General features: G+C 45.4%; 1 protein-coding gene across 1 annotated transcript; it reads right to left on the reverse strand.

The window, feature by feature from the left end:
- Positions 1–25,481: 25,481 nt before the first annotated feature.
- Positions 25,482–228,776, reverse strand: THAP3 (THAP domain containing 3). Its single transcript, XM_086922164.1, has 5 exons — positions 228,535–228,776; positions 159,141–159,345; positions 146,626–146,703; positions 77,482–77,553; positions 25,482–27,452 (listed from the first exon to the last, which is right to left on the reverse strand). The coding sequence occupies exons 1-5, from the start codon at positions 228,648–228,650 to the stop codon at positions 27,180–27,182; spliced, it is 744 nt and encodes a 247-aa protein (XP_086778290.1). The 5' UTR covers positions 228,651–228,776; the 3' UTR covers positions 25,482–27,179.
- Positions 228,777–288,358: the final 59,582 nt, after the last annotated feature.

Raw genomic sequence — 288,358 nt, forward strand, 5'->3', positions numbered from 1 at the left:
TACATACTGTCATTGGGTTATAGTTGCGCTACATCTGGCTGATATTTGGGCTACATTTGTATTTTTTTGTCTCTGGTGGCCATCTTTGGGCTACATTGGGCTACATTTGGGCTCTAACATATATATAGCCCAATGTAGCCCAATATATATTTTTTAAAAGTTAATTTTCTTAAAAACAACTGGAGCATATATCTTGAGACATAGCAAAGGCACATCGGGCTACCAGTCCTTACAATTTTTCAAATTTTTTTTTTTGTATATTGTTTTTTTTTTGCCCTGGAGCGCTCCCGGTGCGCGCCCCCGTGAGCGCCCCAGAAAGAGTAGTATTTTGAAGCGCCCTGGTGCGCGAACCGGGAAGTGTCCCGTTAGCGGCAATGTCGCGATCGAAAACAACATTGTAACGCGTCGCGTAAGCGTGACGTATCGTGTAGCCGTGCGATGTGTCTTATGACGTGCTACATAAACGCACCCGGAAGCGCTCCGCGGCGCGGCCCGAAGCGCATAACGTAAGCGTGCCGGAGCGCGTAACGTAAGCGCGCCGGAGCGCGTAACGTAAGCGCATCATGTGTCATGTGACTTGAAAATAACACTTTTCATTGGTTCTCATTGTTTCTTTTCTCCAAATAATGAAAGCCCCCTCCTTTTTTCCTCATTCTTACTTTCTTCATTGAGAGAGCAAGAGCTATTTTTAGCAAATAATGGCATCACTTGTTGCTGCAGCTGGTGCACCCCCACCACCACCCCCTCCCCCAAGAAAAGAAGGTCCACCACCACAGTTTCTTGGAGGACAAGAAGAAGAGGAGGAAGAAGAGGAGGAGGATCACCAACCAAGGCGCTTCCTGCCTGAAGAACCAAGACAAAGGCACGTTAAAGTGCACTTTATTTGGCAATTCTTTTCTTTTCCTGATGACCAGAAAAAGGTGAATGCCCCCAAAGTCACCTGTCTTATTTGTGACAAAGTTCTCTCCAGGGGCAATCCCACAAAGAAATATTCTTTGGGGAATTTTACCATGATCCGCCACATGGAGAGGTGGCATCCCAATAACTTAGCCCAGGCTGAAGTACAGGAACTTCGAAACAACCCACCCCCTGTGGCCAGCACTTCCTCTACTGTACCCTCACTTTCTGGTCCTGAAGAACGCCAAATGGTGCCAAATATTCAGCCAAAATTTGGCAACCTCAAATTTGTTTGCATTTTCTGTGGCAAAACATTATGTTATGGTGAACTTAGTGTCACCTTAATAAATAATGCTGTAGACAACCACCAATGCAGCAAGAAAAAGAAGCAGTAATTCTTTTCTTTTTTTTTGCTCCTGTTGAGCCATTTCCAATTCCCTGTTTTTTGTTTGTTCCCTTAAAAAAAAACCAAAAATATAAAATTGTTCAAAAATACAAAAAAAAAAATTTTTTAAGAAAAATAATAAAATAAATATAAAACAACAAAAAGAATAAAAAAAAGTTCTTTTCAGAACTACCTCCCATTTATAAAATATTGCCAAAAATTTTAAACTCTGGCATTCTTTTTTCTCTTTTGTGCGCTTACCGGTGCGCGTACCGGGCGCTCCCTCCGCGACAATCGAACAAAAAAAAAAATATTTTTTTTTTTTTGCCCCGCGAGGCCCTTTTATAGTCCCCACATCAAACCTAGGGGATCAGGGTGGGTCTACCCTGCCCCCTTATGGTCATTTCCCCCTTTGTTTTGGCCACCTCTTGTGTCTCGATCCTACCGAGACACAAGATGGCGGCCGCTCCGGACTGTTTCGAATGTTTACAGACACCCAAGAACCAATCAGCTTTCTGCTCGCAAGTCGCGTGGCGCGCCCGGTGCGCTCCCCGGTGCGCGTACCGGGGCGCTGCCATAGATATATATATTTTTTTGAACCTAAATTACTCAAAATCCACTGAAGCACATATCTTGAGACATAGCAAAGGCACATTGGGCTACCAGTCCCTACAATTTTGCCAAGTTTGGCGGAAATCCATTCAGCCGTTTGGGCTAAAAGTGAAACCGACCGCCCTATGGAAATTAACATGGGGAAAACACGTTTTGGGACCCCCCTTTTATCTCGGCCCCCACTTGATGAATCCCCCCCAAACTTTCGGGGAAGGAGCGGAGCAGGCCATTTTCTTGGAGAAATTCGCGAAGATTCGTCCACCGGCGCCAAAGTTATTCCCAATAGAATGTTGAGGATTTCCTATGGAAAGTAGATCCTAACTATAACTACCTACTGGCGACCGCCAGTAGGTAATACATATATATATATATATATATATAATTTACTGGCGGTTGCCAGTAGATAGTTACAGTTAGGACCTATTGCCCATAGGAAATCTGCAACATTGTATTTGGATTAACTTTGGCGCCGATTGACGAATCTGCGCGAAATTTCCCAAACTTTTGGCTAGCTCCGGGCCGCTCCGATCCTGAAAGTTTCACGATGATTCATCAAGCGGGGGTTGAGAAAAAGGGGGGTCCCAAAACGCATTTTCCCCATGCAATTTCCCTTAGGACCTTTAGCCGCAGCTACAGCCCGAACTGCTGAATGGATTTACAACAAATTTGGCAAAGAGGTAGTCCTTGGTTCAGACTCATGCCTTTTGCTTATTTGGTGTAAATCCGTTCAGTAGTTCCTGAGAAATTGACAGGTAAACTCATTTATATATCTATGGTCTCGGAGGGTCCTGTAAAATGTAAATTGATACTTGTATAGCGCACTACTCACCCGCAAGGGTCTCAAGGCGCTTGTACGAATATGGAGGAATACACTTCCTGGAGATGCTCCGCAAAACTCTGGACGATCTCCTCGGGTTCAGTCACACGCAAACCATTCACTTTCTCAATCACAGGAACCACACGACTAGCCCTCTCTTTTTTATCTAACCATGCTATCAGCTTTCCAGCTTTATCCCCGACATCATACAATCGACCCTGCTGCTCCCTGCCCATAACTTTTGCGGCATCCATAACCAACGCCCTATAGTCAAGCTGTTTAACCCCTTCGCTGCTAGGCCTTTTCCCCTCCTGTGCTAAGCCTTTTTTTGGCGATTTAGGGTAGTGCGCGCTTAGGCCCCTGTAACTTTTTGACCACGTAAGGTATCCACGCCACATTTGCGTCCTTCTCTTCCAACATCATGTGGATTCTAAAGGTGCCCAGGGTGTGTGGATTCCCTTGGAGGGGTCCCAGAAATTAAGCAAAATACAGTGAAATTTTAGTTTTTTTCAGAAAAATTGGAAAAACGAGCTGCAAATGAAAGCCTCTGGGTTTTTTCCTGCAAATGTTATCAAAAAGGGTTTTTGGGGCTGAAATCTCCATTTTCTCAGCTTTTAGGGAATGACAGTCTTTTGTCAGAGAACCAACATTTTTCACACAGTTTTGGCATTTTTCTGGGACATAGCCTATTTTTGCTATTTTTAGAGCGTTCAACCTCCTTCCAGTTAATGGTAGAAATGAGTTTGAAAGCAATAATGGATCCTGGAAAGCTATACATTGTCAAAACGTAGACACAATTCTGAATTCAGAAAGGGGTCATTTGTCTAAATCCATGAAGGTTTCTTTATAGAAACTAACAGTTAAATATTGGAATAATTGAAAATTTGTTGAAAAAAAACAGCCTTTAGTCTCAACGTTTTCACCTATAACTTCTTGTAATTTTGACAGCTCTTGGAAAGCAATATACCGTTACATCCGTTTGACCTTCCTGGTTGTGTGGATATATAGGACTTGTAGTTTCACCAAGAACCCGACGAACCCAGAGTCAAAAACTGAGCAGCAACTTGCAATGGTATTTTATTACTTACTGGGTATAGAGCACTTATTCTTGGAAAATGTATACATGGAAAAATCGGTATGAAAGACACCTATGTATTTCTGAATTGGGTACAAATTATAGAGTTTAGAAACAGTATATATTTGCACATTTTCAAAATTGGGAATACTCATACTAGCATGAGAATTATTGGTCATTTTTTAAAAAGATTGTTTTTTTACACAATGTCTTTCATTGGGAAGGGAGAAATGCATGAAAACTCAATAGGTAATAACAGTTGATTTATAAATCTGAATTACCCTAACTCTCCCGATAAAAACGATACCTCACTTGTGTGGGTCGGCCTTGTGACTGCGACAGGAAACGGCGCAAAATGCAACGTGGTAACACCTCAATTTTGCAGTTAAAAATTTACCCTTTTATGGCAAAGTGCCTAGCTGTAGTTTTTGCACCCTAGCTCTGCCGGCACCTAGGGAAACCTAGCAAACCTATACATTTTTGAAAACTACACACCAGGGGAATTCAGGATGGGGTGACTCGACTGCCTCCCACCAGGTTCTGTTACCCAGAATTCCTTGCAAAGCTAAAAAATTGACAAAAAAAACGCATTTTCCTCACATTTCTGTGGTGTAAAGTTCTGGAATCTGCGTGGATCAACGAATTTCCACACACCCAGCGTTCCCCCAGGTCTTCCCAAAAAAATGGTACCTCACTTGCCTGGGTCTGCCTAGTGCCTGCGACAGGAAACAGCGCAAAACGCAGCGTGGTCGCTCCGCAATTTCGCAGTGAAAATGTGCCCTTTTTTGGCAAAGAGCCTACCTTTCGTTTTTGAACCATAGCTCTGCCGGCCCCTAGGGAAACCTAGCAAACCTATACATTTTTGAAAACTAGACACCCAGGGGAATTCAGGATGGGGTGACTCGACTGCCTACCACCAGGTTCTGTTACCCAGAATCCCTTGCAAAGCTAAGAAATTGACAAATAAAAAAACGCATTTTCCTGACATTTCTGTGGTGGAAAATTCTGGAATCTGCTCGGAACAACAAATTTCCACCCACCCAGCGTTCCCCCAGGTCTCCCGAAAAAATTGGTACCTCACTTGCCTGGGTCTGCCTAGTGCCTGCGACAGGAAACAGCGCAAAACGCAACATGGTCGCACCTCAATTTCGCAGTGAAATTATGCCCTTTTTTGGCAAAGAGCCCACCTTTTGTTTTTGAACCCTAGCTCTGCCGGCACCTAGGGAAACCTAGCAAACCTATACATTTTTGAAAACTAGATACCCAGGGGAATTCAGGATGGGGTGACTCGACTGCCTCCCACCAGGTTCTGTTACCCGGAATCCTTTGCAAAGCTAAAAATTTGACACAAAAGAAGCATTTTCCTCACATTTCTGTGGTGGAAAGTTCTGGAATCTGCGTGGATCAACAAATTTCCATCCACCCAGCGTTTCCCCAGGTCTCTCAAAAAAAATGGTACCACACTTGCCTGGTTCTGTCTAGTGCCTGCGACAGGAAACAGCGCAAAACGCAACGTGGTCGCACCTCAATTTTGCGGTGAAAATGTGCCCTTTTTTGGCAAAGAGCCTACCTTTTGTTTTTGAACCCTAGCTCTGTCGGCACCTAGGGAAACCTAGCAAACCTATACATTTTTTAAAACTAGACACCCAGGGGAATTCAGTATGGGGTGACTCGACTGCCTCCCACCAGGTTCTGTTACCCAGAATCCCTTGCAAAGCTAAACAATTGACCAAAAAAAAGCATTTTCTTCACATTTCTGTGGTGGAAAGTTCTGGAATCTGCGTGAATCAACAAATTTCCTCCCACCCAGCGTTCCCCCGGGTCTCCTGATAAAAATGGTACCTCACTTGCGTGGGTAGGCATAGTGGCTGCAACAGGAAAAGGTCCGAATCGTATGGTGGAAAAATTAAAATAACCTATAGGAGAATTACCTTCTTTTTTGGGGGGGGCACCTGAGTTTTTGGCCCGGGGTTCGGCGGGCATCTTTGGAAACTACCAAACCCAAACAGTTCTGAAAACTAGACACCCAGGGGAATCCAGGGAGGTATGGCATGCGTGTGTCCCCCAATGTCTTCCTACCCAGATATCCTTGCAAACCTTAAAATTAGGTTAAAAAATCACTTTTTCAAACTGTTTTGCGTGGGATCTCGGTGCCGGCAAAAATGTCATACCACCCAGCGTTCCCCTTGTTCTCCCGAGTAAAATGATACCTCACTTGTTTGGGTGCCCCAAAGCAGACCAGGCCAAAAATGAATATTTAAAAAATGTAGTATTTAGGATTGACAAATTAAGCAACTCACCTTAGTCACAGGCCTTTGGCCCACCCACACAAGTGAGGTATCATTTTACTCGGGATATCAAGGGGAACGCTGGGTGGTAGGACATTTGTGCCAGCACGGAGATCCCACGCAAAAATCTATGGAAAAGTGGTAGTTTCTATTGAAAAATAAGGTAGTTTTGCTAAAAGTAATTTGTAAGTCTCCACCGTACGAATTAGGCCTTTTCCTGTTGCAGCCACTATGCCTACCCACGCAAGTGAGGTATCATTTTTATCAGGAGACCCGGGGAACGCTGGGTGGGAGGAAATTTGTGAGAGCCCCGTGATGCCACGCTTTCCCACACAAAAAAGTGTGAAAATTGTGACAGACATTTTCAAGTTTGCAAGAGATTGTGGATAAAAAAAAACAATAGAATTCACTAGAAAGACATGACCATATACTCCCATAGTTTAACAATAATAACTGAATTTAGTAAGTTATTTATAGCTACAATGTACACCTTAACAGAGTTACTCAAAAGTCAAACATTCAGGCTATCTATTCCTCAAAGACACACACATACAGGTTGGATTTGGCACGAGGGCGAGTGATGGTTCAGCACATAAAATTTTATTAACAAGATATTTCAACAAAATGAAATGCTCTGTCAATAAATAAATGCATAAAAACCGAACCAGTGACTCGCAACTCGTGAGCTGTAAAGCCACGACAAGGCACCAACCGTTTTATAGGCCATTCGCGCACCTTTCATACCTGATACAAACAAGACCATTGACACCATCCGGAAGGAAAAGCAACACATTACAACTTTCACAAAAAGGGACAAGGTACATCCTACTTCAGAAAGAGAAAAAAGACTAATATTACTGCACAGCCATCTAATCCACAAGCACACACACATACTGGTTGGATTTGGCACGAGGGTGAGTGATGATTCAGTACATACAATTATATTCGCAAGTAATTTCACAAAAATGAAATACATGCGTATAATTGAAAGTATGATAAACTAACCCACTGACTCACAGCTTGTGAGCTGTAAAGCCACGTCAAGGCACCAACCTCTTTACAGGCCATTCATACACCTTTCGTACGTGTGACACTTACAAAACATTCACACCGCCAGCCGCGGACCCATCACATTACAACACTCACACCAGCAGACAGCGCCATTTAAGGGCCCATCACTTTCACACGCCCACATTTCTGACACTACAACTACACAAAATGATGGACTGCGTGGAGTGTCACTCAACTAGCAGTGTGTGTAGTGACCAACAGAAAGTAACTACTCACACAACGCCAGCCGAGCGCTAGTCCACCCACACCACCATCCAAGCACCAGACCATGCACACCGCCAGCCAAACACCACTCCACCCACACCGCCAGCCAAGCACCACTCCGTGCACAGACAGCCAAGTACCACTCATCGCACACACCACCAGCCAAGCACCACTACACACACACCACCAGCCAAGCGCCACTCCACGCACACCGCCAGCCAAGCGCCACTCCACACACACCACCAGCCAAGCACCACTCCGTGCACAGACAGCCAAGTACCACTCCACGCACACCATCCAGCCAAGCGCCACTCCACACACACCGCCAGCCAAGCACCACTCCATGCACAGACAGCCAAGTACCACTCCACGCACACCATCCAGCCAAGCGCCACTCCACACACACCGCCAGCCAAGCACCACTCCGTGCACAGACAGACAAGTACCACTCCACGTACACCATCCAGCCAAGTGCCACTCCACACACACCGCCAGCCAAGCACCACTCCGTGCACAGACAGCCAAGTCTCAGTCCACGCACACCACCAGCCAAGCGCCACTCCACACACACCACCAGCCAAGCGCCACTCCACGCACACCACCAGCCAAGCACCAATCCAAACACAACACCAGGCCGGCGCAAGAGCACGCACACCGCCAACCAAACACCAGACCAGGCACACTGGCAGCCAAGCACCAGTCCACAGACACCGCCAGACAAGCACCAGTCCACAGACACTGCCAGCCAAGCGCCAAACCATGCACACAATCAGACAATGGACACTACACGCAAACCAACATCATACTTTAGTTTTTTTTAAATACAAATAAAAAACAGAAACAAATTGTAAATTGATACAAATCTACTAACACAACAACTAAATCTAAATACACTACACAAATGCCAACTTTGAAACTGAACAATAAGTTTTAAAGAATAGAGACCAGCCTGTTCACTTTACCACTCATGGATGCTCCCAAAAATTATTTTGTGTGTGGTACATTCTAAAACAAGCAGGCACACACAGCCCAGGGTTAGGAGGACAGTCGGGGCAGTACATACGAACCTCCTTCCACAAACCTCTTCGCCAACAGACTCTACATCTCCGACTGGGAAAGTCTTTTGAGGTTGTAGGAGGAATTTGATCAGGAAAGTGGTGATCTTTCAATCTGGCAACATCCTCCACCACTCCAACTCTAGGAACACTTGCCTGTTCCACTAAAACAAGGCTGCCTATTACAGACTCCTGAAACTTTTCAGAAGTCATCTTTGACTGAGGACAAGATTGCATGAACACAACAAAAGCATTAAAGGTTGCCAAGTGGAAAAGATGGATAGCCAACTTCTTGTACCAAATGTAAGACTTACGAAGAGCAGCATACGGTTCCAACCTCTGATCTACACTGTCAACACCACCCATGTGCCTATTATAGTCCATAATGCACACAGGTTTGCGCACTTCTGCAACCTCACCCCAAACAGTCACCGCTTCAGTGCTTTCATCATGTATGGAAGTCAACATGTAGACATCTCTCCTGTCTGAAAACTTCACAGCTAAAAGCTCCTCACAACGCAATGCACTGCACTGTCCCCGAGCAAGCTTTTGACAAACAAGTTCTTTTGGGAAACCTTTACGGTTAGAGCGGATTGTGCCACAAGCAACAGTGTCCACTTTGGCCAATTCCCTGAACAACCGCACACCAGTGTAGAAGTTATCTACATATAAATGATGGCCTTTGTTAGAAATTCCTCTACCAAGTTCCCACACAACTTTCTCAGTCACTCCAAAAGTGGACGGACAACCAGGGGGGTTAATCCTGGATTCCTTACCGGTGTACACCCTGAAATTAGAGACATATCCAGTCCGACTGTCACACAGCATATAAAGCTTAATTCCATAGCATGCCCTCTTACTAGGAATGTATTGCCTAAATACCAAGCGGCCCTTGAACAACACCAAAGACTCATCCACTGCAATTTCTTTCCCAGGATAAAAGATCTCAGGAAATCAATCAACAAAATGATCAAGGACAGGCCGAATCTTGAATAGACGGTCACAATCAGGGTGATCTCGTGGCAAAGCATCACCATTGTCAACAAAATGCATCATCCGAAGCAGAAGCAAATACCTATCACGACTCATGACTGCCGGAAATATAGCTGTTGCCATCAAGGGACTAGTAGACCAATATGAAGCCATTGATGGTTTCCTAAGCAAGCCCATCAAAAAAATTAAACCCAAAAACTTTTTCATCTCCTCCAAATTTGTGGGAGTCCACCGGGTAGCTCTAGCGTGGGGCTTTAGGCTGGCACTGTTCCCCCTCAAAAACTGTTCTGCATACAAATTAGTCTGCTCTACAATCTCTTCCAAAAACACATCATCCATAAACAACTTGAAAAAATCAATTGGCAAAAAGTTTTCAGTATTCACCTTACACCCTGGACACAATATTTTTGTGTTTAAGCCAATAAAAATAACACAGACATATATCCTTTTTAGATCACGTTGAGTATCCATTTGACAAGGAGGATCAGTACACAACTGTAGGTACAGGTTGTATCGTCCCTACTAATACTATATACACTTTTTTCACTTTTCAGTTTGGTGCATTGGTTGTTTGATACACTCATTACAGTAGCAACTATTAATAGCAGTGGCCCTGATGAAAGCCTTGGGACGGTTTGCCCAGTAGGCAGAAACATGTTGGCCCTAATTGCGACAGTCATTTGTTTCATACTGTCGTTTGCACTGTTCCTGTTTTTTAACTAGGGGATGTGCCTTGTTTCCATTAAAGAGTTCTTTGAGACATATCACCCTATTCTATTATTCACCACTTTTGTGTTAAGTTGCACCGTGTTTTCACCACTTTTTTTTCAACCATCATACACTGACCAGCAAGAGGTGGTTCATAGTACACTGTGGACCTGATCCAGTATCAACAACTGACTGTGTGGCATGGGGCAGATCAGCCATTTTTTTTGGCCGATCTGCACCCGGGGGGGCAGAAAAACCCACTAGACACCAGGGATTTGATTATAATTAAAAAGGAAGCGACCCCTTGGGGAAGGGTCGCTTCCTGTGGCCCATAATTTTTTTTAGACTTGTCTGCCCCCCCTGGGGGAAGATCCGCCATTTTTTGGGCCGCATCTGGACCCAGGGGGGCAGAAAAGCCCACTAGACACCAGGGATTTTATTAAATTTATAAAGGAAGCGACTCCTTGGGCAATAGTCGCTTCCAGGGGGCATTATAAATATTGTAGACTGTTCTGCCCCCCCCCCTGGGGGCATATCGGCTGTTTTTTTTACAGTTTCTGGACCCAGGGGGGATAGATAAGCCCACTAGACACCAGGTTTTTTTTTTCATAGGGAGCGACCCCTTGGCCAAGGGTTGTTTCCTTGGGCCCATTTGTTTTCAAAAGTATGTTCTGCCGTGTCTTTATTTGGCCTCTCTGCCCTCCGTAGGGTTGCTTCCAGGGGGCCCACGTTTATAATGATTTATATTCTGCCCCCCATGGGAACAGACACCCCATTTGTGACATACCCTGTGACATAGCCTGTTGTAATGTGTGTTGCTTTTGTTTTTCTAATGTGTATTGTTTTATTTTCTCTTTAGATTGTTGCAGTGTGCAGTTCCGTTACTGGTGGTTCTGTTGGTCTGCTGTTTGTGTAGTTGCATTTGTTTGGTAAGAGTCCTTTTTTTGTTCAATTGTAATGTAATTGTTTATTTTGCAAAGTGTGTAGTAATACGAGTATGTTTGGTTTCTGTTTTTTGTGATTGTAAAACATGTCTTGCATTTGTTTTTGATGTGTACTTCTGTAGATGAAAGGTTTTTTTTTCTTCTTTCTAGTGGGATATCGTTGCCTATTTGCTGTGTCTTTGCAGAGTAGGTGGTGGTGAGTGTAGTTGTCTATTGTAAGTGAATTGTATATTTTTTCTAAATATAGATATTTGTGATAAAGGCTTATATTTTATAACTTACTTTGCACAGTGTTGGGGTTGTTGAGTTGTTTGTGCAGACTCCTTTATTTGTAAGGATAATGGCTAGCCACCGGATTACCGCTCAGCAAGTTGTTGGAATGCTTTTTGATTCTTCCTCTGACCATGGTGCTGAGAGTGACTCTGATTCTGAGGCAGAGTTGGGAGGTGAAGATTCTGGTAGTGAGTTTTCTCTGCACATGGTATCGTCTGATGATGAAGATACCCTGAGTGCCGATGAAGCTATTTTTGGTGTGGATGAAGTGCCTGTGGTAGAGGAGGACATTGATGTGCCGATAGTGTGGCAAGAGGCATCTGGGGTGCAGCGTGGGGCTGCTAGACTTCACGTTGGTGTAGTGTGGCGAGAGGCAGCTGGGCGGCAGCCTGGGGCTGGTAGATTTCCAGTTGGTGTAGTGAGACAAGAGGCTGCTGGGTGGCAGCCTGAGGCTGCAAGTCTTGTCGATGAAAGTTCTGACCTCTGGGTTGCCCCAGGCATGGTGCAGCCGGCATTGTTCATTATATTTGTCCACAACTTAATTCAATGACAAAGCGGAAAACCCAGAAAACCCTGGCTTGCCACCCATTAGACTAGCGTAGAAAAACGCCTATCTTTCATCTCAACAGCATATGCTACATCTTAGACAAATCAAATTGTCTCACTTAGAGGTGGTGGACACTGCTGTAATGTGCCAACCTTCACTCTAAAAGTGGTTTGTACAATCCTAATCATACCTTACAATAGTCATTCATTCTGAACATAAAGCCGCTCACTATCTTCCCTTTTCGTCGGTGCCACCAAACTCTCCTGAGGCTTGGAGGAGGCACCGTAATGGAAGCGGTGTACATATAAATACACTTTCATCCAAGAAAGGGACTACTTTTCCCTCGTGTATGTTTGGCCAATACCGACTTGTTTATACAACTATGTGTGTTCATTATCGTCTTCGATTTTGTAATAACACCAGCAATGCCCCACCCTGCATATCATTCTTAGTTGGCTGGCCTTACTCTGCTAAAAAAAAACGCAGTGACAACCTCCAAGGCTGGAAACCTTCAGCGGAACTGCAAAATGACAACATACCGCGGGACTACGAGATGACGTCATCGCGGCCATGTTAGTAGTTATTGATCAACTGGCCTCGCTCAACCTGAGTCGCGCCATAACACCCTCCCTTGATAATAAAAACAGAAAACTTCTCAAGAACTACCACATGACAACATCGCGGCCATATTTGTAGTTTCGGAGGCGCACGCGCTCCAAAGAACACAAGTATTTCTTAATGTATTAAAAATATTCAGTAAGAGTCCCATTTAGTCTAATTACTCATAGTCTCCAGCTCAGACCACCCATGATAAAAATAAAAATGGAACTGGGACTCTAATTACAGAATGACCACAAATTGTGGTAATTCCGGTGGTTGGCAATCATGTTAAGTAGAAATTGTCTCCATGAGTGACAAGTGCTCAATAACCCCTTGGTGTAATAAACGCTGACCCACGTGGTGAATCCTGGGTAAGATGGTATCTACTGGGAAAACGTTATCACATGTGGCGATGTGTGACCACTAGCCCACTCGCATGTGATCTACTCAGGAAATATTCCAAATTGCCTGATGTACTCAATTTCGACAATGTGAAACATTTATGTGATCTCAAGGTCATACTAGATATAATAGGGGCGAGACATAAAAGAACTGGAAAGAGGCCAAAGAAGAAGTGAAATGGATGTCTTAGAGACATGCCTGTTAGACTCATATTGCTGAGACAAACCCCTTAGGATAAATCATCAAGGGATAAATAATCTAAGGATGTCAAAGTCCTCAGAATTAATCAGTTAGTCATGTACTGATAATAGTCAAAGTCCTCGGAATTGATCAGTTGTTCATGTACTGACTACAGTAATGTCGAAGGGGAACTACAGAGCATTCCATGGTATCTGATCATTGAGTCCAGCTGCATCAGAGGAAAGCTTATAAATCCATTTCTGCTCCCTCAAGAACAGATATCTGGAAACATTGTTCACATGAGACGGTATAAAAGGCTTCTCCAAAACCGTCCATTCAAAATCTGATTCCCCATGTTGTTTTTCAAGGAAATGTCTGGTTAACTGTGTCAAAGCTTTTTTGCAGGGAAACGAGCTCTTATGCTCAAGCATGCGCATTCTCACCTTGCGGGTAGTCATTCCTACATATTGACAAAGACACGGGCAGGTCAGCAAGTAAATCAAGTTATCACTATTACAGTTACTAAAGTGAGTTTGTGACCAAGCCCTATCTGTGCCTATATTTATCTCAGTAGAGCGTTTAGTTTGTGGGCAAACTGAACAATTGCCACACGGGTGGTGTCCAACTACCGGTGGCAAATCCCACAAGGTCCCCAAAATTCTCCTTGGTGTCTCTTTAGGGCGCGTGTGTACTAAACGATCCCTAATGCTATTAGATCTTTTAAATGCAAAAAGGGGTAAAGCAATCTTATCATTGCCATGATTCAGGATGCGCCAGTGCTTCTTTAGAACTTTTTGCAGACTATTACTTTTAGTGTTAAAGGTACTCACTAAAGTTAGTCTTTCAGTGGACATTTTGGGAACCGGCGGTTCAAGTAGCGCCTCTTGGTTGTTATTGTACGCTCGCTTAAGGGACCGCTTGATCAGTGGTCGCGGATAATGTCGCTCCTCTTGTTGTAAAGATAGGTTCTTGGCATGAGTCCTGAAGTCCTCCACCCTTGAACAATTCCTCCGGGCACGGAGGAACTGGCCGTATGGTAAATTATCCCGTAGGGATTTGGGGTGGTGACTCTCATACAAAAGTAACGAATTTCTCGCTGTGGGCTTCCTGTACAATTCACTATGTAAGCCTGTTGGTGTCACATAGATTGAAAGATCCAAAAAGGCTAACCTCTCACTGTGGGCCTCAAAAGTGAATCTGAGAAATTGGTTCCTGCTGTTTAGCCATAGGTGGAACTCACTCACAGATTCAATGTTCCCCCTCCACACCACTAACACATCATCGATATAGCGTTTCCACCATTTTATCGATGATCGAAATGGGTTGTTTAGTGCGAGTACGGGCTCTTGCTCGAATTGGTGCACGTACAAATGAGCTAGGCTCGGCGCAAAAACGCTGCCCATGCTCGTGCCAGAGGTCTGTAGATATATTTGCTCCTCAAAGCGAAAGCAGTTGTCTTTCATGGCCAGTGTGGCCAAAGCCATAATGAAGGATACCGGTGTGATGGTTTCACAGATATTCTCCCCCAGGATGGATGTAACGACTTCAAGAGTTTCATCCTCGGGGATAGAGGTGTATAGTGATTCCACGTCAAAAGAGACCAATTAGGTCTCTTTCAGGGTCGAAATCAATTTCAGGAAGTACCCTCAGCACATCCTTAGTGTCCTGAAGGTAGATCGGCATCTTCTGCACAATGGGCCTTAGAAAAAAGTCCACAAAAGTGGAGAGGGGTTCCAAAACTGACCCTAACCCAGAAATAATGGGTCTCCCTGGTGGAGGTCTCTGTGGCTTGTGTACCTTAGGGAGAAGGTAGAAATAGGGCATAACGGGAAACTCTGCTACCAAAAAAGACCCCTCATTAGGAGTGATCCACCCTTCAGCTAAGGCTTGTTCAAACAAATCTTTGATCCGTTTCTGTAAACCCTCTGTGGGATCCTCCTGTAGGGGCAAGTATGCATGCCTATTAGCCAATTGTCTAAAGCATTCTGATCGATAATCAGCAGTATTTAAAATAACGATAGAGCCGCCTTTATCAGCAGGCTTTATTGTTATTAGTTGGTCATTCGACAAGCTTTTCAAAGCCTTTTGCTCTAGTGCTGACAAGTTCTTAAAGGGCCTATCATGTGTCTGCCATAGTCTAGAAACTTCATCATCCACAGCTTTCTCAAAAGCTAAAACCTGTGGGGGAACTGTGTGAACGGGCGGTAGAAACTTGGATTTCAACTTCAGCTCTGTGTTCACTTCACGAACACCCCCTTGGTCAACAGGTTTATTCTTGAAGAAGTAGTGGAGTTTCAACTTCCTGTAAAATTGGCTCAATTCACATTGAAGCGTAAACGGATCACCGATATTAGTCATTACAAAGCCAAGCCCCTTGTTTAATACACATTCCTCGAGTGGGGTTAGAACCTTCGTGGAGAGATTCACTACGAGGGAAGGTTTGCCGATGTCCCTGCTTTCTGGACGTTTTTGGCTGTCTGGCTCCGCATCCCCATATGGGGGCCTGTTTGATCTTCCCACTGGACCCCTTGTTGTTGTGAAGTCCGGCGCCTTCCCCTGGTCCTGCGTGTACCAAACCCTAAAAAAGGCTGTGTGTTGAATGCATTAGGAAACCCTTGGAAGTGTCCGGGTGGTGGTAAATATCCATGTTGTTGTTGTGGTGGATATCCCCAGGGTGTGGGTGGCCACCATTGTTGGAAGTGACTTGGTGGTTGGTTCCCATATGAGAATCCTCTATTACTTCGCACTCGGCCCCTCTGTTGGAATGGTGGTGGATTGGTATTATCTGAGTCACTATCGTCTGAGCTGGAGCCTGAGTAATTTGACCCAAACCGTTTACCATTATTCCTAAACATCGGCGGGGTATAATTGTCACTTGTATAAGGATACACTCGCTCGTGCTTGAACTTAGACAAGTCCTTTTTGAACTTGTCAAGCTTGGTCTGTAGGATGATATCTTTAAATTCTGTCGTATTTTTATTGGACTCGTCCTGTTGTTTCTTGAATAACGTTGGTGTGATAGTCGCTCTAATTGAAGCTTCAAGAACCTGAATCTCTACTAGAATAGTATCGGCTATTCTCTTCGCTGTGCTGATAATGAGTATCAGCCTGTCTCTGGTGCACCTCCAAGCTATCAACGACCAATCTTTAAGAAAGGCTTTGTCCTGTAAAAACAGGCGTGGTGCGTTGGCAACAATCAGGCCTGGAGGTGCACAGCTGGCTCTCAAATATTCAGCCATAGCTATCCCATGTACTAAAGTGTACTAAAGCTATGGCTGAATATTTGAGAGCCAGCTGTGCACCTCCAGGCCTGATTGTTGCCAACGCACCACGCCTGTTTTTACAGGACAAAGCCTTTCTTAAAGATTGGTCGTTGATAGCTTGGAGGTGCACCAGAGACTGACTGATTCTCATTATCAGCACAGTGAAAAGAATAGCCAACACTATTCTAGTAGAGATTCAGGTTCTTGAAGCTTCAATTAGAGCGACTATCACACCAACGTTATTCAAGAAACAACAGGACGAGTCCAATAAAAAACCGACAGAATTTAAAGATATCATCCTAAGGACCAAGCTTGACAAGTTAAAAAAGGATTTGTCTAAGTTCAAGCACGAGCAAGTGCATCCTTATACAAGTAACAATTATACCCCGCCGATGTTTAGGAATAATGGTAAACGGTTTGGGTCAAATTACTCAGGCTCCAGCTCAGACGATAGTGACTCAGATAATACCAATCCACCACCATTCCAACAGAGGGGCCGAGGGCGAAGTAATAGAGGATTATCATATGGGAACCAACCACCAAGTCACTTCCAACAATGGTGGCCACCCGCACCCTAAGGATATCCACCACAACAACAACATGGATATTTACCACCACCCGGACACTTCCAAGAGTTTCCTAATGCATTCAACACACAGCCTTTTTTAGGGTTTGGTACACGCAGGACCAGGGGAAGGCGCCGGACTTCGCAACAAGAAGGGGTCCAGTGGGAAAATCAAACAGGGACCCGGAGCCAGACAGCCAAAAACCTCCAGAAAGCAGGGACATCGGCAAACCTTCCCTTGTAGTGAATCTCTCCACGAAGGTTCTAACCCCACTCGAGGAATGTGTATTAAACAAGGGGCTTGGCTTTGTAATGACTAATATCGGTGATCCGTTTATGCTTCAATGTGAATTGAGCCAATTTTACAGGAAGTTGAAACTCCACTACTTCTTCAAGAATAAACCTGTTGACCAAGAGGGTGTTCGTGAAGTGAACACGGGGCTGAAGTTGAAATCCAAGTTTCTACCGCCCGTTCACACAGTTCCCCCACAGGTTTTAGCTTTTGAGAAAGCTGTAGATGATGACGTTTCTAGACTATGGCAGACACATGATAGGCCCTTTAAGAACTTGTCAGCACTAGAACAAAAGGCTTTGAAAAGTTTGTTGGATGACCAACTAATAACAATAAAGCCTGCTGATAAAGGCGGCTCTATCGTTATTTTAAATACTGCTGATTATCGATCAGAATGCTTGAGACAATTGGCTAATAGGCATGCGTACTTGCCCCTACAGGATGATCCCACAGAGGGTTTACAGAAATGGATCAAAGATTTGGTTGAAGAAGCCTTAGCTGAAGGGTGGATCACTCCTAATGAGGGGTCTTTTTTGGTAGCAGAGTTTCCCGTTATGCCATATTTCTACCTTCTCCCTAAGGTACACAAGCCACAGAGACCTCCACCAGGGAGACCCATTATTTCTGGGTTAGGGTCAGTTTTGGAACCCCTCTCCACTTTTGTGGACTTTTTTCTAAGGCCCATTGTGCAGAAGATGCCGACCTACATTCAGGACACTAAGGATGTGCTAAGGGTACTTCCAGCAAAATTGATTTCGACCCTGAAAGAGACCTATTGGTCTCTTTCGACGTGGAATCACTATCTACCTCTATCCCTCAGGATGAAACTCTTGAAGTCGTTACATCCATCCTGGGGGAGAAAATCTGTGAAACCATCACACAGGTATCCTTCATTATGGCTTTGGCCACACTGGCCATGAAAGACAACTACTTTCGCTTTGAGGAGCAAATATATCTACAGACCTCTGGCACGAGCATGGGCAGCGTTTTTGCGCCAAGCCTAGCTCATTTGTACGTGCACCAATTCGAGCAAGAGCACGTACTCGCACCAACCAACCCATTTCGATCATCGATAAAATGGTGGAAACGCTATATCGATGATGGGTTAGTGGTGTGGAGGGGGAACATTGAATCTGTGAGTGAGTTCCACCTATGGCTAAACAGCAGGAACCAATTTCTCAGATTCACTTTTGAGGCCCACAGTGAGAGGTTAGCCTTTTTGGATCTTTCAATCTATGTGACACCAACAGGCTTACATAGTGAATTGTACAGGAAGCCCACGGCGAGAAATTTGTTACCTTTGTATGAGAGTCACCACCCCAAATCCCTACGGGATAACTTACCATACGGCCAGTTCCTCCGTGCCCGGAGGAATTGTTCAAGGGTGGAGGACTTCAGGACTCATGCCAAGAACCTATCTTTACAACTAGAGGAGCGATATTATCCGCGACCACTGATCAAGTGGCCCCTTAAGCGAGCGTACAATAACAACTGAGAGGCGCTCCTTGAACCGCCGGTTCCAAAAATGTCCACTGAAAGACTAACTTTAGTGAGTACCTTTAACACTAAAAGTAATAGTCTGCAGAAAATTATAAGGAAGCACAGGCGCATTCTGAATCATGGCAATGATAAGATTGCTTTACCCCTTTTTGCATTTAAAAGATCTAATAGCATTAGGGATCGTTTAGTACACACGCGCCCTAAAGAGACACCGAGGAGAATTTTGGGGACCTTGTGGGATTTGCCACCGGTAGTTGGACACCACCCGTGTGGCAATTGTTCAGTTTGCCCACAAACTAAACACTCTACTGAGATAAATATAGGCACAGATAGGCCTTGGTCACAAACTCACTTTACTAACTGTAATAGTGATAACTTGATTTACTTGCTGACCTGCCCGTGTCTTTGTCAATATGTAGGAATGACTACCCGCAAGGTGAGAATGCGCATGCTTGAGTATAAGAGCTCGTTTCGCTGCAAAAAAGCTGTGACACAGTTAACCAGACATTTCCTTGACAAACAACATGGGGAATCAGATTTTGAATGGACGGTTTTGGAGAAGCCTTTTATACCGTCTCATGTGAACAATGTTTCCAGATATCTGTTCTTGAGGGAGCAGAAATGGATTTATAAGCTTTCCTCTGATACAGCTGGACTCAATGATCAGATACAATGGAATGCTCTGTAGCTCCCCTTCGACATTACTGTAATCAGTACATGAACAACTGATCAATTCTGAGGACTTTGACTATTATCAGTACATGACTAACTGATTAATTCTGAGGACTTTGACATCCTGAGATTATTTATCCCTTGATGATTTATCCTATGGGGTTTGTCTCAGCAATATGAGTCTAACAGGCATGTCTCTAAGACATCCATGTCACTTCTTCTTTGGCCTCTTTCCAGTTCTTTTATGTCTCGCCCCTATTATATCTAGTATGACCTTGAGATCACATAAATGTTTCACAGTGTCGAAATTGAGTACATCAGGCAATTTGGAATATTTCCTGAGTAGATCACATGCGAGTGGGCTAGTGGTCACACATCGCCACATGTGATAACGTTTTCCCAGTGGATACCATCTTACCTAGGATTCACCACGTGGGTCAGCGTTTATTACACCAAGGGGTTATTGGGCACTTGTCACTCATGGAGACAATTTCTACTTAACATGATTGCCAACCACCGGAATTACCACAATTTGTGGTAATTGTGTAATTAGAGTCCCAGTTCCATTTTTATTTTTATCATGGGCGTCTGACCTGGAGACTATGAGTAATTCGACTAAATGGAAATCTTACTGAATATTTTGAATACATTAAGAAATACTTGTGTTCTTTGGAGCAAGCGCGCCTCCGAAACTACAAATATGGCCGCGATGTTGTCATGTGGTAGTTCTTGGGAAGTTTTCTGTTTTTATTATCAAGGGAGGGTGTTATGGCGCGACTCAGGTTGAGCGAGGCCAGTTGATCAATAACTACTAACATGGCCGCGATGACGTCATCTCGTAGTCCTGCGGTATGTTGTCATTTCGCAGTTCTGCTGAAGGTTTCCAGCCTTGGAGGTTGTCACGGCGTTTTTTTAAGCAGAGTAAGGCCAGCCAACTAAGAATGATATGCAGGGTGGGGCATTGCTGGTGTTATTACAAAATTGAAGACGATAATCAACACACATAGTTGTATAAACGAGTCAGTATTGGCCAAACATACACAAGGGTAAAGTAGTTCCTTTCTTGGATGAAAGTGTATTTATATGTACACCGCTTCCGTTACGGTGCCTCCCCCAAGCCTCAGGAGAGTTTGGTGGCACAGACGGATGGGTAAGATAGTGAGCGGCTTTATGTTCAGAATGAATGACTATTGTAAGGTATGATTAGGATTGTACAAACCACTTTTAGAGTGAAGGTTGGCACATTACAGCAGTGTCCACCACCTCTAAGTGAGACAATTTGATTGTTCTAAGATGTAGCATATGCTGTTGAGATGAAAGATAGGCGTTTTTCTACGCTAGTCTAATGGGTGGCAAGCCAGGGTTTTCTGGGTTTTCCGCTTTGTCATTGAATTAAGTTGTGGACAAATATAATGAACAATGCCGGCTGCACCATGCCTGGGGCAACCCAGAGGTCAGAACTTTCATCGACAAGACTTGCAGCCTCAGGCTGCCACCCAGCTGCCTCTTGTCTCACTACACCAACTGGAAATCTACCAGCCCCAGGCTGCCGCCCAGCTGCCTCTCGCCACACTACACCAACGTGAAGTCTAGCAGCCCCACGCTGCACCCCAGATGCCTCTTGCCGCACTATCGGCACATCAATGTCCTCCTCTACCACAGGCACTTCATCCACACCAAAAATAGCTTCATCGGCACTCAGGGTATAATGAACTCAACAGGGATTAGAGATAGGCACCGTTAGATTCTACATACAGAGTGGAGTTTTGATGCCTTCCCCTGTTTGTATATATTTGTTCCACAGTGCGGGGCCTCGTATATCTGAGCACGGTCCAGGTGAGGTGAGGTCCAGTCCCATGTCATCCCGGGTGAGCAAATATTATTTAATAATTTTGTAATACATAAAAGACAAGATGTGAGTACGTGTGTTTGATGAATCAAAACAATATTTTTGTGTTTAAGCCAATAAGAATAACACGGACATATATCCTTTTTAGATCACGTTGAGTATCCATTTGACAAGGAGGATCAGTACACAACTGTAGGTACAGGTTGTATCGTCCCTACTAATACTATATACACTTTTTTCACTTTTCAGTTTGGTGCATTGGTTGTTTGATACACTCATTACAGTAGCAACTATTAAGAGCAGTGGCCCTGATGAAAGCCTTGGGACGGTTTGCCCAGTAGGCAGAAACATGTTGGCCCTAATTGCGACAGTCATTTGTTTCATACTGTTGTTTGCACTGTTCCTGTTTTTTAACTAGGGGATGTGCCTTGTTTCCATTAAAGAGTTCTTTGAGACATATCACCCTATTTTATTATTCACCACTTTTGTGTTAAGTTGCACTGTGTTTTCACCACTTTTTTTTCAACCATCATAAACTGACCATCAAGAGGTGGTTCATAGCGCACTGTGGACCTGATCCAGTATCAACAACTGACTGTGTGGCATGGGGTCTAGATGATCTAAGGACCTGCCAGGTCACAGTGTGGACGGCCAAATGATAGGACTGGTCACTTGGTTTGTTTGATGGTTATCCACTAACAAGTTTTCTGGATTTTGTTGACCAGTTTCTGAGGTTATTTTTTGCTTCCTCTACAAGTGTCTCTTGCTTTGTATTCCTTTAGAATCTGTCTGGTGACTATAGCACCCACTGTTTTAGTGTAACACACTTGCCAGTCCAGCCAACATGAAGTTACGGCCTTGCAGGCTGACTGGGCTCAAAGCGATAAGGTGCAGTTTCAGCCTCCTGGGCCAATCAAGTTTACAGTGTAGAGGTGCAGTTGTGGCCTCCCAGGCTGACAGGGCAAGGTGCAGTTAAGGCCTCCCAGGCTGATTAGCCTCAGAGGGGCAAAGTGCTGTCTTGACCTGGCTGCGTGCAAGTTCACGGCCCACAGTGGCTGGTGGCCACGCTTGATTTGGTGTAGTCTTTGGGTAAGTTCTCAGGTGGAAAGATCTGTGTGGCCCTCACAAGACATGTCACTCTTTGCTTCACTGTCTGATTCCGTCTGCTCTCTCTGGGTGCTCCCTACACAGAAGCACACAGTGCTTCTCTTTCTACAGTGTCTGGATACTCCTTCACTCTCTCAGAAGCAGGCTCCAAGCACTAGGCAGATCTTTAACTCCCTTGGGGCCACCACTGAAGCATGAGTTCTCTGCACCTGGCGGTCATCAGCCTTTCTGAAGCAGTAATTAGCGACAGACAAAAGGGTAGACCTGGCAAAGAAACGTCCTCACCTTGACTAGAAATAGCAGTCCCACCCACCATACACCAAGCGACAGTGCTCAGGAAGCACTAATTACCAACCCTTTGATAACAAAGTCGTAACGGAATTTCTAAAGGTAGCATTGTATCCATCCGCCTCAATTCAGTGTCTGGATCCCCACCCTCCACCCACAGAAATGCAGGCAAAACACTTTCACTGTCTGAGGAAGCTATCCTCATCCTCCATCTTGTGCTGAACCAGGGGCATCCAAAATGGATTCCAATTTTCTGAGTAAGCAGAAATGTGTCTAATTTCATAATACTTGGTGCCTGGAAATTGTGGCTAGAATCTGAGCCCAGTAATGTCAGACTCAATTCTGTGGAACCATAGCACTCTACCTGGATCCTATCTTTGTAATTAACCTTACAGTGTAAGGTTAGCAGGAAGTGGTTTCCGGCAAGGATCAGTGGTAGTGGGGGGCTAAGGCGGTCTTAAAAAAATAAAAATAATAAAAAACATACCTTATGGCTGTGTCTGTCCTCTGTCTCTCCTCGTGTCAAAATCAGGCTGGAACAGGAAGCACCCAGGCTCCCCCGAGCTAATCACAACACAATGCAGCGTTGTGATTGGTCTGAGCGTCATGGTATGGGAGCCTGGGAATTTTCTCCACCCAGGATATAATGCAGCCTGGGTGGGCCATGCAAAAAGCGCATAACTGTTTGGCCGGCCTGAGACACGGCCAAACATTCATGTGAACTCAGTGTGTGAGCACCACGCCTCCCCATGTGCCACCAGCCTCGCCCCGCCAAGCTGCAGCAGGAGGAGCAAATAAAATGACAACATCAGGTTATTATCATTTTATTTGTTCTGTAAAGCAGTGGGGTGACGTTCCTCCCCCATAGCAGAGGAGCCGCCACTGTCAGCAGGTACTCCTAAACATGTCACTTAAGCAGACCATTTAGGGGTTTCATTTGTGATTTGTTTCCAACAAAGTAGCCGCACAGAAATTAAGTAAATACTGAACAGCTGATTGGAATGAAGGCAATGGGCCTTGAGGCTTTCACAATTTATTCAACTACCTCATTATAAAAACAAGGCAAGTAAAATAATACTATGACCTCTCAGCATTGCAGCACATTCAGAGGTCAATTTACAGTGGAGCGCACTAGTCGCAAGGCTGAGGAACGGAAAGGAGGAAATCGTTTGGAGGAGGTGCAAGAGCTTTACTATGTGGAACATAATAACACTTTAAAAGAAACACATTTTACCTATGAACTGTGAGTTCTACTCAGAGATGATAGGTTAACAATGTGAATACATGCAAAGTCTTTTCAGAAAACTCAACTCAATAACATAGGGCCATCCCTAGTGTCGTCAAATTCGCCTTAAGAATTTTGACAAGCCTAGTCTCGCTATTTCAGGGTGAATACTAGGTATGGCACTAAACAGGGGACTATGGCTCAACCTCATGATGCCATAGTCAAAGTTCTGCACATCCGCTAGACACATGGTGGACTTTGGTGCTTTAACTTCAACGGTGTATTGGGCTGCATTCAGGCGAGCCATTCTTCATGCTCACCAAGGAATATGCATTCCACAGGAACTTTGAAAACAATAGCTTCTGTGCTGTTCAACCTTCTGGCGTCTGTCACCCTTTCATTGCCGCTGGGAAGTGATCCTGAGGAAAAGCAATAGGCATTGGTAATGCTCTTCCTGAAAAGCTGTTACTGGATCCCTCCGCCTTTATTAATTATCAAATAATGTATTTATTCCCTTTAGGCAAGGATATTTGAAGAAGCGGTTGTGAAATAAAATACAACTGTTTGCAGAGGCCAGCCTGATGGTGGTCCTGCTCTAGATTGGTCTTCAGCTGCCCAACAGCGAAGATTTAGATGCACTCCCAACTTTTGGTGAAGATTTAGATGCACTCCCAACTTTCGGTGACCTGAGATTAGAGAGTGAAGGAACTGGTGTCAGAGTGCTTGTTTTGTTAGATCTTTCTGTGGCCTTCAACACCATGGGTCATACCAGGGAAGTGTGTTGTGTTCAAATGGGTTATATTCTTCCCTACTGGTTACTCACTGGTAGTTTCCCTGCCTCAATTTAACTGCGATCTCAACAAGTCCGCTGGGGTGTCCTACGGTCATCTATTCCCTCTGCCTTCCTGTTTAATACTTACATAAGGACTCTGGTCTCCCTTTTACATGAAAGGGAGATATCAGATTATACATGTTATGCTGATTACAAGTGACTAATCTTTAAATTCTACAGTAAGAAATGTGTTACTGCGGAAGGATCTGTGCTAAGAACAGTCATTTTTAATAGCCCTCTCGTAGAGGATATTGACTAACTTTTTTAAATTAAACTTGAGAAAGACCAAGCTTCTGTTACCACATAAAGGTCCCCGTACTAGAACAGGGAGCTCTGGCAAGCACTTTTACCCTTGTCCAACTCAACACAAAAGGGTAGGACATTTTTGCCTGCGATGAGGGAAGAGTATCAAAAAAACAGGACCTGGGTGTATGCTCCACATGTTTTAACTGCCTTTCGCCTTTTTTGTTTTTAACCATCACATAGTCCTATGCAGAAGTCTCTAAATTTGAGGAAAAGGCCACATCAGGAACTATGAACTGTAAGGCTTTTTATTAGCAAGGGATAGGCAGGATGATATCTTGAAGATGATAACTGGCCTTAATATTGTTATTTAGTAAATTTTCTTTAAGCCAGCTTCAAGCGTGGTATAATTTGTGAGCGTCAACATTCAATACATCATAACACTCCTCTTCGGTCCATCGAAAGTAGATTTCTCTAGCGATTGTGAACAAAATCCTTGACTCGATTAAGGGCAACAAGACAAGCATTATTGCACCTTTGAATAATGCTTCGATGATGATACGCAATGAAGCTGGTTAACATAGGCTTTGCAGGTAACATGATCAAATGATGGTGTTTTATTGGATTGTCAAGATCATTATAACTGTTCAACTATATTATGCTGTTATTGTATTCCGTGTGTTGAGAGCAAGAAAACATGAATAAACTTTCATTTTTTTGCAGGACATACACACCAATTAGTTTATAAATAAATAATTCTGGTAACCAACCTGTGGAGGATTGTGCCCGGCATTTATTGTTTGTCAGGAGCTTCAATGAGTCGTGTATATATACATATATATAATTCCACGTTTGCACACTTGAATCTGACTATATATATAACCTTTGTGATGCTGACAGATATCCAATTTGAAGATATACAAGTGAGTCCTGAACATAGAGAAAATTGGATTCATGGCCATCTCAAGTATTGTTCTACACAAGTTGCTGCACAGCAAATCAATGAATAGTTTGGGGAAAGAAAAAGGGAATTAACCATGGTAAGACAAAGTGTAGCTGCCAATCGTGAGTTCTACCCCGAGACTGCTAAAGTTGCAAACCGAGTCTACATTGTGCCTTTAAGTTGTGCATATTTTCAGCAAAGACCATGTGATAAGAATATAATATTAAAACGGTACCAGAATTTTCACTGGTATGTCGTTATACATAGGGTATTTTCCTTAAAATTCACCCCTTCAGTAACCTTCCAACTAAAAGTGAACCAGAAGGCATTTTGATGCACCATGCACTTTCACATGTATCGTTGCTTTTGAACTTTTGTGGACTAACACGTCACTGACGGAGTAACATACACAAAGATGCCACAAAACAAATGACAAGTTCCCCAGCGTGTTAATATTTACATATTCTGTTGGGTCACTAATACTACTGTAACTATGTTATATTAAGGTGCTGCAACTTTCAGAAAGCCATGCCCAAATCTAAGGCAAAATGAAAGTATAATGGGGACTCTCAAATTAAAAGATTATTACTATACTGAACTAAACGTGAAGAAAAAGAAAAATACTCAGAATTTTGATTAAACTTTTCCAGACACGATCAACTTATCTCACCCACGATCACAGAGCCTGAGACATCTACTCTTCTCCTGACTCACCAAGTCATGATGGTAACTTCCACGCCACTTAGCCTCATCCCTTGGTCTTGGAAGCCCTGCCAGCAGCCCAGGCCAACCACCACCCTACCCTAGGAAGTCCCTCGCAATCGATTTTGCTCATGATCATATTTTTGCATTTAACACTTCAAAAGCAGATGCAAAAAGAAAATATTACGCGGAGCAAATTTAACACCAATCATCCTTCCTAGAAGATACGGCTACAAAACTATCCACAACCCCAATTCAATTTTAGATCTCAACACAACAGCAACATGACCTCATTAAGAGGCAGAGATATTCACACGGAGAGATCATAAGAGTACTTCCCAATGCTTTGAGGCACATCTGGATTGGTTATCAGAAACGCTGGCACCATGTTGCAGTGGTGCTTGGAAACATTGTCTCATCCTTCCTTTTTATATAAAGATACAAAGTCTATTTTAATATCCGAAGCAGGCTATGACGACCGGTGCATCATACAATAGATCTGCAGGAAGGTCAATGTTTCAGCTCTTCATATTCTAGATAGCAGGAGATCCTCACCATCGATAGTGGTCTCCCAAACTAGAATTCATTCTTTGTAACAAAAAGCAGCCCCCTCAGTTGTGACAATACCATTTGGTTCTTCCTTGAATTCAGTCGACCATTACTTGGTTTACTTGACCAGTAGACACTTTTTCCTTCAGTGTCAGCAGTTCGCTTTCAAGTAATCGGATGTTTTCATTCAATCGTCTTAATTTTAAATTCTTGGCTTTCATCCGCTTCCTGAGTTTCTCATTGTCTTCCAAGGCAAAATAAAGTTTCTTCTTTAGAACAGCAGAGTCCCCAATGGCATAGCTGTGATCGAGGACTTGAATGGGGTGTGGGTCGCTCTTCTTGGAATAAAAGTTTGCTTCCGCTTCTACAACCTAAAGGAAGGAAAGGTGACACTGATTAACCTTCAGGTATTATTTGTGTCGAACTTTTAATTTTGCTCTAGGAATTTTAAACTGTCTATCTGTGTTCCAGACAATGGCACATGTCTGTTCATCATGGTATGTAAACCTATGTACTGAACTGCATTTATTAAAGTGGACAACACAGTGATATGCAGAGTATTTTAGGGGTAAAGTAGGGGGTTGGATTTTTTCAAATTTTATTTTGGTGTACCCACATTTGTAGGGCAAATAGAAAGGGGTGGCTCTTTAAAGAAGGAGGATGCTACTCCCAGCACAGAGATCATCAACACATCAATTAGGACAATTTATGCAACAAATTCAATCACTGGAATACAGATGATCACTCCTGCCCCGCATCACAAACCCCACAAAAACACCAGAGTACTGTTTTCCAATGCGCACTGTACAAAGAAACCCAACAGTGCTGGGTTGTAGCTTACAATCTACACTTAATCATGAATGTAAACCCCTGACAGGAGTTTTCTAGTCCAAGGAATGTGTGTCAAAGAAAAATGGTATGCGTTTTGAACACTGGAGGTAGAATAGCATCATCTTTCTATACCCTCGTGATATTTATCAATACATGTAGTTTTAGTTCTAAGCCCACTTTTATAGTTTTCTTTGTCAACGTTAAAACTAAATGATTCACTGTGTCATGTGTGGCACAGCGTTCTTGATAATTTATAGGATAGACACAAACCAGGCCAACATGAGTTCACTAATTCTTTATAGTGTAGGTATGAAGAACATAGGGCCTTATAAAGCTAACTGTTTGAATGTATGCCCAATTGTCAGATTTTATTTAAAATCCCATTTTGACAGTAGTCGTGTTAACAATACAGACAGCGGAGAACCTTCTGTTCTCTGAAAGGTCCAAGCATGTGACCTGGATGAAGGCAAAGGGTTACATTTGCTTGTCTTACATCTGCTACTGGAGAACAAGCATTGTCCCTGTAGTAGCAACATATGAGTTGGACAGGAGTGCCACCTCCCCTCTCCAGAGAGAATGATTGGAGACTAGGTATAAAAGATTACCAGAATTGGGGAGGGGTGGCACACACATAAACAAAGGAAGAGTGTCCGTCAGTGTGGCGTTAATAAAGTAGAAATAGCACGTAAAAATATGAGGCCAGCTGTGGTTGGTCAAAAGACTGGACCAACTTTCAAGAAAAAATACATGATTTTTTCAGGAAACCCTCACTCACCCTAGTGGTGACATGCTTCATCATCGGGTCCACTAGGGAGATCGAGTACCTCCCCAGTGTGCTACGACGCCAGGAGACTGCGGAGCAGGTTTGTGAGAGTGAAGAGTGAAAAAAGTTAAGTGTGGTTAAAAATGTCAGAGGTTGTACCAAAAAATCATTTATTAGCTGGTCAACTTGACATATTAAAATTAAAGACTATGTGCAGGGAAACTAGCCAAAAGAAATAATGGTGTTTCCCTGTTAGGGGAAGGTCAACATGTTTCTGCCCTTTAAGTGTATGAATTTACAGGGCTTTCATCAGGACCAGTATGCGAGTGTTGCCTTAACAGGTATAGGCGTGCTAAGGCCCACCCTGCCGTAGGCGGTGAAAGTTAAAAAGTAGCACTATGTGTAAAAATTGGTGCGTTAAAAATACAAACCAAAAGGCTAGGGGATTATTCTCTATTGCGAGGAGCCCAGAAGTTTGTACTCAATGTGAACCACGCCCCATAGATTCAGGGGGGGGTGGGGGTGGGAGCGACAATGGCACACCGCCCGCAACGCTCAGCACCCACTCGGCACCTAGCTATCCCCCGCTGGATCTCGTGGCACACATCTGGACTGGGTGCTGAGGTGGCACTCAGAGGCTGGGGTCAAATTGCAGACTGAACAGCTTTGTAAGGTAGGGAATTGGAACATGCCTCCAGGAGTGATGAATGAAGTCACATAACTGTAATCACTCTCCATAACAATCTGGTGGTAGGCACTGTCTTAGATCTAACTTGGAAAACACTGCAACCTAAGTAAGGAAGAAATAATGCTGTGCAAATTGAGGAGAGGTGATGATCCACACAAATAACCACATTAAGACTGTGCAACCGTAGATGCAGGTCCCCATTACCCATGAGCAAAATTACTATGAGAGCCACCCACGGAAGACTCTTTTGGCTCTATAACATCTTTTGCACACACGTTTTTTAAATTCTCTTTCAGAATAAAACTGTAGCACAATTGCACATTCCTCACTGTGTCTGACAGGCATGGCTACATTAATAACTCTAATATGGTGTTCAAATTTAGAGTACCAGCCTAGGCTCTCAGAAAAGACAGAGGTAAATTTGTCCTGTTTAGCCTTAAGATAATTCTCACTCCCATGCACATTTCATTGGGCCCTCCTGTAACATTAACTGTGGGATCTGCCTCAGATGTAATCTTATTCCATTCTATTATTGATGGGGCCAACCCAATATGTATGTCTTTTGCTTTCTCGCCCTAAGTGTGCCGGGTATGCCCAGACAAGATTCTCAGCACACTGTGTCACTGGAGTCAAGCTAACTTCGCTGATGAGGGGAGAGACCCTGAAATCAGTCCCAGGATGCTTGTTTCTGGTCCAGGGAGGACCTGGCTTGGCAGTTCGGGCTGGACTGTTCCATGGGGAGCAGGGTCAATACTGATTTGCACATAGCTGGGTCTAAACTGGGATGGCATGGTGAGCAAAAGAACAATGCATTCAGCCCAGATCTCTTTAATGGGGGTGAATTTTTGATTTGCTCTGCATTCCGTCCATAATTTGTGTATCTTTTCCTAGTTCCACAGTATCTTTCAAGGTTAGGTCACGCATTTCCCACAGCGTTCTTGTACCTTCTTGTATTTAGTTCTTATTAGTACCTGATGTCTTAAGACTTCATCGTAAAAAATGTTCTCAAATTCACAGTTTGCAGCCAGTGATCTCAGGCTGCAACCTATTCTTTGATGCAATCACGTATCCCTTGAGTGAAACTTACCACGTTTTCATTGCCGTATTAATTCTGTGTCTGTATCTTCTCTCAAGTTGCTTGACAAAATACTTAAATGAGTTTAAGTTTGCAACATTTGTTAATACTGAAAGCAATTTAAATTGTAGACCTTCACCTCCTAAGCAGTTCTTAAATAAAGAGAATGTTTCTTGATAAATGCATTCTTCAAATACGCTAAATACATACTGTGCCATACATCCCATGCTAGAACTGTTTGTCCTGTTACTGGTAAGAAAAATGGAGGGATCAAAATGCTAAACATTGTGAAACACTTACATGATAAATTAACAAACAAAATGCAGAAACAGTCATATAGAAGTCTTGATAAGAGATAATGCCAAGATGACTGTAGTATGTGTATTGCAAAAATCAACACTTTTTATATTTGAAAGCAGCTGTTTGTGAACTAAAGCTATCGGATAACAAGCAGGTTCTGTTGTTACAGAGAGTTCATATTCCAACAATGCTCAACAAGACATTAATATTTAAATTGTACGTACAATACCGTGGGTCTCTTTGGATCTGTTGATGTCAGTTCAGCATAACGGTGACCAGATCGATGCATACACAACTTGTAAACTCAGATATTAAAGAGAGCTATGAATGCTGTGAGCCTCCCGGGAACTTAGGATCGAACACTTACCTTTACTTTTAAATACAGCAGGGTTCTCAAATAAAATGGCTGTTTTTTGTAAAGCGGTTTGTCATCATTACCCTCCAAGAAACTTGGGTTGAGAATCCCATGTTCCGAGTGGGCTATAGATCTTATCACCTATCTGCTGCTCCATCATGTTTGGGGCATAATAAGGGGGCCTCTCAAAACATATTGTACTAGATATCTCCATCTTTAGGTACATAACTGGGCCGCCATGTTATTTGTTAATAGGTCTAGAATTTAAGGATGGCATGGTGTTGGTGACACTCTGATGTGGAGACTCTGCAAGGTCGGCATAGTGGGTACTGCTCTGGACTGAATCGCGCCCTACCTTCACGGCAGAGCTAGTGTCATCCATACCCGATCTTTGTTGTCCAGGCCGTGCTTCACGGGGGCAGGGGTCCCTCTGTGCTCTGTTGTCTCGTCCATGATTTTCAACATCTACATGGGGTCATTGCTGGCACTGACCAATCAATTTCACCTCACATGCCGTGGCTTTGCAGATGATAGACAAATAATCCTACGGCTGCAGTGCCTCAGAGACGTTGGAGACTCTCCAATTTTCGGTTGTCTCAAGAGCCGTGGATCGATGGATGACGTGGAGCCGTCTCAAGTTGAATGCTTCCATAATGGAGGTACTGACGTGTGGCAATTGGAAACACTAAGAACCCACTGGCAGCGTGGTCTGATGATCTGGGAACACCACCTAGAATATTGAGGGAGCTAGGGAACCTCGGAGTGACCATGGACTCCAGGCTATCAATGGGTGCCCAGGTGGACGGGTTAACTGGATTAAGCTTTGTTGCTATGGGGGCTCTGCGACGAGTCTTTCCCCATTTGGGATTTCCACACAGGGTACAGGCTACCATCTCCCTTGTTTGGTCCAGACATGATTGCGCTGGTGGCCTCTGCGACGGATCACCTTTGGCGACTGTGAAGGGGACTACTGCGGATTCAGAGCTCGGCTGGCAGACTCCCTTGCCTTAAAGGCTCAGCATAGGTTGGGCGTTTGCCAGAAGATTCGCGTTTGGGCAGCTTTGAGTCGCCCATGGAGCGATGCATGGAACGGGACTGCTCTTAATCAGACATTCGGCAGGAGTATAAACAGGTAGAATACTTGTTTTAAAAGTAATATTATATATATATATATATTCATTAGTTCTGCTTGGCAAATGTACATATTACTGATGGTTACAGTCTATGTTTTTGACATGTATGTGGGTGACTGCATAGATGGGTGGGTCTTTTTATCATGCCTATTTATTTGTAGTTGCGTCACTTTTGATCTACAAAATGTATATAAAAATAAATAAAACTAATTTGGAGTAAAACGACACTTAAAAGCTGGTTTGTTTAAGGTATCTTTGATAATATATATATATATATATATATATATATATTCACCCAAGTTACCCTGTGCTTAGAAGACGCGACTCCAACAGGGATTCGTTACACTGAACTTTTAATCCACATAAAACAGCATTGAACACAGAGTTGATTCAAAGAGTCCCTGACGCGTTTCGAGGCAGCATGCCTCTTAATCATAGGGAAAAGCAGTCAGTGCACGGCTGCGCACTCCTTCATTTTCAAATGTACCTCATTAGCATACTGCTCACAGGTGCGTGTTCTAACAGCATGCTGGGGCTTGTAGTGCGCCGAGCGCTGACAATGATGTCGCTTATTAAATTCTCGCTCAAAACCCTCCAGTGGGCCTCTGTATTGCATTGCTGTTTGCTTCATTAAGGGATAATCCTTGTGCTGCATCACACATCAGCATGGTTCCGACGTGCAGACCCGCCAACATTCTCACGGGCGGTGCATCCTCCCACGGCCAGGCTGCTGTGTAGTTAAATTCACCCAAGTTACCCTGTGCTTAGAAGACGCGACTCCAACAGGGATTCGTTACACTGAACTTTTAATCCACATAAAACAGCATTGAACACAGAGTTGATTCAAAGAGTCCCTGACGCGTTTCGAGGCAGCATGCCTCTTAATCATAGGGAAAAGCAGTCAGTGCACGGCTGCGCACTCCTTCATTTTCAAATGTACCTCATTAGCATACTACTCACAGGTGCGTGTTCTAACAGCATGCTGGGGCTTGTAGTGCGCCGAGCGCTGACAATGATGTCGCTTATTAAATTCTCGCTCAAAACCCTCCAGTGGGCCTCTGTATTGCATTGCTGTTTGCTTCATTAAGGGATAATCCTTGTGCTGCATCACACATCAGCATGGTTCCGACGTGCAGACCCGCCAACATTCTCACGGGCGGTGCATCCTCCCACGGCCAGGCACGCACCTGTGAGCAGTATGCTAATGAGGTACATTTGAAAATGAAGGAGTGCGCAGCCGTGCACTGACTGCTTTTCCCTATGATTAAGAGGCATGCTGCCTCGAAACGCGTCAGGGACTCTTTGAATCAACTCTGTGTTCAATGCGGTTTTATGTGGATTAAAAGTTCAGTGTAACGAATCCCTGTTGGAGTCGCGTCTTCTAAGCACAGGGTAACTTGGGTCAATTTAACTACACGGCAGCCTGGCCGTGGGAGGATGCACCGCCCGTGAGAATGTTGGAGGGTCTGCACGTCGGAACCATGCTGATGTGTGATGCAGCACAAGGATTATCCCTTAATGAAGCAAACAGCAATGCAATACAGAGGCCCACTGGAGGGTTTTGAGCGAGAATTTAATAAGCGACATCATTGTCAGCGCTCGGCGCACTACAAGCCCCAGCATGCTGTTAGAACACGCACCTGTGAGCAGTATGCTAATGAGGTACATTTGAAAATGAAGGAGTGCGCAGCCGTGCACTGACTGCTTTTCCCTATGATTAAGAGGCATGCTGCCTCGAAACGCGTCAGGGACTCTTTGAATCAACTCTGTGTTCAAAGTTGTTTTATGTGGATTAAAAGTTCAGTGTAACGAATCCCTGTTGGAGTCGCGTCTTCTAAGCACAGGGTAACTTGGGTCAATTTAACTACACGGCAGCCTGGCCGTGGGAGGATGCACCGCCCGTGAGAATGTTGGCGGGTCTGCACGTCGGAACCATGCTGATGTGTGATGCAGCACAAGGATTATCCCTTAATGAAGCAAACAGCAATGCAATACAGAGGCCCACTGGAGGGTTTTGAGCGAGAATTTAATAAGCGACATCATTGTCAGCGCTCGGCGCACTACAAGCCCCAGCATGCTGTTAGAACACGCACCTGTGAGCAGTATGCTAATGAGGTACATTTGAAAATGAAGGAGTGCGCAGCCGTGCACTGACTGCTTTTCCCTATGATTAAGAGGCATGCTGCCTCGAAACGCGTCAGGGACTCTTTGAATCAACTCTGTGTTCAATGCTGTTTTATGTGGATTAAAAGTTCAGTGTAACGAATCCCTGTTAGAGTCGCGTCTTCTAAGCACAGGGTAACTTGGGTCAATTTAACTACACGGCAGCCTGGCCGTGGGAGGATGCACCGCCCGTGAGAATGTTGGCGGGTCTGCACGTCGGAACCATGCTGATGTGTGATGCAGCACAAGGATTATCCCTTAATGAAGCAAACAGCAATGCAATACAGAGGCCCACTGGAGGGTTTTGAGCGAGAATTTAATAAGCGACATCATTGTCAGCGCTCGGCGCACTACAAGCCCCAGCATGCTGTTAGAACACGCACCTGTGAGCAGTATGCTAATGAGGTACATTTGAAAATGAAGGAGTGCGCAGCCGTGCACTGACTGCTTTTCCCTATGATTAAGAGGCATGCTGCCTCGAAACGCGTCAGGGACTCTTTGAATCAACTCTGTGTTCAATGCTGTTTTATGTGGATTAAAAGTTCAGTGTAACGAATCCCTGTTGGAGTCGCGTCTTCTAAGCACAGGGTAACTTGGGTCAATATATATATATATATATATATATATATATATATATATATATTCACTGAAAAAACCATAGGTTATAGACCATATATAGTTAGGGATTAGCATTTACAAAACCTTGAAAATTCAATTAAAAAACCATAGGTTATAGACCATATATAGTTAGGGATTAGCATTTACAAAACCTTATTTTACTCACTAAAAAACCATTGAAATTCGCATATATAGTTAGTTGCACTAACTATATATCGCGCACCCGCAATCCACTGCTGATGATGTCACATATTACATCATTCATGACATGGTCAGTGACATCACTGATGACATCACTGATGACAACTCAAATGACATCACTAATGACAACATCCAGTGACTGTATGTTTCTGTAAAGTTAAAATATGTCTTACATATTGAAGAATGAGTGGATGTATAAATGTCTGGATGAAGGATTTAGTAGGTGCATGACTGATTGTATGAGAGAGTGATTAAATGTGTCTCACTGAGTGCATGGGTTAGTCATTAAACTGTCTTAATTTGTGCATCATTATATCTGTTGTTCTGTAAACTGCTGCATGTGTTGATCAGCAGCTATATGAGTAACTATATGGGTTATTAATTGGTTGCCCAAGTATTTGTATGGGAGAGTGAGTGAGTGTGTGTGTGTGTGTGGAGGTGGCTGGGAGGTGTGTGACTCTGTGCATAGATTTGTGAACAGTTGATTCACTAGATGTATGGGTTCAAAACTGCATGTGGAAACAGCTGTATGGGTGGTTGACTGTGTGCATGAGTGTATTGGTGAGTGAATGGATATCTCAATGCTACATGTCAAAGTAAGTACATATGTAAAACACAGTACATGTGAGAGTTGACATATATAAATTACTGTGTTTATGAGCCAGTGAATGTGTAAGTGGCTGCATGGATCATTGAAAACTTGTATCAGTGATTGTATAAGAGAGTAAATATGTGTTAGAATATGTTTCAATAAGTAAGGTGTGTATAACTGTATAGTTGAGGAAATGGAGGTGTGATTGATTCTTTGCATGACTGTCTAGGTGTATGAGTAACTCCATGGATGAGTGACAATCTGTGAGTGTCTGTTTTCACTGAGTGTATCTAAGGTTATATCAGAGTCTGTAGAGGTTCATCGTATTAACACATGAATGATGTTATCTGTGATGTTGTCAGTGATGTCATTTGAGTTGTCATCAGTGATGTCATCAGTGATGTCACTGACCATGTCATGAATGATGTAATATGTGACATCATCAGCAGTGGATTGCGGGTGCGCGATATATAGTTAGTGCAACTAACTATATATGCGAATTTCAATGGTTTTGTGTGAGTAAAATAAGGTTTTGTAAATGCTAATTCCTAACTATATATGGTCTATAACCTAATTTCAATGTTTTTTTAATAGCAAATATCAAAAGCTGTAAAATGTATTATTCTTTAAATGAAAAATATATTTTATATATTTTTAATTAAAAAAAATGTATGCATCTGCCAAACCCTGACCTCTTAATAGTGCACTGTGGTGGAAATGATTTGGGCACTATGACTGAGGTTGGTCTGGAAATGCTTTTAAAGAACACCTTTCATCAATTGATGACACTTTTTCCCCAAACTGCCTTGGTATATTCCAATATATGCCAAAGACAGAAATGGAAGTGGTCCAACCAATTTTTTCCACAATTTGAGAAAGCACGGAAACATGTGAATAAATCTGTTTCTGCTTACATGAGAGACTATGGAATGGGTTTAATATACAACAATAACTTGCTTTACAACATTCAAGACATCTACAGAAGAGATGGTGTGCACTTCTCCATTGAAGGGAATAGAATATTCGTCCTTTATTTAAAACTGTGCATTGGAACCGACTTGTAGGTACCTAAATTAGCCACAGAACCCAATAGCTCTTTTCAGAGCTACCCTACCTCTGATCATTCAAAACGTTTATCTTTTTCTAACTTTTTTTTTTTTTCACCAAAGTATGCTCCCTGGTTTGCTTACCGGTGCGCGTACCGGGCGCTCCCCCCGCGAAATTTTCCAATTTTTATTTTTTTATTTTTGCATATATCAGCGTCCTAAGCCCCCCTCAGAAAACCTAGAGGGTCACAAAGTGTCTACCGTGCCCTCTTCTACCCATTCCGAACATTGTTTGTCCTCCATCTTGTGTCTCAATTCTACCGATACACAAAATGGAGGACTCCCGTAAGGCTGCCGGTTGGCGTACCGGGGAGCGCACCGGTAAGCGCTCGATAAAAAAAGGTGAGAAAGTAATTTACAGAAAAACCACTACAGACACTTTCATCAAATATAGAATAGGCCCTACTACATAGCAGTCCCTACCATTTACCCAAATTTGATGGAATTCCATTGAGAAAATTATGCTGTAAGCCTGACTAAATATCCTGAGGTAAATTACCTAACAAAAACACTTATGAGTGTTAGAATTGACAACCAATTAAAATGCTACTTTCAATATCTTCTATTATTTCATGACATTTGTTTGGTTATGTAACTGAATATATATAAAGAAAGAGAGATAAACACAGCCATTTTGACTACTACTTCCTGAAGTACATATCAAGTGCATTTCAACTGAGAACTTAAACTTCTTTTTGAAAGGTAAGATGTTATTTTAAAAACTGAAGTATGTTCTGCACTTTAAGTTAATTAGGAAAACATTTTCTGATAGTTATATACTATCCCTCTGTAATAGTTATAGAATAAGATAGACTTCTCTGTTTTAGTTATGGATGGAGTTAGGCTTGTCTTGTATAATTAAGAATTTACTTAGGCTTTATCACATACATTTTTTTATATTTTTACTTCCAGTCTGATACCATACACTGCCCAAAGATAAAATCACTGTTTAAAAAACCAAACTACCTGTCTGTACTTAAACCCAACAGTGCCCTATCTGTACTGATATATTTTTTTAAAATTCAATTTACAGCACAAAAATGGAAGGAGAGCAAAAAAATACCATCGAAATTGTTCTGGAAAGCAACAAAGATACAGAAATTGAACCCAATGACTCTGAATTCTTTGATGAATCACGGGACTTTGAACTTCTGCAATGTGTAGAATCAGTAGATTACCTGATTGAAAATGAGAACATTTCTGACAATCAATTGTTAGAAGTTCTTTTTAATTTTGAAAACGAATCAGAGAAATAAATTTATATTTAATAATTCAAAAATTGTTTGAGACATTATTCATTTTTATATGTATTTTTTAAACTAGTACCAAATTGATTATAATGTAAAATCAGACTTTAAGTATACTGTGCAACTTTTTTGTGTTACATAGTAAGTTTGCTCATAGTTACTTCCTTTCTTCCACTATATTATCTCCAATGTGTATTTAACATCTCTTTATCATATCCTGCCTCCATGGTGTTTCTGCTTTCCTGACAGACTACGCTATGAATTCCATATACCACAAAAACTTCTGAAACAACATGCAAGATATCTACAAAGGAAACAGTGTATTTTTATTTTTGGACTCTGCATTGGTACCTACATGTTGGTACTTAAATAAAAAAAAAAAAAAAAAAAAATACAACAAAAAGAACAATAAATATACATACATTATTTGAACATTCTTTCATCCTATTTTCCCTATATTACGCTTCCCGGACCGCTTCCCGGTGCGCGTACCGAGCGCTCCCCCCGCAAAAAAAATGATAATAACAATTATTATTTTTTTTCCCCGCGGGGCCCTTTTAAAGCCCCCTCATCAAACCTAGGGGGTCAGGGAGGATGTACTCTGCCCCCTTATGCTCATTTCCCCCTTTGTTTTTGCCACATCTTGTGTCTCGATCCTACCGAGACACAAGATGGCGGCCTCTCCGGACTGTTTAGAATGTTCACAGTCACCGGGGAGCCAATCCGCTTCTCCTAGCGAAGTTCCGTTACGCGTCAGGTACGGGAACCGGGGCGCTAACCGGGACGCTGTCACAGATATATCTGTTTTTTAAAACGTTAATTTCTCAAAATCCACTGGAGCACATATTTTAAGACATAGCAAAGGCACATCGGGCAAACCATATCTACAATTTTGCCAAGTTTCGTGTAAATCCATTCAGCTGTTCGAGCTAAAAGTGATTCCAACCGCCCTATGGAAAAATGAATGGGAAAAACGCGTTTTGGGACCCCCCTTTTTTCTCGGCCCCCCCTTGACGAAACCCCCCCAAATTTTCAAGGGCTGCTCAGGAACAAAATGTGCCATTTTCCTGAAAATTTCAGCCAATTCCGTCCACAAACGCCAAAGTTATTCGACATAGAATTTTCAAAAATCCCATAGGAAAAAAATCCTAACTATATATACCTACTGGCGACCGCCAGTAGGTTTTATATATATATATATATATATATATATATATATATATATATATATATATATATATATATATATATATATATATATATATATATATATATATATATATATATATACCTTCCATGTGCTTATGGATCTATATCACTTTTGCATCTATGTTTGTTACATGTTCTTATTTATTACTTTTCTTCTAATTCAGCATGTCCAGTGCACTGCCCTGTTTTTCACGCTGTACCACTCTCAATGTTTCCTCTACCTCAACTCTCTGACTCATCTCTGGCCTCTTTCTACTGCTCTTTCCAATGCACTGGTTTATTTCTCACCCTATGCCTCTATAAGCATTTCCATTGCCTCCACTCTCAAATTCATCCCAAACCCCATACCACTGCTATGATCCCCAAGGTGGCCCTTTCAGGACTCTTCCCTATTCCGCCCCTCCTTGCATCGTCTCATGCCTCTTTTTACTATTCAGTCCGCCAAAGCGAGCCTTTCTGGACCATCCCTCTGACTCTTCCCCTTCCACCTCCCTTTCACTCACCCCAGGCCTCCTCCTACTGCTAAGAGTTCCAAAACTAGAATAGGGAAAATTCTAAAACCTTACCTTCTATCCCTCCATTATCCTTTTCAATCCAAATAGCGGAATAACACGTCCATCACTCAAATTAATTTCACTATACTTGTTCACCACTGGTCCTTTGTAGGTAGCATGCTGCTTGCAGAAAAAGCACTTCAACACCCCATTAAGGGTAGCAAGCGCTCTATATAATTGCAAACCTTTTGACCTCTTCTACCCCTTCGCTATCCTTCTCAATCCAAATAACTGACAAAAATATCCACCACTCAAATTAGTTTCATAGTTTCACTATACTAATTCACCACTAATCCTTTATGGGTTCCGGAGTAGTTTGCTACTCGCCAAAAAAGCGATTTGACGCCTCATCATTGGTACTAAGCGCTATATAAATGCAATTTCAGTACAATACAAAATATTAGGGGAAAAAATGTTTTTATGACTGTATTGCCGACAATTTGTAGAGATGAACTCTGGCAGGAGGCGTTAGAGCACCTTAACATAATAATGTTTACATCCCCGTTAGAAAATCGGTACGTTTAAATAATGTTGCCCCACTTCTTACTTTTAAATCTATTTGATTTTTTAGTGCACTGTTTCAAGACTGCACAAACAAAATGATCTGAGAACAAACCTAACAAAGAAGGGATGGTGATACATTTTATAGCTATGAGCATTGTCATTTATACTTATGAATGTCAACTGTTGAGGTTTTTTATATGTCATGTATATGTATTGTCTTTATGCACACTTTTATGGTTTTATTTTACTAAAACCGAATAAAGTATTTAATGATAATGATATGCGTACTTATGCAAGCAGAATGCGGCCAAAATGGTTGACTTCACAGTGGAACACACAACATTCAAATGTATTCCGATTTCGAAGGTTTAAAAAATATCCGCTAAATTGTGGAAAGCAGCTTGCTATGTACCTATGTGCTCGAACAGTTTCGCTTGCGAAGATAACTGATGATTGCGTATTCACATGATGACATGTTGAACACACAATAACTCTTTGTTGGAACATCACTGCATATCACTTGCCCGAAAAGCTTGAAGATCCTTCATCATCATCCATCAATTGTACTCCTTTCTTCTGCAATACCTGACCTTAATATCAAAAGGAATACTCTACTATTGACATTATCAAGGTTTGTTGTTTCCGGATCAGTCTTCTGCTCGTCGCCATTATGGAACGGAAGAAGAAAACAAGTTACTTACCTCTAACTTTAGTTCCCCAGTATTGGTAACTTTCATAGATTCCCATGCTTTGTATCATTCCCCGTCGTCGGAATGGGAGTCTCGGTAACAAAAATACCATAGCTGTAGGTACAAAAGACAATGGAAAAAGGCCTAGGACTCATTCCCTTTTGTAGCATATCACCCTCTTTGTGTAAAAGAGACCAAACTTTGGCCTCAGCCAATCAGAAGTGCCTCACCACTTAGAACCTTCCTGAAGGAACCACAGAGCCTCAGATTTTCGTAGCCGTTGTGTACTTAGACACCATATCTGTTGTAGGCTGAGCTTTCCCCGGGGAGGTGGGTGGGCGCATGGGAATCTATGAAAGTTACCAATACTGGGGAACTAAAGTTACAGGTAAGTAACTTGTTTTCTTACCCCAGTATTGGAACTTTCATAGATTCCCATGCTTTGTATCAGAGTAGGAAGCAGTTGGCAAGATAATCACATTTTGCATTGTAAATAATAGCAGTAGACAACATGACATTAGATACAAAATGTGAAAAAATGGAAGGTGGGAAGAAAGGAAAGCTCACCATTAGTGGAAGAGGTTCCTCAGGACAGCCTGTCCTACTGCTGCATCATCCTGTTGCAGAGATTCCAAGCAGTAGTGCTTGGTAAAGGTGTGGACGCTGCTCCAGGTTGCAGCTCTGCAGATATCCTTAATTTGCACCCCCGTGAAGAGTGCTGTGGAAGAAGCCACAGATCTTGTGGAATGCGCTCGTATCTTTCCAGTCAGAGGTTTACCAGCAGCCTTGTGACAATGTAATATAGCGCTTGTGATCCACCTTGAAACACCCTGTTTGGATAGTGGAAGGCCTTTACTCGGTCCCCCGAAGGCCACAAATAGTTGAGAAGATTTTCGAAAATCTTTAGTACGTTGTAAATAAAATTTTAAGCATCGCTGCACATCCAACGAATGCAACGCTTTTCCGCTGGCGTGGAAGGCTGAGGGAAGAATGTTTTCAGAATGACCGGTTCATTCAAATGGAAATCCAAGGGAACCTTTGGCATGAACCTAGGGTTAGTCCTCATGATGACAGTGTTCCTCTTGAATTGAAGGAAAGGTTCTTGAATGGTCAAAGCCTGTAATTCCCCTACACGCCGAGCCGACGTGAGAGCAAGGAGAAGAGCCAATTTCCACGAAAAATATTTGATGTCAGAACGATGGACTGGTTCAAATGGGCCCTTCATGAGTTGAGAAAGGACCAGATTCAAATGCCATGTTGGAGGAGGCGGTCTCACCGGTGGATAGACCCTGAACAGGCCCTTAAGAAATTGCTTGATTATTCTGAAAGACCATAATGAAGGCCCAGAGTCTGTCCTTCTGAATCGTGACAAAGCAGCCAAATGGACCTTAATTGATGAATGGGCTAGACCAGATTTGGCCAAAGACAGCAGGTAAGGGAGGATCTGATGAGGTTTGGAATTGAATGGATCAATGTGTTGCTTTCGACACCAACAACAGAATCTTTTCCACTTAAGGCGGTAAGTTTTGTTAGTGGAAGGAGCCCTTGCTTGGGACAGAACTTCCCTAACCTCCTTTGACAATGGCAGGTTCATAAATTCTCGCTGTTCAGGAGCCATGCAGTCAGGTGTAACGACTGAGGGTCTGGATGCAAAATCTGTCCTTCGGACATCGAGAGAAGATCCGGCAGAATCCGTAGAGGGAAGGGGGGAGCTATCGACAACAGATGGAGCTCCGTGAACCAGAACTGCCTCGGCCAAGCCGGGGCTATCAGGATCATCCTGCACGGTTCCACCTTGAGTTTCTTGATTAGTCGTGGTATCAGAGGAATGGGAGGAAAAGCGTAGACAAATGTCTTCGACCAGGCTATCGAAAGGGCATTTCCCAGTGAATCTTGATGGGTAAGCCTGCTTGCGTAAGACCGGCATTTCTTGTTGGTCGGAGTGGCGAAAAGGTCGATGTCCGGCCTTCCCCACCGGCTGAAGACTTGTTCCAAGACTTCCTGATTCAACTCCCATTCGTGGCTGACCGAGGATGACCTGCTCAGTCTGTCGGCGTTTTCGTTTAGGACGCCAGGCAAGTGTTCTGCCATCAGAGACATCTTGTGTTGGATCGCCCATTCCCAGACCTGCTGGGCTTCTCGTGACAATGGGCGCGATCTGGTCCCTCCTTCCTTGTTCACATAGTGCATGGCCGTGGTGTTGTCCGTCCTGATAAGCACTTGTGAACCTTCTAGGCGAGGAAGAAACGCTTGCAGAGCCAGTCGCATCGCCCTGAGTTCCAACAGGTTGATGTGGAGGCGTTTTTCCTGGGGTGACCAATGACCACTGACATGTAGGTACTGCAGCACTGCTCCCCAACCTTCCAATGACCCGTCCGTCGTTATCACCTGTGGAGACGGGTCGCTTGCGAAGGATAGGCCTTGGGACAAGTTGTTTTGATCTGTCCACCATAAGGCCGCGTTCTTCATCTCCGGAGTGATAGCCACTCTGTCGTCGAACGAACCGTGGACTTGCTTCCATTGATTGTCCAGTTGTTCCTGCAAGGGACGCATCCTCAGTCTGCAATGGGGGATCAGTGTAATACACGATGATATTACTCCCAGCAGAGACTTGTAGCGGCGTACTGAAAGAGACTTTCTTGTTTGTAAGTCTTGGGCCATGGTTTGTAATTTCTGCCTCCTTTCCGGAGTAGGAAAAGCTCGTGAAAGCTTTGAGTCCAAGATGGCTCCCAGAGACCGAGCTCTTCTGGACGGGATCTGGCAAGATTTCTCGTCGTTTAGAGTGAGACCCAGGTTCTGAAATAAATTGGTACATGCTTGAACCGCTTGTAGCGCTGTTTTTCTGGACGGAGCTTTCAGTAACCAGTCGTCCAGATAGGGGAAGACCTGAAACTTGTGTTTTCGCAGGAAAGCTGCTACCGGCGCCAGCACCTTTGTGAATATTCTTGGGGCTGATCGGAGTCCAAAGGGTAAAACCCTGAATTGGTAATGGCTCTTGGCTACTGTGAATCGCAGAAACCTTCTGTGCGCTGGGTGAATCGGAACGTGGAAATAGGCATCCTCTAGATCGAGCGTGGCCATGTAATCCCCCGGGTTGATCAGCTTCAAGATGTCCTGGAGGGACACCTCCGGAAGGACAAAGAAATGAGATAGGTGTTTAGCCCCCTGAGGTCTAAAATGGGGCGCCACTTGTCGAGCGTCTTCTTCACCAGGAAGAACCTGGAATAAAATCCTTGGCCTCTTTGGTTCGATGGAACTGGCTCTATCGCCCCTTTTCGGAGCATCTGTTGAACTTCGAGCCGAAGGAGACGCTGGTGTTTTGAAGGAGTGGATGCCGGGGGCTTGGGTGGCGGAACTTGTGTGAACTCTAAGGTATGCCCTTTCCGAATGATGTTGAGCACCCAACGGTCCGATGTTATCAGGGACCAGTTGTGAAGGTATTTGTTGACTCTGCCTCCAACTGATGACTTCCTGGAGGAGGGTCCAGTAGGAAGAGCCAGGAGGCCGCTATTGGCGCTTGGACGAATCTCGTCCTCGTGCCCCTTGCTTTCCTTTACCGTAAGGCCTGGAGTAGTTGGAAGACTGGCCTTGCCGCTGCTGGTAAGGCTGACGGTGTTGCTGGGAACCGGATCCTGTGTTGGAATATCGTTGTTGTTGGAAGGATCCTCTGTAAGTACCACCCCTGCCTCTGGATCCCTTGAAAGGAGACTTTCTGTACTGAAGTGTTCCTAAAGACCTAGCGGTCTCTGTGTCCTTTTTTATATCTTGCAGGGTGTCGTCAATGAGTTTGCCGAACAACGCTTCCCCATCAAAGGGGAGATCCAATACTTTATTCTGGACCTCGGGCCGGAACCAAGTAGCTTTAAGCCACCCTTGGCGACGGAGTACTGCTGCTCCAGCCAGTGAACGGAATGCAGTAGTTGCAATATCCATTGCACAATCGATGATTTCCATCGATGTCGCCTCTCCCTCTTGTAAAATCTTCTTTGCCTCAGACATAGATTCAGGAGGTAGCTGGTCAAGGTACGGGGCGACATCGCACCAGAGTTGATGGTCGTACCTACCCAGGATCGCTAAGGCATTAGCCGCTCGCACCAGCAAACTTGCCATCGATGAGAATCTTTTTCCCACGTTATCCAACCTCCGCCCTTCCTTGTCCGGAGGAGTTGTCAGTGGTGCCGAAGGGTTGCGCGATTTCCTCTGCGCTGCCTGCGAGATCACAGAGTCTGGTCTTGGATGACCTGTCAAGGCCGCAGGGGCATCATCGGTCGCCTTGTACTTCTTTTCGAGACGCGGTAGCACCGGGACCACCGTCGCCGGGTGTGTTATTGCCTTTATGCCCTCTTTCCATAGGTGATCCACGATAGGAATGGATCTGGCAGTCTTCCGAAAGGGTTCCTTAAAATCATATAAGAAACAATCTGTGGTAACTTTAGGCATTGCCAATTTAAATCTTGCCGCCGCTCTCTCCATCAGCTGATGGAAGCCCCCAATATCCGCTGGCGGGGAGTCCGCCGGGTCCAGATTTGGCGATGCGGGATTGTCAATAACGTATTCATCATATTCCGTGTCGGGATTAGAGACATGATCCGACTGCTGGTCCTCATCCGAGGATTCATCAACATCATGAGTCCCTGGCAATCCAGAGGAATCCTGTTGGATGGACGCTTGAGGCTGTGGAGAAGTTGGAGCCGAGAAAGTAGGAGGCACCAATGAAGCCTGAATCATTGAAGGCGTAGCAGGCGTTGATGTATTTGGCAGAGGTCTACTGGCCTTAGACTTATAGTCCTGTAGCATCTTATGTAGATCTTGCAGGAAAGACGTTGGCACTGAAACCATTTCCTGTTCAGGTTGCTGCTGCTGCTGCTGACTATGACCATGTTCCTCGTGGCCGTATTCGCCCTCTGAGTCAGTGTCCTGGCATTTGACAAATAGTTGGGAAGGACTATTGGCATAGCTATATGCATCTTGTTCATCCTCCTCTGATTCTCCCTCTTGAAGGAGCATGGTAGGTAACAGAGGGGACACCGTCCTTGGAGAAGTCATCTCTGGCGTGATCCGCGTCACAGAAATGGTAATTCGCTTTTCTGTGGACAATATCGTCGGTTCCGTAATCGACGGTTGTATGTACGCCGTCGAGATAGGTGTCATGGACGTCGTCGACGATGAAACTGTCGACACGCCAGCCGTTGTCATAGTCACTGTAGTAGTCGTCGACGCCCTCGTCGACTAGACCGCAGTCGTCGACACTGTCGTCATCGTCGTCGACGGGACTCTCGCCGTCGACACCGTCGTCATCGTCGTCGACGGGGCTTTCGTCGTCGACTGGGCTTTCGTCGTCGACGGGGCCTTTGACGTCGACGGGGCCTTCGTCGTCGACGGGGCTTTCGACGTCGACGGGGCTTTCGTCGTCGACGGCTCCTTCGTCGACACCCTTGAAGCTGGTACCTTCGTCGTCGGCGTCTTCAGTTTCTCCGTTGAAGGCGAGGACTCCGCCGTCGACGGTCGCAATGTCGACGAACCTCCAGCCGACGGAGACTTCGATGTTCTCGTCGACGGGCCTCCCGCTGTCGACGTCATTGTCGTCGAGGACTTAGAAGTCCTCTCAGAAGACTGGAATGAAGGTGTTTTGAAGGCTGTGGCAGTCTTCTCACCTGTAGAAGGCGTAGAAGGTCCATCCCTCTCCTTTACACTTCCGTGAGGAGATTTGCTGGGACCTGGGCTCTCAGACTCACTGGGGGTCTTTTTTGAGGCCTTAGAAGATCTTGCCACAGAAGTAGAAGGGGAACCCCTACCCCTTTTCACTGACCTTCTTGTAGAAGACATCGATCCAGCATCCTCACTGTCACTGGAGACAGTATCCTTCCTTGATTTAAGCCTTTGCAGCCATGTCAGGAGCCTACCCTCACGGTCCCGGAGGGTCTTGGCGGAAAAAGTGCGACAGATTGAACAGTCAGCAGCCTGGTGGTCAGGATAGAGGCAATAAATGCAGTCCTTATGCTTATCCTCCACAAAAAGCCTTTTCTTGCCACAGGAGGAACAAGGCTTGAAAAGGGCTTTTTTCTTCTCAATTTCCGACATCCTGGAAGGTAGTAACAATCCTGAAGAGAATCTGGAAGATTCTGAAGAAAATCCTTTAGAAAATCCTGAAGTAATCCTTTTGAAGAGTAGAAGTTGAGCAGAGCTCAAAGGAGACTCCCTAGCACAACGTGCGGTAGAAAATCGGAGGCTCTGAGGTTCCTTCAGGAAGGTTCTAAGTGGTGAGGCACTTCTGATTGGCTGAGGCCAAAGTTTGGTCTCTTTTACACAAAGAGGGTGATATGCTACAAAAGGGAATGAGGCCTAGGCCTTTTTCCATTGTCTTTTGTACCTACAGCTATGGTATTTTTGTTACCGAGACTCCCATTCCGACGACGGGGAATGATACAAAGCATGGGAATCTATGAAAGTTCCAATACTGGGGTAAACAATGCTTGTTACTGGTAAATCTTGTAATTGTGATTTATTTCTGGGACAGCCTATAAAGAAACAACAATGCTGTATAAAAAGACTTGCAGGGGGAGTTCTGGGATACATGTCCAAAGACCCTTCTTCCTTCACGCCAACTGCCAGCCTTCAAACCATCACATGCCACACTGCTAATCTATCTCTCAACACACTACAGTCCATCTTCTACCAACTAACATTCCCTCCAAGCTGAAGACCACAGACACATGACACTCAAAGAAGAGCCAAAGCAGAAACAGACCCTGCTGAGCCTTAGAAATTGTCCAACATCCATAATAACAGAAGTGCAAGGCAGCCCTTGTGTGATTACCTCAGGATGGGATCCTTGCTGCAGGGGGCATAGGGACATTGCGGACATGTAACACAGACACCAATGTGGCGGGTTGCATAACCCCGAATAAATGGAGAGGAGTTCTGCTTATTTGCTGCCAGAAGCCATGCCTCGTCACTCATGGCTGTGTGCATGCAGGAAGCATGCTGGTGGGACGACGCTCCAAACTGGATGGCACAAACACTTTGCAACGTGCATTCTTAACACCAGTAGCAAACATCAATAGGCAACACCTCATGACTTTTAAACATAAAGATCTGTCAATTCAACAACGTGCTGGGGAGGGGTGCCTGGGTATGTTGCGACTGTAAGGGATTCTTTGGTCATGAGACAGGTGTTGGTGGTTTTAAGACGTAAGCAGGAAGATACACCCTTTGCCCAGAGAATCTTTAGAGCTGTCAGTGCTTCAGCCCTCTCAACTGCAGAGTGCTGGCTCCTGGAAAGAACGCTGGAAGGCTGCAGGTTTTTGAGGTAGACTGGAGGGGAATTCTCGATGAGAGTAATTTACCCTTGAATATCTCTACTGCTGAGGATTTTTCAAAGCTATGTCTCGGAGGTCTTGGTGCATGGAAAAAAATGGTTATGTTTTGGTACCAAGGTGCAGTTTCAACTGATGATATCCATCGAAGACATCTCATCTGGAGGACCACTGAGGCCCCTTCCTCTACATGATGTGATATGCCTTTCCTATGGCTAGCTGGGTAACTTCATGTCATCGCTTCCCCACCTGGCCTGGTTGTTTAATTGTGCAAAGGACCATAGTGGGCAAACCTTGCTTAGTACGTCTTAACACCTTCGCAATAACTTTGATTTTTCCAGTTTATTGACCTTCTCGCAGATAAAAATAGAATAGTATACACTGGTTTCCTGAGTACTAGCGGCTGTCATGTATGTTCAATGTACTTTATTTACTTGTTCTACGGGCATTCTACTCCTTGCATCAGCTCTTGGTACTTTTTCAGCCGAACACTTGCTGCTTGGGTGATCGAAGTGGACCAGCTACAGCCCTGTAAGTGTGCTGCATCTTAGCAGTGTGCCATCACTGCTTTAGTTAAAAATAGTTTGAGGTATATCAGAGATCCCAATAAGCTTGATGTTGGACTCGAAATACCCCTGGAAAGGTTAGATTCAAGATATTCAAAGACCTGTATGTGGGTATGTTTGGGGAAAGTGATGGGTAGGCTTACAGTTAATAGTATTGTTCAAATTCTATAATGTTGAACTTTGCTCATACTGGAGTTACATCCAAACCTTGTATGGCCTCTTGGTACTTTTGGGTGGGCCCTGCTGGTCCTTCAAGCATTGCATCTGGGGGATGACGTGATTTCCTCTACAGGATGCTCTTCAGGGGTACTAGAGTGTGCAACCTCTTCCACTAGGACCTCTTAATGCAATCTTCCTTGCATTGGACCTTTGATGCAAGATGTCTTCGGCAGAGAAGCAGACACACACCTGTAGTTGTTTTTTCCACAGGCGGAACACCGCTTCTCCTCAATGGGGCATTCCTTCCTGACAGGGTCACATTATCTGCAAGGCTTGTCATTTAGCTTGCCATGGGACATACCCAGAACTCTGTGGCTTATCCAGTCCACCTTTTCAGGGTTTCTTGCACAGTGATGTAGACGAAAGCCACCTCCACGTGAACCACTAGTAACAGAAAAGGTTCTGATCAATTTCCCAGAGCCAACATGGTGTGCAGATTTTTTTTCACTCTTTCAAGAATTGTTTTCTTAATGTTGATGTCCACTATGCTATAGTTATTTGTGACTATATTTCCTCTTTTGGGTCAGCAACGATACAAATGCTTACCAGTTGTTGAATCCCTAGATGAAATGCAACCAGTGAATCTCTTGCTTTCTGAGGTATGAACCGAAGCAAAAAGTTTGTATAGTCTAAGTACACTCTTGTTCGTGATAGGCATCAGGAAAGGTTAGAGGGGCTAGCAAGAAACTAGGAGGAAACCATTTATCCTGCTTGTTATACGCAGATGATCTGGTAATTATGGACCAGACGAACATAGGTCTTCAAAGTAAACTAAACACGTTTAAAGAATACTGTTCAAATAAAACATTAGTAGTGAACATGGAGAAGACCAAAATCCTATGCTTCGGTAGGAGCAAAATAAAGTTCTCCTGGTATCTTGGCATAGAACTGCTCGAGAAAGTAACAGAATATAGATACCTGGGAATGTGGTTTGCGAGTAACCTGAAATGGTATACCCACCTGGGAGCTTTAAAAATAAGGTCATCGGCTTCTGTAACGGGAATAAAAAGATTTAACAGCGTGTATGGAGAAGTGTCGGATAGGCCGGTTATAAAGCCCTACCTAGCTATGGTCCCTCCACAATTCCTGTATTAGGGCAGAGGTACTTTATTTAAGTGGCAAAAACTGCTGGGATAAAGAGGAGGGAAATATCCTAAAAAAACTGTTTTCGTTGCCAAGATCGTCTATGGAACAAGCAGCAAGACTAGAGTTGGGAATCACCTCTTGGGCCATAACAGCCTGCATGGCCCAAATACGTTTCTGGCAGCGCCTAGGGTCAGGCGAGGACCAAAAAATCTCTCAGTGGCGTAAAGGTGAAATTGAGACCAGTGAGCTGTCCTGGGTAAAAGAGACAAGAGCCTCAATAAGCGAAGCGTATAGAGTGCTTGGATTAAGGCTATGCCCTCAGTCACTCCATTTAATAATAGATAAGAAAGAACTTAGGTCATTGGGATTTGAAATGTCTCATATATATGACCAGGAGTACCTCTTGCGAAAAACCTGAGTATCCCACATGACCTTGGCTTGGAAAAACGATCTACATTATCCTTATGTAGATAGATTACCCAGCTACCGTTTAAGGCGTGAAGTGTTAAAAGTGTGAATTGAGATAAACCACTGCTATGCAAATAAGGGGGTTAAAAATGTAATGACAACAACAATGGTAAATGCACTTGCACTTTAGGTACCCCCTGTGATATTTAAAATATTTTATTAGATTGTATGACATTTTTAGATATATGAAGGGAGTTTCTATGCCCGATTTTTAAAAAATATGGCATTAAGAATAGGACGCAAGCAGTTAACCTCTTAGTGGGAATGATGAACTTAGATATAACCTGTGCCATGGGGAAATTTATGAATAAAGTTAAAGTGTTTCTCAAATGTACAGAGTAAATATTGTAAGTGTTCCCTCATGATAATACGAGATTGAGCAATTAAAGGATAACAGTACTGTAGGCGATATACAGGAAGGACTTAAGTACTTGATTTTAACAGTTTTAGGATGCTTTGCTTCTAATTTAAAGGAAATGTGTTATTTAGGCATGAAGAAGATGTGCCACATTTTTTATGATATTGACTTGTTTATGCTTTTTAATTGAATGATATGCTGCTAATTGCATACCTTTATGGTTGTAAAAAAGTTTTACTGACTGACTGATAGGCATGGGGTGCATCTATGTTATCTCGTTGTCTTCTTTGTCAGTCTCGTCTGGAAAACTTAGAAACATTTTCAACATCTCCTCTACAGATGTTGCAAGAGTAGTTATCTATTCATGTGGTGTCAGTTTCTGTCAACGTGGCAACACCACGCAAAGTACCAGGTATCTTGTATTGAAGAAGCACACGAGGCAGAGAGCAAAACATCACATGCACTCCCATGGTGTGTTGAAAGAAAAAAAGTTACCTGAATGTGAGCAGGGGAAGGACATATAGCATCGAATCAAGGGTATGGTACAGAAATCAAGTTCCAGGTGAGGGACAAACACAAGAAGGAAAGGAATCAATTAGCAGCAAGGATTGGGAAGAACGCAAATAATGGTAAGCAACGAGTGGGGCCAAAGCCCACTGTACATTTTGGAACTGTCCACAATATGTTTTCCGACAACTGCAATCAAAACATAAAAACACTGATAGAATTTACACCAAACTTTTCATGAAACTACAACTTTACTCAAGCAAGTGCCTTTACTTGGTTTGGTGTAAATCAGTTGAGTAGTTTGAGAAATTAGCACATTTAGCTTGTTGTTGGTAATTTTAGTTGTGAGCAGAGCTTTCAAAGGGTAGGGGCATAGTTGAAAGGGGACAGACGGTCAAAGAACTGTTCATTTGCTAACAACTGTGACATGATTCGACAAATCATATGAAACTATGCAGACAATTATCGTGTTCAGTTTTCTGTGGATATGGTAAGTTCAATGCAGATCTATAAAGGAGAGGTAAGTAAGAATGCCTTCCTGTGCTAATACCTTTGGTGTTGTTTGATGGATTTAAAGGCCTACCTAGCTATGGTCCCTCCACAATTCCTGTATGGGGCAAGGTATGTTATTTAAGTGGCAAAAACTGCTGGGATAAAGAGGAGGGAAATATCCTAAAAAACCTGTTCTCGTTGCCAAGATCGTCTATGGTACAAGCAGCAAGACTAGAGTTGGGAATCACCTCTTGGGCCATAACAGCCTGCATGGCCCCAATACGTTCATGGCAGCGCCTAGGGTCAGGCAAGGACCAAAAAATCTCTCAGTGGCGTAAAGGTGAAATTGCCACCAGTGAGCTGTTCTGGGTAAAAGAGACAAGAGCCTCAATAAGCGAAGCATATAGAGTGTTTGGATTAAGGCTATGCCCTCAGTCACTCCATTTAATAATAGATAAGAAAGAACTTAGGTCATTGGAATTTGAAATGTCTCATATATATGACCAGGAGTATCAAGACCAGCTCCCTACCTGTCCAAATGGTGTGATCATAGGCAAATATTTTATTTAAGGAATTAATCAATTATGCAAACATCTTCTGCGTCTAGCCTCCGCAAACCTTGAAACAGCAATCTGATTAGTGAAATACTTTATACATAGACATTTATATCTTCCCTAGGTAGATCACAAAATGATTGTATATGGATGTGAACAAATTACATACATACTCCAGTTATTAGGGATAGGAGGCTAAAACAAACTACTTTTACTTGGTCTGTTACTATTAGTGTTGGACAATCACAGTTATTAATCTATTCATAAAGTGCCGCCTAGTGGTGGACCAGAAACTGATCTAATCGGTATGTAATAGAGCTATGTGTGCTCAATCTTCAGGTGTTTTTGTTCAGAAGTAATGTGCCCAGGTGGAGAGATTTCCTCAAAGCCACTGTGGAATGACAACTCAGAAACCCACTCCTACTTGATCAAGAACGTAGCTTTAAGGGAATGGTGGGTGTTTGGGGTGTGACACGCCCTAATAAAAGCATCCTAGGCTTAGTAGTTCGGACTGGGGGACCTGATTTGGGTCTGCTTTCTCAGTGTCGGTTTTTCTCATTGCAAGCCAGGATTAAAAGACAAAAAGTGGCCTCTGATTTGAAAGGGAGAGAGACAGAGATACCCATCGGCTGGCTGAATTTCAAAATGTGAAACCAGCTTCCTTGCTTGTCCAAATTGTGTGTTCATAGGGAAATATTTTATTTCTCAAAGCCTCCATTTTCTTTATGATCACATATGAGCAAACTTTTTTTTGTAAATGTGTTTTATTTTCATAAGGAAAGCATATAGAGGGTATATGTATCCACAGCATAGGGCCCACAACCCAACTTAGGGCTGGCCACGTTGTTTAAGGGAGACACGTGGTATTTCAGGGACGCATATCTATGCAAATTTTACACAGCATGTCGCCTACAACCCTTGACGGTCCGGCTGCGTGTTGCAAAAGGCATAACATTGGATTGCAATGTGAGGAAATTTCACGACCCATATTCAACATGTATAGTATCATAACAAGTAGATGTGAAGAACCTGAAGTGCAACGGGCCTGCAGTGGCGTTATTACAAGAAACACACCTGATGGGTTCAACATGTAAAGCTATGGACCGCTGGGGTTACAGAATGGTAACACACTCTGAGTTCACGTCAGGCTCGAGAGGGGAGGGTATTCTGGTTCGTAAACAATTGCCATTGACCATACATCACACTTGGACAGATACTCAGGGACGGTTTGCGGCCATGTCGTGTCAGTGTCAGGGGGAGGGGAAGTGGTTCAATATTGTGTCGGTATATGTCCCCCCTGCCCTCCACTCTGTGGGTTTTCCGGCGCTTAGCGCATTTTTATTGGGCCTACCGGAGGGAGAGTTACTTATAGGGGGCGACTTTAATATAGTTGTTGACGGCACCATAGACTGCTACCCTAGTAGGACCACAGGGATGGGTGAATCCCGCATGACTGGGTTTGTTAGCGTTTTAGGTCTCACTGACGCCTGGAGATATAGACACCCCACGGAACGATCTTACACTTATCAATCAGGAGTACATAATAGCCTCTCCCGTATAGACTACTTTCTTGTTTCTGCAGACAGCCTACTCCACTTGACTGATGTTGGGATACGTCCTCGAGGCATATCGGACCACTCACCTGTCTTCCTGACTTACACTATGCATACCAAAACACGAAAGCAAATTTTCCCTATTGCTCCAGGCTACTTGCAGGTCCCTAAGATCAGCAAAGATATTGTAACGGCTACAAAGCACTATTTTCCAGATAATGTGAACTCTTTACAGTCCCCAGGTGTTTTGTGGGAGGCATACAAGGCAGTGGTAAGAGGACAGGCTATCGACTCTATAACGGGCCATAGGCGTACGGCAAAAAGAGAGCTGGATGCACTTGAGGCTGACCTGACAGTGCTTCAGGCGCAGTATGAGCAGGACCCCTCTCCAGAGGCGGCGCAAAGCCTGCGTCTTAAACAGTGCACGCTTCAAGAATATCCAGGTGAACAGGTTAAGTTACGGCTCCAAGCTACAAGGCACACTGTCTATGAGGTAGGAGATAAGGCAGGTATGCTCTTGGCGTGGCTGGACAGGAGGGAAAGATCTCAGAGAACAATAGCTCAACTCCCCACCCCGACAGGTACAATTGTTACTACTGAGGTTCTTCGGTTTCCGACTCCGTCCCGTATTTAGTCGCCATTTTGTGTTTCTTCGCCATTTTGTGTTGCCCTCACTCAGGCAGCACGGCAAACGGAGTGTTTTTGGTTTTCCCAGCTGCTATGTGTCTCTTCTGTTAAAAAATAACCCCCTGCCCTCGTTTACGAAACCGATGTCAGGGCCTGGCCGAGTTCACTAATCCATGTCTGGGTTGATTGATCCCTGTCTCGACTGACTATTTGGCTTCTTCTATTCTTTCCTTACATTATCTTATCCAACTGGCCTTCGCTATTCTCTCCTTGTATTCTCTTGTTACACAACTATCCTTTGAGGCACACAAATACATCCTGCCACCTGCAAATTGGAGTGTCGGTACTAGCACTGATTAATTTGTGGGGAGGGGTGACACACGGGGTCTGAAAGAAGGACGTATTTGGGACACCTGATAGCTTGTTTTCCAACTTTTCCTATTGGCTTGCTTTGTATGTACTGGGAGTAAACGTTGTAAATATGTGTGCTATAAAAGATTGTGCACCACAGACTAAAGTGGCAGTCTCCTCAGAATATACGCTGGACGTACTTCTGGGACAACTGTGCTTAGCTGCAGCTAATAAACCTGGTTTTCTACGCCCAACAGAGTGTCTAGTGTCTCTGTTCGACAAGGCAGGTGAACTCAGGGATTTAAGGCGTGCCCTGCTGCGCCAGGCCCATAAGGCCCGGTTCTCCAACTGGCGCCCAACGTGGGGCGGCTTCAGTGGTAGCGGTTCAGCCCGAGGGTCAAGAGAAGCCTCGCAAGAAAATTCCGGAGGATTCGCGAACCACGCCAAGCGCCCCTGTACGTCGAAGTGGACCGAAGGTCTTTTTCAGCACGGCTACTCCTTTCCGACGGCTGCTGACGACTGCTGCCCTGACTGCCGCCCTGCCTTGGTCCCTTTGGTGATGACTGGTATCGCGAGACGTTAGACGGACCTCTGTTGGCGTGAGAGACCACTTAGTTAAGTATTCGTGGGTAGCGCCCACTTCTTTGTTTTGATTTTGGGTTTTGTTATTCGACCATTGCATTAGCCGAAGCCAAGGGGTGAGTATGTTTGTGCTGTGTTATTTGCTTTAACCCCTTGAAGTTGGTAAACGGACCAGTGAATTTAAGATGCCTGGTTTTAGCAAATTTAGGAAGTTTTGTTGTTTTGGTTGTAATAGGGATTCCCGGCTCGAGGACTCATGTCCGATTCCTCCGGTTGGAACTCCCACTTACGAGCTCTATTCTAAACATGGTGTTGGCCCCTTTGCCTTTAACGAGGCATGGATCCGATACACGAAGAAAGATGGTGTTTTGCAGTGGCCTCAAAATGGTAGCTTTGAGCCTGATATATTAGACAATTTAGAAGTAATTTTGTTCAAAAGAAAGCCCGGCCCGCAATGTTTGACTCTTTCCGCCTTTGGCGTAAGGAAGTCAAGCAGAGAGAAATTAAACAGGCAAAAAGAGATAGAAACGCGAAGGATATGACGATCATACAGGCTGCCCAGCAGTTCAAAGACAATGAGACTGATCGAGCGATTGAAGTCTCGGACAGACAACATCGTATGGCAATAGATAGATGCTACCCTGTGTTGCCTACTTCTACACAGGGTAAGGATCTTAACGAAGATCCTTTAATGTCCCATTTGTTTAGATTGCCTCCGCCTTTTGTACCAGGAGCTAATGCACCCTTATTGTTGCCACCTGTCCAGCAACCTGTTGTTCAGCCGGTTGGTCCGGCTCTTCCACAATTGCCCCTTCCTGCATTGCCACCCGCGCCTCCTTTGCCACCAATTTCTGTACCTCAGTCTCTTTTACCCTTGGTTCCTCTTGTAACGGTTAGTCCTTCTCCTCCTTTGCAATACCTTGTCTCCAGTTTTACTGTCAGATTCTCCCCCAGCTCGCAATCGGTTGGTCGATACTGTTTCTGGCCTTTTCTCCCCCTTCTTTGGGTCTTTTTCTTCGACTCCTGCTATGTCTCGAAGGCAGTCCCGTAGTCAGATCCCAGGTTCCGATGAACGAGTTGCGTTGGACTCTCTTGCTCATAAATGAATCATGAGTGGTCCACAGTATAGTGTGCCTGATATCCTGGGTACCTTTCTTCAGTGGAATGCGCCCACGCAGAGATATGTTTTTTTGTCAAAGTTGTTTTTATTGTGGTTTTCAAAACATGACTCCGGGCACAATCCGCCCACATGCCCTCGCAGGGGTTCTCCAAAGTGCAAAGTACAACAGTTACATCACTGGCATACAAGAAATCTGAGCGCCCCTTAGCTACATGGACCCATTTCCAAGCCATATCACTCGAGTAGGTGTTGGTGGTGGGGCAAATGGGGAGCGGTTGACACTTCACAAATATGGGACCATCAGGAAGAATGCTATCAAGTCTCTGGGTGTCCCTACGTTCCCTCTTCCGTCAGTGCTCCCGTGACTGCCAAGAAGCCAGTTTGCACTATTGGTCGGCCAAGACCCCCAAGGAACTCGAAGAAAATCATCAATGGGTAGTGCACATCGAGTCAAGAAAAAAGAAGAAAAAGGCGCCAAACCAAGAAAAGAAAAAAGAACCCCAACTTGTCCCCCCTCCCCCCAAGCCCTCCCAAAGAGCCCCCCAAACTCCCCCACCCCCCTCCCCTCCCCAGTGGTGGTGGAGCGGCACTAAGGTGTGTTCCATTTGTGGAGCGGATCTTAGATTTGAAATAGATGAAGGGCCTTAATTGTGGAAGGGCATACTGCCGATGGCAGACCCTGCGACAGAAAGGAGACCAAAGGACCCCAACGGAATTCAAAGTTCTTGAAATCTTCATGGGCTATGTCAGACATACGTTCTAAGCTAAGTAGCTGCCACAGGCGGCAGTGCCACAGGGACATCGCAGGTGCCTCCTTCTTTTTCCACGCCGCCGCTACAGCCAGTTTAGCAGCCCCCATACACAGCCACATGATCCTTTTATCGGCCCTGGTTTGATGTTCAAGTGTAGGGTCCCTAATTCCCAATAGAGCTTCGGTCATAGAGGTCGGAACGAGGTATCCCAGGATGGATTTTATCTGTGCCAGGATCTCCTCCCAGAACGGTCGAATGGAGGGGCAGTCCCACCAGATGTGTTGGAAATCCCCCAGGAGGCCACATCCCCTCCAACAGCGATCCGATGTGCCGGGAAAGATATTAGCTAGTTTGGACAGGTATAATACCAGTCCATCATTACTTTCAGGTGGGCTTCCCTGAGTGCTGTGGATTGGTTGAACTTAAGGATATCTGACCATAGATGGCTCCAGTCGCCCACCGAGATATCGCGCTGGGCCATCCCCTCCCACCAGGCCTGGTATCTCGGGCGAGGGCTAGTTTCGGTAGACAGCAGAAGCTTATATAGTGCCGAAATTGCCCCCTTCATAGATTTAGTTTTACGGAGGAGTAATTCAAATTTCGTGAGAGGTCTAGTGGCTCCCTCCCTGATCCGGGGGTCCAGGGCCCAATGTAACAGTTGCGCATGGTGATACCTTTCACGGTCCCCCACCTCGTATTCTCTCGTGCAGTTCTCAAAGGTAAGTGGGTCATAGTTGTGGAACAAGTGTGTCAGTGCGAGGCACCCTCGCTCCCTCCAGGCGTCGAACGGTCCCTCCATCAGTGCAGGGGGGAAGTGTGAGGAGAAATGAAGAGGTGTCAGTGGCGAGGGGAAAGTTGTCCAACCCTCCCTTGTAGCTACAGTGTCCCATACCTTGAGGGTGGTGCGTGTCGGGGTGCGTGAGTTGTACCCCTAGATATTGTATGGAGGAGGGCGCCCATGCCAACGGTGTTAAAGATCGGAGAAGCAGGGACTCCGTGTGGGAGAGAGTTAGGTTAATTATATGGGATTTACTCAGATTAACTGAGATAGGAAGTATCGTGGCATCCTGAAGGTTACCCCGCAGGGACTGACTCATAAAAATGTAATCTAGTCGAGAGTACGTTTGGTGCATGTGTGAGAAGAAGGAGTAGTCCCGTGTGAGAGGATATAGGGCACGCCAGGTGTCTAGTAGGCCCATGTCCCCGATTTGTGTCTGCAGGGCCTCGGGGAAGGAACCCGTGTCAGAGCGGCGTGCGTGTGTGCTATCAAGGACCAGTTGCCATACGAGATTGAAATCCCCAAAAGAAATAAGGGACCCTCTGTAAAATCGACCACCTTCCCTAACAGTAAATGTAAAAAGTGCTTTTGTCCCGTATTAGGGGCGTAAAGTGTGACAAACGTACAAAGTTTACCCTTCAAGCGTCCCTTGACCATTAGCCACCTCCCATCTTTGTCACCCTGAGAGGCCAAGGGTTGGAATTGTGCTCCCGGACTGAAGAGGAGAGCTACTCCCTTCTGTTTAGTGGAGGCCGAGGCCTTATAAATGAGAGGATATCTTTTATGCTTAAGACGATGATCCTTCGTTTTTAACAAGTGAGTCTCCTGGAGAGCCACTACATCCAATTGGCGATCGAATGTACTTCCAGATCTTCTGCCGTTTCTGCGGGGAGTTAAGCCCCTTTACATTCCAAGTCCCTATAGTAGGCGGCATACTAGGGCAGACCGTGGAATTACTGCAGTGAAAGCCGCACCCAGTCCCGTTACCCCCTGTAGCAGGCCATACCTTCCCATCCCCCCTCGTGGTTGCCCCCTCGGATTTTCAGCGGGAGCAGTAAGGCCTCTCACCCTCTTCCCCGTAATCCCTCCCCCCCTCTGGCGCCGCACAAAATCAGTCCACATCATGTCCCCCAAAAGGCCTACAATGAAATCCAGTGCCGCTTCCACTCCACCCTTCCCCTCCCCCCCTGAAAACCCCCCAAAAACAAAGAGGTAGTAAAGCTGAACAAAGAACAACAAATATAGTACATTGTCCCAGGCCTAACCAAAGTCTGTGCGGACCTGCAGTACATTATAACAAGAGTGGGTTGTGTGGTAATGGCGGCTCGACGGCTCGATACCCCCCGCCCGACCCCAAATGAGCTGCCATACTTAGCTAATCAGGACCGCATCATCAAAGTCTCATGAATTGGCACCAGTGTCCCTGGAGACTTCTTGGATTGCCGCTGCTTTCTCTTGCTCCATCGTTTCCAGGTTCGGCTTGAGGTGTTTCCTGGAGGGACGTCCTCTTCTTACCGTTTGCCAACCGTCGCCGCGTGTCCGGGGAGTACCGGACGGGGCCCCAGATGAATGTCCACCCTCCTCCTCGTCGGGTTGGTCCTCCTCCGGCGATAACTCCAATAGGCTACACGTGTCTTTCAAGGAGCGCAGCTGATGGAGCACCCCGTTCCATTTAAAGATCAGTCTAAAGGGGTGCCCCCAGGAGTACGGTACCCCTTCGTTGCGGAGGAAGGTGGTGGCCATTTTGAACGATCTCCGCTTTTGCAGGGTGATTGCCGAAAGATCCTGAAAAAGTTCCACCTCATGACCTTGGATGCAAAGAGGTTGTTTGGGCTGCGCTGCTTTCAAAATCCGTTCCTTGAGGGGGTAGTCTGGCAGGAAGGCCAAAATGTCCGGTGGGGGACCCCGCGCACGGCGTGCTGGGCCCACCCGGTGGGCTCTGTCGATGCGAATTTCGAAGTCCTCGCTCTCGTCCAGCACCGATCGGAACAGGGTCTGCAAGTATCCTGTCATGTCCTCCCCCTCTGCTTTGGGCGGCACATTACGGACCCGGATATTATTGCGCCTTGAGCAGTTTTCCAGGTCCTCTGTGTGCTATTGGAGATCAGTCTGTTGGTCATTAAGTCTGATAATTTCTTGCCTCAAAAATTCCACTTCCTCGCTCCTTGCCTGTCCCGCGAGTTCAGTGGCGGCCACTCTTTCCCCCAGGTCATCGACATCCCGGCGCAGCTCCTTAAATTCCCCTGCCATTTCTTGCCGGAGGGAGTTGAAGTCCTCTTTGAGGGAGGCGAAGAGAGTCTCCATGAAGGCTTTGGTCGCAGGAGCCTCCCCTTCGCCGTGATCTTTCCCTTTAGGTGGGGGAGCCTGAGCCAGCTTGTCAGGGCTTTTGTCGGCCTTCGAGGGGCCTTTGCCCAGCAGTTCGGTTATGGTGCGGTTGCCTTTGCGATTGGAAGAGGACATCCTCTCTCCTCGTGGCAAGGCTGCTTGCTGTCCTCCCAACTGGGACCCTTTCGAGGTGCGGTGGGGGAGCCGGGGTGGGGGGGATCAAGTTCCTCTCGGGTCCGGGCCCGGGCCGCACTGGATCTCGGGCGTCTCGCAGCGGTTGCAGCCAGGGAGCCCGGTCTCGTTGTGCACCCTCTCAGGGGTACGGCAGATTCCCTCCTATTTTACTCCCCAGCACGAAGGTCCGCACAGTTGCCAGTGGCTATGCCTCCTCCTCGGGGGGGGGTCCGACCAATGACCCGTGACGCCGCTCTCAGGCCTCCGCAGCTGTGGCGCCCTCGCTTCAGTCGGCGGCCGGCCGCCGTGGGCCGTATGGCGTCGCCAGCGTCGTTCGGCCGTGTTGTTTCGGGTCTCTGCTACACCCCACCGGGCCGTCCGGGGCCGGAGTGCTCGACAGAAGTCTCCAGCGGTGCTCTCCCAGGTCGCTTCGTGCCGCCTCGCTCACCTTTGGAAGCGCCGGGCAGGCCCAAGCCGGAGCCTCCAGTATCATCCAGATCCGGCCTCGTGAGTATCGCCCCTCTCAGGCCATCCTCCGAGGTCCGCCGCCGCGTCCCCGCTAACGTCTCTCCTGGATCCCCACATCAACCAGGGAGGGTCTCGGAGCAGCCCCACCGGCCGGTAGTTGGAGGCGGCGGACGCTCTTGCTTCTCTCACCAGGGCAGGGGGATCACCACTTCCCGCCTCTCCGCCGGTCTCCTCCGGCGGCTCCGCCTTGTCGGTCAACGCTCCGTCCCCAGGGTTCACCTGAACTCCCGACCACTACAGGGGAGTCTCCTGCTCTTGTCGGTGCCGGTCCCGCTGCCAGTAGAGGAAGCGGTCCGCTTTAAGACTCAATTCGGGGAACGGGGACGGGGAGCCTCCGGAGAACACGTCTTGTTAAGCCGCCATCTTGGCCACTCCCCCCAGAGATATGTTTTTAATGTCATGTGTGATACTCTTGTGAAAGGATGGGAGAATATGGAGTTGGATTTAGCTCCTCAGGGTCTGTTAGATATACAGGCTAAACTTGATAAGGGACTTATTGTGGGTTCCGAAGTTGAGGACGCTGTAAGGACACTTGTCACTTTCAGGTCTTTATTTTCTTCTCAGACTATTCTTGAACCTGATCCTGCAGTTAGACAGAAAATGAAACATTATCCTATGAGGGAAGTTCCTCCAGTATGGAGAGAGGAGGTTCCACAGGCAGGCGCTGTTCTGCCTATCCCTGCTCATTTCCAGCGTATATGGGTACATGTCCCCTGGAAACGATCTGAAGTTTTAGCGCTGAAACAGTCTTTACCGGACCCTCGTAAATATCCTGCTGGATATTATAAAGAGCTGTCCCAGACTGTTGATGCGTGTATTATGAATTTGGCTGATATTAATATGCTGATGGGGAATGTAGTTCCACAAGCGATGTAGGCTCGGATTCGTAGGGAAGACCACAACCAAGCTTTAGGTGGTAATTGGGCCGCTATAAGTGCCGCAGATGCAGCACAAGTGGGTGGTGCTAAGCCAGATGATTTGATTACACAATTGCCTGGTTGAATCATCACTTTAATGAAAACGATGATGCCTGCCTTACGTGTTAACTGGGATAAGTTAGCTACGTGTAAGCAGAAGAAAGATGAGTGTTTCCGATTTCTTTACTCGTTTTGAGGAGACGTTTATCGACCACAGTGGTCAAGATATGAGTACTGAAGGTGGACAGCGATTATTTGTGGATAAATTTGTATTTAATTTACTTCCAGAATTATCACATAAGCTGAAAGACTCAGAAAGTTTGTGGGCTGTTTCTTCCTCTGCACAGATATTAGCTACTGCTCAATATTACGAGAATAGGGATAAGGAAAAGAAAGATAAGATCGAGAAGAAGACTAAGGAATTAAAAACGAAGGTTCTTTTGCAACAGGCTTATCCCTCTCGTTCTGCCCAGCGCCAGTTTTAACAGCCTCCCCAGCTTCAGAGGTTGTTACAAAAACCTGTACCTTTTGTTCCGCGACCTTTGCTAGGTCCTAATCAATGTGCCTATTGTAAAGAAGAAGGTCATTTGAAGAATAGCTGTCCGGTTTTATTGCAGCGTAATGATGGATTCCCAGGGCCGCGAGGCCGTGGTGGTTTTCAATCAGCACCTAGAGGTATAGGGCGAGGTGCGTTGTCCCAAGGACAGCGTTCCTTTCCCCTCAGAATTCTTTGAATTATTTTGATCAGCAGAATACTCAGTCTGCGCAATATTACAATGACGATTATTGTGTTGAGAGTGAGGCTCAGGATTTTCACACTAGTTAGGACAGCCATGGACAAAGTAAGGGAGTCGTATCAGTTCCAGTGGATCAGAATGGGCCTTATGTTGAAGTTGTTGCATTGGGTGTTTCAGAACCATTTCTTTTGGATACTGGTGCAATGAGAAGTTCTATCATTCACTCCAAACTCCCTGGGGCACCTTTGTCTGGCTTAACTAACGTTTCTGTGGGATTTTCTGGCGTCCCGGTTACTAACCCGGTTTCTTGTCCTTTGCCTCTTTCGATTGGTCCTTACAATTTGGAAGCTCCGCTTATTTTGACGACTGGTTGCGGCGAGAATTTGTTGGGTTTTGACTTGTTGAAACGTCTTCATGCAACATTGTATTGTTCCCCCTCTGGTGTGCATCTTACCTTAGGTGAGAAATTGGTTTCTCCTATGTATTAATCTAAGGACCGATTTCCACCTGAATTGCATTCTCTCCCTGCTACGCTTTGGGCTACGGGTCCGAATGATGTTGGTCTGCTCCAGATTCCGCCTTACGTGGTTACTATTAAGCCTAATGTTAAACTACCACGCTTTCCTCAGTATAAGATTTCCAATGATGGTGAACGAGCTTTGTTGGCTATTATCTATGATCTGGTTCAGAAGGGTGTGGTCAAAGAAACAAGAGGCAATGTTTGTAACAGTCCTGTTCTACCCTTCCTTAAACGCACTGATCCTTCTCAGCGTCCTGTATATCGCTTTGTGATCGATCTTTGGGAGGTCAACAAAATTGTTGTCTCCCAGTTTCCTGTTGTCCCAGATATCACTGCCTTGCTTACTATGATACCCGCTTCAGCTGCATGGTTCTCGGTTATTGATCTCAAAAATGCTTTCTTCAGTATTCCTATTGCTGAGGAAAGTAGGGATATTTTTGGCTTCTCTCTTGGAGGCAGAAGTTTTCGATTCAAATGTGCACCTCAGGCTATTGTGAGAGTCCCTCCATTTATAGTCAGGCTTTGAAATCTCAGCTCGATGCTTTCACGTTGCCCCCAGGTGCTACCCTGATTCAGTATGTGGACGATTTGTTAGTTGCTGCTGATTCAGAGGATGTTTGTAAGGATGTGACTGTTTCACTGTTACGTCATTTGTCTGACCTACATCACAAAGTGTCACCCTCTAAGTTGCAATATTGCCGCCAAGAGGTTACCTACTTAGGTCATCTCTTGTCGAAGGAGGGAAGACTATAGACCCCAGAACGAATCCAAGCAATCTCACAAATGTCTGTACCATCCACACAAAGGGAGGTGCGTGCCTTTCTGGGCATTACCTCTTATTGTAGACAGTGGATTCCAAACTTTTCTTTTTTGGCTAAACCTTACTCTGAAAGATACGCCCCAACCTCTTCCTTGGACTGATGAATGTCAGAAGAGTTTTTCTGGCTTACGTACTGCCTTGTGTTCTGCCCCTGTGTTAGGTACTCCAAATTACAGTAAACCTTTCACACTCTACGTTCACGAAAGAGAAGGTTGCGTGTTGTCAGTTTTAACGCAACAATTTGGAGACAAACAACGGCCATGTGCCTATTTTTCGGCTACATTGGATCCAGTAGCCAAGGCATTGCCTAGTTGTCTCAGAGCTACAGCAGCGGCAGCAATCTCCATTCATCAATCTGCTGGATTGGTACTAGATAACACTCTTGTTGTTATGGTACCACATGCAGTGGATACTCTTTTGAACAGAACGAAAACACAACACCTCACGAGTGCCCGCTTGTCTGGATATGAGCTGACGCTCTTGGCTAGCCATATACACATCAAGCGGTGTAATACTTTGAATCCAGCAACGTTGCTACCCATTCTGCAAGAGAAAGACACTCAAGAACAGCATGATTGTTTTCTCCGAACAGAGGAGGAAACAAAAGGCAGAATAGACTTAAAAGACACACCACTTGTGGACCCGGATGGGATCCTATGGGTGGATGGGTCTTGTTTCAAACTTCCAAATGGCGAGACGACTGCGGCCTATGCTGTTACCACCTTGTATACGGTAGTAGAGACAGCACGCATTGCACAGAATTCAGCCCAAGCAGCTGAACTGATTGCCCTGACGAGAGCGTGTGTGTTGGCTAAGGGAAAGAGAGTGAATGTTTACACTGATAGCCAATACGCCTTTGGCGTGGCTCATAGTTTTGGTTGTTTGTGGAAGGAAAGAGGATTCTTTACTTCCCATGGGACTAAGATACAGCATGGTCAGTTGGTGACTGACCTTCTCGAATCACTTGCTTTGCCTACCCAAATAGCGATAGTAATGTGTAGTGCTCATAAGAAGATCATTGATGATGATGTTGTAACCAAAAACCTGCTTCTCAGGGGTCTCACTGATACGTAGTCCATAAAAGCAGTAAGAGACTGACACAGAACTCTGGAATATCAAAGGACAGTTTTATTACACTCATATGAGGTGAGGCTGCGTCGCCCAAGAGCCGTGGCAAATGAATGAGGCAGTCTAAGGAATTCAGAAAGCTGGCGCTTTATATACATTTCAGACTTACACAGTAAGCATAAATGAAAGGGGCAGTCCTGGCTCCTGTGAGCACACAAAAAATACCTAATATGGACATACAAGTTCTCTTTGTTCAACCAAGTGGGAGGAGCTAACAGTTTTCAGAACGTAGTGAACACATTCCTATGTGAAACTAATCAGTAACAGCTGCAGATTCTACCAGGCATTTCTGAGCATGCGTGAAAGTGGAGGAGGCTAAATATATCCTGTTACTAGGCAGACTTCAGGCGCAGCTAAAAGGAAAGTAGGACAAAGCACATGGTGAGCACATGGCAGCACATGGTAGACAAGATGGCTGCTAGAAAGACAAAATGGCTTCTAAACAGCAGATAAGATAACTTCTAAATGCAAGATGGCTTCTGCTAACGCTAACCCATTTCTGCCAATTTACAACAATGTGGGTCGCGGGAATGCTTTTGCAGACGAGGTAGCAAAAGAAACAGCGAGAGATGCTACGAGTCGCATGTGTGTTGCAGGCCCTGCACGATGGGTCAGAGAGGGAGAAATGTGTGAGGACACGATAGAAAGTGTGAGAACGATTCAAGAAGAGGCTACTGAGAAGGAATTGAGTAAGTGGAGAGAAAGTACAGGAATGTTGGACGCGACATGGTGTTGGACGGAATTGTCAGAACATCAGAGTTGGCTGTTACCAGACGCCTATGTACTGCCTGTAGTTACTATGGCGCATGGTCCAGCCCATATCAGTGTAAAAGGAATATGCAAACTTCTGGCTCCAGTATGGCAGAATGAAGGAATTCCTAAATGTGCGGAGAATGTGGTGAAACATTGTATCGTTTGCTTAATGCATAATCCAGGAAAGGGAACCCAACTCCAGCAGGTCACTTTGCTCCCCCTACGTACCCTTTTGAGGTATTACAAATCGATTACATTCATATGGAGCGTTGTAACAATCTTAAGTATTTTCTGGTGGTGGTGTGTGCCTTTTCCAGATGGATAGAGGCCTACCCCCTAAAGGACAATACTGCTTTGTCTACTGCCAAAGTCCTTTTGAAGGAATTTTTCCTGCGGTTTGGTTTGCCGGGAATTGTCTGGAGTGACAATGGAAGTGAATTTGTAGGCCAAATTATGCAGAAAGTGTGTGCGGGTCTTGGTATTAGGCAGAAATTCCAATGCGGAAAACCATCTTCAGTCAGCAGGTTTGGTAGAATGCTATAATGGCACTCTCAAGCTTAAACTGGCGAAGATTCAGGCCAGCACGAGTCTTGCTTGGCCTGACGCACTACCTTTGGCACTTTTATCAACGAGAACTACTGTACATTCTCGTTAATGACTCAGCCCATATGAGGTCGTTTTTAGCCGCCCAGCCTACGTCTGGGGAGTCCCTCGACCTAAAAAGTATTCGGACATCCCGTATCGAATGTTGATTGACTATTTGCATGACCTCACCGTGTTCTTCACCAACAGGTTCAAAACGCTTTGCCGGAGGCCTCTGCAGATCCAGGTCACTCCATCCAACCCGGTGACTGGGTCTGTCTGAAGAATTTCCAGCGGAAAAAGAATCTGGAACCTCGTTGGGGCCCGCCTCAGCAAGTTTTGTTAGCAACACATACAGCAGTAAAAGTCGTCGGGAAGAAGAATTGGGTCCATGGCGTGCACTGTAAGAGGGTATCTTTGCCTTTACCTTTTGATCAGTGGGTTCGCAAGGGTATAAGTGACAGTGAAGGCGAAAGGGTCCCTCGATTTGTACCTTTCAGTAGTGCACGCCTGGATCGAACAAACTCTGAGAAAGAAGACGACGACGTGTTGCAAGAAGCTGTACCATCACATCCACGACTGAACACAGTAAATCCAGAGACTTTGTTTCAAGAACAAACGATACCTAATAAGACTCTACAATTTAAGATCCAGATCAATGAAAGACAATTGAACTTTTTTTTCCTTTTTAGGTCTCGCCTGTCGATGCGCATGCGCATCGAGCAAGCGAGACTATGGGGGCTTATCCACTCTTTATCCACTGCAAGGAATCGTGGCGATTCCTTGCAGTGCCCGTGACTTTTAAGCTCAATGCGCATGCGCATTGAGCTTAAAAGCGCGTGCACGTCCGTCTTGTTTTACCCGCTCCGCCCCCTCCCCTTCCCGCCGTGTCGCATTTCTCCTCCCCCCTCCCCTCTCCTCCGTCCGTCTTGTTTGTTTAATTTAACCCGCTCCGCCCCCTCCCCTTCCCGCCGTGTCGCATTTCTCCTCCCCCCTCCCCTCTCTTCCCTCCGTCTCGTTTGTTTAATTTAACCCGCTCCGCCCCCTCCCCTTCCCGCCGTGTCGCATTTCTCCTCCCCCCTCCCCTCTCTTCCCTCCGTCTCGTTTCAGACTCCCTCCCAGAAAAAAAACATTTCCACACGCTCGTATTTCTGCACGCGCACTAATGTACACGAAGCCACAGCTGTTTTAGCTCTAAAACGTCGCGTGGTGGCTATGCGGGCTCTAAGCCACTGCCCGGGGTGATGCCAACGGCAGGCTGGTTCTCCACAATGCCCCCTCCCTGGCGTCTCTCTTTTCAGGCCTGGCAGGCGATAACCACCCTCCTCCTCCCCGTGCAGGAAAGGCAGGCGCTGCTGCCGCCAGTAAATAGAAGCCACGGCCGGGGTTCCATTCTTGCGCTATTTGGCCATTGAACCGCTCAGTACGAGCCTCCATATTCTCTTCCCTCAATTTTTCCAGGTGCCATGTTAATGCTCTATTTGGAATCACCCTGGTTGGTCAAACTGCAGGGTAATGTAATGCACGCTTAATTACCCCGCAGAGGCAGGCACTACAGAGCGGGGCTTTCTGAACTGTGCTTCACTTCACTGAGTTTACTGTTTCCGGCTTAGTTTTGCCCCAGATTCTTTTTTACGATGCTTGCCAAAGTTTTTATTTTTATAATCTTGGAGCGAACCTACCGCATTCTTGCGTACTGTATTTGCGGTTTTGTTACCCAAAGCTAAGCTGCTGTTTCTTTTAACTTTTTTTTTTAAAGCGCCGTTTTTATTGTCGTGTTTTGTGATTTCGCGACACTGTAGGTTTGCACGACTTCCGTTCACGCTTGCTGCGCTAAGTTGGTGGTTTTAAGACAGTCCCAGCCAAGAGGTGGAACCAAAGTTCCACTTCAAACATCCGGTGAGATAGCTCTGCTGACTTTGTTTGGCTGCGGAAATCTGTTTGGAGGCTGCGGACAACCCGTTCTGCCCTGAACGGAAAGGGAACAATAGAGTAAGTTATTTATAGCTCAATGAAGGTGCAAGAGCGTGGCAACAGACGCTACATGACACAGGCTCTTAGCACTTATGCGAGGCCATGCTGATGACAGGAACACGCATACGCTCAAGCTACCTATATCTTTATGTTACGGTGTTCTTGGATGGGGCATCTGCCTCCATCAGTCGTTAGCCGTGTGAATGGTGAGTGTAGTGGGCTCTCTCTGCCTTGTACTGGTTCGCAGTAAGGGGTTGCGTTTCGAGGCCCTTCGCCCATCTCTTGGCATCCCACATTCGTTGCATGCAGATGGGGTTCATGTGGACGGCCTGTGGGGGCGGAGAGTGGGCAGTGCCCTTTTATTGTCCTATTGTGGCGAGAGCAATCAACAATATTGTGATGGGCTACTAGCCTTTCTAGTATGGTAAGCAACTTTTCAATAAATATTTTACTCTGAGTGATAGAAGGGGCTCTGTTAGTAAAAAGCTGTTACGTACTTTAGGATGCAATTTAATCACTTGTTGAGTAACATTTTAAACCCCTCACCCTCCCTCACCCTCACCCACACTCACCTTCAACACCTCACCCTCACTCACCCTCACCCATACTCACCCTCACTCACCCTCAACGCCTCACCCTCACTCACCCTCAACACCTCACACTCACTCACCCTCACCCTCTCTCACCCTCTACCCTCACTCACCCTCAATACCTCACCCTCACTCACCCTCACCCTCACTCACCCTCACCCTCACCCTCACTCACCCTCACCCTCACTCACCCTCACCCTCACTCACCCTCACTCTCACCCACCCTCACTCTCACCCTCACTCACCCTCACTCTCACTCACCCTCAACCCCTCACCCTCACTCACCCTCAACCCCTCACTCACCCTCACTCACCCTCACCCTCACTCACCCTCAACCCCTCACCCTCACACAGTGCAATAGGTCTCGGAGCATTTGAGTTAGAGCTTTTAGAAATGTTTATGGCTTTTTTTTTTTAATTCTTTAGCATTGGCTACAGGAAACAAAAATGCTAAAGATTTACACAAAAACCCATAAACAATTCTAAAAGCACTAACTCTAATGCTGCGAGACCTATTGCATTTCCAATGCTTGTTCCTTTTTCTGATCACACTTTTTGAGAGACATTTCTTTTTCCACTATCCATCAAGTTGCAGGGTCACGGTAGGAGTCTTAGGCTGTGACCTGAGTAGTGACAGTAGGTCTGCAGGACTTGCAGTGTCATAGGACGACTAATAATCACAGCTAAGTGATCTAGGAAGATTGCAGTGAGCATCACTTTAGAGAATAGATATTAAAGTGGAAAAGAGTGATAAAAACGAACAAATGAAAAGTAAACATAAAAGATTGTTGGTTAGTCCATGTGGCATAACCTTATGTATTTTAATATATTCATGTACTTTATTGGCTTGTGTGAGTTGGGTTGTTCACACTATGCAGCAAGCACCTATTTCAACTTCTGTTTCCTTGTCCTTTCCTACCACTGCCTACCCACATCAGTTCCATACACTCCCAGAACATGAACAAATTAGGAGAACAGAATACTTCAATAATTCATTTATTCAGTTGTTACATCAGCATCAATTGGTAGTCAATACTACTGACTGTTGGGTCTGTGGGCTCATGCCCCATAACATACAGAGAGGGATGCCATATTTAGTCCTTCCATTTTCCTATGAAGGCTCCGCTTGGGCCTATTTAACCATGTTTTCTAATGTATATCAGAATCAACTTCGATATCCTCCTGGTAGTCCATATGGTGGTGGAGCAGATTTTAGTCACATTCTTTGATAAAGGGGATAGTGGCCATGGAATGGATAGAATTGCTGAAATTAGTAAGATTCCCGTTGATGAGAAACGAGCATATGATGGCTGGAACGTGACTTGTTATGTTACTTGCTTACAGATAAGGCTAGACGAAGGAGATCCCTGCCAATTTGGACTGTACCTCATTGAGGTAATTTCTGTTTGCAGATCAATGGCCAAAATGTTAAAAATCAACAGGAAAAGAGTGTCTGTTACCATACTTATATCTATTCACCTCAGATTTCTTCACCGTTAGTGCCATCACAAGGCACATATTTTGTCTGTCATGATAGAGCCTATACGTGGCTTCCTACCTACTTTTCAGGAACTTGTTATGTGGCTTTCCTTCTTCCTCCAACATATACCGCCCCTTCTGTTCATCATAGAAAAAGACATGGCAGAGGGGTTATTGATTCTAAGGACACGGCAGGACAAGAAGGAGGTGACTTTATCAAAGGGTTGCTTCCTTTTTGGGGCCCAATGGCCAACAGCAGAGACATCAGACAACTAGTTTGTGTTGTTGAGGCTACCATAAATGTAACTGCTGGAGCCTTGAGTAATCTGACAGCCGAGCTTCAGGCAGATCGCCTTATGACTTTGCAGAACCGGATGGTTCTAGACATTGTCCTTGCAGATCGTGGATGAGTCTGTAAATTGGTTGGGTCTAGTTGTTGCATTTACATTCCTGATAATGCCCCTACGGTATACCAAGCCATCTCTAGGTTGCATATAATTTCCGAGTCTATACATCAGGACACAGGAGATTGGTCTTTGATAGGGTGGTTTGGAGGACTACTGTCCACTTGGGGATGGAAGATACTAACCTTCCTTGGAATGGTTTTGGCCATCATTTTCTCTGGTTGTCTTTGTTTACAGTGTGGCCCTGCCATCTGCGGTCTTTGTGCCACCATGTGTGTCCCAAGGCCTGTGTCACAGAAAACAGAGAACATTAAAATAATTTTGCAGCAACAGCTTGACGACCTCATGGGCATTGACATCGACTCAGACTAACTTGAAGCCTTTGTGTTTTGCCTGAGTAATGGCAAAAGGAGGGTCTTAGGTTCATCGGTTTCCGACTCCGTCCGGTATTTAGTCGCCATTTTGTGTTGCCCTCACTCAGGCAGCACGGCGAACAGAGTGTTTTTGCTTTTCCCAGCTGCTATGTGACTCTTCTGTTAAAAAGTAACCCCCTGCCCTTGTTTACGAAACCGATGTCAGGGTCTGGGTTGATTGATCCCTGTCTCGACTATACAAACGCACATCTGAATTAACAGCCCCACATCTCCTAACAATGTTTTTACATAGCTTGGAGGTAGGAGAGCTACCACGTGACCAACGAACGGTTACTATAGTTGAAACCACTGGCAGCCTGGATTCGATGGGACCACATGATTAAGGGGCTAACCTGGACTGCAACATGGGAAGACCGCATTTCTCTGTATGCGGACGATGTTCTCTTATACTTGACTTCCCCCAGGCGGTCTATCATAGTGCTCTTAGATATTTGTGAAATCTTTGGGCGAGCATCCGGCTGTAACATCAATTGGTCCAAATCTGTCCTCTTTGTTCTTAAAGGCCTGCCCCCGCGACTTCCGGCGGAATGCCCCCTAAGGGTTAAGGAAGAGTCCTTTAAATACCTGGGGGTGTGGGTAACACCTAATTCGAATGCCTTCCTCCTCCAAAATTTAGAGCCCCCCCCTTAAACGATTTCGGAGTGATGTGAAACATTGGCATACTCTGCCTCTGACACTTCTGGGTAAAGCGGCCCTTTATAAAATGATGACGCTTCCTCGACTGTTGTACATATTGGAGAATACTCCATTCCCTGTCCCTATAAAGTATTTCAAAATGAAAGATGCATTAGTCTCAGGTCTGCTCTGGGGTAATAAGCCAGCGCGCATTTCGCATTGCAAGTTGACTAGGGGCTGGTATGACGGAGGTGTTGCCCTTCCGGATATTCAGTTGTATTACTAGGCCGCCCATCTAAAAATTATAAATCAATGGTTGTACACACCCCACACAGAACCAGCATTCCAAGCAGACAGATACGAGTTGGGAGAGGCAGGAGTTCTTTCTACATTGTACGATACAAGGGGCACATCATCCCTCCTGGGCCAAACGGCACACACAGTAGGCATTTGGTATGCTGCACAGACCAGTATTAAATGCAAGGACACTATTACCAGAATGACTCCGCTTTGGTCGGCACGTAGGCTAGGCAAACTTCGCAACAGCAAGGGTTTCAGAGAATGGGACCTGATAGGTATCTAAACGGTAGGGGACCTATGGAAGGGAGGTGCAGTAATACCTTTTGACCAACTTCAAACCCAGTATGATTTAGCGCCCACTGAAAAATTCAGGTATTTGCAAATTAGTCATGCCCTAGGATCAGTTATCCCGCCAGATACTGATATACTAGAATCCACTCTGTTGGAAGACAGACTACTTACAGAATACATGACCAAAAAAGGTGACGTCCTTCACATATCGCAAACTAGTTAACAACTTACCGGACTCAACATTGAAACTAAAGAGCAGATGGTCCAATGATTTAGGGGAATTAGATGAGGTGGAATGGCAAACAGCACTGTCTTCCCCGCGGGAGGTCGCCGTACCTTCCAGACTCCGCCTGGTACAGTGGAAGATACTTCATCGTGTGTATTACACTAGGGTCACTTTACACACCATAGGGAGGGCCACACACCGCCTTTGTCTGAGGGGCTGTGGGAAAGAGGGAACATTCTTCCACACCATATGGCAATGACCTCAGGTCGCAGCCTACTGGGTCAAAGTCATGAGAACAATATCACAGGTAGTGAAGGTATCTGTAGTACCGGAGATGTTGAACATCTGGGAGCCAAACGATCTTACCCACTCTGTCCAGGACTGGGTGACGTTGAGTGTAATGTACGCCAAGTGAAAAATTGCCAAATATTGGGGTTCCGGGAAGATGCCCACACTTGGAGACTGGTACAGAGATTTAGATGCAGAAATGCTTGCGGAGAGAGTGGTATATGTGCACCGGGGGTGCCCTCAGAAATGGGAAAAATGTGGGGTGCCTGGAATGAATACAGGTCGTATCTATGTGATCCACCAACGCCTGATGGGGAGAGTGATTCGGATTCTTAGACAGGAGGATGTAGGGGGCTACTGGAATGTACCAATGAAGATGGAATTATGTCAATTTAATATTTTGCAGAATGTACTGACACTGTTTTCTACAATGAACTGCCTTGTCCAATGTATGTACCATTTACCTAACAGATGCCCTGTTACTGTTTTCAACAAAAACAATAAAAATAAAAAAGTAGATGTGAAGAGAGAAAAAGAGAGAGAAAAAAAAGGAGGGCGAAGAGCCTGTAAGGGAGGACAGTGAGAAGCTAACAAATAGAGAGTGTTGTGAGGAAAGGAAAGTCAAGTAGGGGGTAGGAAACTGTGACTAGGGGGCTTTGACGGACAGAGTGTAGAGAGGGAGGTAACTCGCTGTACGTGAAGGTCCAAATAGTGAGGGGTTAAGGCAGTGGCGAAGAGAAAGAGTGTGGCGGGCTGGGGGGCAAAGGTGTTCACTGATTGGGTCATCATATGGAGCATGCACCATGTGAAGCAAGGGGCAGGGCCAGTGTGGTTATACAATCAGTCGGGTTCAGGTGGGGTTACAGCGTCTTTAAAGAGGCTTAGAGCCCAGAGTTTTGGAAGCAGGAGACGTTCTTGCTCTACTTTACAGAGCTAGTTAACCAATAGTTGCCATATTTTGGTAAAGCGGGTGTCGCAAAACTGCAGGTGCGCTGTAAAGAGTTCCATAGTCATTAATTGCCTGAAGTGCACGAACCAAGCGGCAATAGGGGGAGTTGCTCTTTTCCATTATAGTGCAATACGTTTTTTAGCGGCTTCTAGCATGTGGAGAGCAATGTACCAATCTCTATGGGGGAGCGCTCTCAGGTTGTTGGGCTTAAGGCCTAGAAGAATTGTGGCTGTGGATTCAGGCAGGGGGAGCCAAGTACCTCCTTAATATGACTAAGAACCTCCTTCCAGAGTAGGGTCAGGAGCAGACACGCCCACTAGATGTGAATAAAGTCCCCCGGAGCGCTTGTGCATCTCCAGCACAGCGGGGAGGCAGTGGGGAACATCCTGTGCAATCGAGAGGGTGTATAATACCACTGTGTCATGATCTTGTACGCGGATTCTCGTTGTGATGTACTGCGATAGACCTTCGGTATGTCCCGCCTAAACGTCTCCACTGAGCAGGCGTAATTTCAGTGTGAGATGCCAACTGCCATTGGTGCTGGTACTGGTGGGTGGTTACCAGCGGGGGGTATTGCAGAATCTGGTAGGTCCGAGAGATTAGTCCCTTCGAGTCATCAAAGGATCATACCAGACGCTCAAAGGGGGTGAATGGGCGGGTGGCGGCTTGTTGCATATCAGGCATGGACAGCCAGTGTCGAAGCTGTGCATACTGGAGCCTAGCTCCCTCTGGGAGTCAGAACTCCTCCTTGCATTGAGCAAAGGTTTTGAAGGTGTCCCTGGCAAACAGATCTCGGATCGTTCTACATGAGCACACTTTTATGTACTAGAGTTCAGGATGTGCAAGGTACAAACACCTCTTATGTTTGATTTAATAGATTATAATGTTGCTCCATTTATAATAAGAATTAGGCCATGTTTACGGTTTACATGACTACTGACTAGCCTCTTAATTTAATAATGGCATTATCGCTGTGGGGGCGAGCCATGAATGCTTCTAAAAACCTCTAATAAATGTCTGTCTAAGATGTAATATAACCTGATGTACTAAGGTGAAAGCCTTCTGCATGCTAAAGAAATACACGTTTTTTAGTATTTTGAAGAGATTAGATCATATTTTTATATAATGTTTGTTGCACTATATATATCCCATACGTTTATATGACAGTGCATGGACTCTTAGAGCCAAGCATTAGCCATGGCTTATCTCTAGCTTTGCTTGCCCTATTAATATACCAGTGTTTCCTCTCTATTTGAGGCTCGGGCTTAATACATGGAGCAATCAGTCACCAGACAACATCATTTGTAAAAGGTGAGGACTAGAAAGATGGAGCCCTGCCCACATGCACCAATGTGAGAATTCTATCATCAAAGCTTCGTAGTAGAGACGAACAGATGTGAGTACAGTCAAAAATATATTTACAACCCTCAAACGCCTTCTTGGCTTGACAGGTAGGTCTGTGGGCCCTAAGTCTGGTCTGCAAGGCCTGTGCCGGTTTTTCTCATTTCACTAAGAGGTTTTAACATGTACAGTTTTTGAATCAGGATCCTAAACGTGTATAGTGAGCAGTTAACAAAAAAACGTTGTAAATCTGAACACGCAGAAGTACTCCTTTCATGGGTGCAAATGTACTACCTTTTGGAATGCACAACCGCTGGCAGAAATAGGCTTGGCAAGCTGTGCCAGTCTCAAGTTTATAAGCATATGAATGGCAATCAAAGACCCAAAAGGTGATAGGATGAATGGTTGCAAACAAATGGCAATTGCTCAGGGTAGTATTCCAACCCATTGCTTTACGCTCACTGTGCCACTCTAAACTGAGGATCACCTTATGCAAATCAGTATTTACCCTGTTCCTCATAGAAACAATCCTTCCTGAACCTAGTTGGGAAATTTAAGATCCAACCCCCCCTCCCTCCCCAACCCCCCAAATCTTTCTTACTGAGCTATGTTGCTGTTTCTGATTCGGAATGGGACACTTACCTCTCACACATTTGGTAACCTTGATCTGGACTTTGACGACCTGATCCATCTGAAACAGGTCGTCTGGCACAAGGCTGAAGGAGAGAAATGGTTGAGTATCTGGAATCTTTCACCCTCCTAGTGGTGTGGCAAGTGTGCCATGCGTACTCATGCAAGCAAGGAAATGTCTCAGCCAGTTTGCTAGTGTTGATAGCAAAATACAGCTATCTTCGAGTTGTGCTGGACCCTGTGCCCGCTGGACTACTTCACAGCTCTGCTCAAACATCCTCCCTTGGTTACTTGCACTGCTCACAAAGGGCCAGGGAGGGTGTCTGCCGCAAGGGAGCAAAGTGGCCTTAGATGCATGATTTCCTGCCTCACTGACAGAGTAGGTGCTCAGTGAGAACAGGGGCACTCTAGTTACACACCCGTTATCACCTCTTGAAGCCACTGCCTGACCAGAGACTGGGTTAACTTTACTATATATGCCCACCAGGTCGCTCCAGGGGCACCTCACATTGAGTACATAGATACATTGGTTAACTGATTTCGTGGATCTGGTCAGTGCAAAAAATAGCCATGGCATGATGTGCATGGCTTTCAAAAAGAGTAGTAAGGCAGAAGCTACAAGAGGTAAACAAAAATGAAGAAAAGAACAAAAATTTATCAGAAAAAAGAAATAATTTTTTCTCTGAGAAAGGGGTTCCAACCCACACTGATGAGCAGAAAAAGAAAACGACTCAAAGGGTGCCCATGCATGTGTGGAGGGGTTGGGCCTGGGACATCAACAAACCCTGGATGCCCTGCGTCCAATGTACAGGGCACCCAAAGCTCTATTAAACACAAACACAGTCCATTCATGCAACTAGATGTTAGAGTACCCTAAGCTTCATTTTGGAAAACAGCTAGTACATGCAAGTATGTAGGCTTTTCCCACGCATATTTCTGAATGAGTATCCGGCGTGACTTGATAGAGAAATTTGTAGTGAAAGTGCAAGAAAATAGCACCTGTTAGTTCAATTTTTCACAAATAAAACTGCATTCTCACCATTTCTGTGGCTTGTGCTGTTTCCAAGAGTCTTTTCTTCCAACATTTAGTTTCGGTGATACTCTGTTCTTCCTGAAAAAAAAATGTTTACTAGAAAATCGTATTTGTGGAAATCATAGTTATTTATTTTTATTTGGCGTGGATAGCATTATATCAGACATAGCATTGTAAAACTGTAAATGGAAAATAAAAGACTGACGTGTTTGCATGGCAACTCAGGTCTGCAAATATCTTTCCAAATTCTGAGACATAGGTTTTCAAGGCAACAAAGAATTCCACAGTTCTGCGACAATGTAGTCGTAAGGATAAAAATGGCCAGAGATAGCATTTTCCAATGGATATCATCAGTCAAAGGTCAGCACCTACCTCAGGATGAGCCCACCCAGATACCTTGCTAAATGGCCAAAGCTAAGCTTGGGGTACAGCCCTTCTAGGAACAGTATCTGTCAAACAACCGATTCCATAACATGCTTACCTTCCAAATCGGATGGTCCACATACACATATTATACAGAAACAGTTACTGATTTGAGGAGTTCAATGTTGGCATACACCAGTTCTCCCAAGTGTGTCCTGGATAATTCATTTCATTTCATAAACTTTATTCGACAATTTAAGTCATAAAAGTATACATAAAAAAATCTGTATTTTAAAACCCGTTAAAATTCATACAATAAATATTAAAAAGGAATTAAACTACAGTAGACTATTGTCGAATATCAACTTACATATTTAAAATCAATCTGATCAATATACAATTCTTTCAAGGGTATATTACACAGGAGCTCACAGCTAAAACTAGATCATTATATGTCTGTTGCTATTTGTTTTGAACGAATTACCCAAGCCCATTTTAAGAACCTAGCCACAGCAACAGCAATTGTAGGGGTTGGGTCAGTACTTAGAATTCTAAGAGCCTCTTCGTGCCTATGTATCCCAAGCAATTTACATATAGGCTTAATCCACATCGTTCTGGGAGCAGTGTACATGGGACAGAAGAAGAGGAAATGGCTTATAGACTCTTGTTCCTCCCCACACTTTGGACATCTGTCGTTACCATTTTTTCCTGCCCAATTTGCTGTAAAAGACCTTACTGGGAGGGTGCCCACTCTGAGCTGAAAGTAGAGCTTACGATCCAGCTGTTTCCCAATTATATCCCAATAAGGCTCCAGAATTAGGTGGGCCTTAATATCCATGAAACGACCTGTCAGGTGCCGGGAGAGACCCTTTGACCTCTCTTCTGTAATCACCATCTCCCAGTACTTTTTTTTAAAAAGAGTTTTGGAGGGAAAAAGAGCGTTTTCCGGGTCTTCCCACAATTCCCTCATTCCCAATTTAAAAAGTAAAGACTGAATGGCCTTTAACCATTGTATTTTTCGGGAGGAATCCTTCTTCATTATCTCCCTCAAGCCCTGAGCATAGTGGCTTAGTTCTTCTGTGGTCTATAGGCGGCGCCAGTAAAGTAGGGGCCGCAAAAGGGCAAGGTCCTGCACCGCCTTTTTTCCAAGGTCCCACATTAATGGTGTTATCGGGGTACTTACGGGAACGCTAGTAGCTTTTCGTAGAAATTCATTTTCTGCTAGCGTCAATTTCCCAAGATCTTCAAAACCCCAAAGTTCGGCACCGTAAAGGGCCGAACTTAGGACCTTCATCCCATATACTTCTAATAGTGGGCTAATGGGCTTTGTCAATGAAGAGGTAAATTTTTTCAAGAGAACGCCTGCCTGCTGTCTGTGTTTTAAAACTACAATGTCTATTTGTCTAGACCACCCCAGATCTCTCTGGAGTGTAACCCCCAGGTAAGTGAAGGCATCTACCCGCTCCAGCGGGGAGCCATTCATATGTATCGTCCCTCTAAAAGGCCTGGCAGTCCCATGAGCTTTACAGCCCGTAAGGACCATAAACTTGGTTTTTGCCGTGTTTATTTCTAAGCCCCTGTCGAGACAAAAGTCTTCATAGCGCCGTAGCGCTTGTTGGAGCCCCCTGGATGTTTTTGAGATGATGAGGGTATCGTCCGCAAACATGAGGTTCGGGACCCGCTCACCACGCAACGCAGGGGCGTCGGTCGGGACCAGGGAGAAGTAGAAAGTGTTCACCAGATAAGTTAGCACAGCCAGTGCTAGGCATCAGAGTTTTGGGATGCTTGGAAAGCTGCTTCTAGTTTCTTGTGCAAAGGACAGCACAGCGCCCTATGACTCGTCAGCCAAACCAGCTCCAGGAGGAACCTAACAATTACAGGAAAGGGAGCACACTGCCGGTTTATCAGCAGCGGCCCTCCTAAGAGCATTCTGGTTGTTGCAGTTCATAGACGTTTTAAGTCCTCACGAGCAGAACATGGTCACCATCAGTGTTAGCAGAGCCTGTGCTGAACGTCTGAGGTTTGGGGGTCTTTACAATGCTGCTTATAGCTTCTCATGTAAAGTACCAGTCCAGGCATGGAGGTGCCGCCAATGGATCGTCAGCCAAAGAGCTCCAGGGAGAGTCCAACAATTACAGAGGAGAACCTCTAATGATGAACGACAATGCGCAGGAAGCACTTGTCCTGGGATGCCAGCAATGACTATGGTAACACTGAAAAAAACTCTTTCTTCCTTGTGAGTGAATCAATTACTATGGATTGCACCAACCAGAAGGCACTTGGGAGAACTAGTGCTGATATGCAGGCAGTGTACCCCACAATAAATCACCAGTGTCCAGAAACAATGTCCTTCAAAAACACATTGTGGGAAACATCGCCCACCCAGTGTTGCAGCTCATGAAAATCCATGTAAAGGAACAACTAGCTGTTGAAAATCTCAGTTCAACTAATGGCCCCTAGCCCATCACTAATAGTGGCAGCCAAAGGTACACCATCTGGCCAAAGGTACAGTCCATCTAAAGACATACAAAGCCCAGGTACCTTGAGATGGTGTCCAGGAAGGAGTAGTTTCTTTTCTGTAACTCCAGTTCTGTAGAAGGGGTATCTCTGTTATAGTCATAATCTAATGAATAGTCCCGCCCATGTGCGTGGACCCCAGAGCAATCAAAAATAATCTCTTAAAGTGTCGAAAAAATGCAGAACTGCACAGACACTTAAGAGAGAATTTAAAGACATATAATGCAGCTTATAACAGGCTACACTGTCCAGTACTTCAGCTAGAAATTCCACCAAAAATCCACAAAACAGCAAAGCCTGTCCAGATTTCCCTTGCCTTAGGCAAAAACCCCTCTGGATGATAGAGAGGAAGACATGAACAGACAAGACCCATAGGCTGCCATTATGTGGCTCAGAATAGGATACTGTGCCTTTAAGAGAACTTTCCAGAACTTCACAGTATCCCAGAATGCCCTGCAGGTCCCTCTTACTTTCAGTTCTTTTTGAAGGCGTAAGACGCCAGACCTGTAGCATTCCTTACATAAATATCTGTCTCCACCGGGGAGGAGGGCGGGCGCTTATGACTATAACAGAGATACCCCTACTACAGAACTGGAGTTACAGAAAAGAAACTACTCCTTCTGTAGTAGGGGATCTCTGTGTATAGTCATAATCTAGTGAATAGAATGTCAAGCCCATCCCCACACCAAAGCGGCGGTGGAGAAAAGAAACCAACACCACTATTGCGCGAACAAATTACGCAGCGAAGCCTGTCCAACCTGAGCATCCGCCCTGGCATCAGTGTCCAGACAGTAATGCTTAGCAAAGGTATGAACCGACTTCCAAGTGGCGGCCTTGCAAATTTCTGCAATCGGCACATTACGGAGCAAGGCTGTCGTGGCAGCTTTGCCCCTGGTGGAATGAGCCTTAGGCTTACCTCCTAAGGTCTTATTAGCTTTCTGGTAACATAGTTGTATGCAGGACACAATCCACCTAGAGATGGATTGCTTAGAGGTCGCAAGACCCGTCCTGACCGATCCATAATTGATAAACAATTGGTCTGACCTACGAATACCTTTAGTCTTATCCAGATAAAATTTCAACACCCTCCTAACATCCAGGGAATGTAAAGACCTTTCCGCTGGAGATGAAGGATTCTGAAAAAACGTAGGCAAAGTTATAGTTTGGTTGACATGAAAGTCAGAAATAACCTTGGGAAGAAATTTAGGGTGAGTACGCATAACAACCTTAGCAGCATGAAATACAGTATAAGGTTCATTACAACACAACGCCTGAATTTCACTCACCCTGCGGGCCGATGTAATGGCCACGAGGAACGCCGCCTTCCAGGACAGGTGCTGCAACGAAGCCTTATGAATGGGTTCAAAAGGCTCCTTCATCAAACTGGACAGCACCACATTCAATTCCCATGAAGGCGAAGGAAGCCTGACAGGAGGGAACACTTTCTTCAAGCCTTCCAAAAAGTCTTTGATCACAGGGATCTGGAAGAAGGAAGTCTGTGAAGAGCTTTTCCTGTAGGCAGTCAATGCAGCAAGATGAACCTTAATGGAATGAACATTAAGGCCAGGCCGCGCCAAATGCAGAAGGTAAGGAAGGGTGACATCTTCCTTGCACGTCGTTGGGTCAAAGTTCCTGGACACACACCAGGTACAAAACCTCTTCCACTTGTAAGCGTAGGACGTCCGAGTGGAAGGTCTCTTAGACTCCTTCAGTATGTCCATGCAATCTCCGGGCAGATTTAAATGGCCATATTGCACAATCTCAGGAGCCATGCCGCCAAACTCAAGGACGAGAGGTTGGGGTGCAACATCTGCCCCCCGAACTTCGTGAGAAGGTCCGGCCTGCACGGCAACCGTATGTGTGGAAGGAGGGACCGGTGTAGAAGGTCCGTGAACCACCACTGTCTGGGCCATTCCGGGGCAATCAGGATCATCCGTGCCCTGGACCGGGACAGCTTGATGAGCACCGCTGGAATCAGGGGAATGGGCGGAAAAGCGTAAACAAAGCTGTTCGACCAGTTGATCCAGAGTGCATTCCCCAGCGTCCCTTGCTGGTAGTATCTGGAGGCGAAGTCTCGGCATTTGCTGTTTTCAGCGGTGGCGAACAGATCTACGTCTGGAGTCCCCCACCTTTCGAAGACTTCTCCTAGTACGTCGTCGTTTATGACCCATTCGTGGTTTTCCTGAATCAGTCTGCTCAGTGCGTCCGCCTGAACATTCTGCACACCTGGCAGATGGGTAGCCGTTATTGTCAATCCCCTGGCCAGAAGCCAGCGCCAGATCGTCTGCGACTCCCGAGACAGGGTGCGCGATCTCGACCCCCCCTGCTTGTTGAGGTAATACATCGTGGTCGTATTGTCCGTCTGTACAAGCAGAGAGTTGGTCCAGAAGGATGGATGAAAGGCCTTCAGTGCCAAGTGAACAGCTCTGAGTTCCAGGAAATTGATGTGATACGTGGACTCTGTCTGAGACCACGTGCCTTAGATCTGTAAGTCTCCCGAATGAGCTCCCCAGCCCTGGAGAGAAGCATCCGTCACGATAGTCTGAGTAGGAATGTCCTTGTGGAAGGGAACCCCTCTGAGGAGATTCTCCGCTGAACACCACCACTTGAGAGACTGAAGAGCATGCAGGGACAGTCGTATCCTGTCGTCCCAAGATCCTCTCCTCTGGTCCCATTGGTCCTCCAAGCACTCCTGCAGAGGTCTCATGTGTAGTCGTGCATGAGGAGTGAGGAAGATACAAGAGGCCATCGACCCCAGTAGAGAAGACACCGTTCTCACTGTTGTAGATGGAGCGGTCATAAGAGCCTGAGCCTTCCGAAGGATCGATCGCCGTCGCTCCTCCGAAGGAGACACGCTTGCTGAAAGCGTATTGATGGTGGCTCCCAGGACCGGGATCGGGACAGACTTGGACATGTTGATGTGCAACCCCAACTTGTTCGAGAGAACGCACGTCTTCTGGAAGTCTGCTTGAGCTTCCGAGAAGGAGGAGGCCTTGATCAACCAATCGTCCAGGTACGGGTAGACAAACACCTTGTTCCTCCTGAGGTGTGCCGCTACCACTGCCATGCACTTCGAGAATGTCCTGGGCGCAGATTTCAGCCCGAAAGGCAGCACTGTGTATTGGTAATGGTTGGTGCTGACTTGAAATCGCAGAAACTTCCTGTGTTTGTACGCGATGGGCACGTGGAAGTACGCATCCTGTTGGTCTATGGCTCAAAGCCAGTCCCCCTGTTGCAACTGAGGATAAATCTGATGCAACGACAGCATGCAAAACTTTTCTCTGCGAATCCACTTGTTTGCCTGCCGCAAGTCCAGAATGGGCCTGAACTCGTTCTTGTCCTTCTTGCGAACCAGAAAGAACCGGGAGTACAGACCTTTTCCTCTTTGAGACAGAGGTACGTCTTCTATCGCCCTTTTCCTTAACAGGATATCGGCCTTCCCCTGGAGCTCGCGCAGTTGATACTGCGAGCTGACCGGAGGGATCGCTGGAGGAGGGCTGATGAATCGAAGACTGTATCCATTGCAAACAATATTCAGCACCCACTTGTCCTGAGTAATTTTTCTCCACTCTGCCAGAAAAAATTGAACGCTTCCCCCCACAAAAGCGGGTAACGGATGACGGGGAAGTAACCGCTCAGGGTCGAGACCCGGCCGGGCCCTTGTTCGCGGTAGAGGACTGTTGTCCCCCTCTGCCCTTCTGACGTTTCTGGAAGGGTCTCCGGAACTGCTGCTGTTGTTGCTGCTGCTGTCCCGAAGACTGCCCCGTCCTCTTCCCTGTGCGCCGTAGCACCTCTGGAAAGGCCTGAAAGATTTCTTCTCTTTGGGCTTCTCCAAGCCCACAGCCGTCAGGGTCTCTGCCTCCGCCTTCAGGCGGGCCATCTCATCATCTGCGTGTTTACCGAAAAGGGTCTCTCCGGAAAAGGGCAGATTGGCCACCCGCTGCTGGGCCTCCGGCTTGAGTGACGTGAGCCGAAGCCAGGCGTGCCGCCGCTGGTTGATTCCATGGCAGTAACCATGTGCGGCCAACAGGGAGGTGTCCGCCGCTGCACTGATCATCTGGTTTGAAACCAGCATCCCCTCCTTGAGGATCTCCTGGAAGTCCTCCCTCTTGTCTCTCGGAAGCAGTTCCACGAACTGTTGAAGGGAGTCCCACAGCGCCCGGTCGTAACGGCCTAGCAGAGCTGTATCGCTGGCAGCTTTCATGGCTGCGGAAGCGGTCCCACACGCTTTCCTTCCTGCTGAGTCGATCCACCGACTCTCCTTATCTGGCGGCACAGTGGATGACGGGGAGGTAGAGTGTAATTTTCTGGCCGCCGTCACAATCACCGAATCCGGTACCGGATCCATTCTCAGGAATGCAGGGTCCGAATCCGGGGCCCTGTACTTCTTCAGAAGCCGGGACGGAGCGGCCTTCACCAACGCTGGCATGAGGCACAGCTCCTCCGCAGGTTCCTTCAGTCCAGGCACCAGAGGCAGAAGAGGGCGAGACAAGTGCTTCTTGTGAAGCGTCTCGAATATCACAGACGTCGTAGGTGTTGGAGCCGTCACCGTGATAAATAACTTCGCAGCCCCCCTCAGGAGAACCTCCTGGAACGTGGCAATGTCGTCCACTGGAGAGATCCTGGTCTCTGGAGAGTCCGATAAGGTCGGCGAGTAGGAAGTATGGGTCCTGTAGGAGTCCGTGCGTGACCTGGACCCCCTCCTCCTATGGCGATGCCTTGATCTGGTGGAGGATCTATGGCGACTCCTTGATCTTCCTCTCCGTCCGGAGCGTGAACGGGACCTCCTCGGCCGAGGACGATCAACCGGGTCCACAGGAACAGGTGATTTAGGTTTTGATGGAGCCTTAGGTTTAGGCGTACCCTTCGGAGGCGTCGGAAGCTTAGGCAAAGAGGTTGACCTCGGAGGAACCGGAGGTGGCACCTCAGGTAACCCAGATCCAGGTTGCGGTGGAGGCAACGGAGGCGGGGTAGGTGTCCTCGGACGGGGACCCCTCGGTAACGGAGGAGGGGGAGTCATCTTCCCCGACGGGGTATATACCTCGGAATACACCGAGCGCGGGGAACCCCCTTCCTTTCCAGCCTGGGACGTAGGCAAACCTCCCTCGCCACCTCTTTTCGGCATCGAAGAACGGCGACCATACGGCGAGCGTCGGCCCCTGGACGCCGAGCGCCTCTTCCTCGGAGTCAAACGCCTTCGGCGCCTCGACGGCGACCTTCCATGCCTCGACGGAGATCTTTTGTGCCTCGACGTCGAACCTCGGTGCCTCGACGTCGAACCTCTGTGCCTCGACGCCGAACCTCGGTGCCTTGACGGCGACCTCATGCGCCTCGACGGCGACCTCCTGTGCCTCGACGGCGACCTCCTGTGCCTCGACGGCGACTTCCTGTGCCTCGACGGCGACCTGGCCTTCGACGGCGACCGTGGCGGCGAGGAACTCACCGACGACGCCCGCCTCCTCTTCGCCGACGGCGAACGGCGGTATCGCCTCGACGGCGAGCGCTGACGCCGAGCTCGTCGACGCCGATCGCTCAACGTCAACACCGACGAGGACGACGATGACGCAGACACCGGAGACTTCGAAGGTCTGGTAACATCCCTCGACGCCGATCCTCGACGTCGTTTCGTCTCCGACGATGGGGAACAGACTGCAGTCATTCCTCTCGACGCCGTAGTGGGCGCAACGGACCCCGGCGGAGAATGGTGACGTTTGCTGGTCTTCCTGCCCCTGGGGAGCCCCCCAGGGGTCTCAGCATGGGCAGAAGAAGCCCCTCCAGACCCACCTTGAGCCTTCAGTCTCCTTTCCTCGAGACCCTGAAGTCTGATCTTCTTCCTTTCCCTCAGGGTCCTTCCAGAGAAGCCTTGGCAGATAGCACACTCCTCTGGAACATGAGAAGCTGGAAGGCAGAGGATACACACCTCATGGTGGTCCGACCTGGCCTTTTTCCTGGAGCACTCCGGGCATTTGTCGAATAAGGCAGGCATCTGCGACAAAAACAGAGTGAGAAAACCAAGAAGAAAGGCCCCACAGCACAATAAAGTACTTTAACTTCGAAAATCAGTGAAAAAACACCAAATAAGTCCCAAAAAGGGAGAGCTCAATGCTCCAGGGTCCTGCTAGCAGGAGCCGGAAAAAAGAACTGAAAGTAAGAGGGACCTGCAGGGCATTCTGGGATACTGTGAAGTTCTGTAAAGTTCTCTTAAAGGCACAGTATCCTATTCTGAGCCACATAATGGCAGCCTATGGGGCTTGTCTGTCCATGTCTTCCTCTCTATCATCCAGAGGGGTTTTTGCCTAAGGCAAGGGAAATCTGGACAGGCTTTGCTGTTTTGTGGATTTTTGGTGGAATTTCTAGCTGAAGTACTGACAGTGTAGCCTGTTATAGGATGCATTATATGTCTTTAAATTCTCTCTTAAGTGTCTGTGCAGTTCTGCATTTTTTCGACACTTTAAGAGATTATTTTTGATTGCTCCGGGGTCCACGCACATGGGCGGGACTATTCACTAGATTATGACTATACACAGAGATCCCCTACTACAGAATATAACTCGGTCAAGGCCTCACACTCCCAGAGAGTGCGTCCGCCAAGGGGAAATAGCCCCGCAATGGTCACAGCCTGCACAAGGCACACAGGCCACTGAAGATACAAGTCCTTAAAAACAGAGCCGCACACAGGATTTGAGGTAACAGCAATATGAGGAGGGAATAACATAGTTTCTTCTTATTTTTTAGCATCTGTTTATTGAGTTTTCATGCCGATCAATTTGTACAAGCAGTGCAGTATAAACATTTATACATCACAATGCACATTTAATTTGATATTAGCCATCTCTTTTACAAGGGATGTGTCATTCCGTCAGTAATCTAACTAAATGTATATTCCCTCACAGTACTGTGTTCTTATCATGCATTTCAATGTGCTATCGGGAGTGGCATAGAGGTCAAAAACAGATTCAAAGTTTACATGTCAGTTCCAAACTTTGCAAACCGATTTAACAATAAAACAACACATAACAAAACAGTAACCGGTATTTAGTCTCTTACAATCCATTGTGCATTTACCTGGGCCCTCTCTGTGTAATCTGCTCACGTGTCTTCTGCTCTTAAAATCTCAGTTTAGTTTTCACTAATTGGGATAGAGCAAGTTCTGTTTCGAAACTGGGTGCCCAAAAGCTGTTAATATCTTCCCTCAGACCTCTGTGATCGTGTATTTCCTGTATCCCTTACTTTCCTCTTGTTTCAAAACGAAGGGGATTATTTCCTATATTAAAAGTGACGCACCGGCATCCCGCTAGTGCGGGGCTGCTATCGAACCACACACTCGCGGCGTGGCACGATGCAGGAGTAACAGAAATCGGAGACCTGTTTGCAGATGGTCACATGCTGTCCTTTGAGGACTTTAGGGCCACTCATCATATTCCGGGGGGATTGTTTCTCCTGCACGCCGGTTTACGACATTACATGACGTGAATATGGACGCAAAATGGGGACGAACCACCCACAAACCCATTGCTAACAATGCAGTACCTTATGGGAACAGGCAGCCACCTAACTAAATGGATTACAGCTGGTATCAGAACAGGGAAAGCGACAACGCTACAACCCCTAAGAACCAAATGGGAGGGCGACATAGGAAGACAGCTCCGGGACAAGGAGTGGGAGGGCATACTCAAATTTCCGAAAAAAGTGGCTAGAAACCCGAAGTTCAAGTTCATTCAGCTGATGGTTCTACACAGGGCATATCTTACACCTCACCGCATACACGCTATGTTTCCTGATACAGTCGACACCTGCCCCCGATGCAGAGCAGATGATGCGAGACTAACGCATATGCTATGGGACTGCCCAAAATTGGGCTATTACTGGAACACTATACATGAGGCGCCTACCGGGGCGGATACCCCCAGGCCAACAAATACCACAGAATATGCCATATTAGGGCTAGGGCCAGTGGAGCGCAAAAGAAGCGTGGCGGCCCGTTTCACTGATATGGCCATGCTACTCGCAAAACGTGCAATAACAATGAGGTGGAAATCGGCCAAACCACCTGACCCAGAACTGTGGAGGGCGGAGGTACTACGATGGGGTAGGGCAGAAGGAGAGGCATTGCAGCGCGAAGAACGCAGGGGTCTCAGGAAAACGCCAATTTCTCTAGATTGGTTTACTATCCTAGGGTCTTTCGAAACAGGAGGGGCCGAAGAGTCTGCCCACTTGTCAACAGCTGATTGAAATGTAGATTGTTTAACCAACGCAACCTCATACCACCGGGGCAATTAGTGCTTCTGGGTGCAGTGATAGGAAACCCTGTACAAATATTGTTTGTGTCCCTATATGACTACATGAAAGCCTGAAAAAGAAGCGAGATATATTGGGCAAAGCCAGATACCGATAGTTTTGGAACAAAACAGCGCATGAGTGCCAAGGACTGGAAAGTTGGGGAGGAGGGAGGTTTACCAGGGGTTTGTTTAACTAAGATGGGAATAAACATAAAATTGAAAATGCATAATATATTCAATGATACTGTAACTCGACGAGCATATCAATGTGCGAATTTCTTGAATGTAGATTGACAAATGCTAATGCTTTATTTATACTGCTAATAAACAGATTTTCAACAAAAAAAAAGTGACGCACCGGCGATGCAAGGGGCTTGTAAATAAGCCTGTAAGTGTTCTGTGTGAGCACATTTATGAACATCTATTTTCCAGCCCTCAGTCAGTGCCTGATCCGTCTTCCAGAGCATGGCGATGCACCTTTTAGCTAGGGTGAAGGTCAAGTCTATGAAGCTGTTACGTGCTCTTTTCGCTTTAGGCCGAGGTGTGATCCCTCACAAGCATACCTCAGTCACACAGTGGATCGCTCTCCCAAGTGTCTCAGTTAGTGCCTCTAAGACACTCCTCTAAAACTCAGTGATTACCACACAATCCCATGCCATGTGTATGAAATCCGTATCATTTAGGTTACAACATTGACACGTGTTAGGTGTTAAATATGTCACATGTGGGTAATTAAAATGTGTATATGTAAGACTATCATTGTGAGGAACTTTTTGAGTGTATGTTTTAGCCCTCTACCACTCTTTGTCCCTGAGCTCTCTATTTACGCAAACCTCCCACTTGGCCCCGGTGGGTTCCATGTCACCTCAAAGCACATGTATGAAGGACCTATAAATCCAAAAGACTAGTCTACTGCCACTCCCCATAGAAAAAAGAAGTTGTAAGGCTTTGTGTGTTTGAAGTTCATCAACTAAGTTTCCCCAAACTTCCTTTATTATTCCTTGATCATAAATGAGAAACTGTGAGACGGGCAGCCAAAATGCCTCCATCATCTCCATTGTGAGGAATTTACCCTGTCCATAGCAGTCTCCTGTGGTGAATGCATCCACTCATCTAGCTATGTTTGGGGCAGTACCCGAATTAGATCCCAGAACAGATGGGGGCAGCTTATGTGGATTGACTCTCGTTTTGTAGGTGCACCTATTCCAGCATTTGTTTCCTCTCCTCCCTAATCGTGGGATCTGCACATGTCCCTTGCTGCGATTCAGTAGGGTGGGGACTAAATCGCTGATTAGATTTCTGATCGCAACAGCAGAAAACAATATTTTCTTACATAGAAGAATTTGGTACCTCAATGAGACTTTGAAGCTCATGCTGCGAGCACTGGTATGAGGAAGACTATGACTCAGAGTAATGAAGCTTACAGCTAAGTAATCCAAGCATTTTCCTCTACCTTTTCTGCTCACTTGTTCTAATTGGCTGAATGAGGACAACAAAACCATGAGGCCCACATGGAAGAGCCTGGAGCACCGATGAGTCCCAAGAAAGGTCTAAAGTTTGACACATCCCTTCGTGAGTAGCTCGTGAAGCCAAGGTTCTGGCTTTACACTCTGGGGGACTTGAGTCAAGTTTATCCCATTATAGAATCAAGGCTACAAGTCTAAGAATGCAGAAACCTGGAAAGGATGAGCTTCTTTTTCATAGACCTGAGAAATTTGAGAGCTCTGTCTAAGTAGGGCTCTCCTAAACTGAGGAGCGATTTCCTGAACTGGAGAAGACAGCACTATACTCAAATGGCAAGTGGGAGAATGTTGATGCCCATACTTGCAATGAAAGTTTGTGGGCAAAGAATACAGCAGCAGAAAGGCGATTACAGCCTGTGGTTTAGCGCAGCACATCACCTATACCGGTAATGAATAAAAAATTGGCCAGGCAGGATCGCATCCTAACTCAGCATTTTTTTCCCACATCCTGATGGTGGAGACCCATTGAGGGCTCCTGTCAGATCCTTAAGCTCTTTACATTCAGAGTGCGTTTTATAGAGAAAATATGCATTGGAGAAGTGTGGCTCACTGGTTAGAGGAGGCAGACCTGGAAGCAGAGGTCAGCCTGGGACCAGGGTTCAATTCCCGGCTCGGCAGGGTCTTGAGTCCTAAAATGTCCATGGACTCGACAATTCTCGCTCCGGTGCCTACTTGATTCACGGGTTCACACTCTGCGACTCTGGGCAATAGCTTGCTTAATCTCCACAATGGCCCCTCGCGGCGGGAGGCCTGGCTTTCACCTTGCTGATGCCCTGCCGGGGTTATCTCACAGGGGAATACCAGGACGGGTTCACTAAGCAAGCGCTTAGAAACCGCTCGGTGATTTGCGCTATATAAATTCCTGTACATTTACATTTACATTTACATCTGCGAGGCAATACTTTCCCGCCATCTCCCCAATCTCAACTCAGCCACACTCAGGATCATCGACTTAGATCCGAGTACATTTCAATCATTTTTTATGGTTTATTTAGGAGTGGCTCTAAATAAAAAAATATTTTGTACACTTCACAGCTGTGTAGATATTTGGGGCACTCGGGATGTAAATAAATGTTTATTCTTACAAACACCTCCCCTCAGGTCAAGCATTGGTTTGTGTCATGGAAAGATGATAAAAATACAAGGCAGAAACTGTCTGTAAATACAAAATGAACATTTACTGACGTTTATGTATTTACGTGCATGTATAATAATGTGCTCTACTTTTGATTTCTCTATAGATTTGCACAGAAAAATATCAAAGCTCAGTTCCCGTGACGCAATTTGGAAAGACCTTAAACGTCTCTCGATCCTGAAGGGAATGAGGTTTTATGCTAACTCCAAGTCAATATATCCAAATGTAGAAGTGATGGGGAAGGTTGGGGAGGGTGGATCATCTTAAGCAAGTGACTGATTATGATAAGTGGGTAGGGTGCATGCATGATACATCTACATTTGTATTTGTTATACATCTACATTATTAAGATTCCACAGAGTTCTTTCTTTTTCCCACCTTTAGTGTCTTCCATTTGGGTTTTATTATTCCAAAAACTTAAGAAAATATTTTTTTTTAAAGATGAGAGTAACAGATAAAGAAAAATCAATTTCAAGCTGGGGCTATGGTGTTATAGGATGTTTTGAAGAAATTCCGATTCCAATTATATGTTAATAACAAGTGTGAACAATAAAATGATGGTGTTAATCAGTATTGTATCAGAATTGAATGATTCAGAATATTAGCACTTCGGTTATAATAAGACCTGCCGGCTGGGGTATGGGAGGCAGATTTTTGGAGAACTGCCTTGCACTATGATTTCTGCTTTTCAGTTCTTAGACTTTTGAGGACCATACAGGATTCAATGGAATTTTTAGTCCTGGATTCGGATGCAGGGCGTAGCCTGCCAAATCGAATCCCTTATTACAGTGGCTAAGACTTAAAGTCGAGGGAGCAGAGCAGGCGAAAATCCAGATGCAAAATCCATTGTGGCCTCCTGCATCAGTGATGTATAATGACTCTCGCACTTTGAAGAAAAGATTAGAGAAAATGAAAGGCCTTCAAGCCTGATGTGTTTTATTGGCACTGAATATTTTTTATGGTCTTAATTATCTTGCTGTTTTGCACTTTTTCATCGTGATCATTAAATCTCAAAAGGCTGGATCGCCTGTCTTACTGGATGAGCGGCCAAGAAACAGAGGCAACTTCACTGTAGGCTGGATATTAAACAACACTTTTCCTTGCCTGTGGAAAAGTATCACATTTCCTTTCATGAGATCTCAATCAGGCGGCTTCAAGAAAGAGTGGGTCTTCTTCAGCTCAAAGACGAACTTGGAAATTGGGTAGTAACTCTAGCTTGGATATACAGCTCGACAAACTTTACTTTACTTTACTTGTGGATTTGTAGAGCGCAAGCGAATCATCTCCAAGGGGATCTATCGGCGCTTTGGGAAAAAGATAACTGTTGGGCGAGCGCATCTAAAACAGCCATGTCTTTACAAGTTTCTTGAAGCTAGTTAACTCATTACAAGCCCTAATGTTCTGTGGCGGTTTATTCCAGTGACTGGCTGCCAAATAGGAGAAGGCTCTCCCACCCATCCTAGCCCTGTGTATTCTCTGGGTACGCAAGAGTTTAGCATTGCTAGATCTTAGTTGGTCGGGCAGGTTGATACCAGAAAATTTATTTCTGAGGTATGCAGGGTCACTCCCTTGTAATGATCTGAAGACCACACAAAGCATCTTAAAGATATCTCGTTTCTTAATCGGGAGCCAGCTCGTTTCTCAATCGGGAGCCAGTGTAACTGGTTCAACAAGGGGGCAGAAGGGGTCTGTGCCGGTTTGTTAAGGGCAAGACAGGATGCTGTGTTCTGCACCACCTGGAACCTTGATGGGAGTTCCTCCCTTGCCCCCACCAGCAGCGAGTTGCCATAGTCCAGACGACACGCCAGGAGTGACTGGATAAGGGTTTTTCTCGCTGACAGAGGGACCCAGGGTAAGACCTTCCTAATCATCCTCATTATGCCAAAACAGGTACCAGGTACCAGCCACTGTCTTAATCTGCTCCTCCATAGACAATTTATCATCTATCCGGATACCAAGGTTCTTGGTCCAACTCCTGGGGCGGGGGGGGGGTCTTCACCCAGTTCGGCAGGCCACCATTCAGGAGACCAGATTGCTTCGGCCTTCCCAAACAGCAGGATCTCTGTTTTTGAGGGGTTGAGTTGTAAAACATTCCTCCTCATCCAGCTGGCAATGCTGGACATGCAGCTTCTAAATTTTAGTTTGGTTGACATGATGTCCTCCTCAATGGGGACAATTAGCTGCGTGTCGTCCGCATATGAGATGGTTGCAAAACCATGGCCTCTGATGATATCAGCCAAGGGAGTCATGTATGCATTAAACAGGGTAGGACTCAGAACAGATCCCTGGGGAACACCCCTGTCCACCCCTGTGGTCTGCGATACAAATGAGTCCAGCTGAATACTCTGGGTTCAGCCTGATAGAAAACTTTGTATCCACTTGAGAGCCCTGCCCTTCACCCCAATCCCCCCCCCCCAATCTGTCTAACAGCAGCTTATGCAAGATGGTATCAAATGCTGCTGACAGATCAAGGAGGCATAGGATCACTGGGGTTCCTCTATCCAGCGTCATCCGTATGGTGTCCGTCACCTCCAACAATGCGGTCTCCGTGCTATGTGATGCCCGGAAGCCGGACTGCGAAGGATACAGGTTATTTTGTTCCAGATAGAGGGATAGCTGTTGATTCACCAAAGTTTCCAGAACCTTCGAGCAGCAGGGAAGAAGCAAGATTGGCCTGTAGTTCTACAGCTCAGTCGGGTCTGCTAGCGCTTTTTTTTTAGAAGAGGCTTTACATGCGGTTTTCCACTTGTTCAGAAATATGGCCGTCTCCAACGAAATGTTATATATTGTGGCAAGCGCATCTGCTAAGATGAGTGTTGACATGACCGCCGGTGGTACAGGATCCAATGGCAAACCAGATTTTTCCCGAATTAATAAAGAGCCCACTTGCTCTTTAGTCACGTACGCGAAGGAATCCAGCCCAAACATTCAGAAGATGTTCCTAGCTTAATTGGTACTCTGCTTTTTCTCTTTAGAAGGGACGAGGAACCTGCCAAGATCTCAAAGTTAGGAATCCAGACCTGATCATATCTATCTAACTCTAAGATTAAGGACTTGCATCATTGACACTGGAAGATGCTTGGAGACACATGCACCCGGGGTGGAAGGCATTTCATACTTAACTCCCTTAACAGCCTCATATTCTCAAACTCGCCATTTCCTCTCACTCAGGGGATCTCGGTTGGTTGAGCATCGGAGTTTTGGAATATGAATGCACTCCAAGATAAAAGACCATGGTCATGGAGGATGAGGCAACATCTCCTGAACGTCGTTTTCATAGCAGTGCTGGCAGATAAATACATAAACCACTAAACAGGTCACAAAATTGTTTTTTAGTACATATGTTTGCCGTGTGGGCTGTCTCACAGCTAATTCCTAGGAGAGTTTTACTACAACTTTCACGTTCCTTAGACTACACTTCTCAGGTGATCACCTGTCGTCAATAGTGCACACCATGATTTGTGCCCTTTTGCGAAACATCCCAGAAACTCTTGGACATGTTTTGAGGTAGCTTCCAGATTCAGTTGCTTCACGATTATTTATTTTCATGGTGTGTCAGAAAGGGGAGGGCCATTTGAGCCTCCACGGTTTATGTGTTGCAGTTAACATGGCAAACACCACTAGATGGCACCAGATACTGAAATGTAGGTCCGGCATTCTCCCGGGCCGCATAAACGATTGACGCGCCTTCCTGCTCGCTCAGATACTGCTTATTGTCTTGAATTCAGCCATGCATCCTGCAAATAGAAAATCACTTGCATCTATAAACCTTTTTTTATTCATGCAGTTAGAAAGCAACAAGCACAGAAAAATAAAAAATAGTACAGCAAACAGCGCAGTTCCCATGTGCATTCAATACGCAGTTAGATATGTGAATAATTATCATTGTGCACAAACCAAGCTGTCCTGATATTCAATTATATCCCTGTGCTGATCAATCGGCGCCCAGTCAACAGGTCGTCGCTACGAACAGCTGTAGTGGTCCCTCCCTGCTAATGGCCGCGTCAGTCCTGGTGCGCTACTCTTTTCAGTCCATGCAGTGCGCCTGTGCAGGTCGTGATGCCATTTATGCACTGAAGGGGCTCAGGATGTCTTTTGGGGGAGGAGGGGTGTTTGATTGCATTAGTTCCCAGTATTCTTTACGTTTTTCCTGTGAATGTGACACATGCATCTTCTAAATAAGGTGTAAGGGGGTGGGGGGGGGTTGGGGGGGGGGGGAGAAGCAGAGATGTATTCGGCTTCCAAGGGTAATCATCTGATAATCAGTAGGGGGAGAATGAATCTGATAAGTCATGGAACCAGAAGTGCTTTCAATGAGTACAAAATAGTGCGAGTACTCTTTTAAATGTGGCGGCGGGGCGGAGCTAAAGGTAAGTCTTGCCGATGCTTATTGTCGTCTATACTAGTTGCAGTACGTACCAAAACACACGAGAAATGATGAATCTCTATAAACAAAACAGGTTAACTCGTTATACAAAACAAAAGCCAAACACAATCATGTTTTAAAATGTCATTGTGTTGTAATAGTTGTCTCACATAAAACACGCACAGGCAAGCAGGTAAACAAACAGACAAACATAAGCAGACACTCGCACTAAAGAATTAGGTGGGATTAAAGCCATTTTAGCCTTCTTACCTCTTACGGCTTGCTTCAATGCACTGTCACTGGGCTGTCTCGATACCTTGCAACACAGCACGATGGTGAACACCCTGATTATCATGCAAACGAGCCCAAACTGAATAGTTCAGCCGGGGCTCGGCGCTACAGAAGTGCTTTGGCTGCCAAAGAGATAGGCTACCACCACTAGTAGTCAATGCGCCTACTCTTTCATGAGTACCGGTGCTTCCTCGGCAGTAGAGAAGTGCCGGCACTCAGAGTGATAAAAATGAGAAGTGTCGGTACTGAGTACCTGTAAGTATCGACTCATTTAAAGCACTGGGTGCCAGAGTCTCGGGGAGAATGCCTCGGAGACCCTCAACCACACATTCACAACTTGTGAAGTAGATTATCTCTGCTCGTGTGGTTTGGTGGATAGTGTCATCATTGGGTCTGTCACTTGAGTGTTCCATTCTCCAAGCGACTTACTGTCCTCCGCCAGGAGGGAGACTGTCTACGTGATGACAATAGTGGGAAGTTGCAATTATTACCTTTCTTGTGTCAAAATATTTTTTGAACAAGAAGGGAAAATCGTTAAAAATATGATACATCTGCCAGCCAGACCTTCACTCGTGGGCAGGTGTGGCGACCCCAGTGCATGGCTACTCTTTTGGCTAGTAATAACAGCATTGTAGTTAGTCAGCAGGCGCCGGCCGGGATGGTCATTACATATCCGAGCAGTCCAAGAAGTGCTGTCTTTTTCATTGGGTGGCTAATCACCTTGGCAATGCAGTCTAAAACCTCAGTCCCATATTCAGCAATTTTTGCACAGCTCCAGGCCAGATGCACAAAGACAACATTCATACAGCTGCAACTTGAGCAGCCAAGGGGAGAATTATACACCCTAAGGAGAAATTTAATAGGTATAAGTCGCAGTCTACAACTGGGTGAGAGAAGGGCCATCAACGAGCAGCAATACTTTTAATACTCCACGGTTACTTCCTCAGATAGGTCAGCCTGCCACCTCTCCAGCACCGTGGGCATTTGATGATATCAGTCAAGCCACTCACCTGCTGATCACGTTAGACTAATGAACAACTACAGTGTAACCACACTCCCACCTTGTTCCTGTGCTGAGCACCATAATACGAGGCAGCTTCAAAATCTTACATTTTCTTTGGCAGAAGGTTGAATTTGTCAGTGAAAAAGTCAACTATTGGGCTCCCTAAAGAACAAATTCTGACATCGGAAAGAAATAGATCCAGGCTGAGTCACAGGAACTGCAGGTAAATTTAATTCAACAACAACATGGGAAAAACAGCAACAGCGTAACAGAGCTTCCGCCCACAGAACTAACTTTGACTAACTATTTCAGAACTCACGTTGTCACATGCCAAGGGAGGGATCAACCCCTTAGATACAACATCAATATTATCCTTTTTTAGGTCAGTCAGATATTAAATGAATGAACATCATGTTTTAACAGGAGCTAGTCAACTAAGCAGGTAGGAGAGGTGATCCAGTCAGGGTCGGACTGGAATGTATGGCAATCTGGCAGTGCTAGAAGGGCTGGTTTGACAGACGGACCAGTTTGACAAAATAGTGTGTGGGCTGGTGTTTTAGCAGTTTGTTGACTCGTTTTATGGTTGGATGGGCCAATTTTGCTGTTGATTTTGTTGTCTTTGGAAGTTCAAACCTGACATGGGGCAGTATTACAGAAGGTGCCCATGGGAGCCTAGTTTGCGAGCACCCGGGGCACTTTGGTATCACAGAAGGTGCTGCAGATGCTTGTGTGTTCCCTTCTGTAATACTGATAGCGCTGTAGCACATAAAGTGCAAGCACTATTTTCAGGGAGCGTTCCCTCATTTGCATGGGTGCGTGCCCCATGCAAATGAAGGAATCAATTCAATTCAATTCAATCTTTATTCGGTTAAAAAAAAACCTTGTAAGATACAATACATACAACTAATAAATACAAGCGGATACAAAGTCACAGTAAAATGTGGGTACACTTAGCAGCACTTTTTCTTGTATCAAATAATACAGAGTATATAATTACATTTCCCTGAGGGTTTTTTTTTTTTTTTTGGTTGCAAGGCAGTTCATCGTAGTCAGCTTGCCTCATCTAACGAGATCACTTAATAAATATACAGAATAAAACAATAAAATATTTTCTATATAAAACAGTACCAGGATCAATAAAAACAACAATGTTATGCTAGCCAGTTCTTTATACTTCTGCACCTAACTTAAACGTTCAATTCTAGCCAGCGATAGTGGAATACAATAGTAGATAAAGTTAGATTTTAAAACCTTTCCTCTTTCTGATCAAAGCTACACATAAGCGGAAACGGCTCAGACTGAACACTATCGGTTGAGAGGTGTCTCCCTTAAAAATTCTAAGCCCAACCCCAATGTGGCGAATGCCTAACATTTTGCATATGGGCTTTAACCATTTTTTCCTTGCGTTAAGATATGCAGGACATATAAATAAAACATGAGACTCATCCTCTTTCAACCCCATTTCACAGAGCTCATAAAACTGAAACAGTATTCCTGTCTGCACCCTTATTACAGTGCCATTTGATTGTTCTGTCCCTCGTTTGCAAAATGCTGTACCAGAATTTTAGATATAGACTTTTAGCCAACGGGGGGTAGATTTCATCCATAAGGGGCTCTAGTTGCATATTCCTTTTTACTTCAAAGAATTTTGAAGTCAGAGTCCCTATATTGGGGTTGGCTAACACTGAGTCACTAATAAACTCCCAGTACCTTTGTTTCAGAAGCTTTTTTGAGCTATTAGTGAGGGAATCTGGGTCTGACCAGAAGTTACTCAGGCCCAGTTTTGCAAACCATTTTTCGAAGTACACTAACCATGGCAGATAAGTGATATTTGTTATAGCCATTATCTCTTTCAGTGCTTCTCTGTAGTCTACCAACTCCTCTGTAGACCACAGGCGGACCCAGTAAAGCAACGGACGAAGAGAAGCATAATCATCTGTGCGTCGAAAATTGAGGTCCCACAGTACAGGGGTCAATGGCGTGGAACCAGGTACACCTAGGAGCTGTCTAATGAAGGTATTCTCTCGAACTAGAAAGGTATCCTTCAATGCATAACCCCAAAGATCTGCTCCATAGAGGGAGGATGATTGTGCTTTACATTTAAATAATTCAATGGCCAATGAAGGAATCCCTTTTCCTCTGCGCTTGCGCTGTATTACAAACGGGCTGGACTGTTCCCATGAGGCACAGGGTCAGACTGATTTGCATATAGCCATGTCTGAACTGGGGTGGCAGAGTGGGCTAAAGAACGGTGATGGATTAAACCCAGATCTTTTGGCTGGGTGGGAGTGTTTGATTGATTCAAATGCTCCATCCATCACCACCCCCTTTTGTACCGCTTTTGGCCGCCATAAGTGTGGCAGGGTATAGACGTGAGTCCCTTGCTCACTTTGCCACTGGATTCAAGCAAGCCGGGCTGAAGACGGCTGGAATGCCAGAAACCGGTCCTCGGAAGCTTGTTTCCGGTCCAGGGAAGACATGGCTTAGCAGTTCGGGCTGGACTGTTCCCATGAGGCACAGGGTCAGACTGATTTGCATATAGCCATGTCTGAACTGGGGTGGCAGAGTGGGCTAAAGAACGGTGATGGATTAAACCCAGATCTTTTGACTGGGAGTGAGTGTTTGATTGATTCAAATGCTCCGTCCATCACCACCCCCTTTTGTACCGCTTTTGGCCGCCATAAGTGTGGCAGGGTATACTCAGACGTGAGTCCCTTGCTCACTTTGCCACTGGATTCAAGCAAGCCGGGCTCAAGACGGCTGGGATGCCAGAAACCGGTCCTCGGAAGCTTGTTTCCGGTCCAGGGAAGACATGGCTTAGCAGTTCGGGCTGGACTGTTCCCATGAGGCACAGGGTCAGGCTGATTTGCATATAGCCATGTTTGAACTGGGGTGGCAGAGTGGGCTAAAGAACGGTGATGGATTAAACCCAGATCTTTTGACTGGGTGTGAGTGTTTGATTGATTCAAATGCTCCCTCCATCACCACCCCCTTTTGTACCGTATTACAAACACCAGCACAGAGGTAAAGAAGCTTTCAGGAGGCTCACTGACAGTGCAGCCATCTGGAGGCAGGAAAAGAATCCTATGGACCCACCAGACATCACCTTGCAGGCGGGTGCAGTCACTGACTTTTTTTTGGTTCTTTTAAGGTGCACCGGTGCCAACAGGGAAAGTGCACCCTTTACATAATAGGGCCCCAGATTTGCAATGTTTCTAGCCATCTGATTCTTCAGAACTTTAGCTTACCCACTACTTCAGGCTCCCAAACCTCCTTGTCTAATCACACGCAACATGACTGCTCCTCACTTTAATCTAACCTCATTTTCACCACAATTTTATTCCAGACTCTTCTTTTCTTAATCTCAAAATGGCTTCTCTTGAATGTGGTCATTTCCTCACGTCCGCATTTCACTTCTATGTGTTAGGGGGGCCAGCCAGAAGAGCTTCCATAAGATCTGGCTTTGCTGTACATACTCCATGCTTGTGCTGTGTAACATTTTTGTATGGACTGCCTTACTGGCTGTTTTCAAGTGTTACATTTTGGATTGCACTCTTAATGAAGATAATATTAAAACACTTAGAAACAGCACTTTTAGAAATTTTCTGCATTTCTGCATCAAAATGAAGAATTGTAATTTTGTGAGTGCCTAAAGTAAAAAAAGATGGTGTCTTGGCTGCCAGGTAGGAGAAGGATCTTCCTCCCGTTGTGGCTCTTCGGATGCGGGGGGACGGCGGCGAGGGCGCGGCTGGTCGATTGAAGCTGGCGGGTGGGAGTGTAGAAGTTGAGGCGTTCGTTGAGGTATCTTGGTCCTTGGTTGTGGAGAGCTTTGTGTGCGTGGGTGAGGAGCCGGAACGTGATTCTTTTGTTGACGGGGAGCCAGTGCAGGTTTCTTAGGTGTGCGGAGATGTGGCTGCGACGGGGAATGTCCAGGATGAGTCGTGCTGAGGCGTTCTGAATCCGCTGAAGTCTTTTCTGGAGTTTGGCAGTGGTTCCGGCGTAGAGGGAGTTGCCGTAGTCCAGTCGGCTGGTGACGAGGGCCTAGGTGACCGTCTTCCTGGTTTTGGTGGGGATCCACCGGAAGATCTTCCGTAGCATGCGTAGGATGTTGAAGCATGACGAGGAGACGGCGGTGACTTGTCTGGTCATGGAGAGGGAGGAGTCCAGGATGAAGCCCAGGTTGCGTGCGTGGTCCGTTGGTTTGGGTGCGCTGCCCAGGTCAGGGGGCCACCAGGAGTCGTCCCAGGCGGATGGCGACGATCCCAGGATGAGGACCTCAGTCTTATCCGAATTCAGTTTCAGGTGGCTGTTCCTCATCCACTCGGCTAAGTCTTGCATCCCTTCGTGAAGGTTGGTTCTGGCGGTGGCGGGGTCGTTGGTGAGGGAGAGGATCAGCTGGGTGTCGGCGGCGTAGGAGATGATGTTGAGGTTGTGTTGGCGTGCGATGGCCGCAAGGGGGCTCATGTAGATGTTGAACAGCGTGGGGCTGAGTGAAGATCCTTGTGGTACGCCGCAGATGACTTTGGTGGCTTCTGATCTGAACGGGGGAGGCGGACTCTCTGTGTCCTTCCGGTGAGGAAGGAGACGATCCATTCCAGTGCCTTCTCTTGGATTCCGACGTTGCTCAGGCGTTACAATAGGGTGCGGTGGCAGACAGTGTCGAACGCCGCGGAGAGGTCCAGTAGGATGAGGGCCGCTGTTTCGCCGTTGTCGAGCAGGGCTCGGATGTCGTCAGTGGCTGCGATGAGGGCGGTCTCGGTACTGTGGTTCGCCCGGAAGCCGGACTGCAAGGGGTCACGGGATCCATTCGTCTCGAGGAAGGCGGCCAGCTGTCTGTTGACCGTCTTCTCGATGACTTTGGCAGGAAACGGGAGCAGCGAGATGGGGCGGTAGTTCTTGAGGTCGGTGGGGTCGGCTGATGGTTTCTTTAGGAGGGCGCTGAGTTCGGCATAATATATGAAAGCCTCCCAAAACATCGAGTCAGAACGTGCAAAACTAGGATGCAAGGTGTATTCGTTGTCAGTGACGGAATGTACCACACACACCAAAGTCCAGCCCATCTCCAATTTAAAAAGAAAGGGGCATGAGGAAAGTAAAAATACATATTTGCATAAGATCAAGCACTTTGCTACAGGAAAGAGGGGCTGAGTGGCAAAGCAAGGGTGCCAGGACCTCTAATAAGCGCTTAATTTGAGCTGGTGGTTGCAGGTGGGACCCACTGGCACTTATTATTGGCGACTAGCACTTACATTTTCTCTTCAAACTTTGACCCAGAGCAAGAGAGAGAAAAATACCCAGGATAGAAATGAGGAGAAAGATGGAAAAAAGTGACAAAGGTAGAAAGCAGGTACCGGCAAGAGTGAGATAAAGGGGCAGGAAGTGTCTGGTGGTGGATTAGAGAGCCATGAGGTGGAATCAAGACTACGGAGTCTTTGTACTCAGCACACTAACATTCAATAGCGCTTACTGCGGACTTCTAACTAAAACTGTGGGTCCCAGCAGTAGTTATTTTAACAAATTGAGCACTGCCCCTAATGCAAGCATGGATAAGTGTCACACATACCCTAATTATCTGGTGAAAAGCACAGTTGCGGCCAGCATTGCTCACGGGTGGGGTGGGGGCACGCCTCCGCAAGGGTAGAGTGAGTGGTCGCAAGGGGACGGGCCGAGGGGGGTGCGAGTGGTCCCGAGTGGGGGAGAGTGGTTGCGAGTGGGGGAGTGGTCGCGAGGGGGGCGATTGGTCGCGAGGGGGGCGAGTGGTCGCGAGGGGGGCGAGTCGTCACGAGAGGGGGGCGAGTCGTGACGAGGGGAGGGGGGGCGAGTCGTCACGAGGGGGGGGGGGGGCAAGTCATCGCGAGGGGGGTTTTAAATAATAATTTTTAAAAGTACCTTTCCCGGGTCCTGCGTCTTCGCTGCTGGGTCTGCTCCTGCTTTCCGGCCTCCGCAGGAACAGGAAGTAGGCAACCTCCCTCCCCTAAGCCAATCAAAACTCTGCAAAGATAGCGTTGTGATTGGTTGGGACGCCGACCACACATGCGACTATGGAGAGGCCATTTTCTCCATGTAGGCTGTATGCAGCCTACATGGAGAAAAGGGAGAGTGAGTGCGCATGACTGGTTTGGTCGGCCCCAGAAGACCGACCAAACAGTCCGCAACCTCAGAGTGGGCAAGCCACTCCTCCCCTGCCCTCAAGCAGACCCACCCGGCGCCAACCAAACCCTTCTCCTTTCTCGAAGTGAGAGAAGCAGAAATATAAAGAGGTATTTATAATACCACTTTATGTTTATGTTTCTCGCACTGCGAAAAGGCAGTGGGGCGACTCTCCTCCGCCCACATGGCGGAGCCGTGCACGTGGTCTCTCATAGCCCTGAACCTAGAGCCTCTGCTGCACCTTCTGTAGCATTGATAGGTGCGCCCCTGATTACACACTCAATAAATCATTACTGTGGCACTCTTCCTTAAAGAAAGATTCATGAGCATAATGACATTGGCGCGTCTACAGTTAAGTTTCCGTCTACTTAACCAGCGTTGTCAAACGGAGTCCACACAAAAGGAAGACACAGGAATGCCGCCCAGATCTGCTCATCTTAGCAATGACTCAGCGTTTGCAGGTGGAGCCGGAGCGCGCGAGCTCCGTGTTTTTGAGAGACATCGGAGAGAAATTGGCTTCTTCCCCAGACAGGCTGGGTGCACCGGGCTCGGAGTGCACATTTCGAAGCAACAACAATGCCTGCCAGACACACAGGTGGCTGAAGCCAACAAGCTTTTAATAGACTAATTTCGCCTCTGGAAAAGTCTGAGAGAGTACTTTCAGGGAAAAACATAGCTAAAGTGGAGTTATGCTTCGGTTTAGTTATAACACATAAAAGTATGTTTAAACAAAACTCTGAAATTCACTTTAAAAAAACGTAAAGCGTGCATCATCAAGCTCGACAACGAGATGGCCGCATGTTAGCTCGGCTCCGCCGTCCTACCTGCCTAAATTCTAATATCCTGTCGCTCATCCTGCCCAAAACGGACAACAACTTATATGCAGAGCTTTGCAGTCACTTACCATCCATCCTGGTGGGTCCGGTGCTCGGTGGATCCACAGCGGCGTCCTCCCGGAAAGTGCGGCCTCCCCAGGGTTGAGACCGGGGTTGAGACCGGGGCCTCGCCCTTAGCGAGTTGCCGGCGAGACGGTGTCGGCGGCGGCCTCAGGTGGAGGTTTGGGGCCGGCCGAAAGATGCCGCTATGCGAAGAGCCCGGAGGCAAATGAACGTGCCTGGGACAACCGTCCGGTGCTCCAGAGGTGGTGTGCGGCAAGTTGTGGGTTGGGGACGCTGAGTTTGGTGGCTCCCCCCTTTGTTGCCGTCCGGCCGTACCGGGCTCCTTTGCTCGGTGGCGAAGAGGGATTTTGGCGGAGTGGTGTCGCCGGCGGGTCCCCCCCTTTTGTGGTCACCATTTCAGTGCTGTGGGTGCTGCTTGTGCGCTTGAGGGGGGTCCCGCCGGGGTTCTGCTGTTGAGCTCACCCCTGGAGACGATTCCGGAGAGACGGCGCAATTGTATCAAAATGGCGGCTGTTGCCATGTCCTGTGAGGGGTCCCGAGATGCCGATTTCTTGCCCTTGTGCTCTGCTTGGGCCTGTACTGGTGAGCTCGAACCCACGATTGGCGACGTCCTGCAAGCTTTGAAGACCTAGAGGTCGACCATGGTCCGGGACTCCTGTGCACAGGGGGATGTAATGGCCGCCATTGCTCCCGGGTCCGCTCTTGAGGACGAGGATGGGCCCGGTGAGGTCGTTGGTTGTTCCCCGCTTTCTGGTTGGGGTAGCGGTGATCCGATACACGAACGGGTGGAGCCACTGGTGTTCATTGACACTGGTATACATGGATGCTGTGAACAGTTTCTGCATTGCCCTCGGGAGAGGGGGTTCTATTGGCTGCTTTCGTTGAAAGTCCATGTCCTAAGCTCACTGGATCTATGCACATTGCCACGTTGGCTAAGAAAGGACTAGGATGAACCCGTTTCATACTTCGGAGGACTACTAATCGGTAAATGGAGTTGTGGACTGCCCTACATTGTGATACTTTGTTGATTCTTTCGTATTTACGTATTACTGAGCATTTGCCAGTTTCGCTTTGGGCCACGCTTATGGCGTGTGTGGGCGGGGGGCGGCGGGCGGGGGCCGTACCATTTGCTAAATGGTTCCTCTCCCCAGGCTTTTCCCTTTTCCTTTTTCTCTCTTCTTTTTCCGTTTCTCTATATTATCTTTCCTATATTTCGGGTTCATACTTAGGGCGACAGGCACTCTGCTGGGGGGGAGGGGGGGGGTAGGCCGTAGCCTTCTGCAGGGGTGCAGGGTTGGATGGGTGGTTTAGGGTCTATTAGGTAGTTCTTTGTTTCTATGGCTCTTTTGTGTTCTTTTCTTGGATCTCCACGACTGTGCATAACCCCGCAGGGTGAGTTACTGTGAGGGGAGGAATAGGTATTTTAGGTAGTATGGTGCCCATAGTACTGTTTCTCCTGAATTGCTCGAACCGCCCCCAAGCACGTTCGCTATTTGTACTATTGCTCGCTATTACCACTGGGGGGCGGGTACAGTAACGTGGAGTCCCCCTACTTCCTTTTCTCTTTAGTATTCTTGTTTTCTTACTTCTTGGGTTGGGATGTATAATGATAGCAACTTATCTGTTTCCCTGATGGTTTTTATTACTGCGGAATCGCTGTTCAGTTTGTCTCTGGGTACATGTGGTCGGGCGTGGATACTACCACTGAGGAACTATAAGCGAACCTATGTTTTGCATGCTATGGACCTTTCTGATTATTGCTTTTTGGCTGTACTGCAATGAACCAGTTGGATTATTCCCTGCCACGTACACCAGGTTGCTACCTATACAACCGATCCTTTATTCTTTAATATATAAAATTAACCTCCTTTTGATCCTATGTCGAGTGGTTCCGGTTAGTTAATAACATTGACTTACAGCGTTAGGTAATATCATCTAACCACTCCGTGCCTTTAATTGATGATGGTGCTTTCCAGTTTTGTTCCGTGGCCAGCCTCTGGGTTGTAGGCCCGTATTTGTATGCATCCATTTTCTCAAATAAAGGTTTTCAAAAATTAAAAAAAACCAAAAAAAAAACTTAAAGCATGGTTATGAATTAAAATTGAAGAGACACTGAAATTAACCAGTTACGGTTAACAGTCATGCAAACAATACCTCACACACCAAATGCAATGCTCAAGACCTGCAATTTTAAATGACAAAATATCCTAAAGAAGAAATTACAGACAGTGTTAATAATAATATGATGAAACTGGGTACTTAATAATGTGCTGCTTTTAGATGTTATTAATTGGGAGAATGTTTGGTGCATTTGGCGTACAAGCTAATGTTTCAACCAGGAACTTTGCCTATCCCTCCTCAAGTGGTCTTGCTGAGCCTACAAATTAATAGCCACAAGTTCTCTTAATGTGTTTTGGAGGTAGTTTTCAAAATAACCTTTTTTTCTTGTTTGGACGTTTCTCTGTTTCTTGGGCGATTTTGAATATATGTAATTGAAATTTGGTGCAACTGTGATGGCAAACAGCCACTTAGAAATAAAATAACGTTTTTTTATTGATTCATAATCATAATCTACCTCGAAATCCAGAGGTTTTGTTCTGTGCACCACACATGTCCGTGTAACAAAATGGAAAGCTTCTCAGGTGGCTTTTGTTCTGTTATACTTGCTGCAGCACCTGTACAGGAACATTCTGTGTTGTTTGTAGATCCTGCATATACGATGCTTGGCATATTTAAGTCTTGCCTGTCGGACAGCTTTTAGGTGACTGTAGGGAAAAATCTATTGTGGATCACACTAAAAATGTTGTGGTCTAAGAGCCCGACCATTGATTACCATGGCAGGATTTATTGTCACTCATTTGCTTGATTTTTATTCGATGGCTTGTGTTGCAGTTCTTGAGGTTGTCCTTCTCCTGGAGCACATGACTTTTACCATCCTTTCAATAGGCTTACTGTATCCTTCAACGGCTCACGTCTTGGGAATTACATTTTCCTTTGTGTTTCAGCACTCTATGAGAGTACAAGTGTTTTCTTGGTCTCTTTCCCTTATTTTTTGCTTCTACCCACACAAATACATGCACTCACCACACTCAGTTTTGCTCCCCCTCCTTCCACTTCCTCACTCCCTTCGTGTGCTGCGTTTCCATATGATGCCCAACTCCAACTCCATGTTGCTCCCTTCTCTCCCACTCCAGATTTTCTTCTATTATTAGTAAATTACCCCCACAGCGTAAAGCGTGCCCAATGTTCGTCTCGCCCACTCTCAGTAGCTCCCAGAACCCTTGGGGTGCTTACACAATGCTTTTATTTAAACACTCTTAACAGGACTTAAAATCTCCCATTTGCTGCGCAGCCACTCTGCTTTAAGAAATACGTTTTTATACAAGTGAAAATGCATTTTTTTATTCGCCAGTCCTAGAGGTATTCACCATCTTGGGTCAGGAAATAAAAAAAATAAGCAAAAAGGGCCACTGTGTCACTCTGTAGGTGCGATACTGCATGGTCATGCACGGGGACACATCACACATGTACACCTTTATTCAGTGATGTGTCTGCATGATGCCGCAACGTGCTCATACATTCAGTGCAGTCACTGAAATAATAATAAAAAAAATAAATAAACAAAGTTACACAGCATCTGCAGAGAAGCACTGGCAAAGACAACACCCATTTGCTTAGCTAAACTTTATTTCTTTGGTTGTTCCAACTGAAAGGAGTTGGAGGGGTTTGCCCAGCATTTCATCTTCCCAGTGTCTGTAAAGCGCCTACAGTAGAGTTGGGTAATAAACATCACCTATTGTTGACACAGTTGCAAAACTGTGACAAGCTTGAGGTAAAAAAAAACAATACATTAAAAAGAGGATTGTAACAATGTAGGTTATTAATATTATATTAGTAATAGCAGTGTGCATAGCTCACACCACAAAACCGAATTGTCTCTCAAGGTCCTTTAAATAGCAAGAGCGGTCAGTACCAAATTTAGTAGCACCATAGTAGGGCTAACAGGGCGAGCTGTCCCGTCAGGGTTGAACCCATGGTACTTTTGTGAATCTAGAGACTTTCATGGCCCGAGTAAGAATGGCACCCGCCATGTTGGATGGGCTTGGTGGAAATTCCAGTTGTCAAGTTGCAAACGGCTTCTATCAGACCCAGTTGCCCCTCGTGGGTTCTAGGCGGTAAAATACCAGTGAAGAAGGCAACATACACTGAGAACAGCACTTAAAACTTCAATCGGAAACCAATAAAAAACATTATGAAATGTAGCCATTTCTGGAATCCAGCTGGGTCAGTGAGAAGCAGTGCAGGTGATCTAAAGGTGCAGGGCAACCAGCACCTGGATCCAGCGATCACCAGCTGTAACTGGGCAGCGTGAACTTCCACTAGGGACGTTCACATAGCAAGCACAGCTAGGGAGCAGACTCGATCATACCAGTCCTGTGGGAGATTGTGTGGCAGCAGTGACAACAGGATTCCTTTTATATTCTGATAAGGAGGAATCTTGCCACAAACCCAACAGTTAGTAGCATTGCTTAGCTGGTGTGTCTGATGCAACATTTGAAGAAATTAATTGTTTCTCAGATTTTGCGGGTATCCCTGTTCATGTTGTGGCAAATCAAAATGATGATGCTTTTTTGCAGCAAGTGATGTAACAGTAATGTTAGGTAAGGAGGCTCCAAGCATTACTTCCTCCACTACCCACATTACAGTAGCGATGATGGCAACAGTCAAAGTTAGACCAAGAATGCAGATTGTACAGCCGTTGCACATTGTTGCAGTGTTCTCCTTCTTCTTAGGTGAGCTAATTTTCATCTGCAAACAACAAAACAGATGATACCCTAAGGTCCTGGGCTGACGTTGATTTCTTCACTGAGGTTGAGACGAGCAGTCACTAAAAGGCTACCCCCTTTTGTAGTCAGGCTTTAACCACCCAGGACAGTGGCTCAGACAGTCTTTTTCAGCAACAAAGTGTCTTTCTTCCTTGGTCGCAGTGGATATCGGGATGTACCAGGAACCGTGTGGTCTGGGAAGACTTCCTCAGATCCTTCAGGTGATACAGCTTGTCCTTTTTGGGTGACCAGGATGTTGCGGTGATCTGCCAACGCATCTGGGCTCACTAGGTCTTGCAACACCTTCCGGCAGTGTGTCGCATGGACCCAGTTCTTCCGGTTGGTCACTCGAAATGCAGTCCTGGTAGCCAGCAGCACCTGCTCAGGGCCTCGGCATCTCAATGCTAGGGAGCTGGCTCTCTGGAAGGACTTTGTGATGACATAGTCACCAGGGCACAAGCAGTGGCCCTCACCTTGCGACCTGTCTGGAATAGTCTCCCGAACCTGTTGATAAATAGAAGACAAACTGTCAGTCAACTGAGACAAATAATCATTCATCAATACATAGGGTACATCATGTATAGGGCGTGGCTTAGGAATCCCCCAAATATTCACTGGCCTTCCAAAAAACCACCTCATACAGTGTGAGGCTAGATCATGTATGTGGTATCGGTCTAATAGATAGCAATGCCAAAGGTGGTGCATCAGGCCATTTCACAGGTGTGGAAGCCTGTATCTTAGCGAATTTTAATTTGAGGGTAGAGTTGTAATGTTCCACTAGTCCTGCTGATTGTGGGTGAAAAGCAGCATGAGATTTCTGCTTAGTTCCCAACCCTTTCATGAGATACTCAACAACTTGCCCAATAAAAAGGGGTCCGCTGTCACTCCACAAAACTCGACAAATGCCGAATCTGGGAAAAAACTCCTTTAGGAGCACCTTTGCTGTAGTAAGAGTTGTATTATCTTTCGTAGTGTATGCCTCCACCCATTTACTAAAAGCACAAACCACTACCAAGACATACTTTAGGTTGTTACAACGCTCAAGCTGTATGTAGTCCATTTGCAGGACCTCAAAAGGTGCAGTAGGTATTGCAAACCCTCCTGTTGGAGTTCGTGTTCCCTTTCCAGGATTATACTGGAGAAAGATCAGACAAGATTGGACAATTTTCTTAGCCGTACCGACAATCTATGGGTGAACCCAAACTTGCATAAGCTGCTTTGCTATTGAGGATGCTCCAACATGTGCTGGCCTATGTGCCATATAAATCATAGGGTGTAAATAGGCTGTGGGTAACTTCCATTTTGTCACTTCTTTATTCCTCCAACAGCCCTCATCATCCAATGCTCCCTCCTTGGACCATTGGTCTAATTCATCAACAGAGGCAGATTGTTGCATGTCCAGCACTTCCTGCCTGGCATCATGACAACTTTCAGCCTGTGACTTAACTACATACATAGATGTAGTACTTCACTGCATTGCGGTCTACCGAGCTGTGTAATCCACAAAGGAATTTCCTGCTCCTATTTTATCAGTCACTTTCTTGTGTGCACTACATTTAACAATTGCCACTTTCTTAGGATAGGTCAAGGCAGTAAGGAGATTATGTGCTGATTCCCCATGCACTATTTGTGTCCCATGTGAAGTGAGAAAGCCTCTTTCTTTCCAGAGGCCTGCCAAAGCTATGTACCACGCCAAAGGTGTATTGGCTATCAGTGTATATGTTAACAAGCAAATCTGTACTAAGCTCACATGCTCGTGTCAGTGCTATCAACTCGGCTGCTTGAGCTGACTTCTGTGAGATACAAGCTGTCTCAACTACTGTCTGAAGTGTTGTGATTGCATAAGCAGCAGATGTAGTGCCATCAGGCAACTTCAGGCAAGACTCATCAACCCACAATTTCCGATCAATGCTAGAAAGAGGGGTATCCTGTAGGTCAACACTACCCTTTGTTTGTTCTTCAGTAAGAGATATACAGTCATGCAACTCTTGTGACTGAGACTGAGTATCTGGAAGTGGCAATAATGTAGCAGGAATCAGAGTCAAACATCTTTTCAACAGGATATGAGGGGCCAAAAGTGTCAATTCATATCCTGTCAAGTAGGCACTAGTCAGATGATGTGTTTACGTTTGATTTAGCAAGGCATCGACTGAATGAGGTACTAACACAAACGATCTATGTGACAAGACTATTCCCTCACTCTGACGTATAGACAGCTGCTGCTGCCACCGCTCGAAAACAACCTGGCAGTGCGCGGGCAACTGGATCAAGGACAGCTGATAAATATGCACAAGGTCGTTGTTTATCACCGCATGTCTGTGTTAAAACCGAGAAGGCACAGCCTTCCCTCTCGTGTACATAGAGTGTGAAAGTCTCAGTGTAGTCTGGAGTTCCTAATACTGGTGCAGAACAAAGAGCTTGACGTAGCTGTTGAAAGGCATTCTGGCATTCAGTAGTCCATGGGAGAGGCATGGGAGTGTATTTAGTCAAAAGGGCCAACAAGGATTTAATAATGTACGAAAAGCTAGGGATCCACTGCCTACAAAAGGAAGTAAGGCCAATCAGTGCACAGACATCCTTCTGAGTAAGTGGCACAGGAGTGTCTAAAATGGTCTGAATACGATCTGGTGTGAGTGCACGTCCCTCCTTAAACAGGAGGTGACCTAAATAAATAGGTAGCCTGCTGGCTACAAAAGTGCAATTTCTTCCAAGAGACTTTGTGATGATGAGAGGCAAGAAATGATAACAAGGACAGGGTTCCTTCTTTACACTGTTCAGGGGTATCGGCAGTCAACAAGAAGTAATCAACATATTGAATAAGAGCCACCCCTTTCGGTACAGGAAAAGAATCAAGCTGCCTTTTCAATGCCTGGTATAAATGCTAGGACTCTCTGTATACCTTTGTGGAGTTCTACAGAATCTGTATGGTCTATTATTCAAAGTGAAGCCGAACAAATAACGGCAGTCAGGATGAATACGTATTGAAAAAAATGCATTTTTTAAATCAACAACACTAAATGTAGTGGCAGTAGGACTGCCATTGTGTTGTGATGTCAGAGACTACCGGGTTTTGGGGCACCACAATTTTGTTAACATCTCGTAAATCAATAATGAATCTGTAAATTTTAGTATCAGTGTCTCTTTTCAAAATAGGAAGGATAGGGCTATTACAGGATTTATAAGGGACTTCTTCCACAACCCCCCCCCCGATCAAATCCTGAACAATGTGCATCAGTGCTTCTTCGCCTTCCCAAGATATTTTATATTGGGGCAGTCGAGGCAATGAAGCACCTTCCTTCACTTGAATATGTACTGGTGGGATAACCATTTGTCCCACAATGGTATCTGATGTAGCTCATAAAGTACTAGGTAAAGATGCCAGAGCGTAGCACGCAAATATTTGAGCATATCGATACCCACAATACTATCCGGAGTGTTAGAGGAAAGCAAAAATTGACATTCTGAGGTGAATTTATCAAGACTAAATGCAAGTGGCTGTGACAGTGAGCTAGATGTAGGTGTCCCATCGAATCCTATCGTCATTGCGCCAGACAGGGGAGCCCTAGAAACCAATTTCTTAGACAGAGCACTACGAGTAGCTCCTGTATCAACCAGAAACCGATTAGTAGAGCCCAAAACATTTGCATCAACATAAGGACCTTTCTGATCTACTGGGACCTCAACCGGTTCCTTACCCCATCCTAGGCATTCCGATGCATAATCTGAATCCCCATGCCCATAAGTCCAATAATCTGACATTTGATATGGATTCCGTCCGTCAAAAGTATTAGAATAATTTTGGCACTAAGAACGCCAATGTCCAATCTCTTTACAATAAGCACACTGATCAGAAGACAAAGTTGCTCGAGAGAAAGGGGGTACACCAGGGGTATATACTGCACGTCCGCTTCTTCCACCACCTCTGAACGGTGGACCATATACTTGAGCCAACATAACTTTCGTCTTTAAATCCTTCGCCTTCTTATCCTCTTTGCCTTTTGCTTCCAATTCCGGACGCTCATTACACTGGACCATAGTCAAAATGGAGACTGGGGAAGACGTAGTCCGCAAGCGCTCACTGGCCTTGAGGTGACTAGCTATTTCTAGCAACATGACAATGACTGCCCACTAAAGTTATGGAATGTCTCTTCAAATCGTGTAAATAAATGAGAAACGGACTCATCCGCTTTCTGTTTACAAGACGTTAACGTTGTCCAATATATTTTCATAGGGGGGATATGAGAGTTTTTAACTTAGTCACAATAGCTTTGGGAAGATCTAATATCTCCTGTTGTGGTTTCTGAGCTGGTTCCCTAGCCGCATCTATTTCTTCTAAATGCACCCAAGTATCACCATATGCTACATTATCATCTATTTTCCAAATTGTTCTCCACATAACATGGGGCAAAATAAGTTCAAAAACTATATCAATATCTGGCAGGGTCATAGTGCAGGAGTTAATGGCTCCTTCCACTTCTTCACAGAAAGCGGCAGGATTTTTCGGCGGATCGGGCAAAGAACTTTAAGAGCCATAACGTCTGCTCTACTGCAAGGAGTATAGACCCAATTATAGACAAAATATCCCTTTGCATCATCTGAATCTTTATCGGCACTTGTTCCTGCACCATTTGGGGGAACATACAGAGGCGCAGCTCCACGCATTGGTTTCACAGCAACTACAGTATCATTCGGGTCATTGTCTGTCCCCAAAACTTCTTCTTTTTGCCCTGGGGTCTGAACTGTTTGTGCAGTTTTAACTTTACCAGCTGATATTTGCTCTGCTGTTAAACGTTGTGTATCATGTCTTACTTTAACTACTCACCTAATTAGATCAGGTATATTTGAAAAAAGGAAAGCTCCATCACTTAATTGTTTATAATCAACATTAATATCATTGGGCTCTAAGGTTTTAGAAATGTTTCAAAAACCAAGTATTACCTCCCAGGTAAAAGTCTCTGTAAAATATAACTGCTCTAAATCCTTCCACTGCTGAACCATTGCTACAAGATCTGGAGCGGAAGTAGTCCCATGAGCTTTGTTGTCGAGCAGTGGATCTAATATTGTTTTTTTCGTCAACAGTCAAAGTGGAGTGAGTCTGCCGCCTGTCTTGCTTATCTATGTCTTTATCGTCTGAAGAAAGATGTTCTTCATTGGAAAGATCATCCTCAGGGGCAGAGGCAACCTTATATGTGGGCGAGGTCGATCTAACCAGATGTAATCATCCTGAGGTTTATTAAGTATGGGATAAATGGGGTGCCTAAAAGGGTACTAGCCAGTTACCTCTAAACAACACTCCCTTTCATCTTTTTCTTTTATTGCCTTCATCTCTTTATTTTTTAATACCAACGCTTCTTGATATATTGATTTACGCTGTTCTTTTTCTGCCATAGCTGCTTCTTTCCTCACTCTCTCTTGCACTTCCTTCTCCCATATTCGTACACAGTCAAACATATCTTGTTGACTTTTTTTCTTGAGTAAACACTGCTCTAAATATTGAATCTTTTTAAAGTTAAATGACCCATTTACTGGGCATTGGAGAGCAGGATCCTTTTTCCTATATTTGTTCCACAGTGTACTATACATTATAGAAGAAATACCATATTTAATGTAGATATGCCTATTAGGTGTCCCCTTTGGGGGAGCCGGCTGACTTCTGTCTAAATCCATTTTGGTACCTCCAAGACAGCAACACAGCCTACGGAGTGTGCTGGAAACAGGCATGCTACGAAGTTTTTGTAAAATATTACTTTTCTAAAATATTCAAAAGTAGAGAAAAATCTCTACATTACCTGCCTTTATCTTTTGCAAAAAATAAATCAAAGAAACAAAACCAGAATCTTAGCCAAGCAAATCAAGTGTGCCGCTTCAGCGACCTTACCAAACAAGAGTCTCCAACTTCCAACTGCCAATCTCTTGGTCGACCTAATGGTCACTGAAAAAATTTACAGCAAAAGATACCTCAGTCGGGACCATCCACCACTCGGAGGATCAAATCAAGAAAACCGGAAAAATCACTATGGCTGCAAAGACAAGGGTCTCCTCATGCAGGAAGTCTCCTCAGCAAAATTCAACTCTTCTGTCAAGACCACTCCATTGGACGGCCGCGTCTCCGATGAGGAGCCACGTGTCGGGTGCCAACTGTGGAAATGTGCCTTTTAATGGGCACACCAGTGCAGGAACCTTATCTTGCCCACGGGTCCATAGACCAACAAAATAGAGATTGGCACTGAAGCTGGAATTCAAAGAAGAAGTTTAGTAATAACTCATGCTTGGGACTACGTCCATACAACACCCTCAAGTATTCAAGGAGGTGGTACATTGAATATACAGACCATGGTGCTTATATACAGAGTTTGTAGCAGAGTAAGCATGTAGTTACAAATAGAAGGTGCAAGCAAACACAGAAATAGTTACAGCCAGACATGGGCAGATGAGGAATCACTTAGCCAGCAAAGTGGGAGGGGGACCAGAACTGCTTACAGCAGCCATAAATAGTCGACAGTTACATCTTTAACCTGGTGCATTTCAGCAGCTACAGGCCTTTGCTCAGCACATACATTGCTTTAGCCCAGTACAGAAGGAGTTAACTAAAGTTGATGACACAAGCAGAATAGAAGGGCAAGCAGCAGTGAAGACAGAAGAATTACATAGCTAACAAAATGGATGCCACAAACAAGATGGCTTCAGCTTATGCTAACAGAAATTGTTTTCGATTTTCACAGGGTCTACTGTAAAAAATAAATAAACAATGGCGAATTGAAACAAAATAGGAACAGGAAACAAAATTACAAATGCCAATAGTACTACAGCAATTGGAATAATGAGCATCTGGTTGTTGGGCAACCCCGTCGTACTAACCGCATCTTGTTTTATAATATATGTCCATTGCTGTTTCTGGTCTATAACACGCAACACTAGTACTCATTTTACCGAACATTGTCCTCTCCTGGCCAGCACTAACCTGTGTCTCACATGCCTTCATTGGCAGATACATGTAGCCCTTGACGAGCCCAACAGGACAAAGTTGTAGCTAATCACAGACTGCCAACTTCCCCTTTCTTCCGCTTATCTCTGTCCACCTTAATCGATTCACTTACCAACAATGAACATCCACAACTCTTCTTCACACCTGACTCACCATCCCAGTACTCCTCTTAGCCATGTTGCTCCCACATGACGTTCGAGTACAGCCTCCACGTACATAGTGGAGGGGCATGAGAAAGTAGACAGATCATGTGCTTACATCAGAAGACCCCCTCACCCATACCGTTCAAAATGGTATCCCAAGACCTATACCCACAGCACTTTCCCCCTTCTGTACCCTCCACACCTTTTCCCCTCCCTCTACTTCCTTTGCAGCTGCAAATTTTACATTTACCATCCCAGCACAAGCATCTTCCTCTACCTGTAAATCACAACTCTCTGACACAAGGCGTTACTTATGCTGCCTACCTTGGCCAATGCTCCTCTCATACAAGGGTTCTAAAAGAGGCTTGCTCAACTTTTGACTGTTCCATGCAAAATTCCTACACTGTATCGTCACCGAGTTACAGGTTTTTTCCCATGCATTGGCGAATAATTCATATACCCCACCCTATATGCATTCAGTTTTTGACTGAGGAGATTTACGAAATAGGGATTGTTGCAAAAGCACGGGATCCAAATATGCCCCTAATGGTAGCAACAACACTTTTCTTCCTTCTTAACATAATTATTACAGAATTGGGTTCATCCCATGTCATCACTGTAGGAGATGGAATTGGGCTCCTGACGCTGTTTTAGACCATACAGGGTCGCTAGATAGGCAAAATATCAATGACAGGCCACTGTTGAGTGACATACTCGAAGACCAGGGCCTCTTCAATGTATGGCGTCTTCTCCACCCCTTTGACAAAGAGTACTCTTTCCCACAGGCAGAACATGGGACCCAATCACGACTCGACTATCACTTTATATCTCACCCAGTTATCCAGTCGGTCCTGGATTGCACAATTTTGGAAGGCTCCCTCACTGACAATGCACTGGTCTGCCTAACATTGGACTGGTCTGGACTAATAAGAAAAAAACACGGTGCCTCAACATTGCACAACACAAAATGCCCATTGAGAAAAGATCATATTTGTCACAAACATTGTGGGCTGTAGCAAAAGCCATTCTCTTAGAAGAGAACTGATGAGGGACCCAGTGATAGCCAAGACGCAGAAGATACAACGGAGCATTCTTGTACATAATATTCAAACTTACATAAAACTGGATAATAACATATCAACGTGAAACATAGACAGTACCAAATTGCAATCAAAGAAACACAATAGAGAAATGTTCGTATACAAGAAAGGATGATGGGATGAAAAGAAGGCTCACCTCTATCGAAATAGATGACGAAGTACTGCTTGTCCCACTGCAGCATCCTTCATGAGTTGCGTATCCAAGCAGTAATGCTTGGTGAAGGTATGCAGCGTCTTCCAAGTTGCCGCTCTGCAAATGTCTGTGATAGGCACACTTGCAAAGAGTGCCATGGAAGTAGACATCGCCCTAGTGGAGTGGGCTCGGACCTTGGAACGTAGGGGTTGTCCCGCTTGCTGGTGACAGAACGTAATAGCTGCAGAGATCCAGCGAGAGATACTTTGTTTAGTGAGTGGAAGGCCTTTTCTAGGTTGACTGTAAGCCACAAAGAGTTGGTTGGACTTGCGGAAGGTCTTTGTCTTGTCAATGTAAAACTTTAGGCAGCGTTTAGGATCCAGAGAAAGCAGAGTTCTTTCTGCCATTGTGTGAGGATTTGGAAAAAAGGAACGTAACACTATAGGTTCATTGAGATGGAAGTCTGATGAGACCTTAGGCACAAACTTAGGATTTGTTCGTAGTATAACCGTGTCGTGTTTGAACTGAAGGATAGGGTCTTGAATTGAAAATGCCTGGAGCTCACTTACTCGCCTTGCTGAGGTAAAGGCCAGAAGGAGCGCCGTTTTCCAGGAAAGATACTTAAGATCAGCATCTTGAAATCGTGAAATCGGAGTAGAATACGTAGATTCTTGTAAAGCATAGGTCGGGGAGGAATTTGAGTGAACTCCAGTGAATGACCGAATTGAACTAATTGCAGAACCCAACGGTCCGTTGTGATTTGTTTCCAATTTTTTAAGAAATGGGAAATTCTTGCTCCAACTGTTGAGGGCAGAGATGAAATGGAGACTGGCGGTAGTGAAAGGTCATTGTGGCCGAGCAGCGCCCTTCTGTTGACCACCTTTGCCACGGAAGGAGGATTTAGTATAGGATGAATGTTCCTGCTGACGCTGCTGGTATTGTGGCCGATATCTCTGACCAGAAGAGCAGGAAGATCGGTTTTGGTAATCACCTCTTGTAGAGGATTGCCCTTTCCCTCTTGAGCCATGAAAAGGCAGATTCTTGAATTGCAGGATACCCAAAGCTCTGGCCGTGTGGGTATCCTTTTTTTAGGTCTCGCCTGTCGATGCGCATGCGCATCGAGCAAGCGAGACTATGGGGGCTTATCCACTCTTTATCCACTGCAAGGAATCGTGGCGATTCCTTGCAGTGCCCGTGACTTTTAAGCTCAATGCGCATGCGCATTGAGCTTAAAAGCGCGTGCACGTCCGTCTTGTTTTACCCGCTCCGCCCCCTCCCCTTCCCGCCGTGTCGCATTTCTCCTCCCCCCTCCCCTCTCCTCCGTCCGTCTTGTTTGTTTAATTTAACCCGCTCCGCCCCCTCCCCTTCCCGCCGTGTCGCATTTCTCCTCCCCCCTCCCCTCTCTTCCCTCCGTCTCGTTTGTTTATTTTACCCGATCCGCCCCCTCCCCTGCCCGCCGTGTCGCATTTTTTTTTAAATCCCCACTTCCCCCCTACCCCCCATCAATGCCAACACTGACGCCGTGCTAAAGCCCGCTCTCCCTCCATTTACTGGCCTTTAGCAGCCTGTGGCACGCCTCTTTTCCTGCTGGAGGGATCTGCTTTAGCGCTTCCAACTAGTGCAGGAAAAAAATGTTTTTATTCCACGTCCGAAAACTCCTCTCTTGAAACAAGACACCAACCTCTAACCAGGGAAGAGAGTACACCGGAATTGAGGCAGCCTTTTAACACTGGTGAAATAAACACTCACCAACAGCAGGAAGAGAGCGTGCAGCCCGGCCATGTCAGCAATCTCGGAGCTCTGGGAGGAGGGGCCTTTCCAGTCTTTAGCCTCCGGCTCCCACAGCAGGGAGATGGGGGCTTTTCAAAGATTGCAACGGAAGGGGCCTGTATAAGGAGGGCTATTGAGGGTTAGTCGGAGTGCTTTAAACTAGCGTAGGGTAGGAGCCTGAACTAGGGTGACCATATTTTAAAAACTCCAAGCTGAGAAATGCTTCAAAAATAGACTGCAATTTTAAATTGACCGACGGACCGAACAATTTAATTAATTTCACGCACGAAAACACAGACAATGATACAGTGAATGGTTTAAATGTAACTTTTACTCACAGTATCATCTGTTTAAACTAAATTGATTTCTGCTAGAGCCTGATTTGTAGATCTAAACTCGAAAACATGAAAACATATCTCCTACTATCAGCCAGCCCTCTCTGAAAACTAAAATGTGATACATTTGCTGAACGGATAGTGAGAGACCAGGAAAAAAAACAGTATTTTTGTGTTAATCTCGTGACACAGTTTTAAAAGCTGCTAAAGGCCAGTAAATGGACGCAAGTAAAACAACGCCAGCGGCTTGTGTGAGCTTGGGCGATCCATTGAAATGCTTCTCTGCATCCATCTGCTGCTACGGCCTTAACAATGTTCTTGCTGTACTCCGGTTTAGCCCGCATGTTATTGGCTACGGCGCCAAGGGGGGTGGTTTTCAATGACGCATTATCTGAAGGTAAATTCACATTGCCATGGTGCCCTCTTGGAGTGAGCCTCATGCTCTGTTCTGCACCTTGCAAATTTGGCGAATGCTTGGTATGCGCAAGATTGCTTTGCACGTTCAAATCAACAAAAACATTATTTGTTTACTTGCATTTAATTGATGATAATACTTTCTAATGCACGCATCTGTTTATTGCTGCAAATCGGGTGTAACTTGGGCAAGCTTTTAAAAAAATTGTCCAACAATAGCAACTTTGCACCAGCATGACAGGAATTTTGTCCCTATATTTTTTTATATATTTACCTTCACAAAAAATAGTGGTATTGCGTGAAACTTGCTGACTTACCTTGCCTTATGGACACTTGGGCTCCTGAACAAACAGCAATTAAAAAATGTTCATCCTGGTATAACTAAGTAGCCAGCCATCTTGTCTGAAATGATTCTTCAACCCCTCACCCTCAACCCCTCACCCTCAACCCCTCACTCACCCTCACTCTCACTCATCCTCACTCACCCTCAACCCCTCACCCTCACTCACCCTCACCCTCACTCAAACCCTCACCCTCACTCACTCACCCTCAACCCCTCACCCTCAACCCCTCACTCACCCTCACTCTCACTCACCCTCACTCAGCCTCAACTACTCCCCCTCACCCTCACTCACCCAAAACCCCTCACCCTCACTCACCCTCACCCTCACTCACCCTCAACACCTCACTCACCCTCACTCACCCTCACCCTCACTCACCCTCACTCACCCTCACCCTCACTCACCCTCAACACCTCACCCTCAACACCTCACCCTCAACCCCTCACCCTCACTCACCCTCACTCACCCTCACTCACCCTCACTCACCCTCACTCACCCTCACCCTCACCCTCAACCCCTCACCCTCACTCACCCTCACCCTCACTCACCCTCACTCACACTCACCCTCACCCTCACACAGTGCAATAGTTCTCAGACCATTTCAGTTAGAGCTTTTAGAAATGTTTATGGCTTTTTTTATTTGTAATACTTTAGCATTGGCTACAGGAAACAAAAATGCTAAGCATTTACAAAAAAAAACCATAAACAATTCTAAAAGCACTAACTCTAATGGTGCGAGACCTATTGCATTTCCAATGCTTGTTTATACCTTGAAGAGCTTCGTCAATGTGTGATCCGAAAAGAAGCTGGCCATCGTAGGGCATGTCCAAGATTTTTGTTTGCACTCCCGGTCGGAATGAAGTTGCCTTCAAACAACCCTGGCGTCGTAATACAGCTGCGCCAGCTAGTTGGCGAAATCCAGTAGAAGCGATATCCATCACGCAATCTATTATCTCTGATGCAGAACGTTCGCCTTCAAGCAAGATCTTTTTTGCATCCTCTTTCGAATCATCTGGCAAGTCCGCAAGATATGGAGCGTTGTCTGCCCATAACTGTCTGTTATAATGCCCTAATAGCGCCAAGGAATTGGATGTATGCACTGTTAAAGCCGACATTGATGAGAAACGTTTCCCAATGTTATCAAGCTTTCGACCTTAATTGTCCGGAGGAGTAGCTAGGGGGGCAGAAGGATTTTTTGATTTTCGTTGAGCAGCCTGCATGATGAAAGAGTCTGGTTTGGGATGTCCTGTCAGGCAAGCTGGAGCAGTATCTGGAGCTCTGTATTTCTTATCCAGACGAGGCAATACTGGGGGCACCGAGGAAGGGTTATGCATTATTTTCACACCCTGATCCCATCTGTAGTCTATAATGGGTATAGATCTGACCGATTTCTTAAAAGGTTCCTTAAAATTGTATAGGAAGCAATCTTGCTGGTGTGATGGCATAGGTATTTTGAAACGTTGCGCTGCTCTTTCCACTATGTTGTGAAATCCCCCAATGTCTACAGGAGGCGAGTCAGCCTACGTAGGCATGGGAGAAGCAGGACAGGGTATGACATAGTCGTCCCACTCATCATGAGTAGACTGGGAATCATGAAGTTCCCCTTCTTCCTGTGGATCCTCCTCCTCATCATCATCTGTGGAAGGCGGAGGTGGTGAAATGACAGGCCCTGGTTGTAGATTTAAAGGTGGAAGCTGTGGTCTTGACGGTGGAGATACAGCTGGAGGTGGAGACTTGGCAAAAGTAGGGAATCTCTGCTTATAGTCCGTAATGAGGAATTGCAGGTCGGAAACCAAAGATGCTGGTAGGCAAACCATGGGAGGTGGAGGCGGATGGTATTCTTCAGGATAAACCGTCTGATCCTTCTGATCTTGTGCCTCATAATCCGAACTGTCTTGATACTTCACGTTAAGTTCAGATGGGCTTGTCGCTGTTCTAAACATACTGCCCTCGTCAAAATCCTCTTCATCTAAGAGGTGAGCTGGAGGCAATGGCTGGACCCTACTAGGGGAAGTCAGGGCCAGCGTCAACGTACGTTTCGTGATTTTGAGATGAACGTACGTACTTTTCAGATTTAATCCGTCGTCGAGCCCGTCGACGGTGTAGTCATCGACGGTGAAGCACCGACGGGCACCATGGTCGATGGAGTTCCCGTTGACGGAGCCGTCGTCGACGATGTTGTCGTCTTCAATGGAGATCTCGTCAACAGAGCCGTCGTTGACGATGTTGTCGTAGTCGATGGAGATCTTGTCGACGGTGTTGTGTAGTGGATGTCGACAGGACAGTCTTAGTCGACGAAGCCGTCGTCAACACGGTCGTCGGCGATCGTAGTGTCGACAGTTGTTTGGACATCGATGATGACTTCTTTATCTTTACCGTCGATGAAACAGACCTACCAGCCGTCGACGATGGAGTCGTCGTTGGCGACGTAGATAGTGAAGAAGAGGTGACAGAAGTGGAGTCGTTGTCGACGAGGTTACACACAAGGCCGTAGACGTAGATTTCCTCGTCGTTGACGAGGTTGTCGTCGGCGGAGTGGAAGAAGGCTTTTTAAAGGTGTGAACAATCTCCTGAGGAGAAACCTTTGATGGTAGAGCCTTGGGATGTACCTCTGAAGACTTTTTATGCATCTTCTTTTGAGGTGGCCGTGACAAAGGGCCTGGAGAAGCCACCTTTGGTGTTTTTTAGAGGACTTGGAGGATATAGAAGAGCCCTCACTCTCTCAGAAGACTCTGGATGGCTTTGTCCTTAAGCCTCTGCAGCCAAATCAAGAGGCGCCCCTCCCAATCTTTGAGGTTCTTTGAAGAAAAGGTACGACATACCTTGCAGTCGTTTGAAGAATGATTCGGGTAAAAGCAGTAGAGAAATCCTTTGTGTTGGTTATCTACATGAAGCCTCTTTTTACCACAGGAAGCACAGGGTCTAAACAGGCCTTTCTTAGGTGTATCTGCCATGAAGAACTGAAGAACTTCACCCAGAAGATGGAATTATGCAAGAAGAAACACTGGCAATTCAGAAATGAGGAAAACTGAGCAGAGCTCAGAGGAGACTCCCATAGCACGACGTGCGGTAGAAAATCTGAGGGACTAGAGCTCCTTCCAGGAAGGTTCCAGAGGGTGGTAATAGCTGATTGGCTCTTCTCTAGAGTTTGGTCCTTTTTAGGTCGACCTCTGCCAATGCGCTTGCGCATTGCAGATGTCGATCTATTGTTACAAAAGGACATGGATATGTTACTAATGTAAGGCCTTTGGCCTATTACTCTATATGTCTAATGGGACATTACTTTATTTATGTATCGGGGACTCCCATCCCGACGACGGGGAATGATTCAGGCATGTGAATCTATGAAAGATACCCTAATACCGGATAATGTGATTTTACCTCCAGGACCCGGATGGCATTGTGACATAGTGGCACCAGGGCCTTCGACTGAGTGCCGTAGCCGGCCGAAGAGCGCGTACCTTCCCTTGCCGCGGGCCAGCGTCCTAAAAAGGGAAGTCTGACCAGGCCCATCATGGGAGCTGCATTCTGTTGTCCGGTGCCGCACTGAGGTGAGGAGCGCGGGGGAAGGAGAGCAAGCTAACTGAGAGCTTCAGCCTGGCGCTGCACCCCGGGCTGATTGGAGCAGCTCAGACATGCGACGCAAGTTGGGGTCACCAGAGAAGGATGGGGCCAAACGGACTATACCAACTGCTGCTCCTTTTTGCAATGGAGAAGGCTCCCCTGGACAGTCACTCCCCAATGCTGGGCTGCTCAACCCTTGGCTCCACACGCAGCTCCTGCCAGATCGCTGGGGGAACTGATTTGAGGCCACACTCTACACCCACTCACCAGGATTGTGACCATCTCCTTGAATACTGGTGCACCCTCCCCCTGAGCATTGCTCGTTAATAGTCAGATGCAAGACTGACCCACTGAAATACCGGGCTGAGTTTGACATTGCTTAACACCATGTCTGGGATGAACGGACACCCTCCACCTATGATAGACCGACCATAGCCATGCTCATGTGGGCAATAAGACACTTGCAAAATGCTTGCATGTCGGTGAGCTATTTTAGAGGTTACCTTGCCTCGATGTGCAGCACACAGCCACTTATAATCTGGGGGTGTGGCCCTGTGACCCCCATGACTGAACTGCATCAAGTCACCCTCTGCTGCTTATGCCTGCTGTGTAAGTGGGCTAAGTGCAAGATACCATCTACGTTCCACTGCAACCCTGGGTTTTCAGACTGCATGCCTCCACTCGCCTGCAACACAAAATGTGGAAGAAGGGTCTGGCAATGCACCCCCAAACTAAAATAGACACATTCACTACGGCCCCCACAGGAAAAGCCAGGAAACAGGGTTTCAATACCCCATTTTAGCACCCGACCAAGTCTACTAACCTGAATACCATATTACAGGCCATCCAAGCATCTTGTGACGCAGTCAAAACGAACAGTGGGGAAATAAGGGTTGATGTGTCACTACTCTGTCTCGATCCCCGAATAATTGCTCACAGTCACCAAAATGACCCTCGGGTGTGCAACCCAAGCAGCAAAGAAGGACCAGATCCCAGAGGACATGCAGACAATCTATGGGCTATCCAGAATCCTTCAGTATGGAAAGGTGGATGCACCATGCCTCGACCACTCCACAAACAGAAAGATACCAGCTGGGCGTCGCAGGATGGTCTGGTCTCACAAATGACACAATCTCCGAGGATGCCACAGCACGAGGGAGCAACGAATCATGATCCTATAAAAGGAGACAAGAGAACACCAGCATTGCCTTCATGCTATCCGTTCTTTTGAGGAGGTCCACCTTTAGCATCTTGCTAACTTTCATTTCACATTTTTGATTTTGGGAGATTAGGGCAACAGATGCTTCGGGGGAGAAAGTATGGGGAGGGAGGCTGTTGTGAGGGAAGGGTTTGTTGTTAAGTTATTTTTTTTTGCTTTGTGTCTCACCAGCACGCTGTCTACTGTGGCCCCTAACCTCCCGGGGAAACGTGACCCACAACTGTACCCCTTGGAACCTCTTTGTTCTCCTCCAACTACCCTGGCTACCCCCAGTGAGGGCAATACCCCATACCACACTATTCACAATCCCATGAAAGCTACTACAGACGACCTGGAATGTTAATGGACTCCTGTACTGTATTAAGAGAACAGCCGTTCTTTGTTACACCAAACGCTCCTGTCCATCTATCCTTATGCTGCAGAAGACTCCTCTCCTGAGCTCCACAGTGCTTTACAGAAACTGTTTGGATAAGACAGTGTCTTTCACACATGATTTGCATGGGGCTCCAGGAGCGTTGCTGTACTGTTGCTCAAAGCTTTCTCTCTAACAGTTATAAAAACTGTGACAGTCCCCCTGAGTAGATTGTTGGAGGGCCTCCTTACAGGATGACAATACAACATCCTGAGTATGTATGTCCCAAACCTATAAATCCCTTGCAGAGATAATCACGAACTTCCCCACAGGCAATATCATTATGGGGGAGAATTTAACACCACATTAAACCCTGACATAGATACCATAGGAGCCCCCACCGCATACCGACTGATGAGGGCTAAGCAACTAAAGGGGCCCTGTGTGACATGTAAGACCTGACACCCCACGATAAAGTATACACTCATATGTCTGGTGCACACAAATCACTCTCGCGCATAGACCTCCTCCTGGCTCACGCAACTGTTGTCCTGCATGTCTGCCATGTGGGTATTTTAACCAAGGGTATTTTTTACCAATCCCCAATTGAAGCTCAATTTGGGAATGGTGGGGTTACTGCGACACTCCTCTGGAGGCTCAATGCCTTGTTCTTCCAGGATGACCGGTGTTCGGATCTCCTGGCCACTGAACCACAGATTTACTTTGAGACTAATACAAAGACAGACAACTCCACAGGTATGCTCTGGACTGCCGTCAAAGCAACTATCCATGGGGTGGCCTGGGGTTACATACGAACGAAGAGAATGATTGCAAGAAGCGGTGACGGACCTGGAGGTCGATGTTCTCATGCTGAAACGGCACAAAGGAAACAGAATCACTGAGACCGCGCAGCACCATTTGGTGCTTGCCAGGTCCACCCTCTAGCAGACTGTCTTTGAGGAAGCACGCCAATGTTGGAGGGCCTCCACACAAAGGGTATCCAAGTACGGGGACAAATCCAGCAAGCTACTATACTAGCTGACACAACCAACAGAATAATCCCTAAAATCCTTGCTTTGACAGGCTCCCTTAAATGCAACGCAGGTGAGATTGCAGCAGCATTAGCTGGTAATACCAAAGTCTGTATGAGAACTGACCTCTTCCCTCTCACGAGTAACATTGACTCAATTTGACAGACATACCACTCTCACGGATATCCCCAACAGATCGGGCTGACCAGTGCTTAATTTGTAAAATATTAAGTGCAGGTGCTCCAAAAACGTTTTAGGAGCCGACACCCACTTCCCCCGGCTCCACCTACTTCCTTCACTGACTGACGAAGTACACTTTCCCAACTAGACAAAACTAACAATGTCGAACAGCACAGTGCCAGACATCACTGACTCACTCTTTCAGAGCTGGCATTAGCACAGGTGGTGCCCAATGCAACACACTTTTTGGTGCCCCCCCCCCACCCCTCCAATGACCTCCTTCTACATGGATTCCCTTACTACCACTCTCCAACTATGCCCCTTATCTCTCCATTATTCCTCTCTCACAAACATTTCATTTGTTTTTATAGTGCTGTCATATCGGTGCAGGGTGTCAGAGCACTTTATACCTCAGACACATTCAACAGAGACAATGAATCACTCTAGGAAATGTTAAATAAACAATGAGGATTACAGGGTGTAGGATCACATCATCCGTACTGACAGGCAGTATATTGTAAAAGTGGTCTGGAAAAGCACTCAGGATTTAAAATCTGCCACAGTAATTGGGGGTTGTCTTTACTAATAAGAATGCATTTCTACCCAAACTAACTAACAACATTTTTTAGGCCAGTGTGTGGATTACGATTGTAAATTATGAATTACAAGTAACCAAAGGGTATCTGTTACAAAAGCACTAACCGACTGAACTATTCACATAAAATATGATTTTGTGATATGCAAAATACACCTTCTTTGAAGCATACATGTTAGCCCCCTGTGCTACTGGTGAGTTAAAACTTGCACTAAACAAAACTCTGATCCCTCTGCAGGAGGAACATTATCACCACGTTATCTTGACTTACCAAGGAGTCACTGACAGTGGTGGGTAAATAATGCCTAGCTGTAGTATGTGGAGTCACTGACCATGACTGGCATAGCTCCCAGCAACCCTTCAAGAGCAGGGGAGGGCAGCACATGTCAAGAAGGTCACGGATGTTCCTTACTTGAATTTCTCCAGAGGCAGTACCAATTCCTTGTGGCTCGGGCTGGCTGCACTAGGAATCAGTAATGAAAACATCATGCTTTCATCAACAGGAGTGGGCGCCTTTTGTGTAGGAAAACAGAAAGCAGCGCTGAATCCACTTGATCTGGGCCCGACCTGTGCAGAGCAGATTCTGTCTCCGCCTTCAGGTGAGAATGCACCAGATCCACTTGTCCTAGAGGCTGAGGTCGGTCCTCAACAAGGCAGATTTTCTCTTCTATATCCGGTGCCAGCCATTTCGAAAACAATGTGTCAAAGACACACTTCAAATCCCCTTAGGCCATCACATTCACCTGTGAACCCGAGGCAGTTAAATCAAATTTATGGATGCAGAGCAGTGCTTTCCTAATTTAATTGTGTGCAGGCGGCTTCATTGCGCATGCAGTTTGGCTAGATGTAAGTGCGTGACTAATACATTTTAGTGTGGTGATGCGGACACCAGCACTAAAATGCATTAGTCGAATCCATAATGGGTGTTACTTGGCAGGGCTGTCCAATGCCCAGTCAGGGAAAATACAATAGCCCTGGCCCTATGAAATAAGTGCCGGTGCTGAGCACTGGAAGGCACCAGCACAAATTAGGCACTGGGGCTGACCATGACAAGCCCATTTCTGTAGAAGCAATCCACAAGGCTATATCTTGGTTGAACTTCAGGAAGATGCCTGGGCTGGACAGTCACCCCCTAGAATACTATAAAAAAAACTTCGAAATGTCCTCTAGCCTCCTCTTCTCAACGTATACTTAGAGGCAGCTCAGAAAAGTCACCACCCACTTGAGCTGGATGTATCCATCCCACGCAACACTGCAGCTCATATAGGCCCATGTCCCTTACTAACACAGAGGTCAAGGTCTTTGCACTAGACTTAAACAAGTTTTACCTAACCTGGTCCATCCGGACGAGTGCGGGTTTATACCCAAACAAAGTATCTGTCATTGTATACATTGACTGCATGTGGTACTTGTAGTAATTAGTCCAAGGAATCAGAGAGAAGTTGGAAGTAGTTTATTCTGAGAAGACAGCTTAACAACCACCTCCAGCATAACACCAGTAGTAACTGACCAGCTAGTACAGATAGAATGTTAAGCCAGGAATGTACAATAACAATTCTGAGAAGGAATGGTGCACTAACATGGAATACTACACACCTTCCCCCCTAAAAAATAAAAAAAATAAAAAAAAAAGAAAGAGAACAAAAACAGAAGTTAAACATAAGTAATCATGTAACTTTACAGGTAATTGCTTGACGTGAGAGCTTTTCCTCTGTAGAACAGAAATTCAACATAAGTAATCATGTAACTTTACAGGTAATTGCTTGACACGAGAACTTTTCCTCTGTACTGTGTGAGGAACAACACTGTGTTTGGGAGCAGAACTTAGGGAATCAGGAACCGTTTCTAGAACATTGGAATTATTAACGACACAATCATCAGCACACGGGGAAGATTGAGGAAAAGGAACATATGCAGGAACATTGGGAACCGGACTCTCCGGTACAAAGGTGTCAACCATGGCAGAATAAGAAGTGTCATCTTCAACAATGGGATATCCAGGTACAGAGATAGAAGGACACAGACTGTTATCTTCCAAGCTGGGATTCTTGCATAGAGACACTCTCCTGAAATTCCATACCTTCCCCCCTTCAACACGAATAGCTTTAGAGAAAATTTCAATCACCCTACAAGGATCGGACCATTTGTTCCATTTGTTCCCAACAGACCTTCCAAACTTGACTCGTACAAAATCGCCAACTTTGATTTTGTTACTTTGGCTATTTAAAGACAAAAAACTGTTTTTCATCTTCTCTTGATATTTCAAAACCCTGTCTTTGACTTCATCACAATCAAAAGAAGATTCAAATGGGAGTTTGGATTTTAACCACCAAGGGAGGAGCTTAGAACCAGGTTTCCTACCCCTGAGCATTTCAAAAGGGGATAGACCTGTGACGGAATTAGGAGAGGTTCGGTAAGACAAAAGCATAGCACGTAAGGATTTCTTCCAATCAAGGTTACTCTTAATGGCCAGTTGGATAGATTCCTTGATGACCTTATTGAAGCGTTCCGTTTGACCATTGGCCTGAGGGTTATAATTGGACACCCTCTTATGCACAATTCCACACCTACCAAGAAAAGATTCAAATTCCCTACTCACAAATTGTGGCCCATTGTCAGACACAATTTCGGCTGGTATTCCTTCCTTGCAAAAAACTTCATCCAGAAACTGAATAACCTGTGTAGAACCAACCTTATCCACAACTTTAAGTTCAGGCCACTTAGAAAAATAGTCGATAAGCACTAAAGCAAATATCTCCTTATTGGGAGACAAGGATAGGGGACCAATAATGTCAATGCCTAATTTTTTCCAAGGACAAGCTACGAATTCGATAGGAGAAACACTCGTAGACAAAGGTTTGACGGTCTTGTCGCTTTTGGCACACGGGGAGCAGGAACTAACCCACTTATCCACCATCCTATCAATACCAGGCCACCAGTAGAATTCACGGATACGCCTCTTGGTGCTGGACATGCCCATGTGGCCCTCATGTGCCATAGAAACAATTCTTTCTCTCAAAGTAAGGGGAGGAATGATCTTGTCCCCTCTAATTACAAAACCTTGGTCAAACATAAGTTCGTCCTGGATTTTAAAAAATGAGAGAATGTCACCAGAAAGATACCTCTCTTGAGGCCAACCATGTTGCAAATAATCCACCACACTTGACAAACAAGTGTCCTTGGTCATGGCTTCTCTCCAAACAGTCTCAGAAATGCTATCAACAGAACCAGAGGTGGCACATTCATTAACATCATCAATGTTGAACACAACATCAGAGTCACACTGTTCACACCAAATAGCGTTGATTAACGGTAACCTGGACATACAATCAGCGTGTACGTTAAGACGACCAGGGATATACTCTACAACACACTGAAATTCTTGTAGTTTTGCTGCAAGACGGGCTAGACGTGCAGTTAATGTTCTACCACCACCAGCTGCCAGCATGTTTATCAAGGGCTTATGATCAGTTCTTAAACGGAATCTGGTTCCCCAAATAAACTGCCTAAAATGTTCACAGGCCCAGGTGCATGCTAAGAGTTCCTTTTCTATTGTAGAATAGTTATATTCAGAACCACGTAGTGTCCTAGAAGCATATGAGACTACACATTCATCCCCTTTGTCTTTCTGGATTAAGACAGCACCCAAACCTACATTGCTTGCATCCACACAAACTATGCATTCATTACCCAAAGTAAATGGTTTAAGAAAAGGGGCATTTGCTACTTCTTGTTTCATCAAATCGAAAGCCAGTTGTTGTTCGTGGCTCCAAACAAACTTTATATCTTTCTTTAACAGAGATCTTAACGGATATACCTTTGAAGCATAACCCTGAACAAATTTGCTATAGAATTCAGTTAAGCCCAGAAAAGACACAAGTTGTTCTTTGTTCAACGGTGCTGGTGCCTTTAAAATACTCTGTATATGATTGAATTTGGGCTTGATACCATCTGAGGATATTTCGTGACCCAGGTATTCGACCTTGTTTTGCCTAAATTTGCATTTTGATAATTTTAAAGTTAGACCTTTCTCTTGGACGCATTTTAAAACATTTTCTAAATTAACATCATGTTCTTCATAACTTTTCCCGTAAATAAGGATATCGTCTTGAAAGGCGATGGCACCAAGACAACCCTCTAGAACGGTCTTCATTAGTCTTTGGAAGACAGAAGCCGCACTGGCTAGGCCGAAAGGCATCCTGCAATACTGGAACATGCCTTCAGGCGTAATAAATGTCGTCAAAAACTTTGACTCTTCATGGAGCAACACTTGGTGGTATGCACTAGTTAGATCTAGAGTTGAGAAAACAGTAGCTCCTGATAAAGTGGAAATGAGTTCATGGATATGGGGCAAGGGGTGTCTATCAATCCAAATTTCCTTGTTTAAACTCCGAAGGTCAACACATAAACGGAGTTCGCCGTTACTTTTGAGGGACAAAACTACTGGCGAAACCCACGGAGAGGATTCTACTGGCTCAATGATTTTCTTGTCAACTAAGTCTGCTAAAATTCCCTTTAATTTTTCACGGTAGGCTAAAGGAACGTTCCTTACTCTGTGTCGGATGGGAATAGCTGAATCTTTAAGTATTATGCGGTGTTTGAAATTTGTGAAGGTTCCCAAACTGTCAGAAAAAATGGATGAAAATTTTTGCTTCAACTGAAGAATGAAATCATTTTCAGGAGGAACAACATAGACAGGGGGTGATGCATTAGGGTCAAGCTTAATGCCAAGGTCATGTTGGTGAGGCCAACATAATAGTGACGCACCCTTAGATGAAACATAAACTTTCCCTTTAATGGTCCTGTCTTTGAATTTGATGTCTGCCCACATGTAACCTTCCATATCAATCTTCTTACCAGTGTACCCACCTGGATGTACGTCAGGTGGTAGTAACTTAGTAGAAGGCCAGTAGCGATCAAAAACATTTTTGCCAATTAAAGTGTACCAAGCACAGGCATCTATTAGCATAGAAATATCCTTACCATTAATACTGATGATATCAGAAGGAAACCCTTCACATTTTGTGTCACCTACACATAACAATGTGTTAATTTCGGATGGTTGTTCGACATCTTCACAATCTTCATAGGACAAAAAGTTAACTTTTTGAGGAGACTTACACATTTTACTGAAGTGCCCGGATTTTTTACACTTGACACAAATTTTGTTCCACGCAGGACAACCTCTATAATTGCCTACATGGTCATTTGCCCCACATCTATAACAAATAATTTGGCTTTTCCTAATAGGAAATCTATTCTCCCTTCCTGCAAAATCTTTTCTAAAAGGAACAGGAGTTTTTTTAAAATTATTGACATTTTTGACCAAAGAAACTTCAGGAATGACCACTTTACTTTTAACATCCTGGTTTCTGATTTCGTTTACAAATAGTTCAGACTGTTCGATGCCCTTTGCAATGTTCAAAACAGCACTAAGAGAAGAATCAGTCCCCATCCAGAGACGTTCTTGAATTTTTTTACTTTTAGTGCGCATCATTATTTGATCTCTAAGGACCTGGTCGAAATTTATAGTTTCAAAGGCGCAGGATCCAGCTAAAGTGCGTAAAGCAGCTACGTAATTTTCTATGGATTCATCATCCTTTTGTATTCGAGAATAAAATTTAAATCTTTCCATAACAATGTTGATCCTTCTTCCAAATCTAGTGCTAAGTTGTTTTATAACTATATCAAATACATTTACATCACCAGAACCAACATTTTCAATGGGAGGTAAATTTTCCAATTCTTTAAGTCCTGCACCGCCTAAACAGTTTTTTAATAATGCTAATTTCCTTTTCGGAGAACAACCATCTTCTTCAATAACATCAACATAAGCAAGGAATGTGGGATACCAAAGATCCCATTCTACCTTTGGATCACCAGCAGTAGTTAAAAAGTGTGCAGGAGAATTAATGTTATTAGACATTATAAGCTGAAAGGTACTTAAGTTAAGGTAAATGACAGAAAAGGATAGTAGAAATATACCAAAACAAAAAAAAAAGTAGTCACCGTTGTCTTGTAGTGAAGAATGAAGAAGAAAAAAAAACAGGAATATCCACAGTAAAGTTTTCAAAGTCTGTTCTTCTTTTAAAAAAAATGAGCAAAGTTAATTAAATGTTAATAGCGTGGTCCTTGTGAGGAGTGGAGGGTAGAAGCAGTGAAAACGAGCGAAAACGGTAAAGTAATTGTGGAGAAATGCTTTAAAAACGAGATCGTGGTTCTGTAGTCATAGAAACGGAGAAATAATCACAAACAAAATGGCCGCTGAAACGCACACGTTGTAGCGTGATGCGTGGTGACGTCGGAATGACGTCAACGAACTGGCTGAACCGTGTGCACTTTTACATCTTCACTTTGAGAAAGCCTTTAATTCTGTGAACTGGAACTTCCTTAGGTCAGTTCAAGTGAAAATGAGTCTTCTTTCTCGCATACACAGAAATATTGACCTGCTGTATTCATAACCACTAGCTCAGGATTAGGATAATGGAGTGCTCTCTGATCCCTTTCCCATCTGCAAGGGGACCCAACAAGAATGTTCCCTCTCCCCACTCCTTTTCACCCTTGCCATTGACCTCTAGCCTGCTTGGTGAGAGGCGACGCTCAATTGCAGGGGTGGAAATGGGAGTGAAGTATGGAGGAAAGAATTGAACTTTACGCAAACAATGTCCTCCTCTTCTTAGCGTAGCCACATCTTACGGGGCTGCAATGTCTTCAACTCCTCGAGCTCTATGAGGAGGCCTCCGGACTTTGGGTAAACAAAGGAAATTCCTTACTTGTTCCAATTTCGGGTGACAAAGCTGCTACACAGTGACAATCATTCATACCTATAAAAAAACTACGCTTTAAATACTTTGGAATATTTTTCTCCTGCATGCCAGAACTGACATGGAGCCTTAACAAGACACTCTTCATATATGCGAAGAAATCAGATCTTTGACACTGGCAGACTCTGTCACTGAACTCTACTGGGCCACATGGCCCTATTTAAAAAGCTGGTCTTGCTGCAATATTTATATGTCCTCGACCCATCCCGCATAGCCTGGGCTAAATGCAGAATGTTGGCATACAATGGTGGCTTGAGCATGGTGGACTTTCAGATATACAATAAGGCAACACAGTTATTGATGATAAACAACTCACTGACAGAGATTGGGATGATCCTGACTACTGGGCTCAACTCACCCTTCTTGGCCGAGACAAAGTAATGGGACTACTGTATGGTGACCCTGTCCCATAGCAGCTCACTGAGGTTACCCGAATAATCTTCCAGAATTCACGGGTGCTGCTAAACTACATGAGCTGCTTTAACACACTAACACAACAGACTCCACTGTGGAGGGCACATCACCTCCATCACACTACAAGTCTCCAAGGCTTTCAGGTCTGGAACAAAATCGTCATAATGAACCTGGGAAACAATTGACACAGAAACCCTATCAGGTCATTCCAGGCCTGTTATGACCTATCAAAGACCCAGTTTCATAAATAGCTGCATCTCAGGCATGCTCTAGCCATGTACAAAGATTGTCAAGAAGGGCTCCCTGAGTTTACCCACCAAAGGTCAAATTACTTATGGGCGAGCCGGAAAGATGTGGGGTCTCTTGTATATACCGCACTCAGATTAGCAACACCCTTGATTCCTTTATCCCAAGATAAAAATGGAAGATTTGGATCGGCCCCCTTGATGACCTGGACTGGCGACTCACTTGCATGGCCTCTCGCGAAATCGCCACATTCTCCTGACCGAGACAAATTCAATTGAATTATCTACATAGCATCTACCTCACTCCCCTGAAGTTATGGCATGTGGTGAAACTATTCTGTCCAACCTACTTCTGATACTCCGATACAGACCATTTCCATACGACATGGCTATCCCCTCCATTTGCCGACTACTGGAGATGGATAGCTAATTCCCAAACTATGGTCCTGGGGTACCCAATCAAGTCGACACCCAAACAAGCCCTTTTGGGGATACTTTATGACTTGGGAAATACCAGGTGGGACAGATACTTCATAGGTATAGCTACGCTGTTTGCCAAAAGAGACATAGCCCTGAGATGGAAGATGGCCCGCCGGCCCACGCTAGCTGAATGTGCGACATTGTAGGAGCCCATTTACATCGCCGGGGATACACCTGCAAACACGAAGAACATCAATAAGAAGATTCAATGTCTTTACATTCCCTCATCCACAAAGGTTAATTGGGGGGAATTTCTATCCAACGCTTTTCTGGTGCATATTATGACATGCCAGTGTTGCCCTCTGTCATCGTTATTATTTTTGTTAGCAATGGAACCTCTGGCTGTGATAATATTTAAGACACGCCATATTACAGGTATACTCATGTTGGCCAGCCCCTCCAAACTGCAACTCTATGGGGGTGGCATACTGCTCACCCAAACGGATTTAGACAGTTCCTTGCCAGCCATAATGTCCCTAATAATGGACTGTTCAGTAATCTTGAGTTATAAAATCAACTGGGACAAAAGTGAAGCCCTGACCATGATATGAGCTACCAGCAAAGCAGCCATCGATGACTATCCATTTAGATGGAAAAGGTTGCAACTCAAATATCTAGGGATCCTGATCAAGTGTTAGAGGTAATGCCCTCAGATAACCTATACTCATTCACAATCAATCCCACTTTAGAATATGCTAAATGGAATCAGCTTAAAACTTGTCTATGGGGGGGCGTGGCCAAGATGGCGGCGGAGTAGGACGTGTTTCTAGTCCCCTCTGGCGCCTGCAAAGCTTCGTATAGCATCGGCCCCGGGGGTCCCCTTGGGCTGCGGGCTGCTCCGGAACCCTTGAGAAGCTGTGGCCAGCGGTAGGGAACTTTCCGACGGCGTCGGAGCCTGTCCGCGCCGCATCGAATCTGACGGCGGTATTTGCGGCTGGACGGGCCGCTACGCAAGTCTGCGGCATCGAAGGGCCTGTGGAGGCCGGAGTACGGAGGCTGGCGAGCCCGCTCTGGGCATTGTGGCTGGTGTTGCGGGGGTTCGCTGGCACCGAAGCGGTGCCGGATTGCTGCCGAGACCTCTGCTTCCCGGGAGGAGGTGGAGCCTGGCGTTCAGGTGCACCTGACGTTGCAGCGCGGCCGGCTAACTACTGGAGGCCGGGGACTGCGGCCTGGGTCGGAGAGTGGCGGAAGCGGCCCCGGGACCCACGCAGCTGCTCGGAGCCCTGAGGCGGGAACGGCCCTCAGGGAAGTGCAGTCGGCACACGCAGGAGAACGAGGCGCTTGGATGCGGCGGTGAGTGCAGCGGCCTTCTGTTGGGGGCACGAACGCGCTTGGTTTGCCCCTCGATTTGCTGGTGTCTGGAGCAAGGACACGGGATGACGCAGACGGTTGGCCTCCCGAGTTGGGCAGTGCTGCGGGGAGGTTCCAGGGGGCCGAGAAGACCACGTGGCATGGTGGTTAACCCGGGGGGGCTCCATTGGCGGCATAGTGGAGACTCTTGGCACGGGTTTGGCTTTTCCCCCCTCCCCCCCTAGAGCGGGAGCAGTGAATTAGTTGGCGCACTGGAATTGGACTCTACGGTCTGCGGGGAGGCACCGAGTGGACGACCGTGGTCTGGGCGCCGGAACTCGAGGAGCCTGCATGCTTAGTGGGCCTTAGGGGACGGTTGGTCACCGGAATTGCACACTTCACGCAACATCGCGACTGGTGCTGCGACAACACTCCTACACATTGCTATATGGACTGGAGCCGCGGAGGCTATCTCCGCTGGGCGCGATCTACCTGCGTCACGGACCTTGGGGCTCCGGCACCGAGGGTGCACCGGTCTGTGGCGGCGGAGGGCCCGAGATTGGACCTGGTACGAGTCGCTTTTGCAAGGGCGCAGTATTGACCAGTGACAACGCACCTCCTGGCGGGAAAGCCCTGCGGCGCCATCTTGACTGGGCTTGCTCGTTGACCTGGCAGCCCCGATCTGCTGGTATCGCTCATCCTGGGCCTGGGTTGGCTGAAGGGGAAGGCCTGCACTGACTTTGCGCACCCTTGCCGGCCCTAGCTGGAGAGTGGGGATCGCCTTGCCACGTGCCACGACCGAAGTTTCGCGATGTCTAACACGCTACGCAAAGGGAGGCCGGGGAAAGACGGTGCCTCTAAATCTTCGCAGCAACCGGCCTCTCCAGGAGCCAGTGGCTCGTCAAAGCAATCGGATGACGAGGCGCCTGCCACCAAGGCCTTTATGTCCGTGCTCTTCATCTCCATTAAAGAGGACATCTCTGAACTACGTGCGCAATTGGCATCCGATCTGCGGGAGGTGCGGAGAGATGTGGATGGAATTGGCGAGCGGGTGGCGACGCTGGAGGATCATGACCTGAGTGTGGCGAACGATGTGCACCAGCTACAGCAAGACATCATCCGCCTCACAGAACAGAATTTGGATCTGCAGACCCACACCGAGGATTTAGAGAACCGTTCCCGAAGGAACAACATTCGCATCCGAGCAGTGCCTTGGGACGGAGAGGCGGGGGACTTGCGTGGCTATGTCCAGGCCTTGTTTTTGCAGATTTTGGACGAGGAGGATGTGCAAGAAATAAGAATGGACAGAGTGCATAGAGTGGGGCTGCCCAGGCGAGGGGGACCCCCCCCGGACATCCTCGTATGTGTCCACGACTTTCAAGTGAAAGAGCGCATCCTGCGGAAGGCCAGAGCCATTTCATCTCTGCAATTTAGGGACCATCGTCCGCAGCTCTACCAGGATCTCGCAGCCTCAACGCTTCAGAAGAGACGGGAGTTCCGCCCCGTGACCTCCTTCCTGCTGGAACGTGGCATCTCCTACTCATGGGGTCATCCTTTCCGTATCATCTTTCGCTGGCAGAACAGGTTGGCGCAGATTCGCTCCCTCCAGGTGGCGAAGGATCTTTTGGGCCTGGATGACGTCGCACCCTCCCAGGGAGCAAACACTTCACCATCAAGGAGGCGCCATCGCTCGTCTTCCTGGCACAGAGTTGGTTCGTCTCCCGGCCGACGGCAGCCGGATCGCGCTGCAAGCTTGCAGGAAAGGGGAGATGCAGTGGCTTCGGTGGCCTCAGCGACACTAGCAGACTCTCAGCAAAGCTCTGGAGCGGCCTGATTCCTGTCTCACTGGTGGTTTGGCGCCGGAGGGGCTCTGGCCTTAAGGTACCGGGGGTTTGGTTGTACTTTTGGAGAAGACACCCCGGACCGTGGCCCTGGGGGTCACCAAGTTGGTACCCCTGCCCTATTTCCAGTCCAGGTGGGGCCTTTCGAACTACGGTCTACTGGAACTGTTGGGTGATTAGTTCAGGTTCAGTGATTTGAGTTATTTCTTCTTGTTCTTTTTGTTGTGGGGGGGGGATGGGGGGTGGGGGGTCATGGGGGAAGGATTCGTGGGGGGTCAATGGTGGTGACGAGGATGTTCTGTGGCATGTGTGGTTGGGATGTGTGAAGACGGTTGTGGTATGTGTGGGGCGGGAGGGGGTGTCTCCAGGGTTCGTGACGGCTTGTTGTCCGGCTGGTGGCGTCCAGGGGGGGGTTATGGGTCGCTCTCCGGCATTGCCTTTGGCGGGTGGGTTCAGGAATGCGGGAGGGGAGACTCACGAGCTGGCAATAGAGGGTTCTGGAATGTTATTCCGTTATGCCTGGTAGTATAGGGACTTGGAATGTTAAAGGCCTTAATTCACCTCAGAAACGGCAGAAGGTATGGAAATATGTGATTGATCACCAGCTGGATGTTGTGGGACTCCAAGAGACTCATTTAGCGCGCAAAGACGAGTTGCGCCTTAGGCATAAGGCATATCCCCTTATATACAGGTCCTCTGCGTCTACGAAACATAGAGGGGTGTCTCTCCTCTTCCGCGCTGCGCTGCACTTCCAACCTGTAGAGGTATGCAATGACAAGGAGGGTCGCTGGCTGATGGTGAAAGGGCTTGTTCAGGGGCGGCTGTGTACCTTTGTAGTAGTGTATCTCCCTAATGCTGGTCAAAATAAGTTTCTACAGGATCTGCTGCAGAAGGTGGGTGACTTTGCTGATGGGCATTTGTTCCTCCTGGGGGACTTTAACTTGGTGTGGGATAAGACAGTGGATAGCTCTGGGGCCCACAGGGCTGATACAGGTGTATTTTCGGCCTCAACACAGCAGTTGGTGGGGGAGTTGGGATTGGTTGATGGTTGACGTTTTTACCATCCTACCTCCCGGGATTACACATTTTTCTCTCCTGTACACCACTCCTATTCCCGATTAGATCACATTTTCCTCAGCCAGGCCCTTAGGGGAGATGTCCTTGATTCCACCATTCTTCCGCTTTCAGTCTCCGATCACAGTTTGCTGGTGCTTAGCCTCCGTTGGTCATCGACCGGTAACGAGCAGCGGAAATGGTACTTCCCAGCCTCGGTGGTCAGGGATGATACCTCTAATAAGGCGCTGCGGGAAGCCATTAGGGAGTTTTTTTAACTTAATCCCACGTCAGATACCTCGGTCGCCAACACTTGGGATGCCTTTAAGGCGTCCGTCAGGGGCACGTGTTTGGGCCTTAATGCCCATCTTAATAGGTTGCGGCGAAAAGACCGGGAAGACCTGGAGGCCGAGGTGGCGAGCCTCGAACAGGCCCACAAACTCAATCCCTCGAGAGTGACCCTTTGACCTCTAACGGCAGTACGGGGGAAACTGAGAGCCCACTATAATAACAGGGCCGAACTTATGATGTTGAGGTTGGGGCGACAATCTTACTCCTGTGGGAATAAGGTGGGTAGGCACCTGGCGCGTCAACTGCGCGACAGGAGGGAACGCGAATATATCGGAGGGATTCGGGATGAGGCGGGCGAGTTACAACATAGGGACGAAACGAAAGCGGCCATTTTTGGCCGCTTCTATGCGGACCTCTACGCGGGGGACAGGCTCGATACGGGAGCCCAAAGGGAGTACTTGCGGTGCCTGCCCCTCCCCCCCATATCGAAAGAGTGGAATGAGTTGTTGGAGGCCCCGATTACCAGGGAGGAGGTGCTTGAGGCCATCAAGAATCTGAAACTACACAAGGCGCCTGGGCCGGATGGCTATACAGCCGTTTTTTACAAATCATACGCCACCGAACTTTGTGATTTTTTAGTGTCCCTTTTTAATGACATGGCCGTGTCCGGCTCCTCAGCCGGCTCCCTGGCGGAGGCGGTGATTACGGTTTTGCCAAAGCCTGGGAAGGATCTTGCCCAGTGTGCTTCATTCCGCCCCATAGCGCTACTCAATATAGACGCTAAACTCTACTCAGCGACTCTGGCGCGTAGGTTGCAAGACTTGATGCCGGCAATTATACATCCTGATCAATCCGGATTTATCAAGGGGCGCCAGACTCACGATAATATGCGTAGGGTGGTTCATTTAATTGAAAAAGCAGATAGGTTCCGCATCCCGGCGGTCCTTGTGGGGCTGGACGCCGAAAAGGCTTTCGATCGTGTGGATTGGGGCTTCCTGTTTAACACGATGTCGGCCTTCGGCTTTTCGGAAAAATTTATTACCATGGTGAGGGCCAATTTTTGCAGCCCCAGGTCTCGGGTAGCGGTGAATGGCCATTTGTCGGCGTTCTTTCCGCACTCCAGGGGCACCAGGCAGGGATGCCCACTTTCCCCCCTCCTGTTCGCACTGAGCATTGAACCCTTAGCGATGGCGGTGCGAGAGCATGAGGGGGTTCAGGGCCTACCATTCACGGGAGAGCAACATAAAATCACGCTCTTCGCGGATGATATTTTATTCTCGGTAGCGGACCCGGAACACTCGCTGCCATGTATCAGGGAGGTCTTGTTGCAATATGAAGCGGTGGCCGGCTTCAAGGTCAACTACGGCAAGTCGTATATCCTGAATCTCACCCTTTCAAAGGCGGAGGTGGCGCGCGTGCAACCCTTGACGCCTCTAGCCTGGGCCGCTGGTTCGATAGTCTACTTGGGGGTCCATTTGACTCCGACAGTAGGCAAGCTGTTCTCGGCCAACTTCCCACCCTTGTTAGCGAAGACCAGAGCTGAATTGGATAGGTGGAAACCTAAATTCTTGTCATGGCTCGGCAGAATCCATGCTATAAAGATGGTTCTCCTTCCTAAATACCTGTATTTATTTCAAGCCCTGCCCATTCCCCTAGACAGCGATTATTTTCGACGTCTCAGGACTCAGATATTGCGATTTGTATGGCAGGGGGGACGGGCACGTTTTTCCTTTGCGGTCTTGCGTCAGCCGAAGTCCGAGGGCGGAGTGGGACTTCCTGACTTGCAGCTCTATTATAAAGCGGCGCAACTGAGGGTGCTGGTGGAGTGGTCGCAGCAAACGTCGAAAAAACGCTGGCTACACATGGACCGGAGCGTGGCCGGCAGATCGGTCTGGGACTTGGCGTGGAAGCCAAAGAAGGACCACCCTCTGAACGCTCACATCAGTACCCCTACGGGTACCACGCTGAAGGTCTGGGACACCCTGGCCACGGATGAGCGTTGGACTAAGTTCCCTTCGCCGTTCACGCCCTTGCACTTCAATCCGGCTTTTCCACCGGCGCTTCGAGAGGGGGCCTTTGATGCCTGGAGGGAGGGAGGCTGCAGGGCCTTGACCCATCTGTTTCATGGGCAGGATCCTCTCACCTTTGCTAATTGTATGAGGGACTACGGGATCCCCCAGTCCGAACGATATCGTCATGTGCAGCTGCTTCACTGGGCCACGTCGCCTGGGATACTGGAGGCAGCTACGAGACCTCCGTCGCCATTCGAGGCTTTCTTACTGCGGACGTCTGCCATGAAGGGAACTATCTCCTTTCTGTATCAGCTCTTGCTTAAATCGGCGGTGACGCCTAGGCCTCGTTACATGGAGCAATAGGAGGAAATGTTGGGGAGAGATATCTCCAATACTACATTGTACAATACCGTTAATAAGCTAACCGGAACTGTTGCTCTAAGGATTTATGACTTTGCTTATGTAAATCCGGACTTGATGTGCCTCTGTTCCCGCGAGATGTCAACACTACTGATTTCTGATTGTGCCTCCTGCGTGGGGAAATGTGTGGCACCTCAGTGGCCCTCCTTGTGTTTCTTGTTCTACTCAAAATAAAACTTTTACCAAAAAAAAAACTTGTCTATGTAGGGACATCTACAAACTGAAACACGCATTGGCATAGCCAATAGGTCTCACCTTTGGGACCTCAGCAGTATTTAGTTATGCAGATGTTGCATGGCTAAACACTTATAAGGTCCCAAAGGCGAGACCTATTGGCTATGCCAATGCTTGAGAGTGAGAGAGCTTGCAATACTCCCTGAAGATACCCAAATGGGCTTTCACCAAGGGCTAAATGTGTAGAATGTGCCATGCATCATATTTGGAAGTTTCGCCATTTTCAACATTCACATAGTGGTGACAGATCTCCCTTGGGTAAAATTCGCTGAGAACTATGTATGATGCCCATGCCCTATGTAGGGGGCCATTAGCGCAATCTGCGACAGTTTCCGGTCAGGGCATTTAACATTTTGGGAAAAAAAAATGTAAAGATGTGCCACAACTCACTGTACTCTTCCTTCAAGAAAATAAAGTCGGCAGCTGCTGTCGCCTTTTTAACAACAAAAAAAGGCCGAGCCAAAAGAAAAACAAATGTTATCCCAGGCGTTACACAGACATGTTCAAACACAGCTCTTTCGTTAGGGTAAAAAAATACCCACCTGTCAGTAATACTGTGATACAAAAAAGGAAAAGAGCTCGTAGAAAGATCTCCAAGTGACAAAATGGATACTGTTTTAAAGATAAGACAGTTTAACTGTGCTGTCGCCTCTCTGGGTGTCTTGTCTGCTGCCTTGCATGGGGTCCAGACGTGCTGTTTTAGCGCCACAGTGTAAGAACGCCTCCGCCTAGAAGTGTCACTTATGTTACAATACACAGTAACACGTTCAAGGGTCCGGGGATGAACGGTCTGATAGATCTGGGAACACTGTTCGTGTGAAAAGAATTCATGTAACTAATGAACACACACACATTGTACACCCGGGGGCAATTTTTGTAAGCACTGGGCAAAATCAAGCATGGAGAGGGGACTTTGCAACAATAGTGGGTTCCCGTATGCATGACACTTTTCACTTTCTGAAAATGCTCAGCTCTCAAAAAAAAAGTCTGCGTCTGCACATTATCGTAGTACTGCCGTTTACATCCAGTAAAATAAGGAGACAAGATCATTTCACAAAAAGGGGAATTGAAGAATGAGTCGTGCGGCCAGCATATGAATTAATAACAAGCACAAGCGCGGAAACTGACAAAGTTTCAAAGTGAAAGTGATCGCGCTGGAAGGGAGGCTGGTGGCTGCGTGCGTGATCGCGCTGGAAGGGAGGCAGATGGCGGCTGCACGTGTGGTTTCAAAGTGAAAGTGATCGCGCTGGAAGGGAGGCAGATGGCGGCTGCGTGCGTGAACGCAAGCTTGAGGCCAGCAAAAGCCTCTGGTAGCATTTTCAAAAGCCACTCACTAAATTTCTCGCAGCGCATGCGCTGGCTCAGCGAGACCTAAAAATGGTTGTGGCCCCATGATTCACCTAGGTCATGGGGATGTTGACTGTCCTACTCCGTACTAACGCCTAGTCCGTAGCAAGGTCCTCCTGTCTATCAAAAAGAGTACTAAATATTTTATCGGGTGAAACATGAGCCAGAGATTAAAAATCTCCAAATCGTACACCTGGAGCACCTGGCCAACTCTGATCCTGGCCTTCACCTCTTGTACCAGTACAGGATACCCTCTAGGTTGATGTCCAATCCCATAAATCAGAATACAATGCAGATTTGGAACCACTTCAATAAGCTTCTCTAATGCAATGCTAGATTGCATCTCCATGCCCCTGTGGAATAATGTAGTGTTGCTAGATTGCATCTCCATGCCCCTGTGGAATAATGTAGTGTTGCAAGTATAGGGACAACCCATATGCTGGGAGATACGGAAAAAGGCAGGGATTGTGAAATTAGACCACCTATTAGCAGCGGGTGAACTGAAATCATTTGACATTTTTAGAGGACGAAATCCATCTGTCTACCTCTCAGCAACGGAAATACATGCACATTAGGCACTGCCTATATAGCCTCTTGGGGCCAGAGCTTGGGATATCCCGAATTCACTAATCCTACAATACCTGAAACATTGGGAAATGCATAGAAGTGTAAAGCTGGCCTTTTCAAAACAGTCCAGGATTGGTATTAGACATTGCAAAAACTGACCAACTCCGGCCTCATACACCACTTGAACTGCTGGAGTTGCAACCAAACTGCATGCAACACAGTTCCCATTCTTTATGAGTACCCAGACATCCATCGCTTATGGTCCAGAATCGTAACTACCCTCAGTCCAAGACATCACCTACTCATCTTCTCCCTGACTTACAAGACAACCAACTTAACCAACTGCATGGCCAAGGTAGCAGAATGGATGATAACCAACTGCTTGAAGCTCAACTATGACAAGACAGATGTGCTAGTCTTTGGGGGGAAAAAAGATCTTCCTATGGAATGCCACCTGGTGCCTGATAGAACTAGGACCAACACCCACGATCAAGTCAGAAATCTAGGTATCATCCTGAAGGACAATCTAAACAGAATGGCACAAGCCAACGCAGTGAGCTTTGCCTGTTTCCACAACCTACATATGCTGTGAAAGATCTTCAAGTGGCTGTCACAGAACACCAGACGAACCGTCAAACAGGCCCTCATCACAAGCAGACTCAACTACGGCAACGCACTCTACACCACAATCTCTAAGCAGCTCCTGCACAGACTTTAAACCATTCAGAACGCCGCTGCATGACTCCTACGCAGCCTTCCACGTCACACCTACATCTCACCTAACCTCAAACAGCCCCACTGGCTCCCCAGTCATAAAAACAGCTAATTCAAACTCCTCACATACACCTACAAGCCCTGCACAACACTGGACCAGCATACACTTTCGCCAGCCTGCCAGAGACCTATGCTCAGCATAAATCTCACTCGCAATCATACCCCGCATTAACAAAAGCAGAGCAGAGGGTCGTTCGTTCTCCTGCATCGCACCCAAAACATGGAACAACCTCCCACAAAACATCTGTGCCTCCTTCTCACTTCTTGAATTCCGCAAGAAGCTGAAGACCTGACTCTTCAAATAACTCTGCCGGGTCCATATGCAGACACACCAGTTAAGGACCTGGATATCCTCACAGGTGATTAGTGATGTAATGTGGTTTGCATTTAGCTTCCATTTTAGTTCTCATGTTAACTCAGCCTTATTTGCTTATGGAGCCTTGTACATGTTTTTCTGTTGTGTGAATGGCTCTTGCACACATATCTTCCTAATGGGCATTGTTACCCTGTAGTCTGCACAGTTAGCTTCAGGGTCGCTTAAATTCATGACATGAGGCATGGTTTTATTTTCTGTGCTCACAAAGAGATGACTCTTCTGCTTCAGTCTAATCAATAGATAGTCCTGCATCTGTGACAGTTTGATTAGCTTGCTGTTTTATTATTTAAATAGCGCCCATGCTGAAGTCGGTGAGAGGTGAGCTTCTGCCAGAGTCATCACAGAACGCTGCTCAAATGTAGACCCGCTGTCCCTAACCTTCACCCTGAAAAGTAAGATAGCTGTACACTCGGAGGTGCATCCATGGAAGCACTAAGCCTGGGTTTGTGACATAGACTACCAAGGTATGGGGTCAGGTCATTCCAACAGATCGTGCAGGTGGGTACTCCAAATATGCTCTCTTTAGTATAGAGACTAGCAATTGATAGGAGTAACATTAGTAATGTTATGAGCAATTAAAATGATTGAATTGCTTGTATTTTTCACTAATCCGATAATGCTCATTACAGGAATGCGCCTCATTTTTCTTACAATTGCAGTACATATTTTATTTGCAAAGATTAGAGCTTTTCAATAAATGTTTGAAAATGCAATACTGTATCTTTTCTTTGTTCCACTTTGGGCCTGCAACAGTGACAAACTAAAGGGTTGGATCGGTTTCCACGATTTCCTTAGGAATCCTAGAGTCATGTTCTAGGTTATTGACAATACCTATAACTCTGGAGGTTTAGGAGTTTGGATGCAACATTCACTGATTATACAAGAAGAATTGGTCTCTGTATTATGAAGTTTTGTTGTTCTAGATACACAGTCCTACTAGATTAGTAGGACCCACATAACAGTGTGCTTCACAAATCAGCATAACATATACTGTCCTAAGTCCAGAATTGGCAAGAAGGGTGCAGATGGGCTTACGTATAGCTTACTGCCTTCATCAATATGCTGCTGCATTATTAAAATGAAGAATTTAGAAGGAATAATAGTCTATTAAGAGAAATGTACAAGTCAATAAGAAAGTTACAGACCCAAGAAGAAAGTGCAGTAATCGATCATTGAGGCAGAATCAACTGGTTAGAGAGTGGAAGCCAGCAAACACATGAGTGAACAAGTTCCAGCTAAACTGGCACAATAACCACTCCCATTAGGTCCCTAAAATGATAGTCTTTGTGTCACAAAACATCAAAAAAGTGTTTTGAAATTTGCACGTCGAATATTCGATTTTCCTTTTAACCTGTAGTAAGCCACAATTTACATACTTTATAGTTATTCATGTTTGTCTGTTACTACAAATAAATCCAATGCCGGCGGATATTAATGGTCTAATTACTCCATGCACTAGTATGCTTACCTCTACCGTAGACTGGAGATCTTGTTTCTTTCTCTTCTTTTTGAGATTATGTTTCTTTTCTACTCTTTCTTGTAATTGCTGAAAAAAATGTGAATGCCAGAAGTTATATATGGACTAAAATAACATCAATAATCTCACAATGATACAGCCTCTTTCAATGGGAATCAGAACACAAGCAAACAGAATCTGAGCTGATCTTTTGCATTCCCCTTTTCAAAAATCACCATTAAACAATAAAACCAACCAAAAACAACAAACAAGGGTAACAAGACCAAAAGCATTTTTTTAGATAGTATTGCATGGATCTAAAAGCATCCTACAGGAACACACTGCATGATAATACAGCCAAAACAATTTTACAGTCGCCACACTCCCTGGATCCAACTCCAATCCCAGCTTCATTTTAAAGTTCTGTTGAGCCATCCAGGAACAGGCCCGATTTTGGTGCCCAAAGTACTGTACTGGAAAGAGGCGACTGACAGGGGATTCCTCCCTGGACGCAGCTGCCTTGCAAGATTGTCAGTGAGGCTGAGAGGGCCCCTGTCCCTCATCTCCTAACATACTTCACTGGCCTAACCAAGAGGCCTCTCTACGGTTTGCTGGAGCCTTTTCATTTGCAACAGCTAGGCTGCGCTTCGTGTGGTTGGATGTATGACGGTACAACGCGTACCGTTACAACGCGTCCCTTTACGATGCAGATTTAATAACGCAAGTCGTTACAACGACTTTCATTGGGGGGGCGCTGATAGTGAATAGTTTAATTTACTATTCCAACACCAGTCCCCATGGATAGTAGGGAAGGTGTTGGATAGTAAATTAAACTATCCCCTATCCTAGAGCGCCCTCCAGCGAAAGTCGTTGTAACGACTTTCGTTGCTAAAGCTGCGTCGTAACGGTACCGCGTTGTACCAGTTACGTTGTAAAGGATGTTTCCCGTGCGGTCTCCAGGAGCAGGTGCAGAGACAGAGAATCATCGGTCCAGTGCTGAAGATTGTTTTGGTGCCACAACGCCTGTCAGCATAAAAGAGGTGAAGTGTGACCTCATGCTGCAGCACCAGTGTTGCAAAACAGAGCGAGGGCATTTGCACTCACAGGACCTCAAGTGATACTCTTGCGAGCCCTAAGTGACCTCAACGAAGGTGCTGTTGCTCTCCCTCACTGCCTTCCTATCTGTCTGTCTAGGGGAGAAGCCACACTGAAGCTCTCCAAAACGTGGATCACTGTGGATGGAAAATCCTGAGAGCACTCTGACCCGAGGACCTTGAGAGTTTTCTGAGCAGAATAAAATCATCCTCTATGGACACAAACAGTGATCGACTGCTCGCAGACAATCCGATGGAGACAGCTCATTCTGAGTAGTGTAAGAACTGATCGGTGACAACAAAAGGGATAAATCCAGATCCCCACTGAAACCAACCTCCTGAGCTACCATTGCAAAAGATTGGTTTGCTGATCTCAGGTAGTGGATGTATGTTTTTGGTGGTACTGGCTGCTATCAATGTGGTGCCAAGAGGGCATGTCGTCTGTCTACATTAATGTCCTGTTTCGGAGGGGGGAATTATTCCTCTCTGGTTGTGGCTCACAAGGCAGTTAAATGATCGGCTTCTATGGCTGAAACACTCCCAATATTCTACCCTTACCTCTTTCTATGTGTTGCCTCAAAATTATCACTACCACCACTTTACACAGCTCTGTGAAATTCTAATGACAACCCCTCCACTACTTATCTGATAACTGACCTCCCTATCCAGCATGGCCTATCGCCCTTGAATTTCTATTTACTGCCCAACTCTCTTTTTCCACAGACAGACATGCTTCTGATTTTCTTCCCCATCCGACACCCCACACAGTCGGCACTGCATGAATGGGCACTTGTACATATCACATGGCTCCATCCTCCACATTCTGATGTGATTATCTACGTCGAGGCCAACTGCGGACTGTTCCTAAAGCCTTTACATTTGGTAGCCCACTACCAATATGTAGTAGCACAGTCCACCAGCGACAGAGACCAGACCTAGGGTCTAAGTTTTTAGGGGACTTTAGAAAACCATTTCTGACTGCCCTTCAGTCTTTCCACCTCTATTTCCTTAATCTGTTTCTTTTCAGTTTCACCTGTAAACTTATTTACCCCACCCCCCAGTGCTACAGAATTTTGTGAGCCATTACCTGACTGCTGTTATACTGGTACTTTCTTGGGGTGTCACTTCCTTGTTAACCTATTGCACCCACTGACATACTGTTAATTCTATTTTCGCGGGAACATGCTTAGCTGTCAAGAGCTAGTTCAGGGTGCATGCTCCCAAGAAGAGGGCCATCCTACACTGTACTTCTCTTGCGCGATGTCAGGTCCTCTCGACTATTATCTTCTTTAACTTGAATGTCCTCTCGAATTATGTAACAAGATTCTGTCCTACTTTGCCTCAAAACACAGAAATTGCACTCCTAGAGGAGCCCAAATTGGCACAAATGGAGTCGAAAAATGTGAAAAGGAAGTGAGTTGGTAAGGTGTTTAACAGTAGCCTTCCACCCACATCTGGAGGTCCCATTGAGCACCATCCTGCTAGTCAAAGGAATGTGATATAGCCATTCCAGTCAGCAGAACACTACAAACTATGATCCATATGACACAGTCTGACATTGAGGGATAGTATATGTTCGTCGAGCATTCACTGTGTGCCAGGAGTTTTATTTTAGGATTAATGTATGCCCCCAATGTCACCAATTCCTGTTCCAGCCATTCAGAATTTTCACAGAATGCGGCTGAATGCTGGCGATTTTTGTGGGCATCTGGAATCTAGCCTTACATCTAATTATAGACTGGTCTGGCCTGACAGAGCCTTACAATGATGCGGTCTTCTGGATATATGGGGGATTATCCCTCCTTCAGAGGAGGCATATACTTTTCTATTATGTACCTACAGTGCCAATCGAAGATAGACTATTTCCTCTCCTTGTGAGATTTTTGTGCAGTCCTTTGTCATATCATGCAGCTGGAATGGGGATGGACGCTTGTGCCGAGGAACTCTTGGGATATGACCACCCCACTACATGCTTCCTGCATGGAATTGGCTATTGAAGGATCCCAGGTGGGCCTATCTAGAGGAAAAAATCCCCTGTGGTGTCACTACAGATCTTACGGACAGCCAGTAAGTGACAATAGGAGGCCAAATGATGAGAGGCTCGCTTATCTCCAGAGGAACCAAAAAAAACAGAAATGGACTGTAAAACATTAGCCTGCTCTTCCACTACGAAACATACTGAAGTAACTGAAGAAAATGTAAGACAGCAAAGTTGGCCTTAATGCCCTGTATACTACGAAGGCCAAACACTGTTTATATAGTCTTAGGAGTCACCATTATGATGATAGGGAGAGGGCAGGCAGATTATTAACTGCTCAACTTCGTCAAAAGGACACATCAACAGCTGTAAATGATACAGGGAGTAATCTACTGAGACTCCCACAGAAAACATTATACACTTGTTCCAAATCCTGCAAGTGCATTTATAGCTTGTAATCAACGGACAACTACCATACTGGAAAGCCATTCTTCCGGAGTATTAAACTTGACGCATCGACTCAGAAAGTGTAATCCCATTGATGGGGGAAATAAGCAAAGATTAAATATCTGAGGCAATCACTGACTTGCTGAACAATAATTTACTAGGATAACAGAACACCCTTGGGAAGTTTGAAAAATGTGGCAAGGGCGGAAAATGAATGTCCTTTACAAAGCCTTTAAAGAGGCAGAAGCCTCAGGCCACCTCATCAATCTCGAGTAGAGTACTGATAACTGTTTTCCCCAAGCTGGGCAAGAACCTTTTTCACTGTGGTAGCTACAGTCACATCTGGATCAATGTTAGCGTGAAAATGCTAACAAGAACTCTTGACAAAAGGCTTCAGACAGTAACACGGTCCTTTATACATCATACACAAGTGTAATTTGTCACATGTAGGATATTGAGAAATCACTAATGAAACCTATTGCACCTCTGTGACTATCTAGCTGCATGCAGGTGGAGGTGCATTTGATCAGACGGCATGGGGCTATATGTTCTGCACTCTGGGGAGAGCCGGTTTGGGGGATGACTTCATTGCCAAAAAGAGAAAGTATTTGACTCCCAAACAGCACAAGTGAATTGCAGGGACTTCTTGTCCAATACCCATCAAATACAGAATGGAATGCATCAGAATTGTACCTTGCCCCTTTATTGTTTTTGCTGGCCCATGAGCCTTTAGCAGGAACTGCACAGCACAATGTAAAAATAGTACAGGTGTAAATCCCGGAAGGGATTCAAAAGTATTGTTCTACACTGATGATATAGGACCACAGGCCTTGGCACCAATGTGAAAACACTTCCATTGGTGATCAATGCCTTGCCCCGGTTAGATGGTTACACGCTCAACTGGGACAAGGTTGAGCCTCTGCCTATTTACAGGGTCACTACAGCAGTATTAATAGGGGATAACTTCCAATGGTAGGACAGTCTAAAATAATTTGGAATAGTCCTCAAAAGAAGCTTACAGTGTATTGGGGATGGCAAACTAAACCCAATGATTGGCAAAATGTCTAACGACTATGCATGGTGGTTGCACCTAAAACTGCTGTTATGAGACCGTAATCACTTTTAAAATTGAGGTAAAACCAGGATTTAACTATGCTGGGAATGCTACCACCAGGAGTCCTGCTGAGCAGTGTTGACGCCATAAGTAAAGTTATCAGATGTTTTGTGTGGTGCACTATGAAGATAAGTTTGACAGGTGGTCTAAAGTATTGGATGTGTGACATATGTAGGCTATCCTTTTTTCACTGTATATGTTTTTATGGATTTCAGAGACGTTTTCTCAGTATTTGCCAAACCTTTTCAAATCAGTGCTTACAAGCGTTTAACCAGCTACTTAAACCCTAAAAGAGACAAATCTATGTTTTTCTACTCTTTACAAAGCATGTGTTTTGCAGTGATTGTTACAAAGCACATATTTATTTAAAGTACCTCACACTCATTCTGTCAGGACCTTGAAAGAGTAAAAAAGAAAGAGTGATATATTCAAACATTAATATCCTGAACACAGTTGGGAGTCGTTCACCTACTCTTTACTGAATATTATGGTATTGTAGGGGTGGTCAACCATACCAATCACTTATTACCCTGTGACGCCTTTAACATTTTAAATCACACCAGATTATTTGTAGCCCTGCATTTTAAGACACCGAAAACATGATGCTTTAAACATGCACACCACTGGTTTTATGCACTCTTTGCCGGACTACTTTTAATGTGGTGCTGCTCTTGTTTAGACATTCATAGTGCCAAAGCTTTCCCATGGCAACCGTCTAACTGTAAGTCATTCCTGACCTATCAACAGACATATTGTATTCTGGGACCTTGTTTTTGAAAAGTTTTGCTCTTAACATTGTGGGCTTAAAAGCCCCAGCAGAAAAGATCAGTTGAGTAAAAGGCGAGGATTAGCTAAACGTATCACACACAACAATGAAACATGTGCCGCTAAGAATCTAGTTGGTAAGTGGAAGTCTTATATCATGTTTTCACCACTATCCCATGTGTATGGTGACCGGCGTGGCAGTACGGGCTGGACTGTTCCCATGGGGAGCAGGGTCAAGATTGATTTGCATATGGCTGTATTTAAATTGGATTTAAACTATCATGGGGAGCAAACAAACAATTGATTCAGGCCCAGATCTCTGTACTTGGGTGAATGTTTGACTATGCTAAACGTTCTGTCCATCAATTGATCTTTTTGCACTATTTACCCTTCAGGCAGCTTAGACGTTTGCTTCAGCCGGACTACATTAACCTCTCATTATCGCCTGGCTAAATTGGGCAACCATGCTGGTTAGAGACAGCAGCTAAGCTCTGGAACTCTCTCCTGCTGCATTTAGGAACCAAATCTAATCTGTATTCCTTTCACAAGAACCTTAAAACCTTTCTGTTTCCAAAATCTTAACCCTGTTATTGCATGAACTCAGTCTACCAGGTCCAGCACCAGGATGCCTTATAGGTAATCGCAGTGTTAATGAAACCAAATACAAAAACAAGACAAATGCAATAGTTGGATTTTGTACACCAACTTCAAAATGGGAGGGACAATTTGGGTATAGCAAACTGAATGGCAGGTTACAATTTGAAGAGCATGTATTTACCAGTACCAATTTAGTGGCCACACTAAAATATTTTCCTCCAGACATGTGGGCAGTTCACACTTTGCAGTTTTTGAGCTTACCATTCAGCTATCCTCGACCATGTGGTGTTTTTTTTTTAAACTGCCCAAACGTGACAGATTTTTTGAGAGCACTAGTCAGATAATTGCATTACTGGATGACATCATTTGAAAGGCTAATGCAAGGTTTAGGCCAACTGGGAAAAATTCCTGGTGACACAGGTTCAAAGAATAGTTTCTGAGGTTCACAGTAGAATATTTGCGCAGTCATGCAGGTTATAACAAAAAAGAAAGTTCACTCTATCAATAGAGATTTGTGTGGGGTTGGCAATTGACTAGACATCACAGGCGGGTTAAGGATAGCGGTCCCTCTCTCATTACCATTCAGGCCATTTTCCAGTCCCCTATAATAAGAGCAGGGTTGCCATACTTTCCAATCGAGGAGACCTCACATGACGCCAGGATTACATTACAATATTGGTGGGAGCATATGGCAGACCGAGTGTGTGTGTGCTGTAGTTGGTGCCTTCCTGTATCTAGTCATAAAGTCAGATGTCGGCTTCATGTAAGGAACACGATGTCTGGGGGAAAATCGTCAGCAGAGGAGAGAACGATTCATATAATTTTTTTGCAACTGCTAGCCAGTTCCTTTGAGATTAAATGTGTAGAAGGGGAAATGTACATTGTTTCTCTCTGCTTTGGATGGACAATGTATGCATAGTAAAATATGTCAACCATCTCAAAGCATAGCAAATCAAGGCTGTTAGCCGAATTAGCAAAACACTACTGTTATTACTGCCTGGGCAATCAGCTATTGGTAGCAACAGTATAGAGGCCTAGGCAGAACAAGAAAGTGGAGGATTATCATTCCCCTTATTTGATGGACACCAGCAAATGAATGCTGATGGCGGTAATAGTACAGAGGCTGCAGGATGTTTCGAAGATCTGTCAGATCAATTTGTTCATACAGGTTGAATTGTTGAATGTAGAAGTTCCTCATTTGGAGGCTGGAGACAGATGGTGGGGCTATGGATGCTCTTTTCCAGGAATGTATTCAGGAGCTTTCTCCCATTTATAATGATCCCCACAGTACTGAGAGAATGCCAGATTGATCATGGTAAAGACCTTTGGGATGTACAAGTAGAGTTTCCAGATTTTCTAGAACTTTCTATGGATTTTCCAATCCAACGTCTACATAGAAAGATCATTTAAAGGATACAAACTGCTCTAGGGGATCCTTGTCTAGCATTGTTGAAGATTTCAAGGATTGCAGAGGAATGGCAGGGTTTAAGGGGAAGCTGCAGCTTTCATTAATGAAGCTTGAGCCAAGGAGCCACAAGTCTGCTAGGTAGTACACAGATCGGGAAGAGCATTCAGATACCATGCCTGGGGTGCCATTTTAAATTTTTTGTCCTAATTGGTAAAAGAGATTTGCCCAACAGGAGAGTTCATAAGTATAGGTCAGCGATATCTGTTGTGTACTAGGGGTGGGCCATCAGGTTAGGGAACTTCTGCTGCTATGTATGCTGCTTAAAGGAATTAAAGAGATGGCCCTTCAAAGGACAGAGTCTCATTGCTGTGGAATGTGAATACGGGCGTTTCAATCTTTCTAGAGGTGGATAATAATGATACTGTATCAAAGTGCCAGGAAGCTGATTTATGGAGACATGGACTACCGAATACTCCTCCTCTTAGGAAACCCTCTGCACTGGTTTATAAAGGGTTCTCATGTTTTGGAAACGCTTCACAAATTTACTTTTCTTCCTTGCGCTGATCTTCATTGTGCAAAGAAAGCTCAAGATTTTCATAACCGACAACAATTATTTGCAATTATTTACATTATAGATTTTTCTCTTTAAAAGTCTACAAACTGAAGTTTTGGTTATCTTCTTGCAGATAAACTAGCTTGAAATTGGTATCTCTTTATTTGGGTTAATGGGTTCCTGGATCCATATCACCCAACGCCCTGGACAAATTCTTCAGGGTCAAGGGCAATACGTTTCCTGTTTATTTTGTCTGCTTGACAAGTAAACTCACCCACCTGCAGCACTAACCTTTTTTTCAATTTCCTAGTTACACATCCAAACTACACATAAAGCTTGCTCTGGCAACAAGCCTTTTCTGTGACAAATCCTTGGAACTCACCGCTCATTCATGACCATTCTCAAATCTTCTTCATCAATTTCAGGAATCAATCGTCTTTACTCTCTGTAGCTACGGTCATGTCTCTAAAAGGCTAGGAAATAATTCCTTCCAGCCCAAGAGGATTTGTAGTTCGTGAGCTTTGGAAGGAACACATAACATATAAACTGGAGCCTTCTCTTTGCTCCTTAACATCACTAATATTAATAATGACACATATATGGTTATGGTTTTTTCATTTATTGGGCTGTTCCACAGCCACTCTAGTTGGGGCCTCTACAGCCTTCACAGAAAGGTGGGTGGTATACTGCCCATTACAAGCGTGTGGTATGCCTAGATGAATAACCCCCTTTACTATGATTTGCTCCTATACCACTTCAGGTAGGAGCGTTCATAAATTCTTCTAAGGGGGGATGCATAATGAATAGTCATTTGCCATTCCTGGATATAATCATGAGAGGGTACGCCATGGGTGGTTGTATAAAATCCACTCCTCTCGGCTGCTTGGTGCTACACATAGGTGGAATTCTCCAGAATATATCTGGCTGCCATCATAAGTGTTACTCCATGGTGGATCCACTGCTGTTTCTGTAATAACTATTCTTATGCGTTGCTCCATGATGCCCTTGGATGGAAGTTTTAGAAGATACATTATGGCTTGGAACTCCTGCCACTGAGTGGACTTCAGATGATTTACTAAGGCTTATGTAAAAGTGCACCCTCCAAGTGTAGCATCATTCACCTCCGGCTACTTCCGATGATATTCCATATGGATAAACCATACAACACAGATGATCCAAAACGTCTAGGTATCCTCATGCATGCACAACTTCATCTCTTCTCACACTTTTCTCCTATATCATGTGTAAGCACAGCTACACGCTTGCATCCAGGTGGCTTGAGCAGTCCCTGACATACATTAAAACATGAAAACAATTGACTACAAAGCACGCACACGTTTTCCATTTTTCATTGCCCTAGCTCATAGTCTTTTGCACTTCAAATTCATGCATAAGTGCAGCATAAGAATCTGATGAGAGCACAACTTTGTTCTCATGCACATCAAATTACAATACATGCTGAGGCACAGGCCCTTCCATCCTTAGCACTCCCACGGAGTGGCACGCTACTCGTTTTCATTGTGCTATGGTGCATAGTCAGCAGGATGAAGAACTGTATAAGTTCAAGTACACTACAGTACAGTACACCTAAGGCCTTTTCAGACAAGCTGACTATGCTTTTATGTCTGATCTCTTGTAAAATACTTTCCTATTTTTGGTTGATGTATGTCTTTTGTTAATTCACAAATTACTAAATCACCCTCCACGATTGTGTTGTATCCAGCCTTCCCTAAAATAACTATATGTATTGTCCACTGTCTTAAGGTTTATGAGTAAATAGTCAATCAGTTGAGTTCTAGGGGAGTTAGTCAGTTTTTAATAGCCAATAGGTAGTCTGTTAAAGCATGTCTTCTCACACCTTGACAAGATGAGTGGAGGAATTAATATTTCTAGTTTTGTGACTCAATTGCGGCTTGACAAAGTGACCCTATTTCCCTTCCCGGAACTTGCACAACTGGACTGGAAGTTAGGTTTTGGGTTCTTGTCGACGTGGATGGAACTCTGTAATAATGGCTCTGTTTGTATTCTATCGTTTCCAACTGGCTTCGGTGAGCAGCTAAACGAACTATCCTGGTCATTCCGGTCCTCTAACTCATCTAACATGGCGGCTGTTTGGCTGGAACCCATCCGTATGCTTGATCAGACGGGCCAAGGCTGAGGATGTTTTATCATTTGATGACTTTTATTTGGCTGGTGACTTTATGGGACACACTTTATAATGATGGTAATGAAAGGCGCTATAGGCCCGGAGCCTGTTGGAAAGCCCTCCTCCATTTTACTACTTTTATAGTTCTTGTAGATTAGATGGGGCGACAGGCACACTGCTAGTTGGGGTCTGGCGTAAGCTACATGCAGGGGTGCAGGGTGGGGGAGGGGAGTTGCGCGTGTTGCGTTGGTTATTTTTGTTTTCTTTTTTTCCGTTTTCGTATTATGGGCGATTCAAACTTTATAATCTGGATTTGATTCTTTAGTATAAAGAGGCTCGTAATCTATCCTGTCGGTGGTTGTTAGTATCAAGGTGCGAAGCTAGATTTTATATCCTGATTTTGTGGGTAGCGGGACTGGGGGGGCCCACGATTAGTATATACGGTAGACTCTAACTGTTTTGTACTGTTGACTGAGCTTGGGTCTTGTGACTTTCTGGTCCTGTCCACTGTATCATGATTATCCTGTTCTTTAATAGTTTGAATTCATGTTTGTAACCGATTGTACTGCGCCTGATATGCCACTATTGTATTTGTCTTATTTTAAATAAAAAGAAACATAAAAGAAAATATTTCTAGTTTTGGACTCATTCAAGTAGAGAGCTTTACAAAGTAGGGGAAGATTGGAGGACAAAGATAGGGCAGATGATCGAGTGATTCAATATTCAATATTCAAATTACGTTACTTTAAGCGAGTACAGAAGATGGCTTAGTGGTGCATGGTAAGCTTTAAACTAGCATATAAAATTCAGTGTCTTGTGGCAGAATAACACTTCTCTGCCCCAACATTTAAGAAAGTCTAGATTCTAGTCAAGCTGTAGAAGAAAGTCTTGTCCCTCCTTGACCAAACGCACGAAAAGAAAAGAATAGATATCTGGCAATCTGGGAAAAAAGAGTTGGAAAATGTTGAGATTTTTCTACTGTAATGATATTGTACAGTAATAAATGTATTGGTAAAATGCTTTAATTTTTCAGAGTTTTCTTTCAATATCTCATTAACAGACAAGTAAGAATATTTTAAAACTTGTATTTCTGTAGAGGATATGTGAAGAATAGGTCAAAATTAAGCTAGGGCATAATTTACATTATGACGGGGTTATTCATATAAATTCATGAATTTTGTGTTACTACTTTTAGACAAAAATCTCGAAAGTATGCCATTACGACACTTCACATAAGTTTGAGCCGTTTGCAGTAAAAACTTCCCAAGAACAAGCCTTTCACTGTAAAAATGTAGTGCGCAGCACTAGAACAGAAGGCGATTGAGCTGTTTCTTGTGCTAATTTTTAGTGCAAAATGCATTCTTGTGTCAGAATTTGCAAGGAAAATGCATTTTGTGCTAAAATGTCATGCAAAACAACAGAGCTGTAGTTTGCAAAATTTTGACAAAATGTCACTTAATTGCGCGAAAGCAAATTATGCAAATTTTGCCCACCATTTGAAAAAAAATTATGAAAGAACATTCTATTAGTCTGAAATTATGGAATGGTGTTGTGGTTAGAGTTTCATAGAAATTGATGGTACCATGGTACTCACATCAAAGAAAGAGAAGTCTATGAAGTGAGATAATCATTGCGCTGGGCTGTGACGGCAAAGTGGGTCACATGACAAAGGTTTTCTTTTGGACTACTTCCCCTTAGGCTTAAAGTGAATGTAATCTTGTAAATAGTTTTTATGCAGATGTTGGAAGCAGTGAAATTTGAGAAGTACTATAAACACCTCCTTGTCTTTAAGAATCAAACTTTCTTTTAAAAAGTTATTGCAGAATACGGTTATTGCGTTTTATAGGAGGTGAAATGTTTGCTCCGAAATTAACCAAATGTTCAGACAGAATGTAATCAAATTTGAAAAATACACTTTGAAAAAAATGGGAACAAACCTAAACTGTCAAATTATCATGAGAAAAAACATATGCAAAAGTATTACTTCTATCACATTTAAAAAATCCAAAAAAACAGGTCTGCTATATAAGAACTGAACTTTATATTTAATGTAAACGTGTTTGATTAATAGATTTGTGAATTTACAAACAGAAATTATGACTTCCGCAATGAGGCCATATTGAAGTAGTTTTTTCAGCCCCACTAAACAAACATGCAAAGCTGTGGAAATCCTGTAAAATGTTTTAAGATCCATTGGCTGCATGGAAAGCATATATCGCTTTATACAGAGCTGATGGTCTTTAGGAGAGGATGTGAACAAATGAAAGATAAATTTCTCTTTGGAGTAGAATGTCTTCTTGGCTGACCAGCAGAAAAGAGGACTAACCAGCATGTATTAAGAAATGCAAATTTACATACATGCAGTGCACTGACACAAAACACCTCTCAGGTGAAATTGGATGATAACAAAAACATGCATCCTTACCAGTAACTTTTCCAGCCTCTGGTCTTCAGACATGAAGACGGTGGGAATTGCATTTTCCTTTAGGTTCTTCCTGTTTCCATATTTGCTGAAGCAGTCTGGTATGAAATGGGCGGAGCAAATGACGGTGTGGCGCTTGGGGTTAAAATTAGCATATCCAATTCGGGCAATCCACTCTCCAAGCAAGTCAGGCCTGCTGAATGGGAATCTGCAAAGTAAAGCACATTCCATGACTTATATTAGTTGTTATATTAGTTTGTGCAATTTCCATGCCTTGATCAACAAATTATGTAAGCAATATTATTTAGCCTATTTAAGAAAAGAAAGGATGGCAACAGTTATTGTTAACATATATTATTGAGCACATACACAGAATTTCATAGACCGTTTACTGTTCAGCAATCAAATATAGACACTATTGTAAGGATGGGCATATCATGAAGAACCTATTAACGCAAGCGTGAAACAGCTTCATAAAGTGAAGTATGTGAATAAGACATGGTGGTAGAGAAATTGCAAGAGAAAACGGTCTCAGTTCTTTTGTGAACTAAATGTGTTGTGATGACAGTTTTAGATCCAATGTGCTGTAATTCTTGAGTTTTGGCATGTAGCTGCGTGTCTTCAGATCCAATATTTTTTGGCTTTTTGGTTCATGGTAATGTAGCAGCTAGGAGTTTAGCTTTGGGTTGAGAATATAGAAGGTAGTTCTGACTGAGTAACTTCCGCATTGTTTGGTTCCCAGAAAGAGCTGAAGGCATACACTTTTAGAGCTTTTTAGAACCATGGACCAAAGAAACACTGGCCTTGCAACATGCTTTACCGGGGGGAAGGCCGAAAGAAGCCTTGATCCCATTTCACCTCCAGGAGCCATGCCCAGGGGCATCTTATCCAAAATACTTTAGTACAGGGACAGGGATAAGGAGACCCTCAACATAAAGGATAAAACATGCAAATCCTCCCAGTCTACACATAAAGAGTTCAGGAGCGTTGGAAATCATTTGAACCTGTGAAACAGTAAGTAAGTGCTGTGAATCTTTAATATATATGAAACCACGAGTGATACACATATAGTTGCTCACATTTTTTCACTTCTCTAGGAGAGGTGAGGGACTGGTTGGAGCAGTGTAGTAGACCTGAGAGACATCCTCCACCGGCTGGAGTGATAGCCTCTATGAGATGGTCGGGCAGAGCTGGTAACGACAGCAGGAAGTCTTGGAGAAACAGATCTGCACAAAGAGCCTCAGAGGTGGTGGTCATGGATGATGAAATACAGACTTGAAAACCACGTCAGTCACAACATGGCAACCTAGATGAAGGCAGGTGATCTGGAGCCACTTTCACAAACAGAAATGGAACCAGCTAAGATGGCAGAGACAACTGTTGAAATTTGAAACATTTCCTGACACCAACATTTAAGTAACCAAAGGTGTAGTGAGTTAAAGGCAGAGGCTCATTATTATCCTATATTTGCTCATGTTATTAAATTTGACACACACCTTAAGGAGACAGCTAGTTATCAAATTAAGGGGAGGTAGTGCAGATGGATGTAGCTCCAGAAGGTTTCACAGTACAGGTTAGGGGAAACCTCATGGTCTAAGATTGTGGGAGTATTGAATCTCATAGATTGGTTGGGCGGGATGAAGTGAGCGCGTCATATGGCAGTCAACTGATTCTACCTAGAGGTCTAGATATGGATAAAAGGGGCACAATCCTTTGTAATAACAGTCTATTTACTTAGGATTAGATTGGCTGAATAATAGGTGGTCTATACAGAAATGCTGTATTAAACTCAAAGCTCATACCAAGTACAGAATCAGGATTCACTCACTTATCAGAGTGCCTAACTGGGAGCAAAGGGAAAAGTGAGGTCAGTGTATGGCTTAAGTCACAAACAGAAAACATCAGTAAATTTCAGATATCAATACAAAGGGAATTTGAAGATCACATTCAGGTGGGTGCCTCGATAGTATGCAGATCCAAGAACATAACTACGTAACATATAAAGGAATGAGTAAATATATTAATTTTGTGACTTTGCATGTTCATGCACTTAACAGATAAGCAAATAAGAACCAAGGTGCTACATATTTAAGACTCTACAGCAGCGTTTCCCAAACTGTGGTCCGCGGACCCCCAGGGGTCCGTGACACATTCCTAGGGGGTCCGCAGGACTTGAGTGGTTACCGTCATTGTAAAAAATGAAAAACTGCCCTCACAGCACATAAGAGCTGTAAATGTTGGCGCAGGGGCGGCAAGACTACAATACAATCTGGCCAACCTCGAACGGACAGGAGGGCTCTTCTCCATCTGACACTGCATGCAAGTGTTTAATTAGTGTGTGTACAAATTTACAATAAAAGCGCAAGCATGCTTTAAAAACGTGTCTCCTTTCATCAGCGCCCCATGTAACAGCTGCCAATGTTTTATTCAGATTGCCTATGTGTGACATTTTAATGTGTGACATTTTCATGTGTGTGTGTGTGTTGTTTTTTTTTTAACGGAGCTTTTTCTCAACTAGTGATTCAAAAGGAAAGCTAGGAAAGTAGTGCTCGGTAGAGAGCCCACCGCCTGTCACTTCTCAGCTGCTCTCGGCGGATGTGAGCTGGAATCGAACGGCTTCCAGGTGTAATAAGACACTACATTTTAAAGATAAGCCTTTATAGAGTAGCTTAGCCCCCTTGTTTTATGACACTGATGCTCGTTCCGTGACCCGTAGCCATTTCATGCGCTCTCTACCTAATCCTGAGTACCTCAGGTTGGCACCTTGGCTACCTGTCCTCATTTCCTCATGGGACAGTCCACCATTAGTGCAGGCCTCCACCTTACAGCCTGTAACTTGTTTATTGATAGTTTAAAACCAGTAGGCAGTGATTTGAAGGACTCATGACATTGTTCTTCTTGAGGCCTAAATGGAAAGTTTTGTGCAAAATGACCACGGTGCCAGGGTATGGAACATTACACTTTTCCTAATTTCAGTGTAATTTTGAATGATATTCAAAGACTAACAGTGACACTTATTTGTGAGCAAAAATGAAGCAATCATAGACTATCACAAGCACTTACCAACATTAAACTGCAACAGTGAGAGTTCCTGGCGCTGGACTCTGCCGTAGAGAGCTCAAATGCCATCTGAGAGCTTGTGCAAAACCAAAAACTGGGGTGGCTGAGTGAGCTAAAGAATGGTGATGGATTAAACCCAGATCAGTTGACTGGGGGTGAGTGTTTGATTGGCTCAAACTCTCCGTCCATCATCCCCTTTTGTATCGCTTTGTTCGCCCTAAGTTGGCAGGGTATGCTCAGACGTGAGTCCCTTGCTCACTTGGCCACTAGATTCAAGATCGCCTGGCTGATGAGGATTATGAATCCGAAACTGGTCCCAGGATGCTTGTTTTCGGTCCAGGGAAGACATGGCTTGGCAGTTCTGGCTGGACTGTTCCCGTGAGGCACAGGGTCAGACTGAGTTGCATATGGCCAGGTCTGATCTGGGGTGGCTGAGTGAGCTAAAGAATGGTGATGGATTAAACTCAGATCAGTTGACTAGGGGTGAGTGTTTGATTTGCTCAAACGCTCCGTCCACCATCCCCTTTTGTATCGCTTTGTCTGAGAGCTTGTGCCTTTACAACGAGTCCCTGTGAGCATTTTGACACTAACATACCAGTGTCCAAAAATCAGACGGAAGGGTTGGTATCAATAAGAAAAGCATAGGAGGAGGCATAAAAGCACCTGAGAAAGAGGCATGTTTTGTCTTTGTGTTTAGAGTCTGCCGAACCACAGCAAGACTTCAAAGAAAATGTGACACTTCCTTTCTTTGTTTCAATTGAGTAGGAAACTTTTAAAGAAATGCACTGTAAAAACAGAGGCCTTTCCTTCTGTTCATGTCTGCGTGCAAACCTGCTTGTCCTTTCTGCTCAATTCAAAGGATTCAAACATGTTGCTGCGCTTGCTTTGGATTTGCTACAAGCAAGCGTGAAACTCTTGTTCCTTCCTTCCCCTCTTTGTTACTTTTCAGCAAGAGTGGCAGTTGGTCATTAACTCCTTGCATGCTCATGAAGAGCTCAGCTCGTCATGAGCTACAGTGCTCCGGTGCTCATGACGAGCTTTAGAACGCTCGCACGCTGGGCTAATTCCCCTGCTGTGCTGAGCGTTCTAAAGAAATGGGTGTGGCCGTGACGAGCTCAGCTCGTCATGAGCACAGGTGCAGTGTAGCTCATGACGAGCTGAGCTCGTCATGAGCATGGGAGCGCTGCGCGCGTCCCCTTCCCCCCAGCACAGCAGGGAAATGTGCTGAGCAGCAAAGGGGTTAAGTCTGGTTCCTGAGGTGGGTGTGTGTGACGTCATCTTATTAGCGCAGCCTCAGGTTAGAATAGAGCCAGTAGCTGTCATATTTACAAGCTGCTTTTCATTGGCGCCAGATCATTAGATTAAGCACCCAGAGTCACTGCGCTGCTATGTTTCCGAGCTTTCACTCAGTATCGTCCATTGAGCCTCCTGGCCGGCTTCATCAGGCAGAAAGCTGGTCGTGTTGAAGGGGTGTTAATGAGTCTCTATGCATTTTAGTGCTGTGATACCGACCACCACACTAAAATGCATTAGTCTAACTCCTGATGCGTAGCACTTGGCAGAGCTGATGTAAGTGAACGTGGACACTAAAAATCGAGGCTTTTTCTAAAAGTGCATCTGAATAAATACAGTTAGGAGGGTTTTGTGATCTACCTCCTGCCCTGCCCCAGCTCTACTGCAGATTAAATAAAACACTTGACTTCAAGGGGCTGTGCGCATATTTTTATTTAGCTCGCTATGGGTTACTTACTCAGTCAGTGAGGTAGCTTTGCCATTCCATGAAATGAATGCTGCTTCTTGAATAGGCACACTGCTAATGCCAAGTGCTTGGTCTGCCAGTAATTCAGTAAGAAGTGCCTCATGTTAGGACTAGAGAACTGTCACCTGATTTACTAATCTGCATTACTTTTTCGAATTTACGACTACACAAATGATCTTTCAATAACTTAACACGCTGCAATACAGAATCAGTGTCTATTCTCAGGGAGATGAAAATGCGTAATTGCTGGCGTGGCTCCTCACCTACAGCACGTGAGCAAGTATATGGCTCATCAGAGCTGATTATGTTGATTTTTGTGTCTGTGGCAGCGGCAGTGGAAAGGCACATGTGTATAGATTACCGTTACTTAGCAGGCGGGTAAAAATAGATGCAGCCTGGAGCAGCAGTAGAATTTTCCTGCTGCTGTCCAATTGCTCACTTTACATATCATGCTCTTCGAAATAAAACCAAACATTGAAAAGTTAGTCGCCGAGATGCAGCACCATCCTTCACATTAAAATGTTTTGATTTTTGCATATTTTTCAATATAAAATACTTCCTGCTACACATTTATTTAGACCCAGAACAAAATATAGACCATTTAGCCAGAAGATTATCTTCCTGCCATAGGTGTAACAAACAAGAAGTGTCGTTGTTACAAATTCCAGTTATGCAAAGCACTAATTATTGTGGTAAAAAGTGCTGGCACTATGCCTAATGTGCGCACCTAAACAATGCCTATTAAGTATAATCCAAAGTCAAACACACAATAAAACAAATGTTTGACACCGAGATTAACAAATTTGTGACACAGAGGTTAACTTTAACAATAAGCCATCCATTGCCTTTATAATGAAGGTGCCTCAGTCAGCAGGAGAAAAAGACATGACAAAATGAGGCCCACCTAAAGAGCTATGCAAAAAAGTTGTAAGAAAGGACAAAAAAGCACCAAAAGATACATCTAGTTGGGCAGATTTGATTAGTGCGCTGAATCAAGAATTTAGAAAATGAAGTTTTACAAAAGCCATTTTAATGAGTGCATTATTTCTGGATGTAAATAAAGGCAACAGCACACAGTGTAGTCAGTTTATATAGGAGAGGTACTGTAAACTATAAATGATAAATATGATTGATGTTATGCATAAAATATGCTACACTGTATGGTATGTTGTTATGTACACCAAAGCTATGTACTACTGCACTGCAGTCTGATTTGCTAGGTTTGTAATCTTTTTTTATAAACCAAACAAAGATATAGAAAAGGACACTGCCACAGACCTAGAACACACTGATGGAGCGAGGAAAATGTGATAACTTATGTCGACCTGCTCCATATGAGCTAAGTGCTAGCACACTTGGTCTAACTCTTTGCTCGACTTGCTAGACAGCAGCCTGTAAATTCCTATACTTGGCTCTCTGACTACCTAAGAGGAGTACTGAATGTTCCGGAAGACTGAAAATCCCCCACCGATAATGGCAAAAATAATTGAGATAATTCTGGTCCTCCTCCATAACATCACCACCAACAATTAATTCTAACTGCAACCTGTGCAAGAATAGAAACTATGAGAACTCGAAAAAATTATGATTGTACTAGCTGATGATGCAATGAAGATTGTGGTATTTGCCTGACAAGTTTTGCTTAGAAGATTTCCTTTCTTTCACGTTGTTTAATGTTAATTTGAACTGACCAACACTGTTCAAAGACTACACAAAAGGGGCGAAATACATTTTAAATCTTGACTTGTCATATAGTTAATGCTTTTCTATATATTGTGTTAAGTTAGCATGAGTTTATTAAATGTTTAAACGACATATTTTCCTTCGGCTTCAGTTTGCACACGGCACATAATTATTATTGTAGCTTTCAACCTAGATGAAAGATGTGATTTATTGAGAATAATATGTTATTGCTCTGATATCAGTCGTGCCTGGTACACTTGGTACACTGTCTGCACACTGAGATCTATAGCCTCTAAGAATAACCTAACACAAGGTTGCTGGGAGGCCTGATCCTCGCACCACATTAGACATAACACAAATAATGTTGCTGCCAACATTGGGCTCTACGCGGGTTTAAGATAGAGTTACTGAGAATGCAAAAACTCACTTGATGGTGCTTCGCACGAAGAGAGTTGGTAGCTGATGATGTGATCTTCTTCTGCTGACATTTAGAGGTATGGGCCCGCTCTGCTAAAACCCAATGAGACCTTCTTAGATATAATATAGTATGCTAAATAGGGTGCGCGAAATATAGGTGATACAGATTTCTATAGATTTTTGCATTATAATATGCTATCACCGTTCGCTTACTATGGACTAGTGACTATGCTGATAACTCTGATTTTTATAATATGTATGTTGGTATTATATAAGATACTGCGTTTGAGAACCTTGCATTGAAAAATAAATATTTCAAACTTGCACGTGTGTTCTTTTACTCCCCGTTGTGGTTTGAAATGATTATAGAGCGAAAGAGTGTTCATGTGTTCCACGGTACCTGAGGTACCCTAAGTTCATGTTCTGGATTGTCTAAGTCATTGGGAGTTTGTTATGACCAATGAGACACTGTAGCTAGCTAGGTAAGGGGATTTCTGATACTAAGGTGAGTTTTGGGTCACCCTAATTCACACAGGTTCTAGATCTCTGTGCACAGTTCTGTGGGAGAACGGAAACCCTGCTACATGGCGCCCAACGGTTGTTGGCCTTATATCATGACACTCGAGTAGTATATCATTCTGACCTTAACTCCTTCATTCCCGTTTCCGGAAAACGGCGGTGTCGGAATAACCTACCTATTTTTGAAATAGGTCTTTTCAAGCTTGAATCTATCTAAAAACGGTTTCCTTGAATTACTACCCAGTTGTGCTACAAAGTAATCTTTGTTTTTTCACGTTCCTGTGCAGTCATGGCACAAGCCGTGGACATCCCGTAGCATAGTCGCATTGCGGTGCGTGATCATTTGCGGACTTATGATGTACCTTTGGAAGGCTTGGCTGTGGTTCTGGTGGTGAGTGCGGAACATGCTTACCCGTACGAACTGTTTTATTCGTGGGTGACATTTCCGGCAGTGGACGCAAATTCTGGTGTGTTCCACTCGTACACTGCGTCACCTATACCTGCTGCATATGCTCCGTACAGAGCACAGGAAGTACCTATTGATGTTTGGCAGCATGGAGTTTGGTTTGGTGGCGCCCTACCACTCTCTTTAACCGCTCCGAGGTTAGGTCCATTGTCCATTCCGGGCACAAATTGGCCCGCTTTGGCTGGATTTACACCTCACCCTAATCACGCCACTTGTAATATAGCAGACCTTAGGCGACTTCATGTAGTCGCCATTGCAGTGATTAGAGCCCTTGTGCATTACATGAGTCGTAATGTTCACGGGGGTGCCCCCAGAGGTGCGGCCCTTCCGGCAGGGCAGGCTGGTTTGAAAATCAGTCCTGTCATGGTGAATTCCGTTATGGGCAAGAAGCCCCTGGATAAGGATGATTTTCCTTTCTGGCTTGCCGAGAAATTTGACCAGCTGGAGGCGGTGTTTCCTAATATGACTCCTGGTGAAAAACACTGGATTCTTACGCTTAGTTTACCGAAAGATTTGGCCCCTGAGCTTGTTGACTGTGAGACCTGGGGTAAGACTTTTGCGGCGGTCTATTCGAGGTGCTTTGGCTCCCCGTCTATGTCCAATCTGTCTACAGTCCTTAAACGTGTTCAAGATGATCACGGGCCGGAATCGGCTGTTGAGTTGGGTATGCGCCTATGTGGCTCCTTTCATGTGGTTTGCGATCTGATCCTTGCGAATGTCAAGGGGGATGCAGTGAACTTTCAGGTGGCTAACGCTTTAGCGCTGGTTCCCAATGCCGAGAAACCCCGACAGTTAGCGAGGATAATTGTGGCGGCTTATAAAACCGTAGGTCGCAATAGTAAGGGTAATAAGGATTTTTCTACTAAGGAGAAGAAGCAGCCCCAGGGACAAGCTTCAGAAACTGACGTTCAACCCAAGTCCAAGAAACAAAATTGGCCTAAAAAACAGACTCAGGGTAAGCAACAGCAACAACAACAAACACAGGTTTCACGCCCTGCGTCTCCGTTGCCTACGCAGTCGGAACGTGTTTATGATTTGCGCGACCGCGCGATGATTAAGACACCTGAACATTTTCAGGCTTCTGACCAACGCTCTCCTCGTTCCTTTCAGGACTCGTCGGCTCTGTCAACCGGTGGTGGAGGGGGCGGCAGGGGCCGGGGTGGCCAGCAAGGACGTGGTCAGCCCCGCCCGCGCAACGGTGCAGACAAGCAGGAGGGCTCTACACCTCAGAGACCGCAGTTTGCCAAGAAGAAAGTCGCAGCCTTGACAGCGCATCGATATGCCCCAGATTGTGAGAACGAGGCTTCGGAATCTGACTTGGGCTCTGACCTTGCTGGACAGCGCGGCAGGGATTACCATAGTGAGAGAGGCCCTCCGTCCACTACTGAAGGTGACAGCGACTGACACTTATGTTGTGATTGAAACAGCAGATACAAGAGTTGCTCCCCCTGATGGACTTTTTGAAATTGTCCTGTTAATTGAAGGTGACATACAGCGTACCGTTAAAAGGGTATTTTTGGAAAATCTTTCGTCTACATATGACATTTTGCTTTCGGAGACTGGCTGGCCCCCAGCTTTTGTGCTCGCAGCTCCACGAGGGGAGGAGGTAATCCTCCCCAGTTTCGCGAACACAGTTTCGAGAGTGGAAGCGATGCACTTTGCAGAAGAGTGAGCTCTGGCGCTTGCACCGGCTGTGTACCGTAATCAGTGTGGCTGGGATAAATTGTCCCCGAACCACGAGATTCCTTTATGGTCTTAACCGCAGCCTCAACCTCAATATCCCATACGACGTGAAGCCAAAGCTTCGGTCGCGGCAATCCTTGAACAATTGGAATATCAAGGTGTAATTGAAACGTGTGTGTCACCGATGAATAACCCCCTTTTTACTGTAAAGAAAGCGGACGGCTCTTACCGTTTGGTTTTGGATTACCGGCATTTAAACTCGCATTGCCGTAACTGTGCAGTACAGAATACTCACGGCTCTGCCCTTGTAAATAGTCTTGTGCGTAAGCGGTTCAAAACCACGCTTGACATTTCCAATGGTTTTTATGCCCATTCATTGGACAGTCTTAGTTCCCAATGGACTTCTTTCACATGCGGCGGGGTCCAAAAAATGTTTTGGCGTCTTCCAATGGGCTATAAGAATAGCCCTGGCGTATTTTCCGCACGCATTGTCTCTCTGTTGGAGAGGATCGACCCAGATGCTTGTTCCTATGTGGATGATATCTATCTCACAGACGACGAACTTTGGGAGCATCTGTGTCGAGTGAACAGTATTATTTGTAACTTTGCAGACATGGGTTACAATTTAATTTTGCAAAATCGCACATTGCAGAATACACAGTGTTGTTTCTAGGCTATGAACTAACTAATGAAGGAAAAGGCTTGGCTCCTCACTTCCTTGAGAAGTGCGCTCAGTTGCGCTCTCCGACAACACTGAAAAAATTACAATCTTTACTGGGCTTTTTGAATTTCGGGAGGACATACATTCCGGAATATGCCCAGCATATCAAGCCTTTGTATGCTTTGATACAACCATCTTTTTCCAAATCATGCTGGCTGCCTGAGCATTCAGCTATTCTGCAGTCTTTGCAAGCTGATTTGCTCGCTTCTGAATACTTACAGACTCGTGATAACCAGACCAACCTGGTGATAAGAATTGTCCCGGGGACGGTAGGTTTCACGTACCTAACTTTTAATGAAGGAGATACAGTACCTATGGCTTACAAGTCACACTTGTACACTTCGGCTGAATTGCGTTTTTCCACTGTGGAGAAAGTTTTGACGGCTGTGCAGATGGCCATTCTTAAGGAACGTGCCCTGTCACAGGGAAAACGCATGTTGGTTGTTACCCTGTGTCCTGCCTTGGAGGCAGTTACGAAAGCCAGTGTACCTAATTCTAAAGATTTGCACCCTCGGTGGATTCAATGGGCTGCATCCTTGTCATCCCAGCATGGCACGTTTATTTTTGACGCCACTTTACGGTCGCAGGAGTTCTTACAGTATGAATTTGTTCATCCTGCTCCTTTAGCAATGCGGCCGTTGGAGGATTTCCATTGCATCATTTACACTGATGGTTCGGCGCAGGTTGTGCATGGCTCTAAACATGCCTACGTTTCCGCTTGCGCCATTGTGGTCGGTGCCATGGTGAACAATGAGTTCAAGTTCAGTGTCGTGCAGACGCTTGGGGACTGCACCGCACAGTTGGCTGAGCCTCATGCTCTGATGCTTGCATTGGAGTACGCAGATCCGAGTGTGACGACTTTGGTCGTAAGTGACTCTTACTACTGTGTCCAGTCTTACAATGAGAACTTGTTCTTTTGGATTCAGAATGAATTTCGTGATTCCAAAGGTAGTACTATAAAACATAAAATGATCTGGGTCCGAGTGGCAGAACTGAAAGAGAAGTTGCCTCTTGTGTTTGTAATTCATACTCTTGGCCATCAGCGCGTGGGGGTCCACGCTGTCGGAAATTCGCTTGCTGATGAAGCAGCGAAGTCAGCAGTATCAAAATACTTAGTTGCAGCAGTCACGAGGTCCAAAAGTAAGATAGATGATGACATCTTGGCAGCGGTTGCTGCTACTGAGAAGGGAAGTAAATATCCTGCGGGGTTCCCTTCTAAATACACATACCACTTAAGTCCCGATAAGGTTCCTTATGTGAAAATTCCTGAAGTTGGTGAACGTTTAATTCCCAACTCGGATCTCAGGGCTTCTCTGATTACAGCGGCTCATGAAGGTGTGGCGTCTGCGCATGCGGGCGTCTCAGCCACTGTAACACAGCTACAACAGAGGTTCTGGTGGCGGGGACTGTACAAACAGACGCGCGATTATGTCCTTCAATGTGACATTTGCCAGCAGATTAAACCTTCAACTGCTGCGCGTCCGCCTCAGACACAGTTGTACATCTCTAATAAACCGCTTGGGTGCGTTTATTTAGATCACTGTGGTCCTTTTTCTTCTGATACTGCATATAAGTACATCTTAGTAGCAGTTGATTCATGCACACGCTTTGTGTGGGTATGGCCCCATCGGAGCGCTGATTCACGGACTGTCCTTAAGGATTTGCGAGTCTTTGTAGGGATTTTTGCCTGTGGTACCTTCCATTCGGACCAGGGTCCGGCTTTCGCCTCTAAGGCGTATAAGGATGATATGGTTTCGTTGGGGGTCCAAGTCAAGTTTTCGTCTCCGCACAGACCCGAGGGAAATAGTGTAGTTGAACGAATGAACCGTGACTTAAAGCAATCTTTGACAGCTCGAGTTATAGGCACTGGCAGAAACTGGTTAGCCCACCTCAATGGCGTGCAGCGTGCGCTTAATAATCTCCCTAGAAGGTCTCTGGGTGGGCGGACCCCATACGAAATGCTCTTTGGTATCAAGATGTACGTCCCTGACCTCGACGGTCTAGACTGCAAGGCCCAGGCCACGGCCTTTGACGTAGATGAACATTGCAATGTTTTACAGGATCTACAAAAGACCACAGACAGTCTAGCAAAGGAACATTTGCCCTCCACATCGGATGATGCGTTGCAGATCCCGGTAGTTGGCTGGCTACCCCAAGTTGGAGAACTGGTTCGAGAGAAGATCGATAACAAGAAAGAGTTTGGTCCCTCATATCGTGCACCGGTTCGAGTTCTTGGAGTGAAGGGCACAAGAACAGTCATATTACCACCACTTCCAGGTCGTAAGGAAAACAGATTTATTTCTATTGACAATGTCAAGACACACAGGGTGGCCGATTCTTCATAGCATGACACCGGCTATATCCTGTCCTTCCATGGTGAGGCATTCTGTGCTGGCTATTGCTTCTGGTGCAGAACAGGAGGTGTCCCTCGAGATGCCTTCCATATCCAGTCCTTTATTAAATACTATTCCTGTTACTAACATTGATGAGCTGAACTACACCTATCCTGCTGACTTATCTATGCCAGATTTGCAGACTCGTTTGGCCGACCAGTCAAGATTCTCTTTTGACTCTGTTTCGGAACTTTCTAAGAAATCCTCAACTATTGCAAAATATGCCACCTTGTTTAAAAAACATTTTTTAATTCCCCCTTGGACATAAATTTGGTTGATTCTATTTTCATTTTACCTTTTTATGTCAATTGGTTTTGTGTTTTATTTTTTCCGCCTGATCGATGGTCACTATGTTAAAGAAAGAACAGGAATTCGGTACCTTAATGGAACATTGGCCCCTCTTTCCTCTTCACATTCAGCACACAGACTGAAACGAAACTTGAATACAGTCAACATTACTGCTTGGCCTGTCCTTGATGGGATTGTGTGGGATGCGGTTAGATTTCAAATACATGGGCCCACTGAAGTGATTAATATTCCGAATGTGCTTAGAGTAAACATGGGGGATGTGATTAAACAAAATATACGTTCTGATGATTGGGATATTCAGGCCGTAGAAGCATTATTCTCTGATTTGAAATACTATGCTGCCTTTGATGCTGAGGATTTATATGTAGATTATATTAATTATGGTGATTTGTTTTGTTTTCAACATTATGGTAATCATTTTTTACATAAGACAAGTTTCAGGAGGGTTGCTGTAAATTACACACAGTGGGAACATTGCCCTGCTCCATTGGGAGGCAGCTCCAGTACATTTCTGAAAAAATATTCTTATTTTACAGATTTTAATCAATCAAATCCTGAGTCATTTTATTTCAAAATGACACAAAAGTCCATGTCCAAAGTTAGACTTACCGATACAGAAATGCTGTATTCGAAGTCCTTTCTAGACAGATTAGCTGTAGATGGCTACGAGTTTTGGAAAGGAACAATTGACCTTAAATCGGTTTGGGGTACCAAAGATTGGCAGGTACAAGGCACTGAGGCTTTGCACCGAGCATGTCTCATCCTGAATCACATGTTGTTTCTAAATTCATCCATTTTCCAAACAACATGCTTTGGATTGGCTACTTCTAGAAAATTAAATACACCAATTATCCCCGAATTGGAAGAATATTCAGGATGGGATAATTATACTGAATAGTCCATTCGTGAGTTACAAGCTCTTTTGCACAATTCATCCTTTAATATATCCAGTTTGGATCCAAAGGGTTGGCTGATGTGGCAAAGAAGTGCTGATTCTTGCCAACGTCGTTTTCTGGGTTTGGCTGAAGGGTTCACACAAGTCAGACCTGATCCCCGTTTTGAAACTGATTATACTGTCACCACTTATTCTGTGGGGAAACTGTGTCAGAATTGGTTACAACATTCCGCTTTAGCTGCAGTTAAACTACATCTGGCTCAGTTAACTGAAAACGTGGATTTGAATGATTTTATAAAAGGCCCAGCTAAGGGTAGGTCTAAACGGTGGATTTATGCTGTTTACAATGAAATTTGGGAATTTTCCCAAATTGAGGCTGCTAAACGCCTAAGAGCGATTGACCAAGCAAATTTGGAAAAAGTGCTTGCAGTTGTCGATAACAGTATTAACATGCTTTCTTCCCGAATTTACACGTTGAACAATATCGTCTCTTCTGTGGTTGACATTGTAAATGATGAAGTATCTGTATTGTACCATGGACAAAATCAATTGCGTTCTGTAATGCAGTTTGCATGGACACTACAGACTCTGAAAGCTGGTCGCGTTCCTTGGAGTTACATGAACGTATCATCCTTATTTGCCCCGTTTAATTTGACTGACAAGCAGCGCATGCTTTCTATGCGAGATGCATCGTTTTCTATGTTGCACATTGAAAAGTTAGAATCTTTGCCCTTTTCTGTAGCTGAGGCAGCTGCTGCTACATGGCTTATCCAGGGTGTTATTACTTTACCTTTTGCTTTATATAAATTTACTAATTGTATGCAATATATTGCAATAGGCCGATATGAACCACTAGGCAGTGCTTTCCTACCTGAGGCATGGTCTTTACCATACACGTACAGATGCCTGAAGGATGGAAAGGAAGTGAATCTGAATGGTGAAGAATGCACACAGTCGCCTGATCGTTCGCTAGTATGCAGACACATCCAGTTGCATGGTTCTTGTAATCAGGACAGGCCTAATTTAGCCTGTGTTTTAACCTCATGGGCGCTATTGTAATTACGGCCGTATGCTGAGATTTTAAAAAAACCCATGTTACATGACGAGCTGGGCTCGTCATCAGCGTGCGAGGAGGCTACACCATGACGAGCCCAGTTCGTCATGAGCGTGGAAGGGGTTAAAAGGCACACCGGTTCCTGCAATAGTTCCCACATTTACTTTATTGACAAACGGTAGTTATTTACTTTTGAATAACGAGGAGTGTTGTGGGTTAATGGTCGGTATCGCCTATGTGGTTACTGTATCAGAACGTGTGGTGTGTTGCAAGAACGTGTTATATCCACCCACGCATGGGAATTCAGATGTTTCCATCTGGCCGCGCATCCCAACCTTGAGAGCGGTGTTCAATGGTTTGAGCCGAATAAGGGCTCTTTTGTCTCAAAAAGAAGTGGCCCTGACATCGTCCCGTGAAACTTATGTCCTTCATATAGCTAACACACGCACAGAGGTGCAGGCACTTTAAATACTGACTTGCCGTTTCATTTCTGCGAATTAGTGCATCAGATCTTTAATGCCTCCTCCACGTCTGGCTTAGCTCATTTTTTTAAATTGGCTAGCAGTGGTCTCGTGACTACGTTTGAAAAGATTTTTGGTGTTATCCCAGCTTTCTTCCATTCAATATTTTCGAGCTTGTTTGGCGGATTTCCTGTTTTGCTGGCTTTAGCTGTAGGCGTTTTGGTGTTATTCTGCTTCCTAAAACATGGATGCCCATCCTGCGCAAGAAGCCGCTCAGCCCCTTCTGACACTATTTCGCAACCGGATGCTTGATTACTATGGCACCTTGCCGCTTGCGACCTTAAGGACGGCATTTGGATTATCGTTTCGATTTTCCTATTTCACATGTGTCCAGCCTGTGTTTCATTGCCTGAGCTGCGAATTTGACTGGGCCATTGATTTGTGTCTCTGCTTGCCGTTATCTCCTGAAGTCGATTTTAATCACCTGATGGGCCCCGTAGTTGCTCACAAGTTGATTTATTCTGGCGAAAGGATTATGGCCTTGGCAGCGATGCATGGACTAATGGGTCAGTGGGACATCCCCGCAGCGGCGCATGAGTTTCTGGCACATAGCGTTCTTGAGAACCCACTGAGTTGTCCTCTGATGTTGCTAGAGGGTTCGGTGTTGGAGGAGCACGTATGTTCTTTCCCATTGCTTAATTGGATGGCTGAACTATTTTCGGATGATGACAGTGATTTCATGTTGGAAGCTGTGGCTACCTATTTTGCATATTCTATCCACCCCTGAGTGGCTTTGGAGACTTTCACTATACGGGCACGTGACTTTTTAGTAATTCTGAATGGTGCCATTTTTCTTACGAACAATTTACTTCGTATGTTCTAGGCCTGTGATTTTATATTAGGCCTCGAGTTCGAGATTTTTTACATTTTTGTTTGCCCACTATAGGCATTCATACATATTTTGTATTGTTAATTTTTATATACATATACATACATTTAGCTTGGCTCAATATTATTGAACTCTGCTTTCATGTTATGACTTTATTATATTATTGGCTTTTTTCTTGACCATCCTCGGATCATTGGGGGGGTGTCATATAGTTAATGCTTTTCTATATATTGTGTTAAGTTAGCATGAGTTTATTAAATGTTTAAACAACATATTTTCCTTCGGCTTCAGTTTGCACACGGCACATAATTATTGTTGTAGCTTTCAACCTAGACGAAAGATGTGATTTATTGAGAATAATATGTTATTGCTCTGATATCAGTCGTGCCTGGTACACTTGGTACACTGTCTGCACACTGAGATCTATAGCCTCTACGAATAACCTAACACAAGGTTGCTGGGAGGCCTGATCCTCGCACCACATTAGACATAACACAAATAATGTTGCTGCCAACATTGGGCTCTACGCGGGTTTAAGATAGAGTTACTGAGAATGCAAAAACTCACTTGATGGTGCTTCGCACGAAGCGAGTTGGTAGCTGATGATGTGATCTTCTTCTGCTGACATTTAGAGGTATGGGCCCGCCCTGCTAAAACCCAATGAGACCTTCATAGATATAATATAGTATGCTAAATAGGGTGCGCAAAATATAGGTGATACAGATTTCTATAGATTTTTGCATTATAATATGCTTTCACCGTTCGCTTACTATGGACTAGTGACTATGCTGATAACTCTGATTTTTATAATATGTATGTTGGTATTATATAAGATACTGCGTTTGAGAACCTTGCATTGAAAAATAAATATTTCAAACTTGCACGTGTGTTCTTTTACTCCCCGTTGTGGTTTGAAATGATTATAGAGCGAAAGAGTGTTCATGTGTTCCACGATACCTGAGGTACCCTAAGTTCATGTTCTGGATTGTCTAAGTCATTGGGAGTTTGTTATGACCAATGAGACACTGTAGCTAGCTAGGTACGGGGATTTCTGATACTAAGGTGAGTTTTGGGTCACCCTAATTCACCCAGGTTCTAGATCTCTGTGCACAGTTCTGTGGGAGAACGGAAACCCTGCTACAGACTTATGACAAACCCCAAAAATATTTCTTTAAATGATTATGTACAAAATAATAGCGGAGACTATGTATCCATTACCTTGTTATTATCTCCTATTCTTCACAATGCCCATGGCCTTGAAGGAACCAGAGCATCAGCAGCATAATTAAGTACAGTGTTCTCAGATTCTACATGAGCACGTGCTCCGGGGAATTACCAGAGGCTAAGATTATTTCAAGCATTCCAACATCAATTTTTTGAATGATTCAGTGTGGTACCCTATGTGTGAAAATTGTGCCCAATGTGTCCAAGCTAAACAGGACTGAAGAGCCCAAATCAGGGCCAAGCCCGGTCTTGGGTTGCTTGTGGCCTGGATCAAGGAGGACCTGGCCTGGCAGCTCGGCCTAGACCATGGGTACTCACAAAAATGTTCTCGGGGGAGAAAATGTATGCACTAGGGTGTGCCCGAAGTCCACATTGATGCATTGGCATCCCCAAGGAGATGGGGTATGTCTGGAAATATATTGGGACAGAAAAGAAAAAAGTCTATTTTCAAAATGAAACTAGGAAGTGTTTTATTTAAAAAATATTATGAACATTTTGTAGCAATTTATCTTATACTCTGTGTTTAATGAATTACATGCATGTTCACACTGCTCTCACAGGAAAGGACCTCGTAGCATTATATGCAATCACTTTCCACAGTGGTCCAACCAGGATGTAACTCAGAGACCCATCCTCTAGTTATACACATAGGGGTCAATTACGATTAAGGCTCCCGGTTTTCCGTTTAAATGGATTTTTACATATAAATACAGACGGAAAACGTTTTTGTTTTTGTCTGTATTTATATATAAAAACGGGAAAATACCAGCAACACAAATCCTCCTCCTGCCTCTGTGCTCCTCTGTAAAATCTGAGTCAGAGGTGCACAGGGGCGGCCACAAGAAACGGGAACCGCTGCCCTGAATCTTCTCCAGAGACGGGAGAACTGAGAGCGCGGTGTCTGCAGAGACACACTAGCACCCCTCACAGCGGTAGTTCACACAAGATAATGGCTGGAGAAGTGCAAGCAGCCGATGTCCCATCCTCGGCCTGCACTGCCTCCTTTCATATGCAAGCGCCTGTACACAATGGAAACCCGACCCCCACACCTCCAGCTAAACCAGAAGGCAGCAAAGCAATTACCAACACTGTCTAATTCCTACTCTTTCCCACAAGCGGCAAGAACAGCGCTGCTTCTGTGCACTGAACTTCAGAATGTGCAAGGATCGTTTTGTGTCCGTTACAGCTGTGCCCTGAATTCCTGCGGACATGCCAACAATATAGATGGTAGATGAAAGTGGGGGATTTAAAAACAAAAAAAATTGGGTGAATGCTTTCACTTTCACGCACAACATACAGATATCCGAGTTTCTGCAATAGCACTTCAAGCAGCCTATCTCAAAGGGTCTTCCAATTTAAACGAGGCTTCACAGTATTCCATTGCCGCTTTACAGCTTATTTGTGCACTAATGACACACTTCAATTAAAGGCTTGGCAGCTGCTTGGCGTGCATGCACATAGCACCTAGAAAGCTGGCAAAGCGCTAGAGGTGTGTTTGATTGCTATCAATACGTTTCGTTACCTGGGGGGTGGAGTTTTTTCAAGGGTGTTCATTTTCTCGCTCAGGAAGCTTCAATTCTAAAAGAACTTAATATGCCCCGTAGATTTTCAAAAGGCAATAGATTCCATCCTCGGCCCTGTACTGCCTCCTTTAATATGCAAGAACACCCCCACACCTCCAGCTAAACCGGATGGCAGCAAAGCAATTACCAACACCGTCTTTTTCCTACTCTTCCCACAAGCGGCAAAAACAGCACTGCTTCTGTGCACTGAACTTCAGAATGTGCAAGGATCGTTTTGTGTCTGTTGCAGCTGTGCCCCGAATTCCTGCGGACATGCCAACAATATAGATAGAAGATAAAGTGGGTGATTTTTAAAAAATGGGGTTAATGTATTTTCCCCATTGACCTCAATTGAAATCGAGGCAATGTCAGGCGGGAGACCACCAAAATAAAGGGCTTTTTTTACAACAAAAATAAATCGGGACTCTCACTCCTGACTCGGGTCTAAACTCTTATTAATGCACCTTATTTAGTATTTGATACTAAATGTGGCGGACCAATAGCGTGCAAGTAAGTGCCAAAACATGGTGTTCAATCATTGCACATTGAGGCTAGTGCTCTCTTAAATGACAATAGTGCGTGTTTCTGAAAAGGATTGTATATCTCAATTAAAGTGAGTGTAACTTGAGTTTTCATACTTACCTTTATACCAGTAATGATATCCGTCAGAAGTGTTTTATTTATTTATTTATTTTTTCAATTTTATATAGCGCGAACTTGAGCCGAAGGTATTGGCATGCACCAGTTACAATGTAATGAAAAACAAGCATTTGCAATGCAATAGGTCTCGCATTTATGCGAGTCTGAGCTATTGACTTTACAAATAACAAAGCTTTTTATTTTTGTTTCAGTTTTTAAAACCGAAATAAAAGGCATTCTCATTTACAATGCTAATAGCTGAAACTCGTGTAAATGCGAGACCTATTGCATTGCAAATGCTTGTTGTATGGTAGGGTGAAGGAGGTTGATGTGGTAGGGCACGGGGGAGGGGGGGGGCAGAAATGCCTCCAACAACTATTAGCATAAAGTCTGGTTGCATCTCTCAGTGACTATGCACGCTGTAGGGCAGTGAGGCTGAGTGAGAGGTGAGCAAGTCAGTTAGCATGACTTAATTTTCCTATTTAATGTTTATTTAAGTGCTACTTAAATAAAAATAAAAACGAAAACAGAAATGACTGTGCACCTCCTGTGCGCTACATTTTCTCCATAGCGTCCATATCAAAGCACTATTCTCTACAGATGAAGATGCAGGATTCTCCAGATATTTTGGCGCTTTACAATGCCTCATGGGGTAGGTCATCTTCTAGTGCACACTAAGAGTGATCTGATATTCTTTGAGCAGACACTCTCTGATGGCTGATTAAATGTGAGTAAAAGAGGTAGTAATTCGTTGACATTTTGCAAGACAGATGCGCAAATGAGACTTAATCAAAGTCACAAATTCACACATATTTTCTTAGAGGACAGGGAAGAAATCTTTCTCCCAATAAGCATAGGCTCCAATTAAAAAAAAACAGCTATAGCAACCTATTGCAAGTGTGCATGTCAACTTAAATAAATGTGGAAAAATACTAGCTTTAGCGTTTTTTTTTCTAGTGTCAAAAATAAATGTGGATAAATACAGGTAAAATTACCAAAAAATAAATATGGATAAATACAGACGGAAATGTGAAAAAAATAAATACCATAAAACCGGGAGCCCTAATTACGATGCAGTTTGGAAGGGCTCCAAATCGTTTGTTTCCGAACAAATCATACACAGCTCCCAACGACCAATAACGATGCCCGTAAACCGGTAGGGCTGTCTGAATCGGTTCAGAAAAGCATTCGGATAGGTCGAGTCTTTTGGAGCCGAATCGAACAGCTCTATAGACTTAGTTTCCGAGCAAGCAATTAAGATGACCGATTCGGACAGCCGTTCCGATGATGGTTTCTCTGGAACGAATCAGCTGTCAGAATCTGTCTTTGAAGGCTGTAACAGGACCCCCTTTTACCTGGGGCCCTGGGAATCTGGCCCGTGGAGATACCCAAGGAGCCCCCCCCTTCCAACCATGCACAGTGTGACAGGAAAAATGGGGTGGCCGACACAGGGTGCACGATTTTCCCCAGCCACCCCTTACTTCAAGGGGAGCCTGTGTTCTCGTTCGGTGGGAGTCTGACCGAATCGTATCCGGAAGCATCCTAATACATTCAAATTGCTCGGTTGGACTTACCCGATCCAAGTCGTCCGGAAAGCATTCTGGGACGGATTCTGTAGGAATGCTTTCCGGACGAGATCGGAATCGGTCCCATAGACGTGAATTATGTAGAGAACGTATTAACTAACTGTGCTTTCCTACCAAAACCATGAATTTCCATAGCTCAGTTTCACTTGCACTCATTTTTCATTTAAGGGTTTTGCATTACATTTTATTTTCAGGTACCTGTGGGTTATAAGGACATCAAAATAGTTACAGAATATTATTTTTTTAACTACCTGTCCTCAACCCCTCCCCCACCCTCACTGACACTGCCCCATTATGCTCACGATAACATTTACTATAACTCTCATCTAACCTTTTACCAATGTGCAAAGCTGCCTTGTTGAATGTAGAAGGAGAAATAGCTGTAGAAACAAAGCCCATAACCAAAAGAGTAAAAAAATGTACCTTTGCAACATAATTTTGGCCTTTATGATTCTACGCTTTGTTTCTATTGTCATTTCTGCTTGTTCTATGAGCAGGACAAAGCTGCTCATAAAACAAGTAGACCTAACTATGGAAAGTAAGTCCAGAATCACATGACAATGTTTCTGGGTTAACAGAAATAGCCAATAATGAACTGAAGCAGCTTTCCAACCCGATTTACCAGGGGTGGCAGAAGATGATCAGTGGGCCACAAGTAAAGGGCTATACTTTGGGTACCAGTGGGATAGACTGGTCCTATTGGAGCAGGGTCCAGATGATTTGCACATGGTTGGGTCCAAATTGAGGTGGCATGGTGTGTGAAATAATGATGGTCAGGGATGAGGCCCAGAGTACTTAACAGTGGCTGAGACTATTTCGAGCATTTCAACCATCACTTTTTTGTATGCTTCTCACCTTCTACATGATACGTCATCAGATGCATATTCTCAGAGGAAGTAAAAGGGGCTTCTTTGGTGCACAATAATCTGCTATTTTGGATGATTTATTAAGGCTCCCCCTCACTTTCAAAGCTATGCGTCCTAGTTACCCCCTGAACCTCTAATTGTTCTTTGTTTTATGCAGGATGTCCCGTTATTGTCAGTCCTGAATAGATCCCTACATCCAGTTGTGTGTCAAAACTCAGTTGACAGTGGAAACAGACCAACTTGCTGAATTTCTGCAAACCTTTGAAATTATTATTCATTCTGAGGAGTTGCCTGTTGCCCAAGAACAGCGTTCCTTCTTTTTGTATATATTTTTGGGTGTTTGTCATTTTGTTTGAGTTGTGCTCCTTAGCACTTGGGGCATATTATATGTATTTGTGTGCACACTATATCTACCAATTGCGTTAATTGGTGCTCTAGGTTAACATTGAATCATATGTGAAATAACAATACAATACAAAAAACACTTAAATCTCTTTGTGTCCATTGTAATCATTTTTAGGTCTCGTGATCTATCAATGCGCATGCGCATTGAGAGAAGCGAGACTATAGCGACTTAAACAGACTTTACCCAACTAGTATCCCAACTGGCGATTTGGTGCTGTGCCCGTGCGCTTTTAGGTCAATGTGCAAGCGCATTGACCTAAAATGCGCATGCACATCATCAAATCGCCATCTGTACCCCAGCAGCACTCCTCCCACACCTTTGAAGTGAAGCTTAGCTTCACTTCAAAGGCCCCTGCTGCTTCACACCCTCATCGCCGCTCTCCCCGCTCGGCCCCCTCTCCTGACCGCCGTGTCGCATTTCTCCTCCCCTTCTCTCTATTCCCTCCGTCTTGTGGTTTTTTTTTTTACCCGCTCTGCCCCCTCCCCTGCCCGCCGTGTCGCATCGTGATGGCAGTTTTGAAAGTAGGGGCAGAAGAGCGCCACAGCTCAAATGTCTGCGGCTTCATGGCACACAAACCTGCAAAAGAAGTTTCAAAATACCTTTTCTTAAAATAAATGCTTCTTTTCTGCTTTGGTTCCCGGGTTTAATTATAGACATGATTAAATAAATAACATAATCAATACATAAGTAAATTTATGTGGTTCAATATGCCATTTATGGTCCATAATTTATGTGTGATGGGGAGCGGGCGGACAGAGGCTACTGCGTACTGCATTCCTCTATAAATCCTTCTTTATTAGTAATGAGACCAGATGACGTCATGCACGCACAAACGTCTGTGTGTATTTTAGTGCACGGATACATACCTCGTCATGGACAGCAAGCGCTTAATTAATGGAATTACAATGCAGTACTTATATTTTCTGTTCTGCAAATCAGCGCTTCTGCTAAACGCATTTGCATATCTAAGACGCACATATAATAACAGTAATAAAAGGAACCTACAGACTGTAAAATCTCGGTCTGATGACCTATATTGCTATTAAAAAAAAATCCGCATGAATTGAATAGACATTCCACACGTTTGGAATGCCCCTGTTTGTGCACCGACGTGCTCATATTTCCGTACGGCTTGCGGCAAGTACTTTAGAAATAATGTGAATTATACGGTGCCCGTAAAACATCTGGACAGATTTTTAAGATGCTTCGATACATATTGATTATATTATAATACAGCTACTTGTGTGATTCATGGCATGGCCTCCCACCTGCCCGCACTCTGCCCCCGCCTCACGCCCCCCCACCCGCCTCTTCTTTCACACACCACCAGCCAGCTTTCTTCTGTACCTCCCTTCCACCTTCACCCCATACCTCCAGCGTAGCCGAGCACACTCTGCCCAGCTCCCACCGCATTCCTACTCCCCCTCACAAAGCGCTCATTGTTGTAGCACCGCCCTCTGGGATTGCAAGACCCCCCAAGAGCGCTCCTTGATTGCACCCTTTATCATACAAGCTCAGTGGGGTCGATGTGCCGATGCTAATTATTGGAGCTTTCCAGAACCTTCAGTGTAACAAAACTATAACAGAAAACGCAACCAACATCCAGCTGTAAATATCAGGTAATCAACCCAACAGTACAACTAAAACATTGCAGAAAACCATATCAATACCTTAAATTGCATACCATACAACCTAACATAACATAGTTTAGCATAGCATAACATAACGTAACATAACATAGTACAGCATAACAGCATAGCACAACATAACATATTACATAATATTACATAACATAACAGCATAACGTATGATAACATAGTATAGCATGGCATAACAGCACCCTCACACATACTACACCCTCACACACACTGCACCCTCACACACTCCGTGCCACATAATTATATGCTACATAATTACACTGCACTTAATGCAACATACACTCCAAACAATACAACTCAGAGCCATATAATTACATGCCACACAATTACACTCTACTGAATACAACATACACTCCACACAATACCACTCAGTGACGCATAATTAAATGCTACATAGTTACACTGTGCTCAACGCAACATACACTCCGAATACCACTCAGTGCCACATAATTACACACCACATAATTACACTCTACTAAATGCAACACACACTCCACACAATACCACATAATTATATGCCACATAATTACAATGCAACATACACTCCAAACAATAACACTCAGTGCCACATAGTTAGACGCCCCACAATTACACTCTACTGAATACAACATACACTCCTCATAATACCACTCAGTGCCACATAATTAAATGCTACATAATTACACTGCGCTCAACGCAAAATACCCTCCAAATAGCACTCAGTGCCACATAATTACACTGCACTCAATGCAACATACACTACAACACCCACTCAGTACAACAACATTTTATGCTACGCATTTACACTGCGCTCAACACAACATACACTCAAAATACCACTCACTACCACATAATTACACACCACATAATTACACTGCACTCAATGCAACATACACTCCAAATACCAGTCAGTGTCACATAATTACATGCCACATAATGACCCTACACTCAATGCAACATACAGTCCAAATACCACTCTGTGCCACATATTTATATGCTACATATTTACACTGCGCTCAACCCAACATACACTCCTAATACCACTCAGTGCCTCATAACTACACACCACATAATTACACTATCTATCTATCACCCTCACTCTATCTATCTATTGCCATCACTCTATCTACCTCCCTCACTATACCACTATACCACACTCACTCTACCACCCTCACACCCTCACTATACCCAGTTCTCAGCAAAAATGCAATGTATCAATGTTTAAAGCTTTATTACAAAAGTACAAAAAAAATTAATATTACACTTTTAATTTTGATTTTTAAAAAATATAACATACGCAACACATAATCTTCTCCCAATTTTTTTTTTAATGTAGTGCCATTATACATTACAAAAATTATTATGTAATTAATAATTACATATAAAATGTATAAGCCATTAAGATTTGTCATATCAATACATGTAAGACAGGGGAATACTAAACATCTAGCTTTAATAATGCTATTAGGTGTCACATTTGCAAATTCTATAAATATTGGCATTTACAATAACAAAATTAATACATTTGCTATTATAAAAACATAAACATAACTTAAAAAATTATTACATTTACAAGACCAATAGCTCCAACTTTTATAATGCGAGACCTATTGCATTTCCAATGCTTGTTGGTTGTTACTTGTACGTGAACTGTTTGTGCCAGTACTTAATTAAGTTTGGTGAGTGTCTTTTGAATATTTTACTGTTTCTTTAGAGAACCACTGTAGCACTTATGAATCGTATACCAAGGTTCTCATCAGGGCCAGACTGGCCGTAGTGGGCACCGGGCAATCCCCCGGTGCGCCGGGTGGGGTACAGTTTTGGCTCCCTGGGGGCCGTTTTTGTTACAGGGCCTGTAACAAAATCAGCCAAAACCGGCCCTGGCAAAGAGCTCAGCGGCACCCCCCAACCCCCTGGGGGGGTGGGAGGCCGAGCACCTTGCCAGGGCCGGTTTTGGTTCCCAGTCCGACCCTGGTTCCCATGGGTTGGAGGGTGGGGGGGGGGGTGGGAGGCCGAGCACTTTGCCAGGGCCGGTTTTGGTTCCCAGTCCGACCCTGGTTCCCATGGGTTGGAGGGTTGCTCTTGTAGCTATAATCCTAGTTTAGAGTGATGGCTGCACCGCAAAAGCTTCTTGTATCAAAAACACTTTCTCCTGACCTATCATGAGTATACATATTCATCACACCACCACTATATCAAATTAGAAGGTGCCACCGTACACAGAGAAATATATAGCCATGGTCATTAGCAGTCAATCGCCATTCACTCATACTACAGCAACCACAACAGATCCTTGACAGACTCTCATAGAAAAACTAGAGAAAGCCAAGAAAAGTACGCACCTAACTTCATCCCCCCACGTAAACTGAGTATCTGAGAGCTGGGATCATTCTATTAGGTCTACAAGTTAAAAACATCGCAGGCTTGTTTCATGAGGATAATAATGTCAGGGGAGGTTTCAGCAGCATCTCTACCACTTGCTCTCACCACTGGATGATGATAGGTATAGAAACTGTGTTGGAACACCCTAAAGAAGAACTGAAAGTAATTGATGATTTATAAAAAGAACTTCTAGGGACTGATGCCCTAGCAGAGGCCCAAACAGCTTTAGACAAATTAAACAAAAGTATATCAGAGTTCAACCACGTGGAGTTGAAGAAGAATAAGGCTGACAAAGTGACAAAATACATTTAAAACTTCTCTAAAATAAATGCTTACCCATATCTAAGAGAGGACGTTTTATACAGCAAACCCCATATTCCATAGACCAAACACTTGAGGCAGATTTAAACAAAACAAGAACATGACGTTCTCTGACTCATCCATGGGTTCAGACTAATCAGATCCCCAAGAAGACCCCAGCGGAGCCACACATCAGGGACAATCCCCTTCGACTTTCTTAGTGAGGGGTGAGAGGGCAGAGTAGGCAGGTGGAAACAATGGCAAACACCAGGGGACTGCCAAACCCGGATTACGTTTTCCAGATGGAGTCCACTGGGACCTTAAACTACTCATCCAATAACAGCAAACAGTACACTGACATGTCCATCCCTATTTTGAATTTACCCAATCACCTCCTATCCTCTGATGAGATCTTCTTATTGAGCAAGGGACTGTTACAGTAAAGGGCCCTTTTTGACATGGTCACCTCACACTTTTTGCCTGGTATTTGCTGTGATTTCGACTGGAAGTTCACAGAGTTCCTGCTAACCATGTCCCCAGTGCCAGATGTCTTTCCCAAAACTGTGCAATTGTTTATCCAGTTGGCAATACCTTTATTACCCTCTATAAGTCCCTAGTAAATGGTACCCCTGGTAACTAGGCCCTGAGGCAATAAAGAGGGTGCCCAAGGGCTGCAGCATGACTTGTGCCACCCTAAAGGACCCCTCACGAAACTCATGCAAACTGTCACTGGGGCTGCATGCCTTGGTGTTGAAAAAGTGAATATCCAGAATACATACATTAAAGGGGACCTACGGGCAATTTAATGACCTGCTCTGAATACATGCCCACCTAACATTAATCACAAAACAGTACCAGAGGGTCAATAGTAAGACAGGCTAATTATCGCAGACAGAGAAGGTATAACGCTCCCTTTTGCCATATGACTGGAAAAGGAGTAATGTAGAGCATGCCAGATCAAGATCAGTGTCTGGTCTCTGGCTCCCATCAGTCACCACTCGGAACCGCCCTTCATCATTTGGGGCTCCGAGGACCAACACAATACTAGATCTTGGTTCTCTAGCAGAAAGGAATTAACCTTCCTGTTAGTTAGTATGTGTTGGTATTATGGTCAAGACCATGTGTGTTGGTAAAGTAACTGACAGGGTTAAAAAGAGGGTGGTGGTGTGCAGTGCAAGGAAAAACCAAGGAAGACAATAAAGGGGGTAAGTAAAATTGGTTTTAAGGAGCAATAGAAAAATTTTAATAGGGTATAGCTCCTAGCACCAATATTAAAAATAGCCAAGACAGGGTAAAAACTATGACCTGTCTAGTGGTGTAACGTGGTCGACATGTTTCAGCAAAAACCGGCCAATAGCCTTGCTTTCTTCAGGACCTTAAATATACAGCTACTGCAAACAAAGAAACCAAATGTGACAAAAGTGTAACAAATAAGTGAAATATAGTATAGGAACGACACAGAGAAGTCACCTGAACCTCCAGGTGTGTCTGTTCCAGATCTTCTCACATAGTCAGCAGTGCGCTGAAATAAAAAAGGCATGGCATGAGCTAATCCCTCCATACCTGTCCGAAATGAGCCTGCTTGTTGCACCTGTTGCAATCATCAACAAAGGTGTAGTTCACGTCTCAGGATCTGAACAATCACACTGACCAGACTAGTGCACAACAATAATCGTGGAAATTGAACAATTTCAAGTTTCACAGGATGCTTCTTACCTAGCTAGTAAGAAGTGTACACCTCACCCCGCCTGGCTGCGGCTCAGGACTGGTGAAGCACCGCTCTAAAAAAGGTAAATAGATTCAAAAACAAGAATCATCCACCAAGTAGTGCCTGAATTTGGTCAAACTGAGCTATGGAGTGTTGTCTGGTATAAAATCTAGCAAATAATGGAAGGCGGTGAAAAGATGTCATATTAACTTAAAAAGTTGGGACATATCAAGTTGTAATCCTATTTTTACATGCATCCATCGGTTACAGACTCTGATGCCAAAGAGATGTTCCATCAAGTAGGACACTTTAATCCCGTTAACCAGACAAGGTAGGATTAGGTAAGATAAAAGTGCCCCGTGGGTGAAGGTTCACAATACAGCAGAACAATGATGCCTGTTTTAAAAAAGGAACCGCCTGCTGAAGGAGCGTGTAGCCGCTCGGTGGAATTGAAAGAAAAGAAAAGAACAGCCTGCCCGCACTCACCTATCCGTCGGTACTTCCTAGCGGCATCTGTGCCGTCTGGGGAGGTACCGGCGGTTTGTTTGTGTTTGCATTATATTACGCTGGCTCCCATTCGTCAGAGGCAATCACGTGACGCGCCATTGGAAACGGCAGCGTCAGTAAAGCTACGGAACCACTGGTTGGGTTAGCTTGCGGGCCGTCTGCCCAATGGCGCGCCAGGAAAATTTGTAAACACTGGAGTCGAGTAAGCCTCCGGTGATGTCGGTAATTCCAATATTTACGCCTGAAACCCAGTGGATGGTGGTTGCATCCCCACGCGTGGCGTTGTTTAATGCGTTAATGGTGTAATGAGTTTGCCAAACCAGCGGAATATGTAATACCGCTCAGGCAGCGCCAGCAAGGGTTCCAATGACCATATCAAGAGACATATGGTCACAGTGATCGCATGGTCATACGGTAAATACATAAAGGCCAAAAGTGTGATGTTGGCATCGATGGTTACGGCCCATTTACAAAGGAGTATGTCTGTTAGATGTCAATACTGATGGGGCATATCATCAGAATCTGGTTACCACACTCTGTTTAGTGCACCCAGTGGAAATGATTCAAAACGAGGACCAGGGAATGTCATCATTCAACCCTATTCGATCGGTCCCTAGTCTCAGCACCCATTTCTGTTCTTTTTTATGGAGAAAATCACTCACATTGGTGATATGAGAGGGGATGAACGGTTTCTCCAAGACTGTCCATTTGAAAGACGTGGGTGAGTGATTTTGTGTAATGAAATGGTTGGTGAGTTTTGTGGCCTGTCTCCTGCAATTGATGGTACTCCTGTGTTCAGATAGTCGCACCTTTACTTTACGGGTAGTCATACCCACATACCTAAGCTCACATGGGCAGGTTATGAGATAGATTAATTTATCGCTGTTGCAATTCGTGAACTTCAGCTGTCTCCAGGGCCTAGAAGTCCCGATGTCTATCTCTGTGGTTCTGGACGTTTGGGCACATGATTGACATGTGCCACAGGGATGGTGGCCAGACACTGGGGGTAGATCCCATAGGGTACCTATTGCTCTCGGAGTCTCATCAGGGGGTCTGGTGTGTACCATTCTGTCTCGTAAATTGGGTCCCCTTTTGAAGGAAAATAACGGTTGTGGAATAGAGTGCGGTCCTGAGTTTAGAATGGACCAGCGTTTCTTAACCGCTTTCTTGATACATCCTGGGATGGCTGAATAGCAGAAATGCTTTTTTACGCTTCACCGTTGAGATTGGCGAAAACAAGCTAGCCTTTCTTGATCTTATGATTAAGGCGACACCGACGGGTTTACAGTCCGAACTATACAGGAAGCCTATGTCTAGGAACTCTCTGTTGTTGTATGACAGTCACCACCCCAAGTCCTTACGGGACAATCTTCCGTTTGGTCAGTTTCTGCGAGTCCAAAGAAACTGTTCCACGGACATTGCTTTCAGAACACATTCGTCTGCACTTAAAGACCAGCTCGTGGAAAGAAAATATCCTCCCCGGCTGGTACATCGGGCCATGAAACGCGCAAGCAACAACAATAGGGCAGCACTATTAGAACCTACCACTCCTAAAGCACCGCTTGAAAGGATGACCTTTGTACATACCTTTGGCACACTGTCCCATAGTATCAAGAAAGCGGTTAAGAAACGCTGGTCCATTCTAAACTCAGGACCGCACTCCATTCCACAACCGTTATTTTCCTTCAAAAGGGGACCCAATTTACGAGACAGAATGGTACACACCAGACCCCCTGATGAGACTCCGAGAGCAATAGGTACCCTATGGGATCTACCCCCAGTGTCTGGCCACCATCCCTGTGGCACATGTCAATCATGTGCCCAAACGTCCAGAACCACAGAGATAGACATCGGGACTTCTAGGCCCTGGAGACAGCTGAAGTTCACGAATTGCAACAGCGATAAATTAATCTATCTCATAACCTGCCCATGTGAGCTTAGGTATGTGGGTATGACTACCCGTAAAGTAAAGGTGCGACTATCTGAACACAGGAGTACCATCAATTGCAGGAGACAGGCCACAAAACTCACCAACCATTTCATTACACAAAATCACTCACCCACGTCTTTCAAATGGACAGTCTTGGAGAAACCGTTCATCCCCTCTCATATCACCAATGTGAGTGATTTTCTCCATAAAAAAGAACAGAAATGGGTGCTGAGACTAGGGACCGATCGAATAGGGTTGAATGATGACATTCCCTGGTCCTCGTTTTGAATCATTTCCACTGGGTGCACTAAACAGAGTGTGGTAACCAGATTCTGATGATATGCCCCATCAGTATTGACATCTAACAGACATACTCCTTTGTAAATGGGCCGTAACCATCGATGCCAACATCACACTTTTGGCCTTTATGTATTTACCGTATGACCATGCGATCACTGTGACCATATGTCTCTTGATATGGTCATTGGAACCCTTGCTGGCGCTGCCTGAGCGGTATTACATATTCCGCTGGTTTGGCAAACTGATTACACCATTAACGCATTAAACAACGCCACGCGTGGGGATGCAACCACCATCCACTGGGTTTCAGGCGTAAATATTGGAATTACCGACATCACCGGAGGCTTACTCGACTCCAGTGTTTACAAATTTTCCTGGCGCGCCATTGGGCAGACGGCCCGCAAGCTAACCCAACCAGTGGTTCCGTAGCTTTACTGACGCTGCCGTTTCCAATGGCGCGTCACGTGATTGCCTCTGACGAATGGGAGCCAGCGTAATATAATGCAAACACAAACAAACCGCCGGTACCTCCCCAGACGGCACAGATGCCGCTAGGAAGTACCGACGGATAGGTGAGTGCGGGCAGGCTGTTCTTTTCTTTTCTTTCAATTCCACCGAGCGGCCACACGCTCCTTCAGCAGGCGGTTCCTTTTTTAAAACAGACATCATTGTTCTGCTGTATTGTGAACCTTCACCCACGGGGCACTTTTATCTTACCTAATCCTACCTTGTCTGGTTAACGGGATTAAAGTGTCCTACTTGATGGAACATCTCTTTGGCATCAGAGTCTGTAACCGATGGATGCATGTAAAAATAGGATTACAACTTGATATGTCCCAACTTTTTAAGTTAATATGACATCTTTTCACCGCCTTCCATTATTTGCTAGATTTTATACCAGACAACACTCCATAGCTCAGTTTGACCAAATTCAGGCACTACTTGGTGGATGATTCTTGTTTTTGAATCTATTTACCTTTTTTAGAGCGGTGCTTCACCAGTCCTGAGCCGCAGCCAGGCGGGGTGAGGTGTACACTTCTTACTAGCTAGGTAAGAAGCATCCTGTGAAACTTGAAATTGTTCAATTTCCACGATTATTGTTGTGCACTAGTCTGGTCAGTGTGATTGTTCAGATCCTGAGACGTGAACTACACCTATGTTGATGATTGCAACAGGTGCAACAAGCAGGCTCATTTCGGACAGGTATGGAGGGATTAGCTCATGCCATGCCTTTTTTATTTCAGCGCACTGCTGACTATGTGAGAAGATCTGGAACAGACACACCTGGAGGTTCAGGTGACTTCTCTGTGTCGTTCCTATACTATATTTCACTTATTTGTTACACTTTTGTCACATTTGGTTTCTTTGTTTGCAGTAGCTGTATATTTAAGGTCCTGAAGAAAGCAAGGCTATTGGCCGGTTTTTGCTGAAACATGTCGACCACGTTACACCACTAGACAGGTCATAGTTTTTACCCTGTCTTGGCTATTTTTAATATTGGTGCTAGGAGCTATAAACTATTAAAATGTTTCTATTGCTCCTTAAAACCAATTTTACTTACCCCCTTTATTGTCTTCCTTGGTTTTTCCTTGCACTGCACACCACCACCCTCTTTTTAACCCTGTCAGTTACTTTACCAACACACATGGTCTTGACCATAATACCAACACATACTAACTAACAGGAAGGTTAATTCCTTTCTGCTAGAGAACCAAGATCTAGTATTGTGTTGGTCCTCGGAGCCCCAAATGATGAAGGGCGGTTCCGAGTGGTGACTGATGGGAGCCAGAGACCAGACACTGATCTTGATCTGGCATGCTCTACATTACTCCTTTTCCAGTCATATGGCAAAAGGGAGCGTTATACCTTCTCTGTCTGCGATAATTAGCCTGTCTTACTATTGACCCTCTGGTACTGTGTTGAAAAAGTGAAAACACGACATGACACACTTTTCTGTATGTCATGTTCCAAAACACTGCATGTAATATTTGTAAGTCACCCCCTACAGCAGGCCTTGCAGCGCAAAGGCAAGATGCCTTATATTACATTCAAGAGCATATCTTTATGAGCAGATATGCCCCTGTGCTGGTCAGTTCCATTACTGCCAGTACAGGGAAGCCATTTTAAAACATGTGCTAGACACTGGTGAAAACGATTTCCCCAGCTACATGATGGCTTCACTGAAAAGAGGGATGATTGGTATTAAATATCTCGTATTATTAAACTCACACCAATGCCAGTTTCAGATTTAGTAATAAATGCACCCAGAGGGCACCTAAGAGGTGCCCCCTGAAAACCTGCCAGCCCCTGGTGCTGACTGACTCTCGTCAGCCTGCCACCAGAGACGAGTGTCAGACCCCCACCCCCCCAAGTATGAGGGCATTTGCTCTTGGGAGGTAGGAAACCAGGTCTGCTTGGGCGGGAGGGGGTTCACCTCCACCCACAGGATGACCTGAAGATTAATATTTCAAGGCAGAAGAGTTTCAAAGCTGAAATCTTTGTGTCCATTGTGATCATTTTTGCTTGTTACGTGTACACAAACTGTTTGTGCCAGTACCTATTTAAGTTAGGTGAGTGTCATTTGACAAGATTTTGTCATATTTATTATAATCTTTAAATAGAATATACTATTTTGTACTGTTTCCCGTGAGAACCACTGTAGCACTTATTAATCATGGATCAAGCAACACAGTGTAAGCAAAACACTCAAAATAATTATGAGCAGCATCCACATGACACATCGCCCATATTTGTTTGGGCACTGATGCTACAAAAAAGAGTTAAGTACTGGACTCCATTGTTTCTCAAAGTTTGATTTATTCTAGGTCATGGGTACTCACAAACTTTCTCTCTGGGGCCAAATTTACACTGTCAATTGTGTCCGAGGGCCGCACCAGTGGGGGCAGGGTCAGTGGGGGAGGGGGCGGGGCTAGAGCAATAAAAAAAACTGACCATGAGGTTGATCACTGGTCCCTGCAGCGGACACCTTCATGCACTGAGCCACCAGACCCGGCATACACACATCTCTCTCTCTTGCTCTCTGTCTCCCTCCCTCCCTCTCACTCTCCCTTGCTCTGTCCCCCTCCCTCTGTCCCCCTCCCTATGTCTCCCTCCCTATGTCTCCCTCCCTCTGTCTCCCTTTCCCTCTCTCACTCCCTCACTCTGTCTCCCTTTCCCTCTCTCACTCCCTCACTCTGTCACTCCCTTCCTTTCCCTCCCTCCCTCCCTTTCCCTCTCACTCCCTTTCCCTCCCTTCCTTTCTCTCCCTCCCTTTCCCTCTCTCACTCCCTCATTCACTCTGTCTCCCTTTCCCGCCCTCACTCTGTCTCTCTTTCCCTACCTCGCTCCCTCACTCTGTCTCCCTTTCCCTCCCTCCCTCACTCTGTCACTCCCTTTCTCTCCCTCCCTTTCCATCCCTCCCTTTCCCTCCCTCCCTTTCCCTCCATCCCTTACCCTCCCTCCCTTTCCCTGCATCCATTTCCCTCTCTCACTCCCTCGCTCTGTCTCCCTTTCCCTCCCTCGCTCTGTCTCCCTTTCCCTCCCTCACTCTGTCTCGCTTTCCCTCCCTCTCTCCGTCTCCCTTTCCCTCCCTCACTCCCTCACTGTCTCCCTTTCCCTCCGTCGCTCGGTCTCCCTTTCCCTCCCTTACTCTCTTACTCCATTACTCCCTCACTCTGTCTCCCTTTCCCTCCCTCACTAGGTCTCCGTTTCCCTCCCTCACCCGGTCTTCCTTTCCCTCCCTCACTGTCACTCCCTTTCCCTCCCCCTCCCTTTCCCTTCCTCCCTCCCTTTCCCCCTACCGTTTCACTCTCTCGCTCCCTCACCCGATCTCCATTCCCCTCCCTCACTCCCTCTCTGTCACTCCCTTTCCCCCCCTTACCCTCCCTTTCCCTTCCACCCAGGGCACAAGTCCTAAAAAAAGAAGTTGGGGGACGCTGACGTCACAACAAGTGATGTCACGAAAGGTGGCTTGCACCTTCAGATTCATTGCCTCCTCTTGCTCGCCCCTTAGATGCGATTGCATCAGAGAAGCCAGTGCGTGAGCAGCATTCTGAATGAGCTCCAATCTCACCCCAGAGAGGCCAAATAGTGAATGTGCTGCTCCATGTGCTCCAGTTATCGAGCTCCCGGTAAAATAAGTGGGGGGACGCTGTCCACCCGCGTGGAACCTTGACTTGAGTCTTGCTTCCACCCTCCCTTTCCCTCCTTCCCTCTCTTAATTCCTCACCCGTTCTCCCTTTCCCTTCCTCACTTAGTCTCCTTTTCTTTCCCTCTCCCTCTTTTCTCACCCTGCCTCTGTGTCAGCCCGGGCTGAGGCAGCTTCCGAGCACACACACACACAGATGCACCGAGCGCATTAACAGGTCTTTAAAAGACCATTAGCATGTAAATGAGGCTGTGTTGTTCACCTCTGCCCCTGCAGCTCCACTCCAACTATGGCAGGAATCCCCCGGCCGGCCCCCACAGAGCAGCAGAGTCTAGGAGTCGCGCTGCTGTAACTTAGTTTGCAGACACTCTTTTAAAAAAAATAATTCTAACACTGGTATGATGTGTGCAAGGTCCGCGGGCCGCCAGGGAAGGCTTGCCGGGCCGCCACTGGCCCGCGGGCCGTACTATGAGTACCCCTGTTCTAGGTCATTCGGAATCTCCTGTTCCTTTTACCTAGTGATGGTGGATAATCAGAACTCCACAAGGTGGTGAACTGAAGTGACATTAACACTGCTGATCCAGCAACTCAGAGTTTACAAAATGATGCAACTGCTGGTGATATAGCCACAGCTGATCAAACTAGCTAAGTACATAATGCACTAGTTATGATTTATAATCAAAGTTACAACAATGTGGTAGACTGTGGAAGCACTACATATTAAATGTAATTGTTTACAAAACCCTCCCAATGTCTTATAAGATCTGGTTGCATGGTCACAGGCCCTTATTTAGTTATGAAGTACCCAGTCAGATTGGGTTCGGGTTTACTAGGCTCTCAGATGGCTTTGTTCTCTGGAGCTCAACATAGCCATGACCTAGAGTCTGCTCTTCCTGCTGGAGATAGATGATGAGAGCGCTTACCAACTGCCCAGAATCCTTGGAGGTGGGGACCCTTTTCTAGCTAAGGAGCCTGCTGACAGGACTGTTTTGACTGAAGTTTCCCATCCCTGGGGCACACCATCTAGTATTGCCCAGTCCAATATGGCGGAACACCCTGGAGAGCAGATGTGCTGGAATACAAAGTCCTGATGATGACGATGCCACATTTCTAGAAGGCATCAATATGATGTTGACTTGTGCCATGGACACATACTTTGTATTGTAACTGAACGGGCCCTGTTTATCTTAATTGTATGAGAAGCATAGTGGACTGACCACACTATCGTACACTTCACCATCAATGACGCCCAACAGACCATCACCAGGCATTAGATCTCCTCCCACTGTAGCTAGAGCAAGGTCATCAAACCTGAGTGGGCACAGGCCTTCACAACCTCCTAACCTGACGCCTCAGCAGACCTGAACCAGGCCATCCAGAACTTTACTGCCTCGATCACTGGCAGAGTTGTTCAACCTATAACATCCATCAAGAGCCCAAAACACACAAGCTGGTACACCCCAGAACTCAGGACCACCAAGTGCAACTGCTACCATCTGGAGAAATGATAGTGCGCCAGCAAGTACCCCGCCGACAGAGCAGCTCACAAAATAGCCCTCATCAACTATTACTGGCACATTGGAGGACCCAAGAAAGCAGCCATCAACACCTGAATCGACTCCGCGGCCAACCACACGAACTAAATATTCAAAATGATCAAAGAATTCTCCAACCTGACAGCCATATAGAACAACATCCACCCATCCCAAGAACTCTGCGACACTCTCGCAGACTACTTTGACAGCAAGATCACCAACATATATAACAATGTCAACTTCTAACTGCCACCCTCATCCCCTCTAACACCAGCCAAACCATCACCACCTGGTCACTGCTTACCACCCTCACCCATCATGTCTTCCATCCACTCCGGGGCGCCCACCGCCCCCTGCCCCCACCACCTCTACAACCTCACAACAAATCCTATAGGCACGCAACTCACCAGCACCTTCAACACCTCCCCCTCCACAGCAACCTTCTCGGAGAGATGGAAACACACAGACGTCAGACACCTTCCAAAAAAGCCTCCGCTGACCCAAACGACCTAAAAAACCTATTGTTTGGGGGGCATGGCCAAGATGGCGACCTGAGAGGCAGCAAGACCATGGGGCTCCCCGTTCTGAGTACCCCATACCGGCCTTTTCATAGCACTTGTGCCCCGTTTTGGCCAGGATCAGAGCTGGGAGCACCGGAGAAACGTGGAGCTCAATTGCGCTGAAGCAAACAAAGCGGGAAGCCGTCATACTACGGCACTGGGCTCTGAGGGGTGCCGCCGCAATATGGCGCCCGAGTGAGCCCAGCGCAGTAGAGAAGTTGTCTACAGCCCATGAGAAGCCCTGCCCGGATGAGATCTATCACCTGTCGGCCCCGGGAGTCCAGAAGTGCGGGCCGGCACCGAAGTGGGAATTAGTAACAGCCAGCGAGGATGGCTGGCGGCCGCGGAGGGTCCCTGTCGAGGGTGACGTGAAAATCGAGGTCCGGGCGTCTGGGCCTGTCACCCTGTTCAGAGCCGTCAAACCCATTGAGTCTGCAACGTATGGGGATCAAAGCCGGCGCTGCTGACTGCTCCTTGGAATTGAGGTGAGGCGCGGCGGCCCCGTGACCAGCATTCGGGGAACGGCGAGTATGGGGCAGCGCAAGAGCTTGGCGCTGAGGAGAAGGGCCCGCAAGGAGGGAGGTAAGGAGCGGAGGGTGGTGCCCACCAGCGCCCCTGGGACTGCAGCAGCCCGCTCCTCAGCGCCACAGGACGTTGTGGATCAGAAGAGAGACCGCCCGGAGGAGGCCCAGAGCGGCGACAGGGGCCCCAGGGAAAGCCCATTGAAAGCACTATCCAGACAAATCGGTGGGGTGCCCCGCAAGCGAGGGGGAGTTCACCGGTCCTACCCGAGAGCAGCAAAAGAAGCGGCCGAAGGCCAAGGCAGTCAGCAGGCCAGACTAGGTCTGATGTGTGTGCCACCGGTGTCCCCCCCCCACCCCCCCCCCCCAAAAAAGTGAGCGGCACCGGTGGCCCTGAGCTGATAATCCCTTGGGGTCCGGACACAGGCTACACCGGGACCCGACCTTACACAAGCACCTGCTCTATGGTAGAGAGGCCCCATTAGCCATAACTGTGAACGAAGGGAAGCACGGAGTGGGAGGCCTGGAGAGCCGGTGTTCAACCCTCACAAGCCCAGCAAGACAAGGGGCCCCCTGGACTACAGCACACGCGCATACCAGTGAGTCGGAACCACCCACACCTAGCCAGAGGGGCGGGGGCCTACAGGAGACTGTTCATCCGCTGCCCTTACGGAGGCAAGGCTCCCTGGTGGAGGAACGGTCCACCTTACCACCCTCAGAAGGTGGTCCTAGCTGGGCACCTTGCACCCGTGCGGCCCGGCCACGAGGGCCGGTCCCTGAGATCCCAAGCAGCCAGGAACGGAACTCGCTGGTGGGTGGCGACGGAGTATGGCTAGCGCAGGGAGAAGTGGCAGGCGCACGCTCACCGACATGCTCCTTAAGGGCCCTCCCAAGGGAGACAAGGGTCCCCACTCTCCATCAGCGGTTAAGCAACTCACGGACCAGGGGGAAGGGGAGGTACCCATGACCAAATCCTTCTGCGAAACTCTATTCAACTCCTTGCGTGAGGACTTTCAGACACTGAAGAAGGAAATGGCCGGTGAGCATCGAGAACTTCGCTGAGACGTAGACGGTTTGGGTGAGCGGGTGGCAGCTGTCGAAGAGGCGGAACAGTCCAGGAGCGAAGAAGTGGAACAACTCCAGCAAGAACTCATCCGCCTCCGAGAACAACAAGTTGATCTGCAGGTGCATGCAGAGGACCTCGAAAATCGGTCCAGACGGAACAACATCAGGGTTCGAGGAGTGCCATCTAAAGCAGAGGGGGTGAGTGTTGCCGGCTTCCTACAAGAGATGTTTCGGGAGATCCTGGGGGAGTCAAAGGACTTTGACATTCGTATAGACAGAGTGCACACCGGGTGCCTGCCCCCCCCACATGACATCCTGGCCTTCATGCCAGACTTTCCTTCAAAAGAGAGAATCCTTCAGGAGGCGCGTCAGAAACAACCTCTCAAGTACGAGGGGCAACCAGTGGCACTTTATCAGGACCTTTCAGCCATCACATTACACAAATGGAAAGCATTTAAAGTAGTCACAACCTTCTTGCGAGATAAGGGAGTCCCCTACTCATGGGCCATCCCTTCAGATTGATCTTTAAGTGGAATGGGACCCTGCACCAGATGAGATCCCTACAAGACACCTGCGCCCTGCTGGGTATTGAGCTCAACGAGGAATCCCTCTCGCAAAAAGCCTCGCAGCGACCTTCACAATAACTATCACAGCGACTTTCACAGAGTGGGTGGCACAGGGTTGGCTGCAAACGATCACCCAGATCACCCAGAGCATACATGAAACTGGATCCTGCCACTGTGGCTCAGAACCAGGCCTCGGCCATCCAAGAGGTGTTCAGAGACACATCAGCAACGGACTGACCTTGCTAGGCGAGGGGTCTCTTTCGCATCACAACCATGCAGGTCGGTGGGGTGGACGGGGGGGCCGGACGGGTCGCCAATGCCACACGTTCCTTCACATAACTTCACCACAGGCCTGTATTGCGTGTTAACTGGCCTGGCACTATGAAACAACATTGGAGTCTCTATGTTGGGGTTAGGGCGCGGGGTGGTGGGGGAGGGGTGTTGGGGTTAGGTTGGGGGAGGAGGGGCGCCACTTATCAGGCGGAGTGAAGTTCAACAGTGCTAACCTGTCATATTTAGAAAACTCAGGCGCCGCGATCTGCTTACTTCAAGAAAGAAACTCACTTACTCACTAAAGATTGGCAAAGGATGAGGTCCCGCGCGTTCCCTCAACAGTTCTTCTCCTCAACTCCTGACAAAAAGGCAGGGTCGGGATTCTGGATGCCAAACACTTTCATGGTCAGGTTTAGAGATAAGGTTGGGGAGATCAAAGGCAGACTTCTTGCCCGCAGCATCACGGTGGGAGGCATGACAATTACAGTGGGATCCCTTTATGCCCCTAACACAAGTCAGGAGCCCTTTATCAAAAATGCTTTGTCGGAGGCCCTACGTTCCCCCGAGTCCTTCCTACTTATGGGGGGGCCTCAACTTGGTGATGGATAAAGAAAAGGACAGATCGGGCCACCACTTTGGCAATGCAGGCGCCGTTTCAGCGGCAGGGAAAGAGTGGTTGACACAGAGAGGGTTGAGGGACCCGTGGAGAGTTAAGCACCCCGAGACCTCGCACTACACTTTTTATTCTCAAGTGCACCACAGGTACGCCAGACTAGACCACTTCATAGGCTCCTCTGATTTGGAAACTCGGGTAGTGGATGTGGATATCACTCCGGCTGCCATTTCAGATCATGAGGCCGTGGAAATAACGTATCGAGTCCCGCGCATCAAGAGACCACCTGTTCGATGGAGGTTGAGGGAACCCCTCCTGCAACGTAAGGAGTTAGTCCAACAACTCTGTAAACGCATCACTGATTATATCGAGCTTAATGACAGGGTGTACACGCCTGTGGCCTCGGTGTGGGGGGGTTAAAGGCAATGGTGAGGGGTGAACTAATAGCCATTTCGGCGGCGGAGGTCAAAGACCGCAAAACCAAACGGGAATCCCTAGCGGTCAAAGTGGTTGAACAGGAACGAGTGCACAGTCGTACGGGAGCTCCAAGAATTTGGAAACAGCTAACGGTCGCCAGAGCTCAACTGGCAAGTCTAGATACCGATCGGGCCGAATACGCTGCTCTCAGACTGCGACACACAAACTACGTGGGGGGGGAACAACACGGGACGCACTTCAGGCCAAGGTCCAGCGCTCCAAAATTTTAACCTTACACATCAAGGAAAAGGAGGAGATCCACGGCGAGGCACAAATAGCGGGGGAGTTCAGGGACTATTATGCATCTCTCTACAAGGCAAATACCACACCTGCAGATAGTGCCGAAACTTACCTGCACGGTGCAGCCATCCACCGCGTTGAACACAGCAAATGCAGAGTCCTTAGATGCACCTATCAGAATTGAGGAGGTGGTCAGCACCATCTCCCGCCTCAAACCCCTGAATGGCTTCTCCTCCGCCTGATGGCTTCTCCTCCGGTTTTTACAAGGTTTATTGTCCAATACTCTCTCCGATTCTTACTAAACTCACTAAACTTTTTAACTCATTCCAGGGCCCTGGTTCCATCCCACCCGACATGCTACAGGCTGACATCATAGTGCTGCCTAAGCCGGGCAAGGATACCACCCAGTGCTCCGCTTACCGGCCGATTTCCTTACTTAACCTCAACCTCAAACTTTTCACGGGGGCCCTAGCCTCAAGGCTCAGACCTTGTCTCCCGGGGATCATAGACCCGGACCAGTCGGGCTTTATCCCCGTTCGACAATGCAGCGACAACACCAAACGCATCCTCCACTTAATTGACAAAGCCCATTTCCAACAATCAGATTCTGTGCTCCTGGCCATCGACGCTGAGAAAGCGTTTGATCGCGTCGATTGGGGTTTTCTCGAGAGGGTTCAGATACACTTTGGCATTGGGGAACGCTTTCGAGCGTGGGTTGCAAGCTGCTACCATCATCCACAGGCGAGGATCCGTATCAAGGGACTGAGCTCAAGCCCCTTCGAAATCCAACGTGGCACCAGGCAGGGGTGCCCACTTTCACCCCTCCTGTTTGCGCTCTATATCAAGCTGCTAGCAACAACCCTAATATTCGCGGCATAACCTTCGGCGAAGAGCCACACTAAATCCGCCTCTACGCTGATGACATTTTGGCGGCGCTTGACAGTCCTAGGTGCTCGGTGCCGGCCTTTCTAGAAGAGGTGGAGGCCGTAGGCATTGTGTCAGGCCTCAAGATGAATAAAGGAAAATCGCTGATATTACCACTTGGTAAAAATGCCCACACACAACACGGAGCACCCACATTTGGAGGGGGACTACTAGTCCAGATGCAACTTCCCTACCTAGGTATCGTCCTCAAGCCAACCACGGAACAAACGTTGGCCCTAAACTACGCCAAAGTAACATCACAGATCCATAGCGATCTTAGGCGATGGCAGAAACAACCATTGTCCTTGCTAGGGAGGATTGCGGCTGTGAAAATGTCGGCACTCCCCAAGATACTATATATCTTTCAGACTATTCCAGTGCTACCTCCGGCTGGGACTAACAAGACGCTGCAAGAGGCGATTCAGCACTTTATCGGGGTGGGGAAGAGACGACGTATGAACAGACAATTAGCTTTTCGAGGGATGGACGAGGGGGGCCTAGGGATTCCCAATTTGCAACAATACTTTCAAGCTGCACAGCTAAGTTATTTGGTGGAATGGTACAGGCCCGAATCAGAGAAGAGGTGGCTCTTCCAAGACAGGGCTATGGCCCAGACCTCCTTATGGAAAATACCATTCCTCAGCCGCACACACAGACTGCGCTACCTCCAGAAATCACCCATTACGCGTACAATACTGGGTGTGTGGGACTCGGTGGCTAGCAAGTGGGCACTCGCATCATTCCTGTCCCCGCTAACTCCTCTACTGGATAACCCAGACTTCCCTCCAGCTACCGACGCCCACATGTTTCCACAATGGCGAGGCTCTAACTGCAGGGCATCTCTTTGACTTAGAGGGCTTCCTACCACTCTCCAAACTGTCACAGTTCTATGATGTCAAATCGCCACAGCTCTTTCAATATTTCCAACTCCGGCATTGGCTCACGCAGCCAGAGATTAATCCCTTAGTTGGTAACCGAATGACAGTTCTTGAAAATGGCTAGTTACAAAAGAATCGGACCGTGGTTTGATTACGGATCTCTATCAGATGCTTTTTCTTCCCTCCGAGACACACCGATCGGCCGGCCAGAAGCGATGGGAAGAGGAGTTAGCGAGAACGCTCACGACCCAGGAGTGGCAGTCAATTTACTATTGGGCCAACCATATGGCTAGGAACACAGCGGGTAGGTAGTCAATTCAAATTCAATTCAAAAATCTTTATTCGGATTTCAACAAATCCATAAAAGCAACACATTTAAAATACATAAAAATTGTAAGAATTAAAATGTATCCCAAGAACTATATACTACAAAATGTGCATACAAACACAGGTGTAAACATTCCGTATAAGCCAGTTATTAAAGTGCAAAGTGCTTTGGCAACTGTGGAACACATAAACAGTTCAAGGGCATTCCATCGTTTTACGTGTATGGGAGATAACTTTCAGAAAAGAACTTACACGGAAAATCAATTCGTCATTTTCTAATTTTAGGAGCATAGAATAGGATTGATTCAGGGAAAGTGGTCTGTGCTTTTTAAAATATGGGGCTAAAAACCATTTGGTGTATTTCACATAAAATTTGCAATTAAAAAAGAAATGTAAATCATTTTGCCTACTAACTCCATCGCATGGGCAAGGCATACTTCCAGAGTTCATCATACTGTGGCCCAGGGGAAAACAGAGTGAGAATGTTATGGTCCCTGCTCTCATACGAAATAATAACGATCTCTCCCAATTGGTCATTGGCAGTCTTAAATATAGAGGGATTTGTTGTAAGAATAAGTCATTATTTACATTATTCACATAGGACTCAACAGTTTGTTTTCGCAATTCTTCTTCCAACCTCTTTTTCCTAAAAAGGGCATATAGTCCAGATTGTACTTCCTTTTTATCAGTGTTCTTAATCTGGGAAGGATCATCAAAAAGGTGGCCTTTGCCTACACTGGTCAGACTTTCCTGCGTCGCTCGAAGCCATGGAATGCTCATTCCTTTGTCACAGTCCAAGCACTCCTTCAGAATGTCCTGTGTTAGGGTAGCACAGTCATTGATCCAAATAGCCAGCCAGAACAGGGCAGGCCTTGCTGCGATGAAGTCATTTATGTAGGGCAAGTTTAGTTCAGCGTGGCAGATGTACCCAGATGAGGAAATTGGAGCTCCCAGTAGTTTCCTGCACAACCGATTTTCTTCTATTTGCAGGCTGGGAGTTTTTACCACCCCCCAGATCAGTTGTTGCTACCGGGGCACACTGCAATCTGTATATCTTTAGAATTGCTTTAGTTGCTTCAGTCCTCTTTGGCCGTGGGAGAGAAAGAATTGAATTTAAGGCTTTTGAGAACTTGCCTGTGGCGTGGGCAAGATGCCCACTCCACAGGTCGTTCGCAGCAAAAACCATACCTAAATAGGGGAATGTTTTTGTTGAGTGCAACTTGTCCTGTCCTACAGTAATAAAATTAAGTTGTCTGGACCCCGGCCCGCAGGACATAATAAAAGATTTTTAAAAATTTACTTTAAGATCAAGGTTCCCCTTATAGTGTACGAAGTTCTTAACCAAAGCACGTAAGGCGTTTGGTGTTAATCCCATGAGCACCGCATCATCGGCGTACAGAAGTGCGGGTAGCAATCCCCCTTGGATTCTGGGGGCATCAGTGGTCGCCCTCTTCAAAGAGTCACTCAATCCGTTTATATAGATAATAAATAACAGGGGTGCTAAAACGCACCCCTGCCTCACACCTCTTTCCACCTTAATTGCCCCAGAAATTGCGTCCTCCATGCCAATCCGTACCTGCGCTTTTGTGTCTGTGTGTAAATAGGCCAGAAAGTGCACTAAGGGCTCATCAAGACCATAGGACAGAAGGTTCGGCCACAGTTTAGACCTGTTTACCAAGTCAAATGCGGACGATAAGTCCATAAATGCTAAATAAATAGACGAGGCCCTGGCTATATTATATTTACTAATTATAAGATTTAAATTCAGGCATTGTTCAGTAGTCCCGACCTTGGTTCTAAAACCCATTTGGCATCGATCCAACACCCCCGCTTCCTCAGCCCAATCATTCACTCTATTATACAATACTCGGCCCAGGATTTTCAGAGTGTTATCCAAGAGCGAGATGGGCCTGTAATTTGCGGGGTCAGATCTTTCGCCCTTTTTAGGTCTCGCCTGTCGATGCGCATGCGCATCGAGAAAGCGAGACTATGGGGGCTTATCCACTCTTTGTCCAACTTGCAAGGAATCGTGGCGATTCCTTGCAGTGCCCGTGACTTTTAAGCTCAATGCGCATGCGCATTGAGCTTAAAAGCGCGTGCACATGCCCCCAGCCGCCTGCCTTGCCTACTCTCCCGCCCCCTCACTTCTTGATTGCACGGCCGCTAGGCCGTGCCTCCCCTACTCTCCTCCTCCTACTCTCCTCCCCTCGCCGTCTGTTCCCGCACTCCTCCCACAACCCCGCTCCGCCCCCTCCCCTGCCTGCCATGTCGCGTCGCATTTCTCCTCCCCCCTCCCCCAGCACGTGACGCCTTCCTCTTCTCCGCGGTGATTGCACAGCCCCTTGTTTTAAAAGCAGCCATAGTACTATCCATAGGCAACTCCAGCCTGAGCAGTGCGGTGTGTGTGCAGCGGGGGAGCTGCAAGGAGCTCGGATGGGGGAAGGCTCAGGATCCTCAAGTGAAACGTTAGTAACAGACGCAGCACTCACTGCCCAGGCTCCGCATCATCTGCATCACGGAATCCCTGCAGCTAGTTAGAACGAGCATTTCTCGTAAGTGTTTGAGTTTTATCGTTGTGTCAGTGACACGTTGCACTCGTTTGGCTTCTTCCTTATTCTCTGTCGCCCTCAAAAAAGTCATGCCAGAGGAAGACCTCCCCCCTCCACCCCCCTCGATCCAGAAGCAGCGTGACCACCCTCCCATCTCCCCACCCGCTCGTCATGCCAGCCGCGACTAGTGTGCCACATTGAGGCTGTCACTCAACCTTCACCTTTGGCCCCTGCTTGTCCTTTCCTCACCCTGATGTCCCCGTGCACACACAGTTGCAGTAGGCCTTGAGCACTAAACTCTTATGTATCGCACATAGGTCAGGATCCCGCACCCTCGGTAGCTATACAATTACTATCACCGTGACAGCTCGAGTGTGCTGTTAGTGACCCTGCCTCACTGTTCATGTGCCAGGCTGCGCGTTTTGACACAACAACACAGCAGGTAATGCCGGAGCCCACGCAAGTCGAGAGTTATACAGACGCCAAAGTGCAACACCCTCACATTTCATAAAGCAGGATTACAGCCCGTCTCCTATTGCCCTGAGTGTCAATCAAAGGAAGAGTCAGGATCACCACATGCACAGCCCATGGCTACTGGCTTTGCTGAATGAATGTCCCTTCACTAGAAGTTCCGTATGCAGCGCACCTAAAGTTTCTCAAGTATCCAGCCACACACCTGCTCCACCCGCCGCAGCCCCGAGTTCCCAAACATGTCCACAGAGTCGCTGTGTAAGTGCAAGAGTGTGTAAGGAAATGTGCGATAGCAACATCCTACCGGTCACAGTGCAATCCAGCTTTTCCGAGTTGTTTCCACCTCCTTACCCTTTTGCACTTTTGAAACGCCCACCCCAGTGCCTTCAAGGCTGTGTGTGCTGTGCAGGTCTCTCTCCGCAGTTCCTCCAGGGTTTGTGTGCAGGCCTTTTCCCTATCACTTCAACCTCGCCATGAAGTGTATCCTCGGGCGTGTCCTGGGCTTCCAACTGGCCCTCTGCGTGTGCCTGGCTCACGTGAGTTTATCAGCTGTGTGCTCTCACTCAGGGGGTACTCATTCAGTGGCACACCTAGAGTGCCAGGGGCCCTAAAGTAAGTAAGGGAATGGGGTCCCATCCTCTGGTTTAGTAGTTAAAAACACACTTTAATGGGGATAAATTGGAGTCGTCACACCCATGGTCCTCTGAGTCACTGCACCTGCTGCTCCCGACTCTGGCCCTGGTGTCACTGCACCGTCTGCACCATCAATATATATGCCTATATCTATTCAGCCCCCGGGGCTGTCGGTCCTTGGCTCAGTCACTGTAGGGGCGCGCTGCTTTCATTAGAGTTTGAAGACTAGGGCTCTAGGGCCTATTGGCTTAGCCTGTGGCCAATGTTAAGCTCCAAACTCCTACGAAAGGTGATGTCACCCATCAAATACAGGTAGCCCCGCCCACACTCCACAAACACCCTCTGCCTAACAGCTGAACAAAGCCACACTTGCGTCGAAGTGGAAAGTCCCCGACGATCTCTGTTCGATCTTTAGTCTGCTTTGCTTTCACTTTCTTTTAAGACAGTAAAGTTAGCATTTCCAGGAAAGGAAGGACACCCACGCGCAGTACATGTGAATGCCCTCACCCTCACTCACCCTCAACCCCTCACCCTCACTCACCCTCAACCCCTCACCCTCAAACCCTCACTCACCCTCACCCTCACCCTCACTCACCCTCAACCCCTCACCCACCCTCACTCACCCTCACCCACCCTCACCCTCACTCACCCTCAACCCCTCACCCTCACTCACCCTCAACCCCTCACCCTCACTCACCCTCAACCCCTCACCCTCAACCCCTCACTCTCACTCACCCTCAACCCCTCACCCTCACCCTCACTCACCCTCACCCTCACCCTCACTCACCCTCAACCCCTCACCCTCACTCACCCTCACTCACCCTCACTCACCCTCACTCACCCTTACTCACCCTCAACCCCTCACCCACCCTCACTCACCCTCAACCCCTCACCCTCACTCACCCTCACCCTCACTCACCCTCAACCCCTCACTCACCCTCACTCACCCTCACCCTCACTCAGCGCAACCACAGCATCTTCACTAAATATATTTAATAAACTTTAAGCTATTGCCAATATAAAATAAAATCCATTATATTTACGTATTAATTATTAATTGTTTTTTAAAGCCATTGAGTTTTTTAATATCAATACATATAAGTCCCGTTAAAACAAAACATGTTGCTTTACAAATGCTAGAGGTGTCACATTTACAAAAATTATAACTATTGGCTTTGTAAAGAAGAAAGCTATTAATTTAGCCATTTAGAAAAAACAACACATAAATAAAAAACAAAAAAATAAATAACACCTATAGCTCAAACTTTACTACTGCGAGACCTATTGCATTTCCAATGCTTGTTGTAGATAGGGACTATTATACTTGTTGACCAGGTGTCAGGAATTGGGACCAGCGGGAGACTGTTAAAGACATTTACAAGGATAGGTCCCCAGAATTCCGGCTTGTGTTTGATTATATCTATTGGGAAGCCATCAGGCCCAGGCGCCTTGTTGCCAAGGCTCTGATTAATGGCCACGGTGACCTCCCCCTGAGTTATGTCTAGTGGTTGCAAATTACCAGGGCTATGGTCTTCTGTAGCAGTGCCCGGGTTAGCATATATTGTGGCGAAATGTTGTTCCCATTGCTGACTTGAGATGGTGCAACTTATTGGGGATAACTGCTTACCCATGTCCCGCATCTTTCTTACTGCAGGCCAAAAGGTAGCACCGTTCCCCACAGCGGCGGAGACAGTTAACTCCTCCCAGTGCTCTTCCACTATAGCAGCCTACCTTATCCCTATAGCTATTTTATAATTTTGTCTGGCGGCCCGTACTTCTGTTTGACATCTGGGTTTAGAGTTTAAAGCCCTACGAAGAGCCTTATTTGCTGCTGAACAACGACTATCGAACCACCTGGGCTCATAGTTAGTCCTTTTGTTGGGAACACTTAAAAGGGTCTTTATAATATTGCAGAGATTAACAAAATCTTTAGCTATCCTCTGATGATTCCCATCAATAAGTGAGCAGGAGTCAACTATGGATCGGTGGTTGCTTGTAATTGTATTCATAATACAGCCACTATCCACCCCCCTCCATTTCAGCCTTAAGTTGTTGGTTGAGGGCATGATATCCCTAGCTCCAGGGGTACAAGCAGGGGCATGGGAGGATCCTAGTCTGATGTTTACTTCCAGTGCATTATGGTCGCCGAAGGCAGTTTCTAGAACTCTAGCAATGGTGACTCTGTCTATTAATTCTGCAGACATAAAAATATAGTCCACTGTGCTAGCGAAATCTCTGCCTCTGAAGGTTGGGATGTATGTGGGTGCATTGGTCTTACTTATGTCCATTATATCCATTAAGATGTATTCATTAATAAAACTTTCTAGTTCCCTGCCCCGTTTAGTGGCCCTATCCATTTGTGTGATGCCTTCTTTAGCGTTGGGGAACTTCGCATTAAAATACCCGGCTAAGATGATCCTATTGTTCACACAGTTGTTGGATGATTCAGCTATTTTTGATAGATTTCCAAATAATTCTATATAATTCTTATTTGGGATGGAATGGAAATCATTATTGTAAAAATTAATCAGGTAAAAAGGGAACCTACGTGTAAACTCAATTATTTGAATATTTGGACTTTTAGTAGGTATTAATTTAATGGACCCCCCTAAGGTTATCCTAAACCCGATCAAAAGGCCTCCAATCGGACGTCCAAAGACAGATTTTGGGGCATTGATACTATAGCAGTGGAAGCCCTCTATGTCTACAGCAGAGGTAGCCCATGTCTCTTGCAGCAGTATTATATCTTTTTCGGATAGGATGTTTAACCATTCCGAATCCGACACCCGCTGTTGGAGTCCTGCGACATTCCAACTAATGATCCTAAGCTCGTTGTTGGGTCGCTTTTTTAGATGTTGTTTCCCATGGGTTGTGTATGTATCGAGAACTTTTTGGGGGCTACTTAGATCTTGAGGCTCGAATGCCACGGGCTCCTTAATGGTACCACCTGCTTGCTCTTCCCTTATCGGTGCCATCCTTAGGCTAATTGGTCTTGGGGGTGTACTAAGGACCTCCTCAGCACAGGCCTCTTTGGTCTTCATCACCTTACTATGACTGCCCTGATTAACTCCCTCCAATTTGATATTTTGCAGCCCAGTCGGTGGTGGAAGTCAATCAACCATCTCTAGGTTGCTAAATCTGTTAAAGATTGGGATTCCCCAGTGGACATCCCTACTTATTATGCTTCTCTGCGGGTTTCTATAGTTGTCTCTCCCCCACTCTCCCCAGTTGTTCCCCGGGTCCCTCTGCCCCACCCGGCACCAACCTCCATCGGAGCCTTGGTCATGATAATCAAGCCTAGCATGACTCCTAGATGGATAAAAGAAGGAAAGGTGCCTTGTCTCAATGCCTTCACTATACCCCTCACTTCTCCAGGAACAGATATAATCTACCGTGCGTGGGTCCTCGAAATTAATAATCACACAGTCACCCTGTGTTTTCTTTCTCTCATGGCCCACCCACGGTACTCTCCTGACTGTTAAAATTTTACTTCTGCAGTATGGGGGTAGGGGTCTGTTGTTATTTAGCCAGTGATTGACTTTGTTTAATAGGGACCAGGTGGGTTCATCGATGTTATCTAATGTCTCTGGAACCCCCGTCATCACAACTACAAAAGGGCTTGAGCCTGGGGGCAAATTGGCGGCAAATCTCTCTTTGTTTCCTTTATTCCCATCCTTGTTGCTATTGGAACTCCCGCCCTGCGGTTTTGGTGGATTTGGTGGGTTCCCTTGCGAGTTTGTATTAACAGAGGGAGGGGTTGGTCTGTTTACTACATCCTTAGGAGCCAAAGGTGGCTTGGGTATGATGTTTGAGTCTACCACAGCTTTTTTTGCGGGTTGGCCCAATGATTGGGGGGTACGAGATTTTGCTGCCTCTATTATGGGCGTTGCTTTTATAGGGGGACTTCTGACTAAGGTACTTAATTCAGTTAATTGTTTTTCTATGTTCCCTAGTCTAGCATCTATGGTTGCCAAATGGCCGCTTATAAGTTCCCCAACTTTCGTTATCAGTTGGCTATTTGAGGAACAGTCTTTACATAATATCCCCAAGGTAGACGAGTCCCCTATGTGTTCCAACTCTGTGTTTGCTTTCTTATTGCCCTTTTTTGAGATGTTGGGTGGGCCTTTCCCCTGCTTTCTCTGTGGTAGAGGATTCCCCTTGGATATAGATGTGCTTGAACCTCTAGGCTGTTTCTGTATGGCTCCCTCCCTTAGACCTCTCAGTGCTCTTGGGGTTGGGGTTGGCTCCTCCAGTGTGTGAATAATGACTGGATCTGTAGGAGGGATAGAATTAGCGGCCACCAGGTCAGAGTCTGCGATCAAAATCGGGTCAGTAGCGGAGACATGTGTGGTATCCGTCGTAAAAGTAGGGGGTAACTCAGATTCCATTATAGAAATCGAGACCTGATTCTGAACCGGGCTCACAGCTGGGTTCGAATTGGTAACCAGGTCCAGTTGTATGTTAAAATTGTCAGTTAAATCTAGATTTGGGGATTTTTCCAGACTCAGCTGTGAATCTGAGAGTAACTGTGTTGCTGACAAGTCAACTATGTTAGGCATAGTATGAATTTTTGCTCTAACTGCAAGCGTAGCACCAGTAACATTATCCCGGTTTGGGGTATTAGCTGAGGCAATAAGGCCCAATGATGAGCGTTTAGCATGTGCCAGATCCAAAGAAACTCTGCGTTCCAAAAGTGATATTCCATGATCTATTGCCTCATTGGCCCTTGTAATAAAGTTATCAATTGGGCCAGTAACCTTACCTCCTCCTGCCGCAGTCTTACTCCGGCTGCCCCTTGTAGACATGATGGTTGTTATCGGGAGTGGTCACCCGCTGAACAATAGTTTTTGAGGCAGGTAGTTCTCTTTAGATTTCCTGTTAACAGTATCGGGGATATGAAGTGATCTAGATGTAAGGGGGGTGGCCCGTCCCGTCCTCGTTCGGCTCCGGACGGCCACAGACGGCCCGCCCTTTGTCCGGGCTTCGCCCCGGGCGCTCCCGCGACGCGGGTGCTGACGTTTAATTTATGCGCCTCCTGGCGCGCGTTGCCAGTAACAGCACCGCAAGGGAGCTTGGGAGTTGTGGTTTCCCTGCTCCCTTCGGTCCTCCCCACACAGCGGCCGTGCAGCAGTGGTAAAGCAACGGCGGCGGAGAAGGACCGGGCGGTGGCTGCTCTGCTACGGGTGGGTTTCCGCCTCCTCCTCCTCCCTGGTGCTCTCGTGTCAGCTCCTTGACCCAGCAGGACGCCTCTCGAAAACTTGGCAATGCGCTGGTAGGTTTCCCCGCTCCCCCGGCGCTGACGTTTAATTTATGCGCCTCCTGACGCGCGTTGCCAGTAACAGCGCCGCAAGGGAGCTTGGGAGTTGTGGTTTCCCTGCTCCGCTCGGTCCTCCCCACACAGCGGCCGTGCAGCAGTGGTAAAGCAACGGCGGCGGAGAAGGACCGGGCAGTGGCTGCTCTGCTACGGGTGGGTTTCCGCCTCCTCCTCCTCCCTAGTGCTCTCGTGTCAGCTCCTTGACCCAGCAGGACGCCTCTCGAACACTTGGCAATGCGCTGGTAGGTTTCCCCGCTCCCCCGTCGCTGACGTTTAATTTATGCGCCTCCTGGCGCGCGTTACCAGTAACAGCGCTGCAAGGGAGCTTGGGAGTTGTGGTTTCCCTGCTCCCCTCGGTCCTCCCCACACAGCGGCCGTGCAGCAGTGGTAAAGCAACGGCGGCGGAGAAGGACCGGGCGGTGGCTGCTCTGCTACGGGTGGGTTTCCACCTCCTCCTCCTCCCTGGTGCTCTCGTGTCAGCTCCTTGACCCAGCAGGACACCTCTCGAACACTTGGCAATGTGCTGGTAGGTTTCCCCACTCCCCCGGCGCTGACGTTTAATTTATGCGCCTCCTGGCGCGCGTTGCCAGTAACAGCGCCGCAAGGGAGCTTGGGAGTTGTGGACAAATGGGTCTGGCCTTGCAGGCAGCCTCCCAACACATCCTGTCTTTTTGGGGGACTAACACACAGCCCACTCACACAGGCTGTTTGCACAAACTTTGGTACACACTGGGGAAGGAACGCATTCAAGCCACACTCACGCAGACCGCGGCCACCTTTCACACGATCTGGCAACCACTGTTAACACTTTTATCCCAGGAATTCAACGAAATAACGTGCCCGAGATACCTTCGCCTACTATGCCTAACAGATGCAAACCATGCCACCGCAGAATCCAAGGCGGAGGCACTGTGAGCACTCCACACATTTACGCTCCATCTAACTCACACACATCGGCACACTGGGTGGGGTGGGGGGTTTGTCGGCTTTGTTACTCTTAGCTTGGGTTCATAAGAGAGCCTTGTCTAGATCCACAAGTCATCATGGCGACGGAACACGAGGACATTTGTGGGGCCTGACAGCCCTTGCAGGTTATGTGCAACTTTTTGTAAAGTGGTTGCTTCAGTCTGCCATTTGCATTCTCTTGTGGACTCAATACTGCAATGCAATGTATTTGTTTTTCTCTGAAACCAATAAAACAAATTTAAACCAAAAATTATTGTTTGATCTCCCTGCTTCCCAACCCGGCCAAAGTTCTTGAGAAAGCCATCAACCAGCAGCTCAGCAAATTCCTGGAATAAAAGCACCTGTTGGATGCCTCTCAATCAGGATTCTGTGCCAACAACAGCACTGAGACCACGTTGATCGCCACCACTGACAACATCAGAACACTCCTCGGAGAAACCATGGCCCTATTTCTCTTCACCCTCTCTGTGGCATTTAACACAGTCTCCCACAACACCCTCATTAATTAAGACTCCGCGACATAGGCATACAGGATGCACGCAAAGCATCTAACTGCCTCCCTTAACCTCCGTATCCAAAGACATCATATGTGGCTCTGTGAAGCTGACCCATATGATGACAAAAGGGCGGCACAGTTTATGGAACTGATGGGTATCTTCTCGCACGGATGAGAGTCCTGTTGTAGTATAGACACCCTATATAGAAGACACTAGTTAGCAGGTCAGAACAAACATACTAGCCAGACCCACAGTTATTCTTTAGTAGTGTATTGTCAGCTTGGGGATTATAACTGTGCTGGTCTTTAAACTTCCCTAGGACCCTCCTTCTTCCTACTCTTATTGTTCTTGTATCATATGTGGCTTACCACAAGGATCATCCCTCAGCCACAACCTGTTCAACATCTCCATGAACCCCCCTCGCTGACGTCGTCAGATCCCACGGACTCAACAATCTCCTACACAGATGACACTCAACTGATGAGGACCCCCTCCAACGCCAAAACCAACTTCTGCAACGTCATGACTAACATAGCCGAATGGGTGAGAGACAACTGCCTCCAACTCCACTCCGACAAAACCGAAGTGCTGCTCTTCGGGAAAAACACTAATGGGAGCGTAAATTGTTAAAAAAACGTTAGGCTCTAGCAGTTCTCTTTACTAACCATATTTACGACTAATAGAGAACATTAATAGGTCAATGAGATAAAACATAAACGTGAAGCTATTCAACTGCTTCGTAAAAGCATGCAGAGTGTTCAAAGAACCTGGATTTATGTTTTGCAACTATAAGAAATGATGAGGAGAATAACCTGAATAATAAAGGGTGATTTAGAGAAAATAATGAATAACATAGAAAACGAGATACAGAATAAAACGTAATGTGATGAAAACTTCTATTATATATGCGTAGCAATGCTTAGAGAGTGCTAAATAATCACAAGATTATTCAAAATAACAAATGGTAAAGTAGACTTTGTTTCCGAGCAAGCAATGAAGATGACCGATTCGGACAGCCGTTCTGATGATGGTTTCTCTGGAACAAATCAGCGGTCGGAATCTGTCTTTGAAGGCTGTAACATCCATCAAGAGCCCAAAACACACAAGCTGGTACACCCCAGAACTCAGGACCACCAAGTGCAACTGCAACCATCTGGAGAAATGATAGTGCGCCAGCAAGTACCCCGCCGACAGAGCAGCTCACAAAATAGCCCTCATCAACTATTACTGGCACATTGGAGGACCCAAGAAAGCAGCCATCAACACCTGAATCGACTCCGCGGCCAACCACACAAACTAAATATTCAAAATGATCAAAGAATTCTCCAACCTGACAGCCATATAGACCAACATCCACCCATCCCAAGAACTCTGCGACACTCTCGCAGACTACTTTGACAGCAAGATCACCAACATATATAACAATGTCAACTTCTAACTGCCACCCTCATCCCCTCTAACACCAGCCAAACCATCACCACCTGGTCACTGCTTACCACCCTCACCCATCATGTCTTCCATCCACTCCGGGGCGCCCACCGCCCCCTGCCCCCACCACCTCTACAACCTCACAACAAATCCTATAGGCACGCAACTCACCAGCACCTTCAACACCTCCCCCTCCACAGCAACCTTCTCGGAGAGATGGAAACACACAGACGTCAGACACCTTCCAAAAAAGCCTCCGCTGACCCAAACGACCTAAAAAACTTATCGTTTGGGGGGCGTGGCCGAGATGGCGACCTGAGAGGCAGCAAGACCATGGGGCTCCCCGTTCCGAGTACCCCATACCGGACTTTTCATAGCACTTGTGGGCCGTTTTGGCCAGGATCAGAGCTGGGAGCACCGGAGAAACGTGGAGCTCGATTGCGCTGAAGCAAACACAGCGGGAAGCCGTCATACCACGGAGCTGGGCTCTGAGGGGTGCCGCCGCAATATGGCGCCTGAGTGAGCCCAGCGCAGTAGAGAGGTTGCCTACAGCCCATGAGAAGCCCTGCAATTGCCCTGCCCGGATGAGATCTATCACCTGTCGGCCCCGGGAGTCCAGAAGTGCGGGCCGGCACCGAAGTGGGAATTAGTAACAGCCAGCGAGGACGGCAGGCGGCCGCAGAGGGTCCCTGTCGAGGGTGACGTGAATATCGAGGTCCGGGCGTCTGGGCCTGTCACCCTGTTCAGAGCAAAAGAAGCGGCCGAAGGCCAAGGCAGTCAGCAGGCCAGACTAGGTCTGATGTGTGTGCCACCGGTGTCCCCCCCACCCCCAAAGAGTGAGCGGCACCGGTGGCCCTGAGCTGATAATCCCTCGGGGTCCGGACGCAGGCTACACCGGGACCCGACCGTACACAAGCACCTGCTCTATGGTAGAGAGGCCCCATTAGCCATAACTGTGAACGAAGGGAGGCACGGAGTGGGAGGCCTGGAGAGCCGGTGTTCAACCCTCACAAGCCCGGAAAGACAAGGGGCCCCCTGGACTACAGCCCACGCACATACCAGTGAGTCGGAACCACCCACACCTAGCCAGAGGGGCGGGGGCCTACAGGAGACTGTTCACCCGTTGCCCTTACGGAGGCAAGGCTCCCTGGTGGAGGAACGGTCCACCTTACCACCCTCAGAAGGTGGTCCTAGCTGGGCACCTTGCACCCGTGCGGCCCGGCCACGAGGGCCGGTCCCTGAGATCCCAAGCAGCCAGGAACGGAACTCGCTGGTGGGTGGCGACGGAGTATGGCTAGCGCAGGGAGAAGTGGCAGGCGCACGCTCACCGACATGCTCCTTAAGGGCCCTCCCAAGGGAGACAAGGGTCCCCACTCTCCATCAGCGGTTAAGCAACTCACGGACCAGGGGGAAGGGGAGGTACCCATGACCAAATCCTTCCGCGAAACTCTATTCAACTCCTTGCGTGAGGACTTTCAGACACTGAAGAAGGAAATGGCCGGTGAGCATCGAGAACTTCGCTGAGACGTAGAAGGTTTGGGTGAGCGGGTGGCGGCTGTCGAAGAGGCGGAACAGTCCAGGAGCGAAGAAGTGGAACAACTCCAGCAAGAACTCATCCGCCTCTGAGAACAAGTTGATCTGCAGGCGCATGCAGAGGACCTCGAAAACCGGTCCAGACGGAACAACATCAGGGTTCGAGGTGTGCCATCTAAAGCAGAGGGGGTGAGTGTTGCCGGCTTCCTACAAGAGATGTTCCGGGAGATCCTGGGGGAGTCAAAGGACTTTGACATTCGTATAGACAGAGTGCACACCGGGTGCCTGCCCCCCCACATGACATCCTGGCCTTCATGCCCGACTTTCCTTCAAAAGAGAGAATCCTTCAGGAGGCGCGTCAGAAACAACCTCTCAAGTACGAGGGGCAACCAGTGGCACTTTATCAGGACCTTTCAGCCATCACATTACACAAATGGAAAGCATTTAAAGTAGTCACAACCTTCTTGCGAGATAAGGGAGTCCCCTACTCATGGGCCATCCCTTCAGATTGATCTTTAAGTGGAATGGGACCCTGCACCAGATGAAATCCCTACAAGACACCTGCGCCCTGCTGGGTATTGAGCTCAACGAGGAATCCCCCTCGCAAGAAGCCTCGCAGGGACCTTCACAAGAACTATCACAGCGACTTTCACAGAGTGGGTGGCAAAGGGTTGGCTGCAAATGATCACCCAGAGCATACATGAAACCGTATCCTGCCACTGTCTCTCAGAACCAGGCCTCGGCCATCCAAGAGGTGTTCAGAGACACATCAGCAACGGACTGACCTTGCTAGGCGAGGGGTCTCTTTCGCATCACAACCATGCAGGTCGGGGGGTGGACGGAGGGAAGGACAGGTCGCCAATGCCACACGTTCCTTCACATAACTTCACCACAGGCCTGTGTTGCGTGTTTACTGGCCTGGGACTATGAAACAACATTGGAGTCTCTATGTTGGGGTTAGGGCGCAGGGTGGTGGGGGAGGGGGTGTTGGGGTTAGGTTAGGGGAGGAGGGGCGCCACTTATCAGTCGGAGTGACGTTCAACAGTGCTAAACTGTCATATTTAGAAAACTCAGGCCCCGCGATCTGCTTACTTCAAGAAACTCACTTAATCACTAAAGATTGGCAAAGGATGAGGTCCCGCGCGTTCCCTAAACAGTTCTTCTCCTCAACTCCTGACAAAAAGGCGGGGTCGGGATTCTGGATGCCAAACATTTTCATGGTCAGGTTTGGAGATAACGTTGGGGAAATCAAAGGCAGACTTTATGCCAACAGCATCACGGTGGGAGGCATGACAATGACAGTGGGATCCCTTTATGCCCCTAACACGAGTCAGAAGCCCTTTATCAAAAATGCTTTGTCGGAGGCCCTACGTTCCCCGACTCCTTCCTACTTATGGGGGGGGCCTCAACTTGGTGATGGATAAAGAAAAGGACAGATCGGGCCACCGCTTTGGCAACCCAGGCGCCGTTTCGGCGGCAGGGAAAGAGTGGTTGACACAGAGAGGGTTGAGGGACCCGTGGCGAGTTAAGGACCCCGAGACCTCGCACTACACTTTTTATTCTCAAGTGCACCACACGTACGCCAGACTAGACCACTTCATAGGCTCCTCTGAGTTGGAGACTCGGGTAGTGGATGTGGATATCACTCCGGCTGCCATTTCAGATCAGGAGGCCGTGGAAATAACGTATCGAGTCCCGCGCATCAAGAGACCACCTGGTCGATGGAGGTTGAGGGAACCCCTCCTGCAACGTAAGGAGTTAGTCCAACAACTCTGTAAACGCATCACTGATTATATCGAGCTTAATGACAGGGTGGACACGCCTGTGGCCTCGGTGTGGGGGGGGTTAAAGGCAGTGGTGAGGGGTGAACTAATAGGCATTTCGGCGGCGGAGGTCAAAGACCGCAAAACCAAACGGGAATCCCTAGTGGTCAAAGTGGTTGAACTGGAACGGGTGCACAGTCGTACGGGAGCTCCAAGAATTTGGAAACAGCTAACGGTCGCCAGAGCTCAACTGGCAAGTCTAGATACCGATCGGGCCGAATACGCTGCTCTCAGACTGCGACACACATACTACGTGGGGGGGAACAAAACGGGACGCTTCCTAGCGAGCGCACTTCGGGCCAAGGTCCAGCGCTCAAAAATTTTAAACTTACACAACAAGGAAGGGGAGGAGATCCACGGTGAGGCACAAATAGCGGGGGCGTTCAGGGACTATTATGCATCTCTCTACAAGGCAAATCCCACACCTGCAGATAGTGCCGAAACTTACCTGCACGGTGCAGCCATCTACCGCGTTGAACACAGCAAACGCAGAGTCCTTAGATGCACCTATCAGAATTGAGGAGGTGGTCAGCACCATCTCCCGCCTCAAACCCCTGAATGGCTTCTCCTCCGCCTGATGGCTTCTCCTCCGGTTTTTACAAGGTTTATTGTCTGATACTCTCTCCGATTCTTACTAAACTCACTAAACTTTTAAACTCATTCCAGGGCCCTGGTTCTATCCCACCTGACATGCTACAGGCTGACATCATAGTGCTGCCTAAGCCGGGCAAAGATACCACCCAGTGCTCCGCTTACCGGCCGATTTCCTTACTTAACCTCGACCTCAAACTTTTCACGGGGGTCCTAGCCTCAAGGCTCAGACCTTGTCTCCTGGGGATCATAGACCCGGACCAGTCGGGCTTTATCCCCGTTCGACAATGCAGCGACAACACCAAACGCATCCTCCACTTAATTGACAAAACCCATTTCCAACAATCAGATTCTGTGCTCCTGGCCATCGACGCTGAGAAAGCGTTTGATCGCGTCGATTGGGGTTTTCTCGAGAGGGTTCAGATACACTTTGGCGTTGGGGAACGCTTTCGAGCGTGGGTTGCAAGCTGCTACCATCATCCACAGGCGAGGATCTGTATCAAGGGACTGAGCTCATGCCCCTTCGAAATCCAACGAAGCACCAGGCAGGGGTGCCCACTTTCACCCCTCCTGTTTGCGCTCTATATCGAGCTGCTAGCAACAACCCTAATATTCGCAGCATAACCTTCGGCGGAGAGCCACACTAAATCGGCCTCTACGCTGATGACATTTTGGCGGCGCTTGACAGTCCTAGGCGCTCGGTGCCGGCCTTTCTAGAAGAGGTGGAGGCCTTAGGCATTGTGTCAGTCCTCAATATGAATAAAGGAAAATCGCTGATATTACCACTTGGTAAAAATGCCCACACACAACACGGAGCACCCACATATGGAGGGGGACTATTAGTCCAGATGCAACTCCCCTACCTAGGTATCGTCCTCACGCCGACCACGGAACAAACGGTGGCCCTAAACTACGCCAAAGTAACATCACAGATCCATAGCGATCTTAGGCGATGGCAGAACCAACCATTGTCCTTGCTAGGGAGGATTGCGGCTGTGAAAATGTCGGCACTCCCCAAGATACTATATATCTTTCAGACTATTCCAGTGCTACCTCCGGCCGGGACTAACAAGACGCTGCAAGAGGCGATTCAGCAGTTTATCTGGGTGGGGAAGAGACGGCGTAAGAACAGACAATTAGCTTTTCGAGGGATAGACGAGGGGGGCCTAGGGATTCCCAATTTGCAACAATACTTTCAAGCAGCACAGCTAAGTTATTTGGTGGAATGGTACAGGCCCGATTCAGAGAAGAGGTGGCTCTTCCAAGACAGGGCTATGGCCCAGACCTCCTTATGGAAAATACCATTCCTCAGCCGCACACACAGACTGCGCTACCTCCAGAAATCACCCATTACGCGTACAATACTGGGTGTGTGGGACTCGGTGGCTAGCAAGCGGGCACTCGCATCATTCCTGTCCCCGCTAACTCCTCTACTGGATAACCCAGACTTCCCTCCAGCTACCGACGCCCACATGTTTCCACAATGGCGAGGCTCTAACTGTAGGTCGGCAGGGCATCTCTTTGACTTAGAGGGCTTCCTACCACTCTCCAAACTGTCACAGTTCTATGAAGTCAAATCACCACAGCTCTTTCAATATTTCCAACTCCAGCATTGGCTCACGCAGCCAGAGACTAATCCCTTAGTTGGTAAGCAAATGACAGTTCTTGAAAATGGCTAGTTACAAAAGAATCGGACCGTGGTTTGATTACGGATCTCTATCAGATGCTTTTTCCTCCGTCCGAGACACACCGATCGGCCGTCCAGAAGCGATGGGAAGAGGAATTAGCGAGAACGCTCACGACCCAGGAGTGGCAGTCAATTTACTATAGGGTCAACCATATGGCTAGGAACACAGCGGGTAGGTAGTCAGCCGTGAAGCTAGCCACATATTGGTACCTAACCCCAGCTAGATTACATTGGGGCAACCCGTCTCGAAGTGCGACCTGTTGGAGGGGGTGTGGTGAGATAGGCACTCTGACACACCTTCTATTGGACTGCAAAGAGGTCATGGCATATTGGACGTCTGTCCTCAAGACATAGAAACCTCCCTTGACACCGAAATCCCACGGTTTCCAGCCTACACCATTCTAGGACTTCCAAACACGCTCACTTTCTTGCTGAAATCCATTAGGGGGCGACAAATGGGTCTGGCCTTGCAGGCAGCCTCCCAACACATCCTGTCTTTTTGGAGGACTAACACACAGCCCACTCACACAGGCTGGTTGCACAAACTTTGGTACACACTAGGGAAGGAACGCATTCAAGCCACACTCACGCAGACCGCGGCCACCTTTCACACGATCTGGCAACCACTGTTAACACTTTTATCCCAGGAATTCAACGAAATAACGTGCCCGAGATACCTCCGCCTACTACGCCTAACAGATGCAAACCATGCCACAGCAGAATCCGAGGCGGAGGCACTGTGAGCACTCCACACATTTACGCTCCATCTAACTCACACACATTGGCACACTGGGTGGGGTGGGGGGGTTTGTCGGCTTTGTTACTCTTAGCTTGGGTTCATAAGAGAGCCTTGTCTAGATCCACAAGTCATCATGGCGATGCAACACGAGGACATTTGTGGGGCCTGACAGCCCTTGCAGGTTATGTGCAACTTTTTGTAAAGTGGTAGCTTCAGTCTGCCATTTGCATTCTCTTGTGGACTCAATACTGCAATGCAATGTATTTGTTTTTCTCTGAAACCAATAAAACAAATTTAAACCAAAAATTATTGTTTGATCTCCCTGCTTCCCAACCCGGCCAAAGTTCTTGAGAAAGCCATCAACCAGCAGCTCAGCAAATTCCTGGAATAAAAGCACCTGCTGGATGCCTCTCAATCAGGATTCTGTGCCAGCAACAGCACTGAGACCACGTTGATCGCCACCACTGACAACATCAGAGCACTCCTCGGAGAAACCATGGCCCTATTTCTCTTCACCCTCTCTGTGGCATTTAACACAGTCTCCCACAACACCCTCATTAACTAAGACTCCACGACATAGGCATACAGGATGCACTCAAAGCATCTAACTGCCTCCCTTCACCTCCGTATCCAAAGACATCATATGTGGCTTACCACAAGGATCATCCCTCAGCCACAACCTGTTCAACATCTCCATGAACCCCCCTCGCTGACGTCGTCAGATCCCACGGACTCAACAATCTCCTACACAGATGACACTCAACTGATGAGGACCCCCTCCAACGCCAAAACCAACTTCTGCAACGTCATGACTAACATAGCCGAATGGGTGAGAGACAACTGCCTCCAACTCCACTCCGACAAAACCGAAGTGCTGCTCTTCTGGAAAAAAACTAATGGGAGCGTAAATTGTTAAAAAAACGTTAGGCTCTAGCAGTTCTCTTTACTAACCGTATTTACGACTAATAGAGAACATTAATAGGTCAATGAGATAAAACATAAACATGAAGCTATTCAACTGCATCGTAAAAGCATGCAGAGTGTTCAAAGAACCTGGATTTATGTTTTGCAACTATAAGAAATGATGAGGAGAATATCCTGAATAATAAAGGGGGATTTAGAGAAAATAATGAATAACATAAAAGTAAAACGAGATACAGAATAAAACGTAATGTGATGAAAACTTCTATGAAATATGCGTACCAATGCTTAGAGATTGCTAAATAATCACAAGATTATTCAAAATAACAAATGGTAAAGTATTTTGCAGTTATGAAATTAATAAATGATTTCCGTGATGTGTAGTGAAAACGTGAACATTAGAAATTACACATAAACAATGTGCTTTAAAACATAAGACTATGAAAAGTTTTCCTGATTACTATATAGCAATAATTCAAATGTAGTGCATTGCAAATTATTTTTATTAAGAAGTGTGAACTTAGTAACATAGTAAATAACTTGACAGTGATTCAGCTAATATATCATGTAGGCCTCAAAATCTTATATCCTGGTTTCCTGGGCAAAAATATAAAAAATTATACTGAAAAGATCATCCTAAAACGCTGTGAGAACTTTTTGGTTACTCTTTAACAAAGGATTTTTTTTTCCTATCGGACAGTGAATGGAGAGACTTTGTAACTATAGATATCAAACCCATGAAGAGTACCTGACTTTGCGACAGAAAGGATCTAAAGGAAGGTTTCTTGAACTTCCACGGGAAGGAGAACGTTTATTGCATATAAACTTTAAAAATCAGATGATATTCAAATGAATTACTTAACCATCCGGATTTTTGGAAGATGTATTGATCACACCATGAGCAGACCATTGAAAGGACCAATGAGCATACGACAATTCGGCCAAATGAAACATTTGTGTGTGTAAACTATGAACATTTCAAGATATAATTGCCCTGCGAAGAAGGGGCGGGTCAGAAAGAGCGGCTTGCTGATTTTCCTATTTCCTGCATGGCAGGCTGAAGGACTGAATCCTTTTTTTTCATGCTAAACTTTGAATTGAACTTTCCTAACAGTGAACTTGAGATCTACACTTTGTCGGCTGGCAAAGTTAAGAAGTGATACCTTTCGGTTGAAGGTTACTGGCTCCATCTGTAGAATGGTGCTACATGTTCTGCCGGACTGAACCAAACACTTTACTTGGTTTGCATGATTCAAGATTGAATTGTATTGTCCTGTATTCTCTTTCTCTCCCTCTTCCACAGGCGAGCCATTAATGTATACTATCTGCTGTATTGTGAATTGTGACTGCAAGTGCTTAATTTGATGTATTAATCTAACCGCAAATGCATGTATTACTCGTTTACTGTCCATTCTAAAGAGAGTTAGATAAATCTTTCCATTGAACTATTTTTACTAATTTTGTCTCATTCTTTGAGTCATATTTCTTGTCTTGCGACATGTGTTTCATCATTGGTGTAAGATATGTTTGAAGTAGGTAGTGTTTGTTTGTCAATTTCTTATTCCAGGTCCTTGTAATGAGATTGCCCCACATTCGTTCAGGTCCAGGTCTCTATTAGCTCAACCAAAGATTAATAGAAGGACCTTGTGTAAGTGATGATGCACTGTAAGGTGTAAATTGTATATGGGCCTAGTTTGTGTATTTGCATGATAAGATATTATGACAAACTTTTTGCACACTTTGCGCTGGATTAACCCCTTTGCATGGGACCAAAGATGGTGGCCTGCAGAACTCGTACCAACACTGACCGACCACGCACGCGAACTCAGTATCATCCTCGACAGCCAACTGACCATGAAACGACAATTTAAAGCAGTCGCCTCCTCCTGCTTCCACACACTTCACATGCTCTGCAGAATCTTCAGATGGATTTCAACAAACACCAGAAAGATCATCACCCAAGCCCTCGTCACCAGCCACCTCATCTACGGCAAGGCCCTCTACACCAACATCTCCACCCAGCTCTTCAGAAGGCTCCAGACCATACATAACGCTGCAGCCAGACTCACCCTGGACCTCCCCAAACAAACACACATCACCCCCCACCTGAGAGACCTCTTCTGGCTCCCCATCCAGAAAAGATGTCAGTTCAAGATCCTCAAGCATGCCTACAAAGCCCTCCACATCCTGGGACCTGTCTACTAACAATCAACTGAACTTCCACCAACCTGCTAGACACCTGCCCTTTTCTTCATTCGCCCTCGCACACACACTCCCCGCAACTGTTGCAGCCTCTGCGGTGGACGCTCCTTCTCCTACATCGCTGCCAAGTCCTTGAACGACCTTGCCCTCAAGCTCCGTACAACACCCTCGCTGGCAGACTTCAGAAAGAGACTCAAGACATGGCTCTTCGGCGCAGGCACATCACCCAGATACCCCTTGGGGTGACAGTGTTGCACTTTACAAATGCTGTTTGATTGATCATTCTTTATTCACACATGTAACACGCTTCAATAGAGCACCAAGAACGTTCTTCACAAGCACTCACTTTGTTATTTCTTGACCATGTCTTTAATAAAACTATTATTTGGTTGCATTTTTATATTAGGGACATCTGCTCATTAATTTACTTATTCCAAAAGATAGCAAGTAATTCCCACCAGTTGAAAGAGGACTACTACTCCCAAAAGACACGATTTACCAGAGAAGACTAAGCCTAGTCCCTCACATGGGGAGCTCATGATCATGTCTATGCTAAAAGAACTGCAAGACAAATCACAGACATATAGAACTGAAGATGCGCTGCCTGGAAGAGACTATGGAGGACATTAAAGAGATCTTTGCTTTACAGAATGTGAGGTGGAACCCCTAAAGGAGTAGTGGTTCAGTGATAAAAGTGATTTGAAAGGCTTGCACTTGCCTCTATCTCACATCATGTTGGATCATTTGGAAAATGTGGACAGGGTCACCAAAATCAGACTCCAGAAACTAGTAGTCCCAACAGACTCTGGGGATCAGAATTTGGGGATATATTACACCAAAGGTCTTAAATGTAGGAGAGTAGCTAGGGTTTAGTTTTCAAGTTTCAAGTTTATTTTATTATGTTTTTGGCTCTCAAAAGAGGGCCACATAAAACAATCACATAGCTATACACCACTTCATACAATAAAATCACAATAAAGTAGCTAGAGGAATTGCTCTTGCTGAACCCAAGTAAACTCATGCGCATTACCAGGTCGGGAGCATAGAAATCCAACTTGATGGTGAGAAGAACCAATGTGCATGTTTGTATTTGTGTTGGTAACTGTGACTTGTAAACCAAAACTGCAGGCTTTGAAAAAGGACTTCTTACCTTTTATGTGAAAGAATCTCACTTGTTCCCTGCTAAACTGATGATCTAAAATGGGGCAAAAACATGGTGTTTGAAAAATCGTGAGGCCTGACTGTGTGGACTAACCTGGAGGTACACAGTGGGTTTGGTTGCCCCTGCATTTGGTCTAGTCTAAAATTATTATCCAACTACAGGCTGATAAAAATGAACACTGTGAACAGAAGTGTGTACATAAAGATAAAGGGATATGTTTATGTTTGAAACTTCAGTGCCTACACTCACTGATTTATGATTAATTTGTTCCAATTATCATATCTCCTGCTCCCCATGTCTTTACTTCGCCTGCGTCGTTGGCGCATGATTACAGGGTTAATGACTGTGGTTTCATTTTTGGGGTGTTCACTATTTTTTAACAGCTCTTTTGATATTGGAGATTGTATTTTGTTACATATCACCCTCTTCAATGCGGAGATTATTTCTGTGCTCTTTCCTCCTTTTAATTGCTGATTGTCTAAATATGTCTATACAGTGTCATCCAATGTCCTTTGTAGTAAGACAATTGGAGGTGATTTACATGCATATCTAAAACTCAGTCTTTATAGGATTTGAATTGCATCTAATTGCATGTATGGACAAACAGTAGTATAATTAAACGTCTTAAAGCGTCTTAAAGTGTCTTGTCCTTCAAAGACCGCCTAGACAACAACGCGCACAACAGCAAAGAGCTCTTCAACATCATGAAAGAACTCCCCAACCCCAGCTCCAACACCAACGACATCCCACCTTCGCAAGACCTGTGGGACTTGCTGGCCACCTTCTTCCACCGCAAGATCGCAGACATCCACAACAGCTTCAACGCCACGAATGCCCCGACAACCACTGAGACCCCCGCCCCCACGATCACCATCCGCACCTACCCCCTGCTCTACTGGACCAACATCAACGACGACGACACCATCAAGATCATGAACACCATCCACTACGGATCTCCGTCAGACCCATGCCCACACCACATCTTCAACAAAGCCAGCACAGCCATCGCACCCCATCTCTGGAAAGTCATCAACATCTCCTTTGAGACAGCAACCTTCCCGGAGAGCTGGAAGCATGCCGAGATCAACGCCTTACTCAAGAAACCCAAGGCGGACCCCAAGGCCCTCAAAAACTTCCGACCCATCTCCCTGCTCCAGTTCCTGGCGAAGGTCATCGAGAAGACGTTAACAAATAACTGACCCGCTACCTCAAGGAAAACAGAATTCTGGACCCTTCCCAGTCCGGGTTCCTCAGCAACCACAGCACCAAGACTACCCTCATCACCGCCATCGACGACATCAGGACCCTGCTTGACAACGGAGATACAGCAGCCCTCATCCTCCTGGACCTGTCAGCTGCCTTTGAGGCAGTATGCCACCACACACTACGAACACGCCTCCACGACGCCGGGCCCTGTACTGGACCACCTCCTTCCTCTCTGGCAGAACACAGAGCGTCCGCCTTCCTCCCCCTTCCGCTACGAAGCCACTGAGATCATCTGCGGGGTACCCCAGGGTTCCTCCCTCAGCCCAACGCTGTTTAACATCTACTGGACCAACTCGCCCACGTCGCCCAACTGCACAACCTCAATATAGTTTCCTACTCCGAGGACACCCAGCTGATCCTCTCCCTCACCAAGGACCCCCACACTGCCAAAACCAACCTCCACAAAGGAATGAAGGCCGTCGCCGAATGCATGAGGAACAGCCGACTGAAGCTAAACTCGGACAAGGCGGAGGTCCTCATCCTCGGATCCACCCCCTCTGCGTGGGATGACTCCTGGTGGCCGACCGCACTGGGAACAGCTCCAACACCCACCGACCACGCACGCAACCTAGGGGTCATCCTCGACTCCACCCTCTCCATGACTAAGCAGGTCAACGCTGTCTCTTCCTACTGCTTCAACACCCTCTGCATGATCTACAAATGGATCCCCACCGAAACGAGAAAAACGGTCAGTCACCCAGGCCCTTGTCAGCAGCAGGTTGGACTACGGGAACGCCCCCTATGTAGGAGCCACGGCCAAACTCCTGAGACGGCTTCAACGCATCCATAACGCCTCTGCACGCCTGATCCTTGACATCCCCCGCCGCAGCCACATCACACCTCACCTAAGAGACCTAAACTGGCTTCCTGTAAAGAAGAGGAAAACCTTCAAGCTCCTGACCCACAAAAACACAAGGCACTCCAGAGCAACATACCAGCGTACCTCAACAGACGACTCAGCTTCTACACTCCCACTCCGCCGACCACACCCTCGCCACAGTCCCCTGCATCCAAAGAGCAGATCGTTCTCCCACCTCGCCGCCAAGACCTGGAACACCCTCCCCATCCACCTACGGCAGACCCAAGACCTGCTGACCTTCAGAAGACTCCTCAAGACCTGGCTTTTCGAGCAGTAGCAGCATTCCCCACCCCCCAGCGCCTTGAGACCCTCACGGGTAAGTAGTGCGCTCTACAAATGATATGATTGATTGATTGATTGTTCTATCTTATGTCAGCTAACCTTTACTTGTATCTTTAAAAACTTTTGAATGATGGCTATGCTGCTTCGAAATTAGTACCCAAAGGCAATTTTGTCAAATCAGAAAATAGTAAGTAAAGATATGAACTGTCATATTCAGTAAGATTCTTAACATCTGTTCAGATTACCACTGAAGTTTCAATTCTTAAGAGGGTTGCTTAAATGAATAAACTGCTAGGATGAAGCATGTGGCAAAAATTAAAAATGGCAACAAAAAGAACACTGTTCAGATGATCAGAGGCATATAATCTAAAGCTTTCAAAACAGACATTATGGTTAAATAACCTAAAGGATTGCTTGAAAAACAAAAACAAAAACAAAAAAGAGTGAGTCAAACGTGTATTCATTCACAAAAATTAAGATAAAACAGGCATGGGGACATCAATAAGGGGGAGAAGCCTAAGAAGGGTACATGCATACTCTGAATTAGCTTATATATTAAATCTGGGAAAATAAGTAATGTTGAAGTGGCACACTGGTTATTATTTATTGAATTTGTATAGCATAACAGAGTCAATGAGAGATGCGAATGGCAAACTGTTACGTACAAATGACAATTAACAATAACAATTTAAGTGCATAAAGCTGATGCCTTACTATTTAGAGCCAGGACAAAAAACAATTATTTAAACTCGTGAAGCACTACCATTTTCAATTTGAAAGTGAAAGTTTTGACAAAAATGACAGGTTTGTGAATTTTATGTTGCAAAAATGGAAGCACAAATGATTGGACAGATGCATTATAAAAGGGTAATTTAGAGTTATTACATATTTATGGCTTTCACTCTAGACAGCTGGACCCTGAGTGAATTCGCTTCCAAAAAGGGCACGTCTAAAACACTGAAGGTTGATATGTAACTGTTCTGGGTTCTTACCTGTGAAAGGTTACCTCCTTGTTGTTGATGCTATATCTGCTCTTGCAGTAGGGCACTGAACACGACTTGGGCATCTTATCCAGCCTGCTTGTTGCCCCCAACAAAAATGGCCGCATACCCCCTCCCCGTACCTAAAACACACGAATGCGCCGGTGGGCGTTTCATTATCTCGAAACAGCGGCCATGTTAAGGTCGTCAAGTTCAATGCTCCATGCAATCGGAGGAGTAGCCTTAGTCCAATATCCTACACAAAGCGACGGGAGAGCTGACCTCAACATGGCCGCCGCAACAGGATACTATGCTTCCATACATGCGTAGTTAGAGGTGGCCGGGTGCAGGACGTCCCCAACATGGCCGCCAGCAATGCCTGCGCGATTTGTACTCAGGCAGACTCAGCCGTCATCATTACTTTAAAAAACAGAAACAACAATCTGGTATTTTTTCGATTGATCAGGAAATACTTAAATAAAAAAGTGAATGTTCGAAGAAAACACTTTAAAGTATGTTTTATAGCTGCCCCTTGACCGATAATAAAAGTAAAGGCAGAATCGGCATGTTAAAAAGTAAATACCGCCAATTTCATATACCGGGACTTATTTGTAGACTCTTTAAAACGTGGACAGATGGCCGGTATTTTTCTGCGGTAAAGGTTGCACCAGCCAGAAATTGAAAGATCTGCCACAACACATGCTGATGCTTTAATTCTTTAATTCTTTAATTCTGGGTGGGGTAAGTCTCAAATCGGGTGTGGAGAGCAGGTAAAGTACTAGCTTGTTGGTAAGGTAGAAGTAAAGTAGACAAAACTGGCAAAAATAATGCTATAAAAATTCACATAATGTACACAACGTTTCCTATTTCATGATGCACATATACTTTTATGAACAAAGAAAATTTGCACAACAGCAATTAATTAATATCTTTTTATGAAAATAGACAACTCGATATAAAGTTGTAGTAAAGCATCATGTCATTGCCTGTGGGAATCTTAAAATGTGAATAAATGGCCAGTATATTTCTCTGGAAAAGGTGGTAACCCTATTTACAACCATTAATTCAACTTTCAACTTGCCATGTTGTCGTGACACCTATGCTGATCAGCAGTGAGAAACACAGCCCTGTCAAGTTTCCCAGGTCAACGCATGATGTTCTGCTCTAGGCTAGTTTTGTCCTTTTAATTCTGGAACTTCAAATCTTGTTTATTTCATTATAAAAGTCCAGGAATTCAAGTCACCCTCTATTAATACTCTTTCAAATCTCTGACACACAAGATCGTACTATCAAAAGCACATCTTTAGCGAAAAATCTAATCACTTCAGGACCTTCCTCGACTCTGCCAAGAACAGTCCAAAGAAACTCTTCGACCTCATCAAAACTACCAGCAATAGCTCCTCATCTTCAACTATCAAATTTGGCGACCCACCCAAGAGAGCAGCAGAATTTGTTGAATTCTTCAATGCAAAAGTTAAATAGCTCCTTGGCCATGTTTCACATTCAACTCCACAGGAGGAATGCAAATCCAAAGACTCCTGGCACAGCTTTGAAGTCATCACTGAGGATCCCCTTCTAAAGAACATTTTGAAAACAAAACCTTCAAACCTCTCTCTAGACCCTATCCCAGGTGATATTGCAGTAGACCTTTACTCCCACGTGCTCCCCTACTGGACTAAGGGCCAGATGTAGGTAGGCATTTACCGGTCGGTAACGGCCGAATTCGGCCGTTATCGACCGGTAAATGCAATTTGAGATGTAGGGCCCTGTATTTTACAGAATCAGTAAATTTACCGATCGGTACATTTACCGATTCTGTAAAATACCGAATCGGTATTTTTTCCGATTCGGTAAAATTGATATGTAGGTGGGACTCTTCTGAGTCCCACAAGCATTACAGAGTCGGTATTTTACCATCAAATACTATTTGATGGTAAAATACCGATTCTGGTGTGCATGCACATGTGTGCATGCACACCTGTGCCATATGACAGGCAGACCTGCCCTTAGGGCAGGTATGCCTGCCACATGGCCCCCGAACCTTTTTTGGGGGTGCTAGAGGGTGTCAAAGTGACACCCCCTGCACCCTTGTCAGAATCGGTATTTACCGATTCGGTAAATACCGACCGGTAATGCCCCATTCATTCCTATGGGCTTCAAAGCCCATAGGAATGAATGGGGCATTACCGGTCGGTATTTACCGAATCGGTAAATACAGATATTTACCGATTCGGTAATAGGAACATCTGGATGTTCCTACATATCCACCCCTCAGATTTACCGATTTTTAATTACCGAATCGGTAAAATTCGGTAATTAAAAATCGGTAAATCTCATTTACCTGCATCTGGCCCTAAGCTGGTAAATCTCTATCTAAGCCAACGTTTCTTTCCCTGAGCTCCTTTCCTGATGCCCTCAAAACAGGTCAGGTGACCCCACTTCTTAAGAAACTGTGTGTGGATGTGAATGACCATATAGATACACAGATACCGAAGCACACAAAAAGCAGTCCATAAAGTATATGGGTCAATGCCCGTTACATTAATCAAAAGCTGTCCATTCCAATTTTTCCTTTCATTTTTATTCTCTGATATCCTTCAATGTGATACAATAAGCTGGCAGCCGACACATGTTTCGTCCTATGGACTTTTGCAAGGCTGCAAATAATGTACATACAAATTTAAAATCACTTAGTCAAATAGGATATTAACTAAAACAGCAAGAGTTAAGTCCAAATGGGCAACTTCATATGCAACCAACACCGTTCCAGAACATATTCCATTAAAAAAGATCAAAGATCTCAATGAGCAGAGAAAGCAGAAAAACACAAAACACCCCATTCGTGACGTGCCAGATCATTGACAGAATATAGAATGGGCATGCTACCAAGTGAGGCAGAGCACCAAAAGGAAAAATAAGAAGATACAAGTCCTGCGTGCTAAAAACGCGAACATAACCAGTTATCAAGTGAGTACTACTTGTGTCACCATCATGCACTTTTATAAATCGCCCTATCACCAACTTATCTTTCCTTGCCAAAATCACTGGAAAGCAACTGGATACATTTCTATTTGACTTCAAACAAGGCTGCAGCACCGAAACAGAGCTGCTACTTGTTGTCGACAATGCTCTTCGAGCCCTTCATTCAGGCAGATTCTCCCTCCTGATCCTGCTATACCTGTCTGCAGCTTTGGGCACTGTAAACCATCACACTCTTCTTAACACACTAAAACAAGGAATAGGTTTAGAAGGCATAGTGCTTGAATGGTTTGAATCATACCTCACGGGCAGGACTCAGATGATTAAAATTGAAAACTATCTGTCAACCTCAAAGGTTGTGGATCAAGACTTTTCCCTCAAGGCTCTGTCCTGCTCCATCCCTATTCAATCTTTACATGGAACCGTTAGGAGACCTACTAAAAAAGACTGGGATTCTTTTTCACCTCTATGCTGACGACACCAAACTCTACCTCAAGGTGTACTCCGCACACTACATCTCGCCACCACCCTCAACTCCATCCAAGAATGGATGAAGTCTCACCATCTAAAATGGTATCCCTCTAGAACCGAATTTCTCCTCTCAACTTCAAACTCTCCACCTCATGTTGAGTCGTTGATAGATAATCTGAACATTCTTAACAGCAAACCTACCATAGTTGACAGTGCCAAATCCCTAGGAGTCATCCTGGACAAAAGACGTAACCTACAATCCCAAATCAATACCATGTCCAAAAATGTGCGCTACCAATTGTGACTTCTCAAGGGGATCCAACATTTCATCCCTGAACAAGGCCTGAACACTTTTGTTCAGTCTCTGGTACTTTCCAGACTTGACTACTGTAATTTTCTCCTTGCAGGCCTCCCCAAGACCCACTTCTCTCCTTTAAAATCCATCCTCCATTCGGTGTCACATTTTACCCACAGGGCCAAAAGAAACAACCATATCACACCAACGCTGATCACTCTTCATTGGCTTCGTATTTAAGTTATGTCAATATTTAAGACTCCCTATATCACCCATAAAGCCTTTCACACTTCCACCCCTTGCTAACTAGCTAACAAATTAAATATTTCTGGAGGCTCCAGACCCTCACGCAATGCTAAAAATCTAATGCTCGAACCTCCAACTTTCAAAAGGGAAAGATTAATGGTGCAATCTTTCCCAGTTAATACAACCAGAATTTCGAACTCACTATGCCTCAAACTTCGCACGACCACCTCCTTCCAGAGCTTCAAAACGGACCTTAAAACTCTTCTCTTCCAAACCAACTTTTATCAATAATTCTCCTTGCCTAGCTGCCCACCATGGACTTGTCCTCACATCCTATGTCTTGTCGCTGACTGTAACCTGACATTCACGAGAGATGTAGTACGACACTCCACCTCAACTCTGTAAATGTATTAATATATATTTACGCAACCCTAATCATTCTGTCTCGTCCTCCTGCTTCCACACCCTTCGCCTCCTACCCAAGAACTTCAAATGGATCCCTCTCAAACACAGAAAGACCATCACTCACACCCTAGTCACCAGCAGACTAGACTACAGCTCCGCACTCTATGCCAGAATAAATAAAAACATCACCGCAAGCTACAGAACATCCAAAACGCCACTGCCAGACTGGTCCTCAATCTACCAAGACACTGCCACATTTCCCAGCACCTGCGCACACTCCACTGGCTCCCCATCGTAGCTAGAATCACTTTCAAGATGCTCACCCACGTTCACAAGGCCCTCCACGCCACCAGTCTAGCATAACTGAACAGCCGACTCAAATTTCCCGCACCCCAAAGGACCCTACGATCAGCTCACCTCTCCTACGCCGTGGTCCCCCGCACCAGAAAGACCAGATCAGGAGGCCGCTCCTTCTCCTTCCTCACGGCCAAAGCCTGGAACAACCTGCCGCTCCACCTCAGACAGACAACATTGCTTCCCATCTTCGCAAGAAACCTCAAAACCTGGCTCTTCGACAGGCCCCCTCCTTGATGGAGCGGAACCTGCGACCCCCCCCATAGCGCCTTGTGACCCTTACCGGTGAGTAGTCGCGCTTAACAAACCCTTGATTGATTGATTGATCCTAATTTCTCTTAATATGTAGTTGTTAGTGTTTATGTAATTTGTAAACATGTAACCCTCACCACGAGTAACTGTACGTATTGTCACCTACTACCATATTACTCTGAATTTTCTTTTGTAATGTATTTTGCTTTATTGTAAAGCGTTCTGACAATTCCGGGGAGATTACGAGCTATATAAAAACATATAAATAAATAAAGGCAAAAACTTGGACTGGAGTCGCACAACATTCTTGGACCTGGGAAACTTTGCAACCATGGAAACATTATAATTTTATTATAGTATAGTTACTGTTTTAAGAATGTACTGGTAATAGGCAAAAAACAGCTTTAGGTGATTTTTCCCAATTTTTGTACCTGCTGGGACATTAAACTACAGGTTATGCTGGTAAAAAACAGCTATGTGGCAACTATGAGTATAGTCAACAATACTGACTGTAAGCAAGTACAGGTTGGAACCTAAATAATGTGAACACATAACATGTTCAGGCGTGCGATCCACGTCCAGTATAAAAACATTGAAAATGTGTAAACATGGCACTGGCACTTGTGGCATGGGGCTGCACCTGCAGGGGGGGGGATGTGTCTGTTAAAGAATCATTTGAAGCAGTACACATGCCACAGAGCAGGACTTTGCAGCTCTGTTGCCCTTTCTAAACACCGATCGTACTCATGGGTAAAGGGGAACATCAAGTGGAGACGGGGATGTCAGCTCTCAGACATTTGGTCATACAGTTCAGAGACAGGTTATTTTAACCTCAGAAACATCTGTTTCCTGAAACAGATGGGTAAACCATACGATGGGCACAGGAGAGGAGAACTGTGATCTGTGTAAACAACACCTCAAACAAGCACCAAAGTGAGGGGGCGGCAGGTCTTGAGCTGCCTCATCATGTTAGATACTATGCACTCATTCTGCCCTGTTTCCTTTGCATTGGAATCTGGTACGTGTAGATTTTTATTTAAATAACTAGGAACTCAAAACTACAGACACAAGAAAAGCATAAATGGTTGAGATACTACTTACACCAGACACTTTAAGAGAGCATACATGTGAATCCATAAACCAATACAAGAGTATGCAAGATGAATTAGAAAGGTGGAAAAGTTGGTCCACTTAACCATGTCAGATGGTTTCTAGCATTTTCCAAAGCAATCTCATCACTTTCCAAAACTAGGCAATAGAATCCAGAATATGTGACAACGTGTATGTGGAACCTTCAAACATTGGGGCAGCAGGGAGTGCCTCTGGGAGACTGAGGGTAGGTAGCAGGCAAAAAATTATAATCTGTGGCAGGTTTAGCATTTTCCTTATAGTTCCATACCTGCTAACTAGAAAAAAATCTCACTGTGTGAGGTGGGAACGGGGCCTTGGAGGGGGTGGGGCCTCATGCCGAGAAGTACCTAAGAGGCACCCTTGAAACACATGGGCGAGAGAACAACACGGAGCATTAAGTACAGTCAAGAGCAGCTCAAGGATGAGCCAGAACAACATGGAAGGGGCATGGGGACAGAAGCACAGGCTGAAGCGGGGAGTTTCAGTTAAATATAGGTTTACGTAAAAATAATATGATCTGTTTGGAGGAAATTGCCCGCATTTAGGTCGACAGATCTTTGACGTTGAAAGAAAAGAACTAGGAACGATACAATCATAAATATTTGAACAATCTTAATATTATTCTCAGTCATTAATGAAAGTTTGGGATGGGTTAAAAGTTTTTATTAATCAAGCTCTTAGTTTCTTAATTCTTAATTTCAACCAGTAGTTTAAAGTAATTATTTAATGCACCAACATAAGCCCTCATTATGCGTATTCCATAAAGGAAAAAATCCCTATTCTAATAATTAGAAGTGATCAATTAAAACCCTTTAAGAGTTCTTAATTAGAAGGTGAGAGTGAGAACATAAACATAAAGTGTCTGTATAAATCAAACAGAACTACTCATGAAGAGAAATTAATGCAGCTCAGTGGAGCTATAGATCAATAGCAGGAAAGCAAGGGACTAGTCTGCAATTTGCCAAAGTCTCCTCTGAAAAAACTCTAGGAACAAGTAATAGTACAGACAATGCATGATTTTTAAAGCTGCATTTCACAAAGTCTATTTTAGGTCTCGCTCGAGACCTATTGCTGTGGAGTTGGCTCTCATGGGAGACAGACCTGGGCACGCGCGTCGATTTCACATCGTGGATGCGCATGCCCAGTCTCCCGGAGCCGTGCACATCTCTTGCTCCACATTCCACATTCACAGCCTCTCACAATCACGCGCGCACACAGCCACACTCACGGAAGCACACACACGCGCGCACACACACACACGCTGACACACACACACACCTAAACACACACACACACACATCCCTCTCACCTGCTTCCGACTGCTGATCATCATTTCTGGAGCGCTGGGTCCTCGGCTCCCGTTGGGTGGGCGGGGGCGACGCGGCCAGGGACAGGCTAACAACGTCCGGCCTGATAACTTTCTACTACGGTAGCTGCGGTGCACGGGTGGGGCAGGACGGCGGCTGCGCATGATTCGTAGCCCCTGCCCTTCGGCCACCTCCCGCAGCAGCGCGCGTTCGCCTAGCACGTGGTAAACTCCCAGACATAAAAGAAAGACTCTGTTACAGTGCTGTTATAACCTGCACGGTCTAAGACAACATAAGTCGGCGGACATCTTGTAGTGTTCGCTTATCGTTGAAAAATGAGGTAATTATTCAAACACGTTCGATAAGATGGGCTTATTTGGTTGTTCTACTAAAATATGGCCTTATTATATATTACCGTGGACGTTCCCTACAACGTAAAAACAATTAAAAGCATATTTTTATATTTACTCACTGTGTTATAATGTGTGTTTTAATCACGTAGTCGTTGACCAAAGAACACTGATACATTTTTATAGTATTATAAAATGGTTCCATTGGTTTCACAGGCTAGAACTCTACAATGGCGCATTGGTGAAACGGCCGCTCGGGTCCAGCGCTTTTGCTTCCACTGTGGGTGTCCGTCTTCTATGCCCCTGCTGGCTGCTGTGGGTGTCCGTCTTCCCTGTCCACGCCGGTCCCGCCGCACAGACCCCGTCTTCCGTTCCACCACGCTTTCGGCTTGTGACAGCCCCGGGCTCACAGGAGGCACTCTCCCCCAGCAACCGACCGTTCCCTGCCGTGCCCGCTCTGTAGGCCTCAGCCATGAAGATCAAGGAGGTGAAGAGCACCACGAAGACCCAGCGCATCGCTACGCACAGCCCCGTGAAGGGGCTGGGGCTGGGGCTGGACTCGGACAGCAACCTGGCCAAGCCCACCGCCGCTGGGCTGGTGGGGCAGGAGACCGCTCGAGAGGTGAGATGAGATTTAGAGCCTCGGGAGGGGGAGAGGCAGTGCAAAAAGGATGGGGTTCACCTGTAGGCTGGTTTTAGGGGCACCTGGGATGTCACTGGCATTCCTAGCCCTGAAGCTGAATGAGGGCCCCTGGAGGGTGGGGACCCCATGCACCGAAAGGACTGTAGGGACAGGCGTCACGCCCCTGTAGAGAGGTCCGAGCTGTTTCCCTGCTGAATGAGCTGCACTCATGCTTTTTTGTGTGGTTCCTGCATCTCAGCTTATCCTCACTTGGAGGATGTTACTCCGACCAACCAGATGCCATTAAGAAATTTGTATTGGTACACCCTCCTTAAAACATGCATCAGCCTTCTAAACATGAGCCATTTCCTATTGACTTCACTGTTGAATATTATGGTCTTTGACACTTGCACAGTGCATACCTGTCAATAGTACAGCATTGTGGTGCTCTTAACTCTTTGGAGCAAATACAGACAGAACTGTGTTTTTGGTTGGAGTACTGTGTTCTTGTACTGCTGGGCAGCTCAGTGAGATCAATGTTCATTGCTGAAATATTTGATAATCCGTCAAAAGTTTGAATCCAGACATGGCCTACTCAGCCTTCCATCCTTCCGATGTTAGTAAATTGAGTACTGTTAAATTGGGTTTTACTAGCGCCTGTTATCTACAATACTTACAACTATTTAAACTATTATTATAATAATTTTTTGTATGGTCTGTATGGGAAGATTTAGACAAGGCATGTGAATACAGGACTTGCAGGGAAGGTTACTTTTAGTAGGTGCAGTGTTGCATAGCAGTATGTGAGCGAAATAAAGGGTGCTTCATGCAGAAATTGTTCTGTTTACCTGTTGGCTGTGCTGGAGCATGATCGGTGCTCAATGAACTGCCCGCATGCATTATGTGACCTTCCTCCCTCCTGCATCTCAGCATATCCTCACTTAGAGGATGTTACTCCAATCAAATGCCTTTCAGAAATCTGTATTGGTACACCCTCATTAAAAGATGTATCAGCCTTCCAAACATAAGCCATGTGTCGCCGAGCCCAGCCTCCCTGCTCGAGTCCCACTCCCTGTCCTCTCTGTGAGGAGCCCACCAACAAAACCTTTCTCCATCCCACCTGTGGAGTTTGATTCTCCCCACCCCATTGTTGTCCCTCACTGCACGCTCTCATCAACGAAAAAAATAATTATCTATTTTAAAGTGACACTTAAGATTGCGGGTGGCTGCTGGGTCGGCAGATCGCCCTGCTGCCTGCGGCGTTTGCTAAATAAATACCCTTTCTTCCTGGTGAATCCGGATTCCTTCTCACCCGTCTCCTGATGGGGTTTATGCACTTCTATCATTTATACAGTTAATCTGCCCACAAGACTTGGCCAGACCTTTCCCTCGCTGACCAGATAAGAATCAGTCTCTCTGGGGGCTAATGGCCATCAGGAGCGCAGCTTAACGGCTGACTCTTTCCTACCCCAACAAACTTTCTGAGGTTATGGTGACACCCTGGCAGGAGACTGACTCCATTCTAGCCATGCTAGCACTTCTTATTCAGCATCAACTTGTAGTCACAACATTCTCCAACAGCGCAGTCAGTTTTCTGGGGGTAGCTCTGCTGGTACCTAAACACAGCACTATTCAGCATTTGGCGCTAAAGACGTTCCAAATCAATAGGTGCATCCATAAATAGGTAAGCACAATTATCTATGCACATAGCCTTTCACTCGAATGGATACAATATATAATTAATTAGCACACGAAAGAATGAGTAAATGAAACCTTTATATCGAAGGCAGTGAGGCGATTTTGCCTGTTCCTGCTAAAGAACATAAGTCATGGTGGTAAGAGGTGGTGGGGGCACGAAATGGCTGTTGGGACACGTTGGCAGTGAAGTAGGCAGTCTCAGCAAAGAGACCAAAGACCGTACTTCTGACAATCTGCACTGCTCCAGATGCTTCCTGGCTTAGTTTGGTGCAGTGAGCTCGCAAAACAGAGGTGACACGTTTAACAGCATGACCCAAAAGTGACCAACTTAACACTGCAGCCTAGAGGCGGAAGACTCGACACCTAAACATGGGAGTGCATCTGGTAACACCGGTTCAACCCTGTGACTTAGCAGGATACGTCAGTTTCCACTAGAACTCAGAGTAGTGCTTTGAAGTAATTTATTTGGCATTACTTTCCAGAAAAGATTAATTTGACCAAATGCAGTTCCCACTTCTTTATAGAATGGGGCGTGGGTACCAGTTGCGCCAGTGGGATTCAATAACATGACAGTTTAGCCCTTTTGATCGTGCAGTGTGTGATGCTCAAACACTAGGCTGTGTAATGTGTAGATAACTTGTATCTTCCCATCACGTTCGTCTTTTCACTTTTCTGATATCTGGTTTCTTACTTTTGCTGTAAAGTACAAGCACACACGCTCTCTTCTGTCAGACTTTATTTCACCGATCTCTACTCGATTATACCCCCACTCTCTTGTGCCGCCATTTCGCTGTCTCCATTCTCACTTAGTTCTTTCTCTAATTCTAGTTCAAGCCCCTAACTTTTACTCGTTTCTCCTTATGGCTTTTATCTCTCCCACCGTCCACAGCCCCAACCTATCCTCCCTCTTTCTCTTTCATCTCCTTTTTCGTCTTCACACCTCTTAGATCCTTTATTCTCTTCTGTCATAGCTCCCCTCTCTTTCACCCTCCTTCTTTTCATTTCTCTACACCCCTTTCTCATTTTTGGCACCCTCACACACACTGCACACACTGCATCCTCACACACACTGCACCCTCACACACACTGCACACACTGCACCCTTGCACACACTGCACCCTTGCACACACTGCACCCTCACACACACTTCACCCTCACACACACTGCCCACACTGCACCCTCACACACTGCACACTCACACACTGCACACACTGCACCCTCACACACACTGCATACACTGCACCCTCACACACACACACTGCACACACTGCAGCATCACACGCACTGCACCCTCACACACTGCACTGCACCATCACACACACTGCACCCTCACACACACTGCACCCTCACACACACTGCGCACCCTCACACACACTGCGCACCCTCACACACTCTGCAATGGAACATACACTACACTCTGCAATGGAACATACACTCCAAATACCACTCAGTGCCACATAACACTCTATATATCTATTGCCCTCACTCTATATATCTGTCACCCTCCCTCTATCTATCGCCCTCACTCTATCTATCTATCGAATCACCATAGCATCACTCAGCACCACCACAGCATCAGTCAGGGGCACCACAATATCACTATGCGCTACCACAGCATCACTGAATGCCACAGCATCACTCGTCGCCACCACAACATCAGTCAGAGCCACCACAGCATCAATCTGTGCAACCATTCAACAACAACTGGTTCAAATATGTTCTCTCAATGTTTCAAGCTTTATTAGAAATGTCACAAAAAGATGTTAATATTTCACTTCTGTTCTTGGATTTTCGTCACAATAAAATACAATGAACATAATCTTCACAAAAGTTATTTACAAAAGCATTTGCCATTATAAATTACAATAACTTTTATTTAAGTATTAATTATTACAAAAAAGCCATTTTTATTTGTAATATCAATACATGTAAGTCACGTAAATACAACACATATTGCATTACAAATGCTATAGGTGTCACATTTGCGAAAGTTAAAACTATTGGCATTGTAAATGACGAAGCTATTGATATTGCTATTTTCAAAACCAACACATAAATTAAAAAAATTACATTTACAATACCAATAGCTCAAATTTTCCTAATGCGAGACCTATTGCATTGCAAATGCTTGTTCTTCAGCTAGCTAATCATCTGTCGAGCTGCTTCATGGGAGCAGGGTCTCTCCTCATCTTCTCACTGGGAATCACAATACAAATTTCTTATACATTTATCAGTTAGCAAGGTCTTATATCAGCATTCTCGCATTCATATTCATAGACAAACTACTTTCACATGAGGACACTTCACCTTCAGCCTTCTAAATTGTATTTCATTAAAACCATCTAACAACGATCATAAGTAGAAACAGTAATTGAATTTTATAAATATCAGAGGAAACTGTTCAGATATGCTCCAGGGGAGAACCACGTTACAAGGAAGGGTCAACCCAAACAAAGTCACTGGGACCTGGGTAAGTAGTGTTACAGTAAGAGGGGTCCTGGACAGAAAGGACAGAAATATTAATGGATCAAAAGAAAATAAAGTAAATACAATAGATTTGAGCGAGTACAATGTTGTTTAATTACAGAGTACTCGACCGAAGATTACTTTACATTTGCATAGAGGCATCACTCGGTAAACATTAGTGCCCAAGAAGGTAAGGGGATGGGAAGGGAAAAGTGAAGTGGTACGAAGTGGGATTGAGTTAGGAGCGTGATACATGTAAAACATACTCATTTATAAATGAACAAAATGTAATTTGGCTTCACCGGGGAGCCAGGCATCAATTTCAAAATGATCGTAGTGTTACAGAAGACCAGACATCAGAAAAAACAGCAGTACAATCTGCGCTGGGGGTAGACGCTACGGGGAATGATAGTCTACGTTTCAACCCTGGATAGTGTAGGATGGCTATTTCCTTACAGGCGGGTCTTCATCAGGATGGTAGAAACAAAGGGGGGGTAGGTGGAAGAGGGATCTGCGCTTTTGCTGTACCCAAACTGAGCTGTACAGTGAACTGTTGCCACCTAGAAGTAGGCCAAAAAACTTCTGGGACCTCTACAAGGAGTACTTACGGAAGGGGGAGGAAGGTGATTCTGACACATCTGAGGTGGTGGATCTCCAGGACCAAGTTTCGGAATAAAGGGCTGGGCAGACGGGGGGTTCCCCTACGGGTAGGAAAGTGGGGAGGTTGCCGGGGGGGGCGCTGGTACACACAAGTAGTCACCTACGTGGGAGGGCTTAACAGGGGGGTCACCAGAGGGTTTGACCATTGAAGACATGGGTTGGGAAGTAGCACGGACATGGGTTTTTTTTTTTTTTTTTTTTTTTTTTTTTACACGACACGTTTACACGACAAGTTTACTCTGAATCAGACTGACTGGGCATTCCACGGAACACACTGGGGTGGGTGGGTAGAGTTGGGGGTTGGGGTTAGGATAGGTTTATGGGCATTCTAGTTCTACTATTGACCTTGCACACGCGAGACCTTCCCTTTGAGTTGTTGTTAATGAATAATCAGTAGTCGTGCTGCGATGAGTGCTGCCTTGCTGGGGAAGCTACTATCACTACAGCTGAGTTGAGTCTACTAAATATCGCCGCCGGGCCCCCGGGATGCCGGCAATCATGGCTGTGTAACATCTTTGCCTGAGGACTTGTTTGGATCCGGTAGCCACGAACTGTATGCTTGCTATTGTATTTGTAACAACGCTGGTATTGTTGCTAATAAAGGTCTTTATAAAAAATAAAAAAATAAAAAAGAAACAAAGGGGGGGGGGGACAGTTGGGCAAGTACTAGTTGTCTTATTCACTGCTCATAGGTAGTCAACTGGGCTCCCGGAAAAACAGGAGGGTGGTATGGTCCACTGCATAACTCAAAATCATTTGTGGGGGACCGTGCCATCAGTATGGAAATTTCACAGGACTGGAAAGTAGGACGAATACGTCCGAGCCTCCAATCCTATCCGGTCGGAGTAGAAAGGGAATACGGGCTTGAATCACCGCTGGTTGGCTGTGGAAGGGAGTCAATCCACTGCTTATTCTGGCCAAAGCCTAGGGGAGAACCAAACACAAGATGAGCAAGACTAGCTATCGAATGAGAAGCAAGCAAATAAGAGTGAAAATAAAGTCAACCAATGGCAAGCAGTAGCTATTGAATAAGAAGCAAGCAAACAAGAGTGAAAATAAAGCCAACCAATGACAAGCAGTGGGCAGGCTTCAGGCCCACTGTAGGTTCTTGGTAAGCTGACCATAGGTCTTAATTAACAAGGCAGCTGCACTCTACAGTAGGCGCAGCCTAAAAATATGCAGCTGCTAATGAACTAAGACTGCCAAGCTCTATCTTGCAAACTAGGCCTAAGATCAAGCAGTAAAAACTGTGATTCGGAAGTCAACCAAGTGAGCATGTAACAATTAGGCTCAGGCCTTCATATAAAAAATCTTCATGGCATTGCTATTTTAAACCAAACAGAGGAAGACTACCACCAAACTGCATTGTAGCATGATGCGCAGCCAGGATTGCAAAAGTAATATTACTTTGTAGGATACGTTGCATATATTTAGTCAGCTTGTGAATTCCTGAACTCAGGGACCGAGCTTGGTCAATAAGATTCGGAGAGTGTGATTTTCAGACTTTCCAACAAACATGCTGGGATATCTTGTTAAATGCAAAAACCACAGTTGATGGACAGAATGCAGAACAATGTCATAAATCACCCCAGTACAGAGATCTGGGCCTAAATCCATCGTTTTTTGCACTCCACACTACCCCAGTTCAGACATGGCCATATGCAAATCAGTCTGACCCTGTGCCTCATGGGAACAGATATCTTGTTAAAACACAAATATATGAGAAGCAGACATGAGGAGGGTTATGAAGCAGTGCAAAGAGAGAGGAGGGCCTATTGTTAGTAGCACTTCAAACAACATTTTTACAGCCTTCAAAACAGAAGCGAGAGCAAGTGTGTGTGTGTGTGTTTTTTGACAATGTGGGCTGACCAATGCACTTGTCCCAAATATTTACAGCAGAATCCATTTTTTAGGGGAGTAACACTCCTTCTTATTTATTTATTTATTTATGCGATTTATAGAGCGCGCAAATACCCTTAGGTGTCTTGGCGCTGTGGACTGAGCCGGAGGCAAAACAGGTGACTATTGGTTAAATAGCCAGGTTTTTATTTGCTTCCTGAATGTAAGTAAGGAAGAACTTGTCTTGATATGGGATGGGAGACTGTTCCAAAGTTTAGTGGTGGCGAATACGAAGGATCTATCGCCCCAGGATGCTTTTTTTGTCCGAGGTACAGTCAGCAGGTTTGCTGTGGAGGAGCGTAAGCATCTTGAGGGAGTGTAGGGTCATAGTGATTTTTTAGAAACTCTGGTCCGGTGGCATGAACTTGCTTAAAGGCGATGCAGAGGGCCTTAAACTTGGCTCTGTTTCTGACGGGCAACCAGTGAAGCTGTCGAACTATGTTGGAGATCGGTTTGAATTTGGGGTGCCTGTCAGCAGTCTAGCTGCGGCGTTCTGCACCAGTTGTAGTTTGTTTAAAACTCTTTCCTGGGCATTGATAAAAAGGACGTTGCAGTAGTCGATCTTGGACATGACTAGTGTACTAATAAGGATCTTAGTGGCAGGGGTAGGGAGGTAGGGTAGGAGTTTTCTTTATCATTTTAATTATGAAAAAGGATGCGGAAACGACTGCATTTGCGTGGCGCATAAATGACAGCTTGTTGTCGAAGATGACCCCCAGGTTTCTTACCTTTGAGACAGGTGACGGAGGTGATCCCAGCTCTGCTGGCCACCAAATAGGGGACCAGGCATTGAGGAGATTGCCGAAGATCATTAGATGCGTCTTGTCGGAATTTAATTTAAGGCAATTGTCTGCCATCCAGGTGCTGATTGCATGCATTCCCTGTTGGAAGTTGTGTGCAATTTTTGCACCGTCGTTGTGGACCACTAGAACTAGTTGGGTGTTGTCTGCATATGATGTTAGGCCCAGGATGTAAGATTTGATGACCCTCGCCAGGTCAGACACATAGATATTAAATAAGGTCGGACTTAGCGAGGATCCCTGAGGCACACCACAAGGTAGGGCAAACGACGGGGAGTTGAAATTACCAAGTGTAACTGATTGAGATCGGTTGGAGAGAAAATAAGCTAAAAGGGCCTTAGCGCTATGAGAGATCCCGATGGCGCGACATGGTCGATCAGTGTTATGTGGTCGACCATGTCGAAAGCGGCAGAGAGATCCAACAGCACCAGGATGGCAGCCCCTCCTCCATCAAGTATTTTCCTGATTTCGTCCGAAGCCTTGATAAGAGCAGTTTCTGTGCTGTGTCCCTTTCTGAATCCAAACTGAGTTTCATCTAGGTGGCTATTTTGAGAAATAAAGTATGATAACTGGGTGTTCATGATTTTCTCGGCGATTTTAGTAGGAAGAGGAAGGCAGGCAATGGGTCTGTAGCTAGTGACGTCTGAAGGATTTAAATTGTTCTTTTTTATGAGGGGCTTGATGACCGCTTTTTTCCAAACAGAGGGATATGTACCAGTTTTGAACACTGAGTTGAAGATGTCGGCTAAGTTAGTGCCTATGATGTCAGGGAACAGTTTGAGGGTAGCCGGGGACAAGGATCGTCAGGGGATCCGGAATTGATAGTGGTGAGTAGATGGGAGACCAGGTCTGGGGAAACTTGACTGAATTCCTGGAGCGAGGGAGAAGGTTTTTTGTCGGTGGAGGTAGCATTAGAGGCATAAGAGGGGTTTATGTATTCTTGGGAAGGTGCTGTATGTGTGTCACTAGAGATGTGGGTTGTGAAGTTGGCATATATATTACTGACTTTTTCTTGGTAGTAGGTTGCCACCGAATTGCAGAGTTTTTGGGAAGCAACTGTGGGGGCGGTGGAACCTTGTACAGATAGCTTGGTGACTACCTGGTACATGTGCTTGACCAAGTCTTGTGCTGATTCAATTTGTTTAAGATAAAATGTACTTTTCTCAGTGATCAAGAGATGTTTGTAATTGGCTAAAGCCTGATTGCAGAGTAGTTTTTGAGCAGGATCATAATTTAAGCGCCAGCGGCGTTTTTGGTGCCTACAAATTTGTTTCTCAAGCCTAAGTGCCTCACAGAACCAGGGGGCAGACAGTGTCTTCCTGTTGTTGGACATTTTTTTGTGGGGACCGCCGTGTTGATAGCATCCGAGATCCATTTGATGTAGTGGTTAGCTGCCAGTTCAGGGCGGAAGGAACAATTTGCTGAGTGGCGAGTAAGTTGGATTTGAACTCTAAAGGTGCGATGTTGCCACATGCTTTAAAGTGTCTGGGGGATGTTGAGTTGGTGAGCAGGGGGGGGGGTAGTTTTGGTATGAATTTCGAAAAGGACTGCGCAATGGTCAGTCCAAGGCAACGGAATAGTATTCCCTAAGATGATTTGCTGATGGTTGGAAAAGAGGCCATCTAAAGTGTGGCCAGCGGTGTGTGTGGGGGACGAGACTAGTTGAGTAAGGCCTACCGCCCCCAGTTCACCCAGGAGGGCTGAGGTATCTTGGTCGTCAAGGGCTTCAAGATGGAAATTGAAGTCTCCGAGGATGGAGAAGTTCCTTTCTCCTGCTACTAGCTCTAGTAGACAGCCCATGGAGGAGAGAAATTCTGTGCGGGAACCGGGGGACGATATTGGCGGATGCCTTTGAACGGCGTATAATGGGGTATCATGATCGTGAAGCTGACAGCTTCACAGATCGTGGTGGGGATAAGTACTGTCCTGACAGCATAGTTGTCACAGTGGATAATTGCAAGGCCTCCTCCTTTTTGGAGGTTCTGTCAAATCTACTTGCCGTGAAGCCCTCAGGTGTTGCTATACAGAAATCTGGACCACAGGAAGGGTCACCCCAGGTTTCAGTTATGAAGAGGAGGTTTAGGATTTCTTATTTGTGTCAGGGAAGTGACCGGGCGTTTAAAAGAGCTGACCGAATGGTTCCCTGGGCTGGGGATTGAGCCTTGGCGAGTGATAGAGGTGAATAGTAGGTATTGTCTAAGGAAAAATGGCAGTTGGGGCAATGAAATGTATTAATTTATAACCAATGGGAACATTGTTCAACGCCACTAAAGGGTAGCTCAAAAACATTTACTATGAAATTTCCGTACTCTTCAGGGTTTAATGTATCCAATCCAGAATCGTTTAACTTTAAGAATGTAAACAAGACAGGAATGAAAAGTATGTTGACAAATACCAAACAGATTTATTCTGCAGCCTTTTATGCCCAGCGCTCTAAACTAGGTTTTGACTTTTGGAAAGACAACATTGAGACGAAAACTGTCTGGGGTACAAAAGATTGGCAGGTACTGGGTATAGAAGCTTTATTTAGAGCCAGTAGAATCACTGAGCAAATTATGTTTTTGAATTACACTGTCCAACAGACGTCTTGCCTTGGGTTAGCCAAGATAAAAGACATGAACAACCCGTCCATACTGACACCTACACCTGTTAGTGATAACACTTCAGAGGGGGAGGTCGTCGTACATACTATTGTGCTTCACAACAGAACAGATCCAGGTTGGAATAAATGGTTAATCTGGCCCACAGACACAAACAACTGTCAAGATAGATTCTTGAACAAAACACAGGGGTTCACATTAAATAGGCCAGATCCAAGATATGTTCAGAGACAGCATCCAGGAATAGTAACAACATACAGTGTAGGAAAGCTATGCCTTGATTGGCTACATAGATCTACACTTAAGGATGTTAAGCAACACTTATCTTTACTTAACGATGGCGCTGATCTTAGGGAATTCTTGCTAGGACCAAGAACGCTGTGTCATAAACGTTTTATATATGCCGTTATCTATGCTGCTTATAATGAAGCATGGAAGATTATGCAAGCAGAGACTGCAGAAAGAATGCAAGAAATTGATCGTATTCATTTAGAGAAAACTCTCTCTGTAGTTGACAATGGGTTAACGACTCCGTCGTCCAGGATATATTCATTGGACAGCATTGTGTCTTCTGCCATAGACATCATGGAACAGGACTTGGTCATGTTGCAACATGGTCAGTCGCAACTACGTTCTATCATGCTATTAGGCTGGACGTTGCAAAACCTTTGTTCAGGCTATGTGCCTTGGTGTTTAATCAATACTACGTCACTGTTTTCAGAATTCAATCTCACTGATAAACAGATCAAATTGGCACAAAGGAGAGCAGACTATACTGTGCTGAGTATTGAAAAACTGGAAAGATTGCCATTTACAGTAGCAGAAAAACCCGCTATTGAATGGATAATGCATGGAACAATCACTCCTGTTACAATTTTCCATTTTCAATATTGCCTAAAACATATACCAGCAGGCACATATGAAAGGTTGGGTAAAGAATACATCAAGACATCCTGGGAATTACCGTACACACATAGATGTTGGAGTGGGGGACGTGAAGTGTTTATTAGCGAGAAAAACTGTGAAAACGCACTATGCGGTTCTCTCCTTTGTCAGGGTATAAACTTACATGGGGCCTGCGATGGTTCCGCTAACAAACAATTATACTGCCACCTGCAAGGTTCACCAGCTGCGGTGATTGATCCAATTTTTGGACAACTTTCAAATGGGAGTTACCTCATGTTGAACGATCACAGCTGCTGTGGCATGTTGCCAGGCATACCATATCTAGTAACTGTGTCAGCCTGGGTCACTTGCTGTATGCAAGTATTATTTCCTAAAACCAAGACAGACAAGGAGTCGCCTTTATGGCCTTCACTGAACATCTCTTCTATACAAGTTGATACTTTAAGCAGAATGAAAGCAATTCTTTTGCAAAAAACTGTGCCAATGACCTCGGCCAAAGAGACCTATGATCTGCAAGTTGCAAGGACTTCTGCAGAGATACATGCCCTCTTAACTACAAACTGGCCTATACATTTCTCAGAAATGTTAAGTCGTATCTTAAACATGTCTGATACGAGCAGTATTGTACATGTATTTAAGACCGTATTTTCTGGACTGTGAGCACCTTTTGAAGCAGTCCTAGGAATATTTCCAAAGTTTGTGCACTCTGTGTTTGGCGGACTGCACCTCATTTTGAGACTCGCTGCAGGGATACTATTTTTGCTCCTACTGCTGCGATATGGCAAGCTAATTCACCAGTGACACCCAGTGCTCCATGGAGACAACTCTACTGGCAATGAAGTGTCATGAGCGCATCGTCTAAATTTTGGAACTACCTCGTCTACGAGAATTAAATACCACATGGTTTCTGTCATTCAGACCAATTTGGCAAGACTGCATCTTACCCGTTCTACGCTGCCTGCTATGCGGTAAAGAATGCGTGTTAGACACATGTCTCACACTCCCATCTGTCATGCCAATGGATGTTGATACTTTGCTTGAACCAGTAATGGCCCATGCACTGTGTTGTCCCCAGCGGCTACCAATTCTGATGATGGCATTCATTGAGATCTCACAGACGCAAATTGCAACTGCTGAGGTACGAGAGGAAACAGGCACGCAGGTACCATCCAGGACGAACAATGCAAATGTGACCAATGCTGACAACGATGTTTTACATCTATGTGCGGTTAATCTTCCAAACAAGGTAATGCAACTTTCACCTACAATGGTAGACACATTTTTGGCAACAGACTTAGAAGATTTCATGTTTTCTCCAAGCCCTAACACTGACTTTTGATTTTGGCACACAGTGTTCTGAGAGACTTTGAATTCGACCTTCATTTTTCAAAACAAACTTCTAACTTTGGAACTCTTTTTTCTTTGTTACATTTTTTTTTCTTCCAAATTTGTATTTTTCATTTTTTGGCACTTAGTAATCTGCTTAAAGTAGAACTATTCATAGAGAACAAGAATTCTTTGAAAAATTCCATAGACAATATTTGACCTTGTCCACATACAAACAGTTTTTATGTAATCTGACATGAAATGGTTTCAGTACCTTTTTCTTCTGTATTCACAAGCAGTTTCATAAATGTATATTTTCATGATTCATTCAGATAGCATTTTCAAATGTCAACTATATGCTTAGAATGAAACATTGCTTTGAATGCGTACAGCACCAATGCTCTTTTGTGTACAACCAGTACCAATGTATTTTTATGTATTTTGGGTGGGGTTTAAACACTTGTTGTGTAGATATATTTTAGACATGTTTTAACATGTTTAGGAGTTAGTATTTAGTAGAAGTCGTACATAAGAAAGTGGAGTGGGTGTTGTGAGCGATTTTAGATTCCGATTGAATTTCCCGATTCATGCCCTTGTATAGGTACAATTCGCGTTGCCCTTATATAGGCATATAAATCCAGTCCTTATTTAGGCATAGCTCATGCAGCCCAAATACAGGCATGGCTACTTCCATCCGTTCATCTACGTCACAACGATTTCTTCGAAAACCAGGCTCTTAAGCCGTTAGGGACTTCCCCGTGCTTGAATATTGATTTCTCCAAGAACTCAGTTATTTTACATGAACATCTATTCCTAAGGGGTTCATTCATGACAGTCATATGCCCGACTTTACGTCACAGACGGCATTCCGAAAACACCTTCAAGGTATAAATATACCTTCACTTGCTATGGCAAAGGACGGTGTGGTTGGGTGCAGTTCGACTTCCTACTTGCAGGACGCAGCTCGCTACAGCAAGTGCCGAAGGGAGCCAACTCTCCAGCTGACGCACTGATTAGAAGCTGTCCTCCTCTGCAGAGAAATCCAGCTCCATTGTTTCTGACTCCTCTTGCGGGGTGTTGGGAAATCGAGTCCGTGAAAGAGATAACAACCTTTCTCATTCTAAGGTATGGAGCTGATTGGAACCTAGGGAAACCTTTGGTACCTCTTGGAGGGGGAATTAGAATCTCTTCGGCCTGCATCCTAACCTTTGTCTTGTTGGCAGTTTCCTCTTCTACCTCGAACCGGATAGGCATGGTATTCTTGTGTTTGTAGGGTGTCAAAGTCTGGCAGCAGGAGAAGTGTGGTGGAGAACCTAAAGGACTCAAGCTGTAGTGATGATGGAACACTCTGTTGAGTAGCCGTGCGCTTTATAAATGCCCGTTCATTCATTCATTCATTCTGATGTGGTGGTGGTGATAGCGAATGTGCTGCTCAGCGTTGCTTTTGGTCTGACTCACATTTCTACTCATGCTTGCTAAAGCAGTGTTCTTCAGCTCACTCCCATTCTTAGTTTTTCTAGTCAGCTCTACAGAAATGAAGAAAGAGTGAAATAAAACACACTCTTAAAAATAGCACCAAAACAAGAAAAAACATTGATTTGCTGAACAGCCCTAGTGCAACGTTTCATCTCCCTACTTGACAAACCACTGTCTGGCCATTTCTACAATAGAAACATGGCAACATTTTCTGGTACCCTGACCCATTTTTAATGGGCATGGAACACCATTCTATGCTGAGCTTGTTCATCATCCAACATTGTCGCTCACCGGATGGAGCATGAGCATGTCCCACCTCTATATAACGTCCATGTATGTGGTATTTTTGTAGTACAAACCTAGCCGAAAGACAGTGGAGCATTGTACATAGCTAAGGGCAAATATATAGTCAAGGACTTATTTGTGGAGTAGCTTGGTTCAGAGAGTGAAAGTGGACCATTATTTTGTCGTTATGTAGTGTTCTTTAAAGACATGTTTTATTTAGCTCTTTCCTAATTTGGAATGCCTTTGGAGCTGTCTTGGGGGATACTGGGATGTCATTCCTGAGTGCATAAACCTCGACACTCCACGCCCTTCATACCTTAATACAGCAACATATCAACAACGCCTTCCACCCCTTCCACAGCACATGACACCAAAAATGCAAGTTGCCTCAGAATCCACAATGCATCACAACTTAACATCAAACATAACCACGCAATTCACCTAACACTGCTCCATGTCATTGTCACCAACTACAACAAACAACAAACTGATGGATGGAATGCTTGAATTAATCCAGCCACTGAATCCCGGTCCATCGTTTTTTTGCCCACCATGTCACCTCAAATTACACCCAACCTTATGCCAGCCAGTTTTAGTACTGCTCCAATAGGAACAGTCCAGTCTGAACTGTTAAGCTAGGTCCTCTCTGAACCAGAGCACAAGCAACCCAAGACAAGTTTCAATGTGTTTTGACCTCTTCAGTCATGTGTAGTTCGGGTCCAGTGGTACAGTGAGCACAAGACCCCTGTCTGGGCATACCCATCATACATATGGTGTCAACTACAATGAACCTCAAGATGGTGGATGGAATGCAGTGCTTGAATTATTTGCTTGCCATTGCCCAGGCTGTATCTCAGCCTTGTTTTTCTCACCAATACCTTACATCAAGCGACAATACAAAAGCAAACAACAACATCCAGGATCAAACATAAAAAACACACCCTGAAAGGCAGTGCCACCATAAATATAACCCTTAAATATATAGCAACTATCAAACACTTCCTTGTTGAAACCACCAAACCGCCCAAAACATCCTGGGCATTAAACAACAACTGCCAAACATCACCTCAACAAATGGTATGAAGGGCGGGGAAAACTTCACGTCATATAGCACATACAAATAAGCCACTGGTGTTTTCCTTAAGCAATCTATCAAAATGCAATACATGTGAGTTTACTGTCAACTTAACTGTCAAAGAATGAGATACACATCACAACCATTTGAAACAAACAAAAAATAACATGCATTGGTCATCCCCACATATTCGCTGTGGTGTGGGGTGAGGCGAAAGACTAGCCCAGTTAGTAAGATTTCTGTAGTGATAACCCACAAGTAAAATCAACCTGCAGGAGATGTTGCTCAAGAAGGACAAGAGTAAAACTCAGGACTACTTATGAAACCATAACAGTATCCAAATATACAAACAGCAGGTGCAATTTATGCTTACAGGACAAACGTCAGCACATACTAATTATTGACATGACCAAGAAGACATGTGGCCTAATCACAACGGAAAAACCCTCCATTTTGGTCAGCACTTTAGTTGGGCCATGTAAAAGCAGTAAGGTCCCCTATGTAACGGTGAAAGTCCATGATTATAAAAAAATCCTGAAACATAAGACAGATGTCATTGTGCTAAGCAAGAGACAGTGAGTCCTTCTCTTAAGGCCATTGCCTGCCTTGTCTTGGTTAACACGTCTTTTCATGAATCAAGCATTTCTCCTACCAGTTCCCTAAAATTTCACACCATGACTAGAGTTCAGCATTAAATATGACTCCAAACATATTACCCGGTGCCGTTTGTCACTGTGTAACTATAGTTAGATCACAGTTTCCATGGGAAGTATGCTTTTTTGTTTTGCTCATTTACTTTGGCGACATTTGGCAAATCTTTACAAAACGTTCCAAAAAGAATGTTCATCCACCTCAGCTCCTTCCACACATTTTTGGGTGATCTGTTCACAAAAAAGAAGGGTACAGTATCTTTATAGTTAGGGAGGGTACTAAGAATTTAGGTTCCATGAAAAAAAAGCTAGATATTTACTGAAAAAAAAGGTTAAAGTGACATTATAGTTAGGCTTTGGAATAATATAAAAACTAGTGTTTTAAAACAAAAAAAACACTGACATTTACCAGTTATAGTTTAGTGAGATAACTATAACTTGCACCTCCATCATGAACCGCTTACGACCTCACATATTACATCACTCATGACATGTTCAATGGCATCATGATAACATCACTGATGACAACTCAAATGACATAATTGATGACATCACTGACAACATCATTCATGCTAGTGCTGTTAAATTTACTTGACAAACCGGTACAGCTCTTCACAGAGCAACCAATCCCTCCAAACACCCAATCCCAATTACATGGTGAAGACCTTACTGACACCCAAACCCATTAGGTGGTGAAACCCCCACTGTGCAAAACCTTCACCTTGTTCACAACTGTCCACAGAGAGCCCACTCCTTCTAGACACCCAAGCCCCATTAGATGGCCCAGTCCTAATATGCACAAAACACAACTTCCTCCAGACAACCAAGAACTATTAAATAGCAATGATCCTGCTATGTACAGCCTTTGCCCTGAGCACAACTCTTCACATAGATCCACTCTCTCCAGACACCCAAGCCCCATTAGGTGGACAAGCACATTTCAAAAACATACACTCATTAGAAGACGAAAAGGTACAAAATGTGCTCTAAATGGACCCTACTGAACACATTTAAGAGTGTAGCAGCAAACTCTCTAACTCATTGGATGATATCATCCGAGATGCCATAAATGATGTCTTCTGAGATGTCAACAATGACAGGCATCGAAAATTCATTAAAATGTTGAATGAGACCCGCAGATCTAGAGACTCCAATTATGTACTCCACTCTCCACCTAATTGTAATGCTCTTGACCCATGAACTGGTCTTAATTTGTGTGATCACAGACCACTCTCCCACTCGAAAAGGCGAGCCAGATTTTATCAGGTCGAGCTACGTACTGGTCCATCTGCTGAATAAACACCATCTGAAAAAGAACAGGTGTTCTGTTCATTCAGAAAGTAAAGAAGCAATAAAGATGCCCTTGAATATTGTTTTTGTCTTGGCACATTTGTTCTCTGTTCAAGGAAAGAGGTCAACAATCAGTGTGCCTTTGCACTAATTGATGATTGGAAAATGGTGCTTAATTTTCATTCTGTTACTACAGATAGACGTTTTTGTCAAGTGAGCTGTCTGCCAATCACTGTGAAACAAAAAGCTGTAAGCTGTCAGTGTTTTTTCTAACACATAACATTTATATAGCTTGTAAATGAATTGTACAAACATTTCAAAATATAGCAGGAATGACAAAATCACTTTTTTTGTAATTAAGAAGGGTGATCCAAACAAAGATTTAAACGGGAGCAAAACAAATCAGAACACTTTACCTGGTGATGTGCAAATGACAAATAATTACAAAAGCTTGATTGCCAAGCATTATTGGTTGTACACTGTATACTTTTATCAGTAAAACCGTGTGTCAGTGGGACATTTTGTGGCTATTTCAATGTAAATCTTCTGAATGCAAATGAAAGTTGGCTACCACTTCATGCTTTAGTTATGTATTTATTAAAATTGATCGGTTTTAAACATGATTTCAGAAACATGCCTGCTCCGCCCTGAAAAATGCTGTTACTAAACTAAAAGGCAAGTGGGGGTCATGTGTATCCTATATGTGGCTAGATTTTTATTATATATGGAGGTAAAGTTTAGCCTAGTAAATCAAACAAAATAGTTTTCAGTACAGCAGATATGCTGAAGTTTGATTTTTGAAGGTGCTCTCATATGTGATAATGAAGAAAATGGCGGCTCAGCAAATTCAAATATTTGCCCAGGATCACATCATTTGAAACCAGTTTATGGGTAAAGAACATTACAATGAGGTTGAGTAGATTATTACAGTCACTAGTCCTGCAGGTCTAGTAACATTTTTATGATTTTTCGAGGCCTGGATACTATGAGAGCACCTTCAAATATGTGAATTTAGTGTGTCTACTGTATAAAAGAATCCTTCGTTTGATTTAATAGACTAAATTGTGGCTTCCTGTATAATAAGAACATAGCCCACATATAGAGTACACATGACCACAGACCTGTCTCTTAGTTCACAAATATACTTGTCATCATGGTGGAGGTAAGAATGGGTCTCTGTTCATATTTAAAAACTCTCAAATCAATAAAAACATTACTAAAACATGATGTGGTATTAAGCTGTCATTTACAGACTGCATATTTTCCATTCAAATGGCCACAAACCTTTTCACTGACATGCCGTTTCTTGATTAAAGTATATAGGGGCAGATTTATGTTGGACTTGCGCCGCGTTTGCGTCACGCAAGGCGGCGTAAACGTGGCGCAACCTTGCGACCCATTTACAACATGACGCATCTAGGCAGATGCGTCACGTTGTAAAGCCCTGCGCCACATGTGGGCGTTCCGGCGCAGGGTGGGCGTTCCGGGGCAGGTGTGCCTCGCAAAAGTGGCTGAGTGAAATCTACAAGATTTCACTCAGTCACTTTTAGGCCAATGCTGCGTCAAAACCCTGCGCCTGCTTGAAGCAGGCGTAAGGCTTGACGCAGCATTGGACAGATAGGGCACCCCTGAGCCTTGCTGGAGCTGCGTCGCGCTTGCGACGCAACTCCAGCAATGCGCCACCTTTACGGCACAGATGCGTCACGCATCTGTGCCGTTTTTGTCCCATGGTGCGCCGCCATGGGTGGCGGAGCTGCGACGCACAATAACTGGCGCATCCCTGGGGATGCGCCAGTTATTGTAAATCTGACCCATAGAGTACAAACAACAACATGTTGAAATCAGGTCTCAGCAAATATTTATCACTTGCACATCACCAAGTAAAATGTTATTATTTTTTAAAATCTTTGTTCCATCGCACTTCAGAATTATTAAAAAATTAGTTTTTCTAGCAGCCGATATATTTTCAAATATGGGTAATATTCATTGAAAAGATTTTTTTATGTTGAGTGTTAGAAAAAAAATGAAATCCTAAAGCCTTATATTTTACACTCCCGAAAACCCCAGCATGATTGTCAAACAGTTCACTTTAAAAACATCCTCTAACTTTAAATTCAGAGAAAGAAAAGTAAAAACTAATCTCCAAGATAAAATAAGCAGAAATATGTAAGAAGTCATAAACTGACATTTGACCTTTGCCTTTGAAAGCACATCAAATGTGACAAGAAGAAAACAAGAGTTAAAGCTCAATCCCATATAACAGGACACCTGTTTCTTGCAAACTCTATGGCCAGTAGACCCTAAAAATAGCTGGCCCTGATAAAACTTGACTTGCCATAGCAATTGAGGGATTAGATTTTTAAAGATATGAATGATGTAATTGAGAATATCACGAGTGGTGTAATATGTGAGGTCATAAGCAGTGCATTATGGGTACACAAGTTATAGTTAACTCAGTTATCTATAACTGATGAATTGATAACCCTGTCTAAAGCCAAATGTATCTCGGTCGCTGTGAGAGGCTGGCCTGGTATATGATGTCCACTAATGTAAGTGGGCACCTTGCACCAGTCCAGACAATCCTTATGGTGATTTAAGAGGTCTTAGACAACCTTAGAAAACTCTCTAAGTGGTAGCTGTGGAGAGCTGCCTTCAGGCTTATTCCAGAAGGAGCTTGTTTTACCAGAATGCAATCTGATAGTATAGATTAAGTGAAAAGAACCACACCTAGTATTTATAAAAATATGAATTTATTATATAATACTCTCTAGAATGTTCAAGTATCTCCAACATGGAGATAAACACAATGCACACAATACTTTAGCAAAGAAGCACAGAAAATAGCACAAAATACACAGTGGCCCGGGTGGGGGGGCGGGGGGGGTTTGCAAACCATATACTAAGAAAGTGGTATGAGAACCACAACTCAAGTCAGGATAATGTCGAGAGGATGTAGAATTGCCGGGGACCCACAGAACCACCAAAGGTAGGTAGATAGAGACCCCACGGAGAGCGTGTGCAGTGTGGGAACATGACTGCGTGCTCCGTATAAGACTGTGTGCAAGTCGCAGTTGGAAATTTAAAGATTAAGGACCCTTCCCAGTGGACCCTGAAGAAACCCTGTGGAAGATAGAAAGTTGGAGAGCCAGCCCACCCGTGAATACCCTAGTACCTACGTTACCTACACCAGGGAAGCTGGGTGAGTATGTGAGAAGTGGCATCGGAAACCGCAGTCGAACCCAATGGAGGAATTCAGGAACGTGCCGCTGCTGAAGAAGGAGAAAGTGTCCGGCGGAATCCAAACATGGATTCTTAAAGAGGAGTACCTAAAAGCAGAGGGGACAGATCCTATGTCACTTGGGAGTGACCAGGAGATGTAGAAGACGAATGCCCTCCAATGTTGGGTGCTTCAGGAAAGATGACAATGGCCTTCACTCTCAAGCTGTGTGGACTAGGCAACGCTGAGGAAGACCAGGACCCAGATACAAACTGTCCCATGAAGGATGTCGAGTGCTGAGGGGTCGGTGTCTGGCGGTAACACCAACAAGCCTTGGCAAATGCAGCCCACACATGAAGTCAAGAAGGTGCACAGTTGGGGCCAGCAAGGTTCAGGGGACTCACCAAAGGCAGGGGAGTCAGGGCAGGCCCCAAGCAATCAGGGGAGCCTTCTATGGACCCACAGGCTGGTGGCACAGGAGTCACGGGAGGACCTCGAGCAGCTCACCAAAGGAGCAGGCCACGGTGCCCACGAAGCGATGTGGCTGAAGATCTTCGTGGAAAAAGTTTTCGGAGTTTGGGGCTACTCGCACCCCAATGCACTTGTTTGAAAGTTGCCAGCAAGCCTTTGCACTTGCAAAAGAACGCGGTGCACAGGGGTTCGGTGAATGCAGCTCCCACAAGGGATACTGACCTCAAACTCAGTGAGAGGACAGCTCAGGAGTTGAGGGACGTAGGAAACCACCATCTGTTTTGTTGAACCCTTCTGATTTCGCAGGAGCTCGGGATCCGCAGACAGGTCAGCAGTGTTGAGGTGCCTATGAATGCAGGGAAGGGACTCCTTCACTTCAAGGGAGATTCCTTCAAGTGTCTTTGATGCTCCACAGGTCCTGCACAGATCCTGTATGGTGCACAGACGATGCAGCAGACTGGAAGGGAGACGGAGTCAGGCCCAAATGAAGCCCAGCGAAGTGCCCAGACGGTAGAAGTGCAGTGGTTTCAGTTCTGAATCTTATCCCACGATGAATCTAGGGACTTACACCCAGGTAAGCCCTTAAGTACCCTAGGGAAGGGGTTGGGGAGATTCAGGGGACCCTCCCAGGGGAGGTCTGGATAGGGGGGAGGTTACTCCCATGTCCTTTGTCCAGTTTTGCACCAGAGCGGGAGCCAACGGCTCCCAGAAGTGGACTATGCACAGGGACACCAAATGTGCCTCCTATGCAGACTTTCAGGCACTGGCAAGCGCTCTCACCTGGTCCCAATACACTAAATCCTGTCTGGGAGGTGGTCACACCTCCCTGTGACAGGATGCCTATTTTTCCACCTTCCTCTGCTGAGCTTGGCTCAGCAGCAGGAGGGCAGAAATGTGTCTCTGGTGGGCAGCAACCATTTTGTACTGTCCGGGACTAAAAGGTTGGCACCAGGAACACTGAGAGCCTAACAGAGGGCTCTTTGATTGCTTGGAATCATACCTTCCATACCGTTTATGGTGTAGAAGGTATGACTCCAACATGTTTGATACCAAACATGATAGGATTAGTTGCAGCCATTTTCGAGATGGTCATCGCGTAATTACACAGTGCCCCTCTATATAGTTTATGGCTGCTTCACTGACAACCCGGTAGAATGGACTCCGTAGGCTGCAGGGTGTCCTTCTCATGCAGGGGCACCATTTCACTTAGAACCAAGCCAAATGACTTCAGGATTGCAAAGGCAAGATGGCGGCCTAGACGCTAGGCTGACTGCAGCACTCTGCTGAGCTCCAATACTGACGATGAGATCTAGTGAAAATGCTTCACAAAGGATTCTATATGCGTAATGGAATTTATGCACGACTTTAGAGAGAAGGTTTGAGGAAGGAGGAGGCCAAAATTCACGATAAACGGAGAAGAGGAAGAAGAGGAATAGAAAAGAAAAGACATCGATATCCTTGCCGGATAACAACAGAAAAAGCCCTCTGCACCATGCACCATGAAGGTTCCGTGAAAGCCGCTGTTGAATTGTAACGGATGTATCTGAATAGGAAACTGTGAGCTGCGAGTGAGACACTGTTACTGTTTCAGCGGGGAAAAGCTTTGGGCTCAGGGGAGCCGTGAAAGGAAAGCGCCGCTTATGGAAATGTAACTGACATCCAAGTTGAAAGTCGGACAGCGGATACAGTTGCAAAACTTCAGCGGGAAAGCCCCGGGCGCCGTAAAAAAGAGAAACGCCGATTACAGGCTACAAGTGACAATTCACAGTTCAAAGTGGGATACTGTTGCTAGCTTCTTCGGCAACACTAAGAATGAGATACTGCTACAATGTGTTAAAAACTCTTAAACGCTGTATGATACTCGATACACTCACACTCACCCTTTGGCGGAGCCCAGCTCCATTACGCGGTGGCGTTTCCAGGGAAACAGTGTATCCACAGACAGCAGCAGCTCTACGGAAGCCGAGTCAGCTCCAAGAACTAACGTGGCAAAACGCCAGCTCATCTCAGGACGGCTCTGTTTGGTGTTTGGAGAAGGTTTTGCAGAGTAAGACGCCAGGGGAAGAAGATACAGTGATGCCGCCTAAAAGTGCTTCAGCTGCAGCCACCAGAGCTAGGATTGCAAAAGCGGCGAGGGTGTTGCGAAAAGAGGCAGAGAGACAACAGCGAGAAGGGTTAATGGAAGACGAAGATCAGCTACAGGTAAAGATGGCAAAAACTAAAAAACAAGTAATTGCAACTGGTTCTCCCTCGGGGTTGTCAAGACAAGAAATCTTAGCGACCCGTAGAAGAATAAACAGCGTAGGAGGGAAAACTGTGCATGACTTAATGTTTAGAAAGACCCCAAATCAGAATAATTTGCAATTAGTAGCTGATCTTGAAACCGAGACTGTATCTACTCCAATATTGAATGGGGATCAGAATCTTACAATTGAGGGGCAACAGAATGCCATTTTTGATCCTGAGGAAGGAACATCCAATACCCTTATTAACCCTGAAAACCCTGAAAACCCTGAAAACCCCGAGAGCATTGCAAGTAGTGACACTCTGGATGTGCAGACTCCCAGTATAAATAACATTATAAATGACGAGGTTTTAAAAACCAACTCAACGGATCAGCCTAAAGTAATAATACTGGATCAAGAAAAGCAGGTTGGGGCTGACCGGGCAATGTCATTCTCGGGCCCTGGGGGCAATATTCTAGGAATGCAGAATGAACAGATTAATTCTGTGCCTGAGGAGCCTCTTCCTATAAATAATAATCAGATTGTACCTAATGTAATAGTGACAACTCCAGCGCTAGGCAAAGCAACTATTATTATGGAGGAGATACCTAGTGCACCAAACGCATCTAAATCATCCCAACGCACAATCTCCAATCAAACTATAGCAAATAAAGAGACCAATGATTCAGCTCCGAATAATAGTTTGCACTTGCTTACACAACCGGGACAGTTGCAAGAGGGGGAAAAAGACCTCACGGAGTTCTACTCTTTTTCCGATGACACTGAAGAGGTAGGAGCGGATAATTTAGGAGAATGGTCTGAGAGCTTTGAATCGTCTGAAGAGGAATCAGAAATAAATATATACTCCTCAGAAGACAGTTATGATGAAGAGGGACAGATATCCAACACTGTGAAAACTAAGTCTAAAAATAATACTAAAACTATGTTAAAGAAAGTAACAGCAAGTCAACTTGAATATACTAAGGCTTCTTCCGCAGATATCCCAGGTGACTCAGAAGTAGCCCCCTCTGCACTAGAGACCATTCTCCAGGCTATAGCAGCTCACAGAGAAGAGACGGCCCAGGATAGCAAAAGATCCCGCTTAGCCTTGCGTAAGATGCAGGGGGTTGTAAAGAAGTTATCCAAGACATGCACAAGGATTGGAGAGCGGGTAACTGAGATGGAGCAAAGGGTAATGGCAGCAGAGAAGGATTCCTCCGAGAACTGTGAGAAAATCAAATTACAGGAAACAGAACTGGTGGATATTAAGTGGAAGCTCGAGGAATTCGAAAATAGGCAACGTCGCAATAATCTTCGCATCCTGGGAATTCCAGAGAAAGTTGAGGGAGAGAACATACGAGCTTTTATTATTAAACTTTTTAGCGAAGCAATGCCTGAACTACAGAGTTGGAATTGGGAAATTGAAATCCAAAGAGTACATCGCTTCCCTTTTAATCTACCACCGAAACCGGGACTATATCCAAGAGCTGTTCTAGTGTACTTTGGTAATTTTTTACTAAGACAGGCGATAGCAGATAAAGCGAGACCAGACCGGAAGATAGCTTGTAATGGTTTTTCTTTCTTTGTGAGACCTGATTTTTGTCATGCAACCGTCGAAAGACGATGGAGGCTGCGAATGCTTATCAAATCATTTCAAGAGAAGGGCGCTCAGGCCTATTTGAACAATCCAGCGACTCTCAAGATTGTTCACCGTGGTCAGACTAAGTTTTTTCAGTCTGAGATAAAGGCGAAAGCATATCTAGACGAAATGTCATAGAATCTAACTTATTTGGGCCAGAACACTTTAATAATTTATGGGGAGAAATGTTTCCATCTTCGTGTCTTGACGGTATGTTTAGATGGGTGAATTAAAGATGTTTCTCTTTATGGAGACAGTATATAGTATATGGAAGCAGGAAATGTTCAACCTAAGGATGTATGATATAGACTGTATACAAAGAGCTTTTTTCTTTTTTCTTCTCTTTTATGAGAAATAATAGGATATAATATGATATATTTGAATATGATGTAGAATCCTGATAAGAATACTTTGTCCTTTTTATTGCATGTTGGGTGGTTTTTTTTTCTTTTCTTTTTTTCTTTTTTGTTCTCTGCTCTTCTATGTCATGTTGGTAGCTCAGTAGAAGTGCAGCAACTTCATCACACAGACTCTGGGTGAGTCTGGAAGCCTCAGCAAGAAGGGAGGAAGCGGTGAAGGGGTGGGCAAGAGGGAGGGACGACGCAGAGGGAGGGGGGAAGGGAAGGGGAAAATGGGAGAAAAAAGGGGAAAAAAATCAGGCATAATAACAGGAGTAGAGCTAATTTTGGAAAATATAAAGCAGGGTATGTATATGGAATATGATTTGAGTAATACTACTCGACAAAACTACCATATCAATAATGGGTAAGCTTAATATACAAACCTGGAATATAGGAGGACTATTGACTAGAGACAAAAGAGTACGACTTGAAGAATTATTAAAACTATATCCCGTAGACATTTTATGTCTACAGGAAACCCATATTCCATGGAGCAAAAGAGCATTATTAAAACTGAGGGGATATAATCTGATAGTAGCTTCAACTCAAACGACAAATATAAGGGGGGTTGCAATATTGGCCAAGAGGCATTATGGACATGGAATACGCTGTGTATCAGATCCATATGGGAGATGGGCAATTGCCAAATTAGCTAACGGAATTACGATATGCACTGTTTATGGATCCAACCAGGATGATCCAATAACTTTTGAAAAACTGGAAACAGAATTAGCCATTTGGCAAGGGCCATTAATTTTTTGCGGCGATTTGAACGTTTCCTTAATACCATCCTTGCCATTGCAGGTAACTGGATTAAAATATATAGGTCGGAAACCAAAGGTTTATCAGGCTATTAGTAATTTAGTTTGTAGTCTAGGGCTAACTGATATTTGGATGCAAAATAACCCTGCAGACTCTGGTTACACGTATTATTCACACCCCCATCAAAAATATGTACGGATAGATTACATTTTTACATCTAAAGACTTAACTTCCTTTTCGCAAATAAAGAAACTTCCGAAGACCCTATCAGATCATAATCCCTTATTACTATCAATTGATTATCAAACTAATTATGGTCAAAGAACTACATGGTCTTTCGATAGGAAATTACTATGCAACCAAGAATATATTGATTTTATTAAAGTCTGGACTGAAGAATTTTTCAACATGAATCGCTTTAGTGCTTCAAGGAATATTGTTTGGGATACTTATAAAGCCGCTTTAAGAGGGGAAACTATTAAGTATCAAACTAAAATTAGGAATGGGGAAAAACAAGAATTCGGAGTGAAAATAACTGCTCTAGCTAAAGCCGAAGAAGAGCATATCAGTAAAATCAGGCTAAGACAAGATATAACCCAGGTGACGATGCAGATAGCTATACTAAAGTCAGAATTAAACTCTAAACTCAGTCAGAAAGCTGCTGAGACATACCAATCACATAGGAAACAAGTTTATGAAAGCGGAGAGAAAGTGGGTAGACAATTGGCACTTAGCACGCGCCAGAAAATTACAAAAAGGGACATAGCTACTATAATAGAAAATGGACAGACATTTACTCATGCAGCCGGAATCAATTCCCAGTTTCAAGGTTATTATCAGAAATTATATACAGAGGATATGAACAGACCAGATAAAGAAATAGAAGCCTTTGTAGATAATTTTCTCAGTAACTCTGAGGCTATGGAAACATTGGACACTGATACAAGGGAGGACCTTGAAAAAGAAATAACAATTGCAGAAGTCAGGAACGCATTATCATTGTTAGCCTCTGGCAAAGCAGCAGGCCCAGATAAAATACCGATTGAGCTATTTAAGATACTTAGCCATCAGCTACTGCCGATCCTACATGATTTATTTCTTGGAATACAATATAATGGTGTACCTCCAACTTCTTGGGAGGAAGCTAATATAATCGTCTTTCCAAAAAAGGGGAAATCCCCAGAGCTTCTCACATCATATCGCCCCATATCCCTTATTAATTCGGATTCCAAATTATATGCAAAAGTTTTAGCACTCAGGCTCAGTGGGGTCATAGAACAGCTCGCCTCCCCATGGCAACATGGTTTCATCCCTGGAAAGGGAACCACTGAACACATCCGTAGGGAAATTGCCTTGTTTGACGTCATGTCAGCTAGGGGGGAGCGAATGTCTATGATTTTACTGGATGCTGAGAAAGCTTTCGACCGTGTCACCTGGAAATTTCTATGGGAAGTTATGGCACGTAATAATTTTGGCCCCAAATTTATTAACTCAATAAAATCAATGTATCACCGCCCCAAAGCGAAAGTCCTCGCTGCTGGATTGTTCTCTGAATCTATTAATATAACAAGAGGCACTAGACAAGGTTGCCCATGCTCACCCCTGTTATTTGCTTTATATATCAACCCTCTTATTTTGAAATTGTTAGAGAGCCCTATTATTAAACCGATTGTTAGTTTTCAGTATGAAACGAAAATATTGGCATATGCTGACGACATTGCGATAGTCACACCTGATCCTACAGAAGCTATTCATGAAATAGAGGTAATTACCTCGGAGTTTGGGACTTACTCTGGGTATTCTCTTAACAAAGGAAAGACGATTATAATAAGCACACCGGACACAGTTTGCATTGATCCTCGAAGAATTGAAAAAGCTACTTATCTAGGCGTTGAACTTTGTGCAAACACTAAAACAATCACACAAATTAATTTTGATCCACTACTGAAAAAAATTGAGAACGATTTTAAAAGGGTCAACAGCCTTCATCTGTCTATTATAGGGAGAGTTAATTATGTTAAAATGAATACGCTACCCAGGTGTCTATATTTATTTAGAGCAATACCGCTAGCTATTAAAAAGGAGGTTTTAGCAGCAATTAACTCACTTATATCTAAGTTTGTGTGACAGAATGGGAAAATTAGGAGATCTATTGAACTACTGTCTCTACCTATCGAGAAAGGCGGCCTTACTATACCTAATATGGAATTATATTATTGGGCAGCACAACTAAAACAGCTTTTGCCACTGATCAGAGGTTATAGCGAAGGAAATATAGAGGAGCATGCTGAAATACCGTCAATCTATGAACTTATAGTTGGGCGAGAGGCAGAAGGCTTGTTACTGCGTAAAACTGAGACAAGAAATTATAAAGCTTTTAAAGGTGAAATTATGATTAATGCTTGGAAAATTTGGAGTAAAATTGCTAAATATAGTAAAGTTGAGAAAATTAATTGCTATACACCACTTCTTTACTCTAATTCTATTCAAATACAGGATTCAGTTGCCTTTTTAAAACATTGGGCTAAGATAGGAATTAAGACAATTGGCGATTTTCTAATAAAAGACTATGACACAACTTTTCTAGATCTAAAAATTAAATATAATTTGCCAAATGGGGATTTTTTGAAGTTTGCACAGATATTTGCCATACTAAAAGCTAAGGAATCACTAATTTGCCTACAAAAGTATGAAATAATGGACGTAATTTTTAGGACAAATAGTAGAATTGGAACTCTATATAACACTCTTTTAAGCATGAAGAAAGACGATCTTGATAAAACGGAAAAAAAGTGGTGTTTAAAATTAAATAACCCAAATGTGGATTTAGACCAGGTCTTAATTTTGAGTCAAAAGTTATTGATGGCAAGCAATCTTAAGGCACAATTGTACAAAACTATCTTTGACCTTTACTTTACTCCTGCTAAACTATTCACATGGGGTAAAAGAGAGAATGATTTATGCCCAAGATGTAGTCAAGGGCCGGCAACTCTTACTCATATGTTCTACACTTGTCCTAGTCTGACATTATTAAAAACCATGATAAATTCTTTTTGGGAGGAAATCTTTGGACATATAATACCAGAATCAGAAACCCTCTTTATTTTTGGTCATGATCTTACTTTAAATCTGGAAAAAGATGAAGAAAGATTAGTTTTTATTGGTATGGCGGTCTTCAGGATACTCCTATCTGCGAGATGGAAAGATGCAGAGCCTCCAAGTTTTCAGATGTGGCTAGCACGCCTTTTGGCAGCTTATAGATATGAATCTGCAATATTTAAAACAAGAGGGATACAATCCAAATTACGAGGAGATGCGTTGTGGTGTCCAATAACTGAATGGAAAAATAGCATCGTCCCTGGTGGTATTGGGTGATTTTTTGACCATGTTTATAATTGGTTTAGAATGTGTTTATTTTGCTGTATAATTTATAACTATTTAAAATTCTATATATGTTGATTCTTTATTTTTTTTTTATCACAAACCCTGTAATTCAATTATCTATAATATTGTATTATTTGAGTTAAATTTGATCTGATGTACTGTTGTAATGATGTCCTACTTATTATGCCTGAATATAAATTTATAAAAAAAAAAAAAAAAAAAAAAGGATTGCAAAGGCCTGCTATAGGGGTGACTTATAGGTTTTAAGTGCAGTGAGCCTCAGATATAGGAAACCTATATCCTTAGTAAATGGTGCATGCACCACCTTACACAGGCTGCAATGGCTGTAGTTCCATTTTGAACAGTGGGGACTAGTTTTGGTATGAATTTCGAAAAGGACTGCGCAATGGTCAGTCCAAGGCAACGGAATAGTATTCCCTAAGATCATTTGCTGATGGTTGGAAAAGAGGCCATCTAAAGTGTGGCCAGCGGTGTGTGTGGGGGACGAGACTAGTTGAGTGAGGCCTACCACCCCCAGTTCACCCGGGAGGGCTGAGGTATCTTGGTCGTCAAGGGCTTCAAGATGGAAATTGAAGTCTCCGAGGATGGAGAAGTTCCTTTCTCCTGCTACTAACTCTAGTAGACAGCCCATGGAGGAGAGAAATTCTGTGCGGGAACCGGGGGACAATATTGGCGGATGCCTTTGAATGGCGTATAATCGGGTATCATGATCGTGAAGCTGACAGCTTCACAGATCGTGGTGGGGATAAGTACTGTCCTGGCAGCATAGTTGTAACGGTGGATAATTGCAAGGCCTCCTCCTTTTTGGAGGTTCTGTCAAATCTACTGGCCGTGAAGCCCTCAGGTGTTGCTATACAGAAATCTGGACCACAGGAAGGGTCACCCCAGGTTTCAGTTATGAAGAGGAGGTTTAGGATTTCTTATTTGTGTCTGGGAAGTGACCGGGCGTTTATAAGAGCTGACCGAATGGTTCCCTGGGCTGGGGGTTGAGCCTTGGCGAGTGATAGAGGTGAATAGTAGGTATTGTCTAAGGAAAAGTGGTAGTTGGGGCAATGAAATGTATTAATTTATAACCAATGGGAACATTGTTCAACGCCACCAAAGGGTAGCTCAAAAACATTTACTATGAAATTTCCGTACTCTTCAGGGTTCAATGTACCCAATCCAGAATCCTTTTACTTTAAGAATGTAAACAAGACAGGAATGAAAAGTATGTTGACAAATACCAAACAGATTTATTCTGCAGCCTTTTATGCCCAGCGCTCTAAACTAGGTTTTGACTTTTGGAAAGACAACATTGAGACGAAAACTGTCTGGGGTACAAAAGATTGGCAGGTACTGGGTATAGAAGCTTTATTTAGAGCCTGTATAATCACTGAGCAAATTATGTTTTTGTATTACACTGTCCAACAGACGTCTTGCCTTGGGTTAGCCAAGATAAAAGACATGAACAACCCGTCCATACCGACACCTACACCTGTTAGTGATAACACTTCAGAGGGGGAGGTCGTCGTACATACTGTTGTGCTTCACAACAGAACAGATCCAGGTTGGAATAAATGGTTAATCTGGCCCACAGACACAAACAAATGTTAAGGTAGATTCTTGAACAAAACACAGGGGTTCACATTAAATAGGCCAGATCCAAGATATGTTCAGAGACAGCATCCAGGAATAGTAACAACATACAGTGTAGGAAAGCTATGCCTTGATTGGCTACATAGATCTACACTTAAGGATGTTAAGCAACACTTATCTTTACTTAACGATGGTGCTGATCTTAGGGAAGTCTTGCTAGGACCAAGAACACTGTGTCATAAACGTTTTATATATGCCTGTATCTATGCTGCTTATAATGAAGCATGGAAGATTATGCAAGCAGAGACTGCAGAAAGAATACAAGAAATTGATCGTATTCATTTAGAGAAAACTCTCTCTGTAGTTGACAATGGGTTAACGGCTCTGTCATCCAGGATATATTCATTGGACAGCATTGTGTCTTCTGCCATAGACATCATGGAACAGGACTTGGTCATGTTGCAACATGGTCAGTCGCAACTACGTTCTATCATGCTATTAGGCTGGACGTTGCAAAACCTTTGTTCAGGCTATGTGCCTTGGTGTTTAATCAATACTACGTCACTGTTTTCAGAATTCAATCTCACTCATAAACAGATCAAATTGGCACAAAGGGGAGCAGACTATACTGTGCCGAGTATTGAAAAACTTGAAAGATTGCCATTTACAGTAGCAGAAAAACCAGCTATTGAATGGATAATGCATGGAATAATCACTCTGCCTGTTACAATTTTCCATTTTCAATATTGCCTAAAACATATACCAGCAGGCACATATGAAAGGTTGGGTAAAGAATACATCAAGACATCCTGGGAATTACCGTACACACATAGATGTTGGAGTGGGAGACGTGAAGTGTTTATTAGCGGGAAAAACTGTGAAAACGCACTATGCGGTTCTCTCCTTTGTCAGGGTATAAACTTACATGGGGCCTGCGTTGGTTCCGCTAAAAATTATCCTGCCACCTGCAAGGTTCACCAGCTGCGGTGATTGATCCAAGTTTTGGACAACTTTCAAATGGGACAACTTTCAAATGGATATGGTATGCCAGGCATACCATATCTAGTAACTGTGTCAGCCATGGCCACTTGCTGTATGCAAGTATTATTTCCTAAAACCAAGACAGACAAGGAGTCGCCTTTATGGCCTTCACTGAACATCTCTTCTATACAAATTGATACTTTAAGCAGAATGAAAGCCATTCTTTTGCAAAAAACTGTGCCAATGACCTCGGCCAAAGAGACCTATGATCTGCAAGTTGCAAGGACTTCTGCCGAGATACATGCCCTCTTAACTACAAACTGACTTATCCATTTCTCAGAAATGTTAAGTCGTATCTTAAACATGTCTGAAACGTTTCATCTGCCTACTTGACAAACCACTGTCTGGCCATTTCTACAATAGAAACATGGCAACATTTTCTTGTACTCTGACCCATTTTTAATGGGCATGGAACACCATTCTATGCTGAGCTTGTTCATCATCCAACATCGTCGCTCACCGTATGGAGCATGAGCATGTCCCACCTCTATATAACGACCATGTATGTGGTATTTTTGTAGTACAAACCTAGCCGAAAGACAGTGGAGCATTGTACATAGCTAAGGGAAAATATATAGTCAAGGACTGATTTGTGGAGTAGCTTGGTTCCGAGCGTGAAAGTGGACCATTATTTTGTCGTTATGTAGTGTTCTTTAAAGACGTGTTTTCTTTATCTCTTTCCTAATTTGGAATGCCTTTGGAGCTGTCTTGGGGGATACTGGGATGTCATTCCTGAGTGCTTAAACCTCGACACTCCACGCCCTTCATACCTTAATACAGCAACATATCAACAACGCCTTCCACCCCTTCCACAGCACAAGACACCAAAAATGCAAGTTGCCTCAGAATCCACAATGCATCACAACTTAACATCAAACATAACCACGCAATTCACCTAACACTGCTGCATGTCATTGTCACCAACTACAACAAACAACAAACTGATGGATGGAATGCTTGAATTAATCCCAGCCACTGAATCCCGGTCCATCGTTTTTTTGCCCACCATGTCACCTCAAATTACACCCAGCCTTATGCAAGCCAGTTTTAGTACTGCTCAAATAGGAACAGTCCAGTCTGAACTGTTAAGCTAGGTCCTCTCTCAACCAGAGCACAAGCAACCCAAGACAAGTTTCAATGTGGTTTGACCTCTTCAGTCATGTGTAGTTCGGGTCCAGTGGTACAGTGAGCACAAGACCCCTGTCTGGGCATACCCATCATACATATAGTGTCAACTACAATGAACCTCAAGATGGTGGATGGAATGCAGTGCTTCAATTATTTGCTTGCCCTTGCCCAGGCTGCATCTCAGCCTTGTTTTTCTCACCAATACCTTACATCAAGCGACAATACAAAAGCAAACAACAACATCCAGGATCAAACATAAAAAACACACCCTGAAAGGCAGTGCCACCATAAATATAACCCTTAAATATATAGCAACTATCAAACACTTCCTTGTTGAAACCACCAAACCATCCCAAACATCCTGGACATTAAACAACAACTGCCAAATATCACCTCAACAAATGGTATGAAGAGCGGGGAAAACTTCACGTCATGTAGCACATACAAATAAGCCACTGGTGTTTTCTTGAATTTACACTATGCAAGCAATCTATCAAAATGCAATACATGTGAGTTTACTGTCAAAGAATGAGATACACATCACAACCATTTGAAACAAACAAAAAATAACATGCATTGGTCATCCCCACATATTCGCTGTGGTGTGGGGTGAGGCGAAAGACTAGCCCAGTAAGTAAGATTTCTGTAGTGATAACCCACAAGTAAAATCAACCTGCAGGAGATGTTGCTCAAGAAGGACAAGAGTAAAACTCAGGACTACTTATGAAACCATAACAGTATCCAAATATACAAACAGCAGGTGCAATTTATGCTTACAGGACAAACGTCAGCACATACTAATTATTGACATGACCAAGAAGACATGTGGCCTAATCACAACGGAAAAACCCTCCATTTTGGTCAGCACTTTAGTTGGGCCATGTAAAAGCAGTAAGGTCCCCTATGTAACGGTGAAAGTCCATGATTATAAAAAAATACTGAAACATAAGACAGATGTCATTGTGCTAAGCAAGAGACAGTGAGTCCTTCTCTTAAGGCCATTGCCTGCCTTGTCTTGGTTAACACGTCTTTTCATGAATCAAACATTTCTCCTACCAGTTCCCTACAAATTTCACACCATGACTAGAGTTCAGCATTAAATATGACTCCAAACATATTACCCGGTGCCGTTTGTCACTGTGTAACTATAGTTAGATCACAGTTTCCATGGGAAGTATGCTTTTTTGTTTTGCTCATTTACTTTGGCGACATTTGGCAAATCTTTAAAAAAGTTTCCAAAAAGAATGTTCATCCACCTCAGCTCCTTCCACACATTTTTGTGTGATCTGTTCACAAAAAAAGGGTACAGTATCTTTATAGTTAGGGAGGGTACTAAGAATTTAGGTTGCATAAAAAAAAGCTAGATATTTACTGAAGAAAAAGGTTAAAGTGACATTATAGTTAGGCGTTGGAATAATATAAAAACTAGTTTTTTTAAACAAACGAAAAAACACTGACATTTACCAGTTATAGTTTAGTGAGATAACTATAACTTGCACCTCCATCATGAACCGCTTACGACCTCACATATTACATCACTCATGACATGTTCAATGGCATCATGATAACATCACTGATGACAACTCAAATGACATAATTGATGACATCACTGACAGTATCATTCATGCTAGTGCTGTTAAATTTACTTGACAAACCGGTACAGCTCTTCACAGAGCAACCAATCCCTCCAAACACCCAATCCCAATTACACGGTGAAGACCTTACTGACACCCAAACCCATTAGGTGGTGAAACCCCCACTGTGCAAAACCTTCACCTTGTTCACAATTCTCCACAGAGAGCCCACTCCTTCTAGACAGACAAGCCCCATTAGATGGCCCAGTCCCTAATATGCACAAAACACAACTTCCTCCAGACAACCAAGAACAATTAAATAGCAATGATCCTGCTATGCACAGCCTTTGCCCTGAGCACAACTCTTCACATAGATCCACTCTCTCCAGACACCCAAGCCCCATTAGGTGGACAAGCACATTTCAAAAACATACACTCATTAGAAGATGAAAAGGTACAAAATGTGCTCTAAATGGACCCTACTGAACACATTTAAGAGTGTAGCAGCAAACTGTCTAACTCATTGGATGATATCATCGGAGATGCCATAAATGATGTCTTCTGAGATGTCAACAATGACAGGCATCGAAAATTCATTAAAATGTTGAATGAGACCCGCAGATCTAGAGACTCCAATTATGTACTCCACTCTCCACCTGATTGTAATGCTCTTGACCCATGAACTGGTCTTAATTTGTGTGATCACAGACCACTCTCCCACTCGAAAAGGCGAGTCAGATTTTATCAGGTCGAGCTATTTTTAGCACGTACAGGTCCATCTGCTGAATAAACACTATCTGAAAAAGAACAGGTGTTCTGTTCATTCAGAAAGTAAAGAAGCAATAAAGATGCCCTTGAATATTGTTTTTGTCTTGACACATTTGTTCTCTGTTCAAGGAAAGAGGTCAACAATCAGTGTGCCTTTGCACTAATTGATGATTGGGTAATGGTGCTTAATTTTCATTCTGTTACTACAGTTAGACGTTTTTGTCAAGTGAGCTGTCTGCCAATCACTGTGAAACAAAAAGCTGTAAGCTGTCAGTGTTTTTTCTAACACATAACATTTATATAGCTTGTAAATGAATTGTACAAACATTTCAAAATATAGCAGGAATGACAAAATCACTTTTTTTGTAATTAAGAAGGGTGATCCAAACAAAGATTTAAACAGGAGCAAAACAAATCAGAACACTTTACTTGGTGATGTGCAAATGACAAATAATTACAAAAGATTGATTGCCAAGCATTATTGGTTGTACACTGTATACTTTTATCAGTAAAACCGTGTGTCAGTGGGACATTTTGTGGCTATTTCAATGTAAATCTTCTGAATGCAAATGAAAGTTGGCTACCACTTCATGCTTTAGTTATGTATTTATTAAAATTGATCGGTTTTAAACATGATTTGAGAAACATGCCTGCCCCGCCCTGAAAATGCTGTTACTAAACTAAAAGGCAAGTGGGGGTCATGTGTACCCTATATGTGGCTAGATTTTTATTATATATGGAGGTAAAGTTTAGCCTAGTAAATCAAACGAAATAGTTTTCAGTACAGCAGATATGCTGAAGTTTGATTTTTGAAGGTGCTCTCATATGTGATAATGAAGAAAATGGCGGTTCAGCAAATTCAAATATTTGCCCAGGATCATATCATTTGAAACCAGTTTATGGGTAAAGAACATTACAATGAGGTTGAGTAGATTATTACAGTCACTAGTCCTGCAGGTCTAGTAACATTTTTATGATTTTTCGAGGCCTGGATACTATGAGAGCACCTTCAAATATGTGAATTTAGTGTGTCTACTGTATAAAAGACTCCTTCGTTTGATTTAATAGACTAAATTGTGGCTTCCTGTATAATAAGAACATAGCCCACATATAGAGTACACATGACCACAGACCTGTCTCTTAGTTCACAAATATACTTGTCATCAGGGTGGAAGTAAGAATGGGTCTCTGTTCATATTTAAAAACTCTCACTTTCAATAAAAACATTACTAAAACATGATGTGGTATTAAGCTGTCATTTACAGACTGCATATTTTCCATTCAAATGGCCACAAACCTTTTCACTGACATGCCGTTTCTTGATTAAAGTATATAGGGGCAGATTTATGTTGGACTTGCGCCACGTTTGCGTCACGCAAGGCGGCGTAAACGTGGCGCAACCTTGCGACCCATTTACAACATGACGCATCTAGGCAGATGCATCACGTTGTAAAGCCCTGCGCCACATGTGGGCGTTCCGGCGCAGGGTGGGCGTTCCGGGGCAGGTGCGCCTCGCAAAAGTGGCTGAGTGAAATCTACAAGATTTCACTCAGTCACTTTTAGGCCAATGCTGCGTCAAAACCCTGCGCCTGCTTGAAGCAGGCGTAAGGCTTGACGCAGCATTGGACAGATAGGGCACCCCTGAGCCTTGCTGGAGCTGCGTCACACTTGCGACGCAACTCCAGCAATGCGCCACCTTTACGGCACAGATGCGTCACGCATCTGTGCCGTTTTTGTCCCATGGTGCGCCGCATTGTAAATGCGGCGCACCATGGGTGGCGGAGCTGCGGCGCACAATAACTGGTGCATCCCTGGGGATGCGCCAGTTATTGTAAATCTGCCCCATAGAGTACAAACAACAACATGTTGAAATCAGGTCTCAGCAAATATTTATCACTTGCACGTCACCAAGTAAAATGTTATTATTTGTTTTGATCCTATTAAAATCTTTGTTCCCTCACACTTCAGAATTATTAAAAAATTTGTTTTTCTAGCTGCCGATATATTTTCAAATATGGGTACAATTCATTGAAAAGATTTTTTCATGTTGAGTGTTAGAAAAAAAATGAAATCCTAAAGCCTTATATTTTACACTCCTGAAACCCCAGCATGATTGTCAAACAGTTCACTTTAAAAACATCCTCTAACTTTAAATTCAGAGAAAGAAAAGTAAAAACTAATCTCCAAGATAAAATAAGCAGAAATATCTAAGAAGTCATAAACTGACATTTGACCTTTGCCTTTGAAAGCACATCAAATGTGACAAGAAGAAAACAAGAGTTAAAGCTCAATCCCATACAACCGAACACCTGTTCCTTGCAAACTCTACGGCCAGTAGACCCTAAAAATAGCTGGGCCTGATAAAACTTGACTCGCCATAGCAAGTGAGGGATTTGATTTTTAAAGATATGAATGATGTAATTGAGAATATCATGAGTGGTGTAATATGTGAGGTCAAAAGCAGTGCATTATGGGTACACAAGTTATAGTTAACTCAGTTATCTATAACTGATGAATTGATAACCATGTCTAAAGCCAAAAGTATCTCGGTCGCTGTGAGAGGCTGGCCTGGTATATGATGTCCACTAATGTAAGTGGGCCCCTTGCACCAGTCCAGACAACCCTTATGGTGATTTAAGAGGTCTTAGATAACCTTAGAAAACTCTCTAAGTGGTAGCTGTGGAGAGCTGCCTTCAGGCTTATTCCAGAAGGAGCTTGTTTTACCAGAATGCAATCCGATAGTATAGATTAAGTGAAAAGAACCACACCTAGTATTTATAAAAATATGAATTTATTATATAATACTCTCTAGAATGTTCAAGTATCTCCAACATGGAGATAAACACAATGCACACAATACTTTAGCAAAGAAACACAGAAAATAGCACAAAATACACAGTGGCCCGGGTGGGTGGGGGGGGACCATATACTAAGAAAGTGGTATGAGAACCACAACTCAAGTCAGGATAATGTCGAGAGGATGCAGAATTGCCGGGGACCCACAGAACCACCAAAGGTAGATAGATAGAGACCCCACGGAGAGCGTGTGCAGGGTGGGAACATGACTGCGTGCTCCGTATAAGACTATGTGCAAGTCGCAGTTGGAAATTTAAAGATTAAGGACCCTTCCCAGTGGACCCTGAAGAAACCCTGTGGAAGATAGAAAGTTGGAGAACCAGCACACCAGTGGATACCCTAGTACCTATGTTACCTACACCAGGGAAGCTGGGTGTGTATGTGTGAAGTGGCATCGGAAACCGCAGTCGAACCCAATGGAGGAATTCAGGAAAGTGCCGCTGCTGAAGAAGGAGAAAGTGTCCGGCGGAATCCTAAGATGGATTCTTAAAGAGTAGTACCAAAAAGCAGAGGGGGCAGAGCCTATGTCACTTGGGAGTGACCAGGAGATGTAGAAGACGAATGCCCTCCAATATCGGGTGCTTCAGGAAAGATGACAATGACCTTTACTCTCAAGCTGTGTGGACCAAGCGACGCTGAGGAAGACCAGGACCCAGATACAAACTGTCCCATGAAGGATGTCGAGTGCTGAGGGGTCGGTGTCTGGCGGTAGCACCAACAAGCCTTGGCAAATGCAGCCCACACAGGAAGTCAAGAAGGTGCACAGTTGGGGCCAGCAAGGTTCAGGGGACTCACCAAAGGCAGGGGAGTCAGGACAGGCCCCAAGCAATCAGGGGAGCCTTCTATGGACCCACAGGCCGGTGACACAGGAGTCACGGGAGGACCTCGAGCAGCTCACCAAGGGAGCAGGCGACGACGGTGCCCACGAAGCGATGTGGCTGAAGATCTTCGTGGAAGAAGTTGTCGGAGTTTGGGGCTACTCGCACCCCAATGCACTTGTTTGAAAGTTACCAGCAAGCCTTTGCACTTGCAAAAGAACGCGGTGCACAGGGGTTCGGTGAATGCAGCTCCCACGAGGGATACTGACCTCAAACTCAGTGAGAGGACAGCTCAGGACTTGAGGGACGTAGGAAACCACCATCTGTTTTGTTGAACCCTTCTGATTTTGCAGGAGCTCGGGATCCGCAGACAGGTCAGCAGTGTTGAGGTGCCTATGAATGCAGGGAAGGGACTCCTTCACTTCAAGGGAGATTCCTTCAAGTGTCTTTGATGCTCCACAGGTCCTGCACAGATCCTGTATGGTGCACAGATGATGCAGCAGACTGGAAGGGAGACGGAGTCAGGCCCAAATGAAGTCCAGCGAAGTGCCCAGACGGTAGAAGTGTAGTGGTTTCAGTTCTGAATCTTATCCCACGATGAATCTAGGGACTTACACCCAGGTAAGCCCTTAAGTACCCTAGGGAAGGGGTTGGGAAGATTCAGGGGACCCTCCCAGGGGAGGTCTGGACAGGGGGGAGGTTACTCCCATGTCCTTTGTCCAGTTTTGCACCAGAGCGGGAGCCAACGGCTCCCAGAAGTGGACTATGCACAGGCACACCAAATGTGCCTCTTATGCAGACTTTCAGGCACTGGCAAGCGCTCCCACCTGATCCTAATACACTAAATCCTGTCTGGGAGGTGGTCACACCTCCCTGTGACAGGATGCATATTGTTCCACCTTCCTCTGCTGAGCTTGGCTCAGCAGCAGGAGGGCAGAAATGTGTCTCTGGTGGGCAGCAACCATTTTGTACTGTCTGGGACTAAAAGGTTGGCACCAGGAACACTGAGAGCCTAACAGAGGGCTCTTCGATTGCTTGGAATCATACCTTCTATACCGTTTATGGTGTAGAAGGTATGACTCCAACATGTTTGATACCAAACATGATAGGATTAATTGCAGCCATTTTCGAGATGGTCATCGCGTAATTACACAGTGCCCCTCTATATAGTTTATGGCTGCTTCACTGACAACCCGGTAGAATGGACTCTGTAGGCTGCAGGGTGTCCTGCTCATGCGGGGGCACCATTTCACTTAGAACCAAGCCAAATGACTTCAGGATTGCATAGGCCTGCTATAGGGGTGACTTATAGGTTTTAAGTGCAGTGAGCCTCAGATATAGTAAACCTATATCCTTAGTAAGTGGTGCATGCACCACCTTACACAGGCTGCAATGGCAGGCCTGTGGTTCCATTTTGAATGGTCTCTCATGGGTGGCATAATACCTGCTTCAACCCATGGGAGACCTCTGGGGTACCTATGCCCTGGGTACCATATACTAGGGACTGATAAGGGTACCCCAGTATCCAATCTGGGATGTACCTAAGTACTGAACACAACAATTTAGGGAGAACGCAGATAGACTGGGGCCCTGATTAGCAGGACCCCAGTTAGACTAGTTAAAAACAGCATCAAATCAAGCAAAAAGTGGGGGTAACCATAAGAAGCAGATCCTACTTTCCTACAATCGCTACCTATGGTGCAGGAGTATGGGGGTTCGGTAATGGCATATCAAAAAGGAGGGACAGAGAGCCGGGTTAGGAGGTCCTGCACACAGCTCCCGGGTAAAGCTAAGAACTAGAAGGGGTGTGCAGTTCCTGCCAGGACGTGTGGGAAAGACAGGTCTTTCTTCGTGATGCCCTCAAACACCCCGAGAGGTGTCATGCTTCATCATAGGGCGTTTGCCCCTCATCAGGCCGGCGTTGCAATGCCTGACGGGCTCCAGAAGCCGGGTCTCTTTGCCGGAGATCTTTTGAAGAAGAAGCTGTAAAGTGCGTGCAGGTGTGGGGACTAGGTGTGCACACAGGGGTGAAATAATTAAAATAGTTATGGAGCAGTCCTATTGAATCATATTTTAGTAAACTCGGTAGGTCTAGCATAATTAAAAACTGTGTGTGTGCCCCTGTGTGGAAAATAATGTTCCTCAAGGGTCAATTTATATGTGAATGGTCAACATGTTTTGTGCCTGGCTTGCCCCTAGAGGGTCAATTGGCACTTCGTCAGAACCTGTAAAGTGTGATAAAGTGCACTACTGCCTGGTATTCAGTACAGGGCGGTAGGAATGCCCAAGTAGATGTGTACTGGGGAGTTCTGTAGACCCCTTGTCTCACCGTCATAGGCTGACGGGGCTGGCCAGAGCACGTCGCTGCTGTGGTGATAAGTGTCGATAGGCAACTTGCCTTCGTCCTACCCTTGCTTTGGAACGGGCAAGGCATGTCTACAGAACTCCCCAGTACACGTCTACTAGGGCATTCCTACCGCCCCTGGTAACAACCCGGCCTCAATACCCTCCTTGGCTAAAGCCCAGATCAAATAAATTCTCTACAAAGAAGCTGATTTTACCCACTGGCTTAAGGTCTTGCAATTGCCTTCTATGAAAAGTTATCATTCCTTATCACTTAGCTATGAGCTAGAATTCCATCTCACTTATGTAGAAAATGGGAAACATCCTTAACAACGCGGTCAGTACACCGCAATGCTGTTACATCGCGGTCGTTACAACGACTGCGATGTAACCACGCTATGCCATTACAACGCAAGTCTTTACATCGTCTTGCGCTAGATGGCGTGCTAACATTAAAAATAGTGTAGTTTACTATCCCAACACCTTCCCTACTGATAAGTGGACTGGAGTTGGAATAGTAAATTACACTTATCTAATGTTAGCACGCCACCTAGGGAAAGTCGATGTAAAGACTTGCGTTGTAAAGGCATAGCGTGGTAACATCGCAGTCGATGTAACGAATGCGATGTAACAGCACGCGTTGTAATAATACGCGTTGTAACATCATACAACCGTAGAAAATGCCCAATGCAGATTTTATGTGACTAGGCTACGATGAATGACTTTTCATTTTCTCCTAGCTTTCGCGCAGCAAGGTGCATAGTTCGAAAATCTCACATCCTGTGATAATCACTCACTGCAAAGCACATTGCACTTTATGCTCTTTTGTTTGCTGTAAAAATCTGTGAGAACACATTTTTTAAGTCCTTCTGTTGCATCTGCTACTTTTGAAAACATACAAGAATGGGCTTTATATATTTACAGAAATGTGGTTACACTGAGGTTTGCGATGCAGTGAAAAATTACATTAGAGCGTCAGTAAATAATAGGAAGACATATTTGAACTAGCTTTTGCTTTGCACCTTCAATGTTTTTATTCGGGTTGTTGACAAATACGTGGGATTATTTGCATTGACTGTTTGAATTTTCTTTTTATATGTGCTGCTTTTATGGCTGAAGTCCCGAATAAAGTATTTATGACTTGATAATAATATTTTTCATATTACAAGATCTAACTGTAACGTCACTTTACCCTTTGTTTTTTCAGCAAATCTCTAGGGTTTTTATGTAACCTAAATTCTTCTAAACTGTATTTGCAGTTTCAGCAAATTACTCTTTTACCATAAAGTTGTCAGCATAAAAACACACTTATTTTATGTTAATAGGAAACTAAACTAGACTTATATATCCTTTACTTATGTAACCTAGCAATCAGATGTGTGTCAGAAGATCTCATTATTGTAGCTCAGAGTCAAGGTTGTGAGGAAAAGGGGTGTGATATATGGGGTGGTTTTGAAGCCTTACCGTGTAATACACTACCAACCCTTCTAGGACCAGTCTGGTTTCAGTTGTCAAATCTTAGCTCAACCCTGGATAGTTGTGGGTTCTATCAGTCAGGTTTCAGCAAAGGAACTAGTGTGAAGTATTTACATAGCACAAACAATTTGAAGAAGAAAGAGACACGATTCTCGAGACATCTGATACCAAAGGTTACATTTTTATGAATTTATGGACACCAAAACAAAATAGATCTGTTTCTGCCACTATTTTCATTGAGCCTCATGCCCAGCCGGCTCTTCTTTCTTCAAGGGACAACTTCTTTTCTTTCATTGCCAAGGCCCTCTCCTCCAGTTCTTCTTGATTTTTCTGACCCTGCACAGTGCTTCAGTGTGTCTCCCTTGAGAGTGGACAGATTGCCAGATCGACCTCCATGTTTCCTTGCCTGAAAGTGACTTACCAAACTTCTTCTTCAAAGCTTTTTCAAAACTTTTTGAACTTTTGGAAACTCTGTCACAATGTTTCTCAACATTTGAAAAGTTAGCAAACTCCAGAAAACAGTGTCTGTGAATACTACAGAACTTTACCACTACTTGAGAAACACAAAAACGCCTCTTTGGGGTCACCTTGGGTCGATTCTTATCAGTTTCGAACGTATCAACTGTATGGTGCTGTAAAACAGAAAAGTTATTGATCCCACTGGTAGGCACCACTGTAAGGAACTGGGTGGATGATATGGTGTGGCTGTGAAACCTCACACTGTTATACAATACCACAATTCTAGGACCAGTCAGGCTTTGTTTGTCAAACCTTAGCTTAATCCTAGGTAGCTGTGGCTTCGAGCTGTCAGGCTTCAACAAAAGAACAAGTGTAAAGCAATCAAACAGCACCAAAATAATTAAAGAAGAAAGAAACACAACTCTTAACAAATCCAACACCAATTTATTAATTTTTTAACGTTTTTTATTCTGGTTTTAATTATCACATTGCATATATCTGTTTCCATGAGTCTCACTCGTATACATTTTTACATCATTGTCTTCCCCCCTCTGTTAGTGTTCTTATCCCAACTCCGTCTTCCACCCTCCTATGATTCGATTAACTTTTAACTGTGAATTCCTTGTGTATGTGATTATGCTTTCAGGTGTACTGTCCGTTTTGGAGGGGGTCATACTATATGTTAGAGGCTAACTTTTCCTATACTCTCTGGTCTATTCCGTTTCCTTCTCTCTCTAGGGATGTATAATGCGAGGGATTCTCTGTTGCTTCGCCAGAGTAAATTGTCTATAGGTTGTCTACTAATCTCCCCCAAGTCCTTGCATTGTCCAGCGTTCCTATGCCTCGTCCCGCTTCTCGCACCAGAATTCTGTCTTCCGAGCTCGCCTGTTCACGGTCCTGCTAGAGCGCAATGGTGCTCTAAATTTGTAGGGGTCAGGGACGGCTCCTCCACTAGGGTGGAGGAGCATCACCTCACTGCTTTCTCACAGTGCGAGAAACAGAAACCTAAAATTGTAGTAACTACAATTTTATGTTTCAGCTTCTTGCGTTGCGAGAAAGCAGAACAGAAGGGTTTGGTTGCGGGCAGGCAGGTGGGCGGGGATGCTCTGCTAGCAGGGGAGGAATGTTGTGGCCACTCCTGAGGGCGCAACGACTGTTTGGTTGGCTGTGGGAGGGCAGGTCGGATATACAGACGCGGAGGCTGAATATATTGTCGAACAGCGCTTTTATTATCAGAGGTCACAGTCTTAGGTTTCACAATGGGTTCTGATGTTCCTCCCGCAGCAACTGTCTCCTCACTTTTGGAAGGGTTGTCCGTGGCACTCAGCGTTGTTTCTCCCTCTTCAGCCTGATGATGTGTTTCCTGGGGCGATGGGGGCTCCGTGACGTTGGTTTACCCGGAGGGTACCGAGAGGAAAGGAGAAAAGGTGCCGTCAGTTCGTCTGTTCGATATTAGCCCTTTTTCCTACACCCGGTGGTAGTGCTCAACAGATGGAAAGGGGATAGGTTGTGTATAGGTTCTAGGCGTGAAGGTTGGTGAGAAAGAGAAAAACCTATGTGCCGCTTTTAGTCTCTGTTTCGTGACAACATGTGGATGTGCAATTCTTCCCCTTTAATCACTTCCACCCTCCTCCCACGATATACGCTCCTCCACCCACTACCCGTAACAGCGAGCAATCCCACAATGTCCCCAGGACCAGTTTCACTCACAGTCCCCGCCATAACTCTCCTGAGTCACGGCACGCTCTCCAGCCTCCTCCGGGGGACACCACCACTCCTCCGTCCAGCGGTCTTCGGCCTCCCCCGCCTCTTCCTCGCGCTCTGGAACGCTGTCTTGACTCTCGGCGTTCAGCTCCAGCACCCGGCTCCGAGATTCGGCATCTTCCGCGTGGTCCGTCCCAGGGACCGCCTCCACGACGTTCTGCGACCCCTCTTCCTGGTTGGCTTCCGTTTTTACTGGTCCTTCCTCCGTAGCTCCTCCTCTTGACGTTGATCCTCGCTGTGGAAAGAGAGGAGAGACATGGATCGCCGTCCGTGGTTCCTGTGGGACATGGCTAATTGGACAGCCTTCTGCTCGTGCAGGGAAGTCTGGGTCTCGTAGTCCAGCCCTAGAGTGAGCTCCGCCGGGTCCCTTCTCACATTGGCCCTCTGGGGCCACCCAAACCAGTCATGTGCACTCTTTCCTTTCTCCATTCAGGCTGCATTGAAGCCTACATGGAGAAAATGGCCTTCCTATGAGCCCCTGGCTGGGCGACTTCCTCATCAATCACAGTGCTGCCATTGCAGTGTTGTGATAAGCTTAGTGGAGGGCAGGGAGGCTGCCTGCTTCCTGTTCCTGCTGGAGGCAGGATAGCAAGAGCAGGCACCAAGCAGGACTGGCTTGTATTTTCCCTGGCTCTAGAATTGAAATGTTCGTAGTGTTCATGTGCAAGCAGAATTTTTCTTTTCTCACGTTTCTGTTACAGGTGGAGAAACACGGCTTTGTTAGTTACAATAACGCTTTTGTTTTTGGAGTTAGGCTTAGGAAGCAGTGGACACATTTGAAAGAGAGGTGCTGATAATGTGGGACAGTATTCTTTCTCACTGGAGAAGGTCTGGGAATCAAGGTCTTCTAGCCAGCACCTGGAAAGATCGAGCAGTATGGAAAGGTACCTACAAGGAGGTATCCAGCTGGATGGCGTGATCACCTGATGTGAAAAGCTGTGTGTCTTGAGATTTTGGTGTTGGAATTAGGGACAGTAGGAGAGAATAAGGGATGAGACCTGATTGAAAGAGGACAAGGAGAATCCGAGAACAAGCTCTGTAGCTTTATGCTACTTGACTCATTTAATGTGAGTGTACTTCTTAGGAAGTCTTCACGCACTGACACCTTTCCTTGATCTTGCCAGGGGAAACAGCTAAGTAGGGATGTCACGTTAGTGATAGTGAAGGGACAGACTGGGTCCCCATGGATTGCCCACTCCTGCGGCCTCCACCTTTGTGAAGGAAGGATATACTGTGGAAAAATGTCGAGGCAGACTCCTTAGTCGCTCTACTCCACTCGATCCATGACTCTGTGGGAAATGAGGATAACCTGGACCACAAATGCGTAGCCCTTTTTTCCCAAATACAACAGGTCATTGACTCACTGGCACCTGAATGGAAAGAAAGGGTGAGAGACAAAGGGAAAGGAGCCCCTTGGTATGACGAGGCTCTAAGGGAAAAAAAGCAACTTCTCCGACAAGCCGAGAGGAGATGGAGACTTAAGTATGACCCAATAGATTTAATAACCTATAAAGCCCTCCTTGCCACGTATCAGTGAGCTATCCTAGGTAAGAAGGCGGCATTCTATGAAGCTAGGATTAGCTCGGCGGAAAACAAACAAAAAGAGATCTTTGCAATACTGAAGGAACTGAGCCAAAAAGGGGACAAAAACACCATGGGAGCCCTGCCGACCTGTGATAGATTTCAGGGGTTTTTCCTCCAAAAAGTTCTGGACATCGTCTTAGAAATTACTACAAACCCATTTATCCCAGTCTCCTGGAACAGATCACCCCTCCCTGCCCTAGTAGCCAGCTGGTTAGTTTCCCAAAGCTTGACCCTGCCACCCTGGCTGCAGTAGCTAAACAGATTAAATCAGGCTCTCGAATGGACCCTTGCCCGCCGGGCCTTTTTCAAATGGCCCTGCCGGGTTTGGAAAGGCAGGCCCTGGGATTACTCAACGAGTCTTTAGATCTGGGCTATCTACCAGCGAAGCTGAAGGAAGCAAGGGTTACTCCCCTACTGAAAAATCAGGGGCAGATACGACAGCCGTAAAAAACTATAGGCCAATCTCACAGCTCCCCTTTCTCGCTAAATTATTGGAACAATACGTCTTGAAATCCCTTGCAAAATACTTAGACGACCACCATCTGCTCCATTCTAGACAGGCGGATTTTAGGACACACCATAGCACAGAGCTGGTGATGGTGTCAGTACTGGACGAGCTTAGAATTAGAGCCGATAATAAACATCCGAGTGCTCTGATTTTATTAGATCTGTCAGCGGCATTCGACGCGGTCAGCCACAACATCCTGCTGAGCCGTTTGTCGAATCTGGGCATAAAGGGGCAAGCACTTCAGTGGCTAAGATCTTTCCTGACCGACCGCACCCAGAGAGTCCAAATGGAGGAGCAGGTGTCGACCTTGGGCCCCCTGTCCTCTGGAGTCCCCCAGGGTTCTGCTTTGTCTCCACTTCTCTTTAATATCTATTTGCAGCCCTTGGTGGAGGTGCTCAGAGGCAGAGACTGCCAGGTCTTTAACTACGCTGATGACACCCAACTCCTGGTTCGACTTGACAACACCAGCCAGGCACAAGAATCAGTGAAAAATCTACTCAGGTTTACTGTTAACTGGATGGCAGTCAATTCACTGAAAATCAACCCGGATAAAACTGAGGTGCTGATTATTCCAGCTCAAAATAGCCCTTGGTGTGAACTTTTCTGGCCATCAGAATTAGGTGTGGCGCCAATCCCAGTGCCAGTAGTAAAGAGCCTAGGCTTAAAAATCGATTCGGATCTGTCTATGTCTGGCCAGGTGTCTTCGGTGGTAGGCATCTGTACGGGCTTACTTAGACAATTACGGAGACTTGTCCCTCTCCTCTCCACCTCTGTCTTACAATCAATTGTCTCAGCCACGGTCATTTTGTGGCTGGACTATGGGAATGCCCTTTATCTGGGCATCCCACAGAAGCTTCTGAGAAGACTGCAGGTTGTAGAAAATGATGCGGCCAGGTTAATGTTTAGTCTCCCTAGATGCACGCGAGCAATCCCCCTACTTCACAAATTGCACTGGCTGCCTATTGAACAGCGTGTGCAATTTGAGAGCCTGTGTATAGCCCACAAGGCTATGTATGGGGATGCACCAAAATATATTAAAAACAGAGTGCAAAAGTACGTGCCTGGACGGGTTCTACGTTCTTCGGAGGCCTGTAGGCTAGCCTCTTCCAGGTACAACCTTAAGACTAAAGGGGGCAGAGCGATCTCGGTCCTCCTTCCACGGATCTGGAATGATTTACCTGAGAGCCTGCGCAAGGAATCGGCCCTGCTCCCCTTGAGAAAGCTGTTAAAAACTTACCTGTTTAGAGAGACATTGATATCTGTCTAATGCTCAGTCCTTGCAGACATGCAGTGACCTGCTCCTTCTCTGAAGCACTTAGAGACCAGTGGTGATTTGCGCTATATAAAAATAAAATAACATAACATAACAGACTAATGCTTTTTACTTACGAGCCACCAATGAAGAAAACTCTTGACGTCGACGCAGTGATATTCTGCGTCTTGATTCTCAAATTGGTTATCCTTTGTATGCTTTATAGACTACATTTTGCATGTAGGTTTGGCTTTGTATTGGTTCCAGTACATTTCTACACCCTCATCTTGAGGTGTTTGTAGGTCCAGTTATTTTGGCCTTTGTAATAAACTAACTAAACTTAGAATCTGGAGTCTGTGATTCTTCAGAGTCATGGTTTACTTGAATGGCGAAGTCTAATTTGGTATGATATTTTGTAGTGTAGTTCCTATATCCCTGAAAGGCTCTGCGCATTGGAATAATATACACTATAGATTTGACATAGGACTGAGGGGATGTATGATCCTACATCGGGCACCAACACATTGCGCACCAATACATCGCGGCGAATACATCGCAACAGGCAACACTTCGCCCTCTGTTACATTGCACGCATTTACAACGGCAATGCATTCATTCCTATTGGCAAGGCTGAAACATCACAGGCGCCTAGATCGCACGTCATGACAACGCGTGCTTTTCCTTTTTGTTCTCCAAGGGTCAGAGAGGCATGTTCAAGGGGCAGGGAGAAGGTGTTTAAGGGTCACAAAAGAAGCACTTTAAAGGGGCCAGGAGGGCACATGTTTTAGTGTCACGTTTTAAGTCAGGGATCCAAATTTGCAATTCAACTTAAAAAACAAACAAACATATAAATGGGGGATGAGGCTAGCCACAGTCCGGATGGCGGCCTAGTCTGAGGGCTCCAGACCAAGGATGGTGCGTCCTGAGGAGCAGGGCGTGGGCTGCCTGGTGCACAGGCTGAGCCTTCACCACCCATGGACAACCTCGCCCCTCTTTCTGGAGTTGGCTGAGTGGATGAGGAGTGCCCTTAAAGGAGCCCCTGTGTGGGGTAGTCCCGGGACATGCAGTACAGAGGAACAAAGTCTATTTGAACCTATGTATGTGTGTTTATAACGTGTGAACATAGCCAGAAGCCACCAGAGGTCTGCTGAAAGGCAGTGTGCAGCTGATGCAGGAAGTGGTGGCTCCTGTCAGGTGTAACACCGGTGGGTGTGGCGGGGGCTCCCCGAAGATCTGAGTCTTCAGTTGATTTCTGAAGTGGAGGGGTGAGGACGCTGGGCAGACCTCCGTCAGGGGGCGCCCCGGACCCTGGGTCTGTAGCAGGAGGTGGTCGGGCCTGTCCCCCACATTCACTCCTCTGCCACTCCTTGGAACTTGTGGTGTCGGAGAGACAGGTTCTAGTGTTGCAGTATGTTGTCACACACTGAACACACACCCACCACAGGCGTCATCAGTCAGATGACCCTGTTAAATAAAAAGGGCTGAGCGCATGTGCTCATGGCCAGTTTTAACCACCCTACTACTGTGTCCTGTGTCTGTTTCATCATTAGCGATGCGGGCCTAGGGCCCACACATCACCACAGAACTGTCCTCGTGCGAGCGGGGCAGAGTACAAGAGGCCTTCAGCCAGACACCGGGTCTGGAGCAGGGCAAGGCTTGTTGTAACAGGCGATGTCTAAGGTGAAATGTCACCAGGATCACAGGAGCGATAAGGCAGCGCCGGGACAGCCCCTGACATCCATCAGCTGTCGCCGGAAGCCATTTAGACTCAGACATTCGGAGCCGGAGAGGAGGGGGTGAAACACACAGACACAGGCTGGGGAGCGCGGGCCATCAATTCAAAAACATAAAACAAGCTTCCCCTTAATGGAACAATATACAATAATGACACCGCATGACGAGCGAAGTCTATGACGTCATCACTCAAAGAATAAGGTGGAAGGCATCTTGTGCATGTCCGGTCTAGTTTATAACACTGAGGGTGATGGTATATGCTCATATAATTATCACAATACACCAGTCAAGAAATGAGCAAGAACAGACAGAAGGAAGGCTGTAAACAGCTGGAGTAATGGGGCAATGGAGGACTGGAGTATTGGAGTAAGGGAGTAATGGGATAATGGAGTATCAGAGTACCTATGCAGCACACCAGCGAGATCCCCCTCTAACCTTGCACCAATCTCCACGAATGTTTACTCCCCTTGTATTTCTTCTACCCTGTAGGCCACGGGGTCTCAGTACCTACTTCCCTTGCTGGTGAGGTGAGGGGAGAACTCTGTTAGACGAAGGTAGTTCCTCCCCTTGTATTTCTTCTACCGTATTGACCACGGGGTCTCAGTACCTACTTCCTTTACTGGTGAGGTGAGGGTGCAACTCTGTTAGACGAAGGTAGTGGCAAAGTGCCGCTCCCAGGCGCGTCCACCTCCCCCTCCTGCAGAGAACCCACCCATCAACCCATCCATCATGCATCCATCCACCCACCCATCCATCCACCCACCCATCCATCCACCCATCACCATGCACCCAACCACCCACCCATCCATCCACCATGCACCCATCCATGCACCCATCCATCATACATCCATCCAGCCATCCATCCATCCATCCATTGATCCACTAACCCAACTGAGTTCCGTTTGAATTGAAAATAATTACACGATTTCCACAGCACAATATTTTTGTGTCAGAGCTTATATAGCGACCCTTTACGTGTTTGTTTTTTGTTTGCATTATTTGGTGACATTTGGAAATCTGTACGTTTTTCCATAGTTCTATCAGAAGAGATGTTCCCCAAACTACGACCGGGGGGCCGCCTGTGGCCCTCATAACACCATTACATGCAGCCCCCCTTCCCCCGTAAAATGTGTCAGAGTACCCATACAATAAAAATCTACAACAGAGAAAAGCAACATTTGTAAAACGTTAATACATATGGGCCTGTAGCCAATTTGTGGTGTCAAATGTACCGGAAATATAGCTATGTTTGTTTCTTTCCACTTTCAATGCACATGTGTAGGAGAAGTT

This window comes from Lissotriton vulgaris, chromosome 5, assembly GCF_964263255.1.
Source record: "Lissotriton vulgaris chromosome 5, aLisVul1.2, whole genome shotgun sequence".
NCBI lineage: Eukaryota > Metazoa > Chordata > Amphibia > Caudata > Salamandridae > Lissotriton > Lissotriton vulgaris.

Bases quoted from the DNA above. Each gene is read 5' to 3' on its own strand.
- THAP3 (XM_086922164.1), bottom strand. From the start codon at position 228,650: ATGCGGCCATTTTTGTTGGGGGCAACAAGCAGGCTGGATAAGATGCCC. The intron at 159,346-228,534 runs GTAAGAACCCAG...TTTACTTTGCAG, and splicing joins AAGGAGGTAACCTTTCACAG to ATTCCCATTCAGCAGGCCTG. The intron at 77,554-146,625 runs GTAAGCATACTA...TTTTTTTTTCAG, and splicing joins ATCTCCAGTCTACGGTAGAG to GAAGAACAGAGTATCACCGA.